Here is a 225,296-nt window from a genome sequence, read left to right as displayed (position 1 = left end):
TAGGACACTTTAGTGCTAACCCCTATTGGGTCCCTCTCACCTTGAGGGAAGCCCTGTCCCTTTTCTCTCACTTGAATGAATCCTGCTCTTACACTGGCTCTCCCTTGTCCATGGATTTCATTCTTCAAATTCTTGAGACAAAAGCCTGGAAAGAAGGCACTGGCAGGAGGCTGGGGCCTGCTGCGACATGACAGCAGTGGAGGCTGAAAATCCAGTTTCAACAACCAGGAAATAGAGAACTCTGCTCCCCAGGGACAAAATATGTACCCCAGAGCCATGCCCCCCAGTGACCTACTTCTTTTTTTTTTTTTTTAATCAAATTTTCTTTTTTTTTTAAGCGGTGCTGAGAATCAAACCCAGTGCCTCACACATGCCAGGCAATTGCCCTGAGCCTCCGCCCCAGCCCCAGCCCCAGCCCCAGTGACCTACTTTTTCCAGCCACAGCTTCCTGCCTGCAGTCACCACTCAGTCAATCCATATCAAAGGATCAATCCACTGATTAGGTTAAGGCTTTCCTAATCTGATCATTTCACCAGTGAACTTTCTTGCATTGTCTCATACATGAGCTTTTGGAAGATGCCTTAATATTCCACCTCTGCCCCAAAAAACTCATGCCCATTTCACAATGCAAAATACATGTAATCCATTTTCAAAAGTCCTCATAGTCTTGGATCCCAAGTTCAAAGCCAGCCTCAGCACGGCAAGATGCTAAGCAACTCAATGAGATCCTGTCGCTAACAAAATATAAAAAGTGGCTGGGGATGTGGCTCAGTGGTGGAGTGCCCCTGAGTTCAATCCGTAGTACCACCCCCCTGAAAAAAGAGTCCTCATAGTCTCAACAATTTCAGCTTTACCCAAAAGTTCAAGTTTAAAATCTTTTCTGAGACTCAAGGCAAACTCTTTTCTCCTGTAAAGATGAAAAGCAAGTTACATATATCCTGCCACGACTATACGACATTAATTCAGAAAACTGGGTGAGGGGCGATGAGGGATTAGAAAAGACAAACACATACAAAGAGAGAAAAAGCTGGGCCCAGTAGGCAATACACTCTGGTAGAGACAGTGACCCAGAGCCAGCTCAGCAGGTTTATTATATAGGTTTTTTAACATCAAAGGGGTTTTCTGTGAGAAAGTTTCTTCAAATCACATAGAACCAAGGTCAAAGACTAATAGCCTGATTATAATTATCAGCTTGCATTCATAATTCTCTTCCCCCCGGGCAGCTGGTGCCTGAACTTGTTATGCTCGAATTCGGGACCCCCCAAAAGACCACCAGAGAACCAAGATCGGTAAGCAGCAAAGAGGTGTTTCTTGCGAGCTAGCTCGGTCCTCCGCGTGCACACAACAACTGGTGACGCTGAGAGGTCCCCAGCCCAGGGTTTGCAGCAGTTTTATGTATTCTTTGGAGAAGGCAGGAACCCCCACATACATCATAGCATCTCTTAGCAAATCATCACACACCGCGGGAAAAAATCAAATAACAACTCTAAAACATGATTAGCACATTCACTGGCGGGAACAAGTTGGGTAGGGGTGATTGGTTAACACAAGAGGGGGATTCATTTGAACTGATTGGTTTAAGCCAAGAGGGGTGTACATGCTGAACTACATGGTTTCCCAACATCATAAACTACTGGGAGGGTCATCTGGCATCCCAGGTATTTCCCTGTCTCATGCTGATTGGTGGCTGCTAGGGGTCCCCACCTAGCCTGACTGAGTCAGGGACACCTGGCACAGCAGATCTCTCCTGTTATTTGTAGATAAACCACTTAGCAGGGTGGGAATGTGCCTAGGAGTGCTCTGTGGGTCTTTCCAAGGACAAAGGTCATGTCCCTTCCTTGGACAGGCTTTGCTCTGAGATACAGGCTGGTTTTTCAAACTTAAAGTCAAGAACTGATAGTGCTGTGGTAGGCACGTGTTTTAGTCAGCTTTTTTGTGGCTGTGACTAAAGGATCTGACCAGGACAATTTTAGAGGAGGAAAAGTTTGAGGTCTTAGTCCATAGAGGCCAGCCCCATTTCTCAAGGCTCAAGGTGAGGCTGCACATCATGGCAGAGGGAAGCAGCTCACATCATATTGATCAAAAAATAGAGACTCACCACTCCAGATCAAATATATACCCCAAAGCCAAGCCCTAATTCCACCTCCTACCACTTCAGTTACCACTCAGTTAGTCCCTGTTGGGATTAATTTACTGATTGGGTTAAGACTCACCACCCAATCATTTTTCCTTTGAACCATCTTGCACTGTCTTATATGTGAGCTTTTGGGGGACACCTCACATCCAGACCATAACAGCACAGAACCCCCTTTTGAGGAGGGTCTCACCATAGCAACTGGGAAGTCTGAACTGTCACCTTTGCACCAGGAGAGAGAGTTCCCATCACCTGGAAAGTTCAAGGACATAATTCAAATCCCAGGACTATGCAATATATAATTGCAAATAGTAAACATTTCCATTCCAAAAGGAAGATATAGGGCTGTAGATAGAAGGATGGGACCAAACCAAAACCAAAGTCCAGCTGGGCAAGCAAGTCCTCTAGCTCCATGTCCAGCATCTGAGGCACGCGGCATTATTCTTTTGTAAATTTCTTTGTTATTTTTTTTTTTTGGTATAGGGGATTGAACCCAGGAGTGCATTACCACTGAGCTAAATCCCAGCATTTTTAAAATTTTTTTTTTTGAGAATTTTAATATTTATCTTTTTTAGTTTTCGGCCGACACAACATCTTTGTTTGTATGTGGTGCTGAGGATCGAACCCGGGCCACACACATGCCAGGCGATCACGATACCGCTTGAGCCACATCCCCAGCCCTAAATCCCAGCATTTTTAAAAAAAATATTTATTTTTTAGTTGCAGGTGGACAAATATCTTTATTTCATATTATATGGTGCTGAAGATTGAACCCAGTGCCTCGTATGTGCTAGGCGAGTGCTCTACCACTGAGCCACAACCCCAGCCCTAATTGCAGCATTTTTTATTTCTCATTTGGAGACAGGGTCTTGCTTAGTTAGATAGGGCCTCACTAAGTTGCTGAAGCTGGCCTCAAATTTGTGATCCTCCTCCCTTGCCTCCCAAGTGGCTGGAATTACAGACATGTACCACCAAAGGCGTCAGGATATTTTCTCCAAAGGGCTTATAACTCTGCCTCTGTGGCCTCACCGGCTCCAGAGAGCCTTTCTCTCGACTTGTCTCTGCTTGACTCCATGTTACTCACGTCTCTCAATTTTATGGGTTTCCACTGTAGCTTCAGCTTCCTTTCCCCCTCTCAGGGACAGCCCACAGGGACTTTGACCCTGCTACATTTTGCCTGGCCTTCCATGCCTTCCTTTGAAATCTCAGCAGAAGACTCCATGACCCCCTAACTCCAGCATCTGAGAAACTCATGTGACTCCATTTTTGAGAAGCCAGCTTCTACCTCAAGGCCTGTCTAGAGGGAGGGGGTGTGACCCTTGTCCTTGGGAAAACCCACAGAGCATTCCTAGGCACATACCCACCCTGGTGAGTTGTTTGTAAATGACAGGAGAGATCTGTGGTGCCAGATGTCCCTGACTCAGTCAGGCTAGGTGAGGACCCATAGCAACCCCCTAGGAACCACCAATCAGCGTGAGACAGGGAAAATATCTGAAATGCCAGGTGACCCTCCCAATAGTTTAGGTGATTGATAACATGATTAGGCCACCCTGCAGTTTAGCATATACACTCTTGCAACCCCTCATGGCCTAAACCATTCTGTTCAAACGTATCCACCACTTGAGCTAACCAATCACCCCTACCCAACTTGTTCCTGCCAGTGAATGTGCTAATCAATGTTAAGAGTTGTTGTTGGATTTTTGCTGTGTGATGTTGTGGTGCATAGAGTATCCCCCCAAAACCTATAAATCCTCACTGAACTAAGGGGCCGGGACTCACTCCTTGGGACCGCTGCCTCAGAAACGGGTTGTGAGTCCAGGCCCGAGCTTGCAATAAAGACTCTTGTGTGATTGCAACAGATTCGGCTCCTGGAGGTCTTTTGTGATCCTGTGAATCTGGCATTACACATCCTGCATTCGTGTAGAACCAGCAACCAGGTTGACACCAAGGTCTGCTGCCATCTTGAACAGTAGCCAAGCCTCCTGGGACCCCGACTACAACAGCCTCTGAGCCCCTGGGAAGTTAGCATGGTGAAAAAACTTCTAGTGCAAGCAGGGTGCCCCCCTGGGCTCAAAGAAATTTTTACTTTTACAGCCTTGAGCTTGAGATGGATTTCTTTTCTTGCTAATTCCTGAGATGCCCAATGCCCTCAAGCTATTTTTCATATTGTCTCTTCCTAAAGTACTTAGTATCTTTTTAGTAGCTGTAATGTCTTTAACAATCACAATTTCCCAGATTTCCTGGGCAGGGGCTATAGCTTAGTATGTGGAGTGCTTGCCTTGCATGTACAAGGCCCTGGGTTCAATCCCCAGCAGCAGCACCAAAAAAAAAAAAAAAACAGAATTTCCTTAGCCCCAGTTTTACTCTCATTTTTCTGGTCAACCTGTAAGATTTTCAGATCTTTCTGCTCTGCTTTCTGTTCCTGATTATCATGTAAACGTGGCTAAAAGCATCTGTATCTGGGGCTGGGGATGTGGCTCAAGCAGTAGCGCACTCACCTGGCATGCGTGCGGCCCGGGTTCGATCCTCAGCACAAAAAAGATGTTGTGTTCGCCAATAACTAAAAAATAAAATATTAAAATTCTCTCTCTCTCTCTCCTCTCTCTCTCTCTCTAAAAAAAAGTATCTTCTCCCTCTGTTCTCTTAAAAAAAAAAAAAAAAAAGCATCTGTATCTGAATGTTGTGCTGTCTTGAAATTTCTTCTGCCTAATTAATATCTTAGTCCATCACCTTTAAATTAGGCCTCACAGAAAGTCTCAGGACATCAGCAAAATGTGGACAACTTCTTTGTCAGAACATATCATTCTGACATAAATTGGCCTCTGTGCCAATTTCCACTACAGTGTTCCTCCTCCTCTGAAACCTCATGAGCCCAGTCTTTACTGTCTGCAGTCCTATCATGCTCTGGTCTTCTGAGCTCCCACCAAACTCACCAATTGTAAGTTCCACTTACAGCATTCTAGTTCTTCCAGTTTGCATCTCTAAACTTTTCAAAATTAATCCACCCACAAACAACTCCAAAAGCTTCAGGGCCATGTGGTCAGATTAGTCATATTAATGACGACACCTCTTGGTACAAATTTCTGTTTTAGTCAGCTTTGTGTTGCTGTGACCAAAAAACCTGACAAGAGCAATTAAAGGAGGAAAAGTTGATTTTGGCTCAGGGTTTCAGAAGTTAAATTTATGGCCATCTGACTCTATATCTCTTGTCCCAAAGTGACACACAGCATCATGGTGGAGGGGTGTGGAAGAGGAAAGCAGCTCAGGACATGGCAGTCAGGAAACAGCCCAACATCAGTGATTTTTAATTTGATTAAAATAGGTGACACTAGGTGGTTTATTCAGGCTTTTCCTCTGGTCACTTCATCTTGTGCAAACATTCTGTTTCTGTGGTTTTTCTGGGTTCTCAAGGTGGGTTTAGGACAAAGCACAAGGGTAGAGAAGCGAAATGCTGTGCTACAAAGGGGAACTGTCTATTGCACCCAGGGACTTATTTCATTGTCCCTGCCTTATGTCTCACCATGAGGCTTCCATTTTGATGGGGAGGGGACCTAGGGGCACTTTAGCACTGAAATACATCCCCAACGCTTTTTATTTCTTTTATTTATTTTAAAATCTTTTATATATATATATATATATATATATATATATATATATATTTATATTTACTTATTTATTTATTTATTTTTTAGTTCTCGACGGACATAACATCTTTATTTGTATGTGGTGCTGAGGAACGAACTTGGGCCGCAAGCATGCCAGGCGAGTGTGCTACCGCTTGAGCCACATCCCCAGCCCCCCAACACTTTTTAATTGTAAAAAATCCTTATTTATTTATTTATTTATTTGGGGGACTGGGGATTGGACCCAGGGGCACTCAACCACTAAGCCACATCCCTGTCCTTTTTAATATTTTATTTTGCGATGGGGTCCCACTAAGTTGCTTAGGGCCTTGCTAAGTTGCTGAGGCTGGCTCTGAACTTGTGATCCTCATCCTCCAGTGCTGCTAGGATCACAGGCGTGTGCCACCTTGCTCTCGGGCATCCAGCCTTTAGAGCTGCACTAGACAGCAGCTCATGCTGCGGGCACCCACGCCTGTGCTTAGACGCTGTTCATGACCACAGACATTTGTCTGCATCTAGATTCACCAGGAAGGTCCCAGACATTAGCCCCTGGCAGAGCCATTCTCATTTCTGGACTCTTTTTTTTTTTTTTTTTGCCATTTCTTATAATTTACATTTATCCTTCTTTTTATAATGTCAACAGGTTTTCACAAACTCCTTATAAGATAGGTTCCATTATCGTCCTCATTTTATAGATGAGGAAACTAAGACTCAGAGAGGGGAGCAACCTGTCAGCCACAGTGAACCAGTGGCTGGGCTGGGGCCAGAGTCCTGGTGTCTGGCTCCTTAGCCGGATACCACACGGGGAGGCCTCATGCTGGACTCTCACTGGCCCGGTGCCCTCTCAGAACAAGAATCAGCTTCGCACCCGCCCTTCTCCCCTGCTCCCACATGTGCTCAGCATTTCCCTGCTGAATGTCGCCCTGGTACTGTTCCCTTAGGCCTTGGGTGGGAGCCAGAGAACCAGGACTGGGATGGGCTTCTTAGGCTCCACCTGTTGTCACCTCACAAGGACCTTGACTCACGCCTTCTCAACCTCCGGCCCACATCATTTTGCTGGGAGGAAGGGAGGCTACTTCCCGCGCCCCATGTCCTTTCCTCCGCTGAAGACCAGGATCATCTTGCTTCTGTCCACGCAAAAGTCTCTCAGTGCTAGGTACATGAGAGCTGTGGTCTTTGGGTCTCTGCCACATGGTATTCACCTGCCAGCAGGTTGATACAAGGCTGCCATGGGTTCCAGGAGCATGTTTGGGCAGTATGTAGCCAATTTGAGACACTAGGGTATCTTTAGATGGAAAAAAAATCCATGCAGATGAGAATGTGGGAGATTATTCCATCTGGGTGGGAAAAGGGCATGTGCAAAGGCCCAGAGGCAGAGAACTTAGTGGGCCCAGGACATAAGGATTTAGTCTGGTTGAAGGGTGACTAGGGAAGGTGATTTAAAGGCCGTGTTCGCTCAAGAGCCTTGCCCAAGCACAAATGTAACCCATTTCTGCATTTTGGGCCCATCTTAAGTACCCAAGGATGGCACAGGGAAGAAAAGCATTACTGGATCCATTTCTCCCATGCAAGATCAGCTCTCCCTGGTGTCCTAGCAGGTGCAGGCCTTGAGGGGGCGGTGTCTGCCCAGAGATGGGCCCAATGGCTCCACTGCACAACCAGGGGAGGGCCTTGCTGGGCTTGCCAGACGGGTGCTCACCGGCCAAGCCACAGGCCAGACTAGATCTCAGAGCTCCCCTCACAGAAGAGGGGTTCTTTTTGGCAGTGTTCCCAGGAGTCCGAAGTCACCAGTACGGGCAATAAGAAGCCACCTAATTGTGAGATGTACATTTTCCAGGGTGTGCCCCTAGGCTGCTGGAAACAGTAGGCCGAGGTTCACTCAGCTGGCATTGTGTGAGCCGGTCTGCAGCCGGTCTGGCCACATCCAGTGTCAATCCTACTCCAGAAAATCTACTCAGGCAGGAGCAGTGGCTCATGCCTGTGGTCCCAGCTACTGGGAGGCTGTGGCAGCAAGTGCACTTGAACCCAGGAGTTTGAGATCAGTCTGGGCAACACAGAGAGACCCTATCTCCAAATTAAAAATTGAAATTAAAAAAAAAGGAGTTTTTAAAACTTACCATTTGGCACTTACGGAGTTCAAGACACTAACACACATACTCTGCACTCCCATCCCAGGGGACCAAAAGGGGTCAGTTCTGGGCAGTCTGATGCCACAGAGACAATGTCATTAAGCTGACCCCACACCAGCTCTGCTCAGGGAGATGGGGAGGGGAGGAAGCCTTGTGGTGGGGTCCTGATCTGACGCCCTGGAGACATTATGACCAAAGCTCCAGATTCCTCTTCAGGTGGACAGGGACTAAGAATGAGATGAAAGGTGACAGTGAGACACCCAACCTGCCATGAGCCAAGGGTCTCACCAGAGATGGGGCTGATGACTGCAATAACCAGCATTTACGCAACTGAGGGTCAGAGGGCCTGAGCCCCCCACCTGCAGCAGCCCACTGACCCCCGCAGTAATGGGATGGTCAGGCACAGCCCGTGCTCAGGCTCACACGTCCCATGAGCAGAGAGCCCTCCAGATCCAGAGCCGGCTAGGTAACCCTGTGCTGAGTGCCTCCCCAGCCGAGGTCAGCCTCTCCGGAGCCTCTTGAACAAAGTCATGCATTAAGAAAAGGAGGAATCAGAACTTGAACCCAGAACTCCCTGAACCCATGAGCCCAAACTCTTAGCCACTAATCTCTGCCGTGCTTCTGCTCACATTGTATCTGCCCAAGACCCCAACCCAGCCAAGTGTGGTAGCACAGGCCCATAAACCCAGCAGCTTGGGAGGCTGAGGCAGGAGGATCACAAATTTGAGGCCAGCCTCAGCAACTTGGTGAGGCCCTAAACAACCCAATGAGCCCCATCTCTAAATAAAATATGAAAATGGGCTGGGGATGTAGCTCAGAAGTTCAGTGTCCCTGAGTTTGATCCCCGGTACAAGAAAAAAAAAAAAAAAAAAAAAACAGACCTCAACCTAGCAGCAAGGCTGTTGGCTACAAAAGAACAGCCTCTACCTTGGGATCAACTTTGGCCCCTTGCTCCTGATTCCTCTGAGCAGAGGGCTTTGAATCCTTCTAGGGATCCCCTTATTCCCAAAGCCAGGAACTCTGAGCAAGAGCAAAGCCCCTCCTTACCTTTAACTGCCTCAGCCTCTCCTGTTCATTACAGAATCCCAAAGGGTCTCAGTGGAGTGATAATTCTAGTGGCTTATACTTAGAGTACATTCTCTGATCTCTGTGACTGGCCTGAACCTGGAGTTTGGCCTGAATACCACACACATTCCTGATGGCAGCCCTGAGAGGTAAGTAAGAGGTAAGAAGAGTTATTCCCATTTTCCAAATGAGATAAACGAAGCCCAGAGAGGTTTGGTCAATTTCCCAAGGAAACACAGCTATGAAGCAGACTCATAGGTTAGGGTTAGAGATTCCAAAAAAACAGGCAATAATTTCTGAACTTCAGTATAACAATAATATGAAAGGGTTAGTGGGGTTGTTTTTTTTTTTGAGAGAATTTTTTTTCCTTTTTTTTATTGGTTGTTCAAAACATTACAAAGCTCTTGACATATCATATTTCATACATTAGATTCAAGTGGGTTATGAACTCCCATTTTTACCCCAAATACAGATTGCAGAATCACATCGGTTACACATCCACATTTTTACAAATGCCATATTAGTAACTGTTGTATTCTGCTACCTTTCCTATCCTCTACTATCCCCCCTCCCGAGAGAATTTTTTAATATTTATTTTTTAGTTCTCGGTGGACACAACATCTTTGTATGTGGTGCTGAGGATCAAACCCGGGCCGCACGCATGCCAGGCGAGCGCGCTACCAGGCGAGCGCGCTACCGCTTGAGCCACATCCCCAGCCTGGTTAGTGGGTTTTATTGTTGTTGCTGTTGTTCAACTGCTGTTTTGTTTGTTTGTTGTGGTACTGGGGTTGAACCCAGGGCTGCATGCATGCTAAGCACATGCTCTGAGCTATACCCTCAGCCCTTTTTATACTGGAGATTGAACTTGGGGGCACTTAATCACTGAGCCATATCCCCAGTCACTTTTTGAAAGTTTGGTCTCACTAAATTGCCCAGTCTGGCCTTGGAATTTGTGATCCTCCTGCCTCAGTCCCCTCGTCCCCAGTAACTGGAATTATAGGCTGCGCCATGGGCCCAGTTTGAGAGGGCTTTTAAAAATGAATAATTAGCCAGGCGCAGTGGCACACGCCACACAGAGGCTTAGGAGGTTGAGACAGGAGGGTTGCAAGTTCAAAGCCAGCCTCAGCAATTTAGCAAGGCCCTAAGCACCTTCAGAGACTCTGTCTCAAAATGAAAAAGATCCGAGAATGAAGCAGCTCTGGGTTCAATCCCCAGTAGCCCAGTTCCCCCCCTCCGCCCCCCCCCCAAAAAAAAACAGTTGCAGGGGTTGAGGTGCAGCTCTAAGGTAGAGGTAGAGCATGTGCTTAGTGAGGCCCTGGGTTTCATCCCTGGTACTGCAAGTAACAACAAAAATTTGGTCCCCAGCACTGAGGGATTCTGATTTTGCAGCCCCAGAAATGTATTTAACAGGTTCCCCGGGTGAGTTCCTGGTGGTGATGGAATTGTTTGTAACCACCAGCATAATGTCCTTTGAGTCCTGCCTCCAACCCATCTGCCTGCAAGCACATCTAAAAGCCTCCTGACCATAAAAGCCAGGGAGGTAGCTCTAGATCAAACCCAGGTGTGACCCAAGCCAACTGCCCCTCAGAACGTCTGGGCTCTGGCAGTTAGTGCTGTTCCCTCCTGCAGCGGAACTGGCTCCTCTGCCCTCCTCCCGAGAGCCAGAAACCTGCTCGGCGGGTTTGCCAGGGAAGAGGCGGGGCCTGTTTTGTCATCTTCAGGTTCTTCTTGATTCTGATTTATCAAGAGCTGAGCCTTGGCCTTGGGCTCAGACTTGGCCCTGGACTCAGACTTGGCCCCGGAGTTGGAGGTTGGACCTTATGGAGACAGTTCAGGGCAGGAGGTCACTTTGACCTCAGCCAGTTTTGCAGATCCCAATGGGGCTGGAAGGCCCCAGGACAGTCCCCACCCTGCTAATCATATCCTGGCCGCCCACCTGTGATGCTTGTCTCTCTTAGTCAACCTGGGCCACCCCCAGTGGTGTGAGTAATGTAGGCCCCTCCCTTACCAGCCCATCTCTGAAGAAGTCCCAAGCTTCCTGCTGAGGCTCTCCAGGGACTGATCAGATAACGCAGAGGAGACTGAGGTCTTGGTGATCGGGAGTGGCTATGGAGGGCTTGTTTTTTAATCTGTAGCCAAAGAGAAAGCTCAGCAGGCCGAGACCTGTAGAGATGGACACAGGAGGTTGGGCCAGTGGCTTCACATCACCAGGACCTGTTTCTTCATCTATAAAACAGGACAAATAGTGCCTGCCCTGCCCATGTCACAGAGGTCACCTTTATGAAAGTCAGCTTAATGATTGCCAGGTACAGTATGTGCTGCTTCAGTATTGTATGTTCTAAGCATATTCCAGGCCCCGGGGCAACTGAAGTGGGACCTTGGTGAACCTCACCAACACCCCAGGTACCCGGGAGTACCCTGGCAGTGGGGAGAGAAGGAAGGTGCTGAGGGCCGGGGCCAGTGAGGCAGCAGCTGAGCGGGCTCGGCCTCGTTCATCCACTCCACAGGCCTCCGGTTCTGCTCTGAACTCCAGGGCGCAGAACTGGGCAAGACGAACCTTGCTCCTTGCTGCCTGTGTGGAGCTCACCTTCCAAGAAGAGATGAACAGTCAAGAAAAAAAAAAAAGTCTTAGTTCAGACGGGATTCATGTCAGAAAGAAAAGTAAGTCAGGGAGGAGGAAAGATAAGAGCTGGCCAAATTCTGGCCTCCCTTGTTCCCCTAAATATATAGTGAATGAATTCAAATTTAGGTCCAGGGCTGGGGGGTAGGCTCACAGTTGGAGAGCTTGCCTAACATTCCTGAGTCCCTAGGTCCTACCCCCAGCACGGGGAGCTGAGGGACACATTTAGGTTGGGGGCCTAGGAAGGACAGGCTTAAATAGGGTGGGCAGGTGTGGGTGGTGGAGACCTGTAGGAGGTGAGGGAGGGGCCTATGGGTACTTGGGAGGAGGCGGGAGGAAGAAGCCCTTGGGGCTCACAGGTGACCCAGGAGACAAGATTGGCATGGACTTGCCCTCCCGAGATGGAAGGGACTTCAAGCAAAAAAGTGATCAAACCTGATTGTATTCTTTTTCAATATTGGAGGTCGAATCCAGGGCCTTGCGCATGCTGAGCGCTCTACCAACTGAGGCCCAGCCCCAGCCCCCTGATTGCATTTTTATAAGAGCCTCTGTCCCCTATGTGGAGCGGGTGTAAGTGGAGACGTGGCCAGATGCTGGAAGCACAGGTGTTCTGATGGACTGACTGCAGGGTGGGCAATGATTTTGGCCTGAGCAACAAGAAGAGCAGAGGCGGCCAGGGAAGATGAGCAGTTGGTGAGACCTGGAGCAGGCTGAGTTCAGGATGCTGATTCCACGTGGGAGTGGAGATGCTAAGGTGATAGTTGGGAACAGAGTTCAGGGCAGAGGTCAGGAGGAGGTACAAATGTGGCACCATCAGTGCCATGTATCTAGGGCCCTGGAAACCATGGGCACACAGGGCTAGGTCACCAAGGGAGTGGGTGTGAGCAGAGAAGGGAGCAAGGACCACAAAGAGGGTGGGGAAGAAGAGCGGCAGGCCGAGGGGAGACAGGCCTCTTTCTTTTCTTTTTTTGGCACTGAAGATTGAACCCAGGAGTGCTTAACCACTGAGCCACATCCCCAGCCCTTTGCATTTTTTTTGTTTTTAGACTGGGTCTTGCCAAGTTTCTGAGACTGGCCTCAAATTGCCATCCCCCTGCTTCAGCCTCTCAAGTTGCTGGGATTCCAGGCGTGCACCACCACACCTGGTTGTTTCTAAGATAGGGCATATCATATCATATCATATCATATCATAGCATGTTTATATGCTGATGAAAATGATCAAGGAAAAGTGAGAAATTAGTGAAGCAGGGGGGAATTGCCAGAAATGAGACGGGATCTGGTGCACAAGAAGAAGGTGAGCCTAATGTCACAGCTCTGAGAATGCACCCTGAGTAACAGGAGGAGACGCAATTTATGGACCTGGATATGGGGAGATAGAGGCACAGTTAATGGAGCTAGTCCAAGTCCTCTTCCAGTTGCTTCTACTTTCACCATGAAATGAGAGGCAATGTGAAGCATCCAAGAAAAAGAAGTTCTCCAGCTTGTTCATAATCACTGAAAACGGACAAGAAGCCCTTCAACTACTGAATGAATTGACAGTGGTGCATTCAGACAGTGGAATACTACACAGCAGTAAAAAAGAACAAATTACTGACATGTCCAATGTTGAGGAATCCCAGATGCATGGTACTAAGAGAAGCAGGTCTCCAAATTTACGAACTATATGTTTCCATCTGCGTGACATTCTGGAAAAGAATGTTTTAGAGAAACAGAAAGCAAAGCAGGAATTACCAGGGCTGGGGATGAGGCCTGTAATCCCTGTGATTTGGGAGGTTAAGGCAGGATTGCAAATTTAAGGGCAGACTTGGCAATTTAGTGAAACCTTGTCTCAAAATAAAAGAAAGACAAAGGCTGGGGTTATAGCTCAGATGTAAAGTACCCTGGGGCTCAATCCCCAATACCAAAAAAATATAAATAAAAAGACACTTCATGTTTTTTCTTTCTTTCCTTTTTTTTGGGGGGGTGGGGGGGCAGTGCTGGAGCTTCATCAAGCCAAGCTGAGGTTCATGAACCCAGGCCTTTCCAGGCCCTTCCAGACCAAACCCAAAGGACAGCGCAGGACGTCACCTCTTCTCCAGGTAACTGTGGCACTCAGGCAAACATGAAGGCCTGAGTTTATTAACAAGGTTTCTGGTACTCTTCAGAGCTCTTTAGTATACAGAAGGAACTATTTGCAGCTGGGAGCTGTGGAACATGCTGTAATCCCGGGACTCAGGAGACTGAGGCAGGAAGTTGGCAAGTTTGAGGCCAGTCTCAAAAAGAAAATTATTTATTTCCTGTCTTTTATTGCTTTTGGTGTTGATGTGTTCTTCTTTTTCTAGGGCTTTGAGATCTAATGTTAGATCATTTATTCATTGACTTTCTATTCTTTTAATGAAGGAGCTCAATGCAATGAACTTTCCTCTTAGCACTGCTTTCATAGTGTCCCAGAGATTTTGATATGTTGTATCACTATTCTTATTTACTTCTAAGTATTTTTTTAATCTCATCTCTGATTTCTTCTGCTATCCATTTATCATTCAATAGCATGTTCTTTAGTCTCCAGGTGTTAAAGTAGCTTCTATTTTTTATGTTATACTGATTTCTTTTTTTTTTTTTTAAAGAGAGAAAGAGAGAGAGAGGATTTTAATATTTATTTTTTAGTTTTCGGCGGACACAACATCTTTGTATGTGGTGCTGAGGATCGAACCCCGGCAGCACGCATGCCAGGTGAGCACGCTACCGCTTGAGCCACATCCCCAACCCCTTTATCACTGATTTCTAATTTCATTCCATTATGGTTTGATAGAATGCAGGGTAGTATTTCTATTTTTTGTATTTGCTAAGAGTTGCTTTGTAGCATAAGGTATGGTCTATTTTAGAGAAGGAACCATGTACTGCTGAGAAGAAAGTGTATTCACCCATTTATGGATGAAATATTCTACATATGTGTGTGTTAAGTCTAAATTAATGATTGTATTTTTTAGTTCTATAGTTTGTTTAGTTTTTGTTTGGAGGATCTATCCAGTAGTGAGAGAGGTGTGTAAAGTCACCCAGTATTATTGTGTTGTGGTCTATTTGATTCTTAAAATTGAGACAGGTTTGTTTGATTACATAATGCTCCTTTGTTTGGGGTATAAATATTTATGATTGTTACTCCTTGTTGCTGTATAATTCCCTTAAGCAGTCTGAAGTGTCCTTCTTTGTCCCTTCTGATTAACTTTGGCTTGAAGTCCACTTTATCTGATATGAGGATGGAAGCCATCCCTTGCTTGGGCCAGGCGTAGTGGCTAATGCCTGTAATCTCAGCAGCTCTGTACACTAAGTCAGGAGGATTATGAGTTCAAAGCCAGCCTCAGCAATAGCAAGGTGCTAAGCAACTCAGTGGGACCCTGTCCCTAAATAAAATACAAAATAGGGCTGGGAGTGGCTCAGTGGTTGAGTGCCCCCTGAGTTCAATCCCCCATACTAAAAGAAAAGTGCCCCTGCTTGTTTACATAATCTGAGGATGTCTCTGCCTATGAGGCAAGTCTCCTGGAATCAGCATATTGTTGGTCTTGTTTTTAATCCAATCTTCCAGTCTATGTCATTTAATTGATGAGTTTAGGCCATTAACATTCAAGGTATTGAGGTATTGAGATGTGATTTGTATTCCCGGTCATTTTGGTTTATAATTTGAGTTAGTTTCTCCTTTGATTGAATAATCTTTTAGTATATTTCCTCCCTTTGTTCTTTTTCATTTTATCTTCATGGAATATTTTGTTGAGAATGTTTTGTAGTGCAGGCTTTCTAGTTGTGAATTCTTTTAACTTTTGTTGGTCATGGAATGTTTTTGTTTCATCTTCAAATCTGAAGCTTAATTTAGCTTAATATTAATTTTTAATATTATTCTTAGTTAGCATCCATTTTCTTTCAGAGATTGGATATATTAGCCCAAGACCTCCTAGCTTTGAGCATCTGGATGAGTGAGATCTGCGTTGATTTCCCTGTAAATGTTACCTGTCATTTTTCCCTAGCAGACTTTAAAATTCTATCCTTATTCTATATATTAGGCATTTCCATTTTAATGTGCTTGGTGTGGGTCTGTTGTAATTTTGCATATTTAGGGTCTTGTAAGCCTCTTATGTTTGATTTCCCATATCATTCTTTAGGTTTGTAAATTTCCTTATATTAATTCATTTAAAAGATTGTGCATTCTTTTGGTTTGTATCTCTGTGCCTTCATCTATCCCAATAAATCTTAAATTTGGTCTTTTCATGTTGTCCCATACTTCTTGGAAGTTCTGTTCATGGTTTCTTAACATCTTGTCTGTATGGTCAACTTTATTTTTTTTAAATATTTATTTTTTGGTTGTAGGTGGACACAATATCTTTATTTTTTATTTTTATGTGGTGATGAGGATTGAACCCAGTGCCTCATACATGGTAAGCGAGTGCTCTAAGCCAGTCCCTCAACTTTATTTTTATGATTATATATGTTGTCTTCATTGCCTGAGGTTCTGTCTTCCAAGTGGTCTAGTCTGTTGGTGATGCATAGCATTGAATTTTTAATTTGGTTCTTCATTTCAAGAATTCCTGATTGATTTCTTTTCAGACTCTTTACTGAAGTTTTTTTTTTTTTTTTCCCCTTGTACTGGGCATTGAACCCAAGGGCACTTGACCACTGAACGACATCCTCAGTCCTTTTTTGTATTTTATTTAGAGACAGGGTCTGAGTGGATGAGGCTGGTGTTGAACTCGCAATCCTCCTGCTCAGCCTCCTGAGTCACTGGAATTACAGGTATGAGCACTGCACCCACCTTACTGAAGTGATCTTTACTGAATTTTATCTCTGATTTCACTCCTTATATCATCCTTTACCTCACAGATCAGTTTAACTATGTACATTCTGTTTCTTTTAATATTTATTTTTAGTTTTAGTTGGACACCTTTATTTCACTTATTTATTTTTATGTAGAGCTGAGGATTGAACCCAGGGTCTCATGCATGCGAGGCGAGCACTCTTCTGCTGAGTCACAACCCCAGCCCTAACTATGAACATCCCAAACTCCTTCTCTGACATTTATTCCACTGTGGTGTCACTGGATTCTATTGGAACATTTTGGTTTTTCTGAGGTAATTTGCTCCTTGTTTTTCATGCTGTTGTGTGTCTACCCATCTAGTAGTGTGGATCTGAGGTACTAGAGTTTTTACCCTGTAGACTTAGATTGTCCCTGAAAGTTTCCAGTACCTTGCCTTTAAGGGAAAATAATAAAACAACCAATGCAAAAATATACAGCCTTAAACCAAATAGCCTCTACTACAACATCTACAGTTCTGTCACAAAAAACAGAAATGATGTGCTCAGTTATTGCCTACAATAAAAGTGTGCAAAAGGGTTTACAATTTCAGATAGTGAACAAAGATAGAACAGGAATGGTATAGGATGTGATGTTTATGAGGAAGGAGGAGAGAAAATAGAAATAAAAATTATAGGAAGAGTGAAAGAGGACTAATCAAGATAGATTGTGAGCAGAGAAAAGAGAGAAAGAGAAAATATAATAAATTTTTATATATAATAAATATTTAATTAAAAATTGAATGAGAAAGGTATAAATGGAAGAACACAAACAAAACTGAAATATACTATTCAGACATCCCAGTCTTCAATAAACTGATGCATAAAAAAACAGTTTCAAAAATTATAGAAATGTGAAAAAAAAAAAAAGAAAAAAAAGGAAAGCAACCGGATTCCAATGAAAAATTGAACAATTGTTTTCATTAGAGTTCAAAAGTTTTTCAGTTTCCCTTCTCAGCAGTTATGTGGAGTTGTCAGCTGTTCTGTGCAGGATGGATCAAGGCTGGGATTCAGGACATGTGGGAGGGTGCTAAGACCTGCAGGTGGCCACATAGCTGCTGGCTGAACTCAGTAGATATGGCGACTAAGCAGCATTTGGTATAAGTTGGGGCCTAGCCACGTCTGGGGCCCAGGTATTCTATGAGTTGCAGATCAAGGTCCTGTGCAAAAACCTGTGGGCAGGTGCGGGGACCTGTGGGCAACAGTGAAGGTGTGCACTAGACTGGGCAGGTCTTTGGTGGATATTCACTGTTCTGTATGTGAGGCAAGTTGAGGCCTGGCCACTGGTTGGGGACCCAGCTATTTCATGACAAGTGGATCAAGTCTGGCAGAGAAGATGGGAGCAATTGGGGGTGGGGAGGTGGGGGACTGGGGACTTAGTGGGGGAGGAGAAGGGCCCTATTTGGTGCCAGACTGATTGGGGACCTGGTAGGGACCAGTAGATGCTGAACTGGGGAGGGAGGGAATTGGGGATCAGGCTGGTGCTGGCCCATGGAAGGCCCATGGAACCTGGTGGGTGCTGGACTAGCTGGCTGGAGAAGTTGAGGTTCCAACTCCAACTTGCTGTAACCTGTCCCTTCAGTCCTTAGGAGCCTCTGGCCTCAGGAAGCTGGAGATAGCCTGCTCTCTCCTACTCTCTAACCTGTGTTCCCCTGGTGAAATGCACCCAGTTTCTGACTTTTCCACAGGTTTCCTAGGCTCAGACAGGCACAGACCCAGCTGCAAACTCCGGGGTCTGGGTTTCCAGTTTCCTCAGCCTCCATCACTCTGCAGTCCCAAGATAGCCTTAACTCAAATTTTGAAGCTCCCTTTATAAATCTCACGTTGCTTATCCATATGGTATTTTAAAAAATTTATTTAGGGCTGGGAATATGGCTCAAGCGGTAGCGTGCTTGCCTGGCATATGCAGGGTGCTGGGTTCAATCCTCAGCACCACATATAAATAGAATAAAGATGTTGTATCCACTGATAACTGAAAAATAAATATTAAAAAATTATCTCTCTCTCTATCTATCTATCTATCTCTCCTTCTCTCTCTTTTATATTTTATTTTTCGGCGGATACAACATCTTTGTTTGTTTGTGGTGCTGAGGATCGAACCCGGGCCGCACGCATGCCAGGCGAGCACACTACCGCTTGAGCCACATCCCCAGTCCCTCTCTCTCTCTCTTTTAAAAAAAATTATTTACTTATTTTTTGAGATGGGGTCTCACTGTGTTGCCCAGGTAGCTGGTCTGGAATTCCTGGGCTCAAGCAATCCTCCCATCTTAGCTTCCTGAGTATTGGAATTACAAGCTGTGCCACCTCACCCAGCTTATTTGGTGCCTATTAACAATCATGGTTAAATTCTTGCGTTCTCGGTGTTAAAAACACTGGCTAAGGAAAACATTTTACCATACCAATTGATTTGGGAAGGTTTTTCCCAAAAATAGGCTGCATGTAGACTAATATTTTGGCCATAACTGAGGAGACGCTCCTCCTGAGATGAGATCAAGTGGGCACCCTGCGGCCCATTTTATCATCTCTGCCAATATGGACTCCAGACAGGGTGATACAACAACCCACCCCCTGAGTTCCAGGCACTAACAGATTAACAAAGTCCCCCCTCCCCACCCTGGTCTCCTTTCCAGTGGACTATATCCACCTATCTAAGAATTGCTTGATTTTATTCTGAATTTTCTATATTTAGGAACACATCTATATGCCTCCTATATTACAGCCACATATAGATGAGATTGGATTGTGTATCCCCCACCCTCCTTCAAAGCCTTAGTAGAAAAATCTGGCTGAGAGGATGTCCAGGGCAGAGCCGGGTCTTCATGGGCTGGGCCAGGATCAAGATAAGGAGGCCATGATTAAGGAGAGCAGTCACTTGCTCACGGGGTCAGCCTAGCTAAGGGTCTGGGTGACCCATGGTTGGGCAGTGTCACCCCCAGGCACAGAAGCAGGAGTTGTGCAGGTTACATAGAAGTTAGTCTCCTCTTCTGTCCTGGAAACAGAGGGAGTAACTGACATGACAAATGTCAAACTCATAGCACACATCAGAAGCCCAAGGTTAATAACAGCTCTTGTTATCAATAACAATAACATCACCCTTTCTTCTGGTCAAGTGATTTGCTGACTGCCAAATCAGCCCTGGCCCTGGGCTGATGCTGAGCCCTGGGGACAACTGACAATATATTTACAACACTGGCTATTGGCCATTGGCCATTGGCCCGGCTTTCCAAGAAAATATGGGACAGTCACTAGTGTGAGATGACACAGAAGGGACCCAAAGAGTCTGGCTAGTCTGTAGGAACAAATATTGGTCAGCCGGGTTCTGAACCCTGGGATGAGATTAAGTCAAATGAATAAAGGAGGAAACAGGTCCATGGGCCTAGTGGCTTCTGAGTCAGAGGCTGAGAGCTGGTGTCCCAGGCCTGTTGCAAGGGGTTCTGTGGGAATCCCCAACACTTACTTGTCTCTTAGGTATAAAGGCCTTCCAGGTGGTTCTTGTTCACAGATGATGAAGGTGATCAGTAGACAGTGCAGCTCCACTTGGTAAACCAGGCATACTTGGTAAGGTACATCCTGGCTCTGGCCCTCATCTCCTTCAGGTGGTTGTACAAGGAACTTTTCCTGATCCTATTTAACATTGTTATCCTCCCTAGTCCCTACATTATTTGATGATGTATCTCTGGTCCATATGATGACAAACAGTAATTGCTAAATAAATATTTGTTGAATGATGTTTGTCAAAGTAAAACAACAACTAGCCGGGTGCAGCGGTACACGCCTATAATCCCAGTGACTTGGAAGGCTGAGGCAGGACGATCACAAGTGCAAAGCCAGTCTCAGCAACTTAGCAAGACCCTTTCTCATTATAAACATAAAAAAGGGCTGGAGCTTGGGCTCAGTGGTTAAGTGTCCCTGGGTTTGAGACCCAGTACCAAAAAAACAAAAACAAAACAACAACAACAACAAAAAAAGTAAAACAACACCACTATTTTTTGTTTGTTTGTCTTTTGCAGTATTGGAGGTTGGTGAAGGCTAGAGGTCAGGTTAAGCTATACAAGTCAAGAGTTTTACCTTGTAGGGCTGGGGATGTGGCTCAAGCAGTAGCGCGCTTGCCTGGCATATGTGCGGCCCGGGTTCGATCCTCAGCACCACATACAAAGATGTTGTGTCCGCCGAAAACTAAAAAATAAATATTAAAAATTCTCTCTCTTTCTCTCTCTCTCTCTCTAAAAAAATATTATTTAAAAAAAAAGTGTTTTACCTTGTAGTCACAGGATTTTAGGCCAAATACAGAGGTTGAAAGTAAAGGGCTATTAAAAGGGAGTAAATATAGCCCAAGATAACACTGAATCTTGATTTGCACTATTCCATCTTTCCCCAGTCACCACATTTGGGTCAGTCAAGCTCAGTCTGAAGGATCTATACAGATGAGGCTTTCTTCAGAGAACTTCAGTTCACATGTTGAATAAAATGGCTGGAGCCCAGGCCTTTGGGAAAGTTTGCTCAATGGGAAGGGATAATCCAAGGAGGGAAGAGGCCAGTGCTTAGGTAGAGCTAAATGCTTTCTCAAAAAAGCCCTCCCCCTCTGGCCCCTGCCATGGAGTCCGGAGGAAAGAGTGCCCAGGCATGATGGGCAGGTATAGAGATATGGTCATGCCTGTTGTTAAAGGAAAGACGCAAACTGCAGGGCTGAGGATGTAGCTCAGGGTCAGAGGACTTGCCCAGCATGTATGAGGCCCTGTTTTCAATCCCCACTTGTTTAAAATATCAACTGTAGCTCGGGAAGCAGTTCAGTGGTACTATGTTCAGCATGCATGTGGCCCTGGGCTCACTGTTACCAATAGGCTACACTTGCTCAATTAAGATAGAAATCACTAGTAGGCAAAATGCAGCTCCCTTAGTGTTAACAGCTCTGTGCTTTGAGGGCCAGCAGTTCTCAGCTCTTAGTGTTAGCAGCTCTCCCCATTGCTGTTTGAGTTGTCCTCCTCCTGGGGATAGCAGCCCTTCTAGGAGCTTTTCCTGCAGTTCTTCGAAGCTCTCTGGCTGCTAGTCATTCTCAGGAATGACTGAATCTTTGGTGTTATCAGATCTGGCTGCTGACAACCTGGTGGTAGCCACTTGGTGTTACCAGCTCTAAGTGCAATCAGCTTAGACTGCTCTGCTCGAAAGAGACATCACAACAGGCAAAATAAAACTATCAGAAAGAGTCTTTATCAAGCTTTATGTTGCAGTATATGTAGAAACAGCACATGGGCTGAACTGATACGGTGAGCGGGAGCTGCTTGTACAGACGGAAAGGGTGGGCTTGTACAGTGCAGTGTCTCCCCAGCTAACTGCAGACTTACTGCTTAATTGTGGGAGGAGTTTCTCAAGAACTGGAGACATCTAAAATAGTTGCAGAGAAGTCATCCTGACAGGTTATGAGACAGAGCCACCTGGAGAGCCTAGGGGAGGTCCGAAGCCACTAAAACTGAAGCAGTCTCCCAGAGCAGTCACGGGGTATCTGTTGTAGCCTCCACTGTAGCAGAGTCTCCTGGAAACAGGGCTATGAGGTGTTTAGAGAAGCCAGAAGAAAAAAGAATATAAAAAACAGCTCTTGGGAAGGGTTATGTCCTTTTGTCTCAGGTCCCCAGCACACACACACACACACACACACACACACACACACACACAAAATCTGAGTTTCTGGGTTATTCATTATATATATAATGAATACATATATATTCAATATATGTATATATATTATATGATGAAATACTTATATACAAGTATATACATCTTCCTTTGCTCATTTTTTTTCACTATTAGGGATCAAACCCATGCCCTCCTATTCATTTCTTACAGTCTCCCCCTACCCCCAGTACAGGGGATTGAACCCAGGGCACTCTACCACAGAGCTACCTTTCTAAAATTTTTCTGTTTTGAGACAAGCTCTCACTGAATTTCCTAGGCTCATCTTGAACTTGTGGTCTGCTTCCCAAGTAGCTGGGTTTACAGGTGTGCACCACTGTGCCCAGCTCTTACATAATTTTTTTTTTTTTTTTTTTTTGCACTAGGGATTGAACCCAGAGACACTACCACTGAGTTACATCCCCAGTTCCTTTTTTTTTGTTGTTTTGTTTTGGGTAGCAGGAATTGACCCCAGGGGTGCTCAGCCACTGAGCCACATCCCCAGCCCTTTTTATATTATTATATTTGTTTTATATTGTATTTTAAAATACTAAGTTGTTTAAGCCCTTGCTAAATATCTGAGGTTGACCTCAACTTGTGATCCTCCTGCCTCAGCCTCTCGAGTCACTGGGATAAAAAGGCATGCACCATTGTGCCCAGCCCTTCTTATTTTTAATTTTTTGACAGGGTCTCAAAAAGTTATCCAGGACTGAACTTGAACTTGAAATCCTTCCTTCTAAGATTCCTAAATAGCCACGATTATAGGCATATACCACTGTGCCTCTTTTTTAAATATTTTTTTAGTTGTAGTTGGACACAATATTTTTATTTATTTATTTTTATGTGGTGCTGAGGATCGAACCCAGGGCCTCACATGTGCTAGGTGAGCTCTCTACTGCTGAGCCCCAACCCCAGCCCCTTGTGCCTAACCCTTTTTTTTTTTTTTTGCACATCCAGCCTTTATTTATTAACACTTACATATGGAAATAGGTATTCCCTGCTGTAGCTGATTAATTACAGAGAAATCAATTGATACTGCATCTGCTGGGATCAGCTAAAACCACAGGGTGAGCAGAACACAGAGCAGAAAATCAAGAGCCGGGCTGGGGATGTGGCTTAAGCGGTAGCGCGCTCGCCTGGCATGCGTGCGGCCCGGGTTCGATCCTCAGCACCACATACAAACAAAGATGTTGTGTCCGCCAATAACTAAAAAATAAATATTAAAAATTCTTTCTCTCTCTCTCTCCCTCTTAAAAAAACAAAATCAAGAGCCGATAAACGCTTCATTACCAGTCCTGCTTTGTAGGAAACTGTAAGCTGCTCAAATTTAAGGCAGCCTGAATTGGCCCCAGATGCATACCTATTCTTCTCTAGCCCTGAGAGACATTCACTAAGAATTTTACTGAGATATCAAGTAAGATCATCTTCTCAGAGGAGCGACTCAATCTTAAAAAATCCTGGGGCTGCAGACACCTATCCTTTTAAGTCAAGCAAAAGACAAGGTATCATTATACTATTGGGCAGCTACAAAACCACCAGGTCACTGATTCCCAATAGTTGCAGGAGGTACCTGACAAAGAGATACTCTTTTGTGACCAAAAATTCTTTCTAGGCCAAACTTTCATAGCTACAACAGTAACTCATAAAGCCTGATTAAGTAACTCATAGTATAGTCAGGACCTCCTGTCCCCTTGTTTACCAGACCAGAAACTGTGTCCTTATGCTCTTTGGTAGCCACAATAGAACACTTGGTAGATAAGCCATGAAGCTTAATCAATCTTTTAGTTCTTCCAGAAACACAACACCACCATTTATTCCATTAAGAACAGTTCTATACATGTAACCAAAAGCTAATTAAGTTTATCAACTATTTTAACTCTATAATAATGAAATGTCATTCAAGCTGGAAACCACATAAAAGTTTGGTGCCAGCCTCTAGCAACAAGTGTCCAAGATGGAACAATAACAAGGTGTGAGAAAAATTCATTCTACCAAGTAGAATTCTAAGAACAGATATCTTATTCCAAAATGTCCGGGCTTGCTGTAAATGAGCCTATAGGGAATCCTCTAATTTGGAACAAAACCACATTATCATTACCAGCTGCTCTGATCTTGTAATTGGTCATTACCTACAAACTAATAAGCCTCCAACAGAGTGCACACAGTATTTGGCAGTTAGTCCAGGGCAGTTTTTTTTTTAATTTATTTTTTTAATTTATTTATCTAGTTTTCGGCGGACACAACATCTTCATTTGTATGTAGTGCTGAGGATCGAACCCAGCGATGTGCACACGCCAGGCGAGCGTGTTACCGCTTGAGCCACCTCCCCAGACCCCAGGGCAGTTTTGACTGCAGTGGGCAGCCAGATCTGGTCACCTCTCACCTTTTCAGACTTGACTTTCCTTAGCGGGCGACACTCATTCTCCCCTTCCTCTGGCTCTGGTTTAGTTCCCAAAGGATTGAGCGCTGCCCCAGCTTAACAGCTATACTCCCAAGTGGCTCCACAGCTCCTGTACTTCCATCACACCGACCACCTCATCCTCCCAAGGGAACCGACTGGAGGACCCCAGGATCCTTTTCTGAACAAGTCCCCACTCCTTGGCTTCTCTCCTTCTTGCTCTTAGATGAGCTGCTCGGCTCCTCTCCTTTTTGGAGCCGGCTACACTGCGGGATGCCTTACCGGCCTTCTCTGAGCCCTTGGGAGCAATAGCAGCAACCAGGCCTCCTGCACTGGCACTACCTCCTGAGCGCCCCTGCACCTCTTTCTTGCTAGCTGCCCCCTCACTTGGAGTGAACAGGAAGTCCCTGAGTGGGTTTGCTGTGTCTTTTCACTCTTATTCCTTTTGGATTTTGATTTGCCTTCCTTCCCTTGAGGACCTGGCACTGGGGCCACAACTTGACGCTGTCTGGTCCTGTGGCCACAGCATTGGGAGCTGGCATCCCCACCTCCTTTAAGCCAGACATTTCCAGTTTCTGCTGGTCCTTTCCCAGGTCGGTATCCAGGTCAATGATGAGATTCCCTACTCCAATGTCCCATTCATCCCCACTGTCGTATGTCTCAACCGGGTTTGCATCCACTCCTTTCCCTCCAGAGGCTCCACTGCTCAAGGACATCTTAGAGTCAACGTCCCACCTCAAGATTCAAGGCTCTTCCTTGCCCCCAGCTTTCCTATTTTCAGCTTCAGCTATGTCCTCAGACCTGCCACATTGGTCAGTACATGCCCAGTGGACAATATCATTGTGCGGCCGGTCCCGGGAGCTGCCACCTCCGCCCACCCGGGCCCGGGCCATAGAGCTGCTATGGGGCCCTAGCCTCCATCCATTTCTGCAGCCCCCCACCCTTGTGCCTAAGTCTTAACAGTGATTTTTACTAAGCAGGTATTATGTGCCTGAGGCTGAGTGCTAGGAATTTAATGGTGAACCAGACAAGGCCTCCACCCTTATGGAATGTACCATTTACAAATATATAAGCAGAAGGAAATCTCTGAGAGGTTAAGCACACTCTCACTAAAAGAAGATGGAGGGAGCATGACTATACAACCATCCTTCAGCATCATTGGTTATAGACTCTGAATACCAAAATCTGTGGACTTTTGAGTCCCTTATATAAGGTGTCCTAATATTTTACATAACTTAAGCACATGCTCTGCATACTTTAAATCACGCTTGTTACTTATAATGTCTAGCAATGTAAATGTATGTAAATAGCTCTTATATTACATTATTTAGGAAAGAGTGATAAGGGGGAAAGTCTGAACATGTTCAATATAGATGCAATTTTTCTCTGAATATTTTTTACCTGTGGTTGGCTGAATCGGAGGATGCGAACCCATGGACACAGAGGCCACTCTAGACAGAAGCAGGAGCTCCAGCAAGGCCAGACAGCATGGCGTTGGGAGAGCTGACTGGCTTGGACTGGAGAGCACAGCGGGGTCCCTGGCTCTCAGCTCCTCTGCTCTGTCAGCCTATTTGTGCTGCTCTAATAAGACACCACACACTGGGTGGCTTTGAAACATCAGCAATCCATTTCTCCCAGTTCTGGAGGTAGGCATTTACACTGGCAGGCTAGGTGACTAGTGAGGACTCACTTCTCACTGTGTCCTCACTGTGGAAGACACAACAAGCTCTCTTGGTTTTTTCGGGGGGAAGGGGCAGGGGGAGATGCTGGGGATCTGGCCCAGGCCTTATGAATCCCAAGCAAGTGCACATCTACCAATTAAGCTACATCCCAGCTCTTGGGTCTCTCTCTCTCTCTCTTTTTTTTTGGTACTGGGGATTGAACTCACGGGCACTCAGCCACTGAGCTACATCCCCAGCTCTATTTTGTATTTTATTTAGAGACAGGGTCTCACTGAGTTGCTTAGTGCCTCGCTTTTGCTGAGGGTCTCTTTCAACTTACGATCCTCCTGCCTCAGCTTCCCAAGCCACTGGGATTACAGGTGTGCGCCACCACACCTGACCTTGGGTCAATTTTATTTTTTTTAATATTTTAGTTTTGGGTGCACACAACATCTTTATTTTATTTTTTATGTGGTGCTGAGGATTGAACCCAGCGCCCCGCGCATGCCAGGTGAGCGCGCTACCTTTTGAGCCACATCCCCAGTCCCTTGGGTCAATTTTAAAAGGGCTCCACCCACATGATCAAATTTCCCAAAGGCCTGCCTCCTAATACTACCACTTAAAGGGTTAGGATTTCAACATAGGAGGGAATCTGAGGAAAACTCAAACATTTGGACCATAGCATTGGGTGTCCTTGGACATGTCATTTGTCCTCTCTATGCCTCTCCTTAAAAGAAATGGATAGCCAGGCATGGTGGGACATACCTGTAATTCCAGTCACTCAGGAGGCTGAGGCAGGAAGATCACAAGTCCAAGTCCAGCCTAGGCAACTTAGCAAGACCCTGTCTCTAAATAAAAAATAAAAATGCTGGGGATGTAGCTCAATGGCAAAGCACCTCTAGGTTCAATCCTCAATACCACCACCAAAAAAAAAAAAAAAAAAAATCCTAGGCCTGTTTGCAGATTCAATGAAATCAAGTACATTAACTGCTAGTTCCTGGCACGTGGCAAGCTTTCTGTTTTTTCCTTGTGGCCTTGGCTGGTTTTGTTACCTATGTGGGACAGATAATATTGATAGGCAAGGAAACCCTGACTCACCAATGAGAAACCCTGTGCTGGGAGTTCTTATGTGTTAAGTTGGCTGGGCCACACTGAGATAGTGAGGGACCACCACAGTGAGACAAAAGGCTGGGACAGGGGCTGGGGATGTGGCTCTGCGGTAGAGCACTTGCCGAGCTTGAGTGAGGCAATGGGTTCGATTGTGAGCACCACATATAAATAAATGAATAAACAAAGGTCCATAAACAACTAAAAAAAAATATATATATATATATATAAAAGGCTGAGACAATAAAATAAAACCCCAGGTGAAGTGAACTATTATCCTTTGAGGCATGGCATGTTTTTCTCTTCCTGCCTCTGTGTTCATTCAACAAACCCATCATGAAACCATTTAAAACCACAGAAGGATGAAATTGCTACCAAGAAACACTTAAGCCCTCCAGCTTCACTCACGGTCAATTTAAAAAGCGCTAATCTGGGGGGCTGGGGATGTGGCTCAGCAGTGGAACATTTGCCAAGCAGGCCAGATGCCTAGGTTCAACATCTAGCACTCCCCCCACCCCCACCCCCACTAAAATCCTACAGCTGGCAATAGAGTAGTCTCCCATTGGTTTGCTGTAGGTCACAACTCTGACGTGTGGGTTGTGATGGCAGGGTTGCCTAGGTTAATTTGCAGAGGGACTTGGAGGCCGATTTTGCTGAAAACATTGACTCTTGGGCCTGCAGGTGTCTGATAGGTGACGGAAATGGCATCTCTGTTTTCATAATTTGCTGCCTTAACTTTCAGGGTAGATTCTACCCTGCACGTGGACATGTCACTTGCCCTTTGGAGCTGATTTGTCTTCTCCTTCTGCCCCACCCTCTGCTCTTTAAGCAGCTGTAGCAGCCCCAATCCTTCAGCCCCATCGCAGGATGATAGAGTCAGTCCCAAGAGTAACTCAACAGTTCCGGGGACAAGTTGCTTGTGATTACTCAGTGGTTCGAATCCCTCACAGGAAGCATCTTTTGGAACTATGACTCTGGCCTGTGGAAAATGACCAGACATTAACCCACCCAAGTAAATCAATAAAGCCTTGCATCTCCCTTTTTTTAGACAGCACCCTGGTCCATTGGTCAGTGCTGTCACCCTTCAGTTGAAGTGCCAATTACTCCACTTGGCTGGAGCCCAATCAAACTCTTGCCTGTGTGTGCTCCACAAACTTGGCTGGTCTCATTTCTATCATTTCCAAGTCAAAGATCCCATCTCCAGTATCCTTGCTCAAATACCCATCCAGATGTTTCTGTGACAGTATTTTCTAGATGAGATTAACATTCAATCTAGTAGACTTTTGGTAAAACAAGTAAAACCTCCATAATGTGGGCTGGCCTCATCCAACCAATTTCAAGGCCAGAAGAGAAAAATGGTTTGTCTGAAGATTATCCTAAGAGTCTAACCACAACTTCAACTTCCCAGTGTCAGCAGCCTATTGGCCTACCCTGCACATTTAGGACTTGCCAGGCTCCAGAATCATCCAAGCTATTTTTTTTTTAGCTTTTTTCCCCCCAGGGCTGAGGACCGAACCCAGGGCCCTGTGCGTGCTAGGTAAGCACTCTGCCACCAAGCTAAATCCCCAACCCCCTTCCAAGCTATTTCCTTAAAGAAACAGATCCTGTTTCTCTGAAGAAGCCTCCTAATACTCAGCACTGTCCCAGGAACCCAGGGCATGGCTCTGCATGGCTCTTATAAAATGAAATAGACAAATCCCTCTTTCCTGACTCCTGAGAGATACTTTCCCTAGCTTTATAATCCAAAACCAAATGCTCAACTTGTAAATTCTAAAATGAGATCAAGATTAAATAGAAGAAGATCTTAGAAGATGGAAAAATATACCCTGTTCATGGATAGGCAGAATAACATCATCAAAATGATTATATTACCAAAAGTTCTCTATAGGTTTAATGCAATGCCAATCAAAATCCCAATGGCATTTCTTATAGAAATAGAGAAAGCAATCATGAAATTCATATGGAAAAATAAAAGACCCAGAATAGCAAAAACAATGCTAAGCAGGAAGGGTGAATCAGGCGGTATAGCGATACCAGACTTCAAACTATACTACAGAGCAATAGTAACAAAAACAGCATGGTACTGGTACCAAAACAGGCGGGTGGACCAATGGTACAGAATAGAGGACACAGAAACCAATCCACAAAACTACAACTATCTTATATTTGATAAAGGGGCTAAAAGCATGCAATGGAGGAAGGATAGCATCTTCAACAAATGGTGCTGGGAAAACTGGAAATCCATATGCAACAAAATGAAACTGAATCCCTTTCTCTCGCCATGCACAAAAGTTAACTCAAAATGGATCAAGGAGCTTGATATCAAATCAGAGACACGGCGTCTGATAGAAGAAAAAGTCGGCTACGATCTACATACTGTGGGGTCGGGCTCCAAATTCCTCAATAGGACACCCATAACACAACAGTTAATAACTAGAATCAACAAATGGGACTTACTCAAACTAAAAAGTTTTTTCTCAGCAAAAGAAACAATAAGAGAGGTAAATAGGGAGCCTACATCCTGGGAACAAATCTTTACTCCTCACACTTCAGATAGAGCCCTAATATCCAGAGTATACAAAGAACTCAAAAAATTAGACAACAAGATAACAAATAACCCAATCAACAAATGGGCCAAAGACATGAACAGACACTTCTCAGAGGAGGACATACAATCAGTCAACAAGTACATGAAAAAATGCTCACCATCCCTAGCAGTCAGAGAAATGCAAATCAAAACTACCCTAAGATACCATCTCACTCCAGTAAGATTGGCAGCCATTATGAAGTCAAACAACAACAAGTGCTGGCGAGGATGTGGGGAAAAGGGTACACTTGTTCATTGTTGGTGGGACTGCAAATTGGTGCAGCCAATCTGGAAAGCAGTATGGAGATTTCTTGGAAAGCTGGGAATGGAACCACCATTTGACCCAGCTATTCCCCTTCTTGGTCTATTCCCTAAAGACCTAAATAGAGTATGCTACAGGGACACTGCTACATCGATGTTCATAGCAGCACAATTCACAATAGCAAGACTGTGGAACCAACCTAGATGCCCTTCAATAGACGAATGGATAAAAAAAATGTGGCATTTATACACAATGGAGTATTACTCTGCATTAAGAAATGACAAAATCATAGAATTTGGAGGGAAATGGATGACATTAGAGCAGATTATGCTAAGTGAAGCCAGCCAATCCCTAAAAAACAAATGCCAAATGTCTTCTTTGATATAAGGAGAGTAACTAAGAACAGAGTAGGGACGAAGAGCATGAGAAGAAGATTAACATTAAACAGGGACGAGAGGTGGGAGGGAAAGGGAGGGAGAAGGGAAATTGCATGGAAATGGAAGGAGACCCTCAGAGTTATACAAAATTACAAGAGGTAGCGAGGGGAAAGGGAAAAATAATACAAGGGGGAGATATGAACTGCAGTAGAGGGGGTAGAGAGAGAAGAGGAGAGGGGAGGGGAGGGGAGGGGGATAGTAAAGGACAGGAAAGGCAGCAGAATACAACAGACACTAGTATGGCAATATATAAATCAATGGAAGTGTAAATGATGTGATTCTGCAATTTGTATATGGGGTAAAAATGGGAGTTCATAACCCACTTGAATCAAAGTGTGAAATATGATATATCAAGAACTATGTAATGTTTTGAACAACCAACAATTTAAAAAAATGAGATCAAGATTATCTTCTTAAAGTGCAAACAGTTTACATTTTTATTTAGGCAAGGGAAGGGGACTGCTTGGTGAAAGGGAGAGTTAGATCTGCCCACCCTGAGTCTCAGCCGCTAGACCAGTGTGCCTTGGGCCCTGCCCCATCACAGCCTGAAACCAGAGTGCTGTGAACAACGCTGACCTTAGCTAGCCCATTTTTTAATTTTAATTTTTTTTTTTAGTCCAGGGATTGAACCCAGGGGCGCTCTACCACTGAGCTACATACCAGCACTTAAAACAAAACGAAACAAAAAAAAACTCTTGCTATGTTGCTCAGGCTGGCCTCAAACTTGCAATTCTACCTTAGCCTCCTGAGCCGCTGGGATTGCAGGAATGTGCCACTGTGCCTGGCCATCCCATCAATTCTTTTTTTCTTTTTTTTTTTTTTTAATATTTATTTTATTTTAGTTATCTGCCGCAGGCTGGCTGGCTGCAGCAAAATATCCGGGGGGGGGGGGGGGGGTGACGAATAACTTGTGTACGTTGATGCAGCAGGAGTGAGAACCGTTTATTGTAGGATCTGAGCGATATTTACACATTTTACACAGCTTATCTAATTAGTATAAAATAGATACAGCAGTCAACCAATAAGGAATCTCCATACTTAATGGCTCGCTTTTGTTACTTCACAAACCACTCCCTCTGGCATTTGGCCAGGCGCCATCCAGACTTGTTTACAGACTCTAACATTTCTCTGGCAAAATAACAGGTGCCAATCTGACTTCTTTACAGACCTTAACATTTCCCCCTTTTGTTTAATTTAAATAAGGACCATAGTTTTTTTTACAGAAACACCATAAATAACCTGCTAGAAACAGAAAGGGAGGATACAAAATGTTACAATTCCAAGCTAATTGATGGCTCCATGCAAGAAGCCCTTGGAAAAATTATACCAGCAATGACACTGTTAGCAAAGATACCGAGTTACAATTTGTTGTAGATTACAGTTTGTTGTCTCAGTCCAGATAAAGCAGTGTCTCAATAAATTAACTCACAGTCCAGGTCACAGTCCAGGTAAGTTCTGCAGGCAGCTAGCTTAAGTTGTAGCAGCAGAAACAGCAACAGCTCCGAAGTCTCGTCGGGTTCTCAGCTGAAGTTTCCTCCGGTTCTCAGCAACACTGTAAATTCTTTCACCTTTGTTTTCACCTGCACTAGGACGAAGGCAGGAACTCCGGATGGCTAAAGAAAATCCTGTAGCATTTCACTAAGAAAACAACCTTTGGAACAATTTAGTACATTATCTCAAGGTTTTTTACATTTGAAATAAGCCTTAATAGTACTCATTACTCATCAGCCTCCAGGTGTGGGAGACCCATTGTAGTTACTGGCCTTGGAAATGATCAAACTTCAGGGATGCCAGTAGCGTCTTTTGCAAGCAGTAGCATCCCGGGCAGCCCCAGATGGCCCCGGGGAGAGTCCTGGGCTCAAACTGTTTCTGGGCACAGGGAGCAAAAGCCTGCGAGACTGTGCCTCCAGGTCAGGTCTAGATTTGGGCTCACAGTGGCGATCAGCTCCCCCGGGCAGGGGGGCGGGGAAGAGCCCGCAACTGCCGCTTGGAAAATTCTTGCTGCGCCATGATCGGCTTGGGCAGGTGGCAGCCGCCTTGTCGATTCACGCACCCTCCGGTAAGGAAAAGTATTCAGTAATAGCCTTTTGTTGCAACTTTTTTCCTGATAATCCTTCTTCTTTTGATCTTTCTTTTTCTTTCTGACTAGAGTTTCTGGGCTTTTATCAACACATGCCCTAACTATTCTTGGTTCCACTGGGATGCCTTTTTCTCTTATCAATATACTTCTCACCCCTTCCATATTTTCATCACAAAGACAATACAACATTTCAAGACAAAACAAGACACAAACATACTGTATCAATCTTCTCCATTTTCTTGAAATGGCCATTTTTCCTCTCGCCTTATCTGCCTAGGGATGAGCAGATTGCTCCCGTCCTATCTATGGACGGGCAGCTTTTTTTCGTCATTTACCCCCGAGTGTGGCTCCCCGTAACGGGCCACCATCTGCCGCAGTCCGGCTGCAGCAGTTATCGGCGGACACAACATCTTTGTTTGTATGTGGTGCTGAAGATCGAACCCGGGCCGCATGCATGCCAGGCAAGCGCGCTACCGCTTGAGCCACATCCCCAGCCTTCATCCTATCAATTCTTAAGGGGACTCCAATAACCACAGCATCACAGCAGCTGGTCAACTGCAGCAGCTCACTGCTGCCATGGTGGCTGGGTGTGGGCAGAGGAGTAGGTGGTCTGCCCTGACCTCTGGGGAATTTTCTGGTTATGGGACAATGTGCTGAGAAGCACTAAGCCAGCCCAGCTGCTGGGGCTAAACCACCTTCAAATTTGAATGAAGTCCTAAACCCCAGTACCTCAGAATGCCACCTAATTTGGAAACTGGGTGACTGTGGATGCACTTAGTTAGGAGGAGACCATAATAGAGCAAGGTGAACCTCACATGTGACTGATGTGTTCTCATAAAGGGGGAGAATTTGAAGACAGATTTGGATGGATAATACCATATGAAGTTGAAGGCAGAAATTGGTGGGTGCTTCTGCAAGCCAAAGTACACCAAAGATTGCCAGCAAACCACCAGAAGTGAGGCAGCAGCATGGTACTGGGTCTCCCTCAGCCTCAGAAGGAGCCAACCCTACAGACATCTTGGTCTTGGGCTTTCAGACTCCAGAAGTAAGACAGTAAGTTTCTATGGTTGAAATCATTCCGTTTGTGGGACTCTGTCAATCCCAAACATCAGAAGAAAAAGACAGCCCCTTGTTGGCCTCTAATGGAGCACTCTTTCTTAAAGAACTAGCATTGTAGTCACATGAAGAAACTTGCTAAAAACGCAGGTGCCTGGGCCCCACCTCAGACTGCATTAGAATCTAAGGGTTGGGACTAGGATTTCTTTTGGGGGCAGTGTTGGGAATTGAACCCAGAGCCTCATGGATGCTAGGCAAGTACTCTACCCCTAAGCTTTATCTCCAGTTCTAGAATTGGATTTTCAAAGATATTTCCAGGTTTTTCACTAGACTTTTTTTTTTTGCAGGGGGATGGTGGTGCTGTTGGGCACTGAACCCAAGGCATCAAGCATACCATGCTACACTACATCCATAGCACCAGAGACTTTTTTTTGGACTGGGAATTGGACTCAGGGGCACTTAACCACCGAGTTCCCCCATCCCCATTCCTTTTTATTTATTTATTTATTTATTTATTTTATTTTATTTTATTTTATTTTTTTTTTAAAGAGAGAGTGAGAGAGGAGAGAGAGAGAGAGAGAGAATTTTTTTTTTTTAATATTTATTTTTTAGTTATCGGCAGATACAACATCCTTGTTTGTATGTGGTGCTGAGGATCGAACCCGGGCCGCACGCATGCCAGGCGAGTGCGCTACCGCTTGAGCCACATCCCCAGCCCCTATTTATTTATTTTAAAGAGAGAGTGAGAGAGAGAGGGAGAGAGAATTTTTTTAATATTTATTTTTTAGATTTCGGCGGACACAACATCTTTGTTTGTATGTGGTGCTAAGAATCGAACCCGGACCGTACGCATGCCAGGCGAGTGCGCTACCGCTTGAGCCACATCCCCAGCCCTCTTTTTTTTTTTTAAGTACATGTGGGGTCAGAGTGTCTAGAGCCTAGAGAAATAAAACTGACAGGAAAAATGTTTTTTTTCCGACTTCCTTCAGGACATTGGAATAGAGTCTTTTGTGCCTTTTATGCCATGTGTATTTATCTAGTCCCTTGCTAGGGATTAATTACATTGCATTTTTTTCCCCCAGTACCAGGGATTGAACCCAGGGGTGCTTAACCACTGTACCACATCCCCAGCCCCATTTTGTTTTTTGTGGTACTGGGGATAGAACCCAGGGCCTTGTGCATGCAAGACAAGCACTCTACCAACTGAGCTAGCTATATCCCCAGCCCTCCCACCCCTTTTTGATTTTGAAACAGGGTCTTGCTAAGTTGCTGAGGCTGGCCTTGAACTGCTTCAGCCTCCTGAGCTGCTGGAACTATAGGCATATGCCACCTCCTGCACTTTTTACTGTTACAACACAGCCACAACAGTTGTCTGTATAGAAATGTCTCTAACCATGTAGGAGGACAGAATCCTGATGGTGGCTTGATCATAGGGCAGAAGGATTAAATTCTGATACACACTACCAATTACTCCTAAGAGAGCACAGTTTCACAGATGGCCCATTTTCTTGCCCCATTACCAATACAGCATATTACTTTTTTTTTTTTCCTGTGTGTGTGGTGCTGGGGATTGAACCCAGAGCCTTGTACATGTGAGGCAAGCACTCTACCAACTGAGCTATACCTCTAGCCCAGCCTATTATCTTTTAATTAATTCTCCCACTATGAGAGACAAGTAGAGTCCTCTCATTTTCTTCTTTCATTAATAGAGAGGCTGAAGGCCATTTCTGGTGTACTAGCTTCTTGGATTTTTGGGTTTTGTTTTTCAGTGCTGGGGTGAAACCCAGGGCCATACACACGTTAGGCAACCACTGAGCTACAGCCCTAGCCCCTTAGATTACTTTTGATACACACACAGTTCAAATCATTGCTCAACTGTTTTTGGAAAAATATTCTTTAGTAAAAGAATACTAAATGACATGAAATGATCACCATATTGTGTGTGTGTGTGTGTGTTCTTTTTTTCCGTATCAATTTTCTTGTCATTTTGTTCTTACGGTCAGGTGTTCTTTATGTGGTATAGATTGGGCTGGGATGGCTCAACCACAAAAAGGAAAAAAAAAAAAAAAAAGCCCAGGTGTGTGTGCATACAGCCTGTGGACGCTGTTCCTAGTTAAAGATACTGCAGATTTTTTTATTAGTCTGTCATTTGTTTATCATCTCTTTCTCCATACAGAGTTTTTTCCTTTTCAATTGGGTTAAGCCTACTAATCTTTCCTATTACAGACTCAGTTTTGTGTCCATGTAGAAGAGTTTCTCTTACTCTCAATTCCTCCACACTCACTGGTTCTGGCTCATGAATACTGAGCCTTTATGCTATGGCGCCCACTGCCCCGCCAACGGCCTGGCCTATCAATGCCCTGCACAGCTCCCTGCCCCCACGGCAGAGCTTAGGCCTTCGGAGTTTCAGGATGGGCCGGGACTGGGGAGCTCCTGGGTGCCCAACCTTGGCTTCAGGTTCTTTTCCAGCTCGGCTGCCACCCGGGGGGCTGCAGCCTGGATGGCATCCTGGATGCTGTGTAGGTCCCAGTGAGTCCTCAGGAGGGCATCGTCCAGTGTGAAGAAGCCGTCCCGTGTGCGCCGCACTTGGGAGCAGACAGCAGTGGTCTTCAGCTCCAGGCCGATCTCATGTACCAGTTTGCGCAGCTGCTGCTGTGTCTCGTGCATACACTGCACCTCTGCCGGGGACATGGATGCACACTGAGGTCAGGAATCGCCTCTGGCATCTGGATGCCTCAACTGTGTAATAGCCTTGGCAAGACACTTCAGCTTTCTAGGCCTTGCTGTGCAGAATGCAGTCCTGTAGGAACCCCTAAGAGTTTGTCAGACAACAAACTTGGATCTTGTAGGATCCAAGACCCCACCTGCACTGCTGGGTTGGAACCTGCCTTTTAAGAAATCTCCCCGAGGGGCTGGTGAGAATTTGATAAGTATTACTCCAAGACCTCATTTCTTCATTTGTAAAGAGAAATTATAAAGACTAAAGAGATCATTTATACATTTATACATTTATAGCATTCAGAGTCTTGATCAGTGCTCAAGAAAAGCCTTGGTTAGCCTGGCATGGTGGTACACACCTGTAATCACAACAACTAGGGAGGCTGAGGCAGGAGGATTGAAAGTTCGAGCCTCAGCAACTCAGTAAGACCTTGACTCAAAAAATATAAAATACAAAAAATATAAAGGACTGGGGATATGATTCAGTGGTAAAGTGGCCCTGGAGTAAAGCTCCAGTACCAAAAAAGAAAAGCCCTTGTTCACATGACTAACAGTCATAGAAGGAACAAAGATCCTGAGCTGGGCAGGACCGGGGAAATGACAGCGATGTCTGAGGGGCCCAGAGCAATGGAGATTGTTCTGGAACCTCTGCCTGTTCAGTTCTGACTTCAAAGGCTGACTTGGCAGGAGTCAGGGCTGCACTGGGTTCAGGTAAGTCTGGGTCAGAGCGGGAAGGAAATTGGCCCCTGAAGCCTTAACCAGCAGAGATCAGGGTTGGCGTGTGCTTGCCTTGGCGGAGCCTGAGAGGCAGGCTCCTGCCAGAGCATTCCACAGGGGCTCCGACTTCTTGAGGCAGCTTACCTAAGAGGAACTCTGGAGGTGCAAAATGGAGGCACCGGATGCCAGTGATCAACATCGGGGACTTGTTCATGGGCCGGATCACACCTCTCGTGGCCATCTCATAGGCCTCCTGGGACTGCAGGTCTAGGTTAGAGTACCTGGGGAGCAGGGGGTAGTGTGGGTGAAGGTGCAGCTGGCTCCTGCCCCACCATGGAAGGTGCTTCCTCTCACTTGCTCTATGCTCCCCACCCACCCCCTACTCTCCAGCCACCTTTGGAGCAGCCTCCTTTACTTGGTCCCCTTCAATTGCCAAAGGCAGCCTCTGCCCACATTCCTTGGGCTCACTGGTGACCCATGCTGACAGGGTGATGGGCCTTGTGCTCCAGCATCTCAGCCTGATCATCCTGCAGGCACTGCACACTCAACCCAAATAACCCACAACATGCCCAACATGGGTTCCTCCTTCCTGTCCCAACCCCCCGTGGCCCAGGATATTTTCCCAGACTGTTCTCTCTTTGTGCCCACATCATCCTGTCCATCCTGCTTCTATTTTATTTTTTATGGTACTGGGAATTGAACTCAGAACCTGGCACACGCTAGGCAAGAGCTATACCACTGAGCTACATCTCGAGCCCTTTTTATTTTGACACAGAGTCTTGCTAAATTGATGAGGCTGGCTGGAACTTTTGATCTTCCTGTCTCTGCCTCCTGAGTGCTGGGATTACAGGTGTGTACCACCACATCCAGGTGTTTTATGTTTTGTTGTTGGTGATTTATTATTATTTTTTATTTTTATTTTTTTGAGATGAGGTCTTGCTTGTAGCAACATAGTGTGGTCTTAAACTTCTGAACTCAGGTGCCCCTGTCTCAGCCTCCAGAGTAGCTGGGATGACACAAGCCACCTCATCCAGCTCCCACTCATTCTTGAAATCATGTTCCCGAGGCCATTTTCTCTAATCACAGCTGCTTCCCCATCTCAGGTGGCTGTTCTGCTGTGTCCCTGTACCTCAGGCAACTGTCTGATCCTCTGAAGTCCTCAGCACATTTCTGGAAAGCATGGGTTCTTTCTGTCCCATTTACAGACAAGAAAAGTCAGACTCCAGCAGGGTAGGGTCTCACCCAAGGCCACAGCACTGATGTCTAGGAATCAGGAATCCTAAGTGGGCTGCCACAAGGGCCCAAGGTCGTAGTTACTAGGTGACCCAACCACCATCCCTCTCTCCAGCTCTGTGCCTCCAGGATATGGATCCAGGTTTCCAAGCTCCCAAGATTGGCACTGGGATTTCTTGCTCTCCTTTATTTATTTATTTATTTATTTATTTATTTCCCCAGTGGCCAGAACAAGACCTGGCAGAAACACTTCTGCATGCCCTGAGAGGAACGGGTAGTTCCATTTAGTTTAGAGTTGTAAAAACAGGATCCTTGGAATCTGTATCAGGGCAGGCAGAGCCCACAGAGCTCTGCAGGTACTTCCTGCTGTTCCAGCACCTCCCCAGCACCTCACTTACATCACAAGGGCCTTCTGATGGGAGCCTTGGATAACAGCTAGAATCCGGTCCAGCTTCTCTCTAGTCACATGATCTGCAAAACGCAGTTGTGGGGTGTCAGAACACAGGTACCCATTGAGGAGAGGCGACAGCAAACTGGCAAGCTCCTTTCCTCCAAACCAACTCCATCCTTAAAATCAGCCAGAGAAGGGTTCCAGGGAGTGAATGTTCAGAGTCCTCTGAGAAGAGTCTTCATAAAAGCTCTGCACCCTCTTCTCAGCAAAGACACAGGAACTTATATATATATATATAATTTTTTTTTTTTTTTTTTTTTTTTTTTAGTTGTAGATGGACACAGTATCTTTATTTACTTATTTTCACGTGGTGCTGAGGCTGGAACCCAGTGTCTCACATATGTGAGGTAGGTGCTCTACCACTCAGCTACAGCCCCAGCCCAGGAACTTAATATTTTGAGGATATTTTCCAGGGGCTCACAGATTCCCTAAAGCCATCCAGACTCAGCTTAAGAACATCTTCTTAGGGCTGGGATTGTGGTTCAGCGGTAGAGCGCTAGCCTAGCACAGGTGGGACCCAGGTTCGAGCCTCAGCACCACATAAAAATAAAGGCATTGTGTTGTATCCATCTACCCTAAAAAAAAAAAAAAAAAAAAAAAAATCTTCTTTTGGAAATGGAGGGTCAAAGACCTAAAGTGACTCACCGAATATCCTAAGTCATATCTCTTATGCCCTGGCCTGGGGTTTTCCATGCCAGGGACCCTTGGAGGAGGGTGCCACCTGCCCAAATGTAGAAACAGGAAGTAAGGAGTGAGAGTGGACCTTGGCATGGTGGTGCCAGCTACTTGGGAGGCTGAAACAGGAAGATTCTAGGTTCAAGGCCATCCTCAGCAATTGACCAAGACCCTGTCTCAAAATGAAACATAAAAATGGCTGGAGAGGGGAGGGAAGAATAGAAGTTCATTAGATTAGACAAAAGGAAATAAAGGAAGAAAATGGGAATGGGAATGGAAAAAACAGTAGAATTAATTGGACATCACTTTCCTATGAATATACGACAGTGAAACTCCACACCGTGTACAACCACAAGAATGGGATCCTAATAAGTTATACTTCATGCATGTATAATATGTCAAAATACGCTTTACTAGAGTTGGGGTTGTAGTTCAGTATGGCAGAGTGCTTGCCTAGCACATGTGAGGCACTGGGTTCTATCCTTAGCACCACATTTTTTTAAAACAAGGTGTTGTGTTCATCTACAACTAATTTTTTTTTTAAAATACACTTTACTGTTACGTATATCTAAAAAGAAGAAATAAAATTTTTTAAAATATGGGAAAAACAAACAAAAAAAATGGTCTGGAGATTCAGTCAGTGGTAGACTGCCCCTGGGTTCAATCCCCAGTGCTACCAAAACAAAAACAGAAGCAAAAAAACAAACAAACCTGGGAATGGCTCTGACACCTGGTCCCACCAAGTGACTGTAGCAGCCTGGAGACTTTCACAAACTGCCAGTTAGCCTGGAGCCTAGGGCCCAGCTGGGGCAAGTGTCAACTTCTGGTAGCAAGGGCCAGAGCTCTAGAACCAGGTGAGGGGACAGAAGGTTTGCCAGCCTGGAAGGGCCCTGCCTTCCTGACCTTCCGGCCTGGCTGTCCTCACACTGCCTGTCATCTTACCTGGAATGTACCTACCACTGCCTCCTCCCCTCTTTGGTTCCCCTTTTCCAGGAAGCCCCTCCTGGATCCCGTGGCTTCTTCCTGTTGGCTCTCTTTCTTAGCATTTAATGTTCTTTTTTACCTTATTTTTCAGTTATATAATTAATACATGAATCTTCTTTTAAAAATGTAGGTTAGCAACAACAAATATCTCTATTTCACCAAATTCTGGCTTCCTCCCTTGCAGAAGTATCAACTTGATAATTGTTTCCAGGCATTTTTTTGGACATTGACACATATTTATGAGTACAAATATATAGTGTTGCTTTGCCTCATGTTTTCTATCATTTACAGAAGAGGTGGGATCATGTGCTAGGCTAGGGACCCCCATCTGATTCACCATTTTTCCCCAGTGCCTGGTACTCAAAATCCTCTTCCAATGAACATCCAATAGATCCCATGGAATGTCTCAGAACACAGGCTCACTGAGAAGCCAACGTGGAGGGCAGTGGCAGCCACCACTCCCACCCACCCCAGGCTCTTACCATATGTAGTCTTCTCCACCAGCCGTCCATCCTCATGGAAGTCGTCTGTGGCTTTGCCTAGAAGACCGCACACTGTATAATCCTGTGAGGCAGGAAGATCCAATCAGAATTCCCACTCCAAGCTCTGGTGCAGAGGAAGAGGAAAGCTGAGGCTGGGGTGGGGGTCCTTGGGTCCTGCTCAGGGAGCTCCCATGTACAGCCCCTGACCCTAGGGAAGGGTGCTAGCTCTGCTATGGGGCTTGGGCAGCTCTCTTGCTCTTTGTGCCCCAATTCTCTTCTGTGACCTGGGGACCATGACAGGGCCAATCTCATGGTGATATTAAACCAGCCCACCAGCAAAGGGTGCCGATCGTCACCCTGCAACGACCCCACACCTCTCCATTTCTCCACCCAGCCACCCAACAATGAGTGACTCTCAGCATGCTGTTAGCTTCTCTTTACCCTCCAGGGTGACAAGGCTTTCCACAGTCATGTCAAGTCCTCCTGCCACCCTGATCTCAGGAGGGCCCCTTCTTCCAACTCTGCACAGCTAACTGCCTCTTCCATATGCAGCTCAGTGGTAGAGTGCTCAGGGTTCAATCAAAGTCCAGCAAGAAAAAAGAGTGAAGGCAGCAATGAGGGCAGAGTTGGTGATGACAGTGAATTTACTGAGCATATACGATGTGCCAGGGGCTGGGCTCAGCATTTACATGTGGTCATTAGTTTAATCTTCAAAGTAACCCTGCTGTAAAGGTTAATTTGCATTGCCAACTTGATTGGATTAATAGATGGAGGGCTGGGGTTGTGGCTCAGCAGTAGAGTGCTCGCCTAGAATGTGCAAGGCCATGGGTCTGAACCTCAGTACCATATAGAAATAAATGAATAAAATAAAGGCATTATGTCCCAAGTACAACTAAAAAATAAATTTTAAAAAAGAGATGCCAAGGATTAAGATTATGAGTGTGTCAATGAGGGTATGTCTAGGAATGACTGATATGTAAGATAGCCAACTGCAATGGAGACACTCACTAAACGTGGCCAGCACCAACCAATGGGATGATAGCTTGGATAGAATAAAAGTTGGAAGAACAAAGAAGCAACAGCAGATGTAAGCTCGCTTCTGCTTCTTCTTGAACAGGTTCTTGATTGCTGCTGCAATCATCTGAGTATATCAGATGATTGACATTTAATGTTCTTTTTTTACCTTATTTTTCAGTTATATAATTAACACATGAATCTTCTTTTAAAAATGTAGGTTAGCAACAACAAATCTGGCTTCCTCACTTGCAGAAGTATCAACTTGGTAATTGTTTCACTTCTTCACTCTTCCAAAGAAGACAATGATTCTCCAGAAGGCTTAGGTCTCAGGCTAGGGTAGCACCATTGATCTCTTTTGTTCTGGGGCTTCAGCCTCTTGGACTGTGCAGCTACTGGTTCTCCCAGCTCTTTGACCTGCAGACAGCCATTGTGGCCTCTCCAGCTTCTGGTCACATAAGGCAACCTAGTAAGTCCCTTTTTTACAATTATACTTCCTGTTGATTCTGTTCCTCTAGAAAACCTTGGCTAATATACCTGCAGAGAAAATACTATCCTCATTCCCTTTTTAAAGATGAGGAAACAGTACACAGATGTTAAGAGACCCACCCAAGGACACATGGCTGGCAAAGAAATAGAAGTTGTTTGTTTATTTTTTGCAGTGCTGGGGATCAAACCCTGGGCATACATCTGGGCAAGCCCTCTACCACTGAACCACATCCCCAGCCCTGAAGCTGGGTTTTGAACTGGAGTCATATGACTCCAGAATCCATGCTCTTTAACATTAAGACAAGGTCCCCTAACATGTAAATCTGCATGTACATTATGGGATCAGAGTCCACGGCCCCACCTTGGACAGGAAGCTCCTTGAGGACTTGATGATAACAGCCACTTCTCAGTCTTGGGGAAAGAATGAAATGGTGTCATGACCAGGCTCTGGTATGGGACAAATGAAGGTTACAATTTCAGTTCTTAGAGTCTTAAAGACTTCGTGGGGCTGGGGAGGTAGTTCAGTGGTAGGGCACTCGCCTAGCACATACAAGGCCCTGTATTTAACCCCTAGCACCACGGGAAACTTTTTTTAAAAAAAAGTTTGGGGGGCTGGGGATGTGGTTCAAGCGGTAGCACGCTCGCCTGGCATGCGTGCGGCCCGGGTTCGATCCTCAGCACCACATACAAACAAAGATGTTGTGTCCGCCGAAAACTAAAAAATAAATATTAAAAAAAAAAAAAAATCTCTCTCTCTCTCTTAAAAAAAAAAAAAAAAAAAGTTTGGGACCTTATATGTATGTCCCCTCTGTGAGAATCAGTCTCTCATCTGTAAAACTGGATTAGCCACAGATTCCACCTTACAGGTAGTGGTGAGGGATCCCCATGGGAATGTGTGTACAGTGTTGAGTGGAGCAGTTGGCTCGTAGTAACACCACTGGTCACCATTCACAATATCAGTCTCCCCTAGTACATGATTATAAAATAAGTTTGCTAATGGCCTGGGTGTTCCCTATGGTATCCTCAGCATCAGAATACTGCTAGTGATCCCCAGGAAAGGACCAAGGGATAAGCAAGCTGTACTGGTTCCCTTACCTTGGTGAGGTGAGCATCATACATGTCGGTGAGGAGTCTTCGTCCACGTCCCACGCCAAGCACTGAAAGGCAGTCAGTCTCATCTCATGCCTGGCATCTCCCTCCTATTCCCCCGGAAATTTCCACCCCCACTGCTGCCATTAGAATACTCCCAAGCTGCCGAAGCCAGCAAGGTGGCAAAGAGAACCTCCTCTGCAGGAAGCGAATGAGTTTTGTGTATACTTCAAGATACCAATTTCTGGCCTAGCCCGTATGTGCTGAATCTGTCACAAGGTGGGGAAGGGGTCTGGGGTCCTTAGCAAGTTTCTCAGGGGATTCTATCCACTTAGAAATAAGAGACTTTGTGGGTGGCCTAGACCCAATAGATTTGTAATCAAATATTGGTTGTCTCTGAGTATAACTTTTAATTTCTTTGGGACTTGAGATCTGCATCGGTAAAATAGAGAGAAGCATCCTGTCCAATGTCTGAGAGTGTCATACAGATGGAAGAAGACAGTGCACAGGAAGCTTGTTGGCACAAAGTAAGGGCCCAACAAATGGGGGCCTTTGTGGCCACTTCCTGTGTCTCTCTCAGTCTGCTTGTTTCTCTGGCTGAAGGAGAGAACAACCCACATTCACTCTTGGAGAGGGTGAGCAGGGAAGATAGATGAGATCATGTCTGCCTTCCCATATTCTAAGAAGCAAGACAAAGGGACCATGGCCATTGAGGCTGAGGAACTAAGACCAACACCTGACCTTGGGGACACAAACAGCTTATGACTCAGGGCTTTGTAGGCCCAGCTCTGGCAATACTCAGACACTGGCCAGAGTCACATGCCTGGCTGCCCCATGATGAGATGATGGTGTTCCCTCTCAGGACCAGGGGCATTCACTAGCCACAGAACCCAGCCAAGCCACCCAAGCTCTTGAAGTCTTACTTTCTTTAATCATAAAACTATAAAGAATCTACCTAATAAGTAAGGTTATTGTGGTGAATAAATGTACATTAAAGGTCTTGAGTCATGTCACATGGTAGAATCACTTGATAAAAGTAAGCAATTGTGATTACCCTCTTGTGACTCCCTCCATCCTACCAATCAATTCCCCAACTGATCAGAGACTCAGGGCAGGAATCAGGGGAAAAAGCAGTGGTGTGAAGTGCACTGGGCTCATGGTAGCTCCCTGGTCCTTCCCTAAGACCATATCACTGTACCCTCAAGCTGCCCACAACCTACCAAGTACCCCAGAAGAATGGATATCCAGCCGATGTCCCACACCAATCTTCAGGCTGGTGAATGCTGGCCCACACACTGGAAAAAAAACAGCAAGGTCCATTTCCTCAATTAATCCAGCCTCCAGGATAACTCTGCACTGCATGCTGACCTCATTCCTTGAATGATACCTCAAATCAGGATCAGGCTATACTCTCGGGCTTTTTTCCATGGAATCTGGGATCTAGAACTATTTTCTTAGTTCTTTAGGGCTCAGAGAAAGGACAACCCAAGAGGTTTCTTACTCTTCCTTTCACCAGTCTTCCAGTGAGAAACTTCAAGAGGACTGGGTATGCCAGGGGCTATGGTACACATTGTAATCCCAGCAACTCTGGAGGCTAAGGCAGGAGGACTGCAAATTCAAGGGCAGCTTCCACAAACAGTTCTGTTGTTGAGCCACTTTACTGATTAAAAAGTCAGTCTTGCCAGGCACAGTGGCACATACCTGTAATCCCAGCTACTCAAGAGGCAGAGGCAGAAGGATGACAAGCTTAAGGCTGGCCTGGGCAACTTTGAGAGACCATGTTTAAAATTTAAAATAAATTAAAAATTAAAAAATAACTTAGTGGTAGAGTGCTTACCTAGCATGTACGAGTCTCTGGGTTCAATTCCCAGTACTAACAAAAAAAAAAAAAAAAAAGTCACTCTTTTCGAGAAGTCCCGAATCCCTCCTTAAGAATTCTACCTATAGGTCTCAATTCATATCAGGAATCCTAGAATAATAAAAGAGTCAGTAAAACACAGTCCATAGGCCAAATCCTCAAGCCTGTGGGGGTCCTTCTGTTGCTGTTGTTTTTAACAGATGAGGGTCTTGCTATGTTGCCAAGGTTGGCCTGAAACTTCTGGACTCAAATGACCCTTCTGCCCCCGTCTCTTAAGTCACTGGGTCTACAGGTACACACACACAGCTGACTGTAGCTTTTTTGCATGACAAACTTAAAAGAATCATTCTTTCCCACAGTGCATTGTGCCGTTTTGTGCTGAAATGGTAGAGCTGAACAGTTGCAACAGAAACCACATGCCTGAAAAGCCTACAATATTTAGAATCTGGCCCTTTCCAAGAAAGTTTGCCAATCCCTGGTCTAATACTTCAAGGACCTGGGCCAGGAATCTGAGCACTGGGACACTGACGGAGGTCAGGGATTTTCTGGTAAGTATTAACCAAGATCCAGCCTGAATCTACCTTACCAAGCCTGTGGTTGGTGAGGGTGGGCACACTGGTGGCTGTGAGGGCCAGCTCCTCTTCATTGCCCTCCATGGGGCCCAACAAGAAGCGAACACGCTGTTCAGGAACAGACAGCTTTGTGGCATTGAGACCTGAATAAAGACAAATGTCTTGCCAGTTCTGTCAGAACAACTGGAAGAGAAGGGGACAGGGAAGTAAATGATGTAGAAGACAGAAAATAAGCACAAAATAGCAGTTAAGACAACTTGGGTTCAAATCCTGACTCTAATTATGCACCGTGTGACAACATACAATACTGCGTTTCCCCATCTGAAAATAGTGGAGAATAAGAACAGATGAATAGGAAAGTGCTCTGCCCAGGCGAACGGTCACATGACTTTATTTTGCAGGAAGGATAGAAAGAAACAGAGAGGGATCCTTAAAAGATCCTCAACAGGATAGTGGGTGGGTTCGAAGCACTCACCCTTTAGAAGCTGCTGCTCTACAGTATCCCGCAGGTGCAGCCACTTTAGCCCCGGGGGCTTATAAGTGGCGAAGAGCCCGTTCAACCACGCCAGACCCATAACCACAGCCCGCGCCCCCAGCACCCCTGGCGCCTCGGGCGCCCGGGGCTCTCAGAAAAGCTGGGATTCAAACGGAAGTGTCGTACGGTTCTTTCCCAAATGTGGTCCTTACAATAGGCGTCGCCATGTTTCCTGCCCGGAAGAGGTTCTTATCTTATTGTCCTCGGGGAAAACCTGAGGGAGAGGAGGAAATAGGGTCCGGTAGAGAATCGTAAAACTAGCAGGATTAGGTCTTTTTGGAGAAATTTTCTGGGGTTGCGGGAAACGGGGAGCAATTTGTATCAGTGAAAACTGCTGGTAGATAAAATGCGTGAGTTTCCTTCTCATGCTTAGCTAGGTTCCTTTCCTATCGGTTCCACGACGTTTCCCCTCGAGAGGCCGTAGGCAGCTTAGTTTTTGACCTCTCTGGCACTCCGTTCCCAGAGAAGTTTACAACGTCGGCCTTGCCCCGCCTGCCCTTCGTCGGACGCCCGCTGCCATGGCGACGCTGCTGCGTCGGGCTCTGCTCCCCCTTGGTCTACTCTCCAGCAGTACCCGGCCGGCTGCAGGCAAGTGGCGCCGGGTCCCAGGCTGAGGCGGGAGGAGCGTGCAGGCGCGGAGCTCGTCTGACCTCTACCTTTTGCTTTCCCGGCAGATGTGCCCTTCCGGGCCAGGAGCCATGGCGCCAGCCGGCTCTACCCGGACCACATCCCCACCTCCCCGCTGCAGAAGGCGCTGCTCGCCGCGGGCTCGGCTGGAATGGCGCTCTACGACCCGTACCGCCACGGTAAGGCCTCGTGTGCTGGGCGCTCTGTCGCGGCAGCGAGAGGTCGGGTGCCCTTGCCCTGGAAGCCTGGGCAGGTCCCCACCTCAAAGCCTCCTTTTCCTGGGTGCCTGGAGAATAGACCGGGTCGGGGTACCCAAACCTTGCTTCACCTCATAATCACCAGAAACATTTATAGAAACCAGATGCCTGGTTTCTGCCTAAACTCTTTGAATCCCAATCTGCCAGGCGGTGGGGGGGGAGGTGGATAAAAAGAGGGGTGCAGAGTCTGATCATTTATCTTTTAAAATTCCCGGAGATTCTGTCATCCATCTGTGTTTAGAACCCCTGGGGTAAAGGATTTATAAGCACCTGTCACATTATAACATTCCCGCTAGAGCCGGGCGCTATGGCGCACGCCTGTAATCCCTGGTACTCGGGAGGCTAAGGCAAGAGGATCTCAAGTTCAAAGCCAGCTTCAGCAATTTAGCGAGGTTGTGTTTCCAAAATTAAAATAAAAGCGGGCCGGTGATGTGGCTTAAGCGCCCCTGGGTTCCAATCCCTCATACTAAGTAAATAATAACAACATTCTTGCTAGAAAGTAAATTTTATGAGGTCGAACAACATGAATGCACGGAATCTGCAGCATTTAGAATAGTGCCTGACACATAATAAATGCTCAGTAAATCTCAATAAATGTCTGCTAGCTGTATAATTAGAATTTTTTTTTTTTGCCAGGGGGAGGGGAGATCTACCTTTCAGCTATATTCCCATCCCTAGAACACCCCCCATTACTGGGAACCGATCCCAGGGCCTCCTACTTGTTCTTTACCACTGAACTGCACCCAACTTCAGGATTAGGCAACTAAGAGAATTCTGGCTTTCTAATTATAACCTTCTCAGCACTTATAGAAAACACCGTCTTGGTTGAAGATTCAAGAAGTATTTATCTTGCTGCTTTTTATTTCCTATGCGTCCAGTACCCCTGGACAGAGTTCTTAAGTAAAAGGCCCAGAATCTGGAGGTCTGAGGAACTTAGGCCTCCTAAAGATTTGGTTCCAAGAACTGGGCAACCTGGGACAAGGGACAGAGAGACAGGCACAGGGGAGGACTGATCTGAAAGGTCAGTGGAGAACTACAGAGAACACTAGGGAGCATGGATATACATGTCCCATGGTATGGCCTGGGAGCTCACCTCCTCCCACACCTGCCTGGCAAATATCCCTGAGAAGAGCCTCTTCTCTGCTCCAGTTGTGCCAAGCTGTGACCCCTGACCTTTTCTAGCATGGCATTTGTCACATTGTTGTCATATTTGTCTCCTCTGCCAGGCTGGCCACACCCACCCATCACCTACTTCATCCTCCATCAGCTGGACCTAACCTGGGAGCCCTGACCTGGGAGGCTCCCCTAGGCCACAGAGGCATTATCTCCAGAAGTAACCTCTCTCTGAAGATATACCATCTCACCCCCTCTGCTTCCTAACTCTGCTCAAATGCCTACTATGGTGGCGGCTCACTAACTTATACATCAGTACTGCTCCTGACATTTGCAGGGCCCTGGGCAATTTCTACAAGCTGACCCATCAGGGGCTGCCCAGGGTCTCTGACCAGCCTGTGTAAAAGCCCCAGATGGCCCTACACAGGCTGACCAACCCCTGTGCCCCCTCCCCACCACAGGCACCCTGGTGGGCATAGCCCTTCCTCATGGTGCCCAGGGTTGTAATGGGGAGAAGGTAAACAAAATGTTTATGATCACAATCCAGGGGTTATTCTACAGGATGGACCAGGGCACAGGGAAGGGGCTATGCTCACCAGTGCATAAGGAAGGTCGCCTCTTTTAAGGAGTGCAGGCATGGATAAAAACAAAATTACTTGGCACCCAGCCATGGAGGCCTGCAGATGAGGGTCCCTGGGCCCAGGAGGAATCAGGAGGCTGCTCAGGGTTCATTTCTGGAGGAGGAATTGGAGTTTCCTAGCCTCTATAACAGTTGTGGCGGGCAAGGCAATTTCCAACCAGATGCTGTTTTATTTATTTATTTTTTTGTGGGGGGTGGATACCAGGGATTGAACTCAGGGGCACTTGATTACTGAGCCACATCACCAGCCTTATTTTGTATCTTTTATTTAGAGACAGGGTCTCACTGAGTTACTTAGTGCCTCGCTTTTGCCAAGGCTGGCTTTGAACTTGTGATCCTCCTACCTCAGTCTCCCGAACTGCTGCGACTACAGGCATATGCCACCGCACCTGGCTCAGATGCTGTTCTTAAAGGGCCAAGTCTCCCTGGCCCCTAGAACACTTTTTGTTTAAGTGGTATTGGGGATTGAATCCAGGGGTACTCTACCACTGAGCTATGTCCTCAGCCCTTTTATTTATTTTGAGACAAGGTCAGGCCTCAAACTTGTGATCCTCCTGCCTCAGCCTCCTGAGTCACTGGTGTTACAGAAGTGGACCACCACACTTGGCTAGACAATTCTTAAGATCCTATAGTTGGGGCCGGGGTTGTGGCTCAGCGGTAGAGCACTCGCCTAGCATGTGCGTGCTCTGGGTTCTATCCTCAGCACCGCATAAAAATAAATAAAGGGGGCTGGGGATGTGGCTCAAGTGGTAGCGAGCTCACCTGGCATGCGTGCGGCCCGGGTTCAATCCTCAGCACCATATACAAACAAAGATGTTGTGTCTGCCGAAAACTAAAAAATAAATATTAAAAAAAATTCTCTATCTCTATCTCTCTTTTTTAAAATAAAATAAAAATAAATAAAGGTATTGTGTTCAACTACAACGAAAAAATAAGTACTTAAAAAAAAAAAAGCTCCTATAGTGTCCTTTCCGGGATTTTTAAGTTCTAGAAAGTACTCTCACTCTTACTGAGAATAATAATGACAACTGCTCCTTAAGCACTGTGCTAAATATTTTATATAACATGATTTTTCTGTATTTCTCACATTAACCCTCTATGAAAGGTGTAATCTACGCTTTACAAATTAGGACTCTGAGGCTTAGTGTGAAGCAATTTGTGTAAGTTCACCTAGATAGATCATACCTGGTCTCAGACACAGCACTCTCTAATACCAGAGTCTGTACCAGTCAATGCAGACATGATATTCTTTTGTGATAATGGAATGTGAAATGATTTATAAAGTCTTTAGAGCACTGTGCTAACCAAAGCCACCCCAGAAGATTAATAACATAAAATAAATCATATATTGAGTCTAAGCTGTGTGCTAGGTGATATGCTAAGCATTTAAAATGGATTATTATAACTAAGAGGTAGATATTATCCCTGTTTTATAGTGTAGAAAACCAAGGATAAGACCTAGTCGAGTAACTTACCTAAGATCACGTTCCCTATCTGTGCCCTTCTCTGTCATTTCAGACATGATTGCAGTTCTTGGGGAGACCACAGGATGCTGGACCCTGAAGGTCCTCAGGGACCAGATGAGGAGGGATCCAGAGGGTGCCCAGATCCTACAGTAGGTCCCAGCTCTGCCTGGGGACTTGAAATCATTCTCTAGGTATCCTGCACATATCTTAGCCAAAAGGTCAAGAAGCGATAGTTCTCTAGGGATCCTACTTTTCTAGAGTCATATTTTATCAGCCCTGTTCTTTTAAGGAGCTCTTCTTGATACCCTGACCATGGACATTGCACAGGCTGGGCACTGCCCAACTCCAGGGGCACCACTGATATATATGTGTGTGCAGTATGACCACCTTTGGGTTGTACAAGGTGGCAGCTCAGACCAGCTCAGCCACAGGACTCCGTGCCTTCATTAAGCTCACAAAACATGTGCTAGCTGTACCCTTCCCCTTTAGTACATCTGTAGTCTATCTTCCTATGTCCTTGGTTTGTGGTAGTCTCCTCAGTCCCCAAGTAGTAGTCCCCAAATCTACTTGGCCTGGCAAGTAGATTTTCCTTTAGTGCTGTGGCTAAATGCTGCCCTGTGTCCTCACCCCCAACCAAAGTTTACTCTAACTGGGCCTTTCACCTGCCTTTGCTGGTACCTCCTAATATCCGGTCCTGCTTTCTGCCTTTCAGGGAGCGTCCCCGGATCTCACTGTCCACCCTGGACCTGGGCAAGCTCCATAGCCTCCCTGAAGGCTCATTTGGCCGCGAGTATCTCCGTTTCCTGGATGTGAATGTGAGTTCCAGTTTGTATGCATCTGGCATCATCAAGAAGTGCAGAGAAATGGCATAGGAGTGACATGCTGAGGCAGGGGGAGCCCCGAGCTGCCATCATGGGCAGAAGTACTTTTTAGGCCAGTTGTGGTGGCAATGCCTGTAATCCTAGCAGCTCAGGAGGCTGAGGCAGGAGGATTGCAGGTTCAAAGCCAGCCTTAGCAACTTAGTGAGGCTCCAAGCAACTTAGTGAGACCCTGTCTCAAGATAAAAAAAATGTCAAAAATGCTGGAGATGTGGCTCAGTGGTTAAGTGCCCTGGGGTTCAATCCCTGTAAAAAAAGAAAAAAAAAAAGTGCTTTTTAGTCTCATGCCATTTTCTATGGTATAGGCAAATTAACTGGGAATATAAGTGTAGCTCTGTGCACAGGGCCCTGGGTTCTATCCCCAGCACCATAAAGAAAAGAAACTCACTCAGAGGAGTAACTGGGGGAAAGGCAAAAAGTGGCCTAGGAGGTAGGCCAGGGCTAGGCGCTACCAGGCCCTATAGACTTTGGGAAGAGATCTGTATTTCATAATAGCCCAAGGAAACCATTACAAGGATAGTTACATGACCTGACCTGACCTATCTTTACTCCTCCCTCTAGCACATACTTACCCCATCAAAGCCCCCGTGCTAAGTGTCTCTCCAGCTCAGCTCAAGAGCCCACCGTGCTGGAGGAGGGCAAGTGGTGATCAAAGGTTGCTCTAGAACAGGGTTTCTCAACCTTGCACTATTGATGCCTGGGGCTGGATAATTCTCATAGGAGGCTGTCCTGTGTCTCGAAGAACATTTAGCAGCATCCCTGGCTTCTACCAACTCAATACAATTAGAATCCTCCCCCTCCCATGGAGATACCCATAAATGTCTAGACATTGCAGATGTCCCCTGGTGAGCAGTTGACAGTCACTGCCCTTGAAAGACATTGTCCCTTACACTTTCCAGACACTTGCTTTTGCAGGGCAATCACCTGTCCTATTTTATACCATCTTCCTCAGATTTCACTAGGGTGTAAGTTATTTCATCAGCGGGAAACCTGCCCCATGTGCCACCCAAGTAGAAACAGTTTCTGAAGTTCACCAGAACCTTTAGACTTGATGCTGTGGAGGGTTGCAGTGGCAGAGAGGTGTCTACCAGGATTACGATGGGCACCTTGCCCAGCAACTGCCCTAGTTATGGTAACAGCCTGAAGATTGTGACATTTCTAGAGCAAGGGAATCAGCAACCCACAAAAGGGGAAGGAACACCTCTGTGCCAATAGAGATTCAAAGAAAGGATCAAGGTGAGGCCACCAGCCCTGAGGCTAACATTGCTAAGAGGCATGGTCAAGAGGGCAGACATGAGCTCTGGAGTTAAAGAGAAATCCAAGTTAAAATCTTGCCTCTTCCCAGTTTTATAGCCCTGGACAAATTCTTATCTGATGTAAAAGGACCTAACCTTTGTCTTCAGAGTATTTATACAGCTTGTTCATAACAGATGTCAAGGCTACTGGCTTTGGAATCCAGCAGACTTTATTTCATATCCTGACTCAGTCACTTTATTAGCTGTATGCTCTTGGGCAAGTTACTTATCTGAGCCTAGTTTTTCTTACCTATATCTGAGGATAATTACAGTGTGTACTACCTAAATTGCTGTGAGAGTGAAATATGATAACGTGTGAAGGAGATTGCCCAGAGCTGGCACATAGTGGGTACTCCATAAAAGTAGCTGCTGTTACTTTGATCAGTTCAGCTTCACAAAGCAAGTACAACCGCAGAGGAAGTGAGGTCCTGGGACCCAGTGAGGCCACAGACTCAGATTGGCCATGTTGCTGAGCCTGCAGCCTCAAAGCAATGAAGACCTCAGATCTCTCGGCTTCTGGACAGGCTGAGGCCATGCCTTGAGAGCAGAAAGACCAGGATACTACTACTGTGTGGGCACTGATGAGGACTCAACGAGGCAGGGGCTGAAGGAAGGTAGTCAACATTCTTACCTGGGGTCAGAGAAGTGCTCAGGGATGGCTGGCCGTTTACTCACGCATTCAAGAGATGCTTATTCATCCAGGTCCCAGACCAGAAACCAAAGATAACAGCAATGAGCAAAGCAGCTAGCCCTGCCCTCATGCAGCAGCAGTGTCCACAGACTAAAGCCACATAGGTTATTTAAAGCTTTCTCCTAGCCACTTTAATAAAAGAAAAAAAAAGTATAATTTTTTTTTATATCTTTATTTTGTTTTTTTGGGGTGCTGGGGATTGAACCCAGGGTTTTATGCATGTGAAGCAAGCACTCTACCAACTAAGCTAAATCTCCAGCCCCCTTTATTTTATTTTTATGTGGTGCCGAGGATCGAACCCAGTGCCTCATGCTTGCTAGGCAAGCGCTCAACCTCTGAGCCACAACCTCAACCCCAGGAATTGTTTTAATAATACATTTTTAGCCAAATATATTTAGAATAGTAGCATTCCAACGAGTAATCCACATTTTTATTTTTATTTACTTATTTTTTTTGTGGTTTAAGGTGGGTCTTTCCTTTTTCATTAGTATATTATATATCTCTGATGGGATTTGTTGTTATATATTCATATATGCACACATTATGACAGTATAATTGGGCCAATATCATTCTCCAGCATCAACATTTTTAAATTATTGTAATTTCACTTTCTTTCATACTGTCTTTGAAATCCAGTGTATTTCACAAGCATAGCACATCTCGGAACTTGCCATGTTTGGGAGCTCCATGACTGCAGTGGTGGGTGGCTGCTACACAGGACAGTGCAGAATGAGGTGACATTAATAGTCACATGCACTAAACATCAAGGTAAAATCATTTTGAGTACCACAAAGAGGTGGCAGGATGCTGCAGGAGACCATAACATGGACTCACTCAGTCTGAAGGTTAGGAACAGCTTCTCTAGGAGGTGGAAGATGCTTAAATCAGGTCATGAAGGATATACAGGAATTCTCAAGGTGAAGATGGGGGTGGGAGAGAGCACCCAGGCTGGGAGCAGCTTGTGCCAACAATCAGGGGCCTTGGGGCTTCTTGTTTTCTTTTTATTTTTTCGTGTGAGGTGGTAGTGACCAAACCCAGAGGCTCACACATTCTAGGCAAATGTTCTACACCGAGCTGTACTCCCAGCCTCCCTTTTTTAAATTTTGAATTGTGGTTAAAAAAAAAAAAAAAAAATCAAAGGCACTTAGCCAGCCATGTTGGTGCACACCTGTAATCCCAGCAACTGGGGAGGCTGAGGATCCTGAGGATCCTGAGTTTCAGGAGCCTGGGTGACTTAACAAGACCCTTCTCAAATTTTTTAAAAATGGGTTGGGGATGTAGCTCAATGGTCGAGTGCCCCTGGATTCACTCCCCAGCACCCAAAAAGAAGGAAAAAGAAAAGCACATGACATAAAATTTAACATCTTATTTATTTGATTGGTTATTTAGTTAGTTAGTTAGTGCCAGGGATTGAGCGCAGGGGCACTTAACCCACTGAGCCACATCCTCAGTTCTTTTCATTTTTTGAGACAGGCTCTCACTAAGTTGCTTAGGGCCTTGCTAAATTGCCGAGGTCCTGCCTCAGCCTCTCAAGTCACTAGCATTATAGGCATGTGCCATCATGCCCATCTATCTTAACCATTTTTAAGTTACAGTTCAGTAGTATTTATTTGTATTCACTTTGTTGTACAATTAATCTCCAGAATTTAGGCTTGCAAAATGGATACTTATACCTATTAAACAACTTCCTATTACCTACCCTCCCCACAAGGGGTTTTGTTACCATAGAATTCAACAGGCTACAAACATTATGTGTGAGTTGGAGTAGGCCCAAGGCGGGGTGCTAATTCCCCAATATTTCCTGCCTGAGTCCTCCCTTGTTGGTAAGTGTGGACAGAAATAAAGTCACCAGGGTTTTCTGGTGGGGACTGAGTTTGGTAGGAATGGTTGAAAGTTAAGGGGAGACTAACAAATTAGGCCCTGGGAGCTGTTGGGAAAGGCTCTAGGGGAGTGTCATGCTTGTCAGAGGGTCTCCCCAGACACCCGAGCGCCCACCCGCTTTGTGGATGACGAAGAGCTAGCATACGTGATCCAGCGTTACCGGGAGGTGCACGACATGCTTCACACCCTCTTGGGGATGCCTACCAACATCCTGGGTGAGTGCCACCAAGCCGGCTACCTGCAAGTAGTGGATGGCAGTGTCCTCCAGCCAACTGTCTTTGTGAGTCTTCAGGGCCAGGGCAGGGTCACCTGTTCCACCACGTCCCTTCATCTACTCAGTGCCTGCTGATTTTTTTGCTTTGCGCAGATATTCTGGTAGCATCTGGACCATGCTATCCCCATTTCTCCTTTGTGACTTCTACACTGATATCCCTCCCACAGCATCCCTCCCTCTAAGGCCTGTTGGGACCATCGGAGTCTCCTTATTCTGGCTTTTGAGATCCTTTGCATTCTGACGCAGCTTCCCTTCCAGCCCCTTTCTCCTGCACTGATACCCTCTCCTCCACCCCCAGCCCAGTGCCCCAAGGCCCAGCACAGGCCAGGAAGGGGTACAACTGAGCCCTGGTAGAGATTGGAGAAAAGCAGATGCCTCTCTGGGCCCTACCAGCAGCACCACTGGCCACCTCCTCCCAGCATCACTTACCTTCTACCCGGTCCTTGTCCCTACCCCTAGGGGAAATCGTGGTGAAATGGTTTGAGGCTGTACAGACTCGTCTCCCCATGTGCATCCTGGGTGCACTCTTTGGACCAGTCCGTCTCAGTGCTCAGTAAGTTTTCAAGTGGCAGGGACATTGGAGGGTTGGGGGAGACCTCAGAGGGGCTGGACTTCAGAAAATGGGAAAGGTATGCAGTCACCTAGCAGCCCACGTGGCTCTCCAGGAAGCAAGGGTATGAAAGAGGAGGCAGAAAGGGAAAACTGGCCTATGTCCCAGGAGCTTTGGGGCCAGGCCTCAGGACCAGGGCAGAATGATAGGAGTCAGTGGGAAGGCAGGGTAGCCCAAGTTTCTGGAATTAGTCCTCTATGTACATCTTAGTTTTGGTGTGTTCAAGGTGTGTAAGTCTTGGGGCATAAGGTTTCACCTCACTGAGCTTTCCTTCTGCTTCTGAGTGAGGACTAACTGGGCACATGCACAGCAGGTTCTGAGCACATAGCAGGCCTAGCCCTTGAGGACCTGATGTCTTCTCTTCTCCCTGCCACCCCTCAGGAGCCTGCAGGTGCTAGTCTCGGAGCTGATCCCGTGGGCAGTTGAGAATGGGCGCAGGGCCCCTTGCGTCCTCAACCTGTACTACGAGCAGCGCTGGGAGCAGTCCCTGAGTGCCCTCCGAGAGGAACTGGGCATCACAGCGCCGCCTCTGTGTGTCCGGGGCCGGGCCTAGTCTGAGCTGCTGCAACAAGGGTGCTGGTTTGCCTTCCCATCCACTGCCTCCAGGGACAGAAGACACCTTTGCCACTACCTTTGCTCCTTCTTTTTGAACACTGACCTTTGGATGTTATTTATAGTTGTCATAATCATTGCTGTGTGTCCTTGAGGGCCAGAACAGGAGGGAGCAAGCATGGCACTGGGCCTCCAAGCTGCCTAAGGAGAGCCACATTTTCTCAAGGACTGGCCATCTAGGATTAGGTGGAATATCTCAGGTCCATAGCCTGTTTGGGACTCCTCCCTGCCAACCAGGGCTTTCTGAGGCCCAGGCGGTGTCCTCACAGGAGTGAGAGCAACACTCAACTCCAAATGTCTAAGAAGAGAAGCGGAGTGGAGGCAAGTCAGCCATCTGAATAAAGGCTCTCATCAGGCCAAGTGTCCGCTTGTCCTCCTTGGCCCAGGGCTGCCTGTGGCTCTGACAGCCCTGGGCCTTCCCAGCACCGAGGGTAGAAATTCCCTCCCAACCTGAACTTCAGCTGCTTTCCTCTCTCTAGTCTGAAGTTGGGCAGGCCAAGATTCCAATCTCCAGCTCCTCCATTTTCTAGTGGAGGACTCCTACCTTCCCCTTCTGAGCCATTTAAACCTCAGTGAAGGGCAAATGACAGTTTCTGCCTTGGGTTATGGGGGTTCCCTGAGGTGGAGTGCAGAAGGCCTGTGGGGATAGGGCCAAGGAGCAGGAGCCACTTTAGTTTTAGTGTGTTGGGGGGCACAGGAGACTGCAGCTCATTCTGGAGTGGCAAACAGGCTCTTCCCTTCAGTCAGAGTCAGGAACAGAGGCAGGCAGGACAAAAAGTACCTGAGAAGAGTGGGTGGCTCTGTCTGGGGATTTGGGACCAGAAAAACTCTCAAGATGGCAGAGCCCTTAGAGTGTTTTGGGCATATTTTCCCCGCCTTTGGTAGTGGGGACTGAACTCAGGGATCCTCTACCACTGAGTTACAACCCAGTCTTTTTTTTTTTTTTTTTTTTTTTAAAGATAAGGTCTCACTAAATTGCTCAGGTTGGCATCAAACTTGCTATCCTCCTGCCTCGGCCTCCTGAGTCCCTGTGATATAGTTATGTGACACCACACCTGGCTGGGCCCTTAGAGTTTTTCAGGGCCAACTTCATTATTGAGTGGATTTGTCACCTGGAGCCCATAAATTAGGCAGGGAATTGCTTAATATTAACTAGAACACAGGCCACAGGCTTCCAGGTAGGTTTTCCTATTCCTCAGTTTCCCAATCTATAATAATGACCACAGTTTATTTACAACTATACTATGGGCCAAGTAGCACTATGCACTTGAGATGCATCATCACAATGACACTTCAAGGTGGCCACTCAGAAGTAGAGGGTACTGTTACTTTGATTTTACCACTGAACTACATCTCCATCCCTTTTTCCTTTTTATTTGAAGAGAGTGTCTTGCTAAGTTGCCCAAGATGGCCTTGCAATCCTCCAGTGGCTGGGATCACAGACATGCACCATGAGGCCCCATTTACTTGCTTTACTAATGAGGCAACAGGACAAGAACTGGGGCTGGGACCAGGGTTATCTGAAGGCCTTTCTAGAAAGACACATGAGCACCTGCCCTGGCCTTACCTATGGCCACCATGTCCTGTCCTGGGCTCCTGCTGGCAGAAGGAGGGTACTGGAGGATGAGAATGTGGGCTTCTTTAAGAGAGAAGGCTTGGGCTGGAGATGTAGCTCCAGTGGTAGAGCACCCCTGGGTTCAAGCCCTAGCACCATAAAAACAAACCAACTGGGCTGGGGGTGTGGCTCAAGCGGTAGTGCGCTGGCCTGGCATGCGGCCTGGGTTTGATCCTCAGCACCACATACAAACAAAGAAACAAATATTAAAATTCTCAGAAAAACAAAAATAGGGAAACCTTGTGCTGACTCCCTGAATTCCTACAGAAGGCAAGAGGTAGAGGCAAGCTCCCTGTGTTTCACCCACCTGCAGGACAATGTAGGCTGCCTTTGCAGACCTGCCTGGTCTGCATTAAAAAATAAAATGGGCTGGGGATGTGGCTCAGTGGTTTAGTGCCCCTGGATTCAATCCCTGGTACCAAATAAACAAATGATAAAATAAAATGAGGAGAGCAATACACCTGCTTCACAGTAGTGCCATTGGGAAACTTTGTTGTCTAGGGCACCTACCTCACTGCAACTCAGTTGAAGTCAGGTGCCAAGGTGGCAGGTAGATCAGACTCAGATGGCCTTTTCTGCACATCTGGATCACACCTACTCTAGCCCTGGGCCATTACAACACTTGCCAGAGGGAATCAGACATCCACATTGACTGGGATGAAGTCTGGTCTAACCATAGGGTGGCATTAGTGTCTCCTATGAGTGAAGAAAAACAATACTGTAATAGCTATGACTGATTGTTTTTAACACAGTCTGTGAGGCCACCTTCTATCTGGAAACTTCCATTTTCTAATAAATCTTGATTGCCTTTATCCTTCTTCCCAAAACACACCAAACTTCTTGCCTTTGGGAACAGCACTCTGTCTCTGGGTAGTTAAGTGGGCAGCTCCTTGTCACTCATATCTCTGCTCAAATGTGACCTCAGGCCTTCCCTGACCACCCCATCTGAGGAAGAATATAACAAGGACTTAGTACTTCATTGTTGAGCAAATGGAGGCCAGGCCCTTGCTAGCCTGCTACAGTCAAGTCCTCATTCAATTCCCTTAGTAACCCCTGAGACACTGATGGTAGCTCACTTACCGATGAAGACCAACTCTCAGGTTTAGGGAATCTTCTGGGGTCACAGCTAAACTGAGGTCGTGAGTTCTCTCCCAGTAATCCAGGAAAAGTCTCCTTAGGTAGTGGGCTTCGGGTGTCAGTCAGTGATAGAGCACTTGCCTTGCATGCACAAGGCAAGGTCCTGAGTTCCATCCCTATCCCTAGAGCTGCAAAAAAAAAAAAAGAAAAAGAAAAGAAACTCTGAGAATAAGCATAGGTAGCTGGAGTCTGAGCCAGGTCTGGGTATACAAGCTCAAAAGACACACAGACCTGGGCCCATTGCTGCCCCTTGCCATAGTCTCATCAGACTGTAAACCTGTTTCCTCTCCTTAAAATGGGGAGAAGCTGGGTGGGTGGCGCATGACTATAATTCCAGCAGCTCAGGAGGCTGAGGTAGGAGGATCACAAGTTCAAAGCCAGCCTCAGCAACTTAGTGAGGTCCTAAGTAACTTAGCAAGACCCTATCTCAAAATTTAAAAAATAAAATGGGCTGGGGATGTGGCTTGGTGGTTTAGTGCCCCTGGATTCAATCCCTGGTACCAAATAAACAAATGATAAAATAAAATGAGGAGAGCAATACACCTGCTTCACAGCAGTGTCATTGGGAAACTCAGTAAAATGGTGCATGGTCATGCTTATTAACTTATTGTAAGCATTTAAGAAAAGGAAGTTGTCATTTGCCAGGAAGGTCCCTTGAGATATTGGAAATAAAGTCAAGCCAGAGGTATTATTTTGCACACACCCAGAGTGGGAGGATTTCTATAGCTCAGAGCTCTTCAGGACAATGGAACAAATGTATTTGGTGTAAACACCTACTGTGTACCAGGGCCAAACTACCACAGAGAGCCAGGGAGGCCAAGTTCCTCCATTTGAGCCCAAAGGTCAGTTGCTGGTTAAGTTTGCTGGTTTTTGCACTGATATTTGTCCCCAATGTGGTACAGGATGGGAGTCGTGTCTATGTCAAAGGAGCCCATTGTGAGGTCAGCCTAAGTTAGGCACACCCCTCAAATGACAGGACCCAGTCCTTGACCTTCTCAAAAACCCTCACTAGCTCTTCATTGCCCCGGGATAAACTCAGGCTGGCACACAAGACCTTCCTACTCGTTCTTTCCACCATGTGCTCCCACCACCACCACCCTTGTGTTCTATTGCACAAGCCCACCAGTCTTGTCACTTCACAGACCTCTTCAGAGTGTGTGCCCAGTGCACATACTGGGAGTTAAGCAAGTGATCAGAACAGTGCCACTCTTGCCCTTGGAGCTATGTACTGAAGCCAGCCCTGAGGTAAGAGCTTGACTCCTGTCATTTCCTTGAATGCTTAGTGGTCACAGAAGAAGGGGCCATGACAATGGTATTGCCATTGGACAGGTAAAGACACTGAGGCTCTGTGAGGAGAGATTTCCTCAGAGCTCACAACTGGGGCTGGAAGTGCACCCCAGCTGTGTCTGCTGCTGTGCAAAGAGTACAGCTCAATAAATGGTCACAACAACTAGGCAGAGTGTTACACCAGATGCTACACCAGAAGTACCCTGAGTGGTCAGAGAGGTCCCACTTACTCAAATCTTCACCTGCCCTCTCCCACCAGACCAAGCAATTTGAAGGCAGACTGTCCTTTTCCCTCTGTGTCCCCCTGCTTCCATACCTCGGCCTGGCCCACTGTCTGGTAGAGTATTGCCTTAGTTTCTTAATTTCTAGTCTGGACAGAGGACAGCATGTGACTGGTCATCAACAAATGACCTCAATAGTTGATATGGAAATAAATGTGTTTATCCCCATAAATCCTTCTCCCTTTCATCATTCAACACTGCACCTCTGTAATATGCCAAGCCCTGTGGATACCATCAGAGATAATATCTGTGTCTAAATTTTCATCTTATATATACTTCTGTGATCAATGAACCTTTAAGCTCCAATGTACCAAATGCTACTTCAAAAGCACCTGATGGGGGCTGGGGATGTGGCTCAAGCCATAGCGCCTTCGCCTGGCATGCATGCGGCCGGTTTGATCCTCAGCACCACATACAAAGATGTTGTGTCCCCTGAAAACTGAAAAATAAATATTAAAATTCTCTCTCTCTCTCTCTCTCTCTCTCTCTCTCTTTATTAAAAAAAAAAAAAAAAAAAAAGCACCTGATGGCTGGGCAGGTATGATGGCACACACTGGTAATCCCAGCAACTGTGGAGGCTGAGGCGCGAGGATCACAAGTTCCAGACTAGCCTCAGCAACTTAGCAAGGCCCTAAGCAACTCAGTGAGACCCTGTCTCAAAATAAAAATCAAAATGGCTGGAGATGATGTAGCTCACCAGTTAAGTGCCCCTGGGTTGGATCCCCAGTACAAAAAAAAAAAAAAAAAAAAATCGTGATGAGAGAATTTCTGCATAGTAACCCCAAAAGCAGAGTCGGGCATAGATCCTGTGGTTCTTCTGTTTATGTTTTATTGTTGGTACTGAGGATTTAACTTAGGGCGCTTTACCACTGAGCTACATATTTGAAACAAGATGTCGCTAAATTGCTGAGAGCCCCAGCTAAATTACTGAGGCTGGCCCAGAACTCAGCCTCCATGTACCACCATGCCCAGATCCTCTTGAACCTTGTGAAGGTACTGGAGGAAGTAAAACAGCGACTCTGGTGGGACTCGAACCCACAACCTTCAAATGGCCACTGCAGGTTTTGGCTAGAAGTCCCATGCGCTATCCACCGCGGCAGGTTTTCAGGACCTCCCACCGCTTACCTCCGCCCTCTTAGAGCTCACCTAGATGTAGTGTTGGACTTTACTAAATTCTGCTGGGGCCGCGTAGCGGGCTAGGATTCTCTGCTGACCGTAGGAGTTAAGAGGGTGCTTGCCTAAATCTCGCGCGGGATTATAGGAACAGAGGAACCAGCGGTAAACCGCCGGTTCCCCAAGCCTGGGGTTCTCTACGGCTGCGCTGATCTGTGTGCGGCGCGGACTACAACTCCTAGCGTAGTGCGCGCAGGGCCGGATTGAGTGGCGTGGACTACAACTCCCAGTATGCCGCGCGGCGGCACCTCCCAACGTCGCGGCGCGCGCAGGGCTGACTGAGCCCAGAGGCGTCCAGCGCGCTGGGCTGGGCTGGGCTGGGCTGGGTTTGGCTGGGCTGGGCTGGGCAGCTTAGCGCCGATCCGCGCGGCCGGCTCAGAGGCTCGCCAGCCGCTGGGACCGAGCTGGAGGCGGTGCTGCGGGCCGGCACATCCCGTTTGGGTTGTGGGAGGCGGGCGGGCCCTGAAGGGCGCAGAGCCGGCCAAGCGCTGCTGGGTCTTGGCTCTGTGCGCCCAGGGGCGGCTGATGCCCCCAGCGCTCCCCACTCCGCTGCTGCATCCGGGCCGCATCTGGACTGGGCACCGCGCTGCGGAGCCGACGCCGGGTGAGCGAGGCGGGGCCGGTGGGACCCAGGGCTGGGAAACCTACCGGGCCGAGTAGGGGATGACGGCGGGGCGGACCTGGGGTGAGGGGCGCGCCCTGCCTCTCTGTCTCCCTGCCGGGACCTCTGCTACTCTAGCTGTCTAGGAGCAGGACCCCGGAAGGGGCCCCTCGGGAACTCGGCACCCCCTCCTCTTCTCCTTCCATTCTTCCTGAAGGGGTTCCTGCCCTCCGCTCTGGCGGGCTCTGGGAGGCCTGAGGTCTGAGGGCCTTGGAGTTCCTGGCATTGGGGTTGGGGACGTTTTAGCCCAGCCCCGCCCCCCACGTCGGGGTTTTGCTTTTCCCCGGGAGGAGCAGGTCTGTAGAGGCTCCCTGTGGTCCAGGCCATGTCCTCATATTGGCTCTCAGGCTACCTTACAGCCTTGACCTTCAGCTCCTTCTAACAATAGGAAAACCCTAAGAAAAACTCCCTTCAGCTAGCTATTCCCTTGAACAAGTCCGCAAAGAGCCACGAATAGAGAGCCCAAGAGTCCTAATCTCAGCCCAGCCTTTGCAGCACCGTCAGCTTTTCCCCCTACCCTAAGCCCCATTCCTAAAGATTCATCTGAGTGGTTTGCTGGGGGGCAGGGGTGTAAGGCATATCTTCAAGACCCTCTTCTCCCTAATTCATCTTTCCCCGTGGGCAGTCACCCTTAGGCACCTCCGGGCTCTAACCTGTTTACTGTGTCGCCCTCTATCGATCAGTACAGTGGAGGCAGGACAATGCCAGAGTCCGTGGGCAGGGATTTGGCTGGGCTACCTTCCCAGGAAGGGCTACCTTCCCTTTCTGTGTTGTAGTTTGGCCTGATCATTCCCCAGAACCTCCCTGGACCTCTGGGTGGGGATTGAGCTGGAGACACTTAAGTCAGTATCTATCCTCAAGGTGTTTTGATTAGGGTCCTTGGATGTAGGAGAGTGGACTGAAAAACTGAAAACAGGTCTCACTAACCCATTACACACAGCCAGAAACTGAGGCCTGAAGTGGAAAAGGGACCTGCCCAAGGTAACTTGGAAAGTGGTAGTTCAAGATAGGACTAGAGGGGGCTGGGGATGTGGCTCAAGCGGTAGCGGGCTTGCCTGGCATGCGTGAGGCCCGGGTTCCATCCTCAGCACCAGTATAAACAAAGATGCTGTGTCCGCCGAAAACTAAAAAAATAAATATTCAAAAATAATTCTCTCTCTCTCTCTCTCTCTCTCTCTCTCCTCTCTCTCTCTAAGAAAGAAAAAAAAAAAAAAGATAGGACTAGAGGCTAGAACAGTCTCCTGCTTGTCATCCCTGAAACTTACTTGAAGACCCTTTCAGCCACCAAAACCTTAAAAGGGAACTTTGTCCTCAGTCACCCAACTTGGGGTGACCAAGCCCTAACGTGTTTGTGATCACAGTGGAGTGGGTGCCAGGACCTGGAAGTGTGTGGTCCTTGGGGACACAAATGTTTGACTGCCTTGTGCCTGCAGGCCAACATGCTGCTTGGGGCATCTTTGGTGGGGTTGATGGTGTTCTCCAAGCTGGTGCTGAGACTACCCTGGACCCAAGTGGGGTTCTCCCTGCTGCTTCTCTACTTGGGATCTGGTGGCTGGCGCTTCATCCGGATCTTCATCAAGACCTTCAGGCGTGATATCTTGTGAGTACTGGTTCAGTTCTTCCTGGGTTTCACCCTTCCTGGGTTCCTGATCCCTGTAATCTCCCCAGACAAGACCCCATGGTATCTACCAGTATAGGACACCTGGGACCCCAGAAGCCTCTGCTCCACACCTTATCCCTGGCAGTAATATTTGGTACCTCCATCTCCAAGGTCAAAGTCCTTCCTCAGGGAATCTCCCTAACTTGAAACTCCTTGGGCTGGGACACACACTGAATTCCAAGTATGTTGAAGAGAGATCGTGAGGACACTCTAGTTTATAACTAGGTGAAGAGGAACCCAGTGGGAAAGGACCTTTTCTTGGATTGGCACAAGCCTGAGAGGGCACAAGGGGCACTGAATTCTAGAACAAGGCTCCAAGTTAGATGTCTGGGAGAACCTGTTTCCTGCTGCTCTGCGCCAGGTCCTGTGCTGCTCCGAGGCCCAGAGAGGAACAAAGCAGACCTGATCTGCCAAACTTAGGCTAACCATGGGGATAAGGAGAGGACAAAGCAACTCCCTGAAGTGGCAGTACCATGCAGGCAAAGACCCTGGCAGTCTTGCTCACTCTTGTGTTCCAGGGCCCAGCATAGTGTACCATCCCCAAAACAGGCAACTCAGCCTTTGTCAATCTGGACTGATTACAGAAGGAGGAGGTATCAAGTGACCCTGCAGGAAGAGTGGTAGCAGAGGAGCTGTGGGAGCAAGGAGCAGGGAGAGATGACCCCAGGCCAGGGGCTTGGGGAATCTAGAGGCCTCCTAGTGGAGAGGTGCCTCAAAGGTGGTACAAGGAGGGGAGTCCAGCCTCAGGCACAGCACTGGAGACATAAAGACTGCAGAGCTCCAGAGTTTATGGGGTGGGTGTGGGGAACACAAGCACTAAGCATCTCCCCTGTGCTGGTCAACCCTGGGGATAAGGTGGTAAACAAGATAGAGGCCTGTCCTAGTTGGACTGACAGGGAGAACGACTTACCATAGTTTACTGTGGTGATAGGGGTTGGGGACAGTACAGGCTGCAGGAGGAGAGTAGGAATTGGAACCAGACAGGCCTGCAGTTCAAGTCTCAGCTCAGCCTCATGGCACCTTTGAAGCCCTGTGTAAGCTGCAGCACCATGAGAGAATCTTTCCTCCTCCTATCAGGAGCGAGAAACCACACGACCTCTGGGTGTCATTGTGAGGTCTTGGTGAAAGGCTGTATGTGGCAGTGTCATGCATCCAGGAAGGACTGGCTTATGGCACTCAGGCCATTGGGCAGGAACCCGGGCCAGGGGTTCAGGAGGCCACCCTGGCAACCCTGGCAGTCACAGTTCATTGCTCACTTCCACACAGCGGCGGCCTGGTGCTCCTCAAGGTGAAAGCAAAGGTTCGACGGTACCTGCGGGATCAGGAAACTGTGCCTGTGTTGTTTGCCTCTACGGTACAGCGCCACCCCAACAAGACAGCCCTGATCTTCGAGGGCACAGACACCCACTGGACCTTCCGCCAGCTAGATGATTACTCAAGCAGCGTGGGCAACTTCCTGCAGGCCCGGGGCCTGGCTTCAGGCGATGTGGCTGCCCTTTTCATGGAGAACCGCAATGAGTTTGTGGGCCTGTGGCTTGGCATGGCCAAGCTGGGCGTGGAGGCGGCACTCATCAACACCAACCTCCGGCGTGATGCTCTGCGCCACTGCCTTACCACATCCCAGGCTCGTGCCCTTATTTTTGGTAGTGAGATGGCCCCAGGTGAGCTCCAGGGGGCAAAGGACAGGTGGCAGACCCAGGGGACCTTGCACAGACCACAGCTCCCTTCTAGGCCTGGGGGAGGCAATGTTGGCCTGTGGTTAAGGGCAGGGGCCCTGGAGTCGGCTGGTTTGAGCCTGCCAGGGAAGCTGGCAGTCCTGGATGAGAGGCAGGTGCTCTGAGCATCAGGTTCCACATCTGTAGCACCTGCCCCTACTGATCTTAAGGAGGTGGTTGCCCTGCGCAGTGGTAGTCAGGAGGTTGGTACTAGTTCACCCTCAGGCATGATGGCTGCCATCCTTGTGACTGATTAGTCCTTACTTGCCTTATCTCTACAATGGGAACAAGAACTCACTCCCCGTCTCCTGGAGGAGCTTGCATTTCATGTGTTGCCACATTAGGTGCCAGCATGCTGAGCCTGGTGCTTTACAAGAGCAGCTCTGATCTTCACAAAGACTGGGGAGGGAGGGACTGTCATCTTGGCTTTATGGATGATGAGGTGAGTTCAGAGGGAAGAGCTTACCCAAGTTCACACAGCTGTAGGTGAGGACTGGGATTTTATTTTATTTATTTGTGATATCAAAGGACCCAGTCCTTTATATATGCAAGGCGAGCACTCTGCCACTGGGCTACAAGCCCAGCTCCAGGGCTCTTTATTTATTTTTTTATTTGTCAATGGAGTTTATTTTATTTATTTATATGTGTGCTGAGAATCCAACCCAGTGCCTCACACATGCTAGGCAAGCGCTTTACCACTGAGCACCAGCCCCAGCGCCCCCAGCCTCTTTTTTTTTTTTTTTTTTTAATTTGTTTTTGTAGTTATAGTTGGACAGCATGCCTTCATTTTATTTGTTTATTTTTAAGCGGTGCTGAGGATCAAACCCAGTGCCTCACATGTGCAAGGCAAGCACTCTGCCACTGAGCTACAGCCCCAGCCCTTTCCCCAGGCTCTTTTTTAATTTTAATTTTTTTTTTTTTTTTTTTGTATCAAGGAATAAACTCCGTGGCACAGTACCTCTGAGCTACATCTTCAGTTCTTGTTTTTTTGGTACCAGGGATTGAACTCAGGGGCACTCGACCACTGAGCCACATCCCCAGCCCTATTTTGTATTTTCTTTAGAGACAGGGACTCAACTGAGTTGCTTAGAGCCTCACCCTTGCTGAGGCTGGCCTTGAACTTGCAATCTTCCTGCCTCGGCCTCCTGAGCTGCTGTGATTACAGTGCACCACTGTACCCAGCATCCTCAGTCCTTTTTATTTTTTATTTTGAGATAGGATCTCTCTAAGTTGCTGAGATTGGCCTGGAACTTGTGATCCTGCTGCCTCAGCCTCCCTCGTTGCTCTGATTACAGGGGTGAGCCACCATGCCCAACAGAACTAGGATTTGATCTTGGGCTTTATCACAGTGTCCCTGTTCTTTCTCCCCACACTATGGCTGTTGTGGGATAATGGACAGGGAAGTTAAAATGCTGCAAGGGGCCAGGTGCAGTGGCATACAGCTGTAATCCCAGCAATTCTGGAGGCTAAGGCAAGAGGATCACACGTTTGAGGCCAGCTTCAGCAATATAGTGAGACTCTCAGCAACTTAGCAAGACCCTGTCTCAAAAAATAAAAGGACTGGGGGTGTAATTAAGTAGCTAAGCAGTAAAACACCCCTGTACCACCCCCCCAAAAAAAAAATGCTACAAGGGGAGAAGAAAGGGTACAGTAGGTAAAGGAAAGAAGATTAGATAAATTAAGAGAAAACCAGAGTAGCTCAGTGGTATAGTGTTTGCCTAGCACACATGAGGTCATAGGTTTCAACCCAGCACCATAAAAATAAGTAGCAGCCAGAGAAAGTGAGGCCAAGTGAGCCAGTACTGCCCTGTGCCCAAGGTGAGTGAGTATCTGGACATCTGTGTAGTGCCTAGGAAAACAGAAGGTTCCCACTTAGAGGAAATGGGGCCTTCTGATCCTCACTCCTGTCCACCAACCATACCCAGTACAGTGGGTAAGAGACCTTGGTATGAGCTCCCTCTCATTCTCGGTGTGTCAGTTTTTTCAGCTCTAAAATGGGCTGTTGTTGGTACCTACTTCCTAGGGCTATAAGAATAAGAAAATGCACGTAAGGAGCTCTCTGTGTAGTTAGCCAGAAGCTCATGGGGGCTGCTGCTCCAATAAACAGTAAAGGACCTTACCCATCTCCCCCTCATATTAACCAGTCTCCCCTGGGAATGCACAGCCTCCTGGCCTGCCTGCTGACCTGTTCTGTCTCCCATAGCTGTATGTGAGATCCATGACAGCCTGGACCCCTCACTTATCCTTTTCTGCTCTGGCTCCTGGGACCCCAATACAGTGCCCATTGGCACAGAGCACCTGGACCCTCTGCTGGAAGATGCCCCCAAGCACCTACCAAGTCGCCCTAACAAGGGCTTCACAGGTGGGTCCTCCTACTCCTCCTACCCCACTGGGCAGCCTTCCCCACCTCCTCCAGGCAGATCCTCCAGCCTCTCCTCTCTTCCTGTACACTCCAACCTGCTCAGTCCTTCAGCTCTTCCACTCTTACTTCCCTCCTTAAAAAGCCACCAATCTGCTGTGTAGTCTGGTGGTTCAAATCTTGAACTGTCTTATCAGGGCTCTCCAGCTTGTCTTCTGAGCCACAGATCCCCCAGCCATAAAATCAGGGATTATAACAGAATCTACTTCCTGGGTTGATTTTGAGGGTTGAAAAAAATAAAGTTCTAAGGGTAAAGTTCTAAGGCTAGAGCATGGAAGGAGGAAGGGCTCACTAACAGGTCATTGTCCTTGTCATCATTGTCTAACCTCTCCTATCCTGACTCTAGTATTTTTGTAAGTTGCTAGAGGGCAGGGCCTGTGGCGGGTCCACCCTGGTGCCCTCGTGCTGCGTGGAGCTAGCACATAGCAGGCAGGCAGAGCCTGAGATGGCTGCTATAAATGTGCAGAGTTGTCCAGTGCAGCTCCTGGCCTCCAGGAACATTATTCTGGCAGGGCTGAGCCTCCCATAGGAACTATAGTGTGACAGTTCCTAGTCAGAGCTGCAGGGTAGAGTCAATAGATGTTCAGGAGTACAGAAGCTACACAGCACCCGCTTCCTGCAGCTAAGTCTTGGGGCAGGTATCCCTCCTTCCAAAACCTCCAACTGGCGCCACCTCCTTCACAGAAGCCCAGGCCAATTGGTGCTACTGGTCTTCCTCAGGTCCTGTTTTCCCCTCCCCCACACTTGTCTCAGTACTGGAACTGCCTGTGTCCTCATATAACTGTCCTGCTCAGCTGGGACATGTGAGAGGGCCTAGTACAGAGCAAGGCCCAGAAATTGTTTGTGGAAGGCATGGAAGCAGGCATTAGAACAGGGCAGCATCAGGCCATTGGAGAGGGCTTCCTGGAAGAAGCATGGTGAGAACTGGTATTGAAGGACACGAACATGGACACTATCCATCCCACTCTGCCCTGCCCTGTGGGGTGCCCTCTCAGTTGCCCTTGTGTGTTTTCTTCAGATAAACTCTTCTACATCTACACATCGGGCACCACAGGGCTACCCAAAGCTGCCATCGTGGTGCACAGCAGGTAAGGGGTGGGTGTCTCATACCCCAGGGTGGGGTGGGCATGGTGGGGCTGCAGGGCCTCCTCCCACCAAGCCCCTGGCCCTTTGCCTTCCCAGGTATTACCGCATGGCTGCCCTGGTGTACTACGGGTTCCGCATGCAGCCTGACGACATTGTCTATGACTGTCTCCCCCTTTACCATTCTGCAGGTAAGCCTGGACCCACCCCGCAGCCTCCAGCACCCCCAGATCTTTAGGAAGGCCACCTCATATAACTGCCCTGCTCAGCTGGGACCTGTGAGAGGGCCTAGCACAGGGCAAGGCCCAGAAATTTTTTGTGGAAGGCATGGAAGCAGGCATTAGAGCAGGGCAGCATCAGGCCATGGAGAGGCCTTCCTGGAAGAGTCAGTAGAAACACTTGAATTCAAATCTGAGTTCAAATCCAGGCATGGCCAAAGGGTCTACCTCAGTCTTGTCCATTGAGGGTGACCACACCAGGCTCAGAGTGTGGGACCATGTTCTGGGGGTATCTGGGCTGACCTGTTTTCCAGTTGGTTTCCACAGATGTGCAATAGCATTGCTGCTTGGTTGAAGGGACTTGAGGGAAGGCAGCTTGAGAGAGCAGAGTCCCTGCCTCAAGGTGCTTAAGGGTGGTGTCCTTCGGGCAGAATGGGTGATGGGAACCTATCTGACTCTAAAAAGGGGCATGGCCTGGTGAGTGGAGGAGGAGCAAGGAGCGCTCGAGCAGTGGTGGCAAGAGCAGCAGTGGGAGCCTGGGAGGACTCCTGGGAGAAGGCAGGTGTGAGGTACAGAGGTCAGGCAGAGTAGCTAGGCCCCACCTGGCTGAAAATGGGATTGGGGCTGTCTCCAGAGTCCCCAGGGGGCAGGCTAAGGAGTGTGCACTTGATCCCAGAGACATTGGGAAGCCATGGAAGGTGCCTGAATGGAAATAGATATGATCAGTTAGGACAGGATGGGGAAAAGAGACCAGGGGACGGTGCCCGTGAAGAGGCAGGCCTGGGCAAGAGACAGCCCTGGAGGCTGGGATGTCGCTCAGTGGTGGAGCACTTGCCTGGCGTGTGTGAAGCCTTAGGTTCAATCCCCTTCATGGCAAGAAAAAAGGAGGCTCTGGGGAATGGGTCTCTATTTCCTGAACTCTAGGCCCTCTTTGCCCTCAGGAAACATCGTGGGTGTTGGTCAGTGCTTGATCCATGGCATGACAGTAGTGATCCGAAAGAAGTTCTCAGCCTCCCGGTTCTGGGATGATTGTGTTAAATACAATTGCACAGTAAGTGAGAAGGGAAGGGAATGAGCAGTCCCTTGTCCCCTTGTCTCCCTCCCACTAACCACACTTTGGAATATCTTTCACACAATTGATGTGGTTTAGAAGGGTTCACTGGGCAACATTCCTGTTATTCAGATGGGAAGACTGAGGCCCAGAGAGGGATGGGATCACATGCCAGCCCCTGTGGAAGAGAGGGTCTTGAGATATTGGGGTGGGGGAGTGGGGCAACTCTGGGAGCCCAGACTCATACGAAGCCCACCCCAGATTGTGCAGTACATCGGTGAGCTGTGCCGCTATCTCCTGAACCAGCCGCCCCGGGAAGCAGAGACCCAGCACCAGGTGCGCATGGCTCTGGGTAACGGCCTCCGGCAGTCCATCTGGACCAACTTCTCCAGCCGCTTCCACATCCCCCAGGTGGCCGAGTTCTATGGAGCCACTGAGTGCAACTGCAGCCTAGGCAACTTTGACAGCCAGGTACGGCCCAGGTTGGGGATGGGTAAGGCTGCTATGGGGATGGACCATGGCAGAGGGGAGGGCAGAGTTCCACTATGGGAGTTTGGGTGCCAGAGTTGCTCCTTGCCCCCATTATCCACCTTGGGACCCATGGTGGCAGAGCCCCAGCCCAAGTCTTGGCCTTTGCAGGTAGGAGCCTGTGGCTTTAACAGCCGTATCCTGTCCTTTGTGTACCCCATCCGGCTGGTACGTGTCAACGAGGACACCATGGAGCTGATCCGGGGACCTGATGGCGTGTGCATTCCCTGCCGGCCAGGTCTGCCTTGGGTGGGAATTGAGGATCAGAGGAGTAGTTTTTGTTCTGGGAGGGAGGTCGGCCATTGCGATTAGGTGGGGAGCGGGTTGTGACTAGTAGCCATCAGTCAGTCCTGCTCTGAGGGCTATAAACTATTCACTTCTTTGCCCATCCTTTCACCATGTCATCCACCCATCAGTCCATTTGTTCATTTTCTTTTTGCAGGGCAGTACTGGGGATTGAACTCAGGGGCACTTGACCCCTGAGCCACATCCTCAGCCCTATTTTGTATTTTATTTAGACACAAGGTCTCACTGTGTTTTTTAGCACCTCATTGTTGCTGAGGCTGACTGCGAACTTGTGAACTTCTGCCTCAGCCTCCCGAGCTGCTGGGATTATAGGCATTCGCCATTGCACCCAGTTCATTTGTTCATTTTCATACTGACCCTGAAGGACCCTGAGTCTGGCCACCTAGAATTAGTCTCGTTTGGCCCCTTAGCCCTGAGTCCTCTTGCCTGAGTCCTCTCTTCTTCAGAGGGGACTGATGGTAGCACTGGCCCCATCAGGGTAACCTGAGGATTATGCATAATAAAGAACATAACACTTTTTGAGTGGAGTCACGCCTGGAGCAGGAGCTCAGTGATGCCAGCCTGTTCGGATGTCCAGTAGAGCCTGAGCCCCACTCACTATTTATTTATTTATCTTCCCATCCAGTTCAATAGACAGACATCACTGAGGATCCAGTTGTGTCAGACCAGCCAAGATGAACACCTTGCCCTCAGCAAACTCCAGGCTGGAGGAGAAATGGGGCATTTCTTTTTTTCTGTGTGTGTGTGTGCCACGCGCATAAGGGATTGAATCCAGGGCTTCATACATGCTAAGCACACATACTACCACGAGCTACACCCCCAGCCCCCAGAATTAGGGCATTTCTATGGCAAGCAATATGAATCAGATTAGTTCAAGATGCAGGGAGCCAAGCACAGTAGCCCATGCCTGTAACCCCAGCCACTTGAGAGACTGAGACAGCAGAACTGCAAGTTCGATGCCAGCCTGGGCAACTTAATGAGACTCTGTCTCAAAACAAAATAGTCTGGGTTCAACCCCTTGTACCAACTGAGGGTGAAAAAGGAAAACCAAAAAGAATGTAGGATGTGTCTGGGGAAGACAGGTGGATGAGGCCTCCTAGGACAAATTTGACTCTGCCTTTCCTGCCCCAGGCCAGCCGGGCCAACTGGTAGGCCGCATCATCCAGCAAGATCCTCTGCGCCGCTTTGATGGCTACCTCAACCCGGGTGCTAACAACAAAAAGATTGCTAAGGATGTCTTTAAGAAGGGGGATCAAGCTTATCTCACTGGTGGGTTCCTGACCCTTTGCTACCACTTCCAGAGGGGCAAGGGGTGGTGAGGGACCTTCTGCTATCTTCGGAGAACACCTGCCCAGGACTCCCCTGTCTCAACCCCTGTGGTCAATCACATCCTTAGGCTTCAGCAAAGACTGCCTGGCTCAAGCCCCTGGGCCAGAGCTGGGCAGCCCAGGTCCTGCTCACCAAAGCCCTCCCTAGGTGACGTGCTGGTGATGGATGAGCTAGGCTACCTGTATTTCCGAGATCGCACAGGCGACACATTCCGCTGGAAAGGGGAAAACGTGTCAACCACCGAGGTGGAGGGTACACTCAGCCGCCTACTGGACATGGCTGATGTGGCTGTATATGGTGTTGAGGTACCAGGTATGTTGGGGGGGGGGTGGCATGCTGGGAAGTGCCACAAGTGGGCACTGCTGGGGCTCATGGTTCATCTTCCTGTCTTCAGGAACTGAAGGTCGGGCCGGAATGGCTGCCATTGCCAGCTCCACAGGTAGCTGTGACCTGGAGCACTTTGCAGAGGCCTTAGAGAAGGAGCTGCCCCTGTATGCCCGACCCATCTTCCTGCGCTTCCTGCCTGAGCTGCACAAAACAGGTATGCCCCTTCCTTGCTCCAGCTCCTGGGTACTAGGCCTGGGCCTTTCCACTCCTTTCTAGAGAAACCAGTGGCTGGCATTTGACCTTCGCCCACAGCCTTGCCAGGTAGTTGGTAAACTGCCCTCCCTTGTGGAAGTGAACAAACTTGTCTCTCAGAAGAGGAGGTTCACCAATCATTAGTGGGACAAGTCACTGACAGAGTATCTGGCTCTGGGTTGAGCCTTGGGGAAACAGGTAAATTTTGACTGGACCACTGCCGCCTTAGAGCTTTGAGAACTGGAAGGGAAGCAGCTCCAGGACAAGGAATTCCAAAAATAAGGAGTGAACTGCAGATCAGGCTCACAGAAAAGTGAATGAAGGGGCATTTGGGATGACTGGAGAGCTCCCTTGAGGTGGTGATATCTCAGCTAAGACCCAAATGAAAAAGAGGACCTTATAGGGGTGGGCAACATTCCAGGCTGTGGGAACAAGTGTGAAGTCCCCAAGACAGGAAGGAATAGCAGTGCTGAAGGAATGAAAGAAGGAGGCTACAAGAGGGGCAGGCAGAGGGGTAAGGTGGGTGAGAGAGGGGGCACAGGAACTAGAAGCCCAAGCCAAGGCCTAGGCCAGGGGGGAGTGTGACTATCTCAGAACAGCAGGGAACCACAGAAGTGTAGGATCTTTGTAGGATACAAATCTGACGAGGTTACTACTCTGCTCAAAGATCCTGGCTGCTGGATGGAGAGTGGGGGATAGGACTGCAGGGGGAACAGGAGATGAAGGAAAGGCTGTCATAGCCTCCCGGTGAGCTGTGGTCACATGCAGGGCAGTGCCATCCTTCTGTTGGTCCTCTGATGGCTCTCAGGAGTTCCTAGTGGGTAGGAGATATACAGAGGTTCCTGCCCAGACCTGCCCGTCTTTTCCTTGCTGTCCCTTGTAGAATCTTCCCTTTGTCAAGCCTCTTTCTGGCTACACACCCTTGGGCCACATCTGCCTGGATGCCCCCAATGGTGGTCATCATGTGAGCTCCTCCTAGATGGCAAGCCTTCCCCCACTGATGTGGGCACCTGGACCTGGGAGAGCACCTGTAGCAGCGGGAAGGACCTAGGGCTTCAGTGTGGCACAGAAAGAGAGCAGTGGTGCCAGGCTCAAGCCATAGACTGCTCATCCCCTGAGGATTGATACCTGTGACTTCTGTCCAGGAGAGGCAGGCTTGAGCCTCAGCTTCCACATGGCTTTGCTACAGAACAGCTGGCTTCCAAAGCACTTCAACTACTTTATTTACTAACAATTCTGTGGGTCAGAAGTTTGGGACCAAATTCAACTGAGCAATTCTGTTGGCCTTGCCTAGGGGTCATTCCAAGAGCTGCCATCACTTAGGGACTCAGGCCAGGAGAGTCTAAGGTAGTCTCACTCACATCTGGCTCTGGGCTGGTCACTTGTGCAGCACTGACCAGCAGAACTGAGGTGATAGAAATGTTTGCTGTCTCAGCAGTACAGTACATATTAGCCCTGCGAAGCTGTTCATCATTTGAGATGTGGCTGTTGTGACTAAAGAACTAAAATCCAAAATTTTTTTTTCAAATTGTATTTAATGTTAATTAACTTTAAATAGCCACATAGGGCATTGACTACCCCCACAGGACAGTGCCAGTCTAGAGGCCTCATCTCTGCTCCATGCAGCTTCTCATCCTTCTGAAGGCTGGACTGGCCTCAGGGCACCCCCAGGAGGTGGGGAAAAAGCAGCAATGCCCTTTGAGACCTAGACTGATCTAAGACATCGCTTTGGCTGCATTCTGTTGGTCAGAGCAAGTCACAAGGCCAGTCCAGATTCAAGGGGGTTGAGAAAGACTCCAGCTCCTGTGCTGAGTTGTCCTCTTCATTTCCCAGGGACCTACAAGTTCCAGAAGACAGAGCTACGGAAGGAGGGCTTTGACCCAGCTGTTGTGAAAGACCCGCTTTTCTACCTGGATGCCCGGAAAGGCTGCTATGTCCCGCTGGACCAAGAGGCCTATGCCCGCATCCAGGCAGGCGAGGAGAAGCTGTGATTTGCCCCCCACATCCCTCTGAGGCCAGTGATGCTGGATCCAAAGCCTCAGCTTCCACTCAGAGAGGTCCTGGGTGATGCCAGACCAAAGCAAGCAGGGCCACACCTCCTCCCTGAGGTGCTGACCCCTCCCTCCACAACTGCCAAGTGACTCACTGCCGCCTCCACACCCTTGCATAAGCTTTCTGTGAAAGCTGCATGTCCAAGTGATCTTCTGGGCCTCAGGCTGAGACTAATGGGGGGCCGCTTCAGGATGATGTCTTGGGTCAGGCAGGGCAGGGAGAGGCACAGGGGTCACAAAGCTCCCTCCAAAGAACAGGGGCTTTTCATAAACGGGACCAAGGCAGAAGCCTCCAGACTCAGGAAGCCAAGCGATTGGGCAGGAACAGTAATGGCCATCAATCTGATGACCAGAAAGAATCTGCCCCAGAGCTGCCCACCCCTCTAGGTAGAGAGGAGGAAGACCCGACGTGGCCCCACCATGCCTCACCTGCAGCAGGAGGTCAGGACACCAACCCTTATCTCTCCAAACCCCTACATCTTCATCTGCTTGGGGGGTACCTGGCCATCTTACAGGCCCTGTCTGTATGGGTCAGCGTCACTGTCTCCATCTCCTTCCTGGCCTGGCTATGAGAGGAGGAGGAATGGGAGGGTGGCCCTTAGGCCAATAAACTCTGCCTTGATGCCTCCTATCCTGTGTGCATTCCGCCTGAGCCCATCCTCCCCTGGAGCCCCCAGTCTGCTCAGGCCCTACTTTCTGCTTATCTGGCCCATTAACTAACTTGTCCACTGACTCATTTGGACTTAAAAGTAGAGCAGGTAAAGTGAAATGCCACAGCCCTTGCTTATGTGCTGGCCTAGATGGGGGCAGTTCCCACCAAGTCTGGCAAGGTATTTGTTTTAACAGCTTGAGCTTCAAAGTCCAGACCAGCTGTCACTCAAAAGCGGAAGCTTAGCCGGGCATGGTGGCGCATGCCTGTAATCCCAGTGGCTCATGAGACTGAGGCAGGAGGATCACAAGTTCAAAGCCAGCCTCAGCAACAGCGAGGTGCTAAGAAACTCGGTGAGACCCTATCTCTAAATAAAAATACAAAATAGGGCTGGGGATGTGGCTCAGTGGTCAAGTGCCCCTGAGTTCAAACCCAGGTACCAAAAAAAAAAGCAGAAGCTTGTGGCCTTGGACCAGGTATGGTAGCATATATCTGTAATCCCAGCAAATCAGGAAGCTGAGGCAAGAGGTTCCCAAGTTGGAGGCCAACCTGGGCACCTTAGTGAGACCCTGTCTAAAAATGGGCTGGGGATGTAATTCAGTTCCAGAGTACCCCTGGATTCAGTCTACACAAACAAAAAGCATTCAGAAGGCAAAAAAAGGCCATTATAAGGAAGAGGGTGCCTGGGCTTTGAGGGGAAGTCTCCCTGAAGGCAGGGTCATCTCCAGGCCTGTGCTCTGCTCCTCCCTGTCTGGTGCCCCAGTTGTTCAGAGGTGGGAAAGTTCTGCCCAGGTTGATTAGCGAACCAGAGTGAGGTGGCCTAGCCTGCCAGGCAACCCTGGAGCAGCAGGCAGCAGTGAGATGGGGAGCCAGCTGTCCTGGGCCCCATTGCTAGAGTCACACCCAGGAATCAGTGCAGTGGGGAAGGGTCCCAACACCACCCAGGGTGGTGGGGGGTACACACCCCTGGGGGTCTTCATCTCCACTGTTGAACCTTTGTCCAGTGTATGAAGTTGGTTTTACACAAATGGGTTATTTGAAGAAAGACCTAGGACTTAGAGATTTTAAGTCACTTGGCCAAAGTCACAGAAGTGGGGGGTTGGAATGCAAACCCAAGCCCCAGCCCCCCCCCCCCAATACTATTCTTCCTCTGGATACAAAAGTCAACAGGAAGCTGGAAGTTTCATTACACACATGCCTCCAGAGCCAGCTCTGCACCACACCCTGGGCCATCATCTGACAGTTCAGGCAGTCAGGAGTCTGGTGAAGAAAACTGAGATGCCTCTTGGGGAAGCAGCTTTGAAAGAGGAGTCTTTTCTCCTGACAGGTAGAAAAGTAGGGAGCTGACCTGAAGAGGGGCCTCTTACCCATACTGAAGGATTTGGGGTGGCAGGTGTGTCTGCATTGCCAAATGTGGCCAGCAGAGGGTGCACAGAGTTTGAAGAATTCAGTTCAGAACCTTAACACTCAAGCCAAGGGAAGCAAGGAGGCTGTGCCTCCTGCGTCGTCCCTAAGCAGGTACCCCACCCAGAAGACCCTATGGTGGCCTTTGAGGACCTTTGATTATGCCTGCAAGAGGCTTGGCTTGGTTAGTGGAGCAATCTTTATATCTTTAATCCTCAGTAGTGAGTTCTCTGCAATGGGAAGGAACCTCTAGAGGAGGCCCGTTCCTTCCTCCATGTTGAGCAGTCACCAAGAGGCAGTGTGGTGTTCAGAGCTGTGGCCCTGGAGTCAGATGGGCCTATATTCAAATCCCGGCTCTACCATTTGCACTCAATTCTTTTTCCTGTATACAGAGGCCAAGGAGTCCTCACCTTGAATTGTGAAAAGTACAAGATCATGCATGAAAATCTCAGCACAATGTACATCATTTAAAAGGAGAAAAGGTGTGCTCAGATGTTAAGATCCCAGAGAAAGTTTTCCAATTCCACACCAGCCCCCCCACCACCACCACCACACCATCCACAATGGAGGCCTTACAGCTCTCCATCATCTCCATGCATGCTGCAGTTGCTCAATACATGGTTGTGAAGTTAATTAACCACATAATAGCTACTGTTTACCAGGTGGTTGGTGACATTTACCTAGTGTTACAGTTCACAGACCACACAATGCAGTTCATCTTCTGAGAAGATTCCTATATTTTTTAAGTTTTTTTTTTTTTTAATTTTTATTTTGTTTTGTTAGAGCACCTCTGGGCTCAATCCCCAGTACCAAACGGTAGTGCTCTATCACTGAGCTGCATCCCCAGCTCTTTTTATTTTGAGACAGGGTCTCACTAAGTTGTCCAGGCTGGTCTTCAACTTGCAATCCTCCTGCCCCATCTTCCCAAGTTGCTGGGATTACAGGTGTGCACCACCATATCATGTATTGAGCAGCTTCTAAAGGCTGCCCTCCATAGCCTGACAGATCCCCGAGCTCTAAGTCTGCCTCAGAGAGTCCCCAGTCTGCATGGTGGGGGAAGAGGCTGGCAAATAGAAAAGCCAAAGCCATGTGCTCAGCTGCACCTAACCAAGCACACTGGAACAGGGAGGACTTTCCAGAAGCTTCCAGGCAGATGCCAAGGCCTGGAAGTGAAGGGCAGGTTAAGGAAGAACAATACTAACAGGTCACTTTTAAAAAATATTTTTTAATTGTCAATGGGTCTTTTATTTATTTACTTATTTATGTGCGGTGCTGAGGATCACACATGCCAGGCAAGTGCTCCTCCATTGAGCCACAACTCCAGTCCTAATGGGTCATTTCTATAGTTCATTACTAGAAGTTTCTCTGAATGCAGAGAGCACTGGACACCATGAGGCAGAGGTGCAGCTTTCTCTCTGGGTGCAAAGCAGCTATTTGTCGCTGATAGTCATTCTTTTCCTTCAGGAGAGTGAGGGGCACAATGCCATCAGAGTGTATCAAAGATAAGTAAAGTAGGGCTGGGGTTGTGGCTCAGCGGTAGTGCACTTGTTTCGCACAGGTGAAAGCACTGGGTTCGATCCTCAGCACCACATAAAATAAAATAAAAAGATATTGTGTCCATCATCTACAACTTAAAAAAAAAAGTAAATGTAGGGGCTGGGGATATAGCTCAGTTGGTAGAGTGCTTGCCTCACATGCACAAGGCCCTGGGCTCAATCATCAGCACCACATACACACAAAAAAGTAAATGTAAAAAGAGGGGTGGTAGGCTGCAGGTTTGTAAAGGGGATTAGAATCGAGGCCAGACATCTGGAGGTCCTAGTAGCTGGTCAAACCAATGTCCTCAGACTTGCTGTCAAGTCTGGGGCGCTGCCTGAGTACCAGACCCTGTGCACCAGGCCCTGTGCAAAGGGCTTTCTGTGCATGGTTTCATTAAATTTTTTTAAGAGAATTTTAATATTTATTTTTTAGTTCTTGGCAGACACAATATCTTTGTTTGTATGTGGTGCTGAGGATCGAACCCGGGCCGCACGCACGCCAGGCAAGCGCGCTACCGCTTGAGCCACATCCCCAGCCCCTCATTAAATTTTCTTAATGCAAGTAGGTACAGTTTTCATCCCCATTCTTTAGATGAGGAATCTGAGCCTTATGAGAGAGAAAGACCACAGAGCCTGAGAATGGCAGAGCTGGGAGAAAAATCCCCTTCCGAGCAGAGCTTGAGCCTTGGTGTTCCCATCTGCAACCTGCCTGCTTCATAGGAGAAGGCTGGAAAGGGCTGGGCTGAAGCGTCCCTGGAGGTCCATTTGCCCTCGGGACAGGCAAGTGGCTGCCCAGGCCAGTGCGTGGCTATCACTTTCAATTCCTGGGAAGGTTAAATACCTCTGAGGGGCCCATTGAAATGGCAACAGCAAGGGAGGGGGCGACTGAGTGACTTTCAAAGGGGCCTGAATGCGCTGCCAGTCCCTCCCCCAAAAGGGGCCCTGCTTCCTCCTGGTCTAATGATATTCTGGGCTCAGCCCTCATCTTTGGCGGCAGTTTAACCCGAGCCAGGGCGGATTTCTTTCTCACTGATCTCAGCTTGACACCCAATTAGCACAAGAATGGGAGGAGGAAGCCTGCAAGAGGCGACTCCCAGCCTCCCGGGGCGCGTGAGAGGAGCAGGCGGGAAGACAAAGGGTGTGGGCAGGGGGGCACCCGAGCCCTCATCTCCCCCACCAACCCTGCCATTGTCTCCCCAGAAGCTTCAGAGAGGATGGAAGCCTATGCCCTGGCTGGACAGCCTGCTGGAAAGGACAGGGTTTGGGGCCCAAACCCCTGTTCTGGGTCCCAGCAAAAGACATTTGGTTGAGACTAGTTGAAGGGAAGGCAGTGAGGCTCAATGATAGGGACACCACAGAAGGGATCCTGAAGGCTCTAAAACCTGGTTTGAGGCCTCATACTTAGGGGTCCTTGGGCAAGCCACATGTTCTGTCTCAGTTTACTCATAGGAAAGATGGGAGTCCCTGGGAGGAATAAATTAGGTAATGCATATAAATCACCTGGCAGATGCAAAGACAATGTTCAAGTTCAATAAATATTCTTTGAAGGCATACACTGGTAAAACAGTATTGTCACTGAGGGGTTCAAGGGAATGGGACTGGGGTCAGGTGAAGGAAGCACTTTTGAGTGAGAGGTGGGAAGCCACAGAACGGGCCAGCTTACTCAATAGGTGAGCTCCCAGTAACCAGGACAAGTCTGAGGACTACCTAGAATCTAGAGGAAGGAGGGACAACTCTGGTCTGCCTGTGCCCTCTCCTTCCCCACCTCCACCTCTACCTTCTAAATCCCAGTGGATCTGGTTTAATTGACTCCCAGGAAGCCTCCGTGAGATCATGAAGCTGGGCTGGGGCCTCCAACAGCTCCCCTGTTCCCCTCCATAACACTGATCTCACCATGCATCCTGTTTTGCCTTCCATTCTTCTAGAACATCAGCCCTAAGAGGGCAGGAACTAGCTGTTTTTGTGCACCATTGTGTTCCCAGCACCAGCACTGGGCCTGGCACTTAACAGGTGCTCAATGAATGTTTTTCTTTTTTTTTTTTTTTTTTGAGAGAATTTTAATATTTTTTCTTTAGTATTTGGCGGACACAATATCTTTGTCTGTATGTGGTGCTGAGGATCAAACCCGGGCCGCACGCATGCCAGACCAGCGCACTACCGCTTGAGCCACATCCCCAGCCCAATGAATGTTTTTCTAATGGATGATGCTCTTCTTTTTTTTTTTTTTTAATATATATTTTTAAGTGTAGATGGACACAACACAATACCTTTATTTTTATGTGGTGCTGAGGATCGAACCCGGGTCCCGCCTGTGCTAGGCGAGCGCTCTACTGCTGAGCCACAATCCCAGCCCTGAAGATGCTCTTCAAATGCTCCCAAGCAATCTCTCCTTCCAGCTCTGGGAAGTGGCAATTCCTAGGATCTTAAGATACCCAGCAGAGGCTGGTTGGGATTAGAGGCTGTAAGAGAACCTGAATGCTTTCTAGATGGGCCCTTGCTGCAAATATCACTTGTTAATTTTTTTTGCTCATTCAGCAAGCACTTACCAAATCCCTATGATGTACAAAGTTCCTCCTTACAGGATAACGATCCAAGATGAATCAGAAAAGGTTTTTGCTCTGGAGAAGCTAAGAATTCAGTGTAAGAATCTAAGAATATTTTTTGCTGAAAGACTCTCTTTATAGATTGAGGAAACTGAGTTCCAGAGGGGAAGTGGCCCACGTAGCATGGTATGTGTGTGTGTGGGGGGGTGGGGGCTTTCCATGTAGGACATGTAGACTCACTTGCATTTATGAGAACCAGAGCTATATCTCATTTACCCTTGTTTTGTCAGGGCCCTAGAACACTGCCTGGCACACTGAAGGGGCCCAGAGTTGTTCATGCAGTTTAACTGCACATGAAGCTAAGGCCACAGGCAGATAGGCCAGAGTAAGCAGATGTGGGTGAGAGGGTGGTTGTGAGCTGGGTGTCAGGGAAAATTTGGGGGGTTGCAAAATCATGTTAAAAGTGAGACTGGTCCAAATTTGGTGGTTGAATGGAGGGAAAAGGAGAGAATTTAAAGCAATATTCAAGTATTTGAGTATCTTGGTATTTGTGTGAGGGGCGGTGGCACCTACACCCCAAAGATGGACAACACAGAGCCTATTTTAGGGAAAGAGGCACTGTGCCAAGAACTCATTCAGTCCTTTCCACGCCCTTATAAGAAACTATTCTTCCTATTTTACAACTGAGGAAGCTGGGACACAAATTGTTAAGGGACCTGCCCAAAGAAACAGCTAGGGCAGTGATGAGACCTGGATAAAAACTGGCAGTTGAACTGCTAGGGTTTTTTTGTTTGTTTTTGGTGCTGGGGACTGAACCCAGTGTGGCTTTACCACTGAGCTAAGTCCTCAGCCCTTTTTATTTTTTTATTTTGAGATAAGGTCTCACTAAGTTGCTGAGGCTGGTCTCAAATTTATGATCTTCCTGCCTCAGCCTCCTGAGTCGCTGGGATCACAGGCATGTGCCATTGCATCCAGCCGAACTGCTAGCTTTTTTTTTTTTTTTGCTAGCTCTTAACATAATCACTACATCTTTAACCATCAGGCTACATCACCATCCTTTAGCAGTGCTCAACTCTGGGAGTACTAATGTTTGGAGACCCATAGAACACCCACTCTGCTCCACTCCATTTCTGCCTTGGGTTTTTGTAATAAACTTCAGTTGTCTCCATATCCTCTTCCGTGTTTCCCTCCAAACCATTTGACACTGCAGCCAGAAAAAAGTTTTTAAATTTTTATTTGTCTGTGGTGCTGGGGATTGAACCAGGGCTTTGCACATGCTAGGCAACCACTCTACCACTTAGTTATTTTAAAGCACAATTCCATCCCTCCCCAAACCTTCCGCCTCAAGTCAAGCAGTAGTGCTCCTAGACACTGAAATGCTTACCTGGCTTATAAGGCATGGCTTGGCTTAGCCTCATCTCTTAGCAATTTCCATTTCTGCTCCCCAACTTCCACTTTCTTCCCTTGATGCTTCGGCTTATTTTCACCTTTTGCTCTCCTCACTGGAATGCTTCTCTCATATCCACTCAATTCACTCTACTTAGGCTTTAGAGCCCAGCAAGTCCAGTCAGGTTTATTTGCAATGCTGGGGACTGAACTTAAGGCTCTACCTCTGAACTACATTTCCAGCTCCCCCTTTCTTATTGAAGTGTCTTACCACTTAAAAGCCTTTCTTCGGGCTGGGGATGTGGCTCAAGTGGTAGCGTGCTCACCTGGCATGCGTGCGGCTGGGGTTCTATCCTCAGCACCACATACACAAAGATGTTGTGTCCGCCAATAACTAAAAAATAAATATTAAAAAATTCTCTCTCTCTCTCTCTCTCTCTCTCTCTCTCTCTCTCTCTCTCTCGGAAAAAAAAAAAAAAGGGTGGGGGCTGGGGATGTGGCTCAAGTGGTAGCGCGCTAGCCTGGCATGCGTGCGGCCCGGGTTCGATCCTCAGCACCACCTACAAAGATGTTGTGTCCACCGAGAACTAAAAAATAAAAAAATAAAAAATAAAGCCTTTCTTAGCTGGGTATGGTAGCACGTGCCTATAATCCCAGCAGCTCAGGAGGCTGAGGCAGGATGATGGCAAGTTCAAAGCCAGCCTCAGGAACTTAGTGAGGTCCTAAGCAACTCAGTGAGACCCTGGCTCTAAATAAATACAAAAAAAGGGCTGGGGGGCTGGGGTTGTAGCTCAGTGGTAGAGCTTTTGCCTAGCATTGTGAGGCACTGAGTTCAATTCTCAGCACCTTATATAAATAGAATAAAGATTCAGGGGCTGGGGTTGTGGCTCAGCTGTAGAGCACTAGCCTAGCACATGTGAAGCCCTAGGTTCCAACCTCAGATAAAAATAAATAAAGGTATTGTGTCCAACTACAACGAAAAAGAAAAAAAAAAGAATCCATTGACAATTGAAAAATTACTTTATTAAAAAAAGGGTTGGGGATGTGGCTCAGTGGTTAAGGGCCCCTGGGTTCAATCCCCGGTACAAAACAAAACAAAACAAACAAACAAACAAATATATATATAATTGATTAGCATGCTTATTTCTTGTTTTTTTTGTATGTGGTGCTGAGGATCGAACCCGGGCCACACGCATGCCAGGTGAGCGTGCTACCGTTTAAGCCACATCCCCAGCCCTTCTTGTTTTTTGTTTTGTTTTTCCGGAAGGCACAACATCTTTGTTTGTATGTGGTGCTGAGGATCGAACTTGGGCCGCACGCATGCCAGGCGAGCGCGCTACCGCTTGAGCCACATCCCCAGCCCCTTGTTTTTTTTTTTTTTTTTAATATTTTCTTTTTTAGTTGTAGTTGGACACGATCACGATACCTTCATTTTATTTATTTTTATGTGGTGCTGAGGATCGAACCCAGGGCCTCGCACATGCTAGGCGAGCGCTCTACCACTGAGCCACAACCCCAGCCCAGCATGTTTATTTTATTACAGATTTTTTCCCGGTTAGACTGTGAGGCCCTAAAGATACTGCATGTTAGGAATGTAGCTCAGTAATAAAGTGCTTGCCTAGCATGTACGAGGCCTTGGGTTCGATTCCCAACACAAAGAGGGTTTTAAAACATACACACACACACACACACACACTCCCTGCCCCTTGCTACTGCATCCATAGCACCAAACAAGATGCTGGGCACATGAACATGGAATAAATTTTGAGTAGTGACAGCCAGCTTAATATCCAAAGGGGCGGTTGGACAGTGAATTGATAGCTCAGGGGAGAGACTTTTGTGTCAGAAATATTTAGGAGGTCACTATGACGTCAGACGAGTGAATGGGCTCGCCCAAGCGGTATGTAGGCTAAAGACAGATTTGTAACTAACGCAAGATAAACAGTAATGTGGCTCACAGTCTGTCGAAAAGGTGCTGGGGCTGTCTTCCGCCTAGCTGCGGTCTCAAGTTGATTCCCAGTGCGGGTCCCGGAACCCGGCCGCCAACAGGCGAAGGCACATCGACTCCAGATCCCCGGGAACGCCCGTGACTTTCCCTGCTCCGCCCTCCGCGCCTTCCAATAGCTGAGGAGGATGACCTTTGGGCACCGCCTTTTCCGGACGTGGCTCCGGGCGGCGACCGGAAGTGGGCGGGAGCTCCGGAAGTTCAGGGGAGTTTCCTGCGAGCTCGGCTTCCTCAACATGGCAGCGCCCTTGTCAGTGGAGGTGGAGTTCGGGTGAGTAGCAGAGCTGGGGCACCCTGGGTATGGATTGAAGTCCTCGGGCCCGCAACTCCTCTCCTGTCTCGAGGCCTGACACGGCCGAGTTGCCTAGGCTCCCAGCGCCTGCCGTGAGCCGTGCCACCCGCCTCGAGTCTGACAGGCTCGGTCTCCCTCGGCAACGCCGTATGTCCAGGAATAGAGGCGCACACACGGGCGGGGAGGTGCGTTCTGGGTACTCCGCTGTGCCCAGTACCTGTAAGGCTCAAAAGACATGACGGTTAGCGGGTGGCCTCTCTACGCACTTTACCAGGTCCATGGGTTTGGCATCTGGCTCCTTGAAAGAACCGCTCTCCAACCCATGATTTCTTTCTTCAGGCAGCAGTTTCAATATCCGCTTACACGGTTCTTGAGGCTTTGTTTCTTGTGGGATGTGTGGACAAGACGGAACTCTTTTTTTTCTTCTTCTTCTTTTTCGCAAAATTTGGGATTTTAAAAAGACCTGAAGCTCTTTTCAGGATAGTCAGTAAACTTGCTGAGTGCCTCTGCAGATCTTGAGTCGAGTAGAGGTATGGGGATAACTGTGATAACCACATTGGGAGAGACTAATATTGGCAGTATATTTTGCACAAGATGAAAATGCAGGGATTGGAACACATCAATAACTGAAGAAAACGGTAGAGAGGAAATCTTCTTAAGCCACTATCTTATCCCTCCAACAAACAGGTTTGTCCTGGTTTCAAAACAGAGAAAACCAGGCATGGTGGTGCACACCTGTAATCCTGGTAGCCTTTAGGGAGGAGTATGAGACAGGAGAATTGCAAGTTCAAGGCCAGCTTCAGCAACTTAGCAAGGCCCTGTGCAACTGACTCAAAATAAAAATTAAAAACTCTGAGAAAAACTGCATAGCTTAGAGAGACAGCAAAGAAACTGAGACCCTAAAAGATGGGTGGTGATATCATTGCCAGAATCACATGAAAAGGATAAGACTGTGTGTGTGTGTGTGTGTGTGTGTGTGTACACGTGTGTGTACGCACACGCGCGCACTGGAAAAGGGAGAGGAAAAGTCAGGGATAGGAATCTAAAACCTCTGTCCAAATGCCTTTCCTCTCATTGGATGCTTCCAGTTTCTTTCATGTTTTCCCTTCATTGGGTGGTTCATTCACCAGTCATTTATTGAGTGCCTACCATGTGCCAGGCAGTGAGCCAGACACAGAGGATACAAAGATAAATAGCACTCTGTCCATGCCCTACAGTGTTCAGCATTTCTGTCCCTTAGAAGGGGGTAGCCTCATGAATGTTAAGTGCATTTTAATTGATGATTATTGTCTAGCCGCTTGGATCCAATTAGAACTACATTGGTCAGGCTTTCTGACTATTTTGCTTCACTCACCCTTGGCCCAGCTGTACCCCAAAACCTGGGCATTTTAGGAGAATCCCTTCTGTCTTGACAGGCCTCAGTAGAGCTGTAAAGGGAGAAGCTTCAGATCGCCAGGCTGGGATTTATCCATAGTCAACTTGCCTTTTATTCTCATTAAGCAGACGTGGTGTTTCTTCACCAGAGATGTCTTCTGTCTTCCAGATACTGTGCAGGCAACAGTGAGGAAGTCATGAATTCACAGGCCAACATAATTACTTCTTTTCTAGTTTCAGCTTCCCTTACCCCCAAGAGCAGTAGTGAGTTCCAGCAAAACAAGACAACATCCCTCTACCCATCTATCTACCTCCTTCCATCACTACCTACACCATTGTCCCATGAGAATTGTATCTTCTTGAGAAGTAAGAATGCCCAAGATGCATTGCAAACCCAAGTCCCTGCTCTCTGTCCTTGCATATTTTTATCTCTGACCTTTTACTTCCTACATCTCTTAGTAGATGTGTTTCACCCTGAACCTGGGCAGATTTGCAAAGAAGCTGCCGTGCCCACCATTATCTCCCTTGTTTCCCTGTTTTCCTACCATCACAGATCCTAGAAGAGTTTGGGTTAGGACTTTGTCTCTAACCCCTGAGCAGATATAGTCCTCTTGGCCCCATCAGCTCTTTTTTTTTTTTGGGTATGTGTGTGTGTGTGTGTGTGTGTGTGTGTGTATGATGATGCTAGGGATTGAACCCAGGGTCTTGTGCATGTGAGGCAAGCACTCTACCAACTGAGCTATGTATCCCCAGCCCCCAGCAGCTCTTTTTTGAGCCTTCTAAAAAGCTTCTTGCACCATTCTCTCTTTTGTCAGTAACTAGTTCTGCCATCTTCTGTCTTCCCTCTTGAACTGTTCCTAGCAGAGCTTTTTCTCAAAATTCAAAAGTGCATAGTATGGATGTGTTTTGAGTCCTTCATTCAGGCTGTTAAAATCCAAATGTGAGATTCTCTTTACCACATTCCTTTTCCTCCTCCCTGAGTTGGGGAAGTATTAACAAAGGAGGGTACCGTTGAGGTCAGAGAAAAAATAAGAAAAATGAACATTTTCATTTATTTGGCAAGTATTTGTTGAGCGCCCACTGTGTGGTAGGCCCTGTTTTAGGCAGGGCTTGTATTCCAGCAGTAAAAGGGAAATAAAGAATCAAATATAGGACTGGGGTTGTGGCTCAGTGATAGAGCGTCTACCTAATATGTATGAGGCACTGGGTTCAGCACCGCATAAAAATAAATAAATAAAAATAAAGATTCATCCACAACTGAAGTAATATATTTTTTTAAAAAAAGAACCAAATATAGATGAATAGATGATAAAGACGATGAAGATGAACTAGTAGAAGGAAGACAGTTTTGGGAATGACTGTATCTGTCACTGGTATAAACAGACATCCAGCAGGAATGTCTGGGCACGTGGAGAGAAGATGGAGATCTTAGTTGAGTTGCATAGCAAATCCTGTAAGACATAAGAAGATTTGGTTGGGTCCATGGGGCTAGAACAGGACCCTTGTCTGCCTCCTAGGATCACTCTAGAGGCTTGGTATGCACTTTCCCTCACTCCAGATGTGCTGACAGAAGTGCCAACCCCTCCCCTGGGGCCCAGTGAATCCAGCAGTGACAGGTTACTCTCTGAGCCAGACTGGTTCTGCCTTCATCCATTTATAAAGGGAAAAAACAGATTCAGCCTCTGAGACTGGCACCACCAGCTTTGGCCACTCTTGGTTGTTTGCCTGGGTCCCAGTGCCTCCAGTTCCCACCCATCTTCTTTGACCCCCAATTCCTGAGCCCCTTGCCTGTCACCATCCCCCATCCCAGCTGCTACATGTGCCAACCCCTACCCAGGAGAAAATGAGGCTCTTGGAAGGAGATAAATGGAGGCTCTGTGTGGGCTTGCAGCTGAAATGGCCCTGCACACAGCCACAGATGGGCCTCTGCTCCCCCTCCACATTTCTGCATCAACAAAGCGTGACCTTGTTTGGATGACAGTCGCCCCATGTTTCTCCCATGACAATGCTTTCCTTGCCTTTGCCTCCCAGTGGGCTGTCTCAGGACATCTCTGTTCCCTGAAATTGGGAAAGGGTGGTAGGCTGGGAGGTATCCCATCCATCAAGTCTATTAGGGCCTTCTCAGGTCAAACCCATGTTAGGTCTGAGATGGGAATCAGGAGACCCAAAGGGAGATGAGTATGGGGCACTGAAAGAGTCCTGCTGCCCACATCAGGAGTCCTGGCTTCTGTACTTGACTCTGATTATCTCTGCTGTTCCTGCCTTCCCAGGGCACAATGTTGAGACACAGAAATGAACCAAACTCTGCCCTCAGGGGGCTTTCTGACCTTTGGAGAGTCTTATTTATGTATTTCTCAGCAAGGCTGCTGGGGCTGAGCAGAAACCAGTTAGATTCATATTTTAGTGCAGCTGCTTCCTGTCTGACCTTGCACAAGTCACTTAACCTTTCCAGGAATCAGCCTGCTTCTCTATGAAATGGAGTTAATGATATCTGCCTCCCTCCCAGTTCTTCCCTGTGATGCCTTGAGGATGAAATAAGGTGAGGAGCATCTTATAAATGGCAGGATTACTCTTGGTGGATGCTAGCTGAGGCTGAGAGCTCAGTGGACTCTCAGCCTCCGGTGCTGTGGTATGCCCACCAGGCTAGCAGCAGGGGACAGGGACAGGGTCATTTCTAGACCTCACCTGGCCAGAGGAAACTTTGAGATGCATAGGATCTGCAGAAGGTCTTACAAGGCTTTTCAGCATTTTTGCAGATGGAAAGATCAAGGTATGAGAAGATGGAGTCACATGCCCTGGTTGGCAGAGATGGAGCCTGGTCTCCATGTTGGAATTGGCAGCTCCAAAGCTAATGTTCTGTAACTGTGTACTCGGCTGCTTCTGGGGCAAACAGTCTGCTTGATTATTAGTAAAAATTACTTATACCTACCTTACCACAGCAGGAAGTCGCATTTGAGAGTTAGTCACCGGTGCTGTTCCTGAACTTTGGACTCTGTGTCTCTTGGGCTTCTACTTCCATTCTCATCCTTAGTTCTTCTTCCATTCTCATCTTAGTTCTCACTTAGTTCTGTTTGCAGGAGCTCACCTGGCTGTCTTTTTTGGCCTTCCTTTGCAGAGGTGGTGCGGAGCTCCTATTTGATGGTGTAAAAAAACATCAAATCACCTTGCCTGGGCAGGAGGAGCCTTGTGAGTATTGGCTTTTTAAGCTGGGGTGGGGGAGTGGATATTGGGCAGGAGAGGGTCTATGGGATCATTTAGCCCTGTTCAGTGGAAATGGGTAGGATTTCCCTGACTAGGGGTGGGAAGGAAGAAAAAGTCACCAGAATACTTTTCTCCCATCTTCTCTGGGATCAACCAGCTTCGTGGGAGGGAAGTGGGGTTACTTAGTTCTGTGATGGTTTCATACTCCTTAGAACCTTAGGCCAGGGACCTAGTCTTCTTTAACTCTAGTATTCTCAGCTATGAAGTGGGTATGGCAGTCCTTCTCTCTTAGAGATGTTAGGAGGAGGAAGTAAATTATGCCATTATGTGGGGGGTGGGGGTGTGTGCTGGGGATTGAACCCAGGGCCTTGTGCATATGAGGCAACTACCAAGTGAGCTATATCCCCAGCCCTCTATTATTATAATGTGGCAGCACAGGGAAGGTCTTTTCAAGGACGTAACCTTCCCTGAGAACGGACCAAACAATTGGACTCTCCTGACAGTGCAGAGATTTAGACTAATGAAAAGGCTCCAGCCAGAAAAATTGGAGGAGGGAGGTTGACTAAAGGAGAAACTCGTTAATCTTTCTTGAACAAATATGTACTGAGCACTTTCTGTGAGGTGGACTGTGTCTGGTCATTGAGGTGACAAACATGAATAAGAGGAGTCAGCCCCTACTTTCAAGTGAGGAGTTAACCCAGAGGTATGCTAGGGTAACCATCCAATGTAACCTAGGGCAGGGTCTGGATCTGGTGACTGTCAGGTCTTTTACAGCCCTAGCAGTGAGTCCTGCTGAGAGCAGATACTCAGGGATAGGAGCCCAGTCTCTTTCTGAGGCTGAGATGAGGCCATCAAGCATATGCGGAAGCAGGGGAATGAGGTTCTAGGAGGTGGATACTAAAAAATGATCAGGTAGGTTTGATAAGATTCTTCTGAAGTGGACACATCTGCCAGGAACAAAACAATTACACTTGTCCAAATCCACTGGTTGCCATGGCCATCTCTGGCCCTCCTTTGGGTCCTTGGCTCCCTGCCATTCTTAGAGGCTGGGGGACATTTATCCAGAATCAGGGTACTACTCACCTTGAGCTGGGGCTGTGTGTAGTTGGTGTTAAAACAGCAGGATAGTAAGACTTTGCGTCCTTTCTGGGGGTGACGGGGACGCTCAGATGATAGATTCTTGTTTCTTAGTGTGGCAGATGGCCACGCAACCTTGGCAGCCTTGAGAGGAAGCAAGGGTTCTCAGATAAAGCCTCTCAAAGATCTTTCCTGGAAGTTTATTAAAATAGCACATTATGACTTATTTCCTCTTAAGTTTGCTTGGCATGAAAGCCCACTAGTTTTCACCATTCTAGCTCCATCTCATTCATTCATTGACAGAGTACTCAGCAAGTGCCAGGAATGAATGGTAGGAAGTACTTAATTCTTTCATGTAGTTGGCAGTATTTTTTGATTGCCTCCTTTTGCACTGGTGCCTCCAGTGCACTGGTTGCTGGGTGGGTTCTTGCCTTCATGAAGTTAACTGTGGCATGCAAATGGAGCTGGCAGTAAATAAGGAAACAAACATAAAACTGTACCATCACAGACTCCAGTGATTGGCATGAGAAGAGCACATAGGTGCTTGGAATGGGACTAACAAGTGGTCAGGGAAGGCGTCCTCAATTCAAGGAGGTGAGGTTGAGTGAAGGCCTGAAGAATGGAAGGAAGCCAACCTGATAAACTGCAGGGAGAGAGCAAAGAGGCCTGGGCCTTTCCAGGCAGGGAGACAGCACTTGGGAAAACTCCAAGGGGCAAAAAGCCTTGGTCTGGGTAGAGAGCTGAAGGAAGGCCAGGATTAAGGGGGGCACAGGCTGAGTTTGGAGTGGCAGCTAAAGTCTCAATAGGTTTTGTAGATCATTTTCCCACATTCTTAGGAGATAGCTCCTATTATTTCAATTTTAAAAGGCCGAAACTGGGCTGGGGGTGTAGCTCAGTAGTAGAGCTTACCTGGCATGCAGGAGGCCCTGAGTTTGAATCCCAGCATTACCAAAAAATACATAAATAAGTTAAAGTGAAAAAGGGATCTTTTTCATATAATTACTTAAGTGGCAGCACTGGGAAGCACACCCAGACCGCAGGGTCTCTGCAGTCCAAGCATTAACCCATCATTTGTTCCAAGAGGCTCCCTGAATCACCCTGACGTATCACACCCAAGACCTGTTTTTTAGTTTTTACACTGTTATTTTCACTCATGACCCTCACTGGTTATTTAGTTTAATTTTTGTTATGACCCTGATAGATCCTATCACCAAGGAAGTCAGACCTCAGAGGGAAGGAAAATAGACAGAGGAGGAGGGACCTGAGACCTGTCCACAATTACCTAGGTAGGGAAGCTGGGCTAGGAGCTAGGACTCAGGTTTCTGTTCCTTCATTCCTCAGCCAGATAGCAAAACATGGAGGCCCATCAACCCAGGGAAGGAAGGCAAGATGCCCCTATTGCTCACTCCTGGTCCCCATTTGTGACCTGCGGTGTCCAGAGGCACAGGTCACATTGCAGCCACAGAGTTAGTTTGCAGTTGCCAGGCCTTATTCTGGCACTCATGAACCTAAGGGGCCTGATGCTGCTGGAGAAGTCTTATATTCTCTCCCCAACCCATGCCCAGATCTGTCATCTGGCAACCTTCCCAGCCCTGGCTGCCACTTGGCCAAGCAGGTCTTAGATACTCCAGCTGAAATAGCAAGAGCCATGGATCACAGATTGTGACTGCTAGGCATGGTGGCAATCCCAGCAACTCTGGAGTCTGAGGCGGGAGGATCATAAGTTCAAGGCTAGCCTTGGAAACTTAATGAGACCCTGGTCAAAATGAAAAGGTAGCTCAGAGATAGAGTGTTCCTGGGCTTAATTCCCAGTATTAAAAGAAAGAAAAAAAACTGTAGACTATGATAAGTCTCACAAAAAAGGGGACCTGTGGGTCCTGGGCCAGGGGAGAACTTCCAACCCACCCCACATGGTAAAAGGACAGGAGAAGCCAAAGGGGATGAAACTCCAAGAGAGGAGCCCTGCCAGTGTGCATTGCACATTAGTGGCTTTGGCCAACCTCTCTCTCCCCATGTGTAGAATGGAAGATGGGCCAATTCCACTCTTTATTGAGCCTGATATCTGTTGAACAACTCCAATTTGGAAAAGTTGGTTCTAGATGTAAGTATATGTCCTTTTGTGAAGTAGGATGTGCAGATCCAGCAAGTGGTTGCAAGTATGTGTTTGCAAGAGGCGGGTGGTATGTGTGTGTGTTAATTGTCATCATCTCCTTAATTGGAGGGGATTTTGGGGCTAGGCACCAACCACCGTCTGGCCATTTTGGCTGCTGGCCTTTATGACTCAAGGATCCCTTCAACTCCAGGCTGCCAGCCCCTTCCCCTTTAGGAAGGAGACTGCCTCACCTTTCTCGCCCCACCCGCATGCCCCCTCCTCCTGCTGATTCACATTAAAGGGTGGCTGGTGAAGGAGGGGAGGAGCTGAGCAGAGCTTCTGGGCGCTTTAAACTGTTTAGCATTCATTTCACAGCCTCTCTGGGGCCAGCTGTTCCTTTCTCTGCTCTTGGGGCCTGTTTGCTGATCCCCTCCCTGCCTCCCTCCTCTCCTCCCACCCCTCCCAGTCCCTGTGCAAAATTGCTTTTGAAAAGATCCACTTTCTGCTTAATTAAACAATGAGGAGCGTCCCCTCGCACATCTGTAAACCTCCTTCTGAGGCCAGTTTAGCCCACAAACTGCTCCATTCTTACCCCATTCATTTGTAAATGGAGCCTCAGAAGTTCCCTCCACTTCTCTTTCACTCCCCCTACGCCAGCTCTTTCTTCTCCCTTTCAACTTAGGCCTGGGGTGGGCTCCCAGAAGAACCCTGTCTTGGAGCCTTGGTGTGGGGACAGGAAGGTATAATCTACAGAAGGGAAGATTTAGGGGATCCAGGATCTCCTAAATCTGAAGGGCTATTATAGGGACAAGGGTCATATTGTTGGCATGGACCCTGAGAACCAACAGGCCCAGTGGATGGGAGTGGCAGGGAAACTTGCTTCTGCTGGAGAAGCCCAACTCCCTGGGAGTGACCTCCTGCCCCTGAGGTGTTTAAGGAGGCTGAATGAGAGTCTGTTGCAGGCAGGATTCAATGTCAGATGGGACCTTGAGGTTGTTCCTTTTCAGCCCCAAGAGCCTGGGGTTGACACCCTTGGTGGCCCTGCCATATTGGGCAGCGTGTATACCCCAGACAAGGAGAAGTCACTGGGGCAAGGATTTTGGTGAAAGCTTTCCCAGGAGCCTGCTAGGATGGACATGCCATGTGCTCCTGTGGCACATGTCTGTTCAGCGTGTCCTGTGTGCTTCACGCTCTGTGACCTGCTTCTAGGCTATACCTTAATTCTCACACAGCCTTCTTGGAGTGTGGATTGTTGTTCCCATTTGTTGAAAGGTAGATGACATCAAGACTTAGAGAGGTCAAGTGACTTCCTACTCAAGGCCATCCAGCCCACAGCTAAGTTCCCTCTGGCTCCAGAGGGGGAACTCTTAACCACTCTTCTACAGAGCAGCAGCTGTCTTCACTTCCCCTCCCCCAGCGGGCAGGCCAGGCTGCAAGGTCTTCTATGCTGGACACCTTGCCATTAAGTATCCATCTTCCTCTTCCTCCCCAGTGCCATGAGTAGGAGTCTGGCTGCTAGCACCCATGGCCTCAGGATGTGATTCCTTACTCTCAGGTTGTCCTGAGGGCTTTGACCGGTCACTGGCATCTTATGGGTCTGAATATAAAAAAATGGAAGGAAGAAGTCAGGCACAGGGGCCCACCGTTCCAGCTATTTGGGAGACTGAGGCAAGAGGAACACCTGAGCCCAGGTGTTTGAGGCCAGCCTGGGCAACAGAAAGAGACCCTGTCTTAAAAAAAAGGGGGTGGGGGTGGGGATTTAGCTTAGTGGCAGAGCGCCTGCTTAGCTCACACAAGGCCCTGGGTTCGGTCCTCAGCCCTGGGGGAAAAAAAGATTTAAAAAAAAAAAAAACAAGGAAGGAAGCCCAATGTTACCACTTCCCTAATTCTCTTTCAGAAAGCCCCAACTAGCACTGATTGACAAATTATTAGACTTGACAGACTTTTTCAAAGCTGGGGTGTCAGGCTGCTATGCAGAGCAAGTGTGTGGAAGCCCAGGACACCAGAGAGTATGGAGGAGACAGGTTCCCCCTCTGGACTCCAGAATAATTACAACATTGATAGGTCAGGCACAGTGCCAAAAATTGTATGTGGATCATTTTATTCAGTCCTCACAACAACCTGTCAGGCATTCTGACCACCCTGTTTTGCAAGGCAAAGAAACTGAGGCTCTGGAAATTCCTTTTCCAAGGTCAATAAGTACAAGTGACAGGGTCCAACTCAAAACCAGGACTATCCAACTCCAGTCAGTGATCTTAGTCTGACTCTTCACCCCTCTCAGTTGCCCCTGTGTTCAGGGTTCTGAGCCTCAGCTCCCACTCTAGGAATGGGAGGGTATGCCATATATTTGAGCTGGATCGGGCTTCAAGGGTCAAGGCAGATAAACAGCACATACTTGGTCAGCCCCGCTGGGGTTCATGAAAAAAGAGTTGCACCTTCCAGAGCAGGCCCCTCCTCAGGGTCCCTCTCATGTTGAGCTGTTCTTCTTCTTTTTTTTTTTTTTTTTTTTTTTTAATTTTTTTTGTTGTTGTTGTTGTAGTTGAATATAATATCTTTAATTAATCTATTTTTTTTCTTATGTGGTGCTGAGGATCGAACCCAGGGCCTTGCCTGTGCTAGGAAAACACTCTATCACAGAGCCACAACCCCAGCCCACATGTTGAGCTTCTTTATTTTATTTGTTTTTATCTTTATGTGGTGCTAGAGATTAAACCCAGTGCCTCATACATGCTAGGCAAGCTGTACCCCTGAGCCATAACCCTGGTTCCATCATTTTGAGCTTCTTAACCTCTCCTTTCTGTTACCTTGTACCTGCCAGTTCCATCCTGCCTTAGGTCTTCCCGTGTGCTCTTACTGCTGTCTGGGGTACTCCCCCACAGCCACCTCACTCATTCTTCAGACCTGAGCTTCAGTGTTTACACCCTCAGAAAGACCTTTCCTGAGTCCAGCATGATGGTGTATGTCTGTAATCCCAGTTGCTCAGGAGGCTGAGGCAGGAGGATCCTGAGTTAAAAGCCAGCCTCAGCAATTTAGTGAGGCCCTAAGTAACTCAGCGAGACCCTGTCTCTAAATAAAGTATAAAAAAGGCTGGGGATGTGGCTCAGTGATTAAGCACCCCTGGGTTCAATCCCTCTTACCACCCACCCCACCCCAAAAAAGGCCTTTCCTGATCCCAGACAAAGGAGGTAGCATTTTATCACCTACTTAAGTCATGTCTGTTTCGCTGCCGTCCTCTTAGCTCCGTGACTGTGGGCTCTGCTTCCATCTTGCTCACCACCATCTCCCTTGTACCTGGCACATAGTAGTTGCTCAATAAATATTTGTCTTTTGAATGATTGCCTGGGATCATAGGAAGGAGACCACTCTCAGCAGAATTGGAAAGGCAGGAGAACACAGAGTGGAAAGGTGGAGTTGAGAGTCTCTCAGCCCCACCTTTATCTCAGAGCCATCCCCAAGCCACCAGCCCCTGACTCTGCTTAACCCTTCCTCCTCCCCTGGGTGCCTTTGGAAGCCGACCATCTGGCTTGAAGCCTATTTGCATATTGTCTGGGCCTCAACAAGCTGAGCAAGATGTCCCTGGGGGTGTGTTTCAGGCCAGGCCGAGTGGTCTTTGCAGCCTGCGAAGGGAGCCTTGAGTTCTACCTCTCCCCACTCTCAAATTCAAGCATGGGGGAACAATACCGGTAGTGATGTGGTAGCCTCACCATGGAAACCAGCTATCAAAAATGTGGGCAGGCCTGGGGTTGGGGGTGGGCAGAGGAGGGAGGGAGTGACCTCAGCAAATAGGAGCATCATGATAAATGAGCCAGCACCAGGCAGCAGACTCACCCCTCAGCCCACCCCTCGGGACTCCATGATGGTGCCATCACGTGGATGACCCCGGCATGACCACTGGCCCTCCCCCACCCCCAAGCCTATCCATAATGGAGCAGACATGCCCTCCTTTTGGAGGGAGATAGGGTTGTGGGGGTGCAGTCTGTGGTCCCTAGTCCAGGCACTGCCCAGTCCCTGTTGCTGCCTCTGCACACAAGCACAGCCCCACCTGCAAGGCTGGCTGACGGATGTGTCAGGTCGTGGCGGCTCTATCGAGCGGCCACAAGACGTATGGGCCAGAGGCCCACCAGACAGTGCCGGGTGGAGGCCAAGGGGATTCAGGGCCAAGAGAAAGCCTCTAGAACCCAAGCCTTGGGGAGGAGCCTCCAAGAGTCCAAGTGGACTACAGATAGCTAGAGACTGTACTCGCACACATGCCTGTTCCAGGAATGTTATTTGTTTTGTTTTGGTGATGGGGATTGAACCCTGAGGTGCTTTACCACTGAGCTACACCTCTAGCCTCTTTGTTTTTGGTGGTACTAGGGACTGAACTCAGGGCCTTACGCAGGCTATGCAAATGCTCTACCCTGAGCTACATCCTCAGCCCTTTTATTTTTTATGGGTCTTGCCAAGTTGTTTAGGGGCTTACTAATTAAGTTTGAGGCTGACCTCAAACCTGCAGTCCTCGACCTCACTGGTGACTGAGATTACAGGTGAATGCCTCCTGCAGACTCCATTGTTTAAAAGGAGGAACTACAGGAGTGGTGGCGCATGCCTGTAATCCCAGCAACCCAGGAGGCTGGGTAGGAGCATTGCAAATTTTAGGCCAGCCTCAGTAATTTAATGAGACCCTGTCTCAAAATAAAAAATAAAAAGGACTAGGGGTATAGCTCAGTAATAGAGCATACCTAGGTTCAATCCCCAGTACCAAGTAAATAAATAAATAAAATTGGAAGGTAGCAGCCTCAGTTTATGGACACTTTGCCTGTTTATAGGCACAGGCCCTGTGTTCTGCTGGTGTACAATCTAGGGGTGTTGGTGCCCAACCTCGAGGCTCAGCACATCTTGACTACAGCCTTCCGCCTGGGAAGGTGGCATTCAGGCCAGGGAGAGTGCTTCCAGCCCTACCCAAGGCAGCGGTTGCATGTGAGCTGCGCTTCCGAACCCACATGGAGCACAGAGCAAAAACCTCTTCATGTCCAAGCAATTTATAGAGTCAGATCCCAGTGTGCTGTGGCCTGGCACCTTTGATCCTGAGGTGACCCAGCCTCTGAGCCTCCGTGTGAGTACACAGAGACTGGTGGCTCCTCCAGAACACCAGATCCACAATGAAGCAGATCTCGGTGTTCAGCTGAGCAGGAGAGGCCCTTTTGACCCTGAACCTCTTGCGTCTTCAAGGTAGCCATCCCCAGTCTTGAGGGCTCTGGAGGCAGAGAGTGGCGCAGCAGTGATCTGTCAGTGTCCCTTGCTGGTGAAGGATCCTTCTCTCCCTGTGCTAGAGGAAATTAACTGATGTTATCAGCTCAGTGATTGTTTTTCTCCCCTCACAAAGGGAAATATATGCAGACCCTTCCAAGAACAAAGCCCAATCCTCTCCATCTGGGACTGGCTGGAGATGGAGGTGGAAGGGGCTCTTCAGGGCCCTCTCAGAAGCCTGGCTGGGGCAGTCCAGATCAGCTTCCAGGACTTGTGGGTGGGGTTTTGTCTCCCAGACCTTAAGATGTGACTGTCTTGAGTCCCTTGCTATAGGTAAGGGCCAGTACTTTTTCAAGCTTTCAGCAGGGCCAGAGGCCATTTTCTGTGAAGATCTCTCTGAAAAGTCACTAACCTCTCCTAATTCGTTTCCTCATCTTAAGAACCCACAAATTCATGGGCCATCACAGCCTAGTCCAAAAAAAGCCCTGTAAGCTCCCACATGCACTCCCTTCTGGGCCAGGCAAGGTTTTGGGACCCAAGAATCATTTAGGTTTGAGCTGCCTGTGGTGGCATACACCTATAGTCCCAGCAACTGGGGAGGCTGAGGGGGAGGATCCCTTGCTAGTTAACAGATCAAAAATAAGTGCTCACATTGGCTGGGGATGTGGCTCAAGTGATAGCGCGCCCGCCTGGCATGCGCGAGGCACTGGGTTCGATCCTCAACACCACATATAAATAAATAAATAAAGATATTGTGTCCATCTAAAACTAAAAAATAAATATTAAAAAAAAAAGTGCTCACTTCAGCATCAAACTTTCTAAAATTATAATAATACAGAGAAGATTAGCATGAACCGGGCACCATGGTGCAAGCCTATAATCCTAGCAACTCAGGAAGCTAAGGCAAGAGGATTGTGAGTTCAGAGCCAGCCTCAGAGCTGAACCAGGTGGCGCATGTTTGTAATCCCAGAGACTCGGGAGGCTGACGCTGGAGAATCACAAGTTCGAGGCCAGCCTTAGCAACTAAGCAAGACCCTATTTTTGAAGTTTTTAAAAGTAGTAAAAGGGGCCTGGGATGTGGCCCAGTGGTTAAGCAACCCTGGGTTCAATCCCTGGTAATAAAACAAAACAAAAAATAATGACCTGGGTTTGATATTAGTTGTGTCTTCCTCTCCAGGGGACATCCGGAACCTCCTCATCTGGATCAAGAAGAATTTGCTAAAAGAGCGGCCAGAGCTGTTCCTCCAGGGAGACAGTGTGTGAGTCCCTTCCTCTCTTCCCTGAAGAAGACAGGGTGGGAGGAAGTCTGGGCCCCTATCCTTGGGTTCAGTCTCAGCCTCCTCTGGGTCCTGTTCCCTCTTTGTTCTCCCTGTCTCCTCTGAGAAAAGAGCTATCCAGTTCTGTCTGAGGTCAATTTTCAGTTTTCTTGATACCACACTGGACTGTCCGGAATTTGTTAAAAGCCCTCACGAGGGGCGGGGATACAGTTCAGTTGGTAGAGTGCCTGCCTCTCATGCACAAGACCTGGGCAACACACACGTGATGAAAGGAGCCTGGTGAATTTCTCCAAAAAATCCAGTTACACCTTCTGGCAGCCACAAACTTGCTGTGAAATCTGAGGCAAGTTACTTTGCTTCTTTGGGCCTCCATTACTCTCTCTATACAGAAAATTCTAAGAAAAAGATGCTGCTCAAGGTCCCTCTTGTCATTGAACTATCTAGGACAGTGCTATCCCATGGAACTTTCTGCAGTGATAGAGGTGTTCCATATGTGTGCTGTCCAGTGTGGTAACTGCTGCCACATGGGGCTGTTGAGCTCTTGTAGTACAGCTAGTGTGAGTGAGGAACTAAACATTCCATTTTATTTCATTATAATATAAATAGCAACATATGGCCAATAGGTACTGTATGGGACACACAGGTCTCGGATTCCAGGGGTCATTAACTGCATGCATGTACCCTCTCAGGAACACACATTTAATCTCTCATTATGGATACCCTATAAAAGTCCAAAGCTTTCCTACCTCTCTCACCCAGCCTAGCCCAGCCTGATGGCAAAGGACCAGGTTCCCTGTGCCAGGGAGTCACTTTACTTCTAACAAGTTCTCTTCAAGCTTAAGTAAAAGAGGCAGGTAACACAGTTGTGAGGCTCCTTCAGTTCCTGGGGGCTAGGGGTGCCCCCCAGGGCCTCTGGTTCAGACCCTGGTGCAGCAGTCCCAGAGGCCACCTGCGAGGATAGCAGTGCCCTTTGGGCTACTGCCAGTAGGAGCCAGCTAAGCTGCCTTGTGGATCTGAGGCAGGACTACTCTTGAGCATTCAGGTCCCTCTGGCAACCATCCCTGATCTATAAGAGCTAAGGTAGCCTCCTCTCCAGGGGAAGCATGGGCATGTGGGGGGCCTTGAAGCTGGAGTTCTTCCTATCTGGGGCCTAAAATACTAAGATTAAACCCCAGGAAAAGTATGCTGCTTCTCCGGTTACCATGACAGACAGTGTGGCCAGCAAGCCATTTGTATCTCTTTGCATCCTTGGGCACACCTGTGACTCAGGCGCCTGCTTGCCCCATTTTCAGATGAAGAAACGGATGTGCAGCTGGGTGCAGCAGCTTTTGCCTGTAACCTCAGCTACTCAGGAGGCTGAGACAAGAGCATCTCAAGTTTGAGGCTGGCCTTAGCAGCTTAATGAGACCCTGTCTCAAAATAAAATCCAAAAATGGCCCTGGGATGTAGCTCAGTGATAGAGCACTTGCCTGTAACATGCCCAAGTCCCTGGGCCAGTCTCCAGTACCACTAAAAAAAAAGAAACTGATGTGCAGAGAAACAAAATAATTTGCCTAAGGTCTGGGTGATGGTATTGTCACTTGCACACACTTTCCATCTGGCCCTCAAGACCAGGCCTTCTGACCTGGGTTCCTCTACTTCCTGGAAGATTTTTTTTTTTTTTTTCGTGGGAGGGGGGTACTGGGGATTGAACTCAGGGGCATTCAACCACTGAGCTGTGAGACAGGGTCCCACTGGGTTGCCTCTCTTTTGCCGAGGCTGGCTTTGAACTCCTGATCCTCCTGCCTCAGCCTCCAGAGCCACTGGGATTATAGGTTGTGCCACTGCGCCTGGCCTGGCAGATCTTTAACCAAAACCTCAGAAAGAAGGACTGCCTCTTCTCCTACGGCCCAAAGACTCTTGAGTCTTCTGCCTTTCAATCCTTGCTACTTATGCCATCTTTTCCACAGGCGACCAGGAATTCTGGTGCTGATTAATGATGCCGACTGGGAATTGCTGGTCAGTACCCCAGCGTAGCGGGGATACCCCTCTCCCAGCCCCTACCCCTGCTCTCCCAGCCCCTACCCCTGCTCTCCCAGCCCCTGCTCTCCCAGCCCCTGCTCTCCCAGCCGCTGCTTCAGTAGAAAAGCTTTGGGCCTCTCATTAAGCCCAGATAGGGTGGCTGGATAATCTCTGTGCCACTCCAGCCCCTGAACTGATGCTACTCAAGTGTCCCACCCCAAGTAAGGAGAGAATGGGCTGCTGGGGAGGTGGTGAGTGTGAGATCTAGGACCACCTCTAGACTTGCATGTTGATATACAGAGCACCCATTTCATTTGGCAAAGTCTTGTCTTTCTCAGAGCAGCAAGTCCTCCCTGGTTCCCTTCCCAACACCTGGGGAGAAACTAGACCGTGTCCTGATGGTCCCTGTCCTCTCTCCTGCCCCAGGGTGAGCTGGACTACCAGCTGCAGGACCAGGACAGCGTCCTCTTCATTTCCACGCTGCATGGAGGCTGAGGGCCCCTCTCTTCCTCGGCACCCTTGCAGGGGGAGAACGGAACAGACAAACATCCCCTTGGGCCCAGCCTTCAGGTCTCCCTGTCCCCCGTGGCTGCCTTCTTCCCTGCTCTATCCCCCAAGCTCCCTCCAGGCAGGGAAAAGAGGCCAGGTGCTAAAAATGAGCCTTTCTCAGGCACGTGAGCAGGGGAAAGCAGGCAGTCAGGCTCCTGAGCCCAGAGCTCCTTCCCAGCAGCTGAGGTGGGGGAGGGTGCCCCTCTGGTGTGTCAGGAGCAGAGGGGGGCCATGTGGCCAGGTGACCCAGCTGCCTTCCATTCCTGTCTCAGTCTGAGCACTGAGTGACTGCCAACGAGCACTCCAGCTCATGGCCACATTTGTGGAGAAGATGGATGGACCTGAATAACTGATGGGAAACCCCTCCCTTCCCAAAGACTGGAGGAGTCTCCGCCTCAGTTTCCCCATCTGGACAGCAGAGGGCTCTGTCTGTCCCCCACTGATATCATTATGGAACCCCAGCTGGGGTCCCCTATTCAATACTGACTCCCTCCCCCTCACCCAGCAGCTGCTATCCCAGCCACACCCCTCCTCCTGCTCCCCCCACCCCCAGCCCTTGACCCTGGCTGGCCTCCCCCACACACACAGGCCACCAGATGGGCTCCTGAGACCCTCACCAGGCTGTCTATAGTTCATTCTTCTGTGGGTGGAGAAGAAGAGGAAGTAGCCCAACCTCCGATTAGCCAATAGAGGCCTGGGAGGGGGTTCAATGTGCCTCAGTTTCCTTCTCTACACTAACTGAATATTCATAATACCTGAAAGCCAAGGAGACATATGATGGCACAGATGTAAAGTCTATGTCCCTTCCCACCTCCTGCAGAAAGCAGGGTCAGGGCAAGCAGCACCTGGTAGGCAGAGGGGTTTACCCCCTCCCTCTGTCTGTTTTGGAAGTCTGGGGTCCTTGGGGCCTGCAACAGCTGGCCTTGAGCAAATAAAAGACTAGGTTGTTTACTAGCCTTGCTTGGAGCTTCTTCATCCTCAGAAATGGGTGGCACCCCAGTTCCCCCAGCCAAAGCCTTTGTCTGATATGACCTCTCTATCCTCACCTAGGGCTCTCAGCTGCGCTTTAACCAAAAGGCTAAAACTCAAGCTACCCCAGAGAGGGTAGTCTGATAGGACTATCTGGAAAAGGAGGTGCAGAGCCAGTCTGTGCTGACCAGTCTGAGTCCCAGGACATCCTCACTGGTCTGTCCAAGGCCAGGCTTTGTCCCACCAGCTGCATTCAGCAGCCCCAGAACCCAGAATGGGAGTGGCATAGATGAGAGTCCCCTCTCCTTCCCATGATCTGGCAGAAAGAGCTTTGTCTGCTGGAGGGAGACCTCAAAAAAGAATTGGGGCACTATCATCCCACCCCAAACATTGCTTTTCTTTAAATGTCAGTGATTTCAGGTGGAATTTCTCCCCCTGTGGAGACGAAAGTGCCCAGTGTCCCAGCTGTGTTGGGAAGAATGTCGGGTACACATCGTTCTCTTAGAGAACAGATGACCCCTGGCTGGTGGACTTCTCCCCAGTCCTGCTGCAGTGGAGGCCCTCTAGGCATGTGTGGGTGGGAGCATCCATGTTGGGATTACTGGTCCAGGCAATACTGGGTGCAGATTAAGGCCAACGTTGGGTCTGAACGCTGTCCAGAGAGGCCGCATGACCAGCCCTCATTAGGTGCTGAGGTCAGAGTCTCCATATTAGGGAACAGAGTAAGGGACTTGTAATGGCCCTCACAGTCTCACTTTTAGAGGGTCAGCTTGTCTAAATTCTTGTAACCTGAGGGTCCCTCCCTTTCTCCCGTTGGGGAGCTTCAGGAATGGCCTGTCCCACTTTCCTGGAACTGACCACACTAGGGTTCCTTTCTGCTGCCTGCAAAGGGTGTGGAATGATATATGTGGGGTATCCCAGCCTCCACTACACCCCAGTTACTGCGGAGCAGGAGAGGGGCTGGAGAAATCGGGTGCTCCCCACAGCTGATGCCAGCGCCACCATGGAAATTGGCCAGGGATAAGGCACTCCAGATCATTTCAAGTCATTTTTAGCCTATAGCCCAAAAGGGGTCAAAGACAGGTGACACTGGCTTAACCCAACAGCTGCCAGTGGTTCTACTCCCATGCAACTCCCTGACCCCAACTTTTGAGGAAATAAACGAATAAATAAACCCCACTATCTCCGAAGATTTTTCTTTAATGAAAAGGATTCGTTTGTCCAAGTTCTATTTCCAAAGCAGAGGTGGTTGCCCAGCTGGAGCGCATGATTCCCGAGCTTCTCCGATTCTAGCAGCGGTTGGAGGAGGCTCAGTCCATCCGTCCGTCTGGAGGGGTTTGTGGGAGGGGTTGGTTGGCTTGGAATTTAGGGGCAGATTTAGGATTTTGTTTGTTTGTTTAGGGGATACCGGTCGGGGGATGCGATAAAACAAATTCAAAAACGAGTTAACGAGCGCGTTCGCCGGCATCTGCTTTCACCCCCGACTTCCTGCGGCTCTGGCCGAGGGCGGGCTCCCAGACCACATTTGGGTCCCGCTGCTGCGTGCCAGCTTCGTTTGGGCAGAAATTTTTAAAGGGGGGAAACCGACGCGATCTACTGGAGGATCCCGCCAGGAGGGACCAGTCACCCGCAGAGGAGGAGAAGGAAAGAGGATGAGGATGGCGACGGCGACGCTGATGGCAGGGATCGGCGTCCCTCTGCGCGTCGAGCTGGGGCCGCGATCCTCACACTTGGGGCCAGTCAGCCGCCCCCATCCCATCCCCCAGGGTCTCGGCTTCCCTGAGCTTGGTCCCTGCATCCCCCAACCCCTGTTGCGCCCAGAGCTCAGCCACAGATGTCCAGCCACAATTCTCGGTTGGCCGCAGACTCGTACAAGAATTGCGTTTGGACAATCAGTGGCGAAGCCCCAGAGTTCAAGGCCCCGGTCTCCTGCGGGTTTCCGCTTCGCTCTTTTCTAAAACCGCCGGACCCGGAGATCTCCGGAGCTGCCCCTCGGAATACCTCGCAGACGCTCAGCAGTCTCGCCCCATCCCGCGGTAAGGTGGACGAGCAGGCACGCGGATCCCAACACAGCACGGGGATCCCCATCACCCCTGGAGTGTTTCCTTCGAACGCGGCCCGGGGTCCCTGGAGTAGACCGCGCTTGGTCTGTGCCGCCCCATGTTGGGGAAATATCCTCTGCCAAGCCCGGGGAACCCCGACTCCCCTCTCTCTGTCCCCCAGCCTGGGCTCGCCGAGAATCCGGAAAGCTGGGGCCCGAGGCCGGGTCGCGTTTCCGAGCCCGGGGTCCGGGCTGCTGGACTCGCGGGTCCCCCGCCCCCGCCCAGCCCCGCGCACGCACCGGCTCGGGCGCTCTCCGCTTCCCTGTGGCTGAGTCGCCGGAGGTGGCGGCGGCGGTGGCGGTTGGCCCGGGCGGCGGGGAGCACTGGAATGCGCCGCCGGGTCACCTGCAGCGCCCGGGGAGCCGGACTGAGAACCGGCGTGCTGGCGAGGCGCAGGGCTGAACCCGAGCGGGCGCCTCTGGCGGCTCGGGGCCGGGGCGGGCTTTTAGTGGGCCGCTCCAACAATACGGGCCTGGCGCGGAGAAAGGGGCTCGGCTGCAATTGGTACTGGATTTGAATAACGCCACGGGGCCATCAATGGTCATTGTGTCGGCGGGTAATGAATCTCCGCTGTCTCTCCTCGGGCTGGCCAGGCAGCTGCAACCTGCGCTCAGGCAGCTCTTAAAGACATAGCGTGCCCCTCCCTGGGGGCCGCCCCCCTCTGCACCGGCCGGACCCTTCGCCCTCCCACCCCCACACAGCGCCCTCCACTCCCAATGCCCCGCCTGCTCCCTCAGTCTGACCCCTTTACCCACGTCCCCTCCCTCCTGGGCCAGGCACCCACATCCCGGCCTTGCGCTTTGTGACCCGAATCAGGCCCTGGCCTTGACTGAGCTCCCCAAGAGAATTCAGGGGACCCCCAGAATATTAAGGCCCAATCCCTGCCTTCCAGCTATGTCTAGACCTATGGCCTGGCCTCTGGATCGCTTCTTTCTTGAGCTCCTGTCCAGGGTATTATTGGGAGGGGGGGGGGACAGTCTGGAGGTCAGAGGGTCAGCCAGCCCCTAAGAAGGCCATGTAGTAGGATAGGAGAGGAGGAATGCAGCCCCAACCCCCAGTCTGAGGATGCCATCTCCAAAGACCACACCACTAGGGATCTGGAGGCTGCCCGCTTCTCCAACCAAGGAAAAAGGCTTGGTTCCCAAGCTCCAGGCTCCAGGATACCTCTGCTCTAGCAGCCTGGGATGGGGAGCAGGTGGAATTTAGAGGGGCGTGGAATTTATTAATACTTGTGTCCTCACTGTCTCTTTCATTGGATAGCCCAGCCATTCAGGAGAGCAGGGATTCTGAAAGGTCTGTTACCCCCCACCCACTCCTCACTAGGTTCTTACATTGCTGGGTAAAGAGGTACCCGACTCACTTCCTGAGCTCAGTCTGTCAATCCCAGTGAATATCACCCCTGGAGGGGGAATGAATGGCCAGTCTTCATTCATCCTGCCTTCTATCCACCTTAAACCCAAAACTCTGCCCTTGCACACCCTATCATCCTGCTCTGAAATGCTCTCCTGTCCTCACAACCTCTGGGCAGCCCTGCCATATGCCCAGATGAATTGTGATTATCAGTTTGACTGATTCTGTTCCCTAGGACAGGAAGTGAGTCCTTTCTATCTTTATTCCTCCAGAGTCTAGAACAATGTCCTCCCCAACAAATCAAATGTCTGTGGGTGTTTGCATGCGTACCCCATTAATTAAAAATGAACCACATAGATTTCTTGGAGTTTCTTTTTAAAAGGTGGAAAAATATAGCTTCTGGATTTTATAGAGACAAAGCCCTGCCAACCAGATCTCAATTCCTGGAAGTGCTCCACTTAATAATAATAGCAATAAGTATCTTAGATGCTGAGCACTAAGTGCTTTAAAGATAGTTTAACTGGGCATGGTGGTGCACACCTCTAAGGAGGCTAATGCAGAAGGATCACAAGTTCAAGGGCAGCATGGGAAACTTTGTGAGACCCTGTCTCAAAATAAAGAATAAAAGGGCTGGGGATATAGCTCAGTAGTAAAGTGCCCCTGAGTTCAGTTCCCAGTATCACAAAGAATAAATTGTTTAGAAATAAAAATAAAATAAAATAAAGGTAGCTTACTGACACTGGTGCACCTGTAGTCCCAGCCACTCAGGAGGTGGAGACAGAAAGCTAGCCCTCAGCAGAGCAAGATCCTGCCTAAATAAATAAACAAATAAAATGAAGGTAGTACCTTGTTGACTCTCCACACAACCTTGGGAATTAGGTACTATTATCATCACCACCACCACTGAAAAACTGAGATTAGTGGTTAGCTCCCATCTGCCAGTTGATATTGCCAGAGTTGGAACTCAAGGCTGTCAAACTGCACACTGGTTTTTCCAGGCTTTTCTTAGCAGATACAGAGGTGACTGTTGTAAATGCACTCAAAACAGTGGGACCTGGGAGATACTCTGTCCCTGTCCATTTACATTATAATCCAGCCCTATACTATCCTCGTGCAAGTACAACCAAGATGGAGCAGGCAACGGGATGTCTCTGAGCGGGTGGGGAGCTCCCAGGCTGGGTCTTAGTTGAGATCTAGGAGGAGGACTTTTCCTCCTGCTCCTGGGGATGTGGACACTATTGTTTTGTTCATTTGGTTTTTGGTGTTGGGGATCTAGCCCAAGTCCTTGCGCATGCTAGACAAGTGCTCTTCCACTGAGCTGCACCCCAGCCCAGTGTCAGCACTATTTAAAGCCCATCAGTTGCCCTTCCTCTCACCCTTGGGGACTGAGGAGCCAAGGAGTATCTACTCTGGTCTTTGAACGTTTATGGAATGCCTACTGTGAGCTAATTAGGGGCTCAGCAGAGGATAGATATTCCCAGAAGGGGGTACAATGTGCAATTGAGGTAAGTCACAGGAATGGAGAGCCCCAAGGAGGAGTAAGGAGTTAGGCAAAGGCAGAAACTGCATCTCCCATCTAAAGCTAGCAAGCAAAACAGAACACAGCACGGCACATGTAATCCCAGTTTTTTGGGAGATTGAGTCAGGAGGATCACAAGTTCAAGGCCAGCCTGAACAATTTAGTGAGATTCCGTCTTAACTAAAATTTATCTATCTATCTATTTATTTATTTATTGGGAATGAAACCCAGAGGTGCTTTACCACTGGGCTATATCCCCAACCCTTTTTATTTTACATGGGGTCTCACTAAGTTGCTGAGGTTGGCATTGAACTTGTGATCCTCCTGACTCAGCCTTCTGAGCCACTGGGATTACAGGCGTGCACCACTACAACAGGTAAAATAAAATTTAAAGTAGAGCTGGGGATGTAATGACAGAGCGTTTGCCTAGCAAGCATGAGGCCTTAGGTTCAATCCCCAGTGGGGGTTAGGGGGCTGGAAAATTCTGAGAAGGAAAGGAATTCAGTGTGGCTGGAGTGCCAAATGGAAGAGGAAGTTCCAGATAAAGCTGAGGTCAACCCTGCTGGGTCTTGCGGGACATTGGGAAGGATTTGTGATTTTATCCTAAACGCTGTGGGAATCCTAAGAGATCTGACAGGTTCAGATTTACATTTTTAAAGATTTGCTGGGGCTGAAGTGTGGAGAAGCGAGAAGCGGGAGGGGGACGGGCCAAGTTGATGACGGGAGACTAATTAGGCTACTGCTGATTTGCAGGTGAGAGCTTGCAGCAGTGGAGCAGGGTCTGTGTTCTGGATGGTCTGGGTGACCTGTGCCCAGCAACTTTTAGTGGGCACCTGATGTATACACTAGGGGAGAGGAGGTGAACAGTGATGTTGCCCCTCCAAAAGCACCCAGCTGGTGGACAGGCAGGATACCCAGCCAACCCCAGTGGAGGTGGGAGAGCCACAAGGAAACACGTTCGTTCTTTTCTTTCTTTCAATTGAATCCAGGGATGCCCTACCACTTCGTTGAGGCAGGGTCTCACTAACTTGCTAAGGTGGGCATCGAACTTGGAATCCTCCTACCTCAACCTCCCCAAGTGTAGGGATTACTAGCATGTGACACCACACCCTGCTCCAGGGAAGTATTGGCAAAGTTTAACTGAAGTATTGGCAGAGTGCTCTGGGACTACAGAATGCAGACGCTCGCTCATTTGAACAGGGAGGCTGTGGGGAAACTTGTGGAAGAGGCAGTCTTACCTTGGGCTTCCAGGGCCAGTGAATTCCCATAGCTGAACCATAGTTATATAGTCTATAAAGTGGGATTACTTTATACCTGGCCACTGTGCCTGCCCTGTCTCCCTAGAGATGGTTGTAGTGCAGAGGATCCAAATACATTTGGCCTTTGCTTGTTGTAAGGAGAGAATTCTCATTGTCCTCTAACTTGGGTGCACATGCACACACACACACAAATGGGTGAGTGTTTGGGCTCCTATGTGCACTCAACTTGTCTAGCCTTTATGAAAACCAGCTCTGCCTTCTCCCTTATGAAAAACAGTTCTCAGAATGTGGGGAGCAGAGTTGTCCTCATTCCCCGGTAGCATGCTCTTCCTTCCCCCCAGGACTGGCATTTTACCAAGGATTTGACCAAACACTGTACCCAGCACAAAGGAGCTGCTCAGTAAACATCTGCTGAATGAATGATGGCTGAATGTGTGAATGAATGCTTTGTTGACGTAATAATTACATGAATGAGCAGATAGATGGATGAAAAAGCAGACTTGGGGACAATAAGTGAAGGATGAATAAAGAATGGACAAAAAAAGTGGACAGTAGGTGGTGAATGTTTGTAGCCAATCAAGGTTCTAGGTGCAGAACTGCAAGTGTTGATGTGGGGCTCATTAAGGGGGCTGGAAGAGGGTTTAATCACATGGGGCCTCCATTTGGTGCTTTGAAGTCAGGCCAGAATCCTGAGGATGACAGCCAGGTAGGTGTCCAGGCAACAGCTGTAGCGCCAGGCTGCTTAGGACCCAGCTCTGTACTGGGTATTTCCAAAGCTGGAGTCCTGTCCCTGAGTGTTCTTATCAATCCAGGTCTCAGTGTGACCTGACCCTTCAGCCTGGGATCCACTGGTGTGCCTCCTCAGGCCAGCCCTGGCCCACTCTGGGGTCCAGTTGCTCCATCAGTTCTCTAAAAGGGACCCGTGCCACATGGTGACTGGCCATGTGGCCCACCTTTGGAAATGAATTGACAACCTGACATGCCCAGTCCCAGAAGATGCCAAAGCTAGGTCATCTGTCTTCACTCAGAAAGGATACCAAGGATTCCTCCCCCCTGCATTGTGTGTTTCAGTGTATGAAAGATGTCCTTCTCCACGAAGTGGGTGAAGCAGGGCAGGAATGCCTTCTAGTGTAAAGGAGCCTTTGCTGCTGGCCATGCCTGTCACCCCAGTCACTCAGGAAGCTGAGGCAGGAGGACTGCAAGTACCAGGCCAGCCTGGACAAATTAGTGAGGCTCAAAAATTTTGAAAGGCTTGGGGATGTAGCTCAGCAGAAAAGTGATTGCCTAGTGTGATGAGGCCCTGGGTTCAATTCTCAGCTCCACAAAATAATAATATTAATAATTGTTAATTAAAAATAAATATATAGTAGCTGTCACCATCACTCTGTCACACTGTGCTGTGGTTTCATGGCAAGTATCACTCTCTGAAAGTGTCACACTTATCAGCTTTCTTGCCTGTCTCTCCATTGGAATGGAAGCCTTATGAAGGAGGACGGGGTCATGTGCTGTCCACTGCTCCCTCTCTGGCAACGAGAATGATGCCTGACCCTTACAAAGTGGCAAGTTTTATCAAATGCCTGGGTCAAAGAATAAAGAGGAAGCTGCATGGATTATTGTAATCCAGTTAACAGCCCTGCAATCCTGAGCAACGGGCACTTTTCCTGCATCACTACAACCCTGTAAGAGAAATGTCACTCTCCCCATATTGCAGATCAGGAACCTGAGGCCCAGAGAGAGGAACAACCTGCCACAGGCACAGAGCTACTGAGCAACAGAGTTAGGTTTTAGACCCATGTCTGTCAAACTGCAAAGTCCGTGTTTTTAACCATTCCACCCTCACCAACCAGCACCCAGCCAAGTGAGGTAGCAGCCACTGAAGTTGTAAATTGGCATTCAGATATATTGTATGATTACATTTGTATGCAGTATAGACAAATATGTAGAGACAGAAAGTAGATTAGCAGTTTGCTTGGAGCTGGGGAGAGAGGAAGTTGGGAGGAGCTGTGGGGAGGTGATGGCTAATGGTTCTTTCTTTTTTGGAGTATGGGGGGATTGAACTCAGGGGTGTTCTACCACTGAGCTACATCCTCAACCCTTTTTATTTTGAGACAGGACTAAATTGCTGAAGCTGGCCTTGAACTTGCTATCTTCCTGCCTAAGCCTCCAGAGTGCCTGGGATTACAGAGTGCACCACTGTGCCCAGCAATCGGGCTTCTTTTAAGAGTGATGGAAATGTTGTAAAATTGAAGGTGGTGATGGCACACAGTTCTAAATATACTATGAACCATTGAATTGTATGCTTTCAGTGGGCAAATTGTATGCCATGTGAGTTACATCTCAATAAAAGTGTTGTTTAAAAAAATAATTGGAGCCAGCTTGGCACAGTGGCGCACATCTGTAATTCCAGTGGCTGGGGAGGCTGAGACAGGAAGATATTTCAAAGCCGGCCTCAGCAATAGCGAGGCACTAAACAACTCAGCAAGACCCTGTCTCTAAAAAAATAAAAATATAGGGCTGGGGATGTGGCTCAGTGGTTGAGTGCTCCTGAGTTCAATCCCCAGTACCTAATAATAATAATAATAATAATAATAATTGGAGGGGCTGGGGATGTGGCTCAAGTGGTAACGAGCTCGCCTGGCATGCGTGGGGCGCTGGGTTCGATCCTCAGCACCACATTAAAAAATAAAATAAAGATGTTGCGCCCACCAAAAACTGAAAAATAAATATTAAAAAAAATTCTCTCTCTCTTTAATAATAATAATAATAATAATAATTGGAGCTCAAGAATCCCACCTCTGCCACTTACCTACTAGTTATGTGAGGTCACATCTCTGAGCCTCAGTTTCCTAACCAGTAAAATGGGAAAAATAAATGTCTCATGGGTTTTCTGAGGATTAAATGAGATAATATTAGTATTCCCATTTTTGTCAAGGAAGAAGCTTAGGCCTGGAGAAGGAAAGTGACTTGGTGCAGACAGGACAGCTGGCTGGTGACAGGTGAGAGACTCAGGCCTAGGTCTCTTGTCAGTTCCTTGTCTTTTAGAATTATCTAGACTGGATCAATGTGCGCCCCTCCCACTTCACCACCCCCACTATGTACTGTCTTCCATCTTCTCTTGGGCTCTGGGACCTGTCTCCCCACTGTCCATGTCCAGAGCAGGTGGGGGTCACATGTTCCCCCCAGAGCACAGGCCGCCCTTTTCCCCAACCCCCACCATGCTCCTCTCCTGGGGCCATGATGCTGTCTTGCTTTTGCTTGTAATAAAGAAAATATCTCAGCTACCCTTCCATGGTTGCTTGGCAACCCCAAGGGGGGTTGGGAGGGAGCAAAGGGGAGGAGGGAAGGGGAGGACTCTGGAGCCAATCTGGAGACAAAGAGTAGGATTTGGGTGACATGGAGCCTGTTCTTAGTGCTAACCTGGCCTGGCCAGGGCGGTGGGTGGGGGTGGGGGCTTGCTCCCACCCCAGGGTCTCACACCAATAAATATGGATTAGGGAAATGGGCAGAGTTTTTCCCACGGGCCTGAAAGGCCACATCTGACCTTTCTATCTCCTTTATGTACCAATGTGACAGTCAGAGAGAGCAAAGAGCAGGACCCCCTGAAACGCCTCCCCATGGCCTTCTGACTTGGGGAAACTTTTCACCCTCCTCCTTCCCCTGGCCCCAGACCAGGTCACAGCCCCTCCTGGGCCCTGTCCTGGGGATGATGAGGAAGCTGGTTTTCAGGTGGGCATCAAGAGCTTCCAATGGCAGTGTCCAGCTCAGGCCCTGCCAGTCATCCTGGCACGGAGCCAGGTGGTGAGGCCGTACCAGTGTGTCGAGGTCCTCCTGCTTCCTGAGCCAGTCATAGTTCCAATTGTACCCTCCTGCCCCTTAGACTGCAGCCTCCTCCAATCCCTTGTCCACCCCTTTTCTACCTTCTGAATTTATTTCCCTCTTCTCCATCCCCCTATTTTCCCTTTCTTCTCAGGAGTGGTCCCCTCTTCCCCAGTCCCCCATGCAGTTGAGAAGACTTGTGGCTGCTGTGTTCCTGCAGCAAGGATGGCAGGGAGCTCTGTGAAGGAGGGAGGGTGGGCGGTGATCTCTCTCCCTGGTGCCCTGGCTTGCTGCTGGCCGCCGGCCTGGGGTGGGGATAGGCCAGTCTGAATGGAGTCAGTGTGGAGAGAGGAAAAGCAAACACCACAATGTGGGCCCCACCGGCCTGGGGGTGTGGTGGGGGAATGGAGCAGGGATCTGGGTCTTCTTAGCCTTTCCATAGGCCCTCTCCCTACTCCTGAGTAGTGCCTCCTTGGACCCTTGGCATAGTGTCCACAGGAGAGCGGGGCTAGGGTTTGGTGATAAGCCTTCTAGGAGATACCCTCACTCAAATCTTTCCCTGTCCCTCACCCACCCCCAGGCCAGTGCCCTTCCTGTCCAAAGATGCCAGGAAAATCTGGGCCTGGGAAGGGCTGGCCCAGTACCTGAGGGCTGCCTGACTGGCTCTCCTCAGCCACAGGAACTGGGCAGGCAGTCACCTTGTGTTAGAGACACCCCAGCAGTGCCATCTACCTCCAGGGCAGAGGGGAACCCCAAGATGCTCTCCCCAGGTAAGTGCCCCTCTGGCCACAGCCAGGAAGTGAGGGAGGGAGAGGCTGACCTTGATGGGTTTTTTCAGGACACCCCACAAGCTCTGAGTCCCAAGATATATGGCATTTTCTGTTGGACTATCTTATCCTCTGTCTGTGGCTTGTGTGTCACTCACAGGTGTTTTGGTAAAGGGAGCTGAAAGGATGTTTGGAGAATCTAGAGGAAAACCCTGGGAATGAGGGCAGGTGGGAGGGACTGGAGCCCAGGTTGTAGGACTCCTGGATTCCAAACCACTTTTTTTTTTTTTTTTTTTTTTGAGATAGAGTCTCACCATGTTGCCCAGGCTGGCTTTGAACTTCTGAATTCCAGTGTTGCTTCTGCCTTAGCCTTTCTGATAGCTGGGACTGTAGTCACATGCCACAGCACTCTGCCCAAACTGACTTTGATTAGACTTGGTGAAATCAGAGGCTGCTTTAACACTTTGGAATCTAAAAGACTTTTGGAATGAACTCGGAGAGTTCATCCTGGATGAACAGCAAATCAGTGGATGTGATGTTCAAACCAGTCAGGCCCCTTGACACACTGAGGCTAGTACCGTTTGCGCTGTGGTCATCACCCCTGGCCACCTTTATCCCTCCCTTTCCGGACAGACAGTTTTGCCCTTTTGGACTTAGGAGGCTGGTTGCTCTGGGCGTGGTAGTGCACATCTGTGGTCCCAGTGACTTGGCAGGCTGAGGCAGAAGGATCACAACTTACAGAGACGCTGTCCCTAAATAAATAAATAAATAAATAAAGGGGGGATGGGATGTATCTCAGTGGTAGAGCACTCCTGGATTCAATCCCCAGTATCACAGGAAAGAAAGAAAAATAATAAGGGCTGGTTGTGGGTAGAAGAGGAGCAGGGTCTGAACAGCACCTCAAGTCCTCTCCCTTTCTGTCCCTGCCCTGGCACCATACCCTGGAAAGAGCCTGGAAGCCAGAGCAATCACTGCTGGGCCTCAGAGTAGCTAGTCTCCTCTGATCCTCCCTGGGGATTCAGGATTGGCCTTTGCTTACAAATCCCAGAGAACAGGGACCTCTTTGCTCTGGGTGTCTAACCATGACTGCATGCTACCAGGCCCCAGAGGTGCCCACTGTGAAGTGTCCCAGCCTGTGGGACCCAACTTGGGAGGATCGTGCCAAGTAGAAACAGGGTATCCACACTGTGTCAAACTCTGCTCAGAGGTCTTCCTGTACCTCCCTGAAAAGTCACCACAGTCCTACAAGTTGGGTTCAGTTTTATAGACTAGAAAACCATGGCACGAGGGTTGAAGTAACCTGTTCATGGACACACAGCCAGGAAAAGTCAGAGCTGGAATTCCAGCTCACAGCCGGGCTGGCTCCAGAGCCCCGAGCTCTTAAATGTTCTTCTACATGGCCTCTAATTCCTCAGAGGCCTGCACTGGGGGTTACTGTGTCCAGTCCACTGCGTCTGGGTGTCCACCCTGGCCAACCTCTGGGCACAGACAAGAACCAATCTAGTTTTTAAAGGCACCTGCTCCAAGGGTGGAATTCCCCCTGGGGGTAATCAGACATTTATTTATTCATAGCCTTCTGGCTGGGAGGGGAGGCCCTCCCACCCAGAACTCTCTAGTCTCAGCTGCCTCCATGCTCCTGTCCTTCCCACTGGAGTATAATCAGGAGTAAAGAAAGCAGCCTAGCCATGACAGCCTCCAAGCTGGGACCCTGGACAAGTGACTCAACTTTTTTTTTTTTGGAAGGGGGAGGGAGTTACCAGGGATTGAACTCAGGGGCACTCCACCACTGAGCCACATCCCCAGCCCTATTTTGTATTTTATTTAGAGACAGGGTCTCACTGAGTTGCTTAGTGCCTTGCTTTTGCTAAGGCTGGCTTTGAACTCGTGATCTTCCTGCCTCAGCCTTCCAAGCTGCTGGGATTACAGGCAAGCACCAGTGCACCCAGCATGACTCAACTTTTTTGAGCCTCATTTTATCAAGGTTAATTATCTACCTGCTTGTGAAGTGCATGAGGTTTAAATGATTAAAGGGACTGAAGGCCAGACAGGGCTGTCCTATCAGCACAGTGCCAGCACCTAGGAAGTACCCAGATAAAGTGGAGTATGTCCTTTCACCATCCCATGATCTTGCTCTGTTTTTGTTGTTGTTGTTGTTGGGGGGGAGACAGATTTCATGTTGCCCAGACTGGTCTCAAACTCCTGGGTTCAAGGGATCCTCCCACCTCTGCCTCCTGAATAGCTGTGACTACAGGCACTTGCCACTTGCCCAGCCATCATTATTGAAATGAAATGGGGCTGGGGTTGTGGCTCAGTGGTAGTGCGCTTGCCCAGCCATCATTATTGAAACCCTTCTGTCCACAAGATCAGAATCTCCTGCTTTAGTCTTGTACTTGAGCCTTATTACAGAAAGGGAAACTGAGGCCTGGGTGAGGAAGGACTTGCTCAGGGTCACACCGCAAACTGGTGATGGAGTGGGAAGTGGCTCTTAGGACATAGTTGGATCCCACTGTCTTTTTTCACTTCCTGCCCACCTCAGGTTATCCCCCATTGTGCCCTGAGTCCATAGCCTGGTACCCAGTTCAGCCCAGGCAGAACCCAGGAGAGAAATGGGCAGCGGTTGGTGGAATGACACTGAGGCCTGCTCATTCTCAGCCCTGGCTCTTTGTCTGCTGCTTTGTGATGGTAAGTGCTGCTCCTAAATCAGTTCTGTGACACTGTTATTGTTGCCCAGGGCGCAAAGAGTCTAAACTTTTCCCCTGAGGTCAAGAATGTGGCCGGTCCCCAAGCCGCCCAGCCCAGCGTAAGACCTGGGTGGCTGGGGGTGGGGCTGGGGCCTCACCCGAGCTGGGGCGAGATGTGGGGGGGAGGGGGTCAGCGGGAACAAAACGCTTTGAAATGCCTCCTCTCCATCACTGCCAACATTGTCCGCTGCCCGCGGGGGGCCTGGCACCGCCTCCCGGGGCTCCGGCCCCCAGCCCTGGCCAGGCCCGGCCGCATCTGAAAATGGACAGAAGGTTATTGTCCCTTCCCGCAGCCCTTTGTCTGCCCCAGTTCCAGATGTCTAGGCTGGGACCAGGGAACTGACCCATGGTGGGCAGGGGGGAGGGGACAAAGGGGAAGAGCACGGGTCACTGCATCCTGAGGGGTCGTTCCCAGACCCTGAGATCCCACCCAGCCCCAGTCAAGTCACCTTCTGGGCTGTCTTATCCCTGGGATTGTCCCTATTCCCTTGCCCTTTCCCCAGACCAGGTTCTGGCCTCAGGAGAGAAGGCACAGGGGGACAGAGTTAGAACAGGCGGCGCCCTTGGGAGATCCAGCAGATGGGCTGAATTTCAACTCTTCCCAGGTGACTGGTAACTGTGATCTTGGGCACATTGTGGTCCTCTTCCAGCCTGCTTTCCCCTGGACCAGGCTTCACTCACATATTAGGACAGAGCACCCCCCATGTACCCACTCTGTGCTGACCATGGAGGTGCTCCCTGGTGGCACTCAGATCCTTCCAGATTGTGGTTAACGGTTACTCTAGCTTTCCCACCACACCTTCTGTGTTGGGTCCTGGACTAACCACTTGCATTTTCTTATCCTTTCCACAACAAAATCAGGGATGCAGTACCCTTGTTCTTTTCTCCATTTTCCAGTTTTGGAGACTGAGAGATTGAGAAAGAAAGTCCCTTGCCCAGAGGAGGTGCTGAGCTGGAATTCTAGCCCAGGCTGACCGCAGCCACCAGGAGTAATCCGCTAATAAATACTTGGAAGGTGTTGCGCACAGCTTCTGGCACAGCGCCCAACTCAACATCCGGGAACTGGTGGGGTGTTAACTCCATCCACTGGTTTCCCCATTTCTCAGAGGCCCAGACTAGGAAAAGAGAGCCAGGGTCAGAGGGCTCAGGGAACCTTAAACAGCAATACCTGGTGTGTGTGTGTGTGTGGGGGGATGATTCCAGAGCCATCAGGATTGGCCAGATAAGCAGGTTTCAAACCCTACTCGCTGTGAGCTATGACTTAGACTCTCTATATTTTGGTTTCCTCCTTTCCTCTCCTGGAAAGTAAATATGTTCCCCACATCATGAGGTTGTTGGGAAAAGGAAATCAGGTGATGCATCTTAAGCACTCAGCACAATGGCTGCCACACATCAAACAGTTAAGGGTGGGTATTAGTACTATAATTATTCTGATAAAATTTGATGGCCCTTTGAACCTCCGCATCACCTGGGTTCACCTGAGGACAAGGCTCTGTGTGAGTAGCAAGTTAGCAGTTGTTGGGGGGGGGGGGCGGGGGATAAGATACTCCATCTTCTTGGAGTCCTTAGAAGTCCTTGGGACAGGATACTCTGTGGGTTTGGGGAAGGCAAAAAGGATGAGGCCAGGAGGTAGAAGGGCCGCCTGGGCTGGAGGAGTTAACAGCTCCCAGGCCCTGGCCCAGCAGGGCTGCCACGCTGCAGCAGAGCAACGATTTTAGCAGAGGAGCCAGGGCTACTTCCTGATGGGCAAAACAGCTGGCTGCCCAGGGAAAACAGCTGGCCTGGTCCCAGCCTCCTGAGAGCAAGGCAGAGCCTCAGAAGAGGACAGCTCCTCATATGGGGTCCTGGAAGAGGAGGGCATGACCAAGAGGGAGAGGGTAGTCCTTCAGGATGTGTGTGGGTGTTGGGTGGACCCCTGGAGATGAGAGGGGTGTGAGCAGATTCCAAGAGCAAAGGAAGGATATGCTAACTCTCAACAGTCAGGGCAGGGGTGCCTCCAGATGGGATTCAGGGGTCTCAGTCTTCCCTCAAATAGGGAAGATGAGGGACAGGGTTGCATATGGAAGACAAGCCTCTGCTCAGTCCTCTTGGAAGTGGGCTTGGAACCAGAGGTGGGGAGGGGGCCCAGGCTGGGCTCTCAGATTCCCATCAGATTCCCATCAGCTGAGCTGCACCAGGAGCAGGGCCAGGGGCTCATCCTCTGACCAGGATCCTGGGCTTCCTTGGTCACAAAGCAGGACGGGACCCAGAGAGCCCCCAACTCAGGAGCTGTGAAGCTGGCAACTGGTAAGAGCTCTATCCAAGCATCCTCCCTGCTTTGGGTCCCCACTCCTAGCCTGCTTCGCTACCAGGTCATGAGAACTCCCAACCAGAGTGCCTCTCCGGCTCTGGGGCACCTCCAGGTTGATCCTTCTCATTAGCAAGTGATACCTGGGACCTCGAATGAGGTTGGGCAAGGTAGGAAGATGGTTAATGGGGGAGTGGCCATATCCCATTTAGCCTGAGCTGCCTACCTGGGCCACTGACCTCCAAGTCCCAGCAGCCTGGCACCCCTATTTTCTCTCTGACCAAGGGGGTTCTTCTAGCCTATCTACTTAACCCTCAGGTAAGGGCTGGCCTCCAATTTGGGTGTGCCAGCCTCAGTACCCCTCTCTCTGGTAAAGGCCAGACTGTAAAACCTCTGCCAGTGAGTAGCAGACCTTGGAGCTCAGGCTCCCAGCCGGATGTGGGTATTGGGGAGGGGGCCAGTTCTTTCAGGGTCTCTAGCTTATGAAGCCAGAGTGAAGCCTGAGGTGCTGGCGCCACCATCTGGTTTGGTTCGGAACTGAAATGAGTTCTGGAGGGGCAGAAACTGAACCCAACTAGGGGTGGATAGGTCTGTTTTTTGTTTTTGTTTTTAATATTTATTTTTTAGGTGAACACAATATCATTATTTTATTTTTATATGGTGCTGAGGATCAAACCCAGTGCCTCATACATGCTATAGGCAAGCGCTCTACCACTGAGCACTACCTCAGGTGTGATAGGTCTGGTTTGGATCCTGCTCAGCAGGGTGGACCCCAACAATCATTTTTTTAAAAAATATTTATTGTTTAGTTTTCGGCAAACACAACATCTTTATTTGTATGTGGTGCTGAGGATCGAACCCGGGCCACACGCATGCCAGGCGAGCATGCTCCGCTTGAGCCACATCCCTAGCCCCCAACAATCATTTTTTTCCCCAGGCGTATACCCAACATAATCTGGATGAGGACTTAGGCCTCATAGATCAGCAATTGCAAACTTTAGCCCGAATCAGAATTACCTGAAAGGCTTTTTAAAACATTGCCGAAGGCCCGGGGTATAACTCAGTGAAAGAGCACTTTTATAGCATGTGCAAAACCCTGGGTTCAACCCCTAGTATCCCACATACGAAAAAAAACAGATTGCTTGGCATCCACTCAAAGAGCCTGATTCTCTAGGCATGGGAGGGGGGCTAGAATTTGCATTTCCAACAGTTTCCAGATGGGGCTGATGGGTCCATGCTTTAACAACTACCATAGCTTTTGAGTTTCTGTGAATTTGACTAATGTTACTCTTGAAGGGTATATTCTTATGACTATTTTGCAGAACAAATAAATGAGCATTAAATGAGACTACAGGCACTTGAGTAGCCCACCTCCATTCATGACCCAATTGTTTTTCTCTTTTTTGTACTGGGCATTGAAACCAAGGGGCACTTTACCACTGAGCCACATCTCCAGCCCTTTTTATTTTTTATATTGAGACAGGGTATCACTAAGTTGCTAAGGGCCTCACTAAGTTGCTAAGGCTGGCCTTGAACATGTGATCCTCCTGCCTTAGCCTCCCAAGTTGCTGGGATTACAGGCATGTGCCACTGTCCCTGGCCTCAATCAACCATATGTCTATGGAGAGCCTACCTGATGCCCAATGCCCATGGGTCCTGCACCAGGGGTAGGGATGAGTTGTGAATGTGGAGGATGGTCCCTGATGTAAAACTCAGAGCCAGATGAGTCTGTCATGAGCTTTCTCAACTAGAGTTCCAAAGGCAACACAAAATAAGGTCCAAAACAATGCTGGGTTTTCACATTCCACTTGCCTTTTCTGGGTCCTCTCCATTTAGTAATTAACCCACCATATTCAAGCTAGTGACAATGGCCATCCTGATTTCTTGCTCTGCCATCCACATCCAATCCCATGTGGGCTCTGCCTCCACCATACATCTTAGCTCCACCCACCAGAATTATCTCTGTGAACTGGGATCTTCCAGGTTTCATTTCTGCCCCCAGGTCCATCTCCTTTTTTTCTTTTTTCTTTAATTTATTTTTAGGTGTAGATGGACACAACACAATGCCTTTATTTTTATGTGGTGCTGAGGATTGAACTCGGGTCCCGCCTATGCTAGGCGAGTGCTCTACTGCTGAGGCACAATCCCAGCCCCCAGGTCCATCTTCTGAGTAGTTGTTAGAGCAGTTTTTTTTAAGGTAAATCACATAATTCCTCTGCTGACTTGCTCATTGTCTTCCTAGCTATTGGACTTAAAAAAAAAAAAAATCCAGGAGCTAGAGTAGATCACAAATTTTGCATGCATGAGGCTCTAGTTCCTTCCCCAGCACTGCAGGAAAAAAAATTCAAAATCCTGTCCTGGTTTCAAGGCCCTGGGTAGCCAGGCTAAGTCCACCCACTGGATCTCCCATTTTCCCACATTGCCCTGCTACCTTGCTCCAGCCACACTGGCTTTCTTGCCTGCTCCACCTCAGGACTTTTGCACCACCTCTCCCTCCATATGGAACACTTTTCTTCAGATCTTCCTTTGATCCACTCCTCCTTATACTCCAAAATGTCTTCCAGATCTTTCTGGGTGTTGTCTCACTTCCAGCTACTCTCTGTTCTTATTCAGTTGTTCTAATTTGTTTATACTACCTACCATTCCTTGAACTTATTTATTTATGGGTTTGTCTGTCTCCTGTTTATCTACCCTCATGAACATCCTAACAGCAGAGAAGTCTGTCTTTTTTTTTTAAATTTTTTTAGATGTTATGGACCTGTATTTTATTCATTTATTTACATGCGATGCTGAGAATCAAACCCAGGGCCTCACACATGTTAGGCAAGTGCTCTTACCACTGAGCCACAACTCCAGCCCCTTATGTCTGTCTTTTGCACCTCAGAACCCACAGGACCTCGAGTTCTCTGTGCACTCAGCACATGCTCAGTAAATATCTGCTGAGTGGATGGAGTAGGAGGCTATGTAGGGGTATGCCCCCCAGACATCGCAGCAAGGAAGGCTTTCCAGAGGAAGGAAGTGCAGCTGAGACTGCAGGGCCTTAGTGCAGGAGTCACCCTGGAAGGGAAAGGCCAGTCCATACAGAAGGACCTAGAAAACAACAACAGAAAAGGGATATAGGAAGGTCCAAAGTGTGGAGCGTTCTGTAAACTGTAAATTGTTCAATTTGACTGGGGTAGAAGTTGGGCAGGGTCAGAAATCAGAGGAGCTGGAGAAGTAGAAGGCAGGACACTTGGCCTTATTACTCCCTGAAGAATTGGAGCTCCATGTGGAGGGCAGTGGGAACAGTGGGCATTTTAGAATGGGCTGCTGAGTGCAGAATGCTTTCTATGAAGAAAGCTTGGTGGTGGTCCTGGGGTGCTGGGAGGTGCCGTGCCCGTGAATGATGTCAGTGCCCTGAGCCAGGTAGGTGGTGATGCAGAAGGAAGGACGTGGCCACATGTGCAGGAGACATTGAGGAGCAGCCTGGCCAGGGCTGAATGGGGGAGTCAGAGTCCAAGTCTCAACCTCCAGGGACTCCGTGGACAGACGTGCTGTTCCCTGGAGGTAGGGAGGAAAGAGCAGGTTTTGGGAAAGACTGGGGTTCTGTGTTGGTTGGTCGAGTGAGTTGGGTCCAGGTGGAAAGTTGTACAGTTTAGGGTTCCAGAAAAAGGGAGTGGTCCGTGCAGTCAGCCACAAAGGGAGGCTGCACCCTCTTGGATGACATATGAAGAGGAAGTGTCCACTGGGGGAGTGGCTGGAGGACGCTGGACTCCAGCAGCCTTGGCTTGGGTCAAGCAGTGAACAGAAGTGAAACCAGAAGTGGAGTGCAGATTTCTCTGTCAAGAAGTTTGGAGGGAGAGCAACAGTGCTGCTGCTGGGAGCCTCGCAGATGCCTTAGTGTTTTCTTATTTGAAGTTGGAAAGGATTCAAGTCCTTTGGAATTTGGAAGGAAGGATCCAGAAGAGAGGGAGGTTGGCAATACAGGTAGGGCAAGGGGATGGCATGAAGCCCAGGTGGTTGAGAAAGGGAGCCTCTTCCTTTGTAACAGGCAAGGAAAGCAGAATCCAGCTTGGATGCCAGGGGGCTGGGAATGAGAGTTCCCAGGCAATGACTTCTATTTTCTCCAAAAAGTGGCAGGGGGAGATCCCTGGATGGTTCTGGAAACTGTGAATTGGCCATAGAGTGGGGACCTTGGAAGACTGGGGGCATTTGAAATGCCACTGAGGGGAGTGGGCAGGGAGCACAGGAAACAGGGCTGCTGGCATGAGTGAGAGCCCAGCTGAGGGTGGAGATCAGCAACTTGCAGTGGCTCCAACCTGGCCTTCAGCAAGATGGCTATAGGGTTTTTCCAGACAGAGGTGACAGGAAAATCCTATGGGTCAGAAGTCAGTGATAACTGGTGACTGGGCACCGGAAAGGTAAGAAGGGAAGAAATAGAAAGGTCAGTGCACTGGGTGGGAGGAGAGGACTCCATGCCAGGGAAGAATCTGGAAGCCCCCATCTTAGTTCATTTGGGCTGTTATAACAAAATGCATTATTTATTTATTTTTGCAGTGCTGGGGATTAAATCTAGGACACTGTGGGCTTTAGGCATCCCCAGCTCTAGACTGGGTAATTTATAAACAGGAATTTATTGCTCACAGTTCTAGAGGCTGGGAAGTTCAAGGTCAAGGTGCCAGCAGATTTGGTGTCTGGTGAGGTTCTGTTCCTCAGAGTGGTGCCTTTTAGTCATGTACTCTTTTGGTAGGAGTGGGGAACAACCTTTTTCAGGCCTCTCTCTTTTGAAAAAAATTTTATTAAAACAAAAATTTTTTTTGGCAGGGCCTAACACATGCTGGGTTTTAGGACTCAATCTCTCAGTCTCTCTCTCTCTCTCTCTCTCTCTCCGGTACCAGAAATTGAACTCAGTTACTGAGCCCCATCCCCAGCCCCATTTTGTATTCTATTAGAGACAGGGTCTCACTGAATTGCTAAGCGCCTTGCTGTTGCTAAGGCTAGCTTTGAACTTATGATCCTCCTGTCTCAGCCTCCTGAGCTGCTGGGATTACAGGTGGGCGCCACCACACCCTGCTCAGGTCTCTTTTTTAAGGAGAAAACCCTCATGATCTAATCATCTTTCAAAGGTTACCTCTCTTTTTCTTTATTTTTTTAAATTTGCAGTAATGGGGACAAAACCCAGGGTGCTCTACCCCATGCTACTCTCCAGCCCTCCCTCCCCACCTTTTTAGACAGGGTCTTGCTAAATTGCTGAGGCCAGCCTTGAATTTGCCTTTCTCCTGCCTTAACCTGGCAAGTTGCTGGGTTTATAGGCATGTGCCACCATACCTGGTCCTGAAGCCTTTTTTTTTTTTTTTTTTTAAGAGTGAGAGAGAATTTTAATATTTATTTTTTAGTATTTGACGGACACAACATCTTTGTCTGTATGTGGTGCTGAGGATTGAACCCAGGCCGCACGCATGCCAGGCGAGCACCCTACCGCTTGAGCCACATCCCCAGCCCCCTGAAGACTTTTAATACAAAAGATGTCAGTCACTAGGTTTTAACATGAGTGTTTGGGTTCAGGAACATTCAGACTATATCACCCCCTGGACCTATAGGGATGGGCAGAGGGTCTAGGGTGGGGAAGTGACAGGGACATTGTTTGACTTTAAAAAGGGAATCCTGGGACCTGGAGTGCCTTCCAGCCAGAGGCTACCATATAAGAGAGGGGACCCAAGATGCTTTCATGGGACTTAGATCCCTTCTCTAGCCCTTCTCACTTTAGGGCCACTGGCCTGGAAATGGCCCAGCTGGAATTTGAAACACTGGAAGCTGTAACACTGGATGCTGTAACTGGAGCCTTTGGAGCCAGGCCTTGGACCAGGATGCCAGAGTTCAACATGCTCCCCACCACCAACACGCTCATCCTTAGGTAAGCCCATTCTTTGCATGGTCCCACCCAGCCCCTGCCCATGGGGATAGCATGCACCAGTCCAATTCCCCTTCCTGACCCTGGAAAGAGGCTAAGAGTGTTCATATGGGAATAGGGAGGGTGAATAAAGGGGACCTCTTTTCTCCAGCTCTTCCTTCCACTTCCGAGCTTTTCGGAACTCCCCCTGAGAGTCGGACTTCACGCCAAGAGCTTCAGGTGCATTCATTCTTTGAAGGAAACTCATCAGCTGGATGGCCCCCCATCAAACTCAGAACTTCCCGCGCTCCAGGCAAGTAAGTACTCCTCTACTAAGCTACATCCCCCAGCTCGCATCAGCCGGTTTTGCCGCTCAGGAGCCTTGAGGCTCCTGTCCCTCTCCCAGAGGAGACTGGAGACTACCTTCCATCCCAGCAGGGTCCTAGGATCTGGCTCTGCCCCAGGGAGGCTGTATCTCCTGCTTTGGAACGGGGCTGGGTCACCATTAAGGGTTCTGTAGTGCCCTATACTAGACTCAGTCTGAGTGGACTTTTGCTCTCTTAAAGAGCCGAAGCAGTGCTGGTGCCGGCGACCACGGCGAGGACTGGACATGCGGGGATGCCAGGCGCAGAACGCTGCGGGAAGGCGCACCCAGGTCAGGGGAACTCCGACCCCGCCCCTAGAGCAGAGGCTTCCTCTCCCGCCCTCACGTCTCCTCGCGCTTCTGCGAGTTCGCTCCTGGGCCCGCCAGAGGGCGCCCGGGGCGGAGGAGGAGCGGGAGCCGAGGCGCCCCGGGAATGCCAGGCCCAGTGGGTCCCGCAGCGTGGGTGCAGCTGAGGTCCGTGCGTCTGCCGGACCGCCAGGGAACTGGCATTCAGGGAAGTCCTGGTTCCAGGGGTTGAGCGCTCAGGGAACGGGCGTTCTCCGTCACCGGGCCGCTCCAATGCAGTCACCCCGGATCCTCCCTGGCCCCTTTGGCCGCTCTGGGAGGGACTGTTGACGGGCTGCGACCTGGCCTCCAGCCTCGGCCTCCTGGTGCCAGGGCGGAGCGCAGACTGAAGCACCAGCGCGCACGCTGGAACCGGCGCCCACTTTGCAGGGGGCCCCTCCCGCGCCCCAGGCCCCTCCCCTCCCCTCCGCTCCGGGGGCGAAGCTGCTGCAGCCGCCGAGCGCCCGCCATGGGCGTTATGCTCGCCGCCCGGCTGCTGGGACTGCTGCTCCTGCTGGGGCTGCGGCTCCAGGCTGCGGGCATCGCGGAGACACCGCTGCCCACCGTGGTGCTTGCCATCCTGGCTCGAAATGCCGAGCACTCACTGCCCCACTACCTGGGCGCGTTGGAGCGGCTGGACTACCCCCGGGCCAGGGTGGCCCTCTGGTGAGAGACCCCGGCGCAGGCATCGCTAGGCACCAAGCCCCAAGCCTCGCGATTCGCCCCCCAAGTTTCTGAGCATCCCGCCTAGGACCTCCATCATTTTGGGGGACAGGACAGGCCTCTGAGGCCATAGGTCAACCCATCCCTGCTTCTGGCCCCCTGCTCCTCCTCTTGGGGCCTCCTCTGGGTAATTTTGGTCCATCCCTTCTTGTCCCAGCCCACAGAGCCTAAGCTGAACCCCAGTGGGATCAGTTGTCGCTTGACTTGTGGTGGAGTTGGCAAGAACCTCTGGAGTCCCCTGGAACCTAATGTGGCAGAGACCAGCCAAGCTGGAGGTTCCTGGGGAGCAGATGGGGTTGAGTCAGCCCTGGGCCCTATACTGTGTGGAGAGTCAGGCTGGCTCCCTCCAGCCTATCTGGGTAGAGGGGTAGGTAAGTCCTGCCAGCCAAGGGCAGCATCCCCCTCCTGGGAGCCTCCCTCTGACATCCCCATAGGGCAGCACTGGGATCAGAGGCCACAGCCCCCAGTCTAAAGACCAGACAGGGAGGAGTCCCAAACTGAGGTCAGGGATAAACTGAGAGAAATGACAAAGTACCCCTCACAGCAAACCAAAGTTGGTCTGGGGTGGAGTCATGGCCTGCAAAGGCGGCCCACAGTCACAGTCTGGGAGTGAGTTAGTTCCCACCCCATAAGACATGACACGTAGTTAGTCTTCACTTCTAGGGAATTGGCTTAAAGGGGCAGCATCGTCTAAAAGCTTGGCTCTTGGCTAAGTCCACCACTTCTGGGTATGAGAGCCCCTTCCCCAGGAGATGGGAGGCTGTGCTCCATGGCAGCAGAGCTTTGGCCCATCAGCATTTCTCAGGGACACTCAGGGCATGGTTTAGTCCTCATTACAACCTGTGGGTAGAGGAAAGTAGCAGCTTTTTTGTCTAATTCTGATTCAGAGAGGAAAAGGGCCTGGCTAGTGGTCACAAGGCAAAGAAGGAAGATAACTAGGGAATGTGGAACCTTAAAACCATTCTTAAAAATACACTCCCAGCAGCTCCAGAGGGAGGCTGAGGCAGGAGAATCACAAGTTCAAGGCCTACCTCCACAACTTAGTGAGACCCTGTCTCAAAATAAAAAGGTGTGGGGATGTAGTTCAGTGACTGAATACCCCCGGGGCTCAATCCCCAGCCAAATAAATGAATTAAAAAAAACCCCACTTATTTGTGACTTTGGTTATGACATAGGCACGGCAGCTTAAAGTTAAAGAGGGAGGACGCAAAGCCTAAAGAGGGACAGAACTTGTTTGAGGTCACACAGCAAGTCACAGACTGACGATAGGGACTTGGCTGTCCTGGTTTCATTCCTTCTATTCTAACACACTTCTTCGCTGCTCCCATGAGAGGCCAGCCTCAAAGGTGTGGGTGCACCTGAATCAAGATTGCCTTCTGTAATTGCGCTCCCTCACCTTTTCCTCCTCTGTCCCCAGGTGTGCCACAGATCACAATATGGACAACACCACAGAGATGCTGCAAGAGTGGCTGGCAGCTGTGGGCAGTGACTATGCAGCTGTGTTCTGGAGGCCTGAGGAGGAGTCCAGGTTGTGATCTGAGGGATGGATACTGGGGAAGATGGGAAACAGTCGCATCGCATCCCAGAGACAAGAAGAGGGAGCCTTCAGGAAAGGGCTGCACTGCAAAGAGGGAGAGGCATGGTAACTACCCATGGGAACAGCTCATCTCTTTACTCCCTTAGGTCCTACCCAAGTGAAGAGGGTCCCAAGCACTGGACCAAAGAAAGGCACCAGTTTCTGATGGAATTGAAGCAGGAAGCCCTGACTTTTGCCAGGAATTGGGGGGCTGACTATGTCCTGGTAAAGAATCCTGGCTTGGATTGGGCTTCTGTGGTGTCTATCCCTGATATAAGTCTTGATGTGACTTGAACATCAGGCTGAACCCAGGACCTTGTGCATGTGAAGCAAGCACTCTACCAACTGAGCTCTATCCCCAGCCCCATCAAGCTAATCTTTCAGAGACAGATCAGATGTTGAGCTGGAATCCTGTGTTTGATCTCAGACTGGGTAGTAAACCAGGATCCCAGAGACAGATCCTAAAATATTTACTGAGCCTAGATTCCTAGGTAAGTGTCCAGAGTATAAACTGAGCCTGGATCCCTGCATTAGAGCTCAGAGTCAGTCTTTGGATCCACTCCAGGTCTCAGATAAGGTTTCTAGATAAACTACTCTGTTCTGCTCTCTGGGTCTGGTCTCTAAGCCGGAGCCCTAGACTAGATCCTGGTTCAGAAACACATCTATTGGGTTTATTGGTTAGGACTCTATAAGGAAACACCCACTGGATCCTAGCAGCTGTTCCGGGTCTCTGGCAATCTGGAGGGATTCCTGCTTCATGAGCTCCTTGGGGGGTCTGCTGCCCAGACAGGCCTTGGACCTCTGACATCCCCCTTGCCAAAGTTTGCAGACACAGACAACATTCTGACCAACAACCAGACGTTGAGGCTTTTGGTGGAGAAGGGGCTGCCAGTGGTGGCCCCAATGCTGGACTCCCAGACCTACTACTCCAACTTCTGGTGTGGGATCACCCCCCAGGTGAGGGTGGGGCTGGGATGTCAGGAGGCTGAGGTCCTGGGAGGAGGGGCATGAAGAGCAGAGAGCCTGGAGGCCCTGGGGTCTGTGGGCTGAGGCAGGGGAGTAGCTCATAGCTGAGAGCATCCCCCTTCCCCAGGGCTACTACCGCCGCACAGCTGAATATTTCCCCACCAAGAACCGTCAGCGCCGGGGCTGCTTCCGGGTCCCCATGGTCCACTCTACCTTCCTGCTGTCCTTGCGGGCTGAGGGGACATCTCAGTTCGCCTTCTACCCACCTCATCCCAACTACACTTGGCCCTTCGATGACATCATCGTCTTCGCCTATGCCTGTCAGGCCGCTGGTGAGGACTAGCCCTCCTTGAGCATTTCTTGGAGGCCTCTGAGCGTTTGCACATGCTGCTCCTCTGCCTGGCATGCCCTTGCCTGCTCTGCATTTCTTCTTGTCAACTCCTGTCTGGCCTTTGGGTCAGAGCATTTCTTGAGTCTACTGCCTTTCTGGCTGCCACCGTTGTGGCACTTTCATGTATTCCTTCACTAAGCAGATATTTATGGAGCACTTGCCATGTTTGAGGCAGTGGGGAAAGAGTGGTGAGTAGATTCAGGCAGTCCTTGCCCTCCCGGAGCTTCCAGTTCAGTCAATCAAAAGATCACACGAATCAGTGTTCAATCACAACCACGACAGGAAGGGGAGCTGTGCGTGTGTGGTGCTGGGGCTCGAGCCCAGGGCCTCATGTATGCTAGGCAAGCGCTCTGTTACTGCGCTACATCTCTAGTCTGTGAACTCGTGATCATAGGTACTCTGGAGGGTTAGACTAGAGCTTCCTGGTCAAGGAAGTCTTCCTGGAGGGAGTGAACTTCTGGTCTGTGATCTAAAATCTGAGCAGGCAGACACGCGTGGTGCATGCCTATCATCCCAGCAACTCAGGAGGCTGAGTCAGGAGGGTCACAAGATGGAGGCCAGCCTTAGCAACTTAGTGAGGACCTGTCACAAAGTAAAATAAAAAGGGCTCGTGTGTAAAGTTCTGGACACTGGGGCAACCCTGAGGGGCTGTACCACTGAGTCACGTCCCCAGCATCCCCAGCCCTTTTTGTTTTTTGAGATGGGGTCTTGCCAAGTTGCTTAGGGCCTCTCTAAGTTGTTGAGGCTTGCTTCAAACTTGTGATCCTCCTGCCTCAGCCTCCCGAGTTGCTGGGATGCCAGGCATGCGCCACTGCACCTGGCTCTGTTAGTTTCTCGTTGCTACTACTACTTCGATGAGCAGCCACTATTAATTGGTCAGCATGTGAAGGAATCTGGCGGAAAGTGGTTTTATCTCCATCACTCAGGCTTATACATGTGCTGTTGTGCCCTTGCTCTGATCAGGGTCTGTGTGCAGTGCTGGGCATGGGTTAGCTTTAAAACAGACACTGAGTGCCTTAATAATTGATAAAGGTGACAGTTTTGTGTATGTGATCCTGGAACTGAACCTTGGGCCTTGTACATGCCAGGCAAGTACTCTACCATTGGGCTACATCCCCAGCTTGAAGGTGACAGATATTGAAGGGGAAAATAGGTCTCTGTGGCTCTCAGGTAGAAGACAGTGTGAAGGGGCAGTGGGGGTGGGGAGAGTTGGGAGTTCAGGGGTGTAGCCACAGGAGTTGCTGCCATCCCTCAGCTAGGGTCCTGTTCCTTCCTCACCTGACTCCCTGAGGGCAGGCACCCCATATGTCTAGCTCAACACCACAGCCCCAGTGCCCTACAGGTGTCCTAGACAGGTCTGTTCAGTAAGCCACCATCTGCTGTTGTGTGTCCCACAGGTGGGGAGCTGAGTCCCAGAGAAGACTCACACACTGGGTTCCTGGCAGGTACTGCGCCGGGGGCCTCTGCTGGGTCCTGCAAGCCCTAGCCCAGCTCTGGCACTCCTTGGCCTCTCTCTACAGGGGTCTCCGTCCATGTGTGCAATGAGCAACGTTATGGATACATGAACGTGGGGGTGAAGTCCCACCAGACCCTGGAGGATGAGAAGGTCAACTTCATCCACCTGATCTTAGAAGCATTGGGTGAGGGCTGAGAACCTGCCCGGCCCACCTGCTGGCTGGTCCCCTGCCTCCCCTTGCTGCCCCTTTCCTAGGCCCTAGACTCAAGTCCGTTGGGCTTGGGGTTCTAGCCTTTCCCTAACTTGTTCCATGATGCTGAGCAAGCCTCTTCTGTGGGCCTTTCTTCCTGTCTGCTATGGGGCGGGCAGATCTGTCATCCCAGCCTTTTCTGCCCAGTCTTCTGCTGAGGGGGCAGGAATGGCTGGGGGCGAGGACTGCAGGCTGGCTGTCCCCGGAAGTTGGTGAGGCTCATGATTAGGGTGTGCTTCCCTTTGCAGTGGATGGGCCTCCCATGCAGGCCTCAGCTCACGTATCTCGACCTCCGAAGAGGCCCAGCAAAATGGGTTTTGATGAGGTATATCTCCCAACCTGTGGAACTGGGGACAGGGGGTGGTGGTCTCTCCCCTCCCCCTGGCCCCACCCCTCTGTCTCCTCCAGGTCTTTGTCATCAGCCTGGCCCGCAGGCCCAACCGCCGAGAGCGCATGCTGAGCTCGCTCTGGGAGATGGAGATCTCTGGGCGGGTAGTGGATGCTGTGGATGGCAGGTGAGGCTTCCTGTGGATGGGGTCCAAGGGGACAGCTTAATCTCTGAGCTCCTGGGAGTGGGTAAAGCAGAAGAGTTGAATTAGTTGCCTGTTCCAGGAAGCATCCAAATAGGGCCTGAAGAATAGGTTTTAGGGAATTCCAGGGCAGACAGATGCAGGACAGGACACCCTCCCTCAGCCCACTAGAGGGAGGAGGTAGAGTGGCTAAGGCTCCAGACCTGGGTTCTGCACTGCCACTTTCCAGCTCTGTGACCTTGGGCAAGTTGCCCCCATCTCTCTGCCCTGTTCTGTAAATGGCAAATAATCCTGCCTGGCTCTTCCTGTTTTGAGAGGGTCCAGTGAAGATTTAACCAGAGCTCAACACCTCTTAGTGCTGTAAAGGGTCAAGTGTCCTTGATACCACTCCTCTCCATCCTGGACTTAGGTCCCTGATGGGTGGGGTGGGTGCAGCCCAGCCATATTCCTTGGGGAATGTCAAGGCCAGGTTTCTCCAGCCAGCTGGGCCTTGTGGCCCGTATGCCCATCACAGTTTGAGCCCTCCCTCTCTTTCTTTCCCTTCAGTGCTCGGATGGAACGCAGGCTCTTGTGCATACTAGGACAATGCTTTAGCATTGAGCCATGTGCCCAGCCCACCCCCAGTGCTTTTGCCTGTAGGATGTCCATCCTTTGCTTGGTCATCTGCCCGGGAAGTTGCTACCATGGTGCCCATGTTCACCTTGGGGGGCTTCCCCCCAGGCAGCCCCCTCTGTGGAGCTCAGGACCTCCTGAGGTGACGCTGGTTCCCTCCAGTCACTGACGGCTTTAGACCACAAAAAGGAATTACAGGGCTTAAACCTCCTTTGAACTAGACTCTGGTGTGACTGTTACCAACATCTGCTGGTGAGGCCCTCTGGAGGAGTCTCTGGCTGGCACCTGTCATTCCATTACACCTGTGTCCTGCAGGATGCTCAATAGCAGTATCCTCAGGAGCCTTGGCGTGGACCTGCTTCCTGGCTACCAGGACCCCTACTCGGGTCGCACACTGACCAAGGGTGAGGTGGGCTGCTTCCTCAGCCACTACTCCATCTGGAAAGAGGTGAGAATACCTGCCTTCTGGGCCACGCCCTTCAGGGACATCAGGGGCTGGCTTGTCCTAGGCATGACTGTTTTCCCAGCACTCAGGTATGCAGGTAAATGAGTGAACGAATGCATCCACAAAGCCTAGCCAGCATCTCTAGGCCTTCTCTGTGTCCACAGAGGGTGCCCTGGTTCACTCCACGGTCTCTACTGACCATCTGCTGGGTGCTAGCAGATATTCTGTGGAGGAACACACAGAACAGGAAGAAGGCACATCTGTCTCCTTCCTGCCAAAGGGGGATCTGCCTGGGGCTCAGGGACCAGATATGGGCTCAGAACTCAAGAAAGAACCAAACTCGCAGGGGAGAGAAGCGCAGGCTGTCCCCACAGTGCAGTGGCCCTGTCTGCTGCCCAGATCACCATGTGGGCCTCACCGTGGAGGGGCAGGCAGAGTGAAACTGTGGCAAAGGCACAGAGAAAGCAAGGGCTTTTCAGGAACAGAGACAGGAAGCCTGAGGCGGCCTTGCTCATCCCTTGGCCCAGAGGCCTCAGCCAGGGGCCAGGGGGCTGGGCCCTCCAATCTCCAGCAATGGTGTGCAGATTCAGTCCTTGTTTTTATTTTCATTTGTTTTGATTTTATAGTGCTGGGAATTGAACCCAGGGCACTCTACCACTGAGCTACGTCCCAGACCTTTTTATTCTTTCTTCTTTATTTTTGAGTCAGAGTCTCACTAACTTGCTGAGGCAAACTTTCAATCCTCCTGCCTCAACCTCATGAGTAGCTAGCATTTAAGGTGTGCACCATGGCACCCAACTTCTTGTTTTATTTTCTTCTATAGCCACAATATGTATGTATGTATGTGTGTGACCTCATGTTTACATTTATGGTTGATTTTTACCATCTGAGCAAATTGAAGGATGACATGGTTCATCATTTACTGAGCTGATTCCATGTTCTTTTCACATTTCCAAAGTTATAGAAAGTATTTTTTTCTTTGCAATGTTGGGGGCTGGGGTCTCTCCTCACCCCCACCCAGCCCAGCGTCCTTCCAGAAGCTCAGGAGGCTGAAGAGATGAGCCAAGTCCTGGAGCCCAGCAGTTGCAGGTCTGCTGTGCGCCCTTGGCTGGGTAGTCTCACCTCCCTCCTGTCATAGGGGGTCACGTTCCTGCCTCCTAGGTATCCCTGGAGGTGAATGGTAGCACTAGTCCCAGGGATAGAGCAGAGCTCAGTGACCACAGCAAGGGTGGTGATTGCCAAATACTTCTTTTTGGCAAACTAGGCTGGGGATCTTGGGGAGGGCCCCAATTTCATTTCCTAGGCAGTAGCAGCCCCGGTGGGCTTGGGAGTCACTAAGCCTTGGGATGTGGCTAAGGAAGGCAGATGGGAAGTGGGTAGCTCAAATCTGCAGAGCCATCTCCCTATCCCCACCATGTACCACAGGTAGTGGCCAGGGGTTTGGCCCAGGTGCTGGTATTTGAGGACGACGTGCGCTTTCAGAGCAACTTCCGGGGGCGACTGAAGCAGCTGATGGAGGAGGTGGAGGCCCGGAAGCTTCCGTGGGACCTCATGTAGGCAGCCTGCACCCCAGGGGGAAGGGAGAGGGCTGGCTACTTCCTGCTTGGAGTCCTGGCCACTTCCCACCCCTGAACCTGGCTGAGAGGGGACTTGACACCCCAGGACCTACAGTGGCTTCTGGGGCCCTTGATTCACTTGCAGCTACCTTGGCCGAAAGCAGGTGAACCCTGAGGAGGAGGTAGCTGTGGAGGGGCTACCAGGCCTGGTGGTGGCAGGGTACTCCTATTGGACACTGGCATACACTCTGAGCCTGGCAGGCGCCCGCAAGCTGCTGGCCTCCCAGCCTCTACACCGCATGCTGCCTGTGGATGAGTTCCTGCCCATCATGTTTGACCAGCACCCCAAGTGAGGCTCTGCTGGGGCTGGGCAGGGCAGGGGGGTCCCATCCAGGAGCCTGTCTCAATAAGTTCCCTCGCTAGGCAGCTGGGGAGGTGGAGCCTGATCAGGCCCAGGTCACCCAAGAGTGACCAGTGGTCAGACCCAGCTGCATGTGAATGCCTTGCTGCCCTCGTGTTTTTTTTGTTTTTGTTTTTGTTTTTTTTAGTTGTAGGTAGACACAATACATTTATTTTGTTTGTTTCTATTTTTATGCGGTGCCAGAGATCAAACCCAGTGCCTCATGCATACTAGGCAAGCGCTCTATTACTGAGCCACAACCCAGGCCCCCACCCTCATGGTTTTAATCAAATGGCTTCCCCGTTATGAGCCTCAGTTTCCTTATATGGAAAATGGAAATAATAGAAGTCCTGCTTCTCAGGGCTGTTGTAAAGACCAGTGGGGAGGGCAGTGAGGGGAGGGGAGGCACCAGGCTCCTGGCTGGTATGGGGTCTGGGATCAGGGGCCCACCTTGTCCCACCTGAACTGTCTTCCTGTTTCACAGTGAGCAGTACAAGGCACACTTCTGGCCAAGGGACCTGCAGGCCTTCTCTGCCCAGCCCCTGCTTGCTGCCCCCACCCACTATGCAGGGGATGCTGAGTGGCTCAGTGACACAGAGACATCCTCTCCTTGGGATGATGACAGCGGCCGCCTCATCAGCTGGACTGGCTCTCAAAAGACCCTGCGTGGCCCTGTCCTGGATCTGGCTGGCAGCAGTGGGCACAGCCTCCATCCCCAGCCCCGGGATGAGCTCTAGGTGAGGCCCTGCTTACTGGGCTGAGTCTGGACCTGTTTCCACCTCCTCGGCCATCTTCTCTTGTTCTATCACTGGCTTTGTCTTTGTCTCATTGTGTCTTTGACTCACTCTTGTTCTGGCTATTCTCTGTACCTGTTGGTGTTTGTCTCTCTCAGATTGCATCTGACTCCAGTTCTTTCTGTTTTTCTGTTCCTGCTTCTTCCACCTCTGTCCATTCAGGTCCAAACAGTGACTCCAAAGGAGTGCATAGGAGCAGAGGATATTGCTGGCAGGAGCTGCGCCCAGAAGCCACAAAGCCAGAGAGATCTGGCTGTCGCCTTAGACTTGGCCACTCTGCCTCTGGACCAGTCTAGGTTGGGAGAAACCACTCAGAAATGGATCCCGTTTCCCAGAGGTCACTTAGCAAAAGGGTAGGATTCAAAGACTCCTGACCCTGCTGGGCCTGGTTCATAGCCCCAGGTAGAGGGACAGAGGGGGCTCCTCAGCTCTCAGTTTCATGTTGGGCCGACTCCTGGATCCCTCCCTCCCTAAGGACTCAGCCACTGGTCTCTTCTGTCCCTTCTACCTCCACATCAACAGTCTCCCCTGCTCAACGCCTGGGTCTCACCAGCACCTTCTTTCCTGGCAATGGGAAGTTCAGGGAGATGGAAGTGGGAGGTAGAGCCCTGCAGACCTGGTGTTAAGCACAGAGTAACCTCAATAAAAGCCAGATGTATTTGCACTTTATACTTTTTAACAAATGGCCAAGCCTCTGCGTCTCTACTGGCCTGGGAGGGAGGCTTTCCCTATCTAGAGATGAGGAACAGAGGGGAGGGCAGCCAGAGGAGAAGTCAGGCTAGGCTGGCATCACCTCCTTGTTGTGTGTTCTTGGGCAAGGGCCACCCCTTCTTGGCCTTTCTCCCATCCCCAGTGGACTGAGGATGGGAAGGAAGAAGCTTGTGGGCTGGGTGGTGTAAAATGCTGGGCAGCGAGTGCTCACCTGATGGAGCCGTTGTGGTGGTCACTGATATCATCACCGTCCTTGCCTTGCTGTTGGTCAAGGTAGGCCCAGGCCAGACCCGGAGCTGCTGATTCCAGCTGCTCCCTCTCCTATCTTTGGAGCTCAGAGGAGGTCCAAGTTTCACCTCTGGCCCTAACCAGTGGTGCCACCAGAGGGCGCCAGATTCTAGGCCCTGGACCATCTGGCCCAGGGTGCCCTCTGCTCCCAGGGTTTGAAACAAGGAATGGAGGGCAGGGCATTTGGAACCTGCCCCTATGCAGGGTCACCCCCAGCAACTGCTTGGAAAATGTGTATTCCTTCCCTCCCATCTGCATAAGCATAGGGCTGGGGCTGGGCCTGTCTCCCATGCCTGCAGTTGAGGGAGGAGTCCCTTTGCCTTCGGTGGCTAGCTGCCTTGGCCTCTACCAGGACAGAATCAACGCCTGGTGTCTTCAGGCTCCCTTCTTCAGAGAAGCCCCTTCCTTACCCCTCTCCATGGCAGACCCACTGGGTGATGTGAGCACCCCTGTCCCGGCAAAGTCTAGCAGACACCTCTATGGTTGGACTGTCCCTGGGTTCTGTCCTGTGGTGGGGATCAAGGACTTGGCATGACTGTGAGAAGGGCTTTCGGCCAGAGCTGGGGGCTTGGTGCTTTATTTCTTCCCAAAAGGAAAGTCATTAATCCTGAATGGTTATGACCTTGGACAAGTCCCTTCTTCTGGTGTTCCCTTCATTCAGTGAGCCAGGACCAGGCACTGGGGGCTATAGCAGTAAAAGACACTTCAAAAATGGACTGGGGGGTGGCGGGGGGCAGCTCTGTGGTAGAGCACTTGCTTGCGCAAGGCCCTGGGTTCAGTCCCAGCACCTTAAAACAAAAACAGACAAAACACCCCAGACCTCCTGGAGCTGCCATCCCAGCAAGAGGGACAGACAAACCAATAAGGAAATTAATTAGAGGCTCTTGGTGCTACAGAGGAGAAGGAGGAGCGAATAGGTAAGTGAACAGGCAAGCCACGTGGAGGTCTGAAGGAAGGCAGAGCAGGCCAGGGGACAGGTCTGCAAAGGTCCTGAGCAGGGCAGGACTGCAGCCTGAAAGACAAGGAAGAGGCCATTGTGGCTGGAGCACAATGGGAAGAGGAGCCAAGGTCAGAACAGGCAGGGCCTTGATGCCAGGTTGGCTTTACTTTGAGATGGAGCCATTGGAGTTGAGGAAAGAGAAGCCGCCTGACCTAACTAACTTAGATCAGCATGTCTGACACAGTTTCACCCCAGCACCCAGGCTGCCGGCCTGAGAGGGGACTGTGGGTGGGTCCAGAGTGGAACCAGGGGGACCCATGAGGAACCAGGTGTAATAATTCAGGTGAGACTCAAGGTGCCTCAGACCAGGTGGTAGCCATGGAGGTGCTAGGGGGTAGAGCAACAGAGTTCCAAGAGGAGGGAACTGCTGAGGGTGACCTTGGGGATTGGACTAAAGAATGGAATTTCCATTGACTGAAATGAGAAAGCACACGGATGGGACTGGTTGGGGACGGATCAAAAGCTCAGGTGCCTAAATTGGAGATCTAGGTGGAGATGTCAAGTAGTAGTTCTCTCTTCTTTTTTTTTTTTTTCAAGCCTTTATTTTATTCATTTATTTATGTGCAGTGCTGAGAATTGAACCCAGTACCTCACACATGCTAGGCAAATGCTCTACCACTGAGCCACCACACCCAAGCCACCTCAACTTGTGATCTTCTTAACAGCCTCCCGAGTACCTCAGATTCTTAAATAAAGTATAAAAAAGGGCTTGGGGTGTGACTCAGTAGTTGAGCAACCCTGGGTTCAATTCTCGTACCAAAAAAAAAAAAGATGAATTTGACAGGTCATATACTATGTAATCCCATATATATGAGGGATTAGGGATCTTCCTAACAGCCTCCCAAGTACCAGGCATGTACCACTGCGCCTGGCTCCTGTTTGAATTTTTTTTTTTCCTTTTTTGTACTAGGGGAACTTAATTACTAAGCCACATCCCTAGCTTCCCTGCCACTTTTTTTTTTTTAATCCTTAGCCCTTTTTATGTTTTATTTATTTTTTTATTTTTTATTTTTAAAGAGAGAGAGAGAGAGAAAGAATTTTTTAAATATTTATTTTTTAGTTATCGGCGGACACAACATCTTTGTTTGTACGTGGTGCTGAGAATTGAACCCGGGCCGCACGCATGCCAGGCGAGCGCGCTACCACTTGAGCCACATCCCCAGCCCTTTATGTTTTATTTTGAGACTTGGTTTCCCTAAGTTACTTAGGGCTTCACTAAATTGCTGAGGCTAGCTTTGAATTTGTGATCCTCCTGTTTCAGCCTCCCTGGCTTCTGGGATTACAGGAATACACTACCATACCTGGATGGAAATCTTTTAAAACCTATTTAGCTGGATATGGTGGCACACGCCTGTAATCCCAGTGATTTAGGAGATTGAGGCAGGAGGATTGCAAGTTCAAGGACATCCTCAGCAAATTAGTGAAGCTCTAAACAACTTAGACTGTCTCAAATAAAAAGGGCTGGGAATACAGCTCAGTGGTGCCCCTGGGTTCAATCTCCACTAAAAAACCTATTTAGATGATGGTTTTTCTAAAAAATCTGCTCCTTCATATCTGCAATAGTAAGTAGCATACTCTCTTGTAAACTCAATATTGTAAGTACCCTGGTGCTCTTTGTCTACTGAGGTATAAGGACCATCTGTCCCTTTACTAAGTGACCAAAAACCACTGAGCTTTCTAAGTTCCTTAATCATTTTTAAAGTTATTTTGCTTCTTCCCTGTCTCTGAAGTTGCCAGGATAAAGAACATAGATTCTGGGGCTGGGGATGTAGCTCAGTGGTAGAGCACTCACCTAGCATGAGCAAGGCCCTGAGTTTCATCCCCAGCACCACAAACAAAACTAAACTCTAGAGTGGGAGTCTACATGGTTAAAGTTCTACCATCTCATGTGACCTGTGTGACCTTGGGATGTTATGTAGCTTCTCTGAACTTTCATTTTCCAGTGTGAAAATGGGGACATGCTGCCTTTCAGTGGGAAGTAATGCATGGTGATTGTTATTTTATCATTTGGTTGTCTGGGGGATTGTCCCAGAGCCATGAGTGATGATGATTTCTGCCGCAGAGGACCAAGAAGCACAACTTGAACTGGTTTAACCAATAAGGACATGTGCATAATTTTCCCCCAAAGATCCATAGATTAAAGACATGTTTCCTACCCTGTAGCACTATTGTGAGGTGGTAGAACCTTTAAGAGATGAAGCCTAGGGGCTGGGGCTATAGCTCAGTGGCAGAACACTTGTCTAGCATGTGTGAAGCACTGGGTTCCATCCTTAGCACCACATAAAAATAAATAAATAAAATGATGGCATTCTGTCCATCTTCACTACCAAAAAATAAATAAATAGGGGCTGGGGTTGTGGCTCAGTGGTAGAATGTTCGCCTTGTACATGTGAGACCCTGGGTTTGATCCTCAGCACCACATACAAATAAATGAATAAAATAAAGGTATACCAAAAAAAAAAAAAAAAGCTTTAAAAATAAATAAATAAATAAAAATTTAAAAAAAGAGATGGAGCCTAGTGGGAGGTTTTCTTGTCATTGGGGGCATGCCCTTGAAGAAGATATTGGGAGCCCAGCCCCTTCCTGTCTCTCCCTTTCATAGTTTGGCCATGAGATGACCAATTTTGCTAAAGCACTGCTGCCATGAGAAACTGTCTCACCACACACCCAAAGCAACAAGACCAATATGATCGTGGAATGAGACCTCTGAAACCCTGAGTCAAAATATTCTCTCCATTTTTTTTCTTGATAATGCTAAGGATGGAAACTAGGACCTTGCATATACCAGACAAGTGCCCTACCACTGAGCTACAAACCCAGCTTTTTAAGTTGATTATCTCAGGTACTTTGTTATAGCAATAGAAGGCTGTCTAACGCAACATGTATTGTCTAACCTAACTAAGTGTCCATAAGTGAAGTGAACTTTGAGTTTGGTTTAATCTCTGCTTCTTTTTTATCTTTTGGGCCCATGTATTGGCCTATTCTCAGGCTGGTGGCAAAATGGCTGCTGCCATTGCCAGTGTTCTATCCTGGACCAGAAATACATCCAGTGGAAAGAAGAAGTTTACTTCTAGTGGCTCTCCCGGAAAGAACCCTGGCGTACCTCCCCACATTGGCCCAAGTTGAGTCACATGCTCATTTCTGAATTAACTGTTGATGATCGCAGGCAGAGGGTAGGATTTTCCTCAGGCAACTAGACTCATCCTCAGGGCCTGAGTTGGCCTGCATGAAGCAGGGTCTGAGGTCACATCCATGTTCCTGTGGGCAGTGAGCATGTGGTACTGATGAGCTGGCATGGCCAAGGTGGTATTTCACACCCTGGATGTCTACTTAAGCAGACCTGCAGGGATCACCACTGCCTATCCTGGACAGAGGACCTTGAACCTCTTGCTGGAAAGGTTCTGGTCCCATGAGCCCCAAGGCAGCCCCTGCAACCCCAAGTGAAGCTGGTCCATGGAGGAGGAGACTGCTGTGCGCCATATCCTCCAAATGGTTCCACAGATTCATTTTCCCAAAGTCCTGATAGCCCTATCTGTTAATAGCTCACCTGTCCTTTTATTTTTTCAGTACTAGGGATTGAACCTTAAAGTGCTCTTCCCCTGAAAAACATCCCAGTCCTTTTAAAATTGAGACAGGGTCTTGCTAAGTTTGAACTTGTGATCCTCCTGCCTCAGCCTTTTGGATTGCTGATATTACAAGTGTGAGCCACCATGTCCATCTGCATCTTGACAGCTTTAACCACGCATGAATGTTCTGCAAATTAGTGCTTTAGCCTTATTTTGAAATTCTGACATGGAGAAGTTGACATTCAATTAAAAATCCACTTGTAAATTTTCAATTTATCAATTAGTGAAGAAAAAGAGTTGTTCAAATCTTAAAATATAATTTTAATTTGATGGAATTTTTTTTTTCAATACTGAGGTTTGAACCCAGAGGTGTTCTACCCCTGAGGTGCATTCCCAGGACTTTTTATTTTTAATTTTTTCAAATTTATTTTTTGGTAGTGCTGGGGACTCAACCCAGGGCCTCACACATACTAGGCAAGTGCTTTACCACTGAACCACATCCCCAACACTTATTTTAATATTGAAACAGGGTCTTTGCTAAGTTTCCCAGGCTGACCTCAAACTTGAATCCTCCTGTCTCAACCTCCCCAGTTGCTGGGATTAAGGTGCAGGCCACCATGCTCAGCCCAATTCCGTCTTAACTACCTAGTTGCTGTGTATGTATTCTGTTTTTCAATATGTGCTCTAAGGGCTGTCATCTTCCCCCTGAGTGCTTCTAATTTGCCCTGTTCTCCCTACCCCCAAAGTCAGTACAACTGTGTGCCAACCAAGAGTCAAAAGGCTTTCTAATAAGTAAATGATAATAGATTTTGGGTATTAACTGTTTTGCCAGGGAAATTTTGTCTCCTTGTTTCTCTACCAAATTGTAGATGCTGGAAAGGGTCCTCCCTGGAAATGGATAGTTTCTGCAAAGCTTGGTGTGGTTTTGCTAACCACAGCATGGATCATGGGGGCAGAGAAAGATGATCTGAATCTTGTCTTGCCCTGTCTGTTCTGTGACCTTAGGCAAGTGACCTGACCTTTATCCAGCCTCAGTTTTCTGTTCTGTAAAGTGGGGTGAGTACTCATGCCAACTCTAAGGATATAGTGGGGATTCATGGAGCTATTGCAGGTGGGCATGGTGCCTGGCACAGAGGGAGTGCTCCATCATTGGGTGCAAGCCCCCAGGTGACACTTTAGACAATAACAGAGTAAATCCAAGATGGACTTGGAAGGTCAGTTGTGCCAGAAGAAAGAGAAGCCCCTCTGGAAATGATGATCTAGCTTCCATTACCAGATCCATGACTTAATTATATCTGATCTGTGCCAGGTCCTTCTATTCGAAGAATCTCAGTTTCCCCCTCTATGAAAAAGAAGGAGCATGGGCTGGGGTTGTGGCTCAGCAATGGAGGGCTTGCCTAGCAGGTGCAAGGCCCTGGGTTTGATCCTCAGCACCACATAAAAATAAATAAAATAAAGGTATTGTGTCCTGCTACAACATATATATATACATATATATATATATATATATATATATATATATATATATATATATATATAAAGAAGGAGCATGACTAGACTTGCCTTCCAAGATCCCTCCCTAATGGTCTAGAAACTGTTTCTCAAGTTGAATTCCCTAGAAAACTTGTTAGATGACTTGTTGGTCCTCACTTCCAGAGTTTCTCATTCAGTTGGTCTGGAATCAGAGAATTTGTATTTCTAACAAGTTCCCTGGTGATACTTATGCTATTGGTCCACTTTGAGAACCACTGATTGTAGAACATAGTACCAGCACTGAATACAGTGTTCTTCTAGTTTCAGAGGCTCAGGATCAGTGAGTTCAGAGAATCCAAGACAAGCAAGTCTTGATGGGGCCTGGGAGAATTTTCTCTCCTAGCTCCTCCCCAAACTTGCAATCTCTCAAGACATCTGAAAGAAAAAAACCTGATGTTTTGTAGCAGGATCCTTATTCCCAGGGGCAGTGCTGGTACAATTGCATCAAGGCCTTGGAACAGTTGTCCTGGATGGAAACAACAGGTAATCAGGCCCTTGGGCAAAGGAAAAGTCTGGACCCTGAGCCCAGAAGACTCTGGCATCTCCCTGCAGAGAGTCCTGCAGGCTGGGGCCTAGTGCTGGAGCCAACACCTCCTTCTTCACCTAGGGCTATTTTCTTTTCTTTACTTTCTTTTTTTTTTTTAAAGATGTTGATGGATCTTTATTTTATTCATTTATTTATATGGGGTGCTGAGAATCGAACCCAGTGCCTTGCACATGCTAGGCAAGCATTCTACCACTGAGCCATAAGCCCCCACTTGTGGCTATGTCTTTAAGATTTTTTTTTTAATAGAGTGTGAGAGAGAGAGAGAGAGAGAATTTTTTTAATATTTATTTTTTAGTTTTCAGCGGACACAACATCTTTGTTTGTATGTGGTGTTGAGGATCAAACCCGGGCCGCACGCATGCCAGGCAGGCGCGCTACCGCTTGAGCCACATCCCCAGCCCCACTTGTGGCTATTTATAACTAGTGAGAGAAGTCCCTGTTCATTGTGTAAATTTAGAAAAATAGAAATAGGAAAATAAAATAATCAGTGTTAATATTTTTGAGATATTGGGAAGTAGCTCAGTGGTAGTACACTTGCCTAGCATGAGCAAAGCCCTAGATTCCATCCCTAGCACTGCAAAGAGTAATATAAAATACACCCTTGTACCCTCCATCCAAAACCTACAATCTTTGCATTCATACCTACATCTTTCTCCTACCTTCATGCCCAAACACAGTAAAGAAAGTTACATGAACTTGAGTTTCCTAACCCCTGTTTTTCAACCAGTCCATCATGGATTATTTTTTTCAACAAGTTTTTAATCTTTGAATGTTTTTCTACCTAGAAAGATATGCCTTTTTAAGAACATGTGGAGCTGGGCTTGTGGGGCTGGGATTATGGCTCAGCAGTAGAGCGCTCATCTAGCACAGGTGGGACCCAGGTTCCATCCTCAGCACCACATAAAAATAAAGGCATTGTGTTGTGTCCATCTACACGTAAAAAAGAAATATTAAAAAAAAACATGTTTTCACAGAAATGTATAATTTGTAAGTGAAAATCTCCCCTAATTCCATTTTCCAGAAATCATTAGTTTTAACAGTTGAGTGTATAATCCTCCAGATTTTTTTTTTTACATGCATGTATTTACACAGAAATAACTTGTATGGGTCTAGGGATGTGGTTCTGTGGTAGAGTGTCTGATTGGCATGCACAAGATCCTGGTTTGGATCCCCAACACCACAAATAGAAGAAAAAAAAAATAAAAAAAGAAACAATTTGTATGTGAACACATGCATGTAGTCTACTTATAGTTTTGTACCTTGCCACTCTGAATGACCAGTGCCTTTCATCCTGAAGTGAGAGGCTCTGACCTATCACTACATTTCGTGGTGACTTGGGCGACGTCCCAGCTCAGGAAGTTGAGGACCTGTCTTCAGGTATAGGCATGTCACCCATGGAGTTGAGCTACACTCTCCTGTTCCTTTGTAATCCTACCCCTTTGCCCTGTTTGGGATAGAATGTTCCATGGAAATGCCCTTTGTGTGTTCCCTTCTCTTGCTCAGTCTTTGGGTGTTGCCTTCCTAGATGTCAATCAACCTACTGATAGCAGACATCAGGAGGCTAGATTCAACCCCCTGAAACTTGACCCCTTGCCTCATTTGAATGGTTTCTCCTCAATAAAAGGGTTCAGGACTTGCTCTCTTTCTTTCTGTGGACCCTTAAGGTCAGAGGAGCCATCACAGGACCCAAAGAAAAAGGTATCTCTGTCTCAAGTGTGATTATTTCGTGCAGCTCAGTTCATCTGGTGTGACCCTGAGTGTTTTAGTCGTGAGGAACACAACACTTTCCAATGCTGGGGATCAAATCCAGGGCTTTGCATATGCCAGGCAAATGCTCCTCCACTGAGCTACAACTGAGGCTAACTCAGCTTTGAAAAATAAAAGCAAAACAACTCAGCTGGCTGGGGATGTGGCTCAAGTGGTAGCGCACTCGCCTGGCATGCGTGCGGCCTGGGTTCGATCCTCAGCCCGCCGATAACTAAAAAATAAATATTGAAATTCTCTCTGTCTCTACCTCTCTCTACCTCTCTCTCTTAAAAAAAAAAACCACACACACACACAACTCAGCTATGTTTTTTTTTTTTCTCATTTTAAGACAAATATTCTTTTATTTCTGTTAAACTGAATATACAATTATTGCTCCCTAGGCAACCAACTTTTGCTTATAACTACAATTTCAAAAAATATGGAATACTTCACAAATTTGCGTGTCATCCTTGCACAGGGGCCATGCTAATCTTCTCCGTATCATTCCAATTTTAGTATATGTGCTGCCGAAGCGAGCACAGCTATGTGTTTTAGTTCTGTTTCTCTATCTCTTTTTGGGGATTGAACTCAGGGGTGCTTAACTACTGAATCACATCCTTAGCTGTTTTAAATATTTTATCTAGAGACAGGATCTTGCTAAGTTATTTAGGGCCTCACTAAATTGCTGAGGCTGACTTTGAACTCAAAAACCTACCAAGCCGCTGGGATTATAGGTGTGCGACACAGCTCTGTCTCATTTTCAGTGGTGCTGGAATAGTGTGTAGCATAATTATCAGGCAGCTAAGGTTTTTCATCCTTTTACAAATAGTAGTCATTTTAATTAGGCCTCAGGATTAGATAGACCTGCATGCTGGGATTTGGGGTTATGAGTTCTGCCCAACTCAACTGCCCTTTATTCTCAACTGCACCTAACTACACATTTGTACCAGATTCCAGAGAGAAATAACATACAGGATTTAGTATTACTTATTGATCTTGCTGCAAATTTCGTAGATTGACTTTTATCTTTTATTTATGTTTATTTATTTATTTATTTATTTTTTGTGTTAGAGATTGAACCCAGCACTTTACTACTGAGCTACATCCTCTTTATTTTTCACTTTTTATGTTGAGACAGGGTCTTGCTCAGTTGGTGAAGCTGGCCTTAAACTTGAGATCCTCCTGCATCAGTCTCCCAAGAATCTGGGATCACAGGCATGTGCCATCCTCAGCCTCTGCCCCTTCTGAAGGGCACAACTCTTAAGAAACAAGGGCAAGAGAAAAGCATTTTCTGTTTTGGGGTGTTTTGTGTTTGGGCAAGGAATTTTTTCAGGCTATCTGTATTTTCTGGAATGGCTACATTTCTAGATGTTTTTCTGTAACCATGAGATCCATATTAGCCAGAGCAAGAGTTCCCGTCACTGTCTCTAGGGACTAGGAAAAATGAGGGATGCAGAGGTCAGGAGGATGGTCTGGTAGTCTCCACACTTTGGGGTGGTATGCAGGCGGCAATCACCTGGGGAATACTTCAGTGGTCCTGGCCAGGAGTTTATTAGGAATACAAATTCTCTGGCCCCTTATTAGACTTACTGGATCAGCAGCCTTGAGGATCAGGGCTAGTACTCTGTGTTTTAACAAGCCTTATGATTCTGGCTAGAGAATCATTGACAGGAATGTTTATTTCACATGAGGAACAGAGCCAGCCTGGGCTACCCTAACTCCTGCCCTTCAGCCCTGACAGCTCAGACTTCTCTGAGCTCCCTTTCTATGGGTGTCATTTCTGACTGACAGTTCCTTGGAGGACTGGGACAGGAGGAGGGTAAAGCCTGCAGGGACTACCAGTGAACTCCCTTGAATACCACCTACAGGAGTCCCTGCCCGCTTCCAGACACACCCACACAGAAGAGATCCAAACTCTGACCTCTTCATTGGTCCAAATGATGTGTCAATATGAGCTTCTGGATAAAGGTGGGTTTTGGAAGGCAGGGAGTTCTTGTCTCCAGAAATGACTGCAAAATAATCCCAGCCCTTGGGCTGGGGTTGCATTTCCGCGGTAGAGCGTTCACCTGGCATGTGCGAGGCCCTGGGTTCGATCCTCAGCACCACATAAAAATAAACAAAATAAAGGTATTGTGTACAACTACAAATAAAAAATAAAATATAAAATAATAATAATCCCAGCCCTCAAAGAACTCATGGTCCAGTGAGGACACTGGGCCAGTCAGCAGCACAGTTAGGGTAACCTCCTAAGTATTGATATGGCCCAGGCCTCTTCTCTCCATGTACGCTCTTGTCCTTCCTTGTTCCATCTTTGCACCTATTACTGTTTAGAGTTCCCTCATTTGCTTGTCTGTTTGGCAAACTTCTACTACCATCTGTCATGGACTCAGCTTTTCTAACACTTAACCTCTGGGAACCACCTCCTGCCTCCAGGCATATTGGGAACCTTCCTTTTTTAGGGGGGTGGTACTCAGGGGCACTCAACCACCCAGACCTATTCTGTATTTTATTTAGAGACAGGGTCTCACTGAGTTGCTTAGCACCTCCTTAAATTCCAAGACTGGCTTTGAATTCCTGAGTTGCTGGGATTATAGGCCTGCGCCATCCCACCCAGTTTGGAACCTTCATTTTTTTTAAAGGAGTGCTGGAGATGGAAGGCAGAGCCTTAAGCATGCTAGGCAGGCACTCTACCCTTGAGCTATACTTCCAGCTACCCCCCACCCCTTTTTTGAGATGGACATCTATGTTACCCAGTCTGGTCTCAACTCCTGGGCTCATAGCCATCCTCCTGCCTCAGGCTTCCAAGTAGTTGCAACAGTAGTGTTGCCAAAAGCTTGGGCCTTGTCCCCAGTGCTGAGGACACAATTTTGAGAAAAAAGAAAAAAGGTTTATTGCTTTGCTATCAAAGGAGAACCACAGGGGATTCCTATCCCACAGGCTGTGATTCTGCCCATCAGCAGGAACAGGGAGCTTTTAAAGAGGTGATTCAAATGTGTGTTCCACACTGTTCCATTTGTTCTCTATTGACGTTGTAATTCACTTATTAATTTGGGATATAGTCATTCTGAGATCTTCAGGTACCATTCCTAAAGTCTGGATTACTTCGTTCCTAAAGTGGAAGTGTGCTCAGGGGCAGATAAATCTGCCTAAAATGGGGAAGAAAGGTAACCCTGTTTCCCCTGAGACTAGGGAGCTGGAGAGATTAGGGAGGAGCAGGGAAGAGGAAGAAAAAGAACCTTGTTCATTTTAAGAATAAGTTGCAGTGGCAGAGGAGGAAGGGTTATATTCAAAGCATAAAGCAGACCACTGTTACAGTAGTTCAAGCACAGTAGCCTCGCCTGGCTGGTACCTTCTTTTCCTTGGACATGTATACATTTCTATTATAATACCTGCAAGATCACAACAATGCTTTGAAAACCACCACCTGCTGACTAAGAGTGGTTTGCATTCAGAAAACATGGTCTAGCAACAAAGCAATATCAAAAGAACTCAAGATTTTTACTTTCATGTGTTTTTCTTTTTCTTTTTCTTTGGGTACTGGGGATTGAACTCAGGGGCGCTTTACCAATAAGCTATATCCCTAGCTCCCCCCCGCCCCCTTTTAAATTTTGAGACAGGGTCTCATTAATTTTCCAAGGCTGTCCTCAAATTTGCAATCCCTCTGACTTAACCTCCAGAGTCACTGGGATTACAGGTGGGATCACAATGTTGCCCAGCTACTTGCATTTTGTTTTTTTTTTTTTTGCTGCTTGCATTAAAAAAAAAAAATTAGTTGTTGATTTACCTTTATTTATTTACTTATATGTGGTGCTGAGAATTGAACCCAGCGACTCACACATGCTAGGCAATCACTCTACCAACTGAACCACAAGCCCAGCCACACTACTTGCATTTTTAAAACAGTACAAAAGGGACAGATATCTAGACCACAGCTCTAGTTTTTAAAAATTTCCCTTTTCTTCCCCATCCCATGATCTTCATACCCTGAGCCCCTGTCTTCAGCACAACTTCCCCCAAACTTCCCTGATCCCACCTTCTGAGTATTTCCCTCTTCCTCCTTCCTCTCAGTTTGTGTACTTGTAGAGTGTGTGGGTTGGGAGTGGGGTGACTCTTGATCACAAAATCCCAAAGAAATGCACTGGTAGGGCAGGATTTTTTGGGTTTTTGTACCAGGGATTGAACCCAGGGGCACTACCACTGAGTCATATCCCCAACCCTATTTCTTTATAATTTTGAGACAGGATCTTGCTAAGCTGCTGAGGACCTTGCTAAGTGATCCTTGCCATGATCCTCCTGCCTCAGTCTACCCAATGCCTGGGATTATAAGCATGTGCCACCGTATTCAGCAGGGCAAGATTCTTATTAGATGATGGTGCTGAGAGGATGATATGCCTAAGCGCTTTGGAGGTGGGGAGGGGAAAGCTTTAATCATTTTTTTCTGGTTATACTACAATATCAGAGCATGGGCTAATATTGGAGACTGATCAGACTTAAATGCCCCTTACAATGGGCTTGGCACATAGCACAGATTTAATGAGTTCAATGAATGTGGGGACTGAGAATTGATCAGTTCTGTCTTGGGGATGGCAAAAGGGACATATTTACAGAAATGTTTGTTCTAGGCCATGAAGCAGGAAGTGTATCTTAGGTAGCAAGAAGTATATTTCTACCCCTGAATGGAGAATTAAGGATGGGAGAATAGAGAAAGGATAGGGAGGTTAAAAGAATTCCACTTGATGACTTTGTTTTTTTCTCTATGAAAAAACGAGATCTTGAGCCAAGCGGGATGGTGGTGCACACCTATAATCCCAGCGGCTCAGGAGTCAGGAGGATAAGAGTTCAAAGCCAGCCTCAGCAATTTAATGAGGCGCTAAACGATTCAGTGAGATCTTGTGTCTAATAGAATACAAAATAGGGCTGGGGATGTGCCCCTGAATTCAATCCCAGTACTCCCCCGTCTTCTCCCCCACTTCTCCCCACCCCTGCCTAAAAAAGGAGATTTTGAGTATGAGATGGGGAAGAGGAAAAGATTTGAAAAACCCATTGTTGGGAGGGGTCTAGGGACAAATAGAGCAATTGCTTGATGGTGGCCTGTGTGTCAATTGAGGGTGGAGGCAATGACTGTGGATTTGATCTTTGCAGAACCTCTTGTGATTGGGTTACAAGAGGAATTGTAGAGCCATTGTTAAACGTGGGAAAAATGAGTGGGTGGAGGAAGTGAGGGCTCCCTAGCATTGAAGAACAAATACTGTATGGTAGATGGTGAAGTTCCTGAAGGCAGAAAATCAGGTTATGCATCGAAGAGAGGTATGCTGGAATTTAAGATTTCAAGTGGAATAGTGGTATGACGCTAGGATTCCACGGCCAAAGGGCCGGGGAAGGTCGTTGAACTAAGGAGGCCAAGTGACCCTGAGGTTGTGAAAGTCTCCCAGAATCCAGGGCGGCACTGTGAGCCACGTGACAGCGCCCCACGATTGGCTGGCTGACAGTGAAGCGGAGTTGAGAAGATGGCGACCCACCAAAAACCTCATCAGAATAGGTCTGTACAGAGAGCGGCCTACAGTGTGCAGGAGGGCAAGGGACAAGGGGCATTCCGACCCTTTCTCCTATGTGGGCAGAGTGTGAGCAGTTATGCACACTCTGGACAAGTCCACACTGTGGACTGGGCAGTACTGGATTTCCAGAAGCAGTGTGCAGCCCGGGTGACTAACTTGTTCTGTGACCCCTTTGGGCCTGGTTTCCTAGTGTGAATCCCAGGGAGCGCGGTGGGGCTTGGACGTTTGAGTTCTGGGAAGCAGGAGGACCCGAGGCAGGGAAAATGGCGGAGTGGACAGTGGGTATCTAAACCGCTGGGCAAGACCCGGCAGGCCCGCTGGAGGCGTCGCGCGTCTCCCAGGCGACTGGACGCGTGGCCCGGAAGTGGGCGGAGCATCTCTGTGACGCCAGGGGCTGGGTCTAAATGGCGAAACCCGAGAGGCTCCGGGGGGGGTTTGAACTGGCCAATGGGCGAGCTGCCGACCGGGTGTCGGAAAAGGAGGCGGAAGCGGGGAGGAGCCGCCGCCGGAGCCGGACTGCTTCCGCCGCGGCGTCTCCATGGCACGTCCCTGGCCACCGACTTCAACGACTTCATAAGGAGGCGTTTCTGGGCGCAGCCGTGTCGCTCCTGGTGAGAGGCCGCCGGCAGGCGAGACAGGGCGCTCCGGGCGTCCCCGCGGCAAGTCGCCCGCTCCCGCCCCCGCCCCCGGCGCGGCAGCCCCGGCGGGTCCTGCGGTTCCCCGCCGGGTCGCGCCGGGTCGCGCCGGGTCCGGGCCTGTGGCGCGCTCGTCCCCTCTGTCAGAACCCAGCCCCGCCCCGCCCCCCGGCGCGGGGCTTCTCCTCCCGCTAACGGGCGGGCCGGCCGCCTCGCTCCTCTCCCGGCCGTCGGCGGGGCTCTGCCCCTTCCTCTGCTGCCCTCGGGCAGGGCTTCGCCCTTTTCTCTATGGGCAGAAACCGGTTCCCTCCTGCCCACTGGTGGGTGGCCGTCCCTTCTATCCACGTCGGAGGCTGGCCCCTCGCTCTCTTGCCGGTCGGCGGGCATCGGCCGGTCGCCTCATCCTCCCTGCGGGCCTCGGCACAGCAGTTACGAGTGGGCAGCGCAGTCCCCTGACATCGCCTCCGGGCCGCCCAGGGGCCTCGCCCGGTGTCCCGCCCGCTGCCTGCACAGCCCGGCGTCTAGCGCTCTAAACTCGGCTTCTGCTGCGCCTGGGAGCGCAGTTCCCAGCAGTCCGGGTGCCCCCTCGCGGCCGAGTGCCTCTTGCCCCTCAGCCTCCGCGCCTCCCTCCTTCAAATACTATTGGTCCTCCCGGGTATCTGTTCTGCCGGGAACGCCCCTTCTCCTAGGAAACAGTTGCTCCGGCCCCGCCCCGAATATCCCTCCAGCTCCCAGCAGGGTTCCCGCCCCTTGGGGGCCCACTTGGGGCCTAGCGGTTCTCACCGGCCCTCCTCGCACGCCAGCCAGCCCTCAGGTTTTCCCCCTGGTAGTCACCCACCCTCCCTCCCGGGTGGGGCCTGGGCGTGGTGATCCTTTACTTCGCAGCTCCACCCTCCCGCGACCCTACCCGGGGAACTGAGCTCCCCTCACCTGCCTACCGGCTGCCCACCTGGCGCCCTGCAGGTTGCTCAGCCTCTCCTATCTCCTCCCACTTTGGCAGGACAGTTGCTGTGCGACTTGGACAGTAGAGGAGCGCCTCCCAAGTTTTCATCCAACTGCCACCCCCCAAGCTTCCACCCTCCTCCCCTCAGAGAGGACGTTTGATGCCGGGCCCCTGAGATTCTCATTGACAAGCCCCTCTGGGTTCCCCTGAGCAGAGCCTGCTGACCCAATTGCCCACCTTTGCGGCTTTGATGCCTAGCCATGTCTGCCTCATCCTCAGGCGGCTCCCCAAGGTACTGCCAATGTGGGGGGCACCTCTGCCACAGGGCAGGGAAAGGTGGTCAGGGGTCCCCTGGCAGGCTTGCTGGGAGCTTCTTTTTTTCGGCTTCCCTGTTCTGTGTACCAAGAGTCTGTACTAAAACACTTAAAAATCATTTTTAAGGGGAGGAGGAAAGAAATTAACACACAACACCCCATCTCTGCCTCCCCCTCTCCCTTCCCCAAGTGTGGCAGCTTCCTGGTAGCAAACAGGGTCACCCTTGTTGTCTTAGTGGAGACAGAGTACTAAGCTCTGAGCGTTTTTAAAAGGATGCCTGGTGTAAATAAATATGTTGGAGGAGGATGCATAATTTAGCAAGTTGATGATGGAATACAGGTGGCTTGATGGTCTTTCCCCAAACTATTGGTTTTTAAGTGGACAGAAATGTAATGGGGGAGGGGCTGTCTTCCCAGATTTGGTGTTCCTTGGCTAAATGATTAGTAGGACTCAATAAATAATTTTTTCCATTTTTTAACCCAAGGTGTGATATACAAATACCATAAAATGCATGCTGAAGTGCTTGATTATTTTTCTGTTGCATTATTTCCCCCAATAACTTGTGGGGGATGTCAGGAGACAATAGAATGGATCAAATGATTATTCCAAGACCCCTCTCATCCTGGAATTACATGTACTGGCAGATTTTGGATAGATTAAATTTTTTTGTCTTTGCAAATCTGGTGCTGGGCTATATGTGTATCAGAAAGTTGAATATCTGAGCCTTAATTTGAGTTTGATTCACAGTGACTTTGTTCCTCAGCTGAAAGTTCTATTTCCTCTTTCTCTCCCTCTCTGTCTCTTTCTCTCTCTTTTTTGGCATCCAGAGGTATCATACCTACTGAGCCACATCTCCAGCCCTTTTTTATATTTTATTTAGAGACAGCCCTGAATTGCTCAGGGCCTTGCTAAGTTGCTGAGGTTGGCTTTGAACTCACAATCCTTCCCCAGCCTTCCCAGCTGATCTGGCTCTGTTCTCTTTGTTTATTTAGTTTTTTTTTTTTTTTTTTTTTTTTAATGTGGTGTTGGGGATTGAACCCAGTGCCTCATGCATGCTAGGCAAGTGCTCTACCACGACAACCCCAGTCCTGTCTCTGTTCTCTTTATGTTATTCATTCACTGAGTATTTCTCCAGAACTACCTCAGCTCCAGGCACTACCTCAGCTCCAGGCACTATTCTGAAGATTGTCACACTTGCCCAAAGTAGCACTTTTGCTGCTCTCAGATGCTGCCTACTTTTTGTCATTTAACAGGATGACAGACAGCTAAGCTCCTCAGCAAAAGGTCACAATACATGTGATGCAATGGCAGGTTATAAAAGGCCAGCTATACAAATGCCCTTTGCCCTGTTTCCATCCTACTGCTGGGCGCACCATGTGTGTCTGGTGCTCATTTTCAGGGAGCTGAGGGATTCTAGACTGGCTCTCCTGGCTTTGAACTCATTAGTCATCACATGCAGTGTATAGTCTTCAGAGATCTAAGAAATAAGAAAGACCTAGTTTTCTGCTTATAATCTGGTTTTTATGCCCGGGTGCAGGTTTCCATCGTGTGGAAAGAACGGAGTAACGAGTCTCACGCAGAAAAAGGTCTTGAGAACACCTTGTGGCGCACCAAGTGTAACTGTGACGGTAGGTGACGTGCACATGAGCAGCCCTCTCTGGTCTGGAAGCCAGAAATGCTTCTGCATACCTTTCCTAGGAACTCCGAACCCTGCTGGTCTGAATGTTCTGCATAGTGCTGTTGCGCATACCCTGCTGATTTCTTACTATTTTTTTTTTTTCCTGTAATAGGCTGCCAATTGTGAGGGGGTCGTCTTAACATTGTCCTTCCAGGCAAATTCCAAAATCTTAGGACAGCTATTTGATAAAAGGAAAAATAAATATATAAAAGAATTTATTTGGTTTATGTATTTGCATTGTTGGGGATTGAACCCAGGGCCTTGCATATGTGAGGCAGGTGCTCTGCCACTAAGCTATATCCCCATCGCCTAGGAGAAAATTTTAAAAAGATTAAGGGCAGGGGATAGGATCTGGCAGTAGGCACAGATTTGTAGCTGGGGTTCTTCCCTGCTCGTGGTTTCTTTAGAAAACCTTCTCATCCTTGGCATTTCTGCTGGCTTTATATTTTAACAGTCTTTGTCTGCCTGCTGTCCTATTCTGCATCCTAACCATGTTGTGCATTTCCCATGCTAATTTGCATGCACTCTAGAAGGATCCACCTGCTTTCTAGCTGAGCTACACCAAATCCAAGGAGGAGCTTTGCATTCCGGCAGGCTTAGAAGGCAGTTCAGCTCTGGGGACCTAGAGTCTGCATCTGGGCTGTCTTATAGAGCTGGTTGGTCTCACAGACCCCTCTCTTGTGTGAACCTGGGTCTTCCCGGTGGACTTCAGATGGGATCTCTTCGGATGCCTGCCGAATGATACTCAGTGCCTTGGTTCCTGCCTGCATGCTAGTAGTTGTTGCTGTCCTGCTCGCTTGGTGGCTAGGCTTTCTCCCCAGAGACTATGAGCTCTGTTTTTATGCCCAGTTTACTCATCCACAGATCAACCTTTTTTGTGTTGCTCTCCCCCGCCTGCCAGAAGCGAACCATGAAGGACCGCTCTTCAACTCCCCCCTTACATGTTCACGTGGATGAAAACACCCCTGTCCATGTCCACATAAAAAAACTCCCGAAATCTCCAGCGATCAGCACCCAGGTAGGAGCATGCCAGCGGGCGAGGTAACAGCTGTGGATCAGGGTGATACCTCCCGGCCCAGCCTCCTCGTGCGCTTCTGATTCCAGAGGTTGGAAGACACATACTCTATTCCAGAAGTCACTTGCCTGGTTAGAAGGTAGGCGCCTGTTATCTAGCAACAGCAGCAGTAACTTTAGTCAGGAGAGGCGCCCCTGCAGAGTTGGAGGTGGATGCCACCAGAGTGACACTGTGGCCAGCTGGGCATGGAGTTGACCCTGGGTTTGTACCTTTCAACAGAAATCTCATAAGCGCGGAATGAAAGGGGACACCGTGAATGTGCGGCGGAGTGTCCGGGTGAAAACCAAGGTACCTTGGATGCCCCCTGGAAAATCATCTGCCCGGCATGTGGGATGCAAGTGGGAGGTAGGCTCATTCTTGTTCAGGCTTTTCTTCTCGGACTGGTCAGATTCTAGCAGGCCTCAAAGTCGGTGTGACTCAGGGTTGCCTGTAGCTGCCGGAGACATCCTAATAGGCCCTTGCTAAATCCTGAAAGTATGTGGCTCTTCTCAATTCCTTACAGTACTGCTATGTGGTAGGTTCTGCTGTCCTACGCTAGGAATGAAGAAACTGATGTTAAGAGAGAACTGTTATTCCAGAGGAAATAACAAAGATTAGGACTCCTTCTAGAGTCTAGAAGGAGAAGCTATGTATATGTTTCCCCCATATATCTCTTACAGTACCTGGAGCAATATATAAAACTATACACACATACACACACACACACACCCCCAGCATATTCCAACACATTGTCACATGGGTATCCCACAGGTGCTGCTTTTTCAAAACCACTTTTGGAACAGTTTTCTATGGAATAATTAATTTTCTTAATAGTGATTAAGGGAACTAGTGTCTTTTTTTTTTTTTTTGGTCACATCTTAACATGTTTTGCTTGTCTCTTTCACCCCACCTACCTGTCCACCTATCCATCTGTTCATCCTTCCTCCCATCCACCCACCCATCCATCCATCCATCCATCCATTTATCCATTCATCTGCCTACCACCCACTATCTACCATCTATATCGACTGACCCACCAATCAACCAACCCATCCATCCATTTTCTATCCATGTAATGATTCAGCATGTATTTGTTGAGAGTCCAATGTATTGCTGGACAGTAGGGTTACAGCTACAAATGGGGCAGATGTATCTCTTTAATCTTACTTTCTCATCAATTGCAATGAAAAGATTCAATGATAAGACAGGGCTAAGAGCCTTTTGGCCATGTTTTGAACAAAGATCTCATTGGGACAAATAAAGGCCTTAGGACAGCTTTGATGATGCTTGATTTATTTGAAGTTCATTCTTTTTCCTACAGTTTATTACTTTTTTTTTTTTTTTTGTACAGAGGATTGAGCTCAATGGTGCTTAATCACTGAGCTACATCATTAGCCTTTTTATTTTATATTTTGAGACAGGGGTCCTTTTTTTTTTTTTAATTTTTTTAGTATTAGAGATTGAACTCATGGGCACTCGACCACTGAGCCACATCCCTAGCCCTATTTTGTATTTTATTTAGAGACAGGGTCTCACTGAGTTGCTTAGTGCCTCACCATTGCTGAGGCTGGCTTTGAACTTGTGATCCTCTTGCCTCAGCTTCCTGAGCTGCTGGGATTACATTTGTCCACCACCACACCAGGCTACTTTTTTTTTTTTTTTTTTTTTCCCATTACTGGAAATTTAACCCAGGGCCTTGTGTATGCTAGACAAGTGCTCTGCCTCTAAGCTTTATCCCCTACTAGTTTGTTACTTTTAAAATGAGAAATCTTTTTTTTCATTTTTATTTTTGTTTGTACTGAGGATTGAACCCAGGGGCACTTTATCATTGAACCACATCCCCAGCCTTTTATTATACCTTATTTAGAAATAGGGTTTTGCTAAATTGCTTAGGGTCTCACTAAGTTGCTGAGGCTGACTTTGAATTCTGGATCCTCCTGCCTTAGTCTCCCACAACACTGGGATTATAGGCACTGGCCACCACCACACGAGGCTACTTTTTTTTTCAGAGAGAGAGAATTTTAATATTTATTTATTTTTTTTAGTTTTTGGCAGACACAACATCTTTGTATGTGGTGCTGAGGATCAAACCCGGGCCACACACATACTAGGCGAGCGCGCTACTGCTTGAGCCACATCCCCAGCCCCTAGGCTACTTTTAAAAAAATTTTTTTTGGCACTGCTGGAAATTGAACCCAGGGCCCTGTACATGCTAGGGGAGACAGTACCTCTGAGTTATATTCCCAGCTAATTTGTTACTTTTACAATTAGAAATCTAAAACAAAAGTTATATTCTGATATTCATAGTCATATACATCATAGTTTTGACTCTTATTTTACCAGTTTATCCCTAAAAGACAAAAGGAACTGGAGTAGTGTCAGGAATAAATGGAAGTTGTTCTGGCCAGTATATGAAAGATTGAAATTTGGCGCTGGGATTTAGCTCCATGGTAGAGCTCATACTTAGCATGTGTGAGCCCTGGGTTCAACTCCCAGCACTCCACCACCAAAAAACAAACAGTTGGAATTAAAATGCTCTCTGACTTTTTGTACTATTCATACCTCACTAAAAATCATTGGAACTTAAATTGAAAATAGTATTTATTTTAAAAGAAAAATAGACAATGTGCTATCATTTTTACTGAATGGAAAAAAGTTTAAAAGATTATAAATATACTGTATCATCAAGCATGTGGGATATCAAGAATCTTTTCAGACATTTTCAATGGGCTTGTGAAACTCATGTGACTATTCTGCAGATGTTTTATGTAGTTGGATACCATCAATCTGTAGTTTCTTATCTAGGATTTTTTCCTTAAAAAGCACAGAAAAGTACTGAGGTCCTTTTTAGAAATTGCTTATGACTTAATAGTTACAGAAAAATTGGAAGCAACCTAAATGTATATTGGGGGTTTTGGTTAAATTATGATATGGGGAAATACCACACAGCCATACAAAGATATTGAGATTGATGTTTGTACATGATAATGAAGCACAGAGATATACAACATGAAGAGTATTGCCCTATTTGTACAGAAAAAAGGTTGTCTCTGTATGTGTATGTATGAGTTTTATGGACAGCATTTCCTGGAAGATATGCAAGACAATCAGTAAGCAGTAATTACTTCTGATCCATGGCAGGCTCTACTATTATACTTTATTTTTGGTGTTGGGGATTGGACCCAGGAGTTTGCTCTGCTGTTTTATTTTTTTGTGGCCTACTTAAATTTATTCACAATAAATGTAATATATTTTATAATTAAAAATGCCTTTTTAGGGATTGGGGATGTGGCTCTTTGGAGGGGAGCTTGCCCGGTGTGCTTGAGGGCCTGGGTTCAACTCCAGCACTGAAATAACTAAACAGGTAAATAAATAAATAAATATGCCATTTATTTATTTACTTATCTGATACTGAGGATTGAACCCAGGGATGCTTAACCACTAAGCCGCATCCCCAGCCCTTTTTACTTTTATTTTTTATTTTGAGACAAGGTCTCCCTAAGTTGCTTAGGACCTTACTGAGTTGCTGAGGCTGGCCTTGAACCTGTGATCCTTGTACCTCAGCCTTTTGAGTTACTGGGATCACAGGCGTGTTCTACCATGCCCAGCAAAAATGCCTTTTAAGGGCTGGGGATGTGGCTCAAGCGGTAGCGCGCTGGCCTGGCATGTGTGCGGCCCGGTTCGAGCCTCAGCACCACATACAAAGATGTTGTGTCCGCCGAAAAACTAAAAATAAATATATAAATATTGAAATTCTCTCTCTCTCTCTCTCTCTCTCTCTTTTTTTTTTTTTAAAAGCCTTTTAAAAAAATGAAAAGACTTGGTAGTTTTAAAAGTATTTATTAAAAAGATGTTGCTGCCTGAGAAAATTGACTTCCTGTCGACATGGTTTGCTAGGAATGATGGCCCCCTCTGGAAAGCTCAATGATGACTCCAGTTCTGTGGCCACAGAATCTTAGAACTGTAGAGTCCAGAAAGGTGACTTGTCCAAGCTCAAACAGTGACTGTCTTTCCTGCTTTCCCTTTTGGATCTGCCCTTTTCCACTCCCCGGTGGCTGCATGTGTTCCTGGGAAGCCCTTACCTGACCTTTTCCATTATGAACAAAAGGAAAATGATCCCAGGAGGTAGAGGTTTGAGGGTAGAGCTGGAAATGGAGACTAGAATTTTCTCTGTGAGTGTGGGATTCTTGTTTGAATTTTTTTTTTTTTTTTTGGTGCTAAGGATCCAACCCAGAGGGCTGTCCATGCTTACCACATGCTCCGCCACCGAGCTCTACCCCCCAGTTATTGTCTTTGCGAGAATGGAGATCTAGGATATTTCTTTGCCCCATTATTGAATTTGAGGACATAGAAAAATAAACAATCACCTGTAATTCTTCTATTCAGACTGGTTACTGTTATGTAAAAAGTTTTTGTTGAAAACTACAGGGGAGCCTGCACATCCCAAGCATATTGCTTGATGTACCATTCTAAGCCAAATTCACCTGTGCAGCCAACCCCTGCTTTCTGGAATTTGCCCATTAGCTTGTTCCTATCACTGCCTTCCTGTCACCCCAAAAGAAGCAATTGCCCTGGTTCATTTACTATCGTATTTTATCCTATGCATGATTTTGTTGTTGTTTTGTAGTGCTAGGGATTAAACAAGGGTGTCACACTTGTTAGGCAAGTGCTCTACAACTGAGCTACATCCCCAGCCCATTATATTTTTTAATATTTTTAGTTGTAGATGGACACAGTATCTTTATTTTATTTATTTATTTTTATGTGATGCTGGGGATTGAACCCAGTGCCTCACATGTGCTAGGCAAGTGCTCTACCACTGAGCTATATTCCCAGCCCTATTATTATTATTTATATATTTGCTTAGTTGTATATGGACACAATACCTTTTATTTTATTTGTTTTTATTTTTATGTGGTGCCAGGGATTGAACCCAGTGTCTCACACATGCTAGGCAAGTACTCTACCCCTGAGCTACAACCCTGGCCCCCTATTATTGGTTTTTAAAATAGAGTTGTAGTTACACTGTCTGAAATTTTCTGATTTTTTTTTTTTTTAATATTTTGTGTTAGTTGTAGCTGGACACAATGCCTTTATTTTTTATTTTTATGTGGTGCTGAGGCTCGAACCCAGCGCCCAGCACATGCTAGGTGAGTGCTCTACTGCTGAGCCACAACCCCAGTCCCTTCCTGATCTTTTCTTAGGAATAATCTTTTTTTTTTTTTTTTTTTTTTTTGGTACTAGGGAATTGAAACCAGGGGCCCTTTACTATGGAGCTATATGCCTAGCCCACTTTAATTTTTATTTTGAGACGGGGTCTTGCTAAGTGCTTAGGGTCTCACAAAGAGGTTGGCCTTGGTCCTCCTGCATCAGCCTCCTGAGTCACTGAGATTACAGGTGTGCACCACCCCATCTGGCTGGTATACTTATTCTTTTTGCTTTTAGAAAGAATTGCATCAGCTAGGTGTGGTGGTGAACATGGTTTTGGAGGCTGAGGCAGGAAGATTGCGAGTTCAAAGCCAGCCTCAGCAACTTAGTGAAACACCCTAAGCAACTCAGTGAGACCCTGTCTGTAAATAAAATTCAAAAGAAGGCTGGGGATGTGAGCAACTCAATGGTTAAGTGCTCCTGGATTCAATCCCCAGTACCAAAAAAATGAAAGAGTGGGGTCATATTTCATTCATGATTACATACTGTGTTTTTTTCCTGAGACAATGTCTCACTGTGTTGGCAGGCTGATCTCAACCCTTGGGCTGAAGGTTCTCCTCCTGCCTCAGCCTCTCAGATAGCTGGAACTACAGGCATGTGCCACTGTATCCCATCATTGCATATTATTTTTATTTTATATGAATTTTTTAAAAATATGAAACACTTCTCAAGGTTGTGTGTCATTCTTGCACAGAGGCCATGCTAATCTTCTCTGTATTGTTCAAATTTTATTTTGATGACAAAGCAAGCAACTGCACATTATTATTATTTAACCTTTCTTCCCCCCGCCACCCCGCTCTTTCTTTCTGTGGTCTGAGGATCGAACCTAATGCCTCACCTGTGCTAAGCAAGCACTCCAGCACTGAGCCCCAGCACTGAGCCCCAGTACTGAGCCCCAGCCATGCCCATTATTTTTAAAGACAGCTTTCCATTGTATGTGCATTTGTACCATTGTGGTGTTTTTTTTTTTTTTTTAAGAGAGAGAATTTTTTAATATTTATTTTCTAGTTTTCCGCGGACACAACATCTTTGTATGTGGTGCTGAGGATCGAACCTGGGCCGCACGCATGCCAGGCGAGCACGCTACCGCTTGAGCCACATCCCCAGCCCTGTACTATTGTGTTTTGAACCAATGTTTTTTTCTTATACATGTATCTCTATCCTTGCCTTGAATTTGAATATTGACTCATGGTCTTGGTATTCTTTTTTTTTTTTTTTTTAACACTAGGAAAGAAACACCTTTATTTACATGTACATGATAATAGTGATGGGGTTCTCAATATCAAGGGAAAACTTGACAAACTTATAAATTTTATCTAATCTGTGATTATGATGGTATATTTGCCATATCTTCTCCTAAAGAATAAAGATAATATTTGTACAAGTTGTTTGAAAACAGTTAAGAAACTCAGTATTTTTTTTTGTTTTTGTTGTTTTGAGAAGGGATGTAGTTATGTTTTCCAGGCTGGCCTTTAAAGTCTCAACCTCATACTATCCTCCTCCTGCCTCAGCTTCCTGACTAGCTGGAACTCCAGGCATAGTCTCAGTATTCTTTTTTTTTTTCCCCCTTCAGTATTGGGGATTGAACTTGACCTCTTGCAATGCTAGGCAAGTGCTGTAGCTCTGAGTTACATCCCTTTTTTAAAAATTTTGATGTATTTTTGAAAGTCCCACCATCATCGGAGTTTAAAAACTATATATGTTACTTTGATTAAGAACAAATTTAAAATTTTAGAATAATGTGAATATCACTTTTAACATTTATATAAGATCATATCAAGAATACATGATTAAGACCATAAAAAAAAAAAATTTTTTTGATACAAGGTCTTGCTAAATTGCCCAAGCTGCCCTAAGATTTGCAATCCTGCCACAGTCTCCTGAGCAGCCAGGATTACATGCGAGAACCGCTATACCCATTTCAGTCTTGGTATTCTTTTTTTTTTGGTGGGGGAAATACTGGGGGTTGAACCCAGGGGTGTTTTACCACTGAGCTACATCCCCAGTCCTGTTTTGTTTTGGTACTGGAGATTGAACTCAGGGACACTCCACCACTAAACCACATCCCCAGCCCCATTTTGTATTTTATTTAGACAGGATCTCACTGAGTTGCTTAGCACCTTTTGCTGAGGCTGGTTTGAATTTGTGATCCTTCTGCCTTAGCCTCTCAAACCACTGGGCTTTCAGGCATGAGCCACCTTGCCTGGCCTCAGTCCTTTTTATTTATTTATTTTTTAGTTGTAGTTGAACACAATACCTTTATTTTATTTATTTTAATGTGGTGCTGAGGATTGAACCCAGGGCCTTGCACATGCTAGGCAAAGGGTCTACCGCTGAGCCACAATCCCAGCCCTTTTATTTTTATTTGAGATAGGGTCTTGGTATGTTGGTGAGGTCTCAGTAAATTGCTGGAGCTGGCCTTGAACTTAAAAGATCCTCTTGTGGGGCTGGGGATGTGGCTCAAGTGGTAGCGCGCTCGCCTGGCATGCATGCAGCCCGGGTTTGATCCTCAGCACCACATACAAACAAAGATGTTGTGTCCACCAAAAAAACTAAAAAATAAATATTAAAAAAAAAAAAAAAAAGATCCTCTTGCCTCAGCTTCTCTAGTTCCTATGTTTATAGGCATGTGCTACAGGTCCTGGCTCAGTCCTAGTGTTCTTTTTTTTGGTATCAGGGATCGAAACCAGGGGCACTTAACCACCGAGCCACATCCACCTCCCTTCCTTTTTTATATTTTATTTAGAGACAGGGTCTTATTGAGTTGCTTAGGGCCTAAATAGCTGAGACCGACCTTGAACTCATGATCCTCCTGCCTCAGTCTCCTGAGCCACTGGGATTACAGGTGAGCACCACCATGCCCAGCTCAGTCTTTTTTTTTTTTTTGAAAGAGAGAGAGGGAGAGAGAGAATTTTAATATTTATTTTTTAGTTCTTGGCGGACACAACATCTTTGTTTTGTACGTGGTGCTGAGGTTCGAACCCAGGCCGCACGCATGCCAGGCGAGCGCGCTACTGCTTGAGCCACATCCCCAGCCCCGCCCCCCCTTTTTTTTTAATATTTATTTTTTCAGTTGTAGTTGGACAACACAATACCTTTATTTATTTATTTATTTATATATGTGGTGCTAAGGATCGAACCCAAGGCCTCGCATGTGGTAGGTGATCACTCTACCATTGATCCACAACCCAGCCCCCATCAGTCTTAATTTAGTATTATTAATAACTCCCCAGAAATAGAAGCACAAGGACTGTGGGGATATAGCTCAGTTGGTAGAGTGCTTGCCTTGCATGCACAAGGCCCTAGGTTCAATCCTTGCATGCACGAAGCCCCAGGTTCAATCCCCAGCACTACAAAGAAAAGAAAAAAAAGAAATAGAAGCACATGCTCTTTATTAATTATACTGAATAGGAGTGCTCATGTCACAATTACATCTTATTGAACTTCTTTTTATTCCTGATGGTCATTTCCCCCTGGAGGTTGGCACATTAGGTTTGCCATCTCAGTGTAATTGTATAAATATTGAGAAATGATAATTATATAATACATCAGAATAAATTTATAGATTGAGAGAGTAAAATTCAGTTTTAAAAACCCATGAAAAACCTGACCCCCAGATTATATTTTTCTTTTCAGAGTCTTAAAAGCAAAGTGTCATACAGTTTTGTATTGGCTTTTCTGAGGTGTACATGTATTTTCTTAAAACACTTTTTATACTGATTTTTTTTTTTTTCCAGTATTGGGTATTGAACCCAGGGCTTCACACAAGCTAGGCAAGTGCTCTACCGCTGAACTACATCCCCAATTCTTTTTTCAACTTTATTTTGTGACAAGATTTTGCTAAATTGCCCATACTAGCTTCAGACTTATGATGCTCAGCCTTCCGAGTAGCTGGATTTGTAGATATGTGATAACTTTCCTGGCTATGTTATATTTTTTTAAAGTATTTTCCACATCGGGAAAATACTTTAAATATAACCATATCTCTTTTCTCTTTTAAGACTGGGTCTCTCTCTGTTGCCCAGGCTGGCCTCAAACAGTCCTCTGCCCCCACCTCCTGAGTAGCTAGAATTATAAACATGTGCCAAACACACCTGAATTTCTTTGTCTTAAACTTAACATTCTAACCTAAGCTGTTTCTTTTGATGTTAGAAATTCTTTGAAAAGAACTTTTAGAAGTGGGTGGGTAATATTCCATGGGGAGAGTGTGGAGTGGTGGTCTTCTAAGGCAGGACCCTGGGGGCTGGCTTAGAGCTGTTTTAGATCTTCCTGCTTCAGCAGCTGACAAATCTCCAGAGAACAAATAGCTGCGCTGGACCTGCTGAGGTTTGGACTTGGGAACTCACGCGTCTCTCCTCCTTGACACTAGACTCCACCTCATTGCCTGGAGATCACACCTCCATCTTCAGAAAAGCTGGTCTCAGTGATGCGCTTAAGTGATCTCTCTACCGAAGATGACGACTCGGGTCACTGTAAAATGAACCACTATGATAAGAAGATTGACAGTCTAATGAACGCGGTTGGTTGCCTCAAGTCTGAGGTAAGGGAGGTGAGGGAGTAGGACAGCTAGTGCCCCTAGGACTGTGGAGGCAGCCCAGGCTGGTTACTAGTGGACTTGGCTACTCAAGCTGCCTCTTAATAGGCCTCTTACCCTCAGTAACACTGTCCTGGATGTCACAAGGCTCCACCTGAGGAGGAGTTGTGGGTCCACCTGGACTCCCACAAAATGGCTTTGTGGAGCACTTAGCTTGTGTAATGCTTAATGTGGACAGCCTGTAAAGTTGAAAAAAGAAAAGGCCCAGGGAGACAAAGGAAGTTTGCAGAGCTGTCCCTGGGGAAACAGAACTGTGAATGTCTAAGGTCCCTATCCAGGAAGTTGGTGGGGCTGATATTGGAAGCCAGGTCCTGGCTGCTGACTTGACCTGTGTTCAGGTTCAACTCTATGCTTATGGTCCAGGGACCTTCCCAGAGAACCTAGGGCTGGCTGCTTGGCAACAGGCCTGCTTGCCCCTGTAGCCTACTGTGCAAGGGCCTTTTTGTGACGTCTGTCCTCTGTATTACGCCAACTGAATCACTGTTGCAACCTAACTCCATCCCCAACCAGCAGGTCACTCAAGTTTCCTCATCCACAAAATGAGAGGAATAGCATCTTCTAGGAGAGTTTGTGGTAATTCATTGACTGCTCTCTAAATCCCATGAGACCCCCATACTGCATCCATGTGCTCTTAACTAGAGAGGCATTAGTTTGGGCCTAGCAATGTGGTATCAAGAGAGAGCCTGTCCTCAGTGGCCCCTGCCTGTGTACCCCTGCACAGGTCAAGATGCAGAAGGGTGAGCGCCAGATGGCAAAAAGGTTCCTGGAGGAACGGAAAGAAGAATTAGAAGAGGTGGCCCATGAACTAGCGGAGACAGAGCATGAGAACACAGTGCTCAGACACAACATTGAACGCATCAAGGAGGAGAAGGACTTCACCATGTAAGGTGACACCCGCTCTGCCCTACCCCAAGGGAGTGACTTCTTCCTTCCAGGTGCCCCAACCCTGGGAGTGAGAGGTACTCAACAGGAGGCAGTGGGCTTGGGTGCTGTACTTGTGTTGGAGCCTGTTCAACAGTCAGAGCTGACCACTTTGTGATTCAGACTATGAGGAAAAGGAGGGCCCAACAGAGAGACTCTATATTCAGGGAACTCCTTGAAAAAATGATCTGGAAGAGGAGTCCTACTAGGGGGTTAATTTATTCAGGTAGGAATGAGGAAGGAAAGTAGATGATGGAAATATCTCATGGAAGGAGCCATTTACCCCTGTGAGATGGAAAGCAGGCCAGACATGGAGGGTGGAGGGCAAGGGATGCCACTGGGATGGCAGGGCCCATACCTAGTGGCCACTGTAAGGCATTTGGGATTACTTTGAAACATTTGGGATTACTTTGGGAGCCTTGGAAAGGTTTTAAAAGCAGGGTAACCGTTTGTCCTAAGCCAGCAGAGCCCCTGTCTTGTCTGGGTCTGTAACTTAAAAGCTTGTTGGAAGACCAAGTTTAATGAAATTTTTTTTATATTAAAGACTAAAACACTTCCACTTTAAATTGTTAAGTAATTTTATTTTTTAAAGAATATGTGTGCTCTGGGTCCCTTCTAAGAGAACTGATCAGCTTTAGTCAATAAAAAATATTTTTAATACTAAAAAAATAAAATAAAAGCAGGGTAACATTGTGACCAGGCTCTGTTCTGGTGTGGAGGGTGGATGGGAGAGAGCTCAAAGCAGATGCTGCCAGGCATAGTGGCCACAACTGTCATCCCAGCAAATCCTGAGGCAGCAGGATTGAAAGTTCCAGGCCAGCCTTAGCAACTCGGTGAGATCCTATCTCAAAAAATTAAAAAGGGGATGTTGCTCAGTTGTAGAGTATCCCTGGATTCAACCCCCAGTATTAGAAAAAAAAAAAGAAAAAACACAGCTCTGATGATGATGGTTAGGAGGCTGGGCATAATGTTCCCTGGTGTTGGAGAGTGTGTCTGGTGCCCAGGCAGATGTGAATCCTGGCCCTCATCTTTCTGGAAAGCCATTGGGGCCAGAAGGGCCACTCCTGTCCCCTCCCCCATTCTTTCTTAGCAGGAGGGGAGCCTCACAGTGCATTGTGAGGCGGGTCTCAGAGCTCTGGGCAGGCAGGGCCTGCAAGGGCTCACGAAACCCTGCCTTTCTGGCCCCAGGCTTCAGAAGAAACACCTCCAGCAGGAGAAGGAGTGCCTCATGTCCAAGCTGGTCGAGGCTGAAATGGATGGAGCTGCCGCCGCTAAGCAAGTCATGGCCCTGAAGGATACCATCGGGAAACTGAAGACAGTAGGTGGCAGGCACAAGGTCTGGGTCTGGGCCCAGTGGGTGGGGGCCAAGCTGGGGTTGGGGCTTTACGTAGTCATCAGACTGACTTTATGACATCTCCAGGATGGGGGAAGGGTACACTTAACTCCCCTGCCCCCACCCCCTACTCTCACTTCCTGGGCCTTGACCCTGGAAGATGACCTCTGGTGGCCAGGGCCTCTGAGGAGATCTCATCATGGGTTGCCTGGGATCACAGTGAGTCAAGGCATGCTGTTGATTCCTGCAAGTGTCAGCCACCAGGTGTCGTCATCCTCCCTTGTCTCCTCTGCGAAGCCCGCCCTCACCACACTTACCCACACTGAGGTCTACTACACCTCTTGCCTCCGCAGGCCTGCCTCATCCAGTAAGCCTGCCCTTGATCCCCTTGGCCCAGATTCTCTTGCCTGGGCTTCTTGGTGCCGGCACCTCTTGAATCCCTTCTCCTGCACTGTGTAAGATGTGCTTTCTTCCAGGAGAAACAAATGACCTGCACGGACATCAACACCCTAACGAGGCAGAAGGAACTGCTCCTGCAGAAGCTGAGCACGTTCGAGGAGACCAACCGCACCCTCCGAGACCTGCTGAGGGAACAGCACTGCAAAGAGGTGAGCTGCACCCATTAGCACCACCTGCCTGGCTTCCCAAGAGAGGATACTACTATAAAAAGAAGATTCTACTGGCCAGGTGTGCTGGCACATGCCTGTAATCCCAGGAGCTCAGGAAGCTGAGGCGGGAGGAATGCAGGTTTAAGGATAACTTCAGCAACTTAGTGAGACCCTGTCTCAAAATAAAAAAATCAAATCAAAAGGGCTGAGAATATGGCTAGTAGTTAAATGCTTCTCGATTTAATTCCCAATACCAAAAGAGGAAAAAAATATACTACAGGACTGGGATATAAATCAGAAGTAGAGTACTTTCTGTGCTCAAGTTCCTAGGTTCTATCTCCAGAATGGCAAAATAAAAAAGCAGAAACATGGCACAGTGGCATACACCTGTATTCCCAACTCCTTGGGAGGCTGAGGCATGAGGATCACAAATTTGAGGCCAGCCTGGGCAACTTAGTGAGATCCTATCTTAAAATTGTAAAAGGGCTAGTAATATAGCTCAGTGATAGAGGGCTTGGCTAGCAAGTGCCAAGACCTGAGTTCAATTCCCCCCACCCCACCCCCCGAGAAAAAACAAGGAGCTGACAGGGCCTGGGAGAGATCTAATGAAATTGTGTGAAGTTCTTGGTGCCCTGTAGCCAGGTGCCACTATGGCTGCTGTTGAAGCCAGGCCAGGAGCATAGTTCTTGAAATTCAGAAAGATGATGATGAGTTGTTTCATTGCAGGGGTCATGGGGCAGAGGAAAGAAAGCCAGATCTGCATTTTTTTGTTAAGTAGCAGTATAACTAATGACTGGTGGCCACACATTGGGTAGTGTCACTGTTTTCAGATAGATGTCCTCTGAAACTCATTTTAGTGTGTGTGGGGGGCAGGTTGTAGGAGTCTAACCCAGGGCCTTGAGAATGCTGGGCAAGTGCTCTACCACTGGGCTGTTTCATTTTCTAAATTCATGAATAAAATTATATGTATTAATAGCATACAATGTGATATTTTGAAATAGGTGTGAAAGGGCTAAATCAAGCTAATTAACATGTGTTACCTCACATAACCATTTATTTGTGGTGAGAGCACTTAAATCTAGTCTTAGCAATTTTCTAGCATGCAACCCATCGTTACTGATTACTGTGTTGTATAATAGAGCTCTTGAACTTATTCCACTTAACTGAATTTTGTATCTTTTGCACAGTCTCTCTCCTAGTCCCCACTCCAGCCCGTGGCCATCACTTTTCTTCTCTCTGCTTCTGTGAATTTGCCTTTCTGAGATTCCATTCATAAGTGAGATCATGTAGTATTTGTGTTTCTGTGCCTGGTTTATTTCATTTAATGTCCTCTGGGTTTGTCCATGTTGTCAAGTGTCAGGATTTCCTTTACTTATTTATTTTTTAAGGCTAATTAGTATTCCATTGTATATACATTTATCTTATCCATTCAACAATTGATAGATATTTAGATAGATTCCGGATCTTGGCTATTGTGAATATTATAGCATTTATTCTTTTCTCTTTTCTTTTTTTGCATGCTAGGGATTAAACCCAGGGCCTTGTGAGTACTAGGCAAGCATAAATGGAAGTAGCCTATGAAATGGGTGTAGCTCTTCTACTTCTATACCCTCAGCCCAGCAAACATTTCTCAAAAGACTGCTAGAATAAGTAGTTGTCTTCCTGTTTGATTCAAAGGGAAGGATGCCAAGGGTCTCAAAATACCAGTGCTAATGAAATAACATTTCTTTTTTTGAAGTTGTAGATGGATACAGTACCTTTATTTTATTTATTTATGTGGTGCTGAGGATCAAACCCAGAGACTCACATGTGCTAGGCAAGCACTCTACTGCTTGAGCTACAACCCCAGCCCCTGAAATGACATTTCTTTAGCTTGTTTTTTTTCTTCCTTCCTTTTTAACATTGTCAAACTTTTTTTTCTTTTTTAAGTGAATATATAAAATAACTAATATAAAGTGGGATACTGCCTTATTTTCAAAATAAAACCTTGTCCACATGGTCAGATTCCTTTTTGTCTCCTTTTGTGATAGTCTTATCTCCCTCTCCTTAGAGGGAACCTTGATCTTGAATTTGATAGTTTTTACTCATATATATATCCCAAAGCAACATGTTATTTAGCATATTTTATAACAATGTAAATGATATTGTTGCATATGTGTTCTTTTGAGTTTGTTTTGTTCAATCAACAATAATTTTATGAGATGATTTATATCCTGAGTCCTAATGTTATGAATCTTCACTGCTATATTTAGTTTTACAACTCTACTGCAGTTTATTTATCCCTTCTTCTTCTTCTTCTTTTTTTTAATACCAGAGATTGATCCCAGAGGCACTTAACCACTGAGCCATATCCCCAGCCCTTTTTTAGTTTTTATTTTGAGGCAGACTCTCACTAAGTTGCTTAGGACTTTGCTAATAAGTTGCAGAGGCTGGCTTTGAACTTGTGGATCCTCCTGCTCAGCCTCTCGAGCTGCTGGAATTACAGGTGTGTGTGCCACTGTGTCCAGTCCCTTCTTTTGTTGATGGACACTTATATTTTCAGTTGTTTGCTATCAAAAATAATGTTCATGTACACTATCTTGGTTTACTGGAGAATTTCTAGTTAGGACCAAATTAGTTCTAAATGGTTCTAAAATAGTTCTACCTGTTTTATTGGCTCAGTGAGCTCAGGCAGATGATTCTTAGTACCTCTCTGGGCCTTAGTTTTCAAACCTATAAAATGGGCACATAATCCTTGTGTGAGAATTATGTGGATGTGTGGATGGGGATGTGTATCTTTGCTGGGACATAATAGGTGCTGCTGCATTTGTCTGGACTGGTTCCTACAGAAAACTTCTTAATCCTTTTCTCCTTTTTTGACTTCTTAACCTCTATTACCCCGGAGTCCATTGCCAATTGAAGAAGTGTCAATTAGTTTAAATTTCCACCCAGCAAAAGATGTTCCCTGTTCTGTCCAGGCTCATGTCCTTGTGCTCATGTCCTTGTGCCTACTTGGCATTCTATAAAACAATCTCTCCACTCCCCAAGCCCTACCCTATCTCGGGTTTACTAGGGAGTGCTCATTGTGTTGGGGAGCTGCTCTAGTTCTAGAGTCCAAGTCAGCTTCAGGGTTCAGCTCTGCCATTTCCAGTTAGGTGACCTTGGCCAACTTGCCTTCATTTCTTCCACTCTCCGTCTCCTTGTCTGAGGTAGTGATGATGGTGCCTCTTAGGGTAGAGTACTTCAGTGAGTCTGTGCACACAGGGTTGCAGGAGAGTTGGTGTCCCTCTAGCTGCCTAGAGGGCAGGGACAGCAGCTTCAGGCTCTGGGTCCCTGGCCAAGGCTTTTGTCTGTGTTCTCTTGTCTCTTCTTGTTGCTAGAGAAACTCAGTGCTATCCTCTGCCTTCTAGATCCTCAGGAAATTGGGAACCAGAGAGCCCTTTTTTCTCTTGGCTTGTGAAGGGGAACTGTGGGACTGAGGGAGAAAAGAGGCAAACCCCCTTCAAGGGGATACTTGGTTTAGGTGCCAGGAAAGAATAGAGACACACACACAAATCCATCCAGAGAAAAGATGGGCAAGGGTGAGAGTGGGCAATTGAAGGCAGAGGAAATCCGATGGCTAATAGGCATATGAGAAGATAATGAGACTTGTTGGTAATTAGAAATAAGCAAATTCAAACAGGTATTGTGTTGGCAAAGACCTTGGTTACAGTCTGGGGCTGCTGCATGTGGGGAAGCCAGGATGCTCACAGCCTGCCTATAAGTTGGTGCAGACATTTTGTGGGGCATTTCAGCCACAAATCCCAGACCTTCTGACTCTGCCAACCGTGGAGAAGCTCCTAAAGACGCTTAATGATGTTCATTACCACAGTGTTACTAAACATGGGAGCAGTATTGCCCAGACTGTGAACAGAAGTTAAAAATGCAGCCAGGTGCAATGGCGCATACCTGTAATCCCAGCAATTTAGGAGACTGAGGCAGGAGAATCACAGGTTCGAAGCCACCCTTGTCAACTCAGTGAGATCCTATCTCAAAATAAAATAAAAAGGCTGAGAATGGGCAGGTATAGTGGTATCCTAACAATGCAGGAAGCTGAAGCAGGAGGATTGGTAGTTCAAGGCTGATCTGAGCAATGCTGTGAAACCTCATCTCAGAAAAAGATAGGGAGCTGGGGGTGTAGTCCAAGTGGTAGAGCACTTGCTAAGGGTACCTAAGGCACTGGCTTCGATTCCTGGTATGTCCCCCTCCCAACTCCACACACACAGAAAAAGAAGCAATGACAGAGACAGAGAAGTTAAAAACTCAAGGACAGATGAAAGGCAGAAGCAGGTTAAAATGGTTCCCAGGGGCTAGGGATTAATAGTACAGGGTTTCTTTGCGCGGTGATAAAAACAGAACTAGGTATGGGCGATGTTTTTTTTTTTTTTTTTTTTTTTACATTTTTTTAAATACATGACAGTGGAATGCATAACAATTCTTATTACACTTATAGAGCACAATTTTTCATATCTTTGTATATAAAGTATGTTCATGTCAATTCATGCCATTATACATGTACTTTTTTTTGCATTGCAATTCTTTTTACACATATATACCACAATTTTTCATACCTCTGTATATAAAGTATGTTGGCCAATTTGAGTCTTCATTACATGTACTTTGGATAATGATGTCCATCACATTCCACCGTTCTTGCTAATCCCCTGCTCTCTCTTTCCTGCCCACCCTTCTGATATGGGCGATGTTTGTACATATTTTGAGTGTATTAAATGTAAGTAAGCCAGGCACAGTGGTGCATGCCTGTAATCCCTGCTCTCAGGAGGCTGAGGCAGAAGGATCATGAGTTCAAAGCAGCCTCAGCAAAACCAAGGCATTAAGCAACTCAGTGAGACCCTGTCTCTAGAAATAAAATACAGAATAGGGCTGGGGATGTGGCTCAGTGGTCCAGTGCCCCTGATTTCAATCCCTGTACCCGCCCCACAAAGAGTGTCAGTGAATTGTGCAATTAAAAATAGTTCTGATTGGGGCTGGGGTTGTAGCTTAGTGGTTGAGCGCTTGCCTCGCATGTGTGAGGCACTGGGTTCAATCCTCAGCACCACATAAAATAAATAAAACAAAGATATTGTGTCCACCTACAACTAAAAAGACATTTTAAAAAACTGATTAAAATAGAAAGTTTTAAGTTTACCCAAAATTTAAACATTTAAAAAGTTAATAATGTAATATACCAAAAGTCATTGAATTTTGCATACTTTATTAATTTACTCTTTCTGACTTTGTTAAGGTCTTTTATTTGTGTGTGTGTCTGTGTGTCTGTGTGTGTGTGTTTGGTGAGATATGCTCTCCAAAGGGCTTGGGCAGCCCTGGTCCTTTTTTATTAGTTTTTTTTAGATATATTTGACAAGTAGAATTTTTGTTTGTTTTTTTAATTTTAAAATTTTTAATTGTTGATTGACCTTTATTTTATTTATTTATTTATATGCAGTGTTGTGAACCAAACTCGGTGCCTCACCCACGCTAGGCAAGCACTCTACCACTGAGCCACAATCCCAGCCCCAGTAGAGTACATTTTGTTATATTATTACATCCATGGAGTATATATCCCATTTTTGTGGTTGTACATGGTGTGGAGTTACACTGATTATGTATTCATATATGAGTATAGGAAAGTTATGCCTGATTTCATTCTACTGTCTTTCCTATTCTCATCCTCTCCCCCTTCCCTTCATTACCCTGTCTAATTCAATGAACTTCTATTCTTCCATCCCCTTCCCATTGTGTATTGGCATCCATATATCAGAGAGAATATTTGGCTTTTGTTTTTTGGGGATTGGCTTATTTCACTTAGCATGATATTCTCCAGTTCCATCTATATACTGGCAAATACCATAATTTCATTCTTTATGGCTGGATAATATTCCATTGTGTATATATACCACATTTTCTTTTCTTTTTTTTTTTGAAGAGAGAGTGAGAGAGAGAGAGAATTTTTTTTTTAATATTTATTTTTTAGTCTTGGCGTACACAACATCTTTGTTTTTGTATGTGGTGCTGAGGATCGAACCCGGGCCGCACTCATGCCAGGCGACCACGCTACCGCTTGAGCCACATCCCCAGCCCCCACATTTTTTTTATGCATTCATCTGTTGAAGGGCATCTAGACTGGTTCCATAGTTTAACTATCATGAATTGAGCTTCTATAAACATTGATGTGGCTGTATCACTGTATATGCTGATCTTAAGTCCTTTGGGTATATGCAGAGGAGTGGAATGATTGAGTTGAATGGTACTTTCCATTCCAAGTTTTCTGAGGAATCTCCATATTGCTTTCCAAAGTAATTGTACCAATTTATATTCCCACTAGCAATGTATGAGTGTACCTTTTCCCCCACATCCTATTGAAGTATATTTGGAAAGTAAGTAAAGCCGGGTGTGATGGTGCATGTTTGTAATCACAACAACTCAGGAGCCTGAGGGAAGGAGGATCATGAATTCAAAGCCAGTGTCAGTAATTTAGCAAGCCCTAAGCAACTTAGTGACATCCTGTCTCTAAATAAATAAAAAAAAGGTCTAGGAGTATGGTTTAGGGGTTAAATGCCTCTGGATTCAATTTCTAATGCACACACATATATTTGTATACGTTTAAGGTGTTCAATGAGATGATTTGATATATATGTACATTGTAAAATGATACCACAATCAAGCTAATTAATGATCACCTTACATAGTCACTTTGTGTGGTGAGAACACTTCAGTTCTCTTATCACATTTTAAGCATACAATACACTATTATTAACTGTAGTCACCATGTTGGATATTTTAAATGGATGAATAGAATCATCTTCAAATTTATTTATTTATTTATTTTTGGTACTGGGAATTGAACCCCAGGGTGCTTTATCCCTAAGCTATATCCTTATATCCCCAGTCCTTTTAATTTTCTTTCCTTTTTTTTTTTTTTTGGTACTGTAGTTTTAACCCAAGGGTGCTTTACTAATGATCTATATTCCCAGCCCTTTTTATTTTTTTAATTGAGACAGTGTCTCACTAAATTGTTTAGGACCTCAGTAAGTTGCTGAGGCTGACCTTGAACTTGTGATCCTCCTGCTTCAGTCCCCCCAAATCACTGGGATTATAGGGGTGTGACACTATGCCCAGCAGCAAATTTGTATCTCAATAAAGCTGTCTTTAAAAAAAATCATGGGAGCCTAAGTTAAGAGGATCGCAATTTGAAAGCCAGCCTCAGCAATTTAGCAAGACTGTGTATATAAATAAAATACAAGAAGGGCTAGGAATATGCCTCAGTCATTCAGCACCCCTGGGTTCAATCCCTGATACAAAAAAATATTACATTGTGGCCTGGCACAGGGCACAGGCCTATAATCCCAGCTGCTTGGGAGGCTGAGACAGGAGAATCAAAAATTCAAAGCCAGCCTCAGAATTTAGCAAGGCCCTCAGCAATTTAGGTGAAACCCTCTCTCAAAATAAAATAAAAATTGGGTTAGGGATGTGGCTCAGTGGTTGAATGAATGCTCCTGGGTTCAATCACTGGTACCAGAAACAAACACCCTCCTCTCCCCCTCAAAAAGTTACATTGCAGCCAGATGTAGTGGCATACACCTTTAATCCCAGCTGCACAGCATGCTGCGGCAAGAGGATGGCAACTTAAAGGCCAGCCTGGACAATTAAGCGAGACCTTGCCTCAAAATTATAAAGGGGTAGAGATGTAGTTTAGGGATAGAGCACCCCTGGGTTCAGTCCCTAGTACTGGAGAGAAAAAATCAGGTTGCAACACGTAAATACATAATAGTTTTATGGAATTATATGCTAGGCCGTCCCCCACCTGACTAAAGAAAGATAATATTTCTCTAGTTGTGGCTAAATTTAAGTGCACAGAAAAGGACAGGAAAGACCCTCATTGATTATTATTATTATGGATTCCAAGCCATCACAAAAATGGTGGGGTAAGGTTTGAAGGGGGGGGTGCAGGGGAATTTGAACTTTATTGGCATTCACTATTTTAGAATGTATTAATAAAAAATTTTAACTCCTAAATTTAGAAATGTTTTTGGAAAAAGAAAAGAATCAATAGGATGTAGGATCTGACTTGGCTTTCCCCTTGCCCCCTCCCTAAAGGATTCCGAGAGACTAATGGAGCAACAAGGAGCACTACTGAAAAGGCTTGCAGAGGCGGACTCCGAGAAAGCGGTAACCGGTGCCCCCTGTCGACTGTAACGGGTACAGGCTACCAGAGGGCTGGGTCCCAAAGCATGGAGCTACTGGACCACAGGAACTTGGCATTCCTGATCTGGCATTTTTCTGAGTGGCGATTTCATTATCTGTAAAATGAGTTGACATCCCCTGTCCTGGCTGCTCTACTAGACTTGTCTAGTTGATCACTTGAGAGCTTGACCTATAAAACTGGATACCAACATGAAGAATGGTAATAAGGATAACCCAGTGATTTATAAATCACTAGGTTCTGTTAGACCTACATTTCCATTTTTATTATGGATTCCAAGCCATCAAAAAATAGATATCGAGCCGAATAAGTTGGTGCATGCCTGTAATCCCAGTAGCTTGGGAGGCTGTGGCAGGAGAATAGTGAGTTCAAAGCCATCCTCAGCAAAAGTGACGTGTGCTATGCAACTCAGTGAGACTCTGTCCCTAAATAAAATACAAAATGGGGCTGGGGATGTGGCTCAGTGCCTCTGAGATCAATCCCTGATACCTCCCCCGCCAAGAAAAAATGATATAGAAAAAAATAGATATTGGCTAGGGATGTATTTAGTGGTAGAGCACTTGCCTAGCCTGTTGTGAGGCCCTGGGTTCAATCCCCAGAACCACCAAAAAAAAAAAAAAAAAGAAAAAAATAAGTTAGATGCCTATATAGCTGGTGTAGTGGTACATGGCTTTAATCCCATCTATTCAGGAGGCTGAGGGAGGGAATAGCAAATTTAAGGCCAGTTTGAGCAATTTTTTTTTTTAATTCATTTTTTAGTTGTAGTGGACATAATGTTTTATTTCATTTTTATATGGTGCTGGGGTTTGAACCCAATGCCTCACGTGTGCTAGGCAAGCACTCTACCACTGAGCTACAACCCCAGCCCCCAGTCTGAGCAATGTAACAAGACCTGTCTCAAAACAAACAAAAAAAATGGGTGTGGTGATAGATACCTGTAATCCTAGAGATTTGGTAGGCTGAGACCCTAACTCCAAATAAAAAATAAAAAGGGCCAGAGATGTAAGTCTGTAGAGTGCCCGTCAGTTCAATCCCCAGTAACACCTTCCTACTCCCCCCTCAAAAAAAAGAGATGGGGATGTAGCTCAGTAGAGCACTTGCATAGCATGTGTGAGACCTTGTGTTCAATCCCCTACAATACCAAAAAAAACCCCAACCTAATTAGTATATATGTCAGATGCTTTCCATGGGTCTCTGTGGTATGTGGGACCTCGGGCCCCAGTGTCAAAGCACAACACAATTCTCTGTCCTTCCTGGGCTGGTCCTCTTTGACCATTCCAGGAGTGTGACTGTGTACATTTTCTCCCAGCGCCTGCTGTTAATGCTACAAGACAAGGACAAGGAGGTAGAAGAGCTCCTCCAGGAAATACAATGTGAGAAGGTACAGTCCCCAGCAGCTGTACCTCTTTACAAGCCAGTGTAGCACAGTGGGTGCTGTAGCTAGGTACAGATCCTTGCTTCATCACTTTCTGTCTCTCCAAAGGCTCAAGCAAAGACGGCATCTGAGCTTTCAAAGTCCATGGAGTCTATGCGTGGGCATCTGCAGGCACAACTTCGGTGCAAAGAGGCTGAGAACAGTCGCCTGTGCATGCAGATCAAGGTACCTACCAGCTGCCCCCAAGTAGCAAAGGAGGAGGCAGGGGCCTGGTCCAGGAGTTCCCACGGTAGAATTGTGCCCCAGAGGTCTAGGGGACAGCTGCTGCCAAAGCACTCATTCTCCAGAGAGATTCTAGATAATGGCAAGAGTCATGGGTAAAGGGCTTTGGAAGGTCTTTCCAGAGGTGACAAGCTTGGGTGCTATGTCCCTGGACTTGTCACTTAGTTCCCTAGGCCCTTAGTTCACCAGACTCACTAGGGGAAGGCAATATTCTCAACTGCTCTTAAAGGTCAATATCTCTGTTAAGTGAGGAGTATCTCTTCACTACTTGGCTGGGAGTTCAGAGAAGAGGCTTCCAAAGGAATGTCTTATCATCAAAACCTGCTGGTCTGAGACAATCAGGAGGTGCCATGGGGAACCTGGAGGTACCATATCTTTGGTCTACATCAGGAGAGCCTGAAGTCCTTGCACAGCTGATTCATGGCCACTCCCTTATTTCCTCTTTCTGCTTGTGCCCCTTTTCTGTCTCTCCTATTCTGCCTCTGCCTTTCTCACTTCTTTCCTTCTCTTCTCTTTTCTGCCCTCTCCCAGAATTTAGAGCGCAGTGGGAACCAGCACAAGGCGGAAGTGGAGGCAATTATGGAGCAGCTGAAGGAACTGAAGCAAAAGGGAGATCGAGACAAAGATACCTTGAAGAAGGCCATCCGAGCCCAGAAGGAGCGCGCTGAGAAGAGTGAGGAGTACGCTGAGCAGCTGCATGTGCAACTTGCCGACAAGGTAGCAGGCTGGGGCTGGCATCTTGCTGCCCCAGGAGGGTTGGATGGTGGGGTGGGTAGATAGAAGCGATGGGTGTTGAATGGAGGGACGATGGTAGTGGAAAGGAATGAACTGGAGAGATGGATGGCTGGGGTGGGGAATTTGGGGAGACTCAAAGGGGAAAAGGAGGAGATGGGTCTGGAACAATTCAGACCTGTCAACATTGTGGGTCGGAATGATGACAGACAGGATGTGTGTGGTGCTGGGCATCTGGGACCAGCACAGCCTCCTGCTGTCACTCCTGGTGCTCTAGAGAGAGGGGACAGAATGAGGTTCAGGTTGTCAGGGGGAGAGGTGAGCCCCAGCCTCACCTTCCTGAAGCCTGGTGCTGACCCCAGGCTGACATATCCGCTGTCCTGTGTTCCCAGGATCTTTATGTTGCTGAAGCTTTATCCACTCTGGAATCATGGAGGAGCCGCTACAACCAGGTTGTGAAAGACAAGGGCGACCTTGAGCTGGAAATTATTGTCCTGAACGAGTACGTCTTTGTGTTAGGAGAGGAGGCTGATTGAAGGACTTCAGGGTACAGGAGGAAGGAGTCAGGCACCCTGAGGTCAAGGCTCACAGGAATGCCATGATCTCTCTGGGTTGGGGTTGACTGGGCTGAGATGTGGGCAGCCCTGAGCCAGGCTGTGTTTGGAGCTCATGCAAGCTCTGGCCCAGCCCTGGACTCCCACACCACTTGCAAGCACTCTGAGGGGGTGGTGGGCTTGCTTCTGTGGTCCCAGAAGCCCAAGTCTGGTCCAAACCTGCAGTATGGTACATGGGCACGCTGACTTCCTTGTTCCTATTCTTGGGGGATGGAGCAGAAGGTGTTTCCTGTGTCCCCTTTCTTGTTTGACTAGTGGTAAGCAGCTGTCTGTCAATGTCCACTGGTCAGCAGATCCGTGCTATGGCATGGGAGTAGAGGCAAAAATGGCCTCAGGTGGTTGTGACTGAACTCAACTTTTTTGCTATTTGTGAATTGTCAACAGTGAGCACTCAGTCATTCTCAATGTCAGCTATGGGCTATGGCAATGAGAAGACAAATATACTGCCTGCCTTTGCTCCAGCGGAGAAGATGGGCTGCAAGAGACAGAATCCCATGGGCTGAGGATGGGTAACAGAGAGAGGCCACAGCTTAGCTTTGCAAACACATGCTGATAACCTGTCATGTGCTGGGCCTTATGCCCACTGCTGTCCTCAGAGTTCTTCATCTAGTGGGAGAAAATAAATCATTAAGGTAGAAGGATAGTGGTGCAAATGAGAGTGAGGAAGAGATGTCCTAATGGGGATAGTTTTTAAGTAGGGTAAGGAGTTTGCTACATAAAATGAGATGTTTAGTTGGGCCCAGTTAGTGCTCTCCAAGTTTTTTTAAACTTATTTTTATTTTTTATTTTTTTTGGGTAGCAGATATTGAACTCGGGGGCACTGGACCACTGAGCCACATCCCCAGCCCTGTTTTATATTTTAGAGACAGGGTCTCACTGAGTTGCTTAGCGCTTTGCTTTTGCTGAGGCTGGCTTTGAACTCTCAATCCTCTTGCCTCAGCCTCCTGAGTGACTGGGATTACAGATGTGTGCCATCATGCCCAGCTACTCCACAAGTTTTTGCTGAATATAGACTTTCAGTGAACAGTACTGGGAACGCAGCTAGGGATAAATTCAGGGGTAGAGCACTTGACCCAGTGTGCACAAGGCCCTGGATTTGATCCCCAGCACCAAAACAAAAAACAAACAAAACCATGTGAGAGCACATGCAGAGTCAAGGTTTTATGATATGTTTGAAGTCAAGAGGCTAGGAAGCATCTATGAGGCCTAGGACTCCAATGTGTCAGGTCTGGTCCCAGACATAATGAGAATGAAGGAAAAGGAAAAAGGGCAGAGTCTGCTACCTCCCCAAATGACATCTTTACTGGCACTTAGACCTCTCCCATACATACATACTCATTGCCAGCTGGGTGTTCACACCCAAGAAAAGATCAGTAGAGGCACCTGGCAATATCTGTGGGGAGCAAAGTCCAATGTGTCCAGTGCCCTGCTGGTGAATAATGCCTGGCCAGTAATCTGTGGCCACCACTTGGGAGGTCAGGAAACAATTCCAAAGGAATCTTTCATAACACCAAGGCCCTATGAGCTGAGAGAACAGGTGGGTGCCAGGGGAGCTGGGAGGGACCATGTCCCTGGTTCTTGTCTTCAGGGAGCGTCTTGGCTTCATAGAGAAAGAAGGATGTATTCTTTCTCCTCTACTTTTTTTTGCACTTCTGGGCTTTGAACCCAGGGATTCAAACATGCTAGGCGAGTGCTCTACTCCCCTGAGCTACACCCCCCAGCCCCTGCACATACTTAAGTCATCATTTATGATTGAACTACTATAGATTGCTTCTTGGAGTGAGTATCATGGGAGACAAATCTTAGAGGATTTAACTAGGTAGCAACATGCTAAGAGATGAGACCTGGCATGGGTAGGGATACTTGGTGCCACTCCTCACAAAGACCTGAGCTCCCCAGAACCTGTGGAATTTATTCGATCTGCTGTCATTTTGCAACCTTCCAGCCGGGTGACAGATCTTGTAAACCAGCAACAAACCTTGGAGGAGAAGATGCGGGAAGATCGAGACAGTCTGGTGGAGAGACTGCATCGGCAGACTGCTGAGTATTCTGCCTTCAAGTTGGAGAACGAGAGGCTGAAGGTCTGTTGGGAACTTCCAACCAGGCAGAATGGAGAACCCAATAGTGGGACAGGCCTGGGCTACAGAGATGAGCCAAGGGTCTTCAGAGAGCCTTCAGGCAGCTAAAGGGCATGTTCTCCAGGCTATGAGCCCTGGGCTTAGGTCTACACTCCACCTGTCACAAGTTGAAGGGCCTGGATGAGACACTGTGTTGCTTATTGCTGAAGTTCCCTGAGCTGAGGGAGAAGAGGTCCTCATGGGAATGTGGTAATGCAAGAGAAGTGTTTTATATGGCGTGTTTAGCCAGCCCCTGTGAGATGGATCTGACCAACTTTGAGGTTAACCTTGGTTTTCTTGGGGGACTGCTGGGCCCCTTCACATGCATTCATTCTCACTTCAGCCTCTTAGTTATATAATGATGAAGTAATATAATGATGATCTTCATTTGGAATAAGACCAAGGAAACTGGGTTAGGGGTGTGGGTCAGTGGTAGAGCACTTGCCTAGCATGTGTGAAGCCCTGGGTTCTACCTCCAGCACCTCAGAATCAATCAAACCAGAAACTGAGGTTTCAAAAAAGTCAAGTTTCTTGCCAGGATTTTGCCCTGGGAATTTTGGGAGTAGGACTTGAATCTAACCTGAGTCTCAGCTTTGGAGAGAGAGAGATGGACTCTAGACTTTTTTTTTTTTTTTTTTTTTTTTTGGTACCAGGGATTGAACTAAGGGGCACTCGACCACTGAAGCCACATTATTAGAGACAGAGTCTCACTGAGTTGCTTAGTGCCTCACTAAATTGCTTAGGCTGGCTTTGAACTCATGATCTTCCTGCCTCCGCCTCCTGAGCTGCTGGGATTACAGGCATGTGCCACTGTGCCCTAGCTAGAGAGACATCTTTGATCTTGGTTTTTATTGATCTATCTGGGCATGGCATTATAAGTTTTTTTTCCCTCTGATTTGTTAAGTAAGATTGATTTTAAGTAGGTACGGAAAAGAATATACATCTGATAATTTTCTTTTATTTTTTATTTTTTTATTTTTTTTTTATAATTTTTTTTTTTGAGAGAGAGAGAGAGAGAGAGAGAATTTTATTTATTTCTTAGTTCTCAGCGGACACAACATCTTTGTTTGTATGTGGTGCTGAGGATTGAACCCGGGCCGCACGCATGCCAGGCGAGCGCGCTACCGCTTGAGCCACATCCCCAGCCCCTATTTTTTTTATTTTTTTAATATTTATTTTTCAGTTTTCGATGGATACAACATCTTTATTTTATTTTTATGTGGTGCTGAGGATCGAACCCAGCGCCCCGTGCATGTGGGGTGAGCGCATTACCGCTTGAGCCACATCCCCAGCCCAAGCCACATGGGTAGGCAAGCTCTCTACCACTGAGCCACAACCCTAGCCCCTTGCTTTTCTTATTTAACTTTATTTCACAGACATCTTTTTAGACCCTTTTTTTAAAAAGCTTTATCTATTTATTTATTTTTATTTTTGTTTTGTTTTTTTGAGATGGGGTCTTACTATGTTATCCAGGCTAGCCTTGAACTTGAGATCCTCCCATCTCAGCCTCTTGAGTTAGGTGTGCACCATGGTGCGGGCTTTTTTTTTTTTAATCACTGCTTGTTATTTTACTGCATTTTGATACTATGATTTATACTTATATTGTCTTATCAAAGGTGGTCTTTTGGGTTAGAGGAGGAGATTTATTGACTTGAGAAGAAAATTACAGCATATTGTTAATTTAAAAAGTATGTTGCAAAGTAGTAAGTGAAGTATTATCCCATTCTTGCTGACAAATATAAAATAAGCACAGAACTATAGATATATAACCATATCATAGGTATTTTGCATTATAATTTGTGTGTCTAGGTTTATGCCCCCCTCCTTTTTCTTTTTTTGGTACTGGGGATATAAAACCCAGGGCTTCACACACATACTAGGCAAGGCAAGCAATTACTGTATCGTTGGGTCACACCACCAACCCTCCATTTTCTTGAACAATTCTATATTGCTTTTGAAATAAAAAATGACATTTATTAGCTGAGCGTGGTGGCATACACCTATAATCACAAGAGGATTGCAACTTAATGAGACCCAATTTAGTGAGGCCCTAAAATCCTGGGTTCAATCCCCAGTAGTTTAAAAAAAAAAATTGTATCCATTTTCACCTGAGTTGGCTACTTTAGGAATCTTACCTGGAGACTCTCAAGGAAAGCTGTTGTGTGGATTAGAGTAGGGGCCTTTCCTTTGCTGGCTTCTGGGAATAGAGTTGAGGGCCACCTGATCCAGAACTGGTAGTTCTCAGAGTATCATCCCTTCTAGGCGAGCTTTGCCCCGATGGAGGACAAGCTCAACCAGGCCCACATTGAGGTCCAACAGCTGAAGGCATCAGTGAAGAACTATGAGGGGATGATCGACAACTATAAGAGTCAGGTAAACCCTAGTCCTCCAAGCTATGCCCACCTCACTGCCATCGGGCAGGAGGCTCACCACCCTCGTCTTCCAGGAAGCAGTGGGCATGGCTGGTGGTTCTTAGCCAAATTTGCTTCTGTCTAATGTGTCCCATTGCATTGTTGATCCCTAGGTGATGAAAACCAGATTGGAGGCTGATGAAGTGGCTGCCCAGCTAGAACGCTGTGACAAAGAGAACAAGATCCTTAAAGACGAGATGAACAAAGAGATTGAGGCGGTACTGCTCCCCTTCCTTGCTTTCTTCCTTACCCAGTTCTAATGTCTAATTTCATGACTGTGAATCTATCTCCAATGTGTGCCTTTGACCCTGCCTGATTTGGATGACAAAGAGTAACATTTCCCATGGGTGAGCCAGTCTGCTTCACCACAGATACGCTCTCTCCTTTCTTTTTATCTTGTCCTCTCTTCTCTCTCTCTCATGCTTATTATGCCTTTTTTCCCTTGTGTTTTTTTTCCCCTCTTCTCTTGCAGTTCTTTTTTGTGGTGGTGGGGATCAACCCAGGGTCTTATACATAATGAGTATGTGTCTATAATTGAGCTATACCCCCAGATTCCACTTTTTAAAAAAAAATATTTATTTTTATGTGGTGCTGAGGATCATCAAACCCAGGGTCTCACTCATGCAAGGCAAGTGCTCTACCACTGAGCTACAGCCCCAGCCCCCAGATTCCACTTATTTAAAAAAACAGAACCAAAAAACCCTCCTGCATGGAGCATCAAAGAGGACTCAGATCCACGTTATGTTAGGTCTTCAGCCTGCCCATTTCATTCTCTTTGGTGTCTTTATTTTGTGCCACCTGAAAACCATGCTTCTTATCTCCTTTCCAAAGCACCTTATTCTAGAGATGGTTGGCTAACTGGAACATAGGGGTTGTCTTAATAGTTACCTTAGAGATAGCTCAAGTCAGGCTCAGTCTCTAGTTTTGTAGCCTTGGGAAGCTCACTGCCCCCCTCTCTAGTTCTTAGTCTCCTTCTTAAGTACCAAGGTGGAGCAAGACCGGAATTTCTTAATTTCCGTCTGACTTGTAGTATTGTGGCTGCCTTCCTAGGGGCTGTGCAGTTAGACTAGGCCTTAATCTTGGCTTTTCTAGTTTTTTCCTGAGTGATTGTGGGCCAATGACTTGTTCCCTGGATACTTAGTGTCTTGTGTATGTGGACACCAGCATGGACTTCATTTTATGGTCTCAATTAAATGCATATAGCCCTTATGAAGATACCTAGGTCTCGGTTTTTTTTGTGTGGGTATGGTGCTGGGGATTGAACCCAGGGCCTTGTATATGCAAGGCAAATACTCTACCAACTGAGCTAAATCCTCAGCACCTCCCCCCGCCTTTTTTTTTTTTTTTTTTTTTTTGATACTGGGGATTTAATCCAGGGGTACTTTTTATTTTTCATTTTGAGACAAGGTCTCACTAAGTAAGTAACCGAGGTTCTTGCTAAGTTGCTGAGGCTGGTTTTGAACTTACAATCATCCTTCCCCAGCCTCCCAAACGCCTGGGATTACAGGTGTGCAATGCTGCCTCCAGTAAGGTCTTGGCTTTTTAGTTTATGGTTGCCACTGTTATTTGATGACTAAATGAATGACAAGCTCAAGTGGCAAAGCAGGCTCAAGTAAGTACCACAGAAAGCAGCTGGACACCTGCAGGGAGAGCAGGCCATGCTTTTGCCTGTGGGTTTTGCAGGATCCTTTTGAGATTCTAGGCAGCCCTGTCCTAACTCCAGAGGACTCTGTCTGGCCCCAGTGGTAGCTGGGCCTATGCCAATGGTGGGCTTTTCTTCCTGCTCAGGCACGTCGGCAGTTCCAGTCCCAGCTGGCTGACCTGCAGCAGCTGCCTGACATCCTCAAGATCACGGAGGCTAAGCTGGCCGAATGTCAAGACCAGCTGCAGGGCTATGAGAGGAAGAACATCGACCTTACAGCCATCATATCAGACCTGCGCAGCCGGGTAAGGGACTGGCAGAAAGGGTCCCACGACCTAGCCCGAGCAGGGGCCCGCTTACCAAGATGAGCTGCACGCCCCCCGAGGGAGGACCACTTCCTTTTTCTTGGCTGCTGCTTTTTGAAAGGAGTGAGCTATCATCAGTGCTGTGAAATAAAAGTCTGGTGTGCCAAATACCTCGTGTTTGGACAAAGTGATTGTAGTCATAGGAGCCGTCACTCGTTTGAAGCCCTTGGGCCCGCCGGTGGTTGCCCCGTTCTGAGTGCTCTGTGCTCCCCTGCCTCTGACTATACTCTGCTTCTAATGCTCTGCCCCACAGCCACAGATGGGAGACCCCAAGTTTTCCCTATTTGCATCTCTCTCTAGCTTTAACTGCTCTCCTTATTCTTCACAGATGCACTGAGATTCTGTCCTGAGAGGCAGAAGCAAGCAGTTCCTTGCTCCAGAATCAGTCTGCCTCTGGGTTACTGGAACCATGCCTACTGCCTGCAGTGTCTAAGAACTCATAAGCCACTCATTTTCGGTGTGACCTTGGGCAGGACCCTTCCCCTCTCTCAACCTGTTTCCTTGGAGTAGTCATGAAGGGAGCTATTGTTTGAGCACCTGCTCTATACTATTCTCTGATTTCTTTCCATAGGGAATGTATTATTTCCTCATTTATAGAAAGTAGCCCAAGGCCTAGAGGGGAGAAGTAATTATAACATCATACAGCAACTTGGTACCAATAGATCTACCTGGTTCCCAAGCCCATGTCTGCAGACTCTCAACTTAAAATTTTCTCAGTTAACCCTGAGCACGCTCAGCCTTTTGAGCCCTGATGATATGCGGCTTTTGCCTAAAGCAACCCCTGGGTAACTTTAAATTTGCCAGTCTGGAAGAACGAACAGCTGTTTGATTGCCTTGCTTGCATTTGTCCCCAGTTAGGGATAACTGGTAACATAATTGGTAAAACCACATGGTCCATTGTATGGGCCACCGTCTGCTTCTGCCTTCTCATGTCTTCCCAATCACAGCTGGGCCTCCAAGTGGCCTCTTCTGATCAAGAAAGCATCATCACGGTGGTTCTTCAGCATCCAACCTGGCTTCTCCCGGTTTGGAGTGGGGCCTGACCTGTCCCCACTCTCCTTTCTCTTCCAGGTTGTGTGTTGAGACTTGGACAGCTGCTGAGGGCAGTGTGCCTCTTTCCTGGGTGTGGATGACAGGTCACGGGAGAAGAGAAAATTCTTTCATAAACCAGTCTGTGTTCCTGTCATTGTAGATCGAACACCAGGGGGACAAGCTGGAGATGGCGAGAGAGAAACATCAGGCTTCCCAGAAGGAAAATAAACAGCTGAGTCTGAAGGTGGATGAACTGGAGAGGTTAGAGGCACTTGGTCCCATCTCTTCCTAGGACCTGAGACTTTCGACCACTTAGCTGATTTGTGCTTAGTGTGCGGAAGTATTTGAGGGACTCAAGGCCCTGGAAGGTGCTAGATAGACCTCAGAGGAGAAGCTGCTTCTATTCCAGTGGTAAGCCTCGTTGGGAGAGAGGAAGGGGGTCTCAGCCTGGAGGGATGCTATCTGATGGTGTGACCAAGGTCAGCCCACCTGAAGGTACATCTATTCCAGAGGCAGCTCAAGGGCTAGGGATGTGGCTCAGTGATAGAGCTCTTGCCTGGCATGCATGAGGCCCTTGGGTTCTATCCATAGTAACACACACACACACACACACACACACACATTTATACACACAGAAGAAGGCTCCATCCAAGCAGATCGGCAGGGCCAATTAGAAAAGAGCAGCCAGGACATTGCAGCAGGAGGGTGGGCACTTCCTCTCTCTTTCTTCCGTTTCTCCGATCCTCTTCCTCATGACCACTCTGATATGACTCTTCTCTGTTATTTATGGACTATTGGAGGCAGATGTGAGGCATGCTCCTTTCAGAATCAAGCCCTGACCTTGAGTCCCAGTTCTGTTATGTAATTGCATTGTGAGCTTGAATAAATCATTTAACTGCTTAGTACCTTAGTTTCCTTGAATTGAGGAAAGATGAAGGTAGGGATGGTAATCTAGCTGATGGAGTTATTTGGAGTCTTCGTTGAGAGGATTCTCACAGAAAGCTTAAGCACATTACCTGGCATAGAAAGATGTTCATTATAGGTTTATATATATTTGTTAGCTGGTATTCCAATTTTAAATATGAGGAAACTGGGCCGAGGAGAGGCTGTGACTGGTACCTGCTAAAGCTGTGACTTAGACCTGTCATTGGCTGCCTCCAGGGCTGCATTAGCATCTATAAATGGAGAGCAGGACCTTCTACACTTCACCTCTGTTCCACCCTGTTGGCCTGGAAAATGCAGCCAACTCCATCAGAACTTGCAGCATTCCTTAAATTGGAAGGCACCTGGAAGGGCAGTGGGGATAGAATGTGAACCCATGGATGGCCATGACTGCCCCATGGCTGTCCCATGAGATACTGAGTGGTCAACCAAAGTCCCTTTGCTGAGGGACACAGCAGTGAATAGCAGAAGTTAAAGACACAGATTTTGGTGACAGTCCTGCCTGCTGAGCTGCCCTTCAGCCAGTGATCTCCCCTCTCTGAGCCTCAGTTCCTTCATCTCTGCAGTGGGGATGATAATGGCAGGCCCTTGGTGAGCTGCTGGTTGCTGTACTCCATTTGACAACGTGCACAAGTATGGTGCATGCCTGGTGTGGACTTGTTCTTGCACTCTTCATACTGTTCTCTAACAACTGTTCCAGTCACACAGCGCAGTGGCCACCCTGCTAACCTGCAGATTTCTTTTGGTTTTTTCCCATGGCTCCTTGGAGATTTTTGGCGTGATGAGACCCCCAGTCCAGGGGTGATGGCGCCCCCCTGGCTGGGTGGAACATACAGGTGGATTAGCACAGGATCTGATTGAGTCCTTTCACATAGGAAACTGGAGGCGACCAATGCCCAGAATGTCGAGTTCCTCCAGGTGATTGCCAAGAGGGAGGAAGCCATCCACCAGTCCCAGCTGCGGCTGGAGGAGAAAACCCGGGAATGTGGGTCACTGGCAAGGCAGCTGGAGAGTGCCCTTGAAGATGCCAGGAGGCAGGTCAGTCTCAATTCCATTCACAACATTCTGTTATCTTGGGCAAATCACCTAGCCTTTCTATGCCTATTCCCTCATCTGAAAAAATATAGTAGTTCCTGCCTCATTAATTTGTTAGATGAGTATTTATTGTAGAGGGTTCAGCACTTTCTATACATGATTGCTATTTACTTTCTGCCCTCTTGGGACTTAGGCAGTTCTGCTACATCTCAGGTGATGACTCATGGGGCGCTGGGCAAGGGCGAAGCAGTATAGCTGGGTTGCAGGAGCAGACCCCATGGTTATCCTACCCTGAGGCTCCAGTAGAAGGCTTTCCATACCCACATCAAGTGCTGTCTGGAACCAGGTTGTGAGAGATCCAGGAGGGCCACTGCACTTGTCTTTGCCTGTGTTACCTGTGTCAGGTTAGCCAGCCCCACCTCTCTGTCTTCTGTGCAGGTGGAACAAACCAAGGAGCAGGCACTCTCCAAGGAGCGAGCAGCCCAGAACAAAATCTTGGACCTTGAGACCCAGCTGAGCAGGACCAAAACTGAACTCAGCCAGCTGCGGCGGACCCGTGATGATGTGAGTTGGACTGGGGGAATGGGCCAGAAGAGAGGGCCAGAAGACTGAGTTTCTAGCTTTCTGGGGCCTGCAGGGGAAGGTGTTCTGATGAAACTGTTTTTATGAACTTCATACTGTTTTTATGAACTTCATACAGTTTCATTGTTTTCTGGGTTGTTATTTTCCCCCATCTCTTAAGGGTATCCTTGACAGATCTGCCTTCTTAAAAACAGTTTTTACAAGGTGTTTGCATCCCATAAAATTCACTCAAACTGTAGAATTCAATAAGTTTCAAAATAATACAGACTTGAACAATTAACCAGCACAATCTAACTTAATGTTTGGGTTTTTTTTGCAGGGGGGTTGCCTGGGATTGAACCCAGGGGTGCTTAACCACTGAACCACACCCCCAGTTCTTTTTATTATTTTTTATTTAGAGACAGGGTCTTGCCAAATTGCTTTGGGCCTCACTAAGTTGCTGAGGCTGGCCTCAAAGTTGCAATCCTTCTGCTTCAGCTTCCTGAGTCTCTGGGATTATAGTGTGCCTCTCACCATGCCTGGCTAAGTTTAGAATGTTTTTTTTTTTTTTTTAAATGCTCACGCGGTGGCACATGTTTATAGTCTCAGGGACTCAGGAGGCCAAGGCAGGAGGATCTCTTTTTGAGTCCAGTTGTTTCAGGACTTGTCTCAAAAAAAAAAAAAAAAAAAAAAAAAAAGAAACCCCCTACCCATTAGCAATCTCTTCCATCTCCTCCAGTCCCTGGCACCTTCTAAAAAAAGTCCCTGTGTGTCCAATTTGCCTGTTCCAGATGACTCACGCACTCTGCCCATGCTTGGCTTCTTCTCTTAGGCTGATCGACGCTACCAGAGCCGGCTGCAGGACCTTAAAGACCGCCTGGATCAGTCCGAGAGTACTAACCGCAGCATGCAGAACTATGTCCAGTTCCTAAAGTCCTCATATGCCAACGTGTTTGGAGATAGTCCCTATACCTCCTATTTGACAAGCTCTCCCATCCGCTCCCGATCTCCCCCTCCCTGAGGCCAGCTATCTAGGGCCTGGAGCCCTGCCTAGTGCCCTGGCAACTGAGGTGTTGCCAAGCCATAGCTGGAAAGCCTGTTGGTTTTTCTCTCTCGCAGTGATGAAGTGTGTTTAGGGTCTTGTCCTTAGCTACTGACTCCAGAAGAGCCCCTAAAACAGCACAGGAGGAAGTGGGAAGCTCTTGGTTTTCTCCTCCCTCAGTTGCCTTATGGGAATTTCTCCTTGACAGGCCTTACATTTACTACTGCACTGGGGTACCAGATTTTTACTCACTTTGACTTTGCCAAGATTCTCCTTTCCTAAGTGAACATTTGGATTGGACTTTTTCCTCCAGTCCCTGTCCAGCCCTTGTCTTTTTAGGAATCTCTGTCCTGGGTTTTCTCTGATCTGAACTAGCAGGAGCTGCTCCTAGGTTGTGAGCATCTTCACTTGCTTTTTTTCTTATGGGTATGGTAGGGTGCAGTGTTTCCCCAAGGCCAGAGAAATCTCTCATGCTTGATTTTCCTTGAACCACTTGCCTCCAAGAGGAGGCTCATTTCCATCTGTCCTTTTACAAGCATAATCCCAATCACATTGGGCTTTTTTTCTTTTTGTATCTCTGGAATGCATTTATTTTTGAAATATTTGTGTCATTTTATAGAAAGTTTTTATAATTATTTAAATTCCTTTGGATTATTTCCTGTACTACCCATTCCACCCCCTTAAAAAAAAAAAGAAAGAAAAGAAAGAAAAACTAGTAAATACAGGAGAGAGAGTTGGTAAATGATTTCAAAGTACTTTGTGCATGAAGCACCAGGCTTTTCATTTCAGCCCAGCTTGGTTCTTTCTCCTTCATGTGCTTTCACTTGACAACGTGAGAGATGTCCAGAGGAATGAACTTTGTAAGGCATTGCTCAATGTTTTAGGCAGATCACTTTAGGAAGGGGATGGGATGTGCTTATAAAATATGACTTGGTTAAAAAGAATAAAATATGAATTGGTTTCTGAATTATAAGATCATGAACCATTTTTATTCAAGTTTTCCTGTATTTAAAAGAATAGCCAGGGTGTAACTCAGTGGTAGAGTGCTTGCCTACCACGTGTAAGGGCTTGGGTTGGATCCTCAGCACCACAAAAACAAACAAATTTTAAGAAATAAAGAACACTTTTTTTTTTTTCTTCAAATTTTTATACTAGGATTGAATCCAGGGGTGCTTTAACACTGAGCCACTTCCCCAGCCCTTTTTAAATTTATTTTTTAAATACTTTTTTAGTTGTAGGTGGACAAAATATCTTTATTTTTGGTGTGTGCTGTTGAGGATGAACCCAGTGCCTTTCATATGCTAGGTGAACACTCTACCACTGAGCCACAACTCCTTTCCCCTCCCTTTTTTTTTTTTTTTAAATTCTGATAAGTTGCTGAGGCTGGCCTTGAACTTGAAATCCTCCTACCTCAGCCTCCAAAGTTGCTTAGAAGACCAGGTGTACACCACCATGCCTAGCAAGAACAAATTCTTCAGAGAACAAATTGACACTGTAGTAAACCCTAGCCTTTCTTCTAGCTGGTGATAGCCTTCTGGTCTTGGGTTTTGTCATCTCAGCCATTCTAACCCACATCCAAACTCCAGAGGTTTCTTTGTCCACAAAGACAATCCCCTCCACACCCAGACCTACAGCATCTGGATTTCAAAGACCAGAAAACTCATCACCATTTATTGGTGAGTGGACATTTGTCGTTTCCAACTTTCAGTTGTTCAAAGGAAGTTCATTTAAAAAAACTACAGCAGGGGCTGGGGATGTGGCTCAAGCAGTAGCACGCCCGCCTGGCGTGCGTGCGGCCCGGGTTCGATCCTCAGCACCACATACAAAGATGTTGTGTCTGCCAAATACTAAAAAAAAAAAAAATATTAAAAATTCTCTCTCCCTCTTTCTCACTCTCACTCTTTAAAAAAAAAAAAAAAAAAAAAAAAAAAAAAAACTACAGCATCCATTGCCACAAAACTGAGCCTATTTTATTACCCTTTATGTAAATGGATTTGAACTTATGAGTCCTTTCCAAGAAAGGACAGTTTGCAAACTTAAACAAATGTACACAAATATCTGTATAACTTCTCAATTTTGCCAAACTACTGAAAATATCCTCAGTGGAGTGTTAAAAATGTCCAAGTGCTGCAAGAAATCAGGCCTGTGCTGAAGTTACTCAGCAAGGCAAACTTCTGCAGAAGGATGTGCTACAGAACAGTGAACAGTCTGGCAAGCAAGCGTGTGTAGGCAGGTAGTCTGTCCACTGCGCTTGCTCTGATAGAAGGAGTTCAGGGTTACAATCTATGTGATTGGCTCTGAGGAGGGCAAAGGGAAGGGCTACAGTTAAAATGGCTAGACTGGATACAGGTTGGAAATCTCAAACTAGCTCTGACTGAATCTTAATATCCTACTTTTACACTTAAGCCTAAATACTATGTTCTGAAAATAGACCACCAGACTTTCTATTTCTTAGGAGTGCAAAGCCAAGTTGTTTAACTGGTGAGGGAAGGGTCTTTTTTGAAGGGTCCACTCCTGGAGGACTCTCCCAACAATTATTTTTTGTAAAATATTAGAAAAAGTCCAGGGAGTTTGTAAAAAAAAAAAAATCAGAAAATAAAAATGGTTTACCAAGTGAGGTTGTGCATGTCTGAATTCCAATTACTCAGGAGGCTGAGGCAGGAGGATCACAAGTTGGAAGCCACCTAGACTAATTGGTGAGATTTCTGTCTCAAAAAAATAAAAACGAATAGAGATGTAGCCACGTGGTAGAGTGCCTCTGGTCTCAATCTAGTTTCCAAAAACATAATTTTAGTGGTTTTTAGCATATTTACCAAGGTGTGCAACCATCACCATTTTCTAATTGAGCCATCTTCACCACCCCAAGAAGAAACCCATGCCCATTAGCAGTCACTACCCTGTTCCCTGCATCTTTCCTGCCCCTGGCAACTATATTACTAATAAAGTCTCTTCCATGGATTTGCCTATTATGGACATTTCGCATAAATGGAATCACGTGGCCTTTCCTGACTGGCTTCTTGGCAAAATGCTTTAAAGGTTTGTGTTGTTGTATCAGACCTTTTTTTTTCTTTAGAATAATTTCATTGTATGGATATACATATAACATTTATCCAGTCACTAATTGGATATTTGGGTTGCTTGCATTATGACTACGGCTACTATGAACATTTATATAAAAAGTTTTCGTGTGGGTGTGTTCATTTCTCTGTTTTATACGCGGGAGAAATGTTAACTCTACTTAGCCATTTGAGGAACGACTCAAGTTTACATTCCCACGAGCAGTGTGAGAAGGTTCCAGTTTCTCCAAATCCTTGCTAAGAGCGCAGGATTTTCTGCAAAGTCTCACTTCGCTCTGCACAAGGAGCCTCTGCAGCCTAACCTGTATTCGCGCCCAGAGGCGTGGCTTGGACCGTTAGCAACGGGGCTACGCTCCCTGTGCTGCGTGCGCGCCCCGGAAGCGGAAGCAGGCGCTCTTTCCCGGCGGCTGATTCGAGGGCTTGTTTTGACACCAGAGGCGCCTCAGAAGGTGCCGCCGGACTGGCCATGCCGTCCGAGGGTCGCTGCTGGGAGACCCTGCAGGCACTGCGCAATTCCAGCAAAGGTCGTCTCTGCTACCATCGCGACTGGTTGCTGCGGGGCGAGGTGAGCGGCGGCCGCGAAGAGGAGTAGGCCCTGTCGACGCCGGCGACGGGCCCCTGCTCTTTCCCCGCCCTGGGACGCCCAGCGCGGGGAAATCCGTGCGTTCTAGCATCCTGAGTGCATTTCTTTACTGCTGTGTGAGCGTGTCCCTCCCGCCTATTCTAGACTCTCGAGGGGCTGCCTTACTTCAGAGGTACTCATCCGTCTGAGGCTTCATCACCATCCCAGCCGGAGTTAGGTACCTCCTCCTGTTGTCAAAGCAACCCTGGCTTCTCCGGCTCTGTTAATTTTCCCACATGCTGGGATCTCCGGGAGGAGCGGAGAGTGAATCACATGGTCACTGATTCACTGTTGCTGCCAGTGAAACGACCAGATGTTTAGATGTCATTGGGCGAATGTGTTAAGTTAGTGGGGGAGGCGTGGTCACTGAACCTAGTATTCGCAAAGTCCTGTTCTAGAGGTGGGGGGAGGTGGAGACAGTTAAAGCCGACTCCTATTCACTGGTTGCAGATAACCTTCTACAGATGTCTCGGGCAGTTTCAAAGAATGTAGACCTTACATTGTAAGGTTGATTCCTAGTCTGGTATTTTCAAACCACCAGACTCCGGTTGTGCATTCTTGACGGGAATGCCACAGAAATGACTCTGTATTCTCAATAAGTCAGGTGAAGACACCCACAGATGTCAACCCACCTTAACACTGATGATGCTCACCTTGATCCACCTGTTCATGTTGGTGTCTGCTGAGTCTCTCCATCTAATTCCTTTTCACTTTCATAGTTGATTATTATTTTGCAGGGAGGTTTTCCAGAGATTTTCAATATGTCTTTTCCTCATTAAACCTTTTCTCCTCAACCTGAGAATTCATTCATGTTTTCCGCCTGAATCAGTCACATCTCTGATGTTGCCAAATGGTGTTTTTGTATCTTCCCTGCTCCCTCTGTTTTTTGGTTGGCATTTTATTGTAAAGAAGAGCTTTCTTTTCTCCTCTGATTATTTATTTCAATATGGACTCATGGGTTCCTGTTTTATTCAATGAGTCGTATCTATTACTATCATTATTCATTTACTTATTTTGTTTTAAATGTCTCAGATTTGGCCAATGGAAGCCTCCCTCCCAAAATCCCTTGGGATTGAACCCAGTGTCTTCTACGGGTTAGGCAAGTGCTCTAGAACTGAGACATAAGACCCAGGAACCTCTTTGTCAACTCTTGGGTTCCTTTGATATGTTTTCATTTCTTTTGGCACAATAAAGTGTCCCTGGTATAAATTGTATTTTCCCTGTTCCTGGACTCAGCAGTTTCTCCAAAGAGCTTTACTTTTTTTTTTTTTTTTTTTTGATGGTGGTACTATAGATGGAACCCAGGATCTCACACATGCTAAGCAAGCATTCTACCACTGAGCTACATCCCTACCCCTTTTATTTTATTTTTATTTATTTATTTATTTTGAGGCAGAATCTTGCTAACTTGCCAATGCTGGCCTTGATTTTTTTTTTTTTTCTTTTTTGATGGTGCTGGGGATTGAACCCAGGGCCATGTGCATGCAAGGGAAGCACTCTACCAACTGGGCTATATCCCCAGCCTTCTAATTTATTTATTTTTTTTTACACAAAATAGTATAGGTAACTCTTGTAGTTGTCTTTTTTCACCTAGTATATTAATATATTCTGAAAATCATTCCATATCAATATTTTTCCAGTTACATATTTTGTTGTGTAGAGGTCCTATAGTTAATTCTACCTCTCTCCTAGTCTGGATATTTAGGTTGATTCCAGTAATTTGCAGTATTTTAATAGGCATGTGCATGTGTATTTTCATTTTGTGGGAAGTGATTCTTTAGGATAAAATTCTGGGAATGAGACTGTTGGGTAAATCCAAAAAAAAAAAAAAAGTAAATCCAAATGTAGTTTGTATATATATTTTGTATATATATTGCCCAAGTCCACTCCATAAGGTATACAATTTGTCATCTAAACACCAATGCACAATTGTACCGATTTGCTTGTCAAAGAATGTATTATAATACTTTTTGCTAATATAATAAGTAAGAATGAGACCTCAATGGAGTTTCTCTCTTGAGTGAGTTTGAACATCTTTTTATATGTTTGAGTCAGTGGTTGGGGGAGATATCAGGGGTTGAACTCCTAGCGTCCCACCTTTGCTGAGGCTGACTTTGAACTTGTGATCCTCCTGCCTCAACCTTCTGAGCTGCTGGGATTACAGGCGTGTACCAGGCTTGAGTCAGTTTTAAATCTTTGTGAATTGCCTGTTTATATCTTTTCACATTTTTCTATTGAGGTTTTGGTGGTTTCCCACCCACCAGCCCCAGGTTTTACAAATTCTTTTTCTTGTGTGTGTGTGTGTTGCTGAGGATCGAACCCTGGGCCCTGTGCATGTGAGGCAAGCACTCTACCAACTGAGCTATATCCCCAGCCCATACAAATTCTTTATGTATTAGAGAATAGTAGTCCTATATCAATTATCCTAGTTCATTTGTTGAAATTTTTCTTTTTTTTTTTTTTTTTTTAATATTTATTTTTTTTAGTTTTCGGCGGACACAACATCTTTGTTTGTATGTGGTGCTGAGGATCGAACCCTGGCCACACGCATACCAGACAAGCGCGCTACCGCTTGAGCTACATCCCCAGCCCCTGAAATTTTTCTTTATGGTGGTTTTTAAAAATATTTGCTCCTGTAATTTATTTTAGTATAAAGAATGAGTAAAAGGTATTATCTCTGCAATATGTTTTTAATATTGACCTCGTTATTATAGAGTATGTATCAGCGTGTTGGCTTTTTGCCCAGATTGTCCATCATGGGTTGAATACCTGTTTGTTGTACATGTGATGTGAACCTATTATCTAGATTAGTATTTCTCAACCACCTTACTTGGGATTGAACCCTGGGGGGCTATACCACTCCCAGTCCTTTTGATTTTGAGATAGGGTTTTGCAAAGTTGCTGAGTCTGGCCTCAAACTTGAGAGTCTCCTTCTCAGCCTCCTGAGTTTACAGATGTGTACCACCATGCCCAGCTAAACAGTATTTTGTTTTATTTTAGTACCAGGAATTGAACTCAGGGGCACTTAACCAATGAACCAGATCCCCAGCCCTTTCTTTCTTTTTTATTAGTTGTAGATGGACACAATACCTTTATTTTATTTATTTTTATGTGGTGCCAGGAATCGAACCCAGTGCCTCAAGCATGCTTAGTCAAATGCTCTGCCACTGAGCCACAACCCCAGCCTGTCCCCAGCCCTTTTTATGTTTTATTTTGAGATAGAGTCTTGCTAAGGGCCTTGCTAACTTGCTGAAACTGGCTTTGAACTTGGGATCCTCCTGCCTCATCCCCCACTCCATAGTCACTGATGTTAGATGTGCGCCACCACACCTGGCTCAACCAGTATTTTTTTAAAAATATTTATTTTTGTTGGACACAATATCTTTATTTGTTTGTTTGTTTATTTATTTATTTATGTGGTGCTGAGGATGGAACCAAGGGCCTTGCATGTGTGAGGCGAGCAATCTACCACTGAGCCATAACCCCAGCCCCTCAACCAGTATTTTAAAGTGACTAATACTCCACTGTAATCATAATGTTTATGACAATTTACTTCAAAATTCCTCTCATGTTCTGTTCTTTTCCAGTGTTTTAGATTAGTTTTTTTTAGGGAGGGGTATACTGGGATTGAACTCAGGGGCACTCGACCACTGAGCGACATCCCCAGCCCTGTTTTGTATTTTATTAGAGACAGGGTCTTGCCGAGTTGCTTAATGCCTCATTTTTGCTGAGGCTGGTTTTGAACTTGCAATCCTGTCTCAGCCTTCTAAGCCTCTGGGATTACAGGTGTTTTCCACTGTGCCTGGTTTAGATTAGTTTAATGGCAATATTCGCACAGTGTGCCTTTTTATGCAGTTAAAATTGTTATAGTCATTTTTTTTTAAGAGAGAGAGAGAATTTTTAATATTTAGTTTTTAGTTTTTGACGTACACAACATCTTTGTTTGTATGTGGTGCTGAGGATTGAACCCGGGCCGCACGCATGACAGGCGAGCGCGCTACCACTTGAACCACATCCCCAGCCCCTAGTCATATTTTCCTTAGAAGAACAGATGTTGGGGTCATTACCAAGGAACTATACTTTTTATCCCTGATTGTTAATGCAGTTACTTTGAGTCTTTGGTATTTATTTATTTGGTCCCTAGTGTTCAGTAAGGCATGTAGTGGATTATGCTTGATCAGTGGACATGCAAGTTGGATTTAACTTGGGCTTCTTTTCTCTAGGATGCTTTAGAAGAATGTGTGTCTCTTCCCAAGCTGTCCCCTTATTCTGGATGGGTGGTAGATCACATCCTACCATACAAACAAGAGAACCCCGTTCCCTCAGAGACTTCACTTTCATCTGGATCTGCTTCTGCCCTAGACCAACCCTCAGTAGTCCCCAAATCTCCAGTTGGAAGCTCTGCCTTCTCACCAGCATTGCCTGCAACATCAAATGGAGCCCAGGTAAAATGTGATTAGTTGAAGACACAACACATAGTAATGGCAAAGTTGGAGTATATAAGAACCACATGGCTCTTCTACATAGAAAGTTTATGGTTTTAGTTTGTATCTAGTACTTCATTTTAAAAATATTAGTCTTTTAGGGCTGGGGTTGTGGCTCAGTGGTAGAGCACTTGCCTACCATGTGTGAGGCACTGGGTTCGATTCTCAGCACCACATATAAACAAATATATAAATAAAGGTCCAACAATAACTAGTAAAACATTTTAAAAAATATTAGTCTTTTAAAATCTTTATTTCTTTCCTTTTTTGTGGTGCTAGGGATTGAATCCATGGGCATCCTACCACTGAGCTACACCCCTAGCCCTTTGTCTTTTATTTTGAGACAAGGTCTTGCTAAGTTGCCTAGGCTGGCCCCAGACTTGGAATCATCCTGCCTCAGCCACCTGGGTAGCTGGATTACAGGCATGCACCACCATGCCAGGTTTTTTTAAAAATATTTCTAGCAGGCTGGGTGTGGTAGCACATGCCTGTAATCCCAGCAGCTCAGGAGGCTGAGGCAGAAGGATTGCAGATTTAAAGCCAGCCTCATTAACTTAGTGAGGCCCTAAGAAACTTATAAAGCCCTGTCTTAAAAAAAAAAAAAAGAGAGGAGCTGTGTTTGTGGGCTCAATGGCTAAATGCTCCTGGGTTCAATCCCCTTCTACCAAATATATGTATTTTTAGCAACTGAACATCATACACAAAAAAATTAACCTTCACCTAAACCTTTTATCTTATACAGATATTAACTCAAAATGATCACTGACTTAAAGGTAAAACTATAAACTTTTTAGAAATAAAACTATAAAGTATAATTCATAAAAGGAAAATTGACAAATTGGACTTCATTAAAATGACAAATTTTGTTCTCTGAAAGACCCTGTGAAGAGAGTACATACTGGAAGAAAACAGTTGCAAACTACCTGTCTGATGAAGTTTTTCTGTCTAGACTATATAAAGATCTCTTTAAATAAATAAAAAAATATAGGCAAGGGATATGACCAGACATTACCTAAGACAGTATATAGATGGCAAATATGCATGTGAAAATGTTTTTAACGTTATTAGCTACTAAGAAAATGTAAATTAAAACTACAATGAGATAATATTGCACATCTATAAGAACAGTTAAAATGAAAAATAGTGAGGGGCTGGGATTGTGGCTCAGTGGTAGAGTGCTCGCCTGGCATGCATGAGGCACTGGGTTTGATCCTCAGCACCACATAAAAATAAAATAAAGATATTGTGTCCACCTAAAACTAAAAAATAAATATTAAAAAAAAAAAAAAGAAAGAAAAATAGTGAGAGCACCAAATTGTTGGTGAGGACATAGAAAGTCTGGATCTCACATATATTTTGGGTGGAAATACAGAATGGTTCTATATCCCAAGAAAGAACCTTTTTTTTTTGGTACTAGGGATTGAAATCGTGGCACTCAACCAGTGAGCCACATCCGCAGCCTATTTTGTTTTTTATTTAGAGACAGAATCTCACTAAGTTGCTTAGTGCCTCACTGTTGCTGAGGCTGGCTTTAAACTTGGGATCCTCCTTTCTCAGCCTCCCAAGCCGCTGGGATTACAGGTGTGTGCCACTACACCCAGCCAAGACTCATGCTTTGAGGGCTTGTTTCTTAGTGCATCAATGTTCAGAGGTCAGGTTCCTAGGAAGTGACTTGATCATGTGGGCCCTGATCTAATCAGTAGATTAATCCCTTGATGGGTTCATAGTTGATGACTTTATTGGGAGATGGGGGAATTTGTAGGAGGTAGGGCCTAGTTGTAGGAAATTGGTCACTGGGAGCACATACATAAAGGGCATTTCTTGATCCTGATCCCTTCTTCTCTTTTTCTCTTTGCTTTCTGGCCACTGTGAGGTGAGCACCTTTGCCTCCATCACACCCTCTATGCCTCACCATAGACCTGAAAGCAATGCAACCAGGTGACTATGGGCAGAAACCTCTTAGCCAAAATAAAGTGCTGACTTACAGGGGCTGGGGATATAGCTCAGTTCTGTAGAGTTCAATCCCCAGTACCCAAAAAAAGTTAATATACTATATAATTTCTTTTGTTTAACATTCTTGCATTCTTCTTTTTCACAGTACTGTGAATTAAACTCAGGGCCTTGCAACCAGGGCTTGGTGGCACACCCCTGTAATCCTAGCCATTCTGGAGGTGGAAGCAGGAGGATCACAATTTGAGGCCAGCCTCAGAAACTTAGTGATATCTTATCTCAAAATAAAAAGAAACAGGAATGGAGCTCAGTGGTAAAGCACCCTTGGGTTTAATCCCCAGTACCGAATGAAACAAATTTGTGATTCTTTTGCCTCAGCCTCCAAGTAGCTGGGATCATAGGCAGGTGCCACCACACCCAATCTTGTTTAATATTCTTTGTGTGTGTGTGTGTGGGGGGGTACTGGGGATTGAGCCCAAGGATTACTGTACCATTTAGCTAATCCCTAGCCATTTTTATTTTTTATTTTGAGTCAGAGTCTAGCTAAATTGCCAAGGCTGGCTATGAAGTAGCTTTTTGGTGAGGGGAGAGAGTTCTGTATTTTTCTTTTATTCAATGCTAGGGATTAACCCCAGGGCCTTGTGTATACTAGGCAAATATTTATTGCTGAACTATACTCCTAGCCCCTGTATCTTGAGTGTGGTAGTGTTTACACGAATCGACACGTGAGAGATTGCATAAAAACTGTACACAAGTACAATGAGTGCCTGTGAAACTTATAGAATCTGAATAAGCTTGGTGGATTGTACCACTGCCAATCTCTTACTCCTTTTAATGTTTTATTGTATTTATGAAAGATGGTGCTTTTGGGGGAAACTGGATCAAAAATACACGGGACCTTCCTGTACATAGCTCTTCAGCTTTCTGTGGTTTATATCATTTAGGAATTTTTGGTGTTGAACAGAAACCCAGTTTAACCAGTTAAAGTAAAACAAAGGATGGGGAGGAATTAATTAGTTCAGGAAGTCCAGGAGAACATCTGGAATTAGATCTAGATGATTACCATTGTTCTTTCTCTTCTTCTTATTATTTTTTGAATCAGTGACCCATAAACAGGGTTTTGCCTCTCCGTCTTTCCTTTTTGTCTCATTCTTCTTGGTTTTGTTTTTCAGATAGACACTATCTGGCATATTGGCTAACGGGAACCCCAGACTTACATCTTAGGTTAGCGTTCCTGACAGAGAGAGCCTTCCTGGTTGGCTCCAAAGATAGGCTCTGGCCTAGCTTGGGTCATATACCCTATTCCTCAGATGGATATACGATACAGGAGGAGAGAGCATGTTGATTGTCAGTCTGGTCAGGTGCCTTCTCGTGAAGCATCTTAAAGTTTGGAGGAGTAGCTGGGGTTGCTCCATCCAAACCACCCCAGGACAAATGGATACTTATCAGAAGAAAGTGGGAAATTTTGCTGAACACATAAGCTAGTAGGCTAAATCAAAATAAAACAAAAATCCACCCAAAGCAACAAACATCAGTTTATTAAAACAAAAACAAAAAACAGAACAATGTCAATGGTATGAAAAGCATACTGTTTCTAATCTAAATTGTGTTTTTATTGTTATAAATTTTATAAATTTGGATGTGATCTGTAGATCTAGAAGAGATAACACCAACTTTACAAGGTTAAAAACTGAGTTCTTTTTCCCCTTCTTCCTGTGTAGAGCAAACAGGAGTCTCAACATACAGAATCTATGGCACTTCAGTCCTCTCGTGGAATTAGAGTGGAAGGCTGCATCCGAATGTATGAACTGGTCCACAGAATGAAAGGAACAGTAAGTGAACCCATGAAGTAAGGCATGCCTGATCCACTTACTAGAGAGGTGCATTCAACTTCATTCTCCAGGGTTTAGAAATGCCCACTGAACAGCAACTCAAGAGGCTAAGGCAGGAGGATCACAAGTTTAAGGCCAGCTTCAGCAACTTAATGAGACTCTATCTCAAAATAAAAACAAACTAAATAAAAAAGGCTGGAGATGTGGCTCAGTGGTAGAGCACCCCAGGTTTCATATACCAGTACTGGGGGAGATAAAGGAATGTCCACTGTATGCTCATCATGGTGTCCTACACACAGAAGCTTATTTGGGGAGGTAGTATAATGTAGAGGTTAAGAGACCACTAGGGGCTATCTCAGTGGTAGAGCGCTTGCTTAGCACATATGAGTCACTGGGTTCAATCCTCAGCACCACATAAAAATAAATAAATAAAATAAAGATATTTGTCCATCTACAGCATACACACACACACACACACACACACACAGGTATCACTGGCTTTTGTATTTTACATGTAACTCTGGGAAAAATACGAAGGCGTTTCCTGGCCTCTGTTTACTTTTCTCTAATTTGGAAATGGTCCAGGGTTGTCAGGTAAGACTAAACTATGAAAGTGGGATCTAACAGCCTCTGAAGAAAGAATGGCACGATTTTAATTGATTTATTTGACTTTTGGGAACACTTATTCTATTGTATAGGATGAAATAATGCTCAAATTCTATAATTAAAAATAAAGCTAATTAAGGTTTGTTTTTTTGGTTTTGTTTGGTGTTGGAGATTGAAGCCAGGGCTTCACATGCTAGACAGGTGCTTTGCTATTGTGCTGCATCCTCATCCCTTTTTATCTTATTTTGAGATAGGGTCAGTGCTGGGAATATATAGAACAATTTTCTTGCGTGTATAAGGCCCTGGGTCCCAACTCCATCCTGGATGGCAAAAATCAAAATTGAGAGAGAGTCTTGCAGTTGCCAGGCTGCCTTAGCCTCCTGAGTAGCTGTAGGTGTGTGCCACAATTACCCAGCTCCTCCACTTTCTCTTTCCCTTCTCCCTTGTTTGGAGGTTGAGCCTTCTTGCTTGCTGTCCATCTGTCAGTCTGTCTCTCTCTTCCCCCTTCCTTTTTCTCTTCCACCCTTTCCTCCTTTCTTTCTCTGCAGTGCTAGGGATCAAGCCCTTCCTTCCCTTTTCCTTTCTTCCTTCTCCCTTTTTCTTCCTATTTCCCTCCTTCCTTCCTTTTTCCTTTTCCTTTTCTTTCAGAGAAGAATTCTCCATTTCTTGCCTGAAGTATACGTCACTATGTAATATCCCAAACCTGGTGGCTTGAAACAGCTGGCATTTGTTACTGTTGTGTGTCTGTGGGTCGAGTAGGCTCGGCTAGGAGATTCTCATTCGGAGTTTGTTGTGGTTGCAGCGGCTGAGGCTAGAGTCATCTCAGAGCTGTACCTGTCTGGCAGTTGAAGTTTGAACAGCTGTCCTGTCCACATGGCCTGGGCTTCCTCATGGCAAGGTGGCCATGTTTCAAGAGCAGGCATCCTACAAAACAGGCAGAGCTGTATGGCCCTTTCAGACATTGACTGGGAAGTTCTCATTTTGGGGAGCATGTCTCCTTCACCAGTTGTAGTGAAGTCCTATTCATCTTGAAGTGGAGAGGGTGGGAGGAAGGAGTGTCAAAAAATCTGCAAGTTGGGTGTAGCTCAGTGGTAGAGTAGTTGCCTAGAGTTCTAGCCTCAGCCCCAGCTCCATCACCAAAAAAAAAGAATTTTCAGATTTTTTTTAACTTTATTTTTTTTGGTACCAGGGATTGAACTCAGGGACATTCGACCACTGAGCCACATCTCCAGCCCTATTTTGTGTTTTATTTAGAGACAGGGTCTCACTAAGCACTGAGTTGCTTAGTGCCTCACTTTTGCTGAGGCTGGCATTGCACTGTAGATCCTTCTGCCTCAGCCTCCTGAGCCACTGGGATTACAGGCATACACCACTGCACCTAGCCTAACATTTCCTTTGCGACTACTAAAATGAAAGACACAACAGAATCTATGTGAGAGAGATCATTAGCAGGGAAATACTTTTTATGTTCTTCTGGAAGACAGAATGTCAGTAGAGGAATGGTAAATGATAAAGCACAGATAGACAAACCCCAGGATACATACACACAGACACACACAAATGCACATAAATAGACTCTGCCTTTGGAAAGCAAAGAGGCTTCAGACTGGAAATAGCAGGTGTGAGATGATGTGGGGTTTGCAGGGCTGATAATGGGGATGAGCTGAATGTGTAGACAAAAGGCATTAATTCTTGCCCTGACCCCCAGTTGTCAATAGACCAAAACAGCCAAGAGCCACACACATGTACTATAATGGTTTTAAAATATATAAAAATTTGCCAGGCATGTGCTACACACCTGTAATCCCAGCAGTTCCAGAGGCTGAGGCGGGAGGATTGAGAGTTCAAAGCCAGCCTCAGCAATTTAGTGAGGCCCTAAGCAACTCAGTGAAACCCTGTCTTTAAATAAAATACAAAATAGGGCTGAGGATGTGGCTCAGAGGTCAGGTGCCCCTGAGTTCAATCCCCAGTACCAAAAATCAAAACAAAACATGAGAAGCCAGGCATGGTGGTACATGCCTATAATCCCGGCATTTGGGGAGGCTGAGACAGGAGGATCATGAGTTCAAAGGCAGCTTCAGCAATTTATCAAGGTTCTGAGGAACTCATTGAGACCCTGCCTCAAAATAAAACATAAAAAAAAAAAAAAAGGGCTGGGTAGGGGTGGGGTTGTAGCTCAGTGGTAGAACACTTGCCTAGCACGTATGAGACACTGGGTTTGATCCTCAGCACCACATAAAAATAAATGAAGATATTGTTTCCATCTACAACTAAAAAAAAAAAAAAAATTAAAAAAGGACTGAGGATGTGACCCAGTGGTTAAGTACCCCTGGTACAAAAAAAAAAAAAGAAAAAGAAAAGAAAACACACACACACACACACACACAAAAAAAAAAAAAAAAAAAAAAACATATGAGAGAGAGTATTTTCAATAGGTAGTAAATGAAATATCTGATACCCTTAGGTGTTTTTTCCTTAGGTATGAAGGAAAGGACTTTCCTCAGTGGGGGTGGGAGGATAATTTAGGCAGAGATGAGGAAGGGAGTAAGATAAGAATGAGTATCGCATGTTTGTGGACTTAGAGTAGAATAAGGATTTCGTACCATGAAAATTTATGAATGGAAATTTTTTTCTTTCTATTAAAGATTACTTTAGTTTCTGTAATCAAATCCATGTAGATAAGACCTTACATATTTGATACAGTGGGTTACCCATGTATAAATTGAAACAAATTAAGGTTACTATTTCTGGACATATATGACTTTTAATTTCTGTACAATGCTTACTCAAATTGAAAACTGGGAGACTTTTTCCAAAGTTGGCTGCACAGCCAGTGTTTTCAAAATTTTGAATTATTTGTGTATGTTGTGTGTTTATGTTTATTATATATATATATATATATATATATATATATATTTATTTATTTATTTATATAAAAAGACCAATAATAGCAGTATGTATGCATCAATAGCAGCCTCAGCTTTTCCAGATTTTTTTAGTCATCTGAACAAAATTGTAGAAACATCTAGCACACTCCATTAAAAGGGGAGGGGAATTGGTAAAAAAGAAGCAAAACCTGAGAAAAAATTCTGTAACTGTTGTAATACTTGGCACCATTTTTTTTATTAGCTTCTTAACTATCATATGAAAAGAAAGATTTCTAGAATAACGACATTAAAAGCAGCTCTGATAAAGCACAGTCACTACTGCATATGATAAAGTAGATACAAGAGGTTTTACATTCAGAGGTGTGATATAGTTCTGTCCCACGTCTTTCATATTGGAGGAAACAATTAAAAAGGCATTTATGAGACTGGATTCCACTTTAGGATGGAAATTTTGAAGTGCATGGTTGTTTGATACTATGTTGACCAAAACCATAGGGGACAAACTGGAGGGGGCTTTCCAAAACTGCTTAGTTTAATGGTCAATCCAAAGGAAAGGGGCTCCTGCAAAGGTCCTGTGAACTGAGCAGATGATTCCATGCCCTGGAGAGTCTCTGAGGAGAGGGTAGCTCAGGGGCAAAGGAGCAAGGTGGTAATGACATTCTGAGGGCAGATGTTGATCCTCTTCAGGAAGGCTTAAGGCAGTGGCAGGAGGAGCAGGAGAGGAAAGTACGAGCCCTCTCAGAGATGGCGTCTGAACAGCTGAAGCGGTTTGATGAGCTGAAGGAACTGAAGCAGCATAAAGAATTTCAGGATTTAAGGGAAGTGATAGAGAAGAGGTGAGTCTCTCTGAATTACAACTGAGATGTTCATGTATTAAACCGAAACTCTTTCCCTAGAGGAATTCTAAGGGGAAAGAGTTGAACTTCTGAGTCCTTAAATATCAAAATAAAATAAGTGGAGAAGAATATAACCTGGAAAATGACCAACCTTGGTTTTTGGGAGAGGGTGAACCATCTTGAGAAGCATCCATGACTATTCTTCCTGCAATTTCATTTAGTACCAGGGAAGCCCTAGGCCACCAGGAGAAGCTGAAAGCTGAGCATCGTCACAGAGCCAAGGTCAGTGCCTGGGAGATTCAGGGAAGGTATGTTGCTATCTGTCTGTAACCTGTCTGAAGGGTCAAGTTCTGTCAATCATCCTGGAGGACATGCTCATATCATGCCTCTGCATTACTGGCTTCAGGAAGTCATTTTCCTGCTCATCTGTAGTCATATAAAGCACACCTAGTACTCTAGAAGTGTGGAAAGAGAAAGGCTAGGAGCCCTTCAGAAAGAGTGACACAATGACCCTTTCTATAGATTCTCAACCTGAAACTGCGAGAGGCAGAGCAGCAGCGCTTGAAGCAAGCAGAGCAGGAACGACTGCGGAGAGAGGAAGGCCAGGTTCGCCTGCGGAGCCTCTATACCCTGCAGGAGGAGGTACTGCAGCTCAACCAGCAGCTGGACACCTCCGACCAGCACAAGGACCTGCTGAAGGTGGACCTGGCTGCCTTCCAGACCCGAGGCAACCAGCTGTGCAGTCTCATCTCTGGGATCATTCGTACCACTTCAGAGGTGAGAAGCCTTAGAGTGACTGTTTTTCTATCTTTGAAATGGAGTACCTTATCTGGGTATGGTGGCACACACCTGTAATCCCAGCTACTAGGAAGGCAGTGGCAAGAAAACCAAGTTTGAGGCCAGCCTAGGCAACTAAGCATGACCCTGTCTTAAAAAGCAGCACCAGCCAGCCTTGTGTGGTGGTGCACGTCTGTAATCCCAGTGGTTTGGGAGGCTGAGACAAGAGGATTGCCAGTTCAAAGCCAGTTCAGCAAAAGTGAGGTGCTAAGCAAGTCAGTGAGACCCTGTCTCTAAATAAAATACAAAAGAGGGCTGGGGATGTGGCTCAGGGGTTGAGTGCCCCTGGGTTCAATCCCTGGTATCAAAAAAAAAGAAACAGCGCCAGGTGCAAGGGTGCATGCCTGTAATCCCAGCAACTCCAGAGGCTGAGGCAAGAGGATCGCAAATTCAAAGACAGCCTTAGCAACTTAGTGAGGCCCTAAACAAACACAGTGAGACCCTGACTCAAAATGAAAAAGCAGGCTGGGGATGTGGCTTAGTGGTTAAGTGCCCCTGGGTATAATCCATGGTTCAAAAGAGAAGGATTTAGCCAGGTGCAGTGGCCCACACCTATAATCCCAGCAGCTCGGGAGGCTGAGACAGGAGGATCATGAGTTCAAAGCCAGCCTCAGCACGGCGAGGCACTAAATAACTCAGTGAGACCCTGTCTCTAATAAAATATAAAAATGGGCTGGGGATGTGGCTCAGTGGTTGAGTGCCCCTGAGTTCAATCCTTGGTATTGTCCCACCCTACTGCCCTCGCCAAAAAAAGGACGTGGCTTAGTGGTAAAGTGCTTGCCTTGCATGCTGGGTTCATCCTTGAGGCCACAAAAAATAAAATAAAGATGAATAAAAAAATCAATTAGGGCTGGGGTTCTAGCTCAGTGGTGGTGCACTTGTGTAGCATGCCTAAGGCCCTGAGCTTGAACACCAGCAGTGCAAAAAAAAAAAAATTAGTTTATATGAGTTCTAAGTGTTCAAGCATTTATTTATATTGAAGCAGAAGTTTTATAGTTTATTACTTTTGAATTCTCTTCATGGGTTTTGTTTACCTTTCATTTTGTAAAATTACAAACCAATACAGGAGTAGAAAGGATAGCATAATGAATCTTTACACATCCATTCTCTAGCTCAATAGAGGTCGGTGCATGGCAGCCACACTTTATACCTCCAAAGTTTAAAAAGACTGCTTTTAGCAAAATACTGATGTCACATGTAAAAATTTAGTAATTTAATATGATCAAATATCTAGTCTCTGACTGGCTGTATGTAGTGATGCTTACCTGTAATATCAACCTCTCAGGAGACTAAGGCTTAGCAAGAACCTGTTTCAAAATAAAAGGGCTGGGGATATAGCTCAGTGGTGGAGTTACAGATTCAATCCCCAGTACTAGAGGGGGCCCTTGTGGAGGGGGAGGGTATAGAAACATAATTGTTCAATAATTAGAAAATTAAGTTCAAAATCACCTTTAAAACATGTGTTGCAAATTAAAATATTGTAAACTAGCATATTGGTTTTTTGTTTGTTTGTTTGTTTTTTGGTCAATGGACCTTTATTTTTATTATATGCAGTGCTGAGATTCCAACCCAGTGCCTAATACATGCTAGGCAAGCATTCTATCACTGAGCTGTGACCCCAGCCCTAGAATCACATAGTTTTAAAAAAACTGCTGGGTGCAGTGGTGCACACCTGTAATTCCAGCGGCTGGCAGGTGGGGAGGTAAGGGGGAAGCATTGTGAATTCAAAGCCAGCCTCAGCAATTTAGTGAGGCCCTAAGTAACTAAGTAATTCAAAAAACAAACCTTTGGCTGAGGTTGTGGCTCAGCGGTAGAGCGCTCGCCTCGCACATGCGGGACCCTGAGTTTGATTCTCAGCACCACATAAAAAAAAAAAATAAGTGAAATAAAGGTATTGTGTCCAACTACAACTAAAAAATAAATTAAAACAAACAAACAAACAAAACCTTTTTTTTGTTTGTTTCTGAATAAAAAAGGGCTGGGGATGTGGCTCAATGGTCGAGTGCCCCTGAGTTTAATCCCTGGTACCAAAAAAAAAAGCCAATTTTATTCTTAGATACTATGATGGGATTGGGATGGTCAGTCTTAAGAAACTAAGGAGCCAGTTAGTATCAGAGTGTTGGGTATTCCACTGGCCCAATAATTCCACTTCTATAGATGTATTGACTTGTATGAGGTATGATTTAGCCCCACAAGTTTTCCTAGGGAATGAGCTCCAAATGCTGTCTGTTCCACTCTGCCAGAGTGGCTATCCCACAGCAGAGAACCAAGCTGAAGCCGAGAGAGCCCTGCAGGAAATGCGGGACCTCCTCAGGAACTTGGGGCAGGAGATCACCAGAGCCTGTGAAGACAAGAAGAGGCAGGATGAGGAGGAGGCCCAGGCCAAGCTGCAAGCCTCACAGACACAGCAGGGGCCAGGGCCCCACACACAGTCCCCAGTCCCCAACCAGGGCTCAGGAGGGATACGGAATGAAGGTGGGTCTTGGTGTGAATACAGTCTTGTAACTCAGCCTGAGTTTCAGAACTTGGTGAAAAGAAGAAAGGGTGTATGGCCAGAGATTGGGAAAATTTAACCAAAACTTACATATTTAGTTTCGTTTGATGTGGAGCCTGATTTCATATCATAGCACTTTGCATAAAGATTTGAAGTCTGGGGGCTGGGGATGTGGCTCAAGCGGTAGCGCACTCGCCTGGCATGCGTGCAGCCTGGGTTCGATCCTCAGCACCACATACAAACAAAGATGTTGTGTCCACCGATAACTAAAAAATAAATATTAAAAAAATTCTCTCTCTTTCTTTCTCTCTCTCTCTCTTAAAAAAAAAAGATTTGAAGTCTGTATAATTCTGGCAAATATATTATTCCATGTATTGCTATTACTGAGTATTTTAAGTAAATATATACAGATATATGTTCACTTAATATGTACAAAGCTCAGCATAGTATAGTGTTTGAGAGTATGGGCTATGGATGGAGCCCAATCACTGGATCTAATTGTACTTACTAGCAGTGTGACCTTGGCCAATCACTTAACTTTTCCATTGCCTGTTTCTTTTCCCACAAAATGGAGAAAATAAGGGCTGGGGAGATAGCTCAGTGGTAAAGCACCTGACTAGCATACAAGAGGCCCTAGTTCAATACCTGTCACCACATAAAAAAATAAAAATAAACAACAACAATAAAATGATATCTTTAAAAAAATTGAGAATAATAATAATAATAATAGTATCTACATCATAGTGTTATTGTAGCTATTAAAGCAATTAATATGGGCTGAAGATACAGCTCAATTGGTAAAGTGCTTGCCTCACATACACAGCCCTGGGTTCAATCCCCAGCACCAAAAAAAATAAGCAGTTAATATGTCAGAAAATGGTTAGCACAGTTCATGGCTCATGTAACATGTTCTGTAACTATCAGCCACTATGAAATCTTGTCTTATTCCTTAGACCTCCAGATGAAGGTCCAGGACAGCACAATGCAGTGGTACCAGCAGCTGCAGGATGCTTCTGCCCAGTGTGTGTTGGCCTTTGAAGGTCTGACCAGCAGCAAGGATAGTCAGGTAAGGGAGGTGTAGATGGCCTGATGGTGCTCCCCATAGCCTCCTGTCACAGAGGAATATAGCTGTTGTGTCACATCCCCTAATCCTGAGAGTATCTACTCAGTTCTTCAAAACGTTCTCACTACTCACTATTCTTTTCTGGCAGGCCAAAAAGATAAAGATGGACTTGCAGAAGGCTGCCACCATCCCTGTGAGCCAAATCTCTACCATTGCGGGTGAGTCAGAGGATTGAAAGCATGGCCCTTTGCCTCATTGTCTTGTTTTCTGTTTCCAAATCTACTTAGCTGTAAGGTTTCTATGTAAAGAATATGTTCAGGCTCAGAAATATGACTTAATGCTAGAACACTGGGCTAGCCTTATGTGAGACCCTGAGTTTTATCTCTAGCACCACATACACACATAAAAGGGTATGTCCAAACAAATGTTGGCAGTTGCATTGAGTACATGTAAATGGTATGAATCCCATTTTTTTTCCTTTTTCCTCTCCAATGCATAGAAAGAAGTTATAAGGTAATCATGTATTTTTTTTATACTGCGGATTGAACCTAGACATACTCTATCACTGAGCTACATCCCAGTTCTTTCTCTTTTTTTTTTTTTTTTGTGGGTTCGGGGGGTACCAGGGATTGAACTGAGAGGTACTCAACCACTGAGCCACAGTCCCCAGTCTTGTTTTGTATTTTATTTAGAGCAGGTCTCACTGAGTCGCTTGGTACCTTGCTTTTGCTGAGGCTGGCTTTGAACTTGTGATCCTCCTGCCTTAGCCTCTCGAGCCGCTGGAATTACAGGCATGCACCACCTTACCCGGCCTCTATTTCTTTTCTTGAGATAGGGTCTCACTAAGTTCCTGAGGGTTTCACTATCTCATTAGGTTGCCCAGGCTGGCCTCTGGATCTTCCTACCTCAGTCTATGTAGTGGCTGGGATTACAGGTGTATGCCACTTTGCTCAGCTTGACTTGTTTTTACTAAGCTATGTATCAATAGGAAATTGTTTAGAATGGCTTTTAACTTTAAAGTTGAAAGTTACTGTTGCAGACATCATGAAAGGAACCTTATGACTTGTAGTCTTTGCTTTTAAGTCTTACATTAGCTTTTGCAAACCCCAAGCTTGCCAGGCTAATACTTTAGGACATATTTCTTTTTTCTTCATAGACTGAGATGTAGAAAGTAAAGGGGCTAGGAATGTAGCTCAGTTGTAGTGTCTGCCTAGCATGTGTAATACCCTGCTTCCTAACCCCAGTATGGCAAAAAAAAAAAAAGTCAGAAACTGAGAGGTCGATACCTTTCTTCTTGTTGTTCTTCTTGTTCTCCTTCTCCTTCTTTTTTTTTTTTTTTTTAATTTTTTTCTTTTTTTCACCAGGGATTGAACCTAGGGATGCTCTGAGCCACATGAGCCACATTCTCCAGCCCTTTTTTATATTTTGTTTAGAGACAAGGTCTCACGAAGTTGCTGAGGCTGGCTTTGAACTCACAATCCTCCTGCCTCAGCCTCCTGAGCTGTCGGGATTATAGGCGTGTACCACCGCACCCAGCTCAACACCCTTCTTCTTCTTCTTCTTCTTTTTTTTTTTTTTTTGACAGAGAGAGAGAGAGAGAGAGAGAGAGAGAGAATCTTTTTTGTAGATGGACACAACACAATGCCTTTATTTTTATGTGGTGCTGAGAATCGAACTCAGGTCCCGCCCGTGCTAGGCGAACGCTCAATTGCTGAACCACAATCCCACCCCACACCCTTCTTTTTTTTTAAAAAAAAATATTTATTTTTTAGTTATAGGTAGACACAGTATCTTTATTTTATTTTTATGTGGTGCTGAGGATCAAACCCAGTGCCTCATGCATGCTAGGCGAGCACTCTACCTCTGAGCCACATCCCTAGCCCTCAACACCCTTCTTAAGAACAGAGATTATTTTATTTTTCCACAGCTATAGACAAGGACATCTATAAATGAGACTGTGCCATCCCTGGGCAGAGGAGTATGCACAGGAAGAAAGTTGCTCTCACTTGTATTGGGCCCCAGTGCCTCATTAACTTGTCACCTAAAAAATAGGAATCGTGCATTTCCTGCCCTTGAAAGCCATATGGCAAAACTCATGTAACATGTTGTTGCCTGAAATTCTTTCTGGAACAAGGCAAACTATAAATAAACACATATCACTTGGTAGAATTTAAAGTGCTCTTTCCCTTGATAGAAACAGCAAGTGGGGAGAGGTGTCTGGACAACCACCCCACACCTTCACTACTCTCCTCAACTTCTCTTGGTTCTTACCCCTCAGTGCATATAACCACACCTCCTCCCACAGCAGGAAAGTGGAAACAGCAGGGTGTGCTCCTGCGGGGTCTGCCCCTTCTGCCTCTCACAGCCCTGACCTCCTAGTTGCCTATTTCAGGCTGAGGCTACCTTCCTGTCTTAGCTTACCTTTCTGCCTTTGCCCTTGTTCCCATCCCCTGCCTTTCTTTCCTGTTTTCTGCAATTACTCCCTTTTACAGGCTGCTTTTCCTCAGCTTTCAAATATGTGTGAGTCTCACATTATAAGTTTCCCTTGATCCTCTCCTTTCTAATTTTTTTGTCTTTATCATGTTTCCATGTGACACTGTTGATTATTCTCTTCTCTAAAAATTTCAACTCTCCTTCAGCCTGCATGACAACATTTCTTTCCAGGTTCTGCTTCTCTCTCCCTCTTAATCCTTTGTGGGGTCCCAGTCTCCTGTCCCCACCTAATTGTAGGTGTTTCCTAGAGATCTGCTCATATCTCTGTTCTTTTCCTCATATGTCCCCATTCTTGCCCAAGACTCTTTCTCAAGTCTGTCCTGGTTTGTTTCTTTACTCTGAGCTTCAGATTCTCTAGCTTAGCCTCCTGAGGGCCATCTCTGGTGGATTTCTCTTAGCTACCACCAGCTTAGTGTGGTCAAATCTGAATATGACATCTTGATTATGCCTCTTTCTTCCTATTTCCTGAGTAATCAGTCACCCTGTTATCAGTTGTTATGGTTGAAGCCAAGAGTCATCTTTCTGACTACTTCCTGTTTCTTTCCCCACATCTAATTAGTTTCTGGTTTTGCTCTTTTTCGTTTTTTACATATGGCTTAATTTCTGTTTCTCTATCACTAACTTTAAGTCCTTGAATTTCCAGGGTAGTCAGACACAAGGCATAGTCTAGAATTCATTTTCAATGAGTATTGAATTAAGGGAAATAAAAAAAACCAAACCCTCCTTTCTATCTCTGAAAAAAATGCAAATATCCACGAGTCTTTAGATTTGGAGGCAAATTTAAATGAGGATGTGGTTGCTCATGGATCTGGGAGGCCATGTCAGGCATATGGAAAGGCTGGGAGAGAGGGGTGAGTGGGGGACTCAGCCAGTGGGGATTTTTGAAACTGCCCTTAACTTAGCAATAGACTATGACGTAGCCGAGTGTGACCTAGGGAAATTTGTATGGAAATATATATTTTTAACATTTCAGTAAGGTTTGAGTCTCTATTTCTGTTTTTTTGGGATTATTCATTTTAGGGTTTCTGTGGTGTTTCATTATTTGATTCTTGGTTCCCTCCTGAATCATTTTTTTGAATAGGATTTTTCTGAGACTTGTTACATTTTTGAAGTGATTAGAAACTTTGTTGGGTATTCTCAACTGGAGGTGATATGTTAATTAAAACTGTTTGTTTTTTTTTAATCAGGGATTGAACCCAGGGGCTCACTACTGAGCCACATCCCCAGTCCTTTATATTTTTTATTTAGAGACAGGTTCTCACTAAGTTGCTTAGGATCTTGCTAAGTTGCTAAAGCTGGGTTTAAATTTGTAATCCACGTGCCTCAGCCTCCCAAGCCACTGGAATTGCAGATGTGTGCCACTGCACCTGGAAAAAAAATTGATTATAAATAATGGAAACAAATTCAGATCTGCTTAAGAAAAAAGAATAGTGTTTATCCTAAAAATCAAGGGATATTTCCAATAGCAGGAATGGAGTAGGGTGTCTTAGGAGCTAGAAATTTTAGTTCTCTGTTCCTCTCTTGTCTCATTTTCTCTTTCTCCATCTCCATTCTTATTTTATGGATTCCTGGTCTTTGGTTCACGGGCAGGTGTCAGACCCCACTACTTCCAGAGTGCATGTGTTGTAGGTCAGCACTCTAAGGAATTGACTCTCCTTTACTCAGCCTGACTGCCTAGTACCTACTTGTAGGGCTGGGCACTCAGGGTCTTCTATCAAACATAACGATTAGGAACTATCAGCTTTTCTTTACTATGACAAATAACTGAGATAATCAGCTTATAGAGAATAGATTTGTTTTCTCTCACATTTTTAGAGATTTCAGTCTAGATCAGTTGGCCCTGTTGCTCTTTGTATGTGGTAGCACATCATGACCCTAACGGTCAGAAGGTGAAAAAGAGAGAGAAGAAGAGACCATAGTCTCACAGTCCCCTTGGAGGGCATGTCCCCGGTGACCTGAAAACCTCCCAAGAAGCCCCATGTCTTTTTTGTTTTGTTTTGTTTTAATTAGCACATGACAGTACAATGATCTTGACATATCATACATCTGTATCAGATAGGGTATAATTTCTCATTTTTCTGAGTGTACAGGTTGCAGAATAACATTGGTCATGCAGTCACGTATATACATACAGCAATAATAATGTCTATTTTATTCTGCTTTCCCCCCAAGAAGCCCCATGTCTTGAAAAGTTCCTCCATCTCCCAGTAGCACTGAGCTGGGAAGTGAGCCTGTACCACATGGATCTTTGGACTTACAGTCCAAGCTCTCACAGGATCCCACTCCTTTGTCTTTGAGGATATAGGAGGCCTTGAGAAAGGGAAAATCATCTCAAGTTGGGAAGATCCTTTAGCAGGTTCTTCCTAAAGGTGCAATTAATTCCTCTAGGGATAGCCACCACAGTCTGTGAGATCTGTAACACTTATTTTATTTTACTTTTTTAGTTGTTGATAGACCGTTGTTTGTTTGTTTGTTTGTTTTCAATTTTTTTTTATTTATATGAGGTTCTGAGATTTGAACCCAGTGCCTCACACATGCCAGGCAAGTGTGCTACCACTGAGCCCCCAGCCCCAGCCCCTGTAACACTATTTAACAACTGTTTTTCTTTTCTCTGTCGTGTGTCAGTTTCAGAATTAATTCATTCCTATTGGGCACATTAGTACAGCCTATAATCTCTCAGCTACTTGGGACATTGAGGCAAGAAGATTACAAGTTCAAGACCAGCATCAGTAACTTAGTGAGATTCTGTCTCAAAAATTAAATAGAAAGGACTGGGAATGTAGCTGAGTGGCAGAATGCCCATGGGTTCAATTCCCAGTAACTAACACACACACACACAACACACACACACACACACATACACACACACACAATTCATTCTCAAATAAGGAACTTCTTTGGAATAGTACCATGAATTGTATATTTTGCAGCCCCCACAACATGAATTTGATTTTTATATAATTTTTTGCACCAGTGTTTTGCTTTTGGCTCTGAACTTCTGTAGAGGATCACGGTTGGATTTCTATAGATGCTTGGTAATCACTTGATGAAAATAGATTGACGCATTTGTTGTGCCTTTTCACTGACTTTTTCCCTGTCATGCACAGGTTCTAAGCTGAAGGAGGTCTTTGACAAGATCCACAGCCTGCTTTCTGGAAAGCCTGTTCAATCTGGTGGGCGCTCTGTGTCCGTCACACTTAACCCACAGGGCTTGGACTTCGTTCAGTATAAACTGGCAGAGAAATTTGTGGTGAGAAACTCAGAGGTATGGGAAGAGGAGGCTGATATACACCTTTTTGGGTATTAATTAAAATTGTCCCCCATCTCTTTGTTCTCAGAAACAAGGGGAAGAGGAGGTGGCCTCTCATCATGAAGCAGCATTCCCCATCGCAGTTGTGGCGTCTGGCATCTGGGAGCTCCACCCCAGAGTGGGGGACCTCATCCTTGCTCATCTACACAAGAAGTGTCCTTACTCTGTTCCTTTCTATCCAGCTTTCAAGGAAGGGATGGCTTTGGAAGACTATCAGCGGTGAAGTTGTTTTTCTCCTTATTCACTCTCTCTGGGGTGATTAATAGAATATAAATAGAATTGGAATTGTTTTTCCCTCCTTCTCACAGTTCTTCTGTGTACCTTGAATATTCTGTCAGAAAGGTCTTTGATATAACCTGGACAACTTTTTGGATTTGTGGTGTTAGATATCAATAATAATAGTTTATTAGAAAGAATATTAGACCTAGAATCCAGTGGTCTTAGAAATTATCCCTGCTTTTCATCTAAGAGCTTTGCAAAAATGGGTAGATTATTTAACGTCTTTGAGTATTAGTTTTCCTATTTGTAAATGGGGTAGTGATAGCCATTACCTTCTAATTTTACCTGTGAGTTTACCCTGCAGGGCTTTTGTGAAACAAATTTATTGACGAATACCAGTGCTTTGCTATGATGTTAAACGTAACAATATTATTACTTTTAGCCGTGAAAAGTTATCTCTGGTTTGTTACCCTTATTGTGGCCTTGTCACATTGAGTTTTTCTCTTTCCATGTAGGATGCTCGGCTACCAAGTGAAGGATTCCAAGGTGGAACAGCAGGACAACTTTCTAAAGCGCATGTCTGGGATGATTCGTCTCTATGCTGCCATCATCCAGCTCCGGTGGCCGTATGGAAACCAACAAGAAGTGGGTAGAAAAGGCTAACTGCCAGTAATGAGAGGTTGGATGAGGGTCCATGTTGGTGATTCCACCCACAGCAAACATTTCCCTTAGTGTCAGGTTTCTGTTATTGCAGCAAAATACCTGAGAAACAGCTTACAAGGAGGAAGGGTTCATTTTGGCTCATGATTTCGTAGGTTTCAGTCTGTTCAGCTGGCTCCATTGTTCTTGGGCCTGTGGCGAGACAATACTTCACAGCAGGAGTATGTGGTAGAATAAAGCTGCCCATTCACAGCAGCTGGGAAGCAAGAGAGGGACAGGAAGGGGTGGGGTCCCAAAATCTCCCTCAAGGGCACATCCCAGTGGCTGACCTCCTCCAGCTAGGCTCTGTCTCTTCAAGGTTCCATCATCTTGCAATAGTGCCATAGGCTGGTGACCAAGCCTTTAACACACAGGCCTTTGGGAGACACTTCCAAACCATAGCAGCCTTCCTTCCGAATCACTCCAGTGAAACAATGAGGGAAAGTGTCTGGTAGCTTCACAGGTTTTTGTTGTTTGGTTTTTTTTGCTTTACTAGGGATTGAACCCAGGGCCTTACACATACTAGGCAAACACTGAGCGATATATTTTTCAACCATTTTTACTTTATCTTTTTGAGACAGTGTTCTGCTAAGTTGCTCAGGCTAACCTAAAATATGTGATCCTCCTGCATGTTTCCCAAGAGGTGCACCATTGCATCTGGCTTCATAGACCAGAAGAGAGGCTATTATAAGTCAATCATTAGATTTAGAAGGTATTCGGGATTGAACTCAGGGAATCGTGCATGCTAAGCAAGCACTGTACCACTGAGCCCTATGCTTTTTTATTAGAGGGATGAGCAAGAAGTTGTCATCTTACCCCTGGTTGGGGCCTTGGAATCTATCTAGGTCCCATTGCTTACCTCACAGATGGGCAATGGAAGCATACAAAGCTGGAGGGATTCATATCTGTCAGTGACAGAGCCATGGCTGGGGTTCTGGGCTTTGACCTCTCAGCTCATTTTTTTTCTCAAGGAGTACAGGTAGAGAGGTAGAGAAGTTAACAGACTTCGAAAAAATAGAAGTTGATTGAATCCAAGAAGTTTTTATTGCTGTGTCTAGGTTCTAAGCTAAAGGTACCAAGAAAAATAGAATGTCAATAAGAGCCATACATATTGGTGCATATCTATAATCCCAGTGATACGAAGGCTGAGGTAGGATTATGAGTGTAAAGCCAGCCTGGGCATCATAGCAAGATTCCATCTCAAAAGAAAGAAAAAAAAGTTTTAAGCTGGGCCTGGTGGCGCATGCCTGTAATCCCAGTGGCTGGGGAGGTTGAGGCAGGAGGATCACGAGTTCAAAGCCAGCCTTAGCAACAGCGAGGCACTAAGCAACTCAGTGAGACTCTGTCTCTAAATAATATACAAAATAAGGCTGGGGATGTGGTTCAATGGTTGAGTGCCCCTGAGTTCAATCCCTGGTTATGCTTCCCCCCCACCCCCCCAAAAAAAAAAGGTTAATACTGTAAGTATTGGCCTATGGAATCTCTGAAACTGAAGTTGTCGTATGTGTCAAAGGGATCCTGTAAAGAAGGTGTGAGAGTGTACACGTTGATTAGAATATTTAAAACCAAAGTTTGAGGCTGGGGAAAAAGCTCAGGTGATAGAGTGCTTGCCTTGCAAGCACAAGGCCCTGAGTTCGATCCCCAGCACCAAAAAAAAAAAAACAAACAAGAGTCTGTTTAGCCTGTGTTATTTCCGCCTTGTGGCATGTTCCTGGGCGAAATGATCTTGGTGTTCATGTCTACTTGGTAGTAGCTGAATAACATGGAGAGTTTAGATCTCTGAATAAAATGAGATCAAATCATGGTAAAACTTCTCTTCTCATAGATTCACCCTCATGGCTTAAATCATGGCTGGCGCTGGTTGGCCCAGATCTTAAACATGGAACCTCTGTCAGATGTGACAGCCACTCTCCTCTTTGACTTCTTGGAGGTACGTAATTTAGATATCACACAAGAGAAAGCCAGTGGTTGAGGTGACCTCAGGACATTGAGTGACAAGGATGGTAAGCAGTGTAGAAATGAGCCTGGAGGTGAACAGTATTTATTACACCAGTATTGCAGATGTTTTTTCCAAACCACAAGAAAGCTCTGGCTTTCACTTTTTCTAAGCATCGTACTTGCCTTCTCTGTGTAGATGTTTTTTTTTCATTACCAAAATAAGAAAATTATTCATCCTAGCTTAAGTTAAAAAATAGCATTAGTTTTAGTGATATAGAAGTGACTCCCACAACCAAGGTAGGACATGCAGTTGAATCTCTTTAGAGCATGGAACCAAGGCACTAGAATATCACCAGGCACCAGGATAGTCTGTCTGTGGCACCATATGACTTTCATAACCACTGTCTCTGCAAGCTGCCTCACTCTTGCTCTGTTGGCTAACATTGACAGTTTCTCTGCATGTAGTAGGGGAGGCCGCAATCCTGGCTGTCATTCATCTCAGCATGATCACTCAATGTATTGGGACCAATATTTCACTGTTCTGAGATTCCTTACTTCCAGGAGAGAAAATACCATACCCAGCTTGGGTCAGGTATCTTCCCTATCTAGAAGGCTATATACAGTTCTGTCTGCCTCTAAGGGACCACCACATTTAAAACCAGAGTTTGTTTAGCTTGTGTTATTTCTACCTTGTGGCATGTCACCACAGTAAGGTGACAGCAAGGGTTTCCACGGAAAGTAGATACTTCTTAAAGAATGCTTAAGGGCCGGGCGCAGTGGCGCACGCCTGTAATCTCAATGGCTTGGGAGGCTGAAGCAAGAAGATCGCGAGTTCAAAGCCAGCCTCAACAGAGGCGCTAAGCAACTCAGTGAGACCCTGTCTAAATAAAATACAAAATAGGGCTGGGGATGTGGCTCAGTGGTTGAGTGCCCCTGAGTTCAATTTCCAGTAACAACAACAAAAAAAGAATGCTTAGGGAACATGCCATAACAGGTCTGGGGCCATTTCACCAGTAATGCTAGTAGTTCCTAGTTGCCTTTTAGTTCCTGGAGTCACCATACACTAACAGTGAGCCTGAATCTTTGAGAACACAAGTAGTATCCCCTATTTGCTTCTTACTAGGGTTGGGAGGGTGCCAGACCTTCAGAACAACTTGGGTTTGGTAGAGTAAAAGAAGAATTGTTTACTAAGACCTGACAGTCTGTGTATTGCTATATACAGAGAAATGCTTGTGGTAGAAGAGTGGTTTCTTTCCATTTATTCCCTCGTTAGCTAGCTCAGTAGTATGGCTGATAGTTTTTGACAGGTGTGAAAGGCAAAGGCTGATCCCACTTTGTGGATCTGTCCTGGGAATGGATTTTCCTCCCTGCCCTATGGTTCTTGTCTTTTCTGTTAGGTGTGTGGGAATGCCCTCATGAAGCAGTATCAAGTCCAGTTCTGGAAGATGATACTACTCATCAAGGAGGACTACTTCCCAAGGTATCAGGCTTGTTGAGCAGGCAACTGGGATTTAGTTAGTAACAGTAGTGAACCAGGTTTAGATACCCTGGAGTGCTATTACATGCTATTTTTCACTGAAATTAAAAATGCTAGGGGTGTAGCCAGTGGTAGAGCACTTGCCTAGCTTGCACAAGGCCCTGGATTCCAACCCAGCACTGAAAAAAAAATTTTTTTAAAGCCTGTGTTAAGGGCTGGGGTGGTGGTTCAGTGGTAGAGCACTTGCTTAGCATGTGTGAGGCACTGGATTCAATTCTCGGCACCATATATAAATAAATAAAATAGGGGCTGGGGTTGTGGCTCAGTGGTAGAGCACTTGCCTTGCATATGTGAGACACTGGGTTCAATTCTCAGTACCGCGTGTAAATAAATGAATAAAATAAAGGTCTGTCAACAACTAAAAAGTTAAATAAACAAACAAATAAATAAAAGTCCATGGATGACTAAAAAATCATGGGAGGAAAAAAGCCTGTGTTAAGGATCACATCTTTTTACTCCTGTATATCTCTGTTATTATTTTTTTTGCTTAAATTTTTTAGTTGTAGATGGGTACAATACCTTTATTTTATTTATTTATTTTTATGTGATGCTGAGGATCGAATCCAGTGCCTCATGTGTGCTAGGCAAGTGCTCTACCACTGAGCCACAACCCCAGTCCCCTATACTTCTCTTTTATATTTGAACAAATACTTTTGAACTCTAAACGAGAGTCTTTTTAAAATATTGTTGATTAAATGAAACACAATTAGGAAAGTCTTAGAGTAAGATATCTGGCATTTTAAAAAATTGTTCTTTCCCAGGGTCCCCCAGATAATCTAGGATGGTGATTATATGTAGCCATGAGTTAAGCCAAGAGGTTAAGTCCCCTCATCAAATCAGATGGGGTATCTAATGGCAAAGCCCTGATCACAAAGACCCTGGAAAGGAGTGTGCTCCCTTCTCCTTTTTCTCTGGCTGAAAAGGTTGAGATCATTTGGAAGAGCAGCAGTACCCTTAGCTTATTAGCCAGCCCTGTGAATCAGTGGGTCACACTGTACTCCAGATCAGTAGTGTGCTGATACACACCTTCCAAAAGAGGTGTGTATCATGGGGGGTTCACAGATCTCCTTTTTGTCCCTATAGAATTGAAGCCATCACAAGCTCAGGACAGATGGGTTCTTTCATACGCCTCAAGCAGTTCTTGGAGGTAAGACGCCTCAGCCTAATATATTTCAAACTGTTGACCTGAGACTCACCTGAGCCTGACAAGTCCCACACCTCCAAACACTGATGGCAGCCTCCTCCTCTAGATCATTCCAGCCCTGCTGTTTGTTAATGATTCCCACTTGCCTCTCTCTGGACTGGGGCTGCCATTTCATCTTCTTTCTGCATGTCATTCTTCATGCTGCCTGTGAAGCAGCCACCCTAAGGGATGAATAAAATATATAATGAATCTTCTCTCACTAATACTTTTTTTTTTTTTTTTTTTTTTTTGCTGATACTGTGGATGGAACTCAGGGGTATTGTATCTCTTAACTGTATCCCCAGCCCTGTATTTTTTATTTGGTGGGGTTCTTTTTTTTTTTTTTTTTTTTTTTACTTTTGTGGAACTGGGGGTCTAACCCAGGACTTTGTGAATGCAAGGCAGATGCTTTGCCACTGAGCTTCATCCCAACCCCATATTTTTTTTATTTGGAGACAAAGCTGGCCTTAAAAATTGCAATCCTCCTGCCTCATTTCCCAGGTAGCTGAAATTACAGGTGTGGCCACCATGCCTGGCTTCATCAATACAAGTTTTGCTTATTGACCAAATTTCCTTTCTCTATCTTGGGTTTGGGGAACTGGTAAATGTGGTCACTTTTCTCCACAAGAAGAGACTATACTTTCAGTTGGACTCTCCCCCTATTTCCAACTGCCAAGAAGTTTTAAGAGGTAAATTTTCCCAAATAATTTGAAACTCCATAGTAGGTATACTAAAGTAATCCACTGATTTTGAGCTTCTAGGAGCCCCGTTGGGAAAACAGTGATGGTGACAGATGAAGCCACGCTGTAGGGACAAGGATGGAACAGGCGTAATAACAGCACTTCATTTGTTCTAGTCTTACACAGAACCGTCAGTCTTACTTATGGGCTTTTTCCTTTGTCTACTCTTCCATAGGACTTAAACTTGCTGTTTGTCCCTCCAAATTTCTTCCAACTGTAAAGCATAAGATACAGTGTTATTAGAAACTCATTCTGAGCCAGGTATGGAAGCATACACCTGTAATTCCTCTCAGGAGGCTGAGGCAGGAGGATCACAAGTTCAAAGATGGCCTCGGCAACCTGGCAAGACCTTGTCTCAAAGTGAAAATTAAAATATAAAGGGCTGGGGTGTGACTCAATAGTCGAGCACCCCTGAGTTCAATCCCCAGTAATGCACACTCATTCTCTTTTTGTCTTAACTCATTCTCTTTTTTTTTTCCTGAACAGAAATGTTTGCAACGCAAGGAGATTCCTGTCCCCAAGGGCTTTCTGACTTCCTCCTTCTGGCGTTCCTGATGTTACTCCCATCACCCAACATCCACTATATTGTGAAGAGGCAAGAATAAAGCAACTGAAGATAGTTGTTTTTGGAAGAAGTCATGTTAAATTTAGAAGTTTGTCAGTGTGTGTTTTTACATATTTGACCATGTGACTAGGAGAGAAAATTTTCACAAAATCTTGGTAATTCCTTTACAGGTTTGGTAACTCGTTAAGGCATCCACATGCTGGATTAAATAGAGCTGGCTTTTCTGTTTTTTGTAAAATTTGTGAGCAGAGGTGTTTGGTACTTGGTCTCATCCTTTATTTCCTTTGTCTCTGAGTGTCTTTCAGAAAGTTGGTGATACATTAGCCATTTTACTCTGAACTAGTCTGAGCCCACCATTTCACCCCTTCCCCACCCCTGTTCAGACAAATTCCCAGAAAAAGATTCGTAAGATACCATTCAAAGTATCATTAAATGGTTAAAGCCAAATCCTTACATGCATGTCTGGGTTATGATGGTTTTGCCTTTCTCAGCTTGTGAAGCATTTCTAAATGCAGAGGAGACGAGTGATGTGTAGTTAAATAAAGACATTTGGGAGGAATTATAATTTTTTTCATGTTCCAAGTAATGAATGATGATTAATTTGCCGACTGAAGCCACTGCAAAAACCCAGAATTTGAATGTTCAGATAAAAATTGCAATTTGTTTTATGGAAAGACCTATTCTCTATTATACTGCAGAGGCAGCAGCCAAAGATCTGTCCCTCTACGCTAAGTGCTTTGTGGGCATATGTATTCACTGGTACCCAAGTAGCTTGAAATGACCCATTCTATGAATCCTGACTGCAGTGCCAAAAAATAAGTAATAAAGCTTGATTTTTTTTTAATATCCATTGCTGATATATAGTTGATTTAATATAATTAATTTCCTGCACTTTGAGTTGTATAAATCATTAGAGGAATTATGTTCTTGTAGTACACGAATCTACATATGGAATGATATGTATTTCTTCCTCTTTTGCCTTTTTTTTTTTTTTGTGTGTGTGTGTGTGTGTGTGGTACTGAGGATTGAACCCGAGGGTGCTTAACCACTGAGGCACGTCCCAGCCCTTTTTATATTTTATTTTATTTTATTTATTTATTTATTTATTTTTTGGCAGTGTAAGGGGAATCTTTTTATTTTTTAGTTATCAGCGGACACAACATCTTTGTATGTGGTGCTGAGGATCGAACTCGGGCCGCACGCATGCCAGGCGAGCACGCTGCCGCTTGAGCCACATCCCCAGCCCCCTATATTTTAGAGAGAGAGCTGGGCACGGTTGCACATACTTTTGAAATCCCAGTGACTCAGGAAGCTAAGGTAGGAGGATCACAAGTTTAAAGCCAGTCTCAGCAACTTAGCAAGACCCTGTCTAAAACAATAAGAAGGGCTGGGGATATGGCTCAGAGGTTAAGTGCCCCAGGATCATTCCCCAATACCAATAAATAAATAAATAAATAAATAAAACATTTTTTTAAAAAGGGGAAAAATTGAATATGAAAAATCACTGGGGACTGGGGATGTAGCTCAGTAGTAGAGTATATCGTGTGAAGTCCTGGATTCAGTCCCTAGCACCAAAAAACAAACAGAGGCTGAGGTTGTGGCTCAGCGGTAGAGCGCTCCCCTGGCACATGTGAGGCCCTGGGTTCGATCCTCAGCGCCACATAAAAATAAATTAATAATTTTTTAAAAAGGTATTGTATCCAATTACAGCAAAAAAA

At 46.9% G+C, this 225,296-nt stretch overlaps 7 protein-coding genes, 3 non-coding genes and 1 pseudogene across 28 annotated transcripts; 7 read left to right on the top strand and 4 right to left on the bottom strand.

Annotated features, from left to right (window-relative positions):
* Nucleotides 1–34,399: 34,399 nt before the first annotated feature.
* On the bottom strand, nucleotides 34,400–46,650 carry Trub2 (TruB pseudouridine synthase family member 2). Of its 2 annotated transcripts, XM_076845366.2 has the most exons (9): nucleotides 46,399–46,650; nucleotides 45,938–46,066; nucleotides 45,331–45,366; nucleotides 44,714–44,788; nucleotides 43,500–43,561; nucleotides 40,902–40,983; nucleotides 38,708–38,780; nucleotides 37,221–37,357; nucleotides 34,400–36,319 (listed from the first exon to the last, which is right to left on the bottom strand). In XM_076845366.2, the coding sequence occupies exons 1-9, from the start codon at nucleotides 46,496–46,498 to the stop codon at nucleotides 36,048–36,050; spliced, it is 966 nt and encodes a 321-aa protein (XP_076701481.2). In that variant the 5' UTR covers nucleotides 46,499–46,650; the 3' UTR covers nucleotides 34,400–36,047. The 2 variants fall into 2 exon arrangements, with proteins under 2 accessions (XP_076701481.2, XP_076701482.2); XM_076845367.2 differs by lacking the exon at nucleotides 45,331–45,366.
* Nucleotides 45,818–57,158, top strand: Coq4 (coenzyme Q4). 2 transcript variants are annotated; one of them, XM_076845368.2, is made up of 8 exons: nucleotides 45,818–45,899; nucleotides 46,922–47,046; nucleotides 47,133–47,264; nucleotides 50,614–50,710; nucleotides 51,274–51,376; nucleotides 55,392–55,521; nucleotides 56,040–56,133; nucleotides 56,572–57,158. In XM_076845368.2, exons 2-8 carry the CDS (start codon nucleotides 46,977–46,979, stop codon nucleotides 56,741–56,743), a joined length of 798 nt encoding a protein of 265 aa, XP_076701483.1. In that variant the 5' UTR covers nucleotides 45,818–45,899; nucleotides 46,922–46,976; the 3' UTR covers nucleotides 56,744–57,158. The 2 variants fall into 2 exon arrangements, with proteins under 2 accessions (XP_076701483.1, XP_076964917.1); XM_077108802.1 differs by lacking the exon at nucleotides 45,818–45,899 and having other exon boundaries at nucleotides 46,758–47,046.
* Nucleotides 57,159–62,626: 5,468 nt separating this feature from the next.
* On the top strand, nucleotides 62,627–76,523 carry Slc27a4 (solute carrier family 27 member 4). Of its 3 annotated transcripts, none has more exons than XM_076843093.1 (13): nucleotides 62,627–62,899; nucleotides 64,390–64,556; nucleotides 65,883–66,277; nucleotides 68,535–68,693; nucleotides 69,769–69,838; nucleotides 69,933–70,024; nucleotides 70,993–71,102; nucleotides 71,364–71,573; nucleotides 71,742–71,868; nucleotides 73,068–73,205; nucleotides 73,413–73,577; nucleotides 73,660–73,806; nucleotides 75,678–76,523. In XM_076843093.1, exons 2-13 carry the CDS (start codon nucleotides 64,396–64,398, stop codon nucleotides 75,833–75,835), a joined length of 1,932 nt encoding a protein of 643 aa, XP_076699208.1. In that variant the 5' UTR covers nucleotides 62,627–62,899; nucleotides 64,390–64,395; the 3' UTR covers nucleotides 75,836–76,523. The 3 variants fall into 3 exon arrangements, with proteins under 3 accessions (XP_076699208.1, XP_076699209.1, XP_076964744.1); XM_076843094.1 differs by having other exon boundaries at nucleotides 64,172–64,556; XM_077108629.1 differs by having other exon boundaries at nucleotides 64,153–64,556.
* A 2,734-nt stretch (nucleotides 76,524–79,257) lies between these two features.
* Nucleotides 79,258–79,442, top strand: LOC143393295 (small nucleolar RNA U3; annotated as a pseudogene).
* A 5,418-nt stretch (nucleotides 79,443–84,860) lies between these two features.
* Trnaa-agc (transfer RNA alanine (anticodon AGC)) lies at nucleotides 84,861–84,933 on the bottom strand. The gene has a single exon. It is a non-coding gene; the product is annotated as a tRNA-Ala (tRNA).
* Nucleotides 84,934–85,630: 697 nt separating this feature from the next.
* Urm1 (ubiquitin related modifier 1) lies at nucleotides 85,631–104,655 on the top strand. Its single transcript, XM_076843091.2, has 5 exons — nucleotides 85,631–85,691; nucleotides 90,202–90,272; nucleotides 99,863–99,944; nucleotides 101,912–101,960; nucleotides 102,390–104,655. The coding sequence occupies exons 1-5, from the start codon at nucleotides 85,657–85,659 to the stop codon at nucleotides 102,456–102,458; spliced, it is 306 nt and encodes a 101-aa protein (XP_076699206.1). The 5' UTR covers nucleotides 85,631–85,656; the 3' UTR covers nucleotides 102,459–104,655.
* An 18,469-nt stretch (nucleotides 104,656–123,124) lies between these two features.
* Nucleotides 123,125–136,282, top strand: Cercam (cerebral endothelial cell adhesion molecule). Of its 7 annotated transcripts, XM_076845361.2 has the most exons (16): nucleotides 123,125–123,288; nucleotides 125,069–125,215; nucleotides 125,364–125,508; nucleotides 125,758–125,846; nucleotides 128,041–128,151; nucleotides 128,307–128,424; nucleotides 129,022–129,156; nucleotides 129,293–129,497; nucleotides 131,077–131,196; nucleotides 131,511–131,587; nucleotides 131,671–131,777; nucleotides 132,720–132,852; nucleotides 134,275–134,402; nucleotides 134,551–134,754; nucleotides 135,290–135,542; nucleotides 135,762–136,282. In XM_076845361.2, exons 3-15 carry the CDS (start codon nucleotides 125,467–125,469, stop codon nucleotides 135,540–135,542), a joined length of 1,722 nt encoding a protein of 573 aa, XP_076701476.2. In that variant the 5' UTR covers nucleotides 123,125–123,288; nucleotides 125,069–125,215; nucleotides 125,364–125,466; the 3' UTR covers nucleotides 135,762–136,282. The 7 variants fall into 7 exon arrangements, with proteins under 7 accessions (XP_076701476.2, XP_076701475.2, XP_076701479.1 ...); XM_076845360.2 differs by lacking the exon at nucleotides 123,125–123,288 and having other exon boundaries at nucleotides 124,655–125,215; XM_076845364.2 differs by lacking the exons at nucleotides 123,125–123,288; nucleotides 125,069–125,215; nucleotides 125,364–125,508 and adding an exon at nucleotides 126,781–126,994 and having other exon boundaries at nucleotides 125,811–125,846.
* A 9,141-nt stretch (nucleotides 136,283–145,423) lies between these two features.
* On the bottom strand, nucleotides 145,424–145,530 carry LOC143393333 (U6 spliceosomal RNA). The gene has a single exon (XR_013090620.1). It is a non-coding gene; the product is annotated as a U6 spliceosomal RNA (small nuclear RNA).
* Nucleotides 145,531–150,446: 4,916 nt separating this feature from the next.
* Odf2 (outer dense fiber of sperm tails 2) lies at nucleotides 150,447–191,178 on the top strand. 9 transcript variants are annotated; one of them, XM_076845353.2, is made up of 22 exons: nucleotides 150,513–150,529; nucleotides 152,181–152,415; nucleotides 153,976–154,066; nucleotides 155,018–155,134; nucleotides 155,411–155,536; nucleotides 164,748–164,918; nucleotides 165,694–165,854; nucleotides 167,082–167,211; nucleotides 167,703–167,834; nucleotides 175,950–176,021; nucleotides 177,365–177,436; nucleotides 177,539–177,655; nucleotides 178,244–178,429; nucleotides 178,837–178,946; nucleotides 181,004–181,139; nucleotides 183,438–183,548; nucleotides 183,700–183,804; nucleotides 185,375–185,533; nucleotides 186,786–186,886; nucleotides 188,443–188,605; nucleotides 189,041–189,166; nucleotides 189,996–191,178. In XM_076845353.2, the coding sequence occupies exons 2-22, from the start codon at nucleotides 152,384–152,386 to the stop codon at nucleotides 190,182–190,184; spliced, it is 2,607 nt and encodes an 868-aa protein (XP_076701468.1). In that variant the 5' UTR covers nucleotides 150,513–150,529; nucleotides 152,181–152,383; the 3' UTR covers nucleotides 190,185–191,178. The 9 variants fall into 9 exon arrangements, with proteins under 9 accessions (XP_076701469.1, XP_076701468.1, XP_076701466.1 ...); XM_076845357.2 differs by lacking the exon at nucleotides 150,513–150,529 and adding an exon at nucleotides 151,075–151,156 and having other exon boundaries at nucleotides 155,411–155,479; XM_076845352.2 differs by lacking the exon at nucleotides 150,513–150,529 and adding an exon at nucleotides 151,075–151,156.
* LOC143393159 (U6 spliceosomal RNA) lies at nucleotides 161,028–161,130 on the bottom strand. Its single transcript, XR_013090479.1, has one exon. It is a non-coding gene; the product is annotated as a U6 spliceosomal RNA (small nuclear RNA).
* Nucleotides 191,179–193,693: 2,515 nt separating the features above from the next.
* Nucleotides 193,694–224,428, top strand: Gle1 (GLE1 RNA export mediator). Its single transcript, XM_076843090.2, has 16 exons — nucleotides 193,694–193,847; nucleotides 198,128–198,349; nucleotides 202,060–202,170; nucleotides 206,352–206,500; nucleotides 206,722–206,782; nucleotides 207,023–207,277; nucleotides 209,581–209,812; nucleotides 210,785–210,897; nucleotides 211,043–211,112; nucleotides 216,495–216,637; nucleotides 216,726–216,916; nucleotides 217,432–217,561; nucleotides 219,441–219,545; nucleotides 220,951–221,033; nucleotides 222,174–222,237; nucleotides 223,500–224,428. Exons 1-16 carry the CDS (start codon nucleotides 193,749–193,751, stop codon nucleotides 223,566–223,568), a joined length of 2,097 nt encoding a protein of 698 aa, XP_076699205.1. The 5' UTR covers nucleotides 193,694–193,748; the 3' UTR covers nucleotides 223,569–224,428.
* The last annotated feature ends 868 nt before the right edge of the window (nucleotides 224,429–225,296 follow it).

This window comes from Callospermophilus lateralis, chromosome 2 (genome assembly GCF_048772815.1).
Source record: "Callospermophilus lateralis isolate mCalLat2 chromosome 2, mCalLat2.hap1, whole genome shotgun sequence".
Classification (NCBI taxonomy): domain Eukaryota; kingdom Metazoa; phylum Chordata; class Mammalia; order Rodentia; family Sciuridae; genus Callospermophilus; species Callospermophilus lateralis.
This window is presented reverse-complemented; position numbering and strand designations above follow the sequence as displayed.

Coding starts and splice junctions, on each gene's coding strand:
- Trub2 (XM_076845366.2), bottom strand. CDS start 46,498: ATGGGTCTGGCGTGGTTGAACGGGCTCTTCGCCACTTATAAGCCCCCG. Junction 40,984..43,499: donor ATGATGCTCACCTCACCAAG/GTAAGGGAACCA, acceptor CCTGCCTCACAG/GATTATACAGTGTGCGGTCT. Junction 37,358..38,707: donor CATCAGAAGGCCCTTGTGAT/GTAAGTGAGGTG, acceptor CCTGCTCCCCAG/GTACTCTAACCTAGACCTGC.
- Coq4 (XM_076845368.2), top strand. CDS start 46,977: ATGGCGACGCTGCTGCGTCGGGCTCTGCTCCCCCTTGGTCTACTCTCC. Junction 47,047..47,132: donor CAGTACCCGGCCGGCTGCAG/GCAAGTGGCGCC, acceptor CTTTCCCGGCAG/ATGTGCCCTTCCGGGCCAGG. Junction 55,522..56,039: donor GATGCCTACCAACATCCTGG/GTGAGTGCCACC, acceptor CCCTACCCCTAG/GGGAAATCGTGGTGAAATGG.
- Slc27a4 (XM_076843093.1), top strand. CDS start 64,396: ATGCTGCTTGGGGCATCTTTGGTGGGGTTGATGGTGTTCTCCAAGCTG. Junction 64,557..65,882: donor ACCTTCAGGCGTGATATCTT/GTGAGTACTGGT, acceptor ACTTCCACACAG/CGGCGGCCTGGTGCTCCTCA. Junction 71,574..71,741: donor TAGGCAACTTTGACAGCCAG/GTACGGCCCAGG, acceptor TGGCCTTTGCAG/GTAGGAGCCTGTGGCTTTAA.
- Urm1 (XM_076843091.2), top strand. CDS start 85,657: ATGGCAGCGCCCTTGTCAGTGGAGGTGGAGTTCGG. Junction 85,692..90,201: donor TCAGTGGAGGTGGAGTTCGG/GTGAGTAGCAGA, acceptor CTTCCTTTGCAG/AGGTGGTGCGGAGCTCCTAT. Junction 99,945..101,911: donor TTCCTCCAGGGAGACAGTGT/GTGAGTCCCTTC, acceptor TCTTTTCCACAG/GCGACCAGGAATTCTGGTGC.
- Cercam (XM_076845358.2), top strand. CDS start 126,370: ATGGGCGTTATGCTCGCCGCCCGGCTGCTGGGACTGCTGCTCCTGCTG. Junction 128,152..128,306: donor AGGCCTGAGGAGGAGTCCAG/GTTGTGATCTGA, acceptor TTACTCCCTTAG/GTCCTACCCAAGTGAAGAGG. Junction 128,425..129,021: donor GGGGGGCTGACTATGTCCTG/GTAAAGAATCCT, acceptor CCCTTGCCAAAG/TTTGCAGACACAGACAACAT.
- Odf2 (XM_076845349.2), top strand. CDS start 150,993: ATGGGCGAGCTGCCGACCGGGTGTCGGAAAAGGAGGCGGAAGCGGGGA. Junction 155,135..155,410: donor CTCCAGCGATCAGCACCCAG/GTAGGAGCATGC, acceptor ACCTTTCAACAG/AAATCTCATAAGCGCGGAAT. Junction 183,549..183,699: donor TCGACAACTATAAGAGTCAG/GTAAACCCTAGT, acceptor GTTGATCCCTAG/GTGATGAAAACCAGATTGGA.
- Gle1 (XM_076843090.2), top strand. CDS start 193,749: ATGCCGTCCGAGGGTCGCTGCTGGGAGACCCTGCAGGCACTGCGCAAT. Junction 206,783..207,022: donor AGCATCGTCACAGAGCCAAG/GTCAGTGCCTGG, acceptor CCCTTTCTATAG/ATTCTCAACCTGAAACTGCG. Junction 209,813..210,784: donor AGGAGGGATACGGAATGAAG/GTGGGTCTTGGT, acceptor CTTATTCCTTAG/ACCTCCAGATGAAGGTCCAG.